The sequence below is a fragment of the Equus asinus genome, chromosome 10 (genome assembly GCF_041296235.1).
Source record: "Equus asinus isolate D_3611 breed Donkey chromosome 10, EquAss-T2T_v2, whole genome shotgun sequence".
Lineage (NCBI taxonomy): Eukaryota > Metazoa > Chordata > Mammalia > Perissodactyla > Equidae > Equus > Equus asinus.
In genome coordinates, this window is record NC_091799.1 from 34,667,447 (window position 1) to 34,882,182 (window position 214,736).

The 214,736-nt window shown below is 45.9% G+C and overlaps 2 protein-coding genes and 1 long non-coding RNA gene across 11 annotated transcripts; 2 read left to right on the top strand and 1 right to left on the bottom strand.

The window, feature by feature from the left end:
- Nucleotides 1–23,597: 23,597 nt before the first annotated feature.
- LOC123289338 (uncharacterized) lies at nt 23,598–32,520 on the bottom strand. The gene is made up of 3 exons (XR_006533237.2): nt 32,268–32,520; nt 27,052–27,146; nt 23,598–25,237 (listed from the first exon to the last, which is right to left on the bottom strand). It is a non-coding gene; the product is annotated as an uncharacterized lncRNA (long non-coding RNA).
- Nucleotides 32,521–47,519: 14,999 nt separating this feature from the next.
- Nucleotides 47,520–179,276, top strand: EPB41L4B (erythrocyte membrane protein band 4.1 like 4B). Of its 9 annotated transcripts, none has more exons than XM_070519058.1 (26): nt 47,520–47,906; nt 82,790–82,894; nt 93,827–93,869; nt 94,686–94,764; nt 96,741–96,785; nt 98,638–98,690; nt 103,494–103,614; nt 104,723–104,810; nt 104,967–105,055; nt 105,351–105,420; nt 105,518–105,687; nt 107,716–107,828; nt 110,086–110,116; nt 113,410–113,443; nt 117,257–117,321; nt 139,884–140,098; nt 142,239–142,357; nt 147,425–147,550; nt 148,363–148,430; nt 150,938–151,036; nt 157,077–157,266; nt 159,145–159,222; nt 165,667–165,783; nt 168,659–168,727; nt 173,973–174,118; nt 175,335–179,276. In XM_070519058.1, exons 1-26 carry the CDS (start codon nt 47,601–47,603, stop codon nt 175,402–175,404), a joined length of 2,709 nt encoding a protein of 902 aa, XP_070375159.1. In that variant the 5' UTR covers nt 47,520–47,600; the 3' UTR covers nt 175,405–179,276. The 9 variants fall into 9 exon arrangements, with proteins under 9 accessions (XP_070375159.1, XP_070375162.1, XP_070375164.1 ...); XM_070519061.1 differs by having other exon boundaries at nt 157,086–157,266; XM_070519060.1 differs by having other exon boundaries at nt 47,531–47,906; nt 107,716–107,825.
- Nucleotides 179,277–182,100: 2,824 nt separating this feature from the next.
- Nucleotides 182,101–211,234, top strand: FRRS1L (ferric chelate reductase 1 like). The gene is made up of 5 exons (XM_044779085.2): nt 182,101–182,412; nt 194,910–194,994; nt 197,077–197,215; nt 200,332–200,578; nt 205,692–211,234. The coding sequence occupies exons 1-5, from the start codon at nt 182,175–182,177 to the stop codon at nt 205,862–205,864; spliced, it is 882 nt and encodes a 293-aa protein (XP_044635020.2). The 5' UTR covers nt 182,101–182,174; the 3' UTR covers nt 205,865–211,234.
- Nucleotides 211,235–214,736: the final 3,502 nt, after the last annotated feature.

Consider the following 214,736-nt stretch of genomic DNA (forward strand, 5'->3'; position numbering starts at 1 on the left):
CACTTGGTGTTTTGAATTTCCAGGGAAAAATGCAACTCAATTTGGTTGGGGGAGTGCGGGATGTGGGCAGGTTTGGGTCACAAACTTGTGCTGGTCTTCCATTCTGGTCACAGTCATTAATCCTTAAATATGCTTTTAGATTTGTGTAGACGCTATTGCTGCTATGTTGCTACTTGACATTTTTCTCTTCCTCAGATATTATCATTTAAGTGCAAAAAACAGGCCCCTTCATCCTCAAGAGGCAACAGAGAGGCAGCATCAATGAGGAAAGATGGTAAGAGGCAGGACTTGCGGGTAGCCCTAGACTTAGGCAAGATGTGTCACCTGGGCCATTGGTTTCCTTATATGTGAAAGGGGAGGGTTGGGCTGCACTAGATGAGTTCTCTGGTTCTCTCAGTGTTTACCATGCTGGGAATCTGTATTCCAGAGAATCAAAATCCCAAATCAAAGCTGTATGGCTACTGAAGACATATGGATCACATTTCTGTGACTTGTCCCCAAGAGACTGTCCCTCAAACCTTGGCACTACTGAATGCAAAGACAAGGATTGCCACCCTCTGGTTCTTGCCATCCTAAGCTGAGAACCAACTCAGTGAAGATGGCAAAGCCTGACCTCATCCTGAGGAACAAAACACGTGGGAGTCTGATGGCCGGACTGTCCGCCATCTTTCAAACTCATTCTGTTTGGAGCAACAAAAGGATTTGTGTTATGTAGCTTTGAAAAGTATCTTAATTGATCAATGTTTTTTCTGTAAATTTGGAATGTTTTTCATTCTGACCTGTTCTGTCAGTGACTGTACTGAAAAACAATTTGATCACTATAAAAACATTCAAGCTATGCAACACTATGATGATGTGTTGACATTTTTATTCTAATAATTGTCTTGGTTTCTGGAAGTGTTTTCTTATTTTGCCTTTTTTTTTCCCAGTAAATATTAAATCTATTCGAGGAGAGTGTTCTCTGCCCATCTCGACCTTCCCTCTGGTCAGGAGCATGACCATGAACAGTATCTGTCTCTGTCTTGACCTTGTGTGGCAAATTCTAGATCAGAATCAGATTCAGCTGTCCTGGCAACAGTAACTTACACAAAGTAGAAGTTTCTTGCCCCTCTATCATGCAGGGCTGCCAGGGTGGCCCCATGATCCCCACAGTGCCAGGTTCCTTCAGACTTAGTGCTCTGCCATCCCCAGTATGCAGCTTCTACATCAAGGCCCATGATGGTGATTCCAGCCAGCAGGATGGAGGAAAGAGGAGGAGAAAAGCGAGACCCCTTCCGTTAGGGTGTGTCATTTGGATGTTGAAATCCCATTGGTCAGAACTTAGTCACAGGGCCATACCTACTGCAAGGGAGTCTGGCAAAGGTAGTTTTGGGGGTTTTTTGCTGAGGGAAGATTGGCCCTGAGCTAACGTCTGCCAATCTTCCTGTTTTTGCTTGAGGAAGATTGTCACTGAGCTAACATCTATGCCAGCCTTTCCTCTATTTTGTATGTGGGATGCTGCCACAGCATGGCTTGATGAGCAGTGTGTAGGTCTGCACCCAGGATCCAAACCACAAATCCTGGGCCACCGAAGTGGAGCACACGAAGTTAACCACTACACCAGGCCAGCCCCTGGGAAAGGTGGTTTTTATTCCAAGAAGTTATATGCCTAACTGAAATTCAGGAGTTCTGTTTGAGACAAAAGAAAAGAATAGGTTTGAAGGACAGTCCGTGGTCTCTGCCATAGCTCAACCCCTCGGTCGCCTTTCTTGCCTCACACAGAGCCCACTGCTCCTCTCCCCAAGGTAGACAACCCAAACCCCATCCAGTTACGGCATGACGCTAAAGCTAACATCACCCGTGGGGGATTTGTGGTCTTTTCCATCAGCTCTGGGTGGTTTCTTGTGGTCTAAAGACCTATAAACTCAAGACAAGTTATCTTCTCCCAACACACCCCATAAATAGTAGGGAAGTAGAAACAAGCAGACAGCCCTGCAAAACTCATAAGAGGGGAGAAGAGGAAGCCCACTGCACAGGAACAGTTCACCCATGCGGGTGAGCAAGTTCCTTGCATAGCTCCCTGACCACCCAATCCTGCTCTCTGGGAAGGACTCCTGTCCACTGGGGCCGGTCCCACCTCCCACAGCCACATCCGAGGTGGGACTGCAGAGCTTTGTAGCTTGCTTACTCCTGGGGCAGTTTTGGGGGGTCCCCAGGATTGTTGGGGTTTTGCCAATAGAATCCCATCGAGTACCCACAGGCAAAGATCTGGTCTACACCGGCTTTCTGTGCTCCATTCATCCCTCTTTCTCAACTTAAAGGTGGCAACCTTGAGGCCCCCTGAAAGAAGCTTGGGTGGGAAGACAACACCCTCAATCTGATTTTTGGAGCTACCTGATTTGCATTTTCTCACAGAGAAGTCTTAAATGGCTTGCTGTCCCCAGCCTCATCTCCTGCTAAGGCAGCCATAGCTCTTAATAGCTGCCATCTGGAGAACAGAAGCAGGTGGTATTCTCCGTGCTTCGAGACCTTCATCAGCTCTGAGCACAGGCTACAGACAGTGCCTCCCTTAGCAAAGCAGGATTCCTTCCCGTCTCTGCTGCAGCCCGGCTGGCTCTAGCCCCAGTTCATCTCGCTTTTATAGGACTTTGTGAGAAGCCATAAGGAGCAACAGTCTCACTTCTTGCACCCTCCCACCATCTTCTCTGTTGTCGTGGCCTCAGTCAGCATGTGGTCTATCCTCCAAGGTACTGCAGATGACAATTCCATCAAATGTTTAGCCACTATTTAAAAGGCAATATCTTTCCTTGCCATCATGCTGGCCCGCTCATTCCACTAAGCCAGCACTGCATTTCAGATGATATTTGCAGTATCCCACTTTCAATACCAAATTCTAAATCTAAAAGCCAAAGTCAAGGTGGCTGGAGCAAAATGGAAGTTTTTCTCTCTCAGGTAAACGCAGGAATGCAGAACTGGTACTGTGGCTCCATGGTCAATGGGACCCATGCTCCTCCCACCTGGTCACTCCACTATCCTCAACATACACCTTCCATCTCATACTCCAAAATGGCTGCTCCAGCTTCAGCCATCACATCCACATACCAGCTGGAAAGAAAGAGGAAAAGAGAGAAAAAAAAGAATTCCCCCTTCCTTTAAGGATAACTCCCAAGAGTTGCGTAGGCTACCTTGATTTACACACAATTGGCCAGAACTTAATCATACGGGTACGCCTAGCTGTAAGGCACATTAGGAGATGTTGTCTTTATCCTGGATGGCGTTCTATCCTGCCAAAATTCCAGAGTTTTATTATTGAAGAAGAAGAGGAGATGAGCATTAGGCACAATCAGCAGCCTCCCCTGCAGATTCCTTGACTTCAGATCTACCAAAGAGCTGATTTAGGAGGAGTTACCCTGCTCAAGACCAGCACACGGGGACAAACGCAATTATGTCATGGAAGCAAGACCGACCCACCATCTTGAACTATAGCACTGATGGCTCCTGGCAGGCTCAGAACCCGGCCATTACATACACAAATCATTTGAATCAGAGTAGATTGATAATGCAAACTTAACGTCTTTTCTGGAAACCCCAGATCCCTACCTGTTCCCCACCCGCAAACCATACGGCGTAGTCTTCATCTGTGGCCCCCTTTGTGTTTTTTCCTCGTTAGTCTCTAAACCTCTAGTTTCCTCTCGGGGTCGAGGAAGGCTCCAGGATTTCTCCTGAGGCTGCCCCAGGCCTTCCAACCTCATTGTCCAAACCAGAGGACGAGCCAGGGAAGAAGACCTGTTGGACGCAGTGGCAGAGGTCCAGGGAGAGATGGTGGCAGATGGTGGCAGAGAGGACGAGGTAACTGGTCGTAACCCAAACATATTGAAAAGGAGGAAGTGATGACTGGATGACTGATGGGCGGGCAGAGGGAGTGGCCGAGGGTGGGGCCAGTTCCTAGGTTGGGCATTTGGTTAGTGCAGGTGCCATAAACAAGGAAAACTTGGTGTGGGGAAGATGATGAGATTGTTCTTTGGGTCTGAATTCTAAGTTCAAAGACACGTGTAAGCAGACTGAGGAGTCACACAGCTATATCTGAACGTGAAAGTTTATTCTTAAAAATGGTGTCGACATTTCTGGGTCCTGAGCACCCCAAAAAACCACAGTAAATGTCTTTTGTGCCATTCTTGTTTATATTCTATTCCATTCAAATGATTTCTGGAATCAAATCCATTTATTAAAATAGCTTGTGAGCCAGGCCTGGTGGCCTAGTGGTTTTAAAGTTCAGCACACTCCACTTCGGCGACCCGGGTTCAGTTCCCATGCGTGGAGCCATACCACCCATCTGTCAATTGCCATGCTGTGGCAGCAGCTCACGTAGAAGGACTTACAGCTAGAATATACAACTATGCACTGGGGCTTTGGGGAGGAAAAAAAAAGGGGGAAGATTGGCAACAGACGTTAGCTCAGGGTGAATCTTTCCCAGCAAAAAAAAATCACTTGTCTGGGGTGAATATGCAGTTGCCTTAGTCTCCTCAGGCTGCAATAACAAAACAGCATAGACTGGGTGGCTCACACAACAGACATTTGTTTCTCACCGTTCTGGAGGCTGGGAAGTCCAAGATCAGCATGCTAGCAGATTGAGTTCTTGGTGAGGGCCCTCTTCCTGGCTTGCAGACAGCTGCCTTCTTGCTGCATCTTCACATGATGAAGAGAGCTGGCCCTGATGTCCCTCTCTTTTCTTATAAGGTCACTAATCCCACCATGGGGCCTCTCATGACCTCATCTAACCCTAATCACCTCCCAAAGGCCCCATCTCTGAATATCACATTGGAGGTCATGGCTTCAGCATATGAACTTTGGGGAGGACACCATTCAGTCCGTAGCAGCAAATTCATATTTTATCATCATCGTCACCAGAAGCCCAAGTTCTCTCTGAACTTCCTTCCCCATCCCTCGTCTGTCTCCCTGAACTCTCAGAGGCTTCGCTCTCCCCTAGAGCCCCACAGGGATGAGGAGAGGAGTTTTGCTCACAAGGGGACAGCGTCCTGGGGCTGAGGAGAGATTCCCCAACCCCAGCCCTGACGTTGGCGTGTGCTAGTTGGTGGTCTTGACACAGGCTTTATGCATGGTTTTCTTTAATAGTGTTCTGCGTTACCCTGGCCCCCTCCCGCATGAAGACACAATCTTCCTTTTCTTCCTGGAGGGATGGGGTAGTGCTGGTAGATGAGGGGGCTACTCTTCTTCAGCCCCCATCAGCGGTACCCACCCCAACATGGTCTCTGAGATAAGCATCTCATCCCTCAGCCAAGTGGCTGGCTCACGGGCAACCTCACGGTTTTACCATCTCTGTTCCTCTATAGATAACAATATGCATAGCGTCCCCTGGAGTTGCGCACAGTAGTACTACGAACCATGCTTCCTCACATTGACCAGGGGGACCATTGGGTCATCTGTGCTGCCCTGGAGCCCCACAGAAAACTTGTCAGTGCTTGATGGGCTTCTGGCCGAGGCTGAAACCCTATACCTGCCCTGGAACTCCATCCACTTCTCACTTGTGCTTTGAGAAAGAGATCCACAGTTTGTCTCTCAGAACTGCTCATTTACCATCCAATAGCAAGCTCAAGATTCTGACGGAACAAACATTTTCTGAAAATAAGCCTCATGCCTCAGGGGCTTTCACTTGCATCCCATCATTTAATGCCAAGCACACAATTGTGAATAAGGGAGGAAATGTCTCCCTCTCCGTGCTCCACACCCAAAAATGATGCTCTAAAGTGGTGTGGTCAGTAACCATGTCAAGATCACATCTCAGACCCGGTCCCTGTGGACGCTGCTGTCACAGTCCCTAAGCACAGAGCATGGCATGAACTGTTGGCACCCCGGAAGCCCCTCCTGCCCTGAGCTCTGGAGAGAGCTGGCCCTGCATCTGCCAGTCTCACCAAATGAATGCACAGCAGTCCCTGCTGCCTGGCGTCTCCGAGTTCTGGGGCAGATGCCTCTCACTGGCAGAGCCTACCTAGCTCACGCCCCCACGCCTAGCTGCAAGGCAAACATTTGGTATTTTCAGCGTCTGTCATGGAAGATGTGGCAGGTGGTCTCTGCCTCATGTGGTAGGTAGAAGTGTTTCCAGATGTTGAAGCTTGACCAGCAAAACCAGATGTCCACTGTAGTCCACTCGTTTTGCTTTCCGACATCCTTCCCATACTTCTGAAACACAACAGTGCTCCTGCCGGACATAGAACAACCATCCCTTATACAGCTGGAAATCTGCTCACCGTTCCCCAAAAGGGGTCAACCGGAACCATCATCAGTTACGATCAGCAGCAAATCCTGGAGATCAATTCCTTTTCTATTTGGTCGTGATCCTATGTCATTGCCTGTGCACTATGGACTGAATGTATACGACAACTATCAGTATAGCCTATAAAACAGTAAAGGAAAAAGAAAGGGGAGAAGAAAAATTAGATAAACTATTTTAAAATATATATGACACAGCAAAGAGAAACTATAACAGACCTGCCTGGGGCAAAGAGGCATTGCCCACAGGAGGAGTGTGTCTGGATGCTGTCCAGAATGTGAGGTCACTCTGGCCCAGGCCTTTGGGGCTCCAGGGAGGAACTTATCTCAGCTCTCAGATGTCACTGAGACCAGGCGCAGAGTTTGGGTTGCGGGGACAAACCTACCTGGCAAAGGCAGGAGGCGTGTAAAAGAGAAGAGGTTCGACAGTAATCAAGGCCAGTAAGTCACATTTCTAAACAAAAGACAGGCTATTTATAAACCAACCACAACAAGTCAGAAACTTGAAACAAAAACAACTGAGAAACGCCTAGACAAATACATTCTAAAATAAAGTTACAATCCTTCAGCAGTCTCCCGCTTCTTGCGTCAAATCTGGGTTGTCCTTGAGAACGAAGAGCCTGTAGGAATCGCATGTTTGTCTTATGTGGGCATCATCTGGAAGCGCAGGAACGCGAGGAGCCGAGGAGCCGATCCCTTCCACAGACACCCCCACCGCCAAACTCCTTTATTTCTATCTTTTACCACTTCAGTGAGTTGGCCTCAGGGGAACCCTCCCCCACGAATTTTTTGTCATCTTCTTTCTGCCTCATTCATCTCAGGAAAAGCTCTCCTCTCTCTTTTCTTCACACCATCAAGAACTAAAAAAGATGTTCCTAGCAGGATTCTTCAGAACAGACAAAAAGTGGAAGCCACCCAAATGTCCATGAGCTGGTGAATGGATAAACAAAATGTGGTCTAGCTGTACAGTGGAAGATTATTTTGCCATAAAAAGGAACGAAGTACTGATAGATGCTACAACATGGGTGGACCTTGAAAGCATGCTAAGTGAATGAAGCCAGACAAAAAAAGTCACATATGCTACGATTCCACTAATATATGTTGTCCAGAAAGGGCAAATGCATAGAGACAGAAAGTAGATCAAAAGTTGCAAGGGGCTGGGAGGAGGGGAACGGGAGTGACTGCTAATGAGGATGGGGTTTCTTTGGGGGGTGATGAAAATGTTCTGAAATCAGAGACTGGTCATGTGAATATACTCAAAACCATTCAAGGGCACACTTTGAAATGGTGGGTTTTAATACGTGAATTTAATCTCAGTTTTTTTAAATTAAAAAAGAAAAAAACCTAAAAAAGTGTCATCAGTCTCCAGGAGGAAGAGTTTAAGTTGTTCTGAGCGGTAGTTGGTTGCAGACATCAAAGCCACAACATTTGCAAACCCACCAACCCAATAACTCCGCTTCTGGGAGTCTGACCTAAGGGAATAACTGAAGGATTTTGTTTTATGATATCGAGACAGTTTTTAAATATGTTTTTACAGCTAGGGGTTTTTATAATAGTGAAAATTTGGAAACACTCTCGATGCTCACCAGGCTGAGCCTGGTTCCATAAAGTCTGGTGCACCTTTCCTATGGGAAACTGCGCAGCTCTGAAAGTGGTGTGAGAGCTGTTGATGTCCACACACACAAAGAATCCATGATGTTTCCGTAAATAAGAAACTCAGGTTACAGAATAGTATTGCTGGGTGATTCTAACTTTAAATACAGTCAGTATAGTGAGGTGGCTAAGAATAAAGATTCTGGGGGCCGGCACCATGGTCGAGTGGTTAAAGGTCCATGAGGTCCACTCCAGAGGCCGGGGTTCGCAGGTTTGGATCCTGGGTGCAGACCTACTCCACTCACCAGTCATGCTGTGGAGGCATCCCATGTACAAAGTGGAGGAAGACGGGCACAGATGTTAGCTCAGGGACAATCTTCCTCAAGCCAAAAAAAGAGGAGGACTGGCAACGGATGTTAGCTCAGGGCCAGTCTTCCTCACACACGCACACACACACACACACACAAAAGAATATAGATTCTGAAGCCAAACAGCCTAGATCTAAATCTGGGCTCCTCCTTACTGATCAGTTGTAAGTCCTTGGGTAACAGACCCAACCTCCCTGAGCCTGTGTTCTCCTACCTTTCTGTTCTTTTCTGAACTTCAGTTTTCTCGTCTACAGACTGGGGATAACAATACCTACCTCATAGGTTGTTGTGAAGATTGAGTTATTAAGTGGAAAATTAGACCATTCATGGTGCAAAATACGTGCAGTGTTAGCTATTACTGTTTAGATAGATGATAAATTAAAAAAATAGATCAAAGATGTATAGATACATAGGTGATAGCAAAAACATCGGGGAGGAAGTGGGGAATGCCTATATGTTAAGAGTGCTATCTCTAGGGATAGAGTAGTAGGTGGATTTTCTTGTCTTTTTGCTTATTGGTATAGTCTAAGTTTCTGTAATAACCATGTGTTACTCACAATTTTTTAAAGGCTGGAATATTGTTACCAATGCGCATATACTGAAGAAGTGAAAATCATTCAATTTGGCGGTGAAATTAGATGTAAGAATCAGAGCCCCTTAGTCCTTGCGTCAGACAGGATTCTTTGGATCGCAGGGGACAAGAACCCAACTCAGATTAGCTTAAACCAAGAAGGCTGTCTCCTGGGCGGGACACTAGCGCAGTGCCAGAATGGAAGGAAGACTTCAAGAAGGAGGGCAGCTCCCTGGAGAGACTGGATTCTTGGCTCCTTTGGTTGCCGCCTCTCTCGGCCTCGATTATCTCCGATGTCTTCAAATGGCCTGGTACATGGCTCTTCCTCACAGCTCCGAAGCCAGAGAGGAAGGAGCGGTCCCTCCAATCCCATTCATTGCTGCTCAAGGGAGCATTCTGATTGGCCCAGCTCAAGGTAAGTGCTCACCCCTTGGACCAATCACCGTGGCCCGGGCGTTGGTCAGGGAGGCACAGACCCATCCCCACAGAACTTGATGACTGGATTGAAGAGTGGGACAGGAGCAGCTCTGCAGGAAGGGAGGAGTTATTCTGGGCAACCTCTAAAGGGCCCTGACGTTCTGGTGCGCCCTCTAATGAACCTATCACTGGCCCGATCACTTGACAGGCTGGCCTCCTTGCATCAACGCCTGGAGAGCATCCAGAGGGCCCCCCTTGGTGGCAAAAGTTACCGAATTCCTGCCTCATCTTATTCCAGTTAAAACTGTGTTACCTCAAGGACTGGTCTTCAAGAAAGATAGAAAGCCTGTTTCCACTTCGATTCACATCACCATCAAAAGGTGTGCTCCTAGTTAATGCTGCAAATATGGTGTGAATTAAATGGATAAGTCAATTTGGAATTCCAAACCGTCATGTGAAGATGGCCTGTTTTAACACAGCTCTTTCCTTGTGAGCCGAGGACAGTATTTGCCCATTACTCTAAGGATGAGGGGTTTTGGGGCCCAGGGCTCCCCACAGTGTCTTCTTGCTCCCCTCCTGGCAGGAGTGTGATAACTTCTATTCCTCAGCGAGTCCTGCAGCTCTGTCTTCTCCTTTCCTCGCATCCACATGCCCCATGCCATGCCAGTGGTGTAGGTTCAGCTAATATGTCATCTCCTCCAGGAAGCCTTCCTTGCCTGCCCCTTCCTGAGCTGGAGCTATGTTTCCTGCTCTGGCTCTCTCTGCTGGCTTGGAATTCATTGCCTCTTGTGTTAGAGTCACTGGTTATGCTCATCTTATCTCCCTACAGGAGAGAGAATCATGCATGGATCATCTCTGTGCCCCTACGCACACACACAGTGATAAGCAGGTGTCAGTAAACGTCTGTTGAATGAAGACAGGCCAGTACTCCTTACATTGCCCATCTCAGACAGGATCCTGTTCCCCCTAACAGTCCTTTTTCACGTTACTTAACACCCCTATCACCCTTATCCCCACGGCAAGAAGTTTTTAAGGGAGCTGGTGGAGATGGAAGAAAACAGTTTCCAGATCTGATCACATAAAAATTCAGAACACCGTAAACACAATAAAAGGCAACAAGAAACTGAGAGGAATATTTGCAACAAATTTGACAAATTCAAATGAGATGCCATTTTTAGCTTAAACTTGGCAAAAATAAAAGGCATGTTTTGAAGCGTATTTAATGACAATTTTATGGAAAATATTTGAATAGAGAAAAGCCTGGAAAGAAAGCCAACAACAATTTAATAATGATTAGACCAAAATTTTGGGCTTATGGGTTGTTTTTTTTTAAGTTTTGCTCTTTTCCAATTGTTTATAGTAAATAATCATTACATATATAATCATAAAAACTAAGTGACAGATGCCACCTTTTCCTGAATTTCCTATATTATAAAACTTCATGTTGATAAGGGACTGAGGAGATGAGGATGTTGGAGCATAAATTGACACAACTTTCCAGGAGGGAAGTATATGTTAAGTACATCTTAACAGTATATATAAAGAACTTTTAAAATGTAGATATTCTTTAACCTAACTTCTATTTCTAGTCATTAATTTCCATGACTGGAATAAAACATGACTAGGAAAAACTTCTACTTTTAGTCATTGATTCTAATGATTAGAATAAAGAGTGTCTAGGAAATTAAACAGAAATGGGAACAATTTACATACAGCAATATTCATTGCAGAGGTTTCTAAAATTTGAAAAAATTGGAAACAAGGGTCCAATATTGAGGATATGGGTTAAGTAAAGGATGGTGTGGTCCTATAATGGAACAGTATGCAGTCATGAAAACGCCATTTGTAAAGAAGGTCTAAATAAAATAAAAAATGCTTATGGTGTAATGTTCAATGTAAAAAGCTCCATAAAAAACTAGGTAAGTCGTGTGGTCTCTGAGGTGCGTGCATGTGTATGTGCATACACAAAAAGGGGCTCAGAAGGCATACCAATACGTTAACAGTGAAGATCCTAGTCTATGAATTATGGGTGATGTGGGGTTTTTTACAACTACCACGTATCTTTTATAATCAGAAAAAAATCGTTTTTAAAAAGGTCCGCATGATTTTTAACTAGTCATCGATTGCTCTATAGTAACACTGCAAATGCACAATCCTTTGACCCAGAAATCAGCTTTCAGGAACAGATTCCGCGTGTGTATCCAGTTATTCACTACAGCATTGTAATGGCGGAAGATTGGACACAGTTCAAATGCCCAGCATAGAGGGCTAGTTACACAGTTATAGCTAATAGTTCTAGGTCTAGCTAAATAGTCTGGATAAATAAATCATAATACAGACCTGCAATGGAATATTCTGCAGTCACAAGCAAGAATGAGGAAGGCTTTTATTATGTTGTTATTTTTCTATACCTCTACCTTATTCTATATTTTTAGTAATAGTAAATATTCTATACTATTATTATTATTCTACACAAATACAGAATGTTCTCCAGGGTAGACTGTTAAATGAAAACAGCAAGATAAGAGCAGGCGCGGAGGAAACTTCCGCCTGTGTACAAAGGGAGAAAGAATACCCATCGTTGTAGATGGAGAGACTTGTATATAACTGTATCTGTAGACACTTGCCTCTATAGGCATAAAATGGCTCGGGAAGTTTACACAAGAAACTGGGAACACTGGTGGCCCTGGGAGAGTGACAGAGGTGGGGGAGGGAAGTGGGAGACCCATGGGTACCTTTGAATCAGTGACTGAATTGTCCATTCAGTAATAAGAGAAGCATAAACTTAAAGTCAGAATGAACAACTGCAGGCTCCTTAGCATCATTGTTAAGAGCTTGGACTGTGGATTCAACCTGCCTCGATTTAAGTCCCAACTACAGTGCTTGGTGACTGTGTAAACACGAGGGAGATTTCTTTTTTTTTTTAAAGATATAATGATACCGACCCTGGTATCAGTTTCCCCACATTAAACCCAGCATATATGGGGTTAAAACCAAAACACTCATTCCCTGCTTACTCTCTGGCTTCCCGGCTCCAGAATCCACTATGCTCCATGGAGACAGACACCGTCAAGGACAAGCACCTCGACCATCTCCTCCCCACAAAGAGATATGAGCTGGTGGGAAAGCTCTGACCAGCAAGGTCACGGGCTCCCTCCTCTCTGCAAGTGTCTCAAGGCCAAAGACAGGCTGGTGGGAAAGCTCCGACCAGCAAGGCGACCAGCAAGGCCATATGCTCCCCCTCCCCTACCTAAAGCCCCAAAATAAAAACCCTTCCTTTTAGCTTTTCAGGGAGTTTGGGATTTGAGCGTTAGCTGCCCTCTCTCCTTGCTCAGCGCTGTGCAAAAATAAAGTTCCTACTTTCTTCCACCACCCCCGGTGTCAGAGATTGGCTTGCTGCGCAACAGGTGAGCAAACTCACTTCAGGTTCGGTAACAATAACTTTTTTCCTTTTTCTCCCCAAAGCCCCCCGGTACATAGTTGTATGTTCTTCGTTGTGGGTCCTTCTAGTTGTGGCATGTGGGACGCTGCCTCAGCGTGGCTTGATGAGCAGTGCCATGTCCGCGCCCAGGATTCGAACCAACGAAACACTGGGCTGCCTGCGAACTTATTTTCTTAATGGCTGTCAGCTCAGTCTCCTCAGCCACAAAATGGAGGTGATAATAACACCTGCCTTGAGGAATTTTTTTGAGGATTAAGGAGATTTTTCAAATGAGGATTCAATGAGATAATCCATGTAAAAAGTGCCTTATTTTTTTTTTTTTTGATTTTTCCTTTTTCTCCCAAAGCACCCCAGTACATAGTTGTGGGTCCTTCTAGTTGTGGCTTGATGAGCGGTGCCATGTCCACGCCCAGGATTCGAACCGGCAAAACCCTGGGCCACTGAAGCAGAACTCAAGAACTTAACCATTCAGCCACGGGGCCGGCCCCTAAAGTGCTTTATTTTATACACAACATTTTATTCTTCTTCTTTGACTGTCCTGGGGATGGCCGGTCCATAGGTCCACCAGAATATTCCCTGCCTCCCCTGTATGGAACAGTATCGCCTACTTTATAAGGTTGTGCACATCTAATGAGTTAATATATCTGAAATCCCTGAACAGGGCCTGGTTCATAGGGAAGGTTAATAATTGTATCAACAGAAACATCCTTTAAAAGGCCATTCCCGCTCTCTCCTCACATCTCTGAATTCATAGGCTCTCTTTATTTCAATAATTACATCTTCCCTAGAATTTCCATGCAGACACTTTTCAAACCTGCCTATTCTTTTCTCGTGCTGTCCTGCTCTGGCTTTAAAGCTTAACATACCTGTTCCTTTATCTCTTCAAAAAATGTAAACCTGCTTGTTTTAAGGTTTCTTTCAAGTTGTTTTATTATCTTTAGTTCTTGGGGTGCAAAGGCTCCTATTTGTGGCAGCTGCTGACTGCGTGTGGCTCATTTCTTCACGTGGGTTGGTAAGTGAATTGCAAGCCCATCTCCATCGGGTTTCTGTGAGCATCCGGACCCCCAGCTGGGGAAGTGTCCCTACCCGGGGGGTTTCATGGAGCCTCAGGTCCCCCAAGTTTTACCTGTCCCACAAGTTTTTACACTAGTTTTTCCACTTGGAATCCCCATACCATACAAGAGGTAGGAACTCACATCTGCACAGGGCCCCGAGCGGGAGGTGGCATTCTTCTGGTTCTGCTTCCACATCGAAGAAGCCTTTGTGACTTCTAGCTTTTTTCACTCAGGCAACTCACTTTCATCTCCCTGCAAGCACAGAGCCTGTGGCTGGACTCCCCTCACAGGCAGGTAGCAACTCTCCAGCCCCAACCTCCCAGCTTTAATATCCTTTTGGTCCCTGCCTTCAGCTCTACCTTATTATGGCTGTGGCACCTTTATGGATGCGGGAAACATCCATGAACTCAGGACTATACTGATATCTAAAGAGATAAAAGGGCCCAGAAGCTTCAAGAGGAGGCTGGGAGAAGGAAATAGAAAGCTGCTGGCCTGAGTAACTTCTTAGCAAATCCATTTTCAAAACAAAATGGCGCAACCCTGTGGAAAGCCTCAAACACTTCTGTACGGAAAAGAGATTGGGAGGAAATGTACCAAAATGGTAACTGAGCTGGTTTTAGTGTCAGAGGAATGAATAACTTTTCTTTCTCCTTTTCTGTATTTTCCACATATTCCTATTCCCTTTACCTTGGAAAATGTCCCTCATAAGCCATTTTTAAAGTGGTTTTCCAGTCAGCTGGCAGGAGGTTGCTGATGTGACAGCGGAGGACCACTTTCTCCTGTTAGGGGTCGGGGGGCAAATCCAGGCAGCTGCAGGGAGAGGCTGAGCAAGGCCTGTACTTGGAGGTGGAAGGACTAGGATGGAGTCCCAGCTCTGTCACCCATCTGCTGGACCACCCACAGAAGTAACTCACCTCACCAAATCTCCTTTTCCTCCTCTGTAAGCGGAGATTTGCTCATCCTTTCACTCATCCCGCAACTGTTTATTGAGCACGTGCTATGTGCTCAACACTGTCACGGGGCCTGGGGTACCACAAAAAATTAGATAGACACACACTTGAAGCTCGCATTCTGAGGCAGCACTGTCCAAGAGAACTTTCTAGAATGATGGAAATGTTCTATATCTGCTAGCCAATATGGTAGCCACTAGACACGTGGGGCTCCTGAGCACTTGAAATGTGGCTAGTGCAACTGGGGACAATTTTTTTTATTTATTTAGTGTAATTTAAGGAGCCACATGCGCTAGTGGCTACCGTATCGGACAGCATCATAAAGAGCGGATAATGCCTCTTGCTCTATCTCATGCAGTGTGTGAGAGGGTCAAAGCAATGTAAAACGGAGCTGTGGGCGTCCTCAGATGTGAGGATGTACCACGCCTCCCTCAGACAGAGCAAGCTGCAGGAGGAAATTCAGCTGTGGGGACTTTTCAGACCCGAAGGCTGTTGCTATGGGCGTGGGAGGGGGAAGAAAATACTCTAAGTGGCTGGCACGTGGTCTGGAAGCACTGCCCCATGCGCAAGCTGAGGTCTCCCTGTGGAGCACAATGTGTCCTGTGGAGAACAATAGGTAACTAAATAAATAGGTCCCAGTGACACCTGACCACCAGTGACACCTGACCACCTGCCCGGCTCCCTTCTCTCTCCTGGAGTCAGACCCGGCTCCCTCCGCTGCTTTCTTCCCATGGTCCGCTATCTGGGGTCCAACCTCCCTTGAAACTGGGCAGGGCCAACGCTTTAGCTTCAATCCCATTCTTCCCTCTGCCTCCTTGAACCCTACATTCCAAATCCAGTTGGTCTTCTCCATAGCCAAGAACACAGGGGCCTCCCTGCTTCACCTGACATGGCATTCTGGTTCTTCCTCTTTCCTTTCACCTGGGTTTTCAGGGGCTTCATTTGCTCTGAGACCACCCTTTATAATGCACCGGACTCCTTAGCCAAAGTCCCACCCCCACCCCCACACCACTAGCCCTGCTGAAGGGGAGGCCCTAGGCCCACGAGCCCTACCCCGCTCCCTGCTCCCCACAAGCACAGCTGACTGGACCAGAGGCAGGTCCCTGAGCCAAGGTCAGCCAACCTATAGGTTTGCTGGCAGTCTATGAGGTGGCCTGACTTGAAAAGACGAGCTGAGCCTGTCAGATGTTCTTTACAGGAACTTGTACAGAAATATCCAGAGAAGGAGGGAGTTAGCAGTGGGAGAGAAAGCTGAAAAGAAGTTTTGAGATGGCATTAGGGCTACCAGAGGCCACGGAAAGCCTGGCTTGTCAGGAAGCAGTCATGCAGAGAAGATGCAGAGGAGCGATGAAGAGATGAGAACAGCCGGCCGGATGACTCTCCGGTTCCTGTCCCCAGCCCTTGTAATTGAAGACACCTGCGAAATCTCTTGTGCAGTAACCTGTCGTGTGTCATAGGTTGGGTTTCCTGGAAATGGGCTCTGAGAAGGAAGGCTGCATGCAGAAGAGTTACTGGGAATGCTAGTGAGAGACATGCACCTAAGAAGGTGAGGAGGCTTGGGGAGGAAAGATGAAATGCAGCTGCAAACGAGTCTTAGTCGGTCCTTCAGGGAGTTCTGGAGCCATGACGGCCCTTCAAAGTTGTCCCAAAATTGAGGCAAAGAGGATGGGCTATTTACCCATGCATTAGGCAATCATTGGCCTTGGACCACACCTAGGAGGGAGCGTAACCGGGAGGCAGGCTGTTCCCTGTAGCTGAAGGCAATTCCCATTGAGGTATGTGGCTGGGAGCCATCAGCCACCATTCTTCCCAGCTTCTGGGGTACAGGCATGAGGGCACTAAAGAGGGGGTCTGGGGGAACAGCACAGTTTCCGCGTGACACATCTCACCACACATACACAAACAAACTCTCACACTTAGAGTTCCCTGAAGGCAGAGAATATGTCCTGTTTTGTTTCTCAGTTCTAGCCTAGTGCCTGGCACAGGAAACTGTTAGATTTAGATTCAACAGATATGCGTTGAGCATCTATACTGTGCCAGGCATGATGCCAGGCACATTATAGGGATTATCTCACAGAATCCCCAAAATGGTTGTATCAACTGCAAATTTGTAAAGTACAAATTTTTAGCACCATTTTACGGAAGCAGAAATTGAATCTCAGAAAGTAACTAAAGCCCAGCTAAAAGACCACATTTTCCAGCTCTCCTTGTGCTGAAAGGCTGGCCAGTAAGACATAAATAGAAATCATTAGATGAAACTTCTAGAAAGTTCTTGGAGGAGAGGCATCAACTCAACTTGAAGTCTCACCCTTTTCCCTTCCCATTACTTCCCTCCTCCCTGAAAGGGGACATTGTCTCTGAAGTCGCAACAATCATCTAGAGCCTTTGAAGATGGAAGCCACCCTCTCGAGCTGGCAGAGCAGAAAGATGGAAGAAGCCTGAGACATCCCAGCATTTCCACATCAGTCTTAGAAGGCCCATCTCTATCTAAGACCCTTGTTAGTTTAGGATCTATAACTCCGTACGGATATATTAGAGTTTATTGTTCTGCTATCTTACAGATACAACCCAAAATTGCATTTGGATTCCACGGCCCATGAAATTGAATGCTGAAAATGTGCTTTTGCCACAATTGCAAATCCTAATAAGCAAATAAGGTTTCTAAAAAGTATTAGAATGCTTAGTTCCCACACTAACATACAACTTACTTTAGACGGAAGTAATAGTAGAAACACCCTATTTTTATTTAGCCCCTGTGGAATGAGAATTATGTAAATTGGTCTCTGTAACAACTGTGTGAAATAGACAGGGAAGTGCTACTTTCTCAATTCATTAATTACAGAAACCGAAATTCAGTGATTTCAAGTCAGAGAATCTTCAAATCTTGGGACAATAAAGATCTTAAACAGTCTGATCATTCTCATTCTCGATATCTTCCAATTCTTTCTTCTTCCCTCCAGAATAGAATCCAAACTTCTTAGGTGGCATTTAAGGCCTTTAAAAACAGGATCCCAGCGGGCTGGCCCAGGGGCACAGTGGTTAAGTTCACACGTTCCGCTTCCTCGGCCCAGGGTTCACCGGTTCGGATCCTGGGTGTGGACATGGCACCACTTGGCATGTCATGCTGTGGTAGGTGTCCCACATATAGAGGAAGATGGGTGTGGATTTTAGCTCAGGGCCAGTCTTCCTCAGCAAAAAGAGGAGGACTGGCAGCAGTTAGCTCAGGGCTAATCTTCCTCAAAAAAAAAAAAAAAAACCAGCAGGATCCCAGGGGCCGGCCCAGTGGCTGAGTGGTTGGGTTCACACGTTCTGCTTCAGTGGCCCAGGGTTTCGCTGGTTCGGATCCTGGGTGCGGACTATGGTGCCGCTCCTCAGGCCGTGCTGAGGCAGCGTCCCACGTGCCACAACTAGAAGGACCCACAACTAAAAATACACAACTATGTACTAGGGAGCTTTGGGGAGAAAAAGGAAAAATTAAAATCTTAAAAAAAACCAGGATCCAGCCTAGCTCTCCTGCTTCATCTGCTCCCAACGGAGCTGGGGAGAAAATGGGACTGACAATTGAACCTTGGCCTGCGTTCCCTCCAAAAATGGAAACTGAGGGGCCGGCCCGGTGGCACAGCAGTTAAGTTCGCATATTCTGCTTCTTGGCGGCCCGGGGTTCGCTGGTTCGGATCCCGGGTGCAGACATAACACTGCTTGGCCCGCCATGCTGTGGTAGGCGTCCCACATATAAAGTGGAGGAAGACGGGTATGGACATTAGCTCAGGGCCAGTCTTCCTCAGCAAAAAGAGGATTGGCAGCAGTTAGCTCAGGGCTAATATTCCTCACACACAAAAAAATGGAAACTGAGACAAGAACTTGAGTGCAGACAGTTAACTTGGGAGTTGACCCCAGAAGAGTGAGGTACAAGAGAAAGTGAAACAGGGAAAGAGGAGAAGCCAATTAAAGGGTATGTTATTATGTTGGCCACCAGTGGGCCCACGGGGCCTCAATCCTGCCAGGGCCCTCTGAGCAGCACACAGAAATCTTCTTGGAATTGCCTTCTCTTAAGTCAAGACGGAGAAGTATTGATCCACTGACTTCCATCCCCCGCTATTTGATGGCTGCCCCAGAACCCTTAACTCCCCCACCTTTTTGGGCTGCACATGTGTGAATGCCAGCTCTCCCATACGGCAGCACTGAAGAAGCCTCAGGGCAGAAAAATGAAAGGCATGGGGCTTGTCCCTGAGGTGAGAGGCTGTCAGGCCAACGTGAATTCAAAACCCACACAGAAGTCTGTTTACAGATCTGACTAAATGAGATCCTACTAGACAGATTATCCCACAGACCACAGTAATAAAATCTGGGCATGACACAAATAGTGGTTCCCTGAAGGCACCAGAGGGGGACAGAAACAGGCAGACCGTGGCGCAGAGGACACATGCAAAGTTGGGAAGTTGTACAAGGTGACCCCATTGTCATAGTGTCCAGTTTACTAAAGATAAAATAACCCGGTGTGAGATGAACCAGGAAAATGGAACACATTCTCGAGAGAAAAGAAAATCAATTGAAATGACTCCAAGATAATCCAGATCTTAGAACTAGAAGATGAGGATTTTTAAAAGGCTGTCATAACTATTCTCACTGTTTCTCAATGCATTCTCAACTATTCTCAAATGTATTCTCAACATGTAACTATTCTCATTGAAAACAACATATGCTTTCAATGAATGAAAAGAGAGAAAATCTCAACAAAGAAAAATCAAAATTATTTTTTAAATGAAATGAAAATTCTAGAAATGAAAATACACAATACTTAAATTTTTTTAAATGTAATGAAAATAACAGAGGAAAGAGTAAGTGAACTTTAGCATAGAGCAATAGAAATTATATAATCTGAAGAACAGAGAGAAAAAGATTTTTTTTAAAAAAAAGAACAGAGACTCAGGGACCTGAGTATCGGATGGTCTAACATATATGTAAGCGGAGTTCCAGAAGGAGAGGAGAGCAAGAGAATGGAGCAGAAAAAACATGTGAGGAAATAATGGCTGAAATTTTCCCAAATTTGATTATAAATATGAATTTACAGATTCAAGATGCTCAATGAACATCAGGCAGGACAAACATGAAGAAGGTCATGCTGAGCCACATGTGGTCAACTGCTTAAGGCCCAAAGATAAGGAATAAATCCTGACAGATAACAATAGATTGCATAAAGGAGAAATTGACTTTATTTGTAGACATCATGACTGTGTACCCAGACAAATCCTAGGAATACACCAAAAGAAGAAAAAAGCTGTAGAATTATAAGTGATTCCAGCAAAAGTGAAAGATTCAAGGGCGATATACAAAAATTAATTGCATTTCTATATACTGATATGAGCAATTAGAAACTAAAATTTAAAAATCAACTCCAGGGGCTGGCCAGGGGCATAGAGGTTAAGTTTGCACACTCTGCTTCCGCAGCGTGGGGTTCACCAGTTCAGATCCTGGGTGCGGACCCACTCACTGCTTATTGAGAGAGGGAGTCATGCCGTGGAGGTTGTCCCACATACAAAATACAGGAAGATTGGCACAGATGTTAGCTCAGGGACAATCTTCCTTTAAGTAAAAAGAGAAAGATTGTCAATAGATGTTAGCTCAGGGCCAATCTTCCTCACCAAAAAAAAAAAATCATCTCCATTTACAATACACTATAGTGCTACCAAAGTCAGCAAGATGCTAGCACAAAGGTAGACACAAAAATCAATGGAACAACAATAAAAAAAATCGATGGAACAAAATAAAGATTTCAGAAATAGACCCATTCTAACATGGTCAATTGATTTTGACAAAGATGCCATGGTACTTAAAATGGGGGAAGAATAGACTTTTCAACAAATGGAACCACTGGGTATCTATAAGGCAAAAAAAAAATAACCTTCACTCATATATCAAGCCATATAAAATATTAACTCAAAAGCATTCATAGGCCTAAGTGTAAGAGCTGAAACGATAAATCTTCTAAAAAAAAAACAAAACAGGAGGAAAACTTTTGTGACCTTAGGTAAGCAAAGAACATAAAAAAAAACACAAACCTGAAAAGGAAAAGATTGATACAATGGACTCCATCAAAATTTAAACTTTTGCTCTTTGAAAACTATTGTTAAGAAAACCAAAAGACAAGCCACAGATGGGGAGAAAATGTTTGCAAAACATATACATGACTGGAATCAAAGGTTTAGAGATGCAATGTGGTGCACGAATATCTGATACACACAGTTTCAACAAACGGGGGGTTCATTTTTCTCACACAAAAAATCTAGAGGTGAGAAATTGATGGCAATGGTTTGGCTGCTCAGTGATGCCATCAGGGACATGGACTCCTTTTGTCTTTCCTGTGCTATCCTCGGAATGTTGTCTTCTACTTATGTTTCTTGCCTCATTGCTCAGGATGGCTGCCATAGTTCCAGTCATCACATCATCACATAAAGCAGGAAGAAGGGAGAAAAGACAAAGAGCCATAGCTGCTGCATCTTTTTCCTTTTATCATGACAGCAAGAGATTTTCCAGAAACACCCTTCAGCTGACTTCTGCTTAGTTTTCATTGGCCAGAAAAAAAGTCACATGGCCGGGGCTGGCCCCGTGGCCGAGTGGTTAAGTTCGCGCGCTCCGCTGCAGGCGGCCCAGTGTTTCGTCAGTTCGAATCCTGGGCGCGGACATGGCACTGCTCATCAAACCACGCTGAGGCAGCGTCCCACATGCCACAACTAGAAGGACCCACAACGAAGAACATACAACTATGTACTGGGGGGCTTTGGGGAGAAAAAGGAGAAAAATAAAATCTTTAAAAAAAAAAAAAAGTCACATGGCCATCACTGGCTTCAAAGGAATCTAAAAAGTAAGGAACAGAATTGTCATATTTGGCCTAGATCACCTTGTCATGATCACCTTGGAAACGGTACTACAGATGCCTCAGATAAAATCTATTATCTATTAGCGAGAAAGAAGAAGGGAGACTGTACATTGGGTAGTCAACTTATGGTATCCGTCACTTCATCCTAAATGCTAGCCATGAAGAGCACTTTTATTTCCCAACATATTCCAAGCTCTTTCATGCATCCAGTTCTTTGCATCTGCTGCCTGGAATCACCTTGCTCTCTGTCTTCACCTAACAAACTCCTTCTTAGCCTTCAGAACTCAGGGCAATTTCACCACAATAAAAATATATATTAAAGAAAAAACTTGGGGCAGACATCACCTCCTTTGGAATGCCCTTCCTTCCTCCCTTCCTCCCTCTCTCCTTGGTGTGGATGAAATATCCCTCATCAGGAACACCTGAACTCCCCACAAATCACGCCTAATGGATTGTCCATGATGCTAAAAGCCAGCTACTTCCTTTTCTCCTCACAGAGTGGTACCAAATCAATAGACGTGTCTCAATGCCTTTGCTTTTCCTGATTCTAACCCCTGCCTTATGCCCAGTTGCATTTCTGCCATTTGGTTCTCAAAGACACCCCCAAATCCTTACCATTCTTATAATAAACTTCCTTTTCTGTCTATGCCAGCTCAGGCTGGTTTGTTACTCAAATCTGGGAGTCGTGATTCACCCATGATCCCTCGCTCACGGGCATCCCGGCATTACCTACAGGGGCAGAGACAGTTAGAGCTCACCACCAATCTCTGAGCTCCCCTAGGTTTCCTGGCTTCCACAGAAGTTAGCTTGGGGGTGACCATGTGACCAGTTCTAGCCAACGGACTATGAGCGGAAGTGACGTTTGTTACTTCTGGACCAACGCGGTTAAGAGCCAATGTACCTCCTCCATCTGTCTTGACCCCACTGTGACAACAACATGTCCCCTGTGGTGTGGCTATAAGAAGAAGGAGGGCTTCCCAACCTACGGAGGACTTTGCACCAGCCAAAAGACAAACTTTTTTTCATGATAAGCCACCGAGACTTGGGGGGTTTGTTCCCGCAGCTACCATTACTTACGTTATTATATCTGTTAAATGACAGCTGTATGTGACTGCTCTCTTCCATTAGAACATGATCTGTTTGAGGTCAGTAGCTGAGTTCATCTTAGAACTCCCGCACCAGCCCCTACAGGACCTGGGACAGGAAGTGTGTTTGTTAAATGTGTGTTGAATGAATTACAAGTGGATGAATCATTCCATCCAATGTTTCAACACCTCAAGTGAACACTTACTCGTAACCCGAGGAGTCTGGAAACTTCGAAAGCTGGAAATTGAGCCTAGAATCTTCTATCTCCAAGCCAAGGGCTTTTTGCATATCATTGTGGATAGATGACGGGAACTGTGAATTAACTCCAATGTGTGACAGTTCAGCAGACAGGCAGTCTGCGTGTAGCTTTCTAGAACAATTATTCTGGAAAGTCATTTCTGGGAAAGGGCCCAAGAATTTACCCACAGCAGAGGAGAAAGACTTCTTCAAACATTGACTGCTTCTGTTGCCCTGGTCATGAAACTCTGAAAACAACACAAGTCAGAAGCTTCCTAGGGGACAGAGGAGCATCTGTCCTTTGAAAAACTTCAACATTCCTGTTAAACAATTTTTCCGGAATTAACAAAGGGGAAAGTGAGCAGAAACATTCTGAAAATCCAGCAATTAGGCTCAAAAAGTCAGTTCAGTGTGAGGAAACAAATTTTGTGACAGCTTGTGTAAATGCCTGAATTAACTGAAACTCGGTAGTAATAAAGATAAAATTTGCTTTGCTGTTGCCAATGGGATGAGACTACTGTGTGTCAGGTGCAGAACTGGCCTTTATAGGCAGGATCCTTCCTTATTCCTTATAGCAAAGCGGTAACGTACCGAATGCTGGTCCCATTTTACAGGTGAAGAAAACGAGGTCAGAGTACTTAGGAAATTTCCTAAAGATCACAAAGGTAATAAGTGGCGAACATAGGATTCAAACCGAGGCTTTTTGAATTCCAAAGCCCACGCTCTAGGTTTTCAGATGTGGCCAGTTTGATTCTTTTATTTGAAAGTCTCAGAAATCCACTGTAAACTGGTTTAGACAAAGGGACTTTATTGGTTCACAGAATACAAAAAGGATTGAATGACAATCCACCGGAAGGACAGGGGTAGCACTGGGCTTCCGGAGCAACCGCATCCAGATGCCCGAATGCTGCCGGCAGTCCCTCCCCCTCCATTTCTCTGCTCCTCTCAGGGTCACCTTCATTGTCTCTCTTATATGGTGTTCTTCCCACACACGGCAGAAAACACGGCTGTCAACACATCCCAAACCTCACATCCGTCAGCTCCTACCCAGAGAGGATCTGACTGACTTCAGTGCCAGTTTGAAAAATCCGAGAGCAGAAATCGGATAGGACAGCTTGCGTCAATACCTCCTCTGTACCCATCCACTCTGGCCATGGAGATGGGTCATCTAAGAACAAGGCAGCTTCTTGTTCGGAGGAAGATAAAGTGGCTGAAAAAACCAAAATGGTCCAAGGAAATATAAAAGCTTAGCTGGAAGCAGAGGAAATACTCAGGGGGATGTTCCTGTGATCTGTAGACATCTGAAGGACGGTCACGAGGAAGAGGAGGTGCTCTGAGTCACTATGGGACCGATGGGCACAAGTTTCCAGGAGACAGACGTCAGATTCAGGTTCGGCATTCGCTAAATTTGTTACAACTGATGAGCCTACACTGACACATCGTTATCACCCAACGTCCATGGTTTACATTAGGGTTCACTCCTGGTGTTGTACATTCTGTGGGTTTGGACAAATGTATAATGACATGTATTCATTATTACAATATCACACAGAGTATTTTCACTGCCCTAAAAAATCCTCTGTGTTCTGCCTATTCATCCCTCCCCCTTACATATGTTTTTACAGCGTTTATATCTCAATGGATATGCAATTTCAGTAACACCATTGTATCGTGAGCATTTCCCCCGTATCATTAAAAAATCTTTCATGGGGCCAGCCTGGTGGCACAGCAGTTAGGTTTGCACGTTTCGCTTTGGCAGCCCAGGGTTCGCCAGTTTGGATCCCAGGCGCGGACATGGCACTGCTTGTCAAGCCATGCTGTGATAGGCGTCCCACATATAAAGTAGAGGAAGATGGGCATGGATGTTAGCCCAGGGCCAGTCTTCCTCAGCAAAAAGAGGAGGATTGGTAACAGATGTTAGCTCAGAGCTTATCTTCCTCCAAAAAAAAAAAGTCTTTCATAAACACCATATTTCCAAGTTAAAGCCCATAATGTAACATGATTATTTTTCCCACTTCCCTATTTAGGTTATGTCGACGAAAATAATCCATATCCAATCTATAAATGAAAATTTGGGTGAGTTTATTCTGAGCTTAAATCTGAGGATTATAACCTGGGAGAGTCTTTCCACAAAGGAACAGAGCACTCCAAAGAGGTGGGGGGGTACACAGGGTCGTTATATACCCTCAAAGAGGATGTTTCACATATGATTGGAATGTCCTTTTTACAATAGTCGTGAGACTACTCTGTCCGCACAGCGATTGATGGAAACAGCAGGTAGGTCTTCTGTGAACACAGCAGGGTGGCAGTCTGTTGTCTCCAGCTGGGTGGTCACAGGTGAGCTGGGAGGTGAGTGCAGCAATCAGTTCCTAGCCTAAGGAAAAATGCTAATGTCAGGGGTGGGGGGGAAGTTGCATCTTTGTCTCAAGGGCCTCTGTTCTGGCCATAGGAAATGTCTAAGCAGATATGCAATGCGTGCTCAATAGCCAGTCAGGCCCTTTTGGAGGAAAAAAAAGAAGTCAGGCTGAATTAGGTTTATACCAAATGGCTTCCTCATATACTCCTATATATCCTATTGCTTGCCATTTTTATTTGTCAGTTATTTATATTTTTTTGCTACCATAAATATCACCTCTATGTTTGATTATCATAATTCATAAGTCTTAGTCCAAATTTCTAATTATCTCCTTAGGTCCTTCAAAATTTTGATGCTCAAATAATGCCCAGTCTATTGTATACACTAGAGGGAGTTTGCGAGTTCTTGGAAACAATAGTTTTCTGTGCCCTGGTGAAGAATGAAAATAACCTGCCAAGACTGGCAGAAATATTAAAGGCATTTGGGAAAGCTATGCCTGATCTCATAATGAAACAATGTGGGCATTTTCTTCCCAGGCCCGTCCCATCGTGGGTCAGGAGCAGAGCTCAGCCGGCTATTTGGGCTGACCACAAGCATGGTCGTGAATCTTTAGATCTGTGGATGACCGAAGGGTGAGCACAAAGGCCACGCTCAGTCTATGAAGAAAGGCCATGTGAGAGGGCTCTGAGAGCCCCACCCTCGCCTCGGGGGAACCGCAGTCCCCAGCTGAGTTCCCAGAGCCTCAGGCCAGACCTTGTTGTGGAACTTGTTGTACAAGTTCTCTGCGGTTGTAGTGGCTGCGCTTGATAGGCTGCGGTGGGTAACTGTCCTTAACTAAGGCTCAGGTCACGAGCAAATGAGTGGGTGGCAAGCCATGTGACCAGGGCTCCTGGAATGACTCTGAGGAGGTGGGAGGGGGGGCCTGAGCTCTCAAGCCTTTAGATCCTCCTCTGTGGCCCCTCCCACCTTTCTTAGATGGTTCTTATAGCAGAAGATTCTGGCACAGAGGGAGCATGCCAGAGCCCAGGCAGCCAATGGTGGCTGGGCAAATACAGCTGAGGAGAGGGGGAAGAGTGACATGAGAATGTGGAGTACTGCTGTGTCAACCCTACATCCCCCAAGGATTAAGAAGGCACCACTGTTCCCCTTGGACCAAGGACTCTGCCTCTTCTTCTTGCTGGTTCCATCTTCCCAGAGATTGGCCCCTCCTAGCCCGCCACACTTGACTTGCTCATTTGTGCAGGAGATAAATTAAGACCCTCTTTCCTTAAAACTATAACCACAGGCAGAATTTTGACTCTATGCCAGAGTACTCACGTGACCTAGGAAGGCAGTGGAACTTTCCTGGTTGGCAAAAATGGAAATCTTCGGGAAAGGTGGATCTGATAGGCTCAAGGACACTTACTTGCAAACGCGAAAAGCAACACAGGTTAGGGTTAAGATAAGACTCTCCCTTAGAAACCATGGTTCTCAATCTTAACTGTGCATAAAATCCCCTGGAAAGTTTCCTAAAATCCTCACGCCCAGAGCAGTCACGTCACAGTCTCTGGGAATGGGACGCATGCACCCGTGGTTCTTAAAGCTCCCTGGGTGATTCCAGTGTGTAGCCAAGGTTGAGAACGACTGAACTTAAAAGGATAATCAAAGAAGACCAAAGCTCCAGTGGACTGATGGCCATGTAAATTTAACAGCCATATTTCCCATCTGTACTTAGGTGTTTTATTTCTTTAAATCTTGTTTTATAATGCATTCTGGTCTTCCTTTGCAAAGCCAATTAGAGACCTGTAAACAGATCATAATTTTAAAAGTTAAATTTAACAAGGAAAAAATACCTTGTGTCTCTGTGCTCTGTGAGGTACCCTTGCAGAGGAAAGCTTCATTAGCTGCCACACCCAAGGCCACCTTTTTTGACAGAGCAGGCAGATGGCTTGGAAGAACGAGAGGAAAGGTCAGAGTTCATCATAGCAAAAACTTAAAGATAAGTTGAGAAGCTGGGGGGACATCAGATATGCACCCAAGGGGAGGCTTCTGCATTTTAGGTGCAGTAGTCCAGCCTACGGGGGCCAGAGGGTGGCACAGGGTCAGGAGCTGCCTGGTGGCACAGCAACACTCAGGAATCCCTTGGACTGGACTTTGGTTTCCATCGCAGGCAGAAAGTGAGATTCTTCAAATCCCAGAGCCTCAAATTCGGCCCTCTATTTTCTGCATCCTTTTCTCTCTTCAACCTTAGCCACCTTCTTCTTTGGTCTTTCAAGGAGTAGAGTAGGGTACAGAAAGAGTGGGGATTGGGCCTGGCCCTATGGCGAAGTGGTTAAAATTCTGCACACTCCACTTTGGCGACCTGGGTTCACGCGTTCAGATCCCGGGCACAGACCTATGCCACTCACCAGCCATGCAGTGTCAGTGTCCCACATGCAAAAAAATAGAGGAGGATTGGTATGGATGCTAGCTCAGGGCTGATCTTCCTCAAGCAAAAAAGAGGAAGATTGGCAATGAATGTTAGCTCATGCTGAATCTTCCTCAGCAAAAAAAAAAAAAAAAAAAAAAGAGCAGGGACCTTGGGATCAGACCAATGTAAGTTGGCAGCCTAGCTCCAACACTTACGGGCTATGGGACAGTCGTGGAATTTTTAAACTCTGTGGGTTCCATTTCTCATCTATGAACTTAGCAAGGGATTTGAGAACATGGAGTGCTACTGGGTCGACCCTCCATCGCCCTGGATTAAGATGGGGTCTTCTGTTACCCTCAGGTTCATCTTCCTGGGGATTGGCCCCTCCTGGCCAGCCACATTGATCTGCTCATTTGTGCAGGAGATAAATAAAGTCAGTAAAATCTTTAGGCTCAGGAAAGACAGGCTCCTGCTCCAGTGCCCCCAATCTATAGGGTCCTGTTCTGGTGCTCCCTGCTGGGTGAGGGGCTCAAGGGCCAAAGGTCCTGCCCCTTAGAATCCATGTTCCCCACCTAGGCCACCTCACAGGGGCTGGGACCCTGAAATTCTCTGTCCAAACTGGCCTGAACCCACCTCTGGGGTCAGTGGGGGCTGCTCCCCAGATCTGTCCTCTTGAGGATGTACTACGCTGACTGTCTGAGGCCTGATGGGGGCCAAGGGCAGCTGCTGGGGAGGACGTGACGGGGATGGAGTTGGACACAGCAGGGACATCTGATTTCCACACACGGGTGTCCTCACTGGCTTGGGACAGAGTCAGGGTTGAGGAGAGAAGGAACAGTTCTCCGAGCCTCGCCACACTTCAGCTCAGAACTGGGATGAGGAGCCAGCCTGGTGGCACAGCAGTTAAGTTTGCAGGTTCTGCTTCCGCACCCCAGGGTTCACTGGTTCGGATCCTGGGTGCAGACATTTGCACCACCTGTCAAGCCATGCTGTGGCAGGTGTCCCACATATAAAATAGAGGAAGATGGGCATGGATGTTAGCTCAGGGCCGATTCTCCTCAGCAAAAAGAGGAGGATTGGAGGCAGATGTTAGCTCAGGGCCAGTCTTCCTCAAAAAAAAAAAAAAAAGAACTCAGATGAGCGTAAGAATTCTAAATTCAAACTTGGCCTCCCAGGTGATCATGAAGATATTTGTCAACTTAGAAGGTTAGCACATGCTTTATTTAACAGCGTCTTAGCTTGAGTTTTACCTTTAGAACACTGACGCCTGTGGCACGGGGGATGTGGCCCTCCGTCTGCACCCCAGCCCTGGCCCCGCGATGTTACCAGCAGGGGCCGGGGGAAACAGTACTGTCGCTTAGGTTGCCGCAAAGGCCAAGTGCAAAAAATTATGAGTGCATAGTAGATGCTCAGGAAGGATTATTCTCTCTTCCTTCTGGCTCATGATTGTCACTCAGAAAATGCAGCTGTGGAAGAGAATCCTCTAGGCGGAGCCCCCACCCTCCTCCTTCTCAATTCTAGGGTGCAGCTTCATGCCCTGTTGGCTTACTGAGACTGACGAGCCCTCAGGCCTTGCCACTGAGAGGTCGATCCAAGTCTGAGAGCTGAGCCTGGATCCCTCAGTTCACCGTGGCCCACAAAAATGGCTCTTATGCCATCAGGAAGGCTGCGGCCGGGTCAGAAGTGGCTCCGGGGAGAGGCCGCCTTGGCGGGGCGGGGCTTCAGGACCCTAGGCTTTCCGCGTGTGTCCGACGATGCGGCAAGGCCTGCGGAGAGAGATTTCTGGGTGTGGGGAGCAGGGAGGGGCAGGCAGCCGCTCTGGGGACTCGGAGTGCTTCCTCAAGAGCCAGGGAGGGGGTCAGGGGGAGGGGCGCTGGCTGATCTGGGGCTCAGGCCCTTAGGACTCAGAGACGCCAGGCTTCTGGGACAACTTGGAACCAGCAGAACTGGTTCACGGGGCTGTGTGTGTCAAATTTGCTGTGACGTTTCTACTTTGTACTTTGAAAGTATCCATTTGCCGTCTGCGTTTCCAACAGTAAGTAGGAGTACGCTTCCGTTGTCAGAAAATGGAATTGGATGAAGGCGGACGCAGCAGGCAGAGGGAGCAGTCTGTGCAAAGAGCTGGAGACATGGAAGAGGCGCTGTGTCCAAGGACCGTGGAAGATGGAACAGAGAGTGGTGGGGGGCGGAAGCAGAGGAGGGTGCGAAGGTAGTCAGGCCATATTGAAATGGCCTTGAAGCTTTCTGATGTTGCTTCATGGATCACAGAGGAAAATGCACTTAAGACTCTGTAATATAATTTCCTTCTCATTACAAAACTGTCATTTCCTATAAACTTTAGGTCATTTTTTCATATTGCATACTACACGTCAAGGAATGTTCAACCCATATATTGGTTGGACCCCTTGCTGGTTGAATTTTTAATCTATCTACCTACCTACTTCTCATCTATTTCCCAACCCCTCCCCCCACCACCACCACCAGGAAGATTAGCCCTGAGCTAACATCTGCTGCCAATCCTCCTCTTTTTGCTGAGGAAGCATGGCCCTGAGCTAACATCGTGCCCATCTTCCTCTACTTTATATGTGGGACGCCTGCCACAGCATGGCTTGCCAAGCAGTGCCATGTCTGCACCTGTGATCTGAACTGGTGCACCCCGGTCGTGGAAGCGGAACGCGTGCACTTAACCACTGAGCCACCAGGCCGGCCCCTCCTCTGTTTTTTTAGTCACCAGACATAGAAATTTATTTAAAAACAAAGAAAGTTTATTTTTCAATCATGGGAACGTTCATCTGATAAGTTTGGGGTCCCACTTCATTCCAGGAAACAGATCCCTGAAAATCCCTTTTGCAAAAACATTCCTGAAGCCTCAAGATGTCAAAAACAACCTTTACAAATATTTTCCATGTATTCAAATGCCAAAGAGGTCTGTAACTCGCAGAAACAAGATCTACTCGGTCATCTGGGGTAGCATTATGCTTCCTAAACATCAAGAAATAGGGGCTCCCAAGGAGGCAAAGCATAAAAGCCTTTAGATTTGTACTCGGCCAAATTTTATCTGAAGGGCCTGGGGTTAGGGAGGCAGTCAGTTCACCCTAACCCCCCCGCCCCCGCCCCTTGCATACTGTGCTTTAACTCCCTATTATCCCTCCTGGTAAACCTAGGTTGGCTAATTTTCATGATAAAACACTAGGTCTTTATACCTATTGTTGGTATAAATGCAACATTGTTTATTTGCCAAATCCCGGAGAGGCGAAGATATAATTAATCTATTAAGGCTTCTCTTGGAAAAAAGTCAAACCCTTCAGATGGGAAACTTGGGTGGATATCATCAGTGTTTTGCAACGGGGCTGGCCGGATTGCTCCAGACGCTCAGAAGGTCTCTGCTCAGCACATTCTGAGGTTCGTGTGAGTTGGGAGCCGCAGGCTGGGAATGCAGAGAGAGCCGTTCTGTTTGGGGATGTTAAGCAGGAAGACCTGCAGCATCCACCAGGCCAGTGCCCAAAGCCCTGTGCAGTGGGAACAGCTGGGCCTGTGTCTCCACGACTGGGACTAGACTAAGGGACGATGCGGCTGGAAGTGGGGCTTCAGGCATCCCCATAGCATGGCCCTCTCATCTTCCAGACAACGTATTTGAGGGTGGGGGTCAGCTCTGCTGAGTGAAACTCTCCCCTGAGGCTTTTCCTGATGGGCACGGCCACTCCTGGTAAGGGGGGCTAACGTGTGCCCCCATAAGGCCTCCCAGAGTAGCCCGTTACTGGTAGATGGCCTGGTAGGAGTGGGGGAGGGGGGTTGATTTAGTTGATTTTTAGGCTACAACCTTTCATGTTTCCCCCAAACATTAATGGCATTTGAACCCTGGACTGATCTCCTCTTTGAAGGCTCCTCTCCCTCACAGGGACACAGAAATACATTGCTGGCTTATTGAAGTGGCAGCTATGGCCACGTCGCTAGAAAAGAAGGAAACGGAGGAACCGATTAACCCTCCCTCTCTGCAGAGAGAACACTTTGGGAATTCTCCATCCAAGAGACCTGTGAGCGGTGACAACAGAGCATTGCCACCCTTCTCAGAGGACCTTTATTACGTGGGTTTGGCTCTTTAGATCTCCACGCACAAATGCTAAAGCATCAAGAGCTTTCCAAACTGGCTTTGTGACATCTGTACCCAGTGTGATCAACATTTGGCAGGAGGCTAGTGGGGAAGGAACAGAGCTTACTGCGCAGCTCCATCCAGCAGAACTCCCTGCAGTAATGGAAACGGTCTACATTTACGCTAACACCGCAGCCCGCAGACACGTGTGGCTGCTGAGAACTTGAACGTGGCTAGCACCACTGCGGAATTGGATTTTTTATTTTGTTTCATTGAAATTAACTTAAATTTAAATAGCCACAGAGGTTGGCTCTGTGGCCGAGTGGTTAAGTTCACTCGCTCCGCTTGGACGGCCCAGGGTTTCCCTGGTTCGACTCCTGGGCACGGACATGGCACTGCTCATCAGGCCATGCTGAGGCGGTATCCCACATGCCACAACTAGAAGGACCCACAAGTAAAAAAATACACAACTATGTACCGGGGGCTTTGGGGAGAAAAAGGAAAAATAAAATCTTTAAATAGCCACATGTGACTAACGGCTCTCATATTAGCCCAGCAAGTTCACTGACCTTGAGATGCTAAGCGAGAGATGGCAGCTTCAATCCTTCCTGGTCTCCTCTTTTTTCTCACTTCCCTCCATATTCAGCTTCTCCTTGTTCATCAGTCTCTGGCAGTGCCATTGCCAAGGCCTCTCCTCGGCTAACCGTACCACAGTGGCCAAAGGGCAGCAAGAAACAATGTTACTCTCTGCTCTGAAAAGCCTGAGCGTGGCCTTCTCTGAGCAGGATGAGGTTGGCAAGGATTGCCGAAGCTGAGTGTGGTATTCCAAACTGCTAATTTGCTCATATAATTTGGGAAAGTGCTACTTTAAAACCCTGAGATGAATGAAAGCGACATTTCTGAAATTTGTGGGAGGCCAGAGTCCATGCTACTGGAGGTTATGTTTGCTAATTGTCTCAGTGGTTGTTTATTAAATGGTTATGGAATATTTATTTCTCTCTGTTGGAGAACTTGGCCCAGAAAGGCAGGCTTGTTTGCTGAGATTTTTCTACCGTGACCCAATCGAAAGATTCCACCTGATTTCTTCATTGTTTTTTTTTCTTTTTTAAAAAATTATTTTATTGAGGTCATATTGGCTTATAATACTGTGTAAATTTCAGGTGTACATTATTACATTTCAGTGTCTGTATGGACTGCACCCTCATATGGCGATGGATGAAAACTAGACCATCAACCTGATTTCTTGTCAACTGGAAGATTGGAGTCACATAATCTGCTTTTTCCCAAAAAGATCCACAAGGTGTCTTCAGGATTGCCTTTGCAGCCCAGGACACCCACCCGATGCATAGACTCTGCTGGGACGAGAGGGGCAGGTAGGAAGAGGGGACTGTGTTTTGTGCTATTCTGCTCAACCCCCTAGGTGGTTGGATCGGGGCTGGGTATTAACCCCAGAGCAGAAAATTTCATAGGCTGGCCAGTGACCTCTGACTTGGCACAAAAGAATGTCCTCCAACCGGAGTCCCTGTCTCTGGGCTCTACAATGGAAGCAGAGAGAATGTGGGGGATGAGAGGGAGGAGCCACAAATAGGAGCTTAGGTGGGGACCTCTCAGCCAGAGGCTGACTTTGTGCAAATGGGGTAGAGTCTTGGAATCTGTGTTTTTAAAATTCCTTAGGCAATTCAAACACACTGATATCCACTTTGTTTTAATTCCATTTGAACTTAGTCACCTCCAATAGGACACTCCTACCTCACCTCACACCCCCCATTTGAAACTTTAACATAGAGTACGCCAGGATTTTGCTGTTGGTAGTACTTGAGTGTAAGCTTTCTTTTTTTTCCTCTTTTTTTAATGATTGGCACCTGAGCTAACACCTATTGCCAATCTTGTTTTTTATTTTTCTCTTTTTCCTCAAAGCCTCCCAGTACACCTCTGTGTATTTTTAGTTGTGGGTCCTTCTAGTTGCGGCATGTGGGATGCTGCCTCAGCATGGCTTGATGAGCGGTGCCATGTCCGCGCCCAGGATCCCAACCAGCGAAACCCTGGGCTGCCGCAGTGGAGCGCACAAACTTAACCACTCAGCCACGGGGCCAGCCTGCTTAATATTTCCTTAGGCTGGATTGCTAGTAGTGGGATTACCAGTCAAGAGATACTTATCTTTGTGGTTCTTGCTACATGTTGGTTTCCAATGGGTTGTGTAAATAGACAGTATCATTGGTTGACTACGTCAGTTTCACCACAACCTTGCCAGCATTGGGAATATCACTGTGCATTTTCCTCCTAATTCCCCATATTTTAAAAAAATATGCCTTGAGCCTGCTTTAATTTGCATTATTTTTGATTATTGTAAAGATGCTCATTACGATAATGTTTCCCATTGGTGTGTTTACTATCTGTGTTTTCTCTTCACCCTGAGTTTCCAAAAGTAACGTCTTCTAGACACCCCCTTTCTCCTACTATTAAACTTTTTTCCTCTTTATTTTCAAAGACACAACATAGCTTTGAACATTTCCAGTGGCAGCATCCTAAAACCCCACCAGTCAGAAAAGCAGCCTTTTTCCATTTTAGTTAAACCTCTACTGTTGTGTTTTGCACACAATGACTGACACACATGCTTGTCGAGTAACCATGGCACTTTGGTCTTGTGGCTACAGTGTTCAGTGGTCATAAAAAGATAAGACAACTGTATTAAACAAAATTAAACCAATTTCTTAACTGCAGGACTGCTCAGAGCCTTCAATACTCCTTTAACAAGTGCTCAGTGAAGAGGAGAATGTGAAAGACATCTTTTTTAAAAAATTTTTATTCATGTATCTTTTTGAGGAAGATTAGCCCTGAGCTAACATCTGCTGCCAATCCTCCTCTTTTTGCTGAGGAAGACTGGCCCTGAGCTAACATCTGTGCCCATCTTCCTCTACTTTATGTGTGGGATGCCTGCCACAGCATGGCTTGATGAGCGGTGTGTATGTCCGCACCCGGGATCCGAACCAGCGAACCCCAGGCCACCAAAGTGGAAGGTGAGAACTTAACCACAGTGCCACCAGGCTGGCCCCTGTGTGAGGCATCTTTCCCACATCTTTTGCCTGCCATCGAACCCTTGCATGCTGACGCACACTGGAGGAATGGTGTCCTGAAGAAGATGCTTTGAGAAACCCTGCTCTGGCGTAGAGGTCACGCCCACACTAAATTCAGTATGTGGACTGAAGTGGGAAAAAACATGGCATCCCACAGTTACTCCACTTCAGACACCAACACACAGTGACAAAACACAGGCATCTGTTAAGAAATACTTTAAATAATATATTAGAAAAGTCAACAAGGATGTTGGCAAGATATTTGCGGTGTGAAAAGGAAAACTACAACATGGCATGTGGAAAAGGATCTCATTTTTGTTCAGGAAAAAATGTGTATCTTATTACTTGTTTTTTTTTGCCTCTAACCCCCACCACCACTAGAATGTAAGTTTTTGAGAGCAAGAATGTCAATTTATACAGACCATTCTAAGTTTGTGTAAAATTTTAGGATATGTTTACATTGATCGACTATTGTGTTTGTTGATTGCACTGTCATGTTATGCTTTATATTTTATTTTAAAATGTGTTTATATTATAGTTTTTTATTTACATACAGACTGCTGTTTACTTAATAATAAAGTTATTACTAGATAAACTTTATTAAACTTTTTAAAAGTTATTATGAAATTAACTTCATTATTAAGCTTCTCTCTCTTTTAGATATTGTCCGAGAAGAATGTTTTCACAATGAGTGTGTGTTAGTGTTATAATCAAGGGGAGAAGTAAAGCTGTTTTTATTTGGGAGAGAAAAGAGGCAAATAACATATGAACATCTGCTGTGCCCCAGGGAATGCAGCTGTCCCATGTCATTTAATCCTCCCAATTATTATTCCCATTTACAGGCAAGGAAACTGAGGCACAAAGCACTTACCTGACTTATCTAAGATCGTAGCGTATGTGGTGGAGCAGAGTTTTTTTGTTTAATTGTGGTCAAATATACATAACATAAAATTTGCCGTTTTAATCATGTTTAAGTGTAGAAATCAGCAGCATTAAGTGCATTCACCGTGTAGTGCAACCATCACCCCTATCTATTTCCGGAAACTTTCATCATCTCAGACAGAAACTCTATATCTGTTAAACACTAATTCCCTATTCCTTCCTTCTTCCAGCCCCCGGTAACCTCCATTCTACTTTCTGTCTCTATGAATTTGCCTATTTTAGGTAAATTCCTCTCATATGAGTGGAATCATACAATACTTGTCCTTTTGTGTGTGGCTTATTTTACTTAGCATAACGTCTTCAGGATGTATTCATGGTATAGCATGTATCACTACTTCATTCCTTTTTAGAGCTGCATAATATTCCATTGGATGGACATACCACATTTGGTTTACCCATATATCAGTTGATGGACATTTGCCTTGTTTCCACCTTTTGGCTAATGTGAATAATATTGTTATAAACATTAGTGTACACGTTTCATCTGAATCCTTGTTTTCAATTATTTTAGGTATATAGACCTAGAAATGGAATTGCTGGATCAGAACGTAATTCTGTTTAAGTTTTTGAGGAATTGCCAAGCTGCTTTCCATAGCATCTGCACCATTTTCCATTTCCTACCAACAATGCACAAAGTTTCCAATTTTTCCACATCCTCATCAGCATTCATTTTCTGTTGTTGTTTTTAATAGCCATCCTAATGAGTATGAAGTGGTATCTCATTGTGGTTTTGATTTGCATTTCCCTAATAGCTAGCAATGTTGAACATCTTTTCTGTGTTTATTGGCCATTTGTTTATCTTTTTGGGAGAAAGGATTTTTCAAATCCTTTGCCTATTTTTAAACTGGGTTATTTTTTGTTGTTGTTTTTGAATTTTAGGTGTGTGTCATATATTCTGGATATTAATTCCTTACCAGATATATGATTTTCTCCCATTCTGTGGGTTGTCTTTTCACTCTCTTGATAGTGTCTTTTAATGCACAAAAGTTTTTCATTTTGATGAAGTCCAACTTATCTAATTGTTTTCTTTTTTGGCGTGTGCTTTTGATGTCATAGCCAAGAAATCACTGCCAAATCCAACGTCATGAAGATTTTTCCCTGTGTTTTCTTCTAGGAGTTGTTAAATGACAAAAATAATACAATTTAGTAATCAGTTTGATGTGCTTTGTTCAAGGGAAAACAATTCATGCACTGGGGGAGTACAGCACCTCAGAAGCAGCGGAACACTCTTCTTGAGGGGTTTTGGGCCAGATCGAGTTTATAGAGCGTTAGAAGAGGCAAAACAGAGGCAACACAGAAGCAGGCGTAATTGGCTGGGAGGTGGGGGAATCGCCTTATAAGGCTGGTCCAACTTTGTAGGGCGTGGTAAACCAGCCAAAGCCAGGTTGGAGGATTGTGATTGGTGTTAGGTTTCCTTGACAATGAGATGTTGCCCGGAAGTGCAGGCTGACTTAGGTTTAGATTTGTGATGGGGGCCGGCCTCCGTTTTGTGGGTCCCAATAGATGAATTACCTTTATTAGAATTTTATAGTTTTAGTTTTTACCTTTGGTCTTCAGTCCATTTTGAGTTAATTTTCATTTATGGCATAATTTCATTATGGTATGGTATTCATCATAAGGATCCAACTTCATTCTCTTGCATGTGGATATCCAGCTTGCCCAGCACCATTTACTGAACACACTATCCTTTCCTGCTTGGACGGTCTTGCTCTCTTGTTGGAGCAGAGTTTGGAATCCTGTTCTGTCGGACTTTAAGTGGTATGACTTTTTCTAGTAGAGTGTGCACCCCAGTTTTCCCTACAGTAGTCTTTCTTTCTCTCCCAGACCCAGAAGGGCTGTCGTAGGCCAGGCCTGGCGAGCCCCTAACATAGCCCCCAGTGGGGCGAGGAGGCCCTGGGTATCGCCCAAGGGCAGCCCCCTCCAGTCAGGCTGCTCCTGTGGGTGCTGGATGCAGCCACACCAGCTGGCCTGGCCTGGCTCTGGGACTGCCCAGACCGGTTTGCAGGCTTTCTGTTCACTGGGAGCTGATTTCTTGGCCACGGTGGCGGCTTGCTTTCTCTCTCTCTCTCTCTTTTTGGCTGTATTTCTTCTTGAATTCCCTCTCCTTCTCTCTGCCTCTCTTTCTCTCTCTTCTCTCCTCTCTCCCAGGCTCCGGCATCATCGCTGCCAACCCCCAGACCAAAGGCCCCAGGCTGCTGACTTCACTTCCACCCCCAGCCTCTCCTCCTCTGGGCCCTCTGCCAGGCCAGCCAGGCCCTGACCCAGAAAGTTTCTATTTTTTTAATGGATATAAAATTATCGATAATTACATGAACAGAGATGCTAACAATAACAATTCACATTTATTGCGTACTTACCAGACATAGCTGAAATACTTTGTGTCGTTTATTCCTCACAACAGAACTGTGAGGTCCTTACTGTTTTATGCCCTGTTAACAGATGTGAAACTAAGGCGTGAGGGCTCATATCTCTGCCCCAGGTCACACAGCAAGTAAGTGGCACAGCCAGGATTCAAATGCCACCTCCGAACAATGCTTCTAGACTGAGCTGTCTGATGCCCACTCTTGCTTCGTGACCACGACTATCTAAAAAACATCTATGTGTGCCAGCCAGTGTGTGTGTGTGCGCGCGCATGTGTGTAAGAGAGAGAGGGAGAAAGAGAGCGTGAATGAGCACACACTCTACCAGGACACAAAGGCCCAGGGAGAAGAAGACACTTAACTAAGGTCAGGGGGTCGTGGGCAGGGGCAGAATTAGGTCTCAAAGTTAGTTTCTCAAACGCCGGACTTTCCAGTGTCCAGTGGCCATTCGCCTATGTACAGAGGTCGGGGAGCAGGTTAGGGGCAGATAGCCAGCAACAGACAGGACAACAGTAACTTGTCATGAAGTTGTGGGTTTTTTTATTGAAGTATAGTTGACATACAATATTATATTAGTATCAGGTATACAACATGGTGATTTGACATTTACATACATTACTAAATGATCACCATGTCAAGGCTAGTAATGAAAGTTCTAGAACACACACCTGGAACCACTCACCAGGTGCCCTCCGCCTTACTCAGGCCTAGCTCTGCTCTCTGCCTCTGTCCTCCTCGCCCCTCCTGGCTGGACTCACTGATGCTCACTGAAGGATTCCTCCAACTAGGCCTGCACAGAGCAGGGCAGGAAGAGGTCAACAAGACATGGTCCACCTTCAAGGAGCTCTCAATCTGGGAGGGAAGGGGACTCACCAGCCAGAAACCTAGGACCCCAGACACCTGCCTCCCTTGTCCCCACAGCCCGTCCATCCCCACATCACATGGGGTTTACTTTCTTATTGTCTCACAATTCTGTCCATTTGTTTCCCACTCTACTCTAAGCTGCCATGATCTGTATCTGCTAAGGACTGATAGTCTTAGCCCAGAGAGGCTGCCCAATTTATGCAGCAGAGGGAGATGCGTGTGCCTATAGAACTGTAAGAGGATAGAGGGAAACAACCAGGTCTACCCAGAGAGGGTCAGAAAGGGCTTCATGGAGGGGCCAGTCTAGGGTTCTGAAGAGTGAATAAGAGTTTGCAGGTGGGAAGGTGGGAAAACATATTTGAGGGGGATGGGATTTGCATATAAACGCCTGAAGGGTGCCTTAGGGTGTCTGAAGAATGGCAATAATTTAGAATTTAGGATGGGGGATGAAATGACAGTGGGGCCTCAGTAGCAGGCAGGGCCGGAGCGAAAAGGCCTTTGCCCTGCAGAAAATGGGGAGCCACTGAAAGACAAGGCCTCCCCGAGTGGGGGTGAGCTCTGGTTTAAAATTGGTGGTCTCCCAAGCAAATACATATAGGTCAGCTAAAAATCTTTATGCGGAATTTGTCCAGATATGAAGGATTATGAATAGGGGAATGACTTGGCCCATTTGCTTTTCAAAATGGTTGCTCTGGGGGCTAGGTGACAGATGGGCTGGAGAGGGAGAGACGGCAGGAGAGGCTGATGCCGTGGTCCAGGGGGTCAGGTAGTGGCTGTGGAAAAACTGAGGTTGGGGGGGATTTGGACGTCTAGGAATGAGGAAGAAGGAGGGCCAGAACTTTCTAGCTTAGACTGCTATAACTGGCAGAGAAAGGCCCTGCCACCTCCCCACACCGGAAAGTCTCCTCGCCACCTCTCTGCTCTCCACCTTAAGGAGACAGAATACTAATCTGATTGGTCAGTTCCAGGGCGACGGTTAGGTCAAGCTTATTTGAGCGTGGGGTCTCTAAGCATAAGGGAAAATGACACACAAGAACGTGACTGTCTCTTCCTTTCACCCACAACTGAGTACACACTGCCTTTGCATCTCTAGGCAGCTACTGACCAGAAGGAGGAAACATTCCCCAAACAAACGGGGGCTTGGGGAGCGAGAAAGTCCTCCCAGGCCTTCAGGCTGGGCCCTGGGCTCCATCCCAGCTTTCTCAGAGAGCCCTGGGCGCTGGGCAGGTCCAGCAGAAACAAAGCCCCACTTGTTTCCCCTGCTACTGCCCTGGGTGCCTGTTTCCCTTGGGAATCTCTCGGGCAGAGTGGGGTGTGGCAGGGCAGGGCAGGCCTATGGTGGCTCCCATCTTAACATCATCAAAACCCCTGCCTTTCTTTCTAACAGCTTCATCAAAAGGGAGAAAAGAGCTAGGGAAGAGGAAGATGACGGGATGAAAGAGGGAGCGGAGTTTTGAAGGCCAGAAACTGGCTCTGGGGAATAAAGAAGCCCAGGGGCCCCCTCCCAGTGAGTCAGTGAGGGCGGGAGCTGGCGGGGCCCGCAGGGAAGAGCCGGGTTTCAGTTTGGAGAGGCCCATGGGGGTGGGGGGAAGAGGTAACCACAGAGCTGAGAGATCCGGGGGTCCAATCCCAGTGTGCGGCTGCTGACCAGCTGTGTAAGCTGTCCCACAACTGCTCTGAGCCCCCGTTTCCTCAGCTGTCAACTGGGCGTAAGAGCACCTCGCAGCCAGGGTTGTCATGCAGACTAATTAAATGCGGTCACGTCTGCAACAGCACTTAATAAACCGTAAGCCTCTGCACAGCATAAAGAAGTGTTATCTTTTTTATTATTCCCTTGGGAATGAAAAGCAGGTGCCTCTGATGAGCGTTTGTCAATTCTCAGCCCCACCCAGCTGCTTTCCGCCCAGCCCTCCCTCCGGCTTTCCCCAAGCCCCTTCCATGTGTTTGTTCTCTGATACACGCTCATCCCTTTGGTCTCTCCCTACAGGCTTCTTCCTTTGTTTCTCCTAATTTATGTATCGACCTCCCCAGTATTAAAATAAGAACCATAGCCCCCAGAAACTCTGACTGGTCCCCTTGCCCCTTCTCGTTACTATCCAGTCCCTCCTCCTTCCAGCCTTATATTTGTACAGGATTTTGCAGTTTATAAAGCTTTTTTTTTTCTTTCCTTTTTTGCATCAGTTATCTGTTTCGTTATATCACCAATGTTACAACAAACTTTGAGGTTAGTAGTACTCGCCCATTTTACAGATGACAAAACTGAGTCTCAGAATTCAGCAGGAGTCCCACATTCCTCCTCTGATGCCTCACTGCCTCCCTGGGATGCTAAGCTTTTAAAATGAGTGGTCTGCATCTGCCATCTCTACGTCCTTGACTCCATTTTCCCTTAAACCCATATAACCCAGTCACTGCTTCCACTGTTGTACTCTCCTCAAGGTCACCAGGGCCACTAGCTCCTCCCCAGCTGACCACTTCAGAGGCCCCTTAGAGACCTCATTCCTATTAAACCTTCTGACTCTACCCACTATCTTCCCTTTCTTCAAATTCACTCTTTCCTTGGCTTGAACCAGGGCTTGAAGTCTACAACAGAGGAGGTGACAGAGACGGTTCCTTTCGTGTCTGTGGTTCCTGTACCTGCCTGGGTGGTGCAGCGTTAACCCTGGTGACTCACGGGACCCTTGCTTTGGAATGCTGCTTCCGCGGTGTGCTCTGAGTCGTGGCAGGATTTCAAAAGCACATTCCACCCCAACCACCAGCCAAGCTGCCAACGGCTTTCCCCGAAAGAACAATTTACCTTGGTTTTGACCAACTTGGCAGAAGATGGGTTTTTGATTTGATGGCAAATAGGATCAGAGCTGTCACATCTTGTGACTTGGCCAGGCATGCAAGGGTTGATGTCAACAGTCTGGGACAGAGCAAAAGGGGTCACTCCTTGGAGTTAGACTCTCTTAATAGGAGTGGAGCAGAGGCTAGGGAGATGAACCCAGCTGTAGGTGACGGGGTGGGGGCGATGTCTACTCTCACATTGTCCAATATGGTGGCCATTAGTCCTATGTGGCTACTTAAATTTAAATTACAATGAAATAAATTTAAGCATTTAGTGCCTTAGTTGCACTAGCTACCTTGCAAGCGCTCAACAGTCATGTGTGGCTAGTGGCTGCCATACTGGACAGTGCAGGAACAGACTGTTTCCATCATTGCAGAAAGTTCCATTGGACAGCACTGATTTTAGTCCATTGAATAGAAAAGAAGAAAAAGTAAGCAGTTGGCTGAGAGAGAGTAAGAGACAGGCAAGCTCACCAGGGATGACCAGTAAGAGGGGACTCGGCATGGCCAACCCAAGCGTGAGTCACACTGGAGGTGCAGGCAGGGAGGCAGTAGGGGAGGCAGGCACTATAAAAATGCCCCCCTCCCACTCTCTGTGTGCATCTCCAGCATGAATATAAGGGTTATCTCATCAGAGCCCAGTGTGTTTTCCCAAAGTGGGATCCTCAGATAGGCACCCGGTGCTAGGACTGGCATTAGGGAGGTGGGGGACACTCCTGTTTCTCTCCAGATATTGATCTCTTGAGTCTATACAGAGGGCTGGATAGTAGATGTTTGGAATTGAGATCAGGGATTAGACGTTGAGGAGGAAGTCAGAAATATAATCTGGAGCAGAGGGAAAGGATTAGCTAAAAATATCAATTTGGGACTCAGTTGTAGTCACCAAAAAGTCCTTTCATCATTGCCACTTTTGGATCTAAAAGCTAAGATGATGTATTAACTCTCCAATTATTTCTGTACCATTCGGTAATGAGCATAGTCTGGCTAATTATTTGCTTGGAGATGAGTCCTTTAAAGAATGAACAAAGTGAGTGCCTATTCAAAATGCTTCTGTCCTAGGCTCAGGAAAGAGAACAGAGGAAACAAAGGAAAGATCCAAAACCTGGAAAAACTTCATTCTAATCTGACTCACTCCTTTAATTGTAAATTCCAGGTGGTATGCTAACTTCAGGCATGGCTGGATCTAGGTAGTCAAAATCAAGTTGTCATCAGAAATCTAATCTCTTGGCTCTCCATCTCTTGGCTCTGCTTCTCTTTGTATTGGTGTCATCCTCAGGCTTTCTCCATGTGGTGTTAAGGTGGGGCCACAACGAAAAGTTCCAGGCTTACACACTGCTGCTTCATGAAACCCAGGGGAAAAAAATTTCCTCTCCCAATAATTTCAGCAAGAGTTTCCATTCCTGAGTGGGTAACAGGTCTCTGGGAAATGCAATGCTCTGATTGGCCAGGCCTGATCATGGGCCAACAGAGGCAGGGGGTGGGGTCAACTTCACCAAGACCTCTAGGCCTCTGAGTGGGGGTGAAGTAGTTTTGCAAAGTAACCCAAACAGGAGAATGGATGCTAGGCTGGCAGAAACCACAGCTGCCTTCCACACAGTCTTTAATTAATGATGGCTATTATTCTTGGGAAACGATAGCAGAAAGATTGAGCCAACATTTATTAAACAGTTGGAACGGCAGGGAAAGCTTTCTGGTACATAGTAAGATCTCAATAAATGTTTATAGAAAGAAAAATTTACAAGGGAGTAAATAGGAACACACATTAAAACGTAATCTTGTTCTATGGTGGGGGGGAGAGTCTGATGGAATGAGGGCACAATTTTATTGAGTCTAGGAAATGAGCCAGGAAACAAAGGATGGGAATAAACGGCACATTTCTGAGAGGAGTTCCTCAGAGACAAGGCTAAGGGCTGTTTAATTAATGTGTAAAACCACTCTGGAGGAAGAGAGGGCATCAGGAGCTCTCCGAGGTTTGCCGATGACACAAAACTCCTGAGCGGCGATGGGGAGGATCATGGGAAGTTCTCATGAACCTGAGGGGGTGGGCAAAGAGTGGCAGTGAGCCTTAACGAGGAGAAGGCAAAAAGGTGACTCTGGGGATCAAATTCCAAATGATGCCCATGAGACTGAGGAAGTCAAGGTGCTGTCTATGACCAAGAGAAGGACCTGGAATTCAATGTAGACTGCTTCTTGAGAACATCAGCCCAAGATGGTTCTAGGCAGAAATGCAGGTGACATGCTGGGGGTTCATAAAAGAGCGCTGTATTGACAAACAGGATACATGGCCAGTTCTGGCTCATTCCTATGTGGCAATAGAGGAGGTTCGAGAATGGGCAATTAGAATTTTTCGAAGGGCTGGTTTTAGAGCTCAGATAACAAGGATAAGGACTTTTAGGCCTGAAAGGCAAAGATGAGAAGGAGCAGTCATTGAAATACGTAACACTGTGAGCAGACAAAATGCCAGCTTGCTCCTCAAATGCTGAAGTTCTGAGGTTGAAACTTGAGTGACATGAAATTTCATCAAAGGAAGGCCTCAGCCTGTGTTTCTCCTCTGTGTGGTGGAAAAAATGTGCTGAAATCACTATTATGATGAGGACTGAAGGAGCTCCACTAGGTGACAGTGCCTGGCATAGAGGGGGTACAGGTAAAACTAAAGCCATCTGGAGTCCCCATGGAATTCTCGATGACACGGTATTGTCAGTAGCTCATGGGATCTGAAGTCAGGAGACATGAGTGTGAGTCCCGGCTCCACTCCAACCTTCATTTTTCCCATCTCTAAAGGGCAGTGACAATACCTACCCCACAGGGCCCTTATGAAGATGAACTGAGATCCTGCATTCATTCAACAAGCATTTATGGAACACCTGCTACTTACCAGACAGGAGGTTAGGTCCTGGGTGGGGATAGAATGATGAATAAGAAAAAGTCCTGTCCTCATGGAGCCTAGCATCTCGTAGGAGAGAATGATAGTGGATAATCACAAACCAGAATGATGCCTACTACGAGAGGGGTGGCACCATGAGAGTACCAAGAGGATATGAAAACTGTAATGCACCAAGCTAATATTACTTAACATTGTACATGTAGTAGCTTCCTATTGCTGTTGGAATAAACTACCACAAACTCAGTGGCTTAAAACAACACAGATGTTAGGGCCAGCCCTGTGGCTGAGTGGTTAAGTTCATGCGCTCCGCTGTGGTGGCCCAGGGTTTTGCCGGTTCGAATCCTGGGCGCGGACATGGCACCGCTCATCAAGCCACACTGAGGCGGCATCCCACATGCCACAACTAGAAGGACCCACAACTAAGAATATACAACTATGTACCACGGGGCTTTGGGGAGAAAAAGGAAAAAAAAAGTAAAAAAACACCACAGATGTATTATTTTACAATTCAGGAGGTCAGAAGTCCAAGATGGATTTTAAAGGCAAAAATCAAAGACTGCATTCTTTCTGGAATATCTAAGGCATAATCTGTTCCTTACCTTTTCCAGCTTCTAGCGGCTGCCCGAATTCCTTGGCTCCTGGACACATCACTTTGACTTCTGCTGCCATCGTCACATCACCTTCTTTGACTCTGACCCTCCTGCCTCCCTCTTATAGGGACCCTCGTGATTATACTGGACCCATGCAGATAATCCAGGATAATCTCCCCGTCTCAAACTCTGTAACTTAATCACATCTGCAAAGTCCCTTTTACCATGTAAAGTAACATATTCACAGGTCCTGGGGGTTGGGATGTGGCTCTCTGGGGGGCCATTATTCAGTCTGGCATAGCCCTGCTGGACCATATAGTAGGAAGTGGGCTATCCTTAGAAACCAGTGAGCAGACTGGGCTACCTTTGAACACCAACTTGCTGACGGTATTCTATGAAGTCTAGCCTTGGGGGAGGGGAGCAGAGTGGGTGTCTGAAGGCTGATGGCAGATGACCCCTCACTGTGCACTGTCACACAGTAGACCCCTGTAGAGTTATAAAGTGGACACTAGGCAACAAGCGTTGGCTGCTGCCATTCAGGAGCTCTGGGACCTGGGGCAAGGATATTACTCCTCGAGGCCTCCAACTCCACCTAAGTCAATGGGGATAAACAGAACTACCTGGAAGAGCTGGAGCGAGGCTTAACGAAAACATCACCCATGAAATCAGCCAAGACAGCGCCCGATCCTCAGTAAATGTCTATTTTGGAATGCCTCCCCAATTCATCCTTCCCTCTCTCCCTGTCCCTTTGGCTGTGGCCACTGCCTTCATCCAGGTCTCTGGATGAAACCTTCTTGCCAATCGTGCCACATGCCGCAGCCTGGCAGCAGAGGTAGCCGTTAGGAGCAACAGCTTTGAAGCCCAGCAAATGAGCGTATTAACCGTGGAATCTAGGGCAAGTCTCTTAAATCTCTAAGCTTCAATTTCCTCCTCTGTGCAATGGGGATAAGAACATCTCTTGAACCAGGCTGTTGTGAGGATTAAGTAAGATGAGGAAAGAAAAGGGCTTAGCACAGTGTCAGGCACAAAGGAGTGTTATCTGTCCCAAGAGGCCTGATCTCCCCTCACCCTCTCCTCTTCCACATTCCTTACTCGCAATAAAGGACAACCCACTTCTTTTTGAGGGGCATTGTTTATAAACACTTCCCTCTGCCTCCAATATTCTCAGTGTGTCCTGTATATTCATTCTCGGGCCTCAGTTCTACTCTGCTTTCCAGTAACTTCTTCAACCTTCACTAGCCTTCTCAGTTACGGCTATTTATGCAGGCCCCTGCCTCAATGCTGGACCCGAGGTCCTTACGGAAAGGGGTTTTTCTGCGTAGTATGATGGAAAAGGCCTCCCACTCCCCTCTGGGCTCCATTTCCCTATCTGGAATGAGTCCACTGGACTGGAAAGGCTGAAAGGGCCCTTCCAGCTCTGAGATCTTAAACTGACGGAACTTAATCAAGTAGGGACCTGGTAGATTACCTAGTCACCCCTCTCCTTTTCCAGAAGGGGAAAATGAGAGCCCGCGAGGACCTTCAGTTAAGGCCACACTCTCTCTGGCCTCCGGGTCAAGGCTTCTCGGAGGGCGTGCAGCCCTGTTTTGCTAACGAGGCAAGGGGAGACTCTCGGGCGTCTCCGGGGCTCGGGGCGCCGGAAACACGTGTGTGCTCACCTACGTGTACACACGTGAGCACACCTACAGCAGCAGGGGGCGCTCGGGCCGGCAGGGGGCAGCACAGACCCGGTTTGCAATTAGCCGGCGCAGCCCCGAGGGAGGAGGGCGTGCTGCAGTCCCCGCGGCGGTGGTGGCGGCTGGAGGTGCAGCCTCCCAGGTGGGAGGCGGGGGCCGCGGGCGCAGGAAAAGGCGTCTGGGGAGCGGGCGCTCGGCGGGGCCTCCTCGGGCCCGGGCGCGGCGCGGCGAGTGGGAGCGAGCGCGCCGGGAGCACGCAGGCGCCCTGCTCCGGCTGGCCCTCGGCCGGCGCGCCGCGCGGGAGCAAGCCGCAGCCCGGCCCCGGGCCCCCCGGCCCCGCAGCCCCGCAGCCGGCCGTCGGGAGCGGCCCCCCGGCCGCAAGCGCAGGCCGCCGGCCCGGGAGAGCGCGCGGCGGCGGCGGCGGGACGGCCCGGGGCCGCCCCGAGTGCGCCCTCCCGCCGGCGGCCACTCGCAGCCGGCGCTGGCCGGGCCGGCGCGCCCCGCAGGCAGCCGGAGCGCGGCCCCGGCCTCCGCGGGAGCGAGCCCCGGGCCGCAGCCCGCGGGAGGCGGCGCGGGCGGCCGAGGGCACTGACGGCGGCGCTGGGCGCTCCCCGGCGGCGGCGGCGCGGCGGCGGCGGCGGCGGCGGCGGCGCAGGAGGCGGAGGCAGGGGGCGCCCCCAGCCAGGATGCTGCGGTTCCTGCGCCGGACCTTTGGCCGCCGCTCCATGCAGCGCTACGCGCGGGGCGCGGCAGGGCGCGGGGCCGCCGGGCTGGGGGACGAGCGCGACGGGGGGCCGCGGGGGGGCCCGGCCGCCGCCGCCGCCTCTTCGACGCTGCCCGCTGCCCCTGGGGGCAGCGTGTTCCCGGCCGGCGGCGGGCCCCTGCTCCCGGGCGGCGCGGCCGTGCACATCTCCGCCGCTGGCGCCGCCAAGGCCACCCTCTACTGCCGCGTCTTCCTGCTGGACGGGACCGAAGTGAGCGTGGACCTGCCGGTGAGTGACGGGGCCGGTCTGGGGCACTGGCACTCCGCGCCCCTTGGGACAGCCCCCTGCCCCGAGTGCTTCCTTCTGGGGCGCCCTCCGTGCACCTCTCCGGGGATCCCCTCCCCCTTCTCCTCCTGCGAGCACTCCTTAACCCTGCTTCTCTCTCGGTCCACCCGTCCCGGTCTCTTCCGGGGCCCCATCCCTGGTCCGCGCCCCCTGTTTAGCACAGTGCGCTGCTGGGTTTCGCCTTCTTTGGCTCCCACCTTGCCCTTTGGGCCTCACTCTCTCCCCAGCACCTGGTCCCCTGGTCCTGAGTCCCCGCCCCCTGTATTCCCCTTCCGCCCCCCTACGTTTCAGCGTGGGTCTTCTCGATGCTGGTTTATTGTTAGAAAATTTCAAAGCAATGCGGGGCTGCCCCGGGGTAGCCCACTTGCCCCCACAAACTCGCCACCAGGCCTTGTGAGATGGCAGGGAAGGGAAGCCCCCCCGCCTGCTGCCAGGCAGATGCCCCAAGTTTGGCAGGGAGTCAGGGGATCATTTCTGCTCCCACCTGATCCCCTCAGTGCCTCCCCCATCCCCATCACCAAGAGCCCCTCTGGCCCGCGGCCTCGCAGGAGCTTGGGCAGCTTGCGAGCACTCTAGAATCGATTCTCTCGGACCTGGCCAACTTTGCTCGGGCAGGGCCCTTGCTGGGGCGCTGAGAGTCGGCCCCGGGGTACCCACGGGGCCTGGCGCGCCGGACTTTCCCCCGGGCGACGTGCGTGGGGACGCCGAGGCACCCCAGGGTGGCGGCGCGGGGGCCTGAGTCGCGGGCCACCCGCCCACAGGTGGTTGCACCCCGCCCCCCTCCGGCAGAGAGCTAGGCCGGTGCTGCTGTCCCCGCCAGGGCTTCCACCTACCAACGAATCTTTCTAGCCGAAGGGGCCCGGTCTGATTAAATCAAATCTGCACATTAATGGGGCGCCTACTGTGCACCCGGCGCTGCGGCAGACGGTGCCTTTGGGAACCTTTGGGTGTGACTGAGGACACAACAATGGTTCAGCTTTAGATGAATGTGACAGATCATCCCGAAGGTTTCCAGGGAAAAAAATAACACACCTGGAGTTGCAAATAAAGCATTTAAGCCTTCCCGGGTGGGGGAAATTCTTTGGACTTCCTGAGAGCACCAGGAACATGACAGGGTTTTGGATGGGAAAATCAGAACCTGCCCAGCCTGGGGTTTAACGCTTCCCTGTGTAGCTTTAATTTTGAGACCGTTTCAATTTATGGCAATTTCATTTCTCTGGCTCCTGGTGCTCTCCATAGGATATCATTTCGTCGTGAGGATACCCTTTGGGGGCCTTCTTATTCATGGAAAAGGAGCCAGCATTCCGGTGCTTAGAGCTGTTGTCTTTAAAATAGCATTAAAATGTGACTGCTCCCCAAGATTGAAGCTCTCCAGCTTTTATTCAGCTGGGAGAGGAGGCCTGGAAGGCCGGGAGGAGTGGAGAGGCGAGCAGGCTGCCGCTGGAGCGGGCAGCTGGTGTGTGCAGAGGATGTGGCGTATTTTGCATCTCGGATCTGGGAAAGCAAGGCTCTCCTTGGAAACTTCGACAGTGCTCCTTCCTGCTTGGTTTTCTTGTCTGTTCCCCTGGGGATGATTCGTTTATAAAACGTATTGCTTCTGTCAGGTTTGTGCGACAGGCTTAAGTGGTGTTTCTGGGATGAAAAATGCAAACTGAGTCAGGCGCATGCGTGGTGAATAGACCTACACAGGTACACGGATGAACAGGTTGAGAAGGGAACGGTGACTTCTTACAGCTGGTGGAGCCCTCAGTGAGCCAGGTGGAGGGGAATATTTGCATCCTAAAAGGTTTCTTCACTTGATAAAAGGCTACTTGATGGAAGAATTCACCAGGTTTTCTTATGATGGCAGATTTCTTGATGCTTTAAGGTGTCATTTAGCGAACCCCAAATTTTATTTATACCCATGTATATACACCCTGTCCAAAGGCAAGTAAAAAACAGATGCTGGCTTTTGTCCTGTGAGCCCTCAAGGAGAAAAGATGAAGAAGAAACACCAGTGAGCACAGCTCGTCGATTTAAAGATTTATTAGGTACTAGAACTTCATCACACAATCTCCTTATGCTCATCTTCCCAGATCAGAGTTTTGGTGCCTGTAATTAATTCTTGGAGTTCCGATGTGAGCACACAGCTCCTGATAAATTTGTAGCTTGCGTGCCCCTCAGCCCCATTCTGCTGCGCTCACGTTTTATGCCGTTTGGCCCCACTCATCATTATTTTCCTTTTCTGCGTTTCTGGCTTTTTACCGCTTCCTGGGCTCTGGTGTGGCGTTGCTGCCTGGCTCACAGATAGGATTTACCTTTGACCGCCATACTCTCGCTGGATTTTCTGTCTCCAGCCACTTCCGCAGGCACCCCATGCCCCGGCCAGGCTAACTATGGCTCCTTTGTAATTAAAACCCTCTGGTGGTGTTAGCTGCAAGAATTCCTTTGCTCAGCGTGCTAAAAGCAGTTACACATTGTCATAAACCATTTTATTAGCCTTGGTCAGGACACTTGGGTTCTGAAATTGCCTCGCACATAACACCACCCTCAGTGTGACCTTCCCAGGCACCTCAGTCTTCAGTCAACATTCATTGGGCGTCTCCAGTGTGCCAGGTGCTGTGCTCTGGACACAAAGGTGAATGAGAGGTGGCTTTGGGGCTCTTGGGAAATATCGGGTGGAAACACATCTTTTTGTTCTGAGTGATGCTAACTGATATGACAGGCTCACCCAGACGGTGCTGGGGGATGGACGGGCTGGGGGAATTGAGAGGAATTCCTAGAGGTTTTTTTTTTTTTTTTTTTTGAGGAAGATTAGCTCTGAGCTAACATCTGCTGCCAATCTTCCTCTTTTTGCTGAGGAAGACTGGCCCTGAGCTAACATCCATGCCCATCTTCCTCTACTTTATATGTGGGATGCCTGCCACAGCATGGCTTGCCAAGCTGTGCCATGTCCGCACCCGGGATCTGAACTGGCAAACCCCGAGCCGCCAAAGCGGAACGTGCAAACTTAACCACTGTACCACCGGGCCCGCCCCTTCCTGGAGATTTTGACACTTGAGATTATAGGATCTCAAATCCAGTGTCCCTTGTGCATTTTTAGAATACCTGTTCTGTCGGGTCCACGTCTTGACCAAGCCACAGCCCAATTGTTCTGTATAATAAAGGAAAAAGCAACCATAGCTGTCTTCTCCAGCGATCCTCCTTGACTGGGGCCTGGAGCCCTCTTGTCTGGCAGTGAGCTGCGCCCCTTGCACACCTGTGTTCTTACTCTTTGCTATGCATAGTCAGCGGTTTCTCAATCTTTGATAAAATGTGAATGAAAGGATCTTTTAAAAAATTTATCTGTAACATGCAGTCTACAGTGGGCTTGCTGTACAAACCCACCTTCCAAGGGAGTCCTGTTCACCCTACCAACCGACCAGAGTGCCTCTCAGAGCCACTCCTTCAGAAACCTGGCCCTGCGTTGCAAGGTGCCTCCCTCTCTCAGCCCAGCCCCGCCCGGCCCAGCCCTCAGGTGTGGTCTGCTGAGAGCAGGGCAGGGCTCCCTCGGCCTGCCCTAGACACTTTCCTTCTATTAATGCAGCTGAAGATCCCATTAGTGTGCTTGGCAGCGGCACCCTCTGTTGACTCATATTAGCTCTCTGTTGACTAAATCTCTGGCATCGCTTTTGCTCGTGCGGCTGTTGCTCAGCCCCGTCTCCCCCTCCCCTGCATGCACAGTCTTCCAGCAGCTCTGTGTGGAAAGCTGTTAGGCTGTGGGGCTGGCTGGTTAGCACTCCCGCCATGCCTTGGAGGGCACAGCATGTTGGCCAGTGTTGCATCTGGTGGAGCCGTTTTCCGTCTCCGGAACTCGGCCTTGACTCATTGTGGGGCAGCGCCAACGCGGAGAGGCTCAGGGTTCGAAGATCCAATTTGAGTCTTGCAGGCTGGCTGTGCCACCTTGGGCAGCTTAAGCCCTCAGAGCCTGGGTTTTCTGGTCTTTAAAATGGAGATGTTGGGAGGATTGCGTGACAAGAAAGATGTAAAAAGCCTCAGTAAACAGCAGGGGGCTGAGGGGTGGCTGGGAGGTTGTACTCTTACACGCATCCACGCCTCCTCTTTGGCCTATGGGAAGGGTTTGGAAAAATGTCTAGTAATGAGTATTAGGGAAAAAAAAAATGCTGTGCCAGGAAGGCTAAACGTTGCTTGGCTCTCCATTAGTGGAAATTGGAAGTGGGATGTGGTATCAGAGATGCTTTCTGAAAGTCTCACTTTGGATGAGAAAAGAATCGCCCCCCTCCCAAATAAACAGAAAAATGCAGGCACTTCGAAGTTTTGGACTGGGACCTCTGATCCAACAGAACATACGAGATACAACATCTGCCTTCTTTTGGAGTTGAAAGGGACCCTAGATGGCACATATGCCACCCTTTGTATACATGGGAAACTGAGGCCTGTGGATGTACAGTGACTTCCCTTTAGTCACTCGACGAAGAGTTAGAAGGGGCTACGTTGGGGACCTTGATTGTCTAGCCTTTGGAGGTGAATGTGGGATGGGCTGTAGGAAGCAAGACTGAGCCCTCGTCCTAACTCAGGACCGTGGAAGGGGGCGGGACGTCTTCCTGGCGGTTGGAAGTAGGACACATTTCTGCACACCATGGGAAAGCCCAGCAAAGGGGTTCTCTGACTTCAGGGTACACCAAGTTCATCTGGGAGTTTCTTTCCTCCCGTTAAAATCCACAGAATTTCTGATTCTCAGGACATTCAGGAAGCTGGACTTTTCCCCAGTACCCTGGGTGATTCCAAGGAAGGTGGTCCCTTCACACCTTTGAGAACCCTCGCTCTGGCGCTGTGAGAACAGAGGGCAGCGCACTATGCATTAGAAACTGCCATAGGCGGTGGGGGGCACTGGCTGTCTTTGAGCTGGGGTTGACAGTATCATCCCTGAGCTTTAGGGAACCCGTTTTCGCCACAGTGGAGTGGAGGCTGGGCCGGAGGAGGGACTTGAGACCAGTCATGCTGTTGGAATAGTCCAGGTGAGGAGGGCCACCAGGAGGAGGGGCAGAGTGGCAGAGCGGTTTGCAGGTGGAGTTGGGGGTACATGCTGGGGGCAGGGGAGGGGCAGTGGAGTCTGGCTTGCAGGGCAGGGGTCTCCTTACCCTCAGTTGTGGGAAGAAATGGGGAACCGTATGACACCCCAGGAGACAGGAGAAGGCAGCTGCTCGTGTTGGCCCTCTCCCAAGGTTCCGGCTGCCTTGGGCTCCTTGCCTTATCCTGGGCCTCTGGACGACTTGCTTGTTCCTGCCCCTGAGGGAAAGTGTAAGCTCAAGGTGGCCCTCCACTGCTTACCCCACACCCCATGCCCTCCCCGTCCCAGACCGTGAATGAGACCATGCGAGCCTCAGATACCTCTGTGGGTCATGAATTTGTGTATTGTAAAAAATACTTTGTTTTAAAAGGAGCTTGGTGTGGGGGTGAGAGAGGTGGATGGTGAACATCCTTCGGAAATGGGATACAGGCGTGATCTCTTACTCTGGTTCCACACTTGCTGGATCATCAGTGTTAATATTGGGGGTGGGGGGTGCAGTCGCCAGCCTCTCCAGTGCCGGTAACATGACCCTACACTGGTCCAGGGCTGAACAAATATTAACTTGCTAAGCACTTTCACGTGCATAATCTCATTGAATTCTGTCCCTCGCGCACCGCTGTGGATGTAGGCACAGGTCTGTTTAATTTTGAAATAGCGAAAGGTCAGTTGCCAGGGGGAGGGTAGAATTTTCTCTGAAATTCTTGCAAGGGGACTTAGAAAGAATCTGCCCGGTAACCACAGAAATCCTCCGCCCACAATTTGTCCTCAAAGCACGTGTTTCATCCTTCTCCGCTGCCTGACTGCCTCCGCCCGGCCTGCCCAACTCTGCCTGTGTTCTCTCAGCAGGAATCTGGTTCCGTTTGACCCGGGTACCCGCTCCGGCCCATGGCACCTGCCTGCGGGCAGGGTCAGCTGCTGATTCATCGTGGTGTTTTTCTCAAGGTGGCGTGGGCTTTCATTTCACGTTGGAATGTGTTTGAAGCAGAACGATTAGAAAATACAGAGATGCGAGAGAAGTTCAGACATCCTCTAGAATCTCAGCAGAGATAACCACTGTTAAAATTGTGGTGTGTATCCATCTGTAGGGTTTTTTTTGGTTTTTAAATATAAATATGGATTTTAGATGATGAATTTATATGGGTTGATGAAAGTCTGTCTCCGCACCCCTTCAGCACAATTGAATAGGGACTTTTTAGGGTGGGGCCATCGCCCCGCCCCCTTGCATTTTCTGGGACCCTTAGCTGAGGTGGGGAGCCCCCTGTGGCCAGCTGAGCTGTGTGCTGCCTGCTGCCCCTGCTGGGTGAGAGGCGAGCTCCCTGTCCTCCGAGCCCATCCCCCCATCACCTCTACTTTCTGGCAGGTTAAAGGTCCTGCTGACGTGGCCTCAGAGTACCCTTGCATCCCAAGGCTCGTGTTCTGACCACCTGCTTTGGGGCGGTCGCCACCCTCTCACCTGCCCAGGGAAGCCCACGCTCTGCTACCAGCCAGAGCAGGTCTGGCAGAGGTGGGCGGGCGCCTTGCAGCCTCCCAGGTGTGCCCTGCCTGCCCTGGTCCCCCTAACCTCACTCTTTCCGCAGCCTCTTTGGTTTCTTTCTAGAACTGGATGTATCTGACTTATCCCCCTGGATTTTAATTTCAGTTTTATTTTTGTTTTCCAAAATGTTTTTGTTGGCCCCCAGTGTATTTTCTTCAGTCGGCAAAGGCTTATTGGGCGGTTACACTGCAGTAAGCATTGGCCTGGGAGACAGCAGGGACGAAATAGTTCAAGTCTAGAAGGGGAGGCAGTGTCAACCCGTAACGTGGAACCCCACGTGCAGTAGGGCAGGGGGCGAGCAACAGAACTGTGGGGTGGAGTTGGACACGGTTAGATGCCCACGGTGGCATGGAGTTGTCCCCAAGGATGCATCGGAGTTCAGCTGTAGATTCAGTTGGAAGGAGCTGGGCAGAGGGAAGCAGCAGGTGCAAATGCACGGAGGATGGGAGCCAGAAGACCCAGTCCCTGGGCTCCGGCTCCATGGGGGAGGGAGGATTCTGGGCTCCAGTGTGTCCCTGAGTCTTAAAGGAGTGAGTGAGGGACCTGTGAAGTGCAGATGAGTGTCTCAGGCTGGTGAGAGCCAAGGTTTACTGTGCTGTGTGATTGTCTTGTTGAATCCTCACAAAACGCTTTTGGGGGTTACTCTTGTTATCCCTGGTTTGCAGAGGGGAGAAAGGGGCTTAGCAGACAGGTGGAGGAGCTTGCGTGTGTCACATGGCTCTAGCTTCAAGCCCAGACGGTGTGGCCGGAGATTTGTGGTCTGGCAAGGTCCTCTGACAGCAGGACTGGGCACGGGAGCCGGGGTGGTGGGTGGGCTCTAAACCTGCGCCAAAGGTCCCAAGGTGGATGGGGACCCCTGAGCCTCAGAAGGGTGTCCTCCTTTGCAGGCCACGTGGGATTTCCAGAGATCAGATTTACACCTCCGGTCACACTCATTGAGTGTAGTTTCGCCCGGGATGCCTTCTGGTTTGATGGCCATAAGGCTTCAACACCGAGCTCAGAAGTAGCCTACGTTTTAAAAACTGCTTAATGAGCAGCCTGAAAATTATCGCAGAGAAAAGCATTTTATGTATTCTCATCTGGCTGCAGAGCAACGGGTTGGTTTTATTTCAGTCTTTGTGCTTTTTTGTACATGGTGTGTATCCTTTTTTAAAAAGTTTTTTTCTCCCGTCCAAGGCTTCCTGACACACTGCTCATCAGTTTGGTGGCCTCTTTTGTGCTTATTTTGGATTACTTGAATTCACCCCTCATTGTGTGTGTGTAAGTGAATAACGCCTGTCTCTTGGGGTGGGAGGTTGGTATGCTGAGCACCTGGTACCTTGGCCTGGCAGGCAGCCCTACCCCCGAGGTTGGCAGAATCTGTGTGACTTCCCTTAATTGCCACCGTCTGGGAAGGAATTATTATCCTTTTTAAGCATGGTCTTGGGGAGCGGGTGGCCTTGGGCCACTCAGCTAGTCAGTGTGGTGGAGCCAGAATGGAATGTAGGTTTCCTGACTCATCTTCCAGGGCTCTTCCCCCAGCCCATGCTGGGCACTCGCAGCCTGCCTGTTTGAGATGTGTGCTCCTGGGAACTCCCTTGGCAGAGCACACTCTTTTGTGACTTGACAGGTCAGAATTTCATGCGATAAAAACCCCTCTCGCTGCTGAACCACCTTGCCTTTCAAGATCTCTGGCATTTGGGTTCTCTCTACCATTTCTCAGCACTTTTTGCGGATTCTTTCTCACCAAAGTCATAGCTGGCTGAGTGCCCTGCATTTCCTCCTTGAAGTTAGAACTGGGAGATGATGTTCCCGGGGTCGTGTGCCCACCCGTGGGGTCATCCGGAGCATCCCTGATTCCCAGCACTGAGCTCGGTCACAGGGGTGTAATTGTCCATGCCGCCGGTCCCCTAGGAGGATTCAGAATCTGTGGTTCCACAGGTGGCTGTGGAGCTGGCGTCCCTCAGCTCTGAGGTGTCCCCTCCACGCCTGTCCTGTGATCTGAATGTTGTCCCTGTCCTGCCTTACGTCTGCTCAGGCGGGTTGTGGTGGGCCTGCTGGTGCTTCTCCATTATCCCACCTGCTCGCTTGCTCAACTGCACCTACCTTGAATTAGGGTTTTTTTTTTTTTTGAGGAAGATTGCCTCTGAGCTAACATCTGCCTCCAATCCTCCTCTCTTTGCTGAGGAAGACTGGTCCTGAGCTAACATCTGTGCCCATCTTCCTCTACTTTATATGTGGGACGCCTACCACAGCATGGCGTGCCAAGTGGTGCCGTGTCTGCACCCGGGATCTGAACCAGCGAACCCCAAGCTGCCGAAGCGGAACGTGTGAACTTAATCACTGCGCCACTGGGCTGGCCCAGAGATTTTTTTTTATTGTGGTAAAATGTAAGGAACATAAAATTTACCATTTTTAGGTGTATGGCTCAGTGGCATTAAGTACATTCACATTGTTGTGCAGACATCATCACTGTCCATCTCCAGAACGTTTTTGTCTTCCCAAACTGAAACTATACCCATTAAACACTTCCCATCCCCCTCCCTCCTTGCAGGCCCCTGGTAACCACCATTCTCCCTCCTGTCTCTGTGAATCTGACTACTCCAGGTCCCTCATCTGAGGGGGATCATGGAGGATTTGTCCTTCTGTGTCTGGCTCCTTTCACTTAGCACAATGTCCTCCAGGTTCGTCCGTGTTGTAGCAAGTGTCAGAACTTCATTCCTTTTCATGACTGAATAGTATTCCAGTGTGTATGTATCACACTTTGTTTATCCATTCATCCAAGTTAAGGATTTTTTGGTGCAGGTCTGGGCCTGCCTACCTCAGTCCTGCCCAGTCATTAGTGGCGCTGCCGCTGGGGACTTGGATGTCCCCTGCCCGCTCCTTGTGGTTTTATTCTTGGCATTCTGGCACCTCTCCCCTGGGACTCTTCTGCTGCGTGCTGAGCATCCTTCCAGGTTAGCTGGTCCTAGTTTTCCCCCCTTACATTTTTGTCTGAGTTACTCAGTGTTGGCAACCTCTCTGTCTGGCATGTTCTTTAAATTTTTTAATGATGAAATATAAATACAAGAGTGTCTATAATATGAATAGTTTAAAGAAAAATAACACACTGGACATCCATGTACCCACCACCCAGTTAAGAACAAAGATCATCACGGGCGTTGGTAAAGCCCGGCCAACCTCGCATTTGCCTCCTTCCTGCCCTCCGGAAGTTAGTCTCTCATCCTTTTTCTTTACAGGTTTGCCGCGCAGGTGTGTTTCCCAAAGTGATATATTGTTAGTTTTGCACGTTTGTGAACTTTATGCGTATGGATTTTTCACTCGATACTGTGTCTGTGGGATTCATGCGTATTGATGCGGTAACTAATTCTTACTGCTCTGTAGTTATTCCTTTGCGTGAATCTAGCGAATTTATCCTTTGTCAGTGGACATTTGCGGTGTTTCCAGTTTGGGGCTGTTAGGAGAAGATGCTGCTGTGAACATTCTGGAATTGGTCTCCTGGTGCACATAGGCAAGCAAGCATCTGTCCTGGATGTGCACCCAGGATTGGAAGGGCTGGGAGGGTGTTGGGCAGGGCCTTTTAGGATCCTGCAAAAGGGTCTTCCAGAGTCCCAGAAGCGTATAGAAGTATCTGCTCATCCATTCTTCAACATGTGGCATTGTGCAGCCTTTTGTTGTATTTTCCTAGTCTGGTGGGAGTTAGTAAGAATTCAAGGCGGTCTTCATTTTTCCCCAGTTATTGATGGGGGTCAGTATCTTTGCATATGTCTCTGAGCCATTAAGCATATTTTCTCTTGGAGTGCTTTGTTCTGTGATTTCTGCCTGTTTTTTAGTTGTGTTTTTCTCGTTGTGTTCAGCTCATTCCCTGCTGATCTTTGTGATGTTGTCATACCCCCTTCCTCTTCTGCAGAACGCTCCTCTTCAGGCCCTCCTTACAGGCCTTTCTTCAGTAAGTAGGAATTAATGGGGTTTTTAAATTTTTTTTTTTCCAGATTGGCACCTGAGCTAACAACTGTTGCTAATCTTCTTCAATTTTTTTTTCCCTTCCTCTCCCGGAAGACCCCAAGTGCATAGTTGTATGTTCTAGTTGCAGGTCCTTCTGGTTGTGCTATATAGGATGCCGCCTCCATGTGGCCTGATGAGCGGTGCCATGTTCGTGCCCAGGATCCAAACCGGTGAAACCCTGGGCCGCTGAAGCAGAGCACGTGAACTTATGCTCAGCTGGCCCCTAATGCTTTGACTTCAGTTCTGCTGTGAATGAGCTGAAGTCAGTTGCTGCTGGGGGCTTTTGGTGAGCAATTGCAGGATCTAGGGTATTCAATTCTGCCCACTTTTTTTTATTTCCAGTTCTTATTATTGAAATTTTTAAACATTCAAAAGTAGACTGTGTTTAGAAAAAGTAGTACCCATCATATAATGAACGTAATGAACCCCAAGTCCCCATCATCCAGCTTCCTCGCTTATCGATATAGCCACTCTCAGTTCATCTGTATCCTCACCTCTGTGCCTTTGTAATTATTTTAAAACAAATTCCAAACATGTGATTTCAAACATGTACTTCAGTACACACATCTAAAAGATAAGGGCTGTGATTTTAAAAATGTATCCATAATACTATTAGAACACCTAAAAATAGTTAATTATTTTTTAGCATCAGATATTTAGTCAGTGTTCATATTTTGCTGTTCGGTGGTCAGCAAGGTCCTTTCATTACATTTGGTTGATATTCTATCTAAAGCTCTGTAAAAATTGTTTTTAATGTTTTTTTCCTAGCTTCATTGAGGTATAATTGACAGATAAAAATTGTAGGGGCCGGCCCGGTGGTGCAGCGGTTAAGTGTACACATTCCGCTTCTTTGGCCCGGGGTTTGCAGGTTCGGATCCCGGGTGCAGACATGGCACCGCTTGGCACACCATGCTGTGGTAGGCGTCCCACATATAAAGTAGAGGAAGATGGGCACAATGTTAGCTCAGGGCCAGTCTTCCTCAGCAAAAAGTGGAGGATTGGCAGTAGTTAGCTCAGGGCTAATCTTCCTCAAAAAAGAAAAAATTGTATATATTTGACGTGTAAAGCATGGTGATTTGATATGCATATACACTGTGAAATGGTTACTGTGCATCAAGCTAATTAATGCATCCATCACCTCACCAGTTACCTTTTTGTGTGTGTGTGTCTGGTGAGGACACTTAAGATCTACTGCCTTAGAAATGTCAAGGATACTTTACATTGTTATTAACTATAGTCACCATACTGTGCATTAGGTCCCCAGAACTTACTCATTTTATAACTGAAAGTTTGTGTCCTTTGACAAGCATCTCCCTACTGTCCCCACCCCACAATTTATAGCTCTTAGTCTAGAGTTTTCCCCTCCTCATTCTTTTGTTTTTTGCCAGTGGTTTGCTGAAGAAGCTGGGCCATTTGTCTTAGATAGTTCCCCACTTCCTGGATTTCGTTGATGGCATCCTCAGTGTTTGCTTACCCTGAGGTACGGTTGCTTCAGGGAACTGGCGTTGTTTGAAGCCTCTGACTCAGGGCACACAGAGCACAGTAGGACAGGGTCCCCGCCCTCAAGAAGCTTGAGTGCAGACAAGTCATTACACCTGGTGTGAAAAGTGCCATAGAGAGTTTTAAATAAGCTCAAAGGAAAGTCTAAGATGAGGGGACTGGGAGGGAAAAATAGGCAACCAGAAAATTTCAGAGGGAAAGCTTTGGGCTCTGAGGACAAGTGGGAGAACATCCTTCCCGGTAGCCAAATCTGCATATGCAAAGGTACTGAGGCTTGAACTAACACATCCAAGATTCCTGCTCCTTGCTCAGCCCCTGCCAGTGAGCCCAAGCATCCTCCTGTTTTTCATTGGATGTTACTTCTTTGAAAAGGTCCAAATTCCTCATCTTTGGAAAGTTTTCAGTAGATTTGATGAAAGAGCGTCTTTTCTTTCTCTTCTATGTCCACCTTCTGTTTCTTTATTGGCCCCTTGACATTGGTTTTGAAGGTCTCTCTTGATGTTGGATTCTTTCTTGCTCTAGCTCACTCCTGTTTGGGTCCCTTTACATTCTCTGGGAGGCCCCAGCGAGCCTTTCCATCTCCTGGCTGGAGGTGCCAGCAGACATTTTAGGGAACAGAATCAATGAACACTTCCAAGAGAAGGGAGGCAGGGCGGACAGCAGGGCAGTGGGGACCACTGGGTTTCATCCCTAAAGAAGCGCTTGGAGACCACATGGTCCAAACCCTCATTCTGGGCTGGCAGAGCTCTCCTGTCTGCCTTGGGACCCTCATTGCTGCTCCGTGCAGCCAGCCGCTTCTCACCTGTGGCAAATGGGCAGTAATTAGTGTGTAATGAGAGCGGTTGCCTGCACACAGCCCTCCCGGCTCCTGCTCTCAGTGTCCAGCGACATTAGGCCAGCCCCTTTGCCTCTCTGAGGCTCCACCACCTCTTCTGAAAGCCAGCCGTGGTTGTCCCCCCGGCCCAGAGGCAGCATCGCCTGCCCTGTCGCCTGCCCATGAGATGGATGTGGGCTTCACCTGGGAAAGCCCTGGGGAGCCACGCAGGCTTCTGAGGTTAGTTATTAACCCACGGCGGACTCTGGCAGCCCATTGCGCCCCGTTGCCCTGACTGCAGTCCTTTTATTGCCCCTGTTTGCTGGGGCCTGAAACCGGAGAGCCAAGCCACCTGCTCCTCGGTCGCAATCTGTATTGGGTGGCATCAATGCCGCGTGGATGGCAGCGAGATTGGCCGGTCAAAGTCCAGGGAGGGGCCCGGAAGGGCTTGGAACCGGCCCCAGGCTCCACACACAAGCCGGCAGTGGCAGATCCCGTGGGTCCCTGGGGGGGAAGCTGAGAAAAGGAGATTCAGATGTGGATATTTTAATGGGAGAGCTGGAGTCCGACGAGGCTGGAAGTGTCTGTTTAGGATAGCTCGGTATATAGGATTTCTTTTGCTTTGAGATCCAGGAGTCTTTGGCTTTGTTCTAAAAGCTGTGGTGGATAGTTCCTCTTCATTAACGAGACTCCTGAAGGAAAATGCAAAAATTACGTGCTGTCTTCTAAGAGAAAAAGAATTGTGTGTCCCTGAGTTACTGGAACACGCCATTTATCTTATTAACTTGCTTCAAGGAGTGAGCTCTTCCACGCAGGAGTTTTCCACAGAGCAGTGGTTGGTTCTCTTTACCGACAAGACCTGTTTCATTGCAGCTGTTTGATTTATTCGTTAAAAACAACAAAATACAAGATCAAAATACAAAAAGCAGAGATCATCTAGTGTGTGTAAGGCCCTGTGCGAGGAATATGAAATGTCCCAGAGGAGGGTCCTGCGTCGAAGGAGCTCATTTGGGGTGGGGTGTGGCCTTGTTCTTGAATTGCATCGCCCACCTCCTGGCCCTCTGAACAAGGAGAGGGAGCAGCTTTGACCTTGCCTTGGTGGCCCAGGGTCAGCATGCTAAGGACATCAAGGTTAGAGGACCCCTCCCCTCAGTGGCTCCAGGCTTCCACATCGTCTGGATCCTCGGGGTCAGCTGTGTGTGCTGTTGCAGCCTTCAAAGTGTTGTGGCTTTACTTGTGGCTCCGTCAGGACACACCCCAGACTACTACCACCAGGACTGCTGGGCATGGGGGGTTGGGACCTAGTCACTGAATGTTTTAAAACTCCCAAGGTGATGCCACTGTGCCGCCAAGTCTCAGAACCACTGTTCTCCAGGTTCACATCCCTTATGTTAGTGTAGCGTTTCAGTTTAGATCAAGCTTTCACCTTTCATGGTTTTATTTAATCCTTATGGCACCTCTTTGAGAGAATTGTGGGTGTTCCGATTTTATAGAAAGCTCCAGATTTTTGCCCAACATCCCACAGCTGGTAAATGAGAGGACTATACTTAAAATCCCTTTCAGGCTCTAAGGCCGCTTCTCTGCAGTTTTTCTCCGTGGCTGTCACCCTCGTGGTTCTCTAGCGGTCCCCACCCCGACTCCGCACACTTCACTTCTCACCTGTGTGCCTTTGCTGTGCTGTTCCCTTCTGATTGGCTGGTTCTTATCTCATAAGGGTCTAGCCATCCTTCAGGGCCCATCTCAGATGCTACTGTGTTTATGAAGCTTGTCCCGAACCACCGCCCAGCCTGCTCCTGCTGTGTAGCCTTCCCTCTCCTGCTGGAACCTGCAGGGCGGTTTGGCCTGTGGAGGACCTGGTACATTTCATGTTATAGTAGTTATTTGCGTCATCATTCAAGTAATAGAAAACATTATTGACTTATTTTTGCAAATGATTTTATTTTGGTAAAATAAACATAGAACAATTTACCATAAGTGACATTTAGTAATTTTACAATGTTAGCCACCATCATCACTAATCTACCTGCAGAACATTTTCATCACCCCGAAAGGGAACACTGTACCCATTAGGCAGTCATTCTCCATGCTCCCCTCCTCCCAGCTCCTGGCAACCACTAATCTGTTTTCTGTCTCTATGGATTTGCCAACTCTGGATATTTTATATAAATGGAATCGTACAGAATGTGTGGCCTTTTGTGTCTGATGTCTTTCACTTAGCATAACGTTTGCAAAGTATATTGATCTTTCTCATTGATTTAAGCACTTTACATGGCTTACTTAACTCATTGACTCCTCACAGCCCTATGGGTTAGGGAGTTCCTGTTAGCATCCTCGTTATACAGATGAGGACAGTGAGGCACAGAGAGGTTAAACAACGTGCTAGAACACACACAGCTCATAAGTACTCTTGGCCCCTGCCCTGTCCTACTGGTGTTGGCTCTACCTGCTGTTGACCTTGACCTTTAGAGATTGGAGGTAGAAGCTCAACCTGTGAGGTTGAATTTGAAGAGTAAAAATGAAACGTGAAGAGAGAATTAATCTCCAGCGCAAGAACAATATACGATGCAGCTCCAGGAGCAGGAACCTTCAGAGGTCCGTTCTCTCAGAGGCCTGAAGAACAGAATCATGTGGTGGATTCTACAGTTAAAGTTCTTGGGCTAACTGGAGTGGGTCAGTTTTGTTCTGGATTCCCCGCAAATGTCAGAGGTCAAGTATGGGATTGTGTATGTAGTGTCGGAAGCCAACTTCCAGATTCCAAGATCCGTGAAATGTTGAGGAGTGGGTCTTAAGAACTCTTGAAAGGTAGAAGAGATCCCAGCTAAGGGTTTCTTACAAAAGTAGTGCTGACTACGTGCCAGGCGTAGTTGTGAGCACGTCCTGTAGACCTGCTCAGTGAAGTCTCCCACAGACGTCACAGCATGGTGGCTGTCCTGTCTTCTCGATGACAAAGCAGGTGCAGAACAGTGGTCTCCTCCGTGGTCCTGCTGCTCGAGTGTGCTGGCCCAGGGAGTCTGGCTCCAGCGTTCATGCTCCTCATCTTTTGTTTTTTAATCTTAATTTTCTGTTTTTGGTTATAATATAGCTTTTGTGAGATAAGGAGAACCGAACAGCCTAGTTGCTTGAGTAGGAAGAAGAAAAAGGAAAAAATATTGAGGAGAATATTGGTTTTAGTAAAAAGAAGTGTCATCCTGTCATACCAGTTCTGTACTTTTTTTAAAATAAAAGGAGTACTTGTTTCTCTTCAAATATTCAGGAATAACTGACGAAAGAACATACAAAGTCAAGATCATATATAATACCTCCACTAAGAGATCACCACTTCATTCATTTTGGTATGTATCCCCACCACCTTTTTTCTAAGGATCGATTATGAAGGTGTTTTGTACTAAAATGTGGTCATACTATGTATACTCTTTTTTTATTGTGGTAACACGTGCTCTTAATCTTTACACTATGCTCCCTCTTATATTTGAAGAAAAGCTTGGGGAGCTCTGGTCCTTGTCAGGGGAAGGAGAAGTCTTGTCTTTGCAGCACAGGGAGCAGCTGCCCCATGGTGTAGAAGGGTCTGCAATGGCTGTGGTGCCAGAAGGCTCGTTGCTGGGTGTTTCTGGCTTGCGGTGGAGCCAGGGTTGACCGCAGCTTCTCAGATCCCGTTGAGAACGTTGGCCCTTCGAGTGTGTTCCCAGTCTTCGTCTCATTTAGTCCTCACCGTAATCTGGTAAATCAGCAGAGCTGTGCCATTGTTCCCGTTTGGCTGAGGAGGTAGCTAAGCCCAGAAAGATGTATTTGTTCTTTTGGCTCTTGGAGCTCTGTGCCACCTCATTTTGCTTCTCAGATAACCAGAGTACCAGGCAGAGTGACTGGGGCACCATCATAGGCAGACGGGTGGAGCTGGTGGGGGTTCGTTGGAAGGGCAGGTGGGTTTCCCTTGGTGATGCTTCAGGGGAGCTGAGGGTTGGGTTGATTTGGACCTTGAGAGGCGGAGGATTGGCAGTCCGGGTGGAAGAACAGCGTGGCCAGCCTCACGGAGGAGGGCACCAGGAGGAGGCGTTTAGAAAACAGAATGCGGCTCATGGGTGCTGACGAAGGGAGGGAGGCTAAGACCACGGGACGCTTGGAGTCTGGCTCTGCGCGTGGTTCAAGGTGGGTGGTCACGCTAAGTGGCCGTGAGCTATATCAAGGCTCTAAACTCGGATGCTGGGCATGGGGGGAAGGGCAGGTGCAGTGGAGTTGGAGGACTTGGAACCCAGTGGATTTGGTGGCCAGATTAAGGAGTGGGGTTGATGGAGAAGCCAAGATGTGACCCCTGTGCATAAACCGCACAGGCATTTATTGAGGGCCTTCTGTATACACAGAACCAAGCCAGGGTCCAGGTGGATGCAAGCCTGAGTCAAAAATGCATCTCTTTCCTCAGGCAGCTGCCAGTGCAGTGAGAAAATGTGTCTTTTACGTTTGCAGAGAGCCCAACGATTTTTACATGCTTTTACCCAGTTTTCTCGCCGAAGGAGGAAGAGTCAGGGCAGGAGACAGGGAAAAAAAAAATAGTGGTCTGCCTTTTGCTCCTCAGAGGACACTACAAGTCAGCTCTTGTCAGTCAGAGCCCCGGGAAGGGTGTTGCTGCACATTGTAAGTGCGGAAACCGGCACCTGGAACGTGGGACCAAGGGAAGAAAGCAGGACTTGACTAACTCATTGAAAATCATGACTCTGAATTCAGTGTGGGTTATTTTTGTCTCCACTGTTTATCTCAAAGCTTTAGAGCTTATCCACATAAGATGGCATGAGAAGGATGATAAAGATGTGACGATACCGTTTAGCCCAGACTGAATTTTAAAACTCATCTTTTTGTGTTCACACGCATTATGCTTAGTGCTATAAGCCCCACACAAAAGTGTACCCTGTGTATGATCCCATTTATGTGCAGTTCCAGAACTGGCGAAACCTGTGGAGAAAGCAAATCAGAGTAGCCCTTCTAGGGGAGTGGGGCCAGCCAGGGATTGACGAGGAAGGAGCCCCCCGGAACTTTCTGGGGAGACAGCAATGTGCTGAATGGTACAGGGGTGTGGGTTACACAGATGTTCCCAAAAAATGGAACAGCTCAGCTTTGTGCATTTCGATTTAAGTAAATTTACCACCAAGCCGGAAAAAGAAGTGTAAAAAAATTAATGGGTCACTCGATCATGCTGGCACCGTGATCTCAGACTTCCAGCCTCCAGAACTGTGAGCAATAAATTTTTACCGTTTATGAGCCAAAAAAGAAAATTAATGGAGGGCGGGGGAGGGTGGAATAGAGGAAAAGATGGTACAGAATGTTGATCATTGTTGAAGCGGAGTGACAGATGTGTACTATACTATTCTGTTTACTTTGCATTTATTTGGAATTGTCCTTGGTAAGGAGTTTTTGTAAAGACACAGGGCACCAGGTAATCTCTGTTGATTCCTCCTTCCAGGAATCCGGCCTGTTTGTTGCCCTCTGGGAAAAACGCAGAAGCTCTGAGCTCTGGGGTTGGCCCCAGCTGCCCTGGTTGTGGTCTCTCTGGGCTTGCTTACTTTCTGCCTTGTTGTTGGCCATGAACTTTGAACTTTGGCTTCCTCCCACTGGCACCTGCCACCACCTCTGTCCTTTGGCCCCTGTCGTTTAGCTGTCCCTGTCATCCAGGAGCAGACCTTCCCCCTCTGGCCCACTCTACCCACACCTAGTCCCTTCTTATCTCTGATGCCTCCCCCTGTGGTTGCAAGTCTCTCTCCCCTGTGAGCCGAGATCCATAAAAGGTAAATTCACTTGGGTCTCATTTCCCTTCCACTTAGTAAAGTGCCATCTGTGTGCCTTCATTCAGAGATACAAGGTCTGTTTGCATTGGAGGGCAGCGTCCCCAGACAGCTGTAGAAGAGGATATGCTGGGTCCCATTTATATGAACTTTAGAACAGGCGAAACAAACTTGTGGTCCCTGTGGGAAGGAAGGAAAGGGTGGAAAATAAGAAGAGGGCCCCAGGTAAGCTGGTCCTGTTCTGTTTTTGGACCTGGGCGGTAGTTGCACAGGTGTGTTCACTTCTGATAATTCCTTGAGTTGCACACATATTGGCTTGTATATGTAGTGTGTCGCACTAATTAAAAAGTAAATTAGAGGTCTGCATTATCTTATGCCATACACAAAAATTAACTTAAAAGGGATTAAAGACTTGAAGGTAAGACGTGGAATCATAAAACTCCCAGAAGAAAATATAGGTGGTACTCTCTTTGACCTCGGTCTTAGAAGGATCTTTTTGAATACGATGTCTACTCAGGCAAGGGAAACAAAAGAAAAAATAAACAAATGGGACTAAAGAGCTTCTGCAAGGCAAAAGACACCAGAAACAAAACGAGAAGACAGCCCACCAACTGGGAGAAAATACTTGCAAATCATATATCTGGCAAGGGGTTAATCTCCAAGGTATATAGGGAACTCATACAATTCAACAACAACAAAAAAACCCAGTCAAAAAATGGGCAGAGAATATGAACAGACATCTTTTCAAAGAAGATATACAGATGGCCAATGGGCACATGAAAAGATGTTCAACATCACTAATCATCAGGGAGATGCAAATCAAAACTACAATAAGATATCACCTTACACCTGTCAGAATGGCTGTAATTGCCAAGACAAAAAAATAACAAATGTTGGAGAGGTTGTAGAGAGAAGGGAACCCTCACACACTGCTGGTGGGAATGCAAATTGGTGCAGCCAGTTTGGAAAACAGTATGGAGATTGCTCAAAAAAATAAGAATAGAAATACCATATGATCCAGCCATCCTACTACTGGATATTTATCCAAAGAATTTGAAATCAACAATTCAAAGAGGGTCAGGCCCGATGGCCTAGTGGTTAAAGTTCAGTGTGCTCCACTTTGGTGGCCCAGGTTCAGTTTCTGGGTGTGGAACCATACCGCTCGTCTGTTACTGGGCATGCGGTGGTGGCAACTGACAGACAAAAATAAAAAAGAGGAAGATTGGCAACAGATATTAGCTCAGGGCAAATCTTCCTCAGCAAAAAACAAAACAAGACAATTCAAAGAGACTTATTTACCCCTGTGTTCGTTGCAACATTATTCACAATATCACAATAACCGAGATGTGAAAGCAACCCAAGTGCCCGTCAACCAATGGCTGCATAAAGAATACTACTAAGCCATAAGAAAAGACAAAGTCGTCCCATTTGCAACAACATGGATGGACTTTGAGGGTATTAGGTTAAGTGAAATAAGCCAGACTGAGGAAGACAAACACCATATGATTTCACACGTATGTGGAAGATAAAGTAAAACATGGACAAAGAGAACAGATTGGTGGTTACCGGAGGGGAAAGGAGTGAGGGGGTGGGCAAAAGAGGTAAAGGGGCACATATATATGGTGATTGACAAATAATAATATACACCTGAAATTTCACAATGTTATAAACTATCATGACCTCAATTCAAAAAAAAAAACTAGAGGTCTGTAGAAGACTTTTCAAAAATTGCCACATTTCGCTTTTAAAATTCAAATTTGTAGGCTTTCTTAAAACGCTGGAAGATCTGATGGCTTGATCTGAGTTCCCGCAGAGTGGCAGTTGTTGGCTGGGTCTGTGTGGTGCCTGCCCCTCCCCTCCTTCCTCATGATCCAGTTCCCTGAGGGGGAAGGTTCTGGGGCTATGCACCATCCAGCGGGAATTCCTCAAAGTGCCTGACGTGTGGGTGGCACCTGCGTGACCCCACATGGATTTCCCTCTTTTACATTCTCTAAGTCTCTTAGAAGGTCTGGGGTTGGGGGGTTTGGTGCCTGGGTGGTGAGTCTGGTAGGAATACCTTTACGTGGGTTTGAAGTCCTGGGGCACGGGGGTGTTGTGTGTTAAAGCTGTTCCAGGTGAATTAGCTGTGCTTGAACTGGGGAGAATTGGGGTTAGCTTATGACCAATCTGCAGCAGCTAAAATGACGAGAAGTTACTATATTTGTACTTAGGTGTTTCGGTCTGTAAATAATTTCCTAATTGTGTTTTCTATTTTAGAGTAACATTCCATACTACTACTAGTTAATGCTTGTACCTTGCTTGGTATTCACTGGTTGCTTGTAAAAATGCATATGTGATTGGAAAAATTTTTTTAGGAATGGCTAGGGAAAGGTCAGCTTTCTGTGTGATGAACTTACAGGCAAGGTTCCTCTCACAGCAGCTCATACTAACCGCAAAATCCCGCACCTCAGGGAAATCATTTTGATAACGCCATCCTTACAAATTCAACCCTACAGGGAGGCTGTGAGAGGTATTGCAGCCTCCTTTTCTCCATCTGAACGAGTTATTCTCTGCCTTCTTCTTGCAGGAGACTTTTTTTAAAAGACTACTGACTCACCAAAAAAAAAAAGACACAGAGAGAAGAAAAATGAAAAAATCAAAGGCCACCTATAAAAAGACAACTATTTGTGTATCCCTCTGTCGGATGAATGGATGGTGGTGCGTCCGTTATGGTTTATGGCCCTACCAGCCAAGCTTACCATAGACAAGGTTAAAGGAGAAGGGTTTAGGTGCTTTTCCACTCATGAACCTGTTTGAAAATCTTACATGCACGCAGAGCCAAGTAGAAAGCTCTAAAATTCTGTGCGTTCGCGGTTGGTGTGATCACTGACAGTAGTAAAATGCAGGCTCATTTGTTAGCTGGGTTCATTGTCCGTCCTTATGGAGTACTGACCGTGGATGGGACCCAAGGAATTTGGGGTCCAAGACTATGCTGTGGCTGAGGAAGTGTCCAGGCTTTGGGGATGGGTCTCACCGTCACTTTCAGTCCCCGGGAGCACCGTGCAAGGTGTCCATGGGCTGCCATCCAGCAAAGGCTCTGGATCCCCAGAGGGACGTGGTGGCCAGTTCCTGAGACTTAGAGTCAGAGGTCTGGGGCACAGCCCTGGCTCTGCCAGTGGCCGCCTGTGACCGTGTTGGATGGGGCTCTGTATGTGTTTTCATCCCACACTCATTCGGCGGGATGGGTGCGGTGTTCTCTCCATTTACAGGCAGGACACAAGCTCTGAAAGGCTACGGGGCGTAGTTGGGGTCATGCTGGTTCTAATAGGGGGAGCCCAGATTCGAACCTGGTCCTAGATTGAAGCCATGTCCCTCCCTGTCCTAGTCTGCTCAGGCTCCCATAGCAAAATACCACAGACTCGGTGGCTTAAACAACGAAAATTAATTTTCTCGCAGTTCTGGAAAGTGGAAGTCCAAGATCCCAGGGCTGGTAGAGTTGGTCTCCTCTGAGGCCTCACTTCTGGGCTTGTGGATGGCTGCCCGCTCACTGCCTCTTCTCCCTCTCTCTTCACCGAGTCCTTTCCCTGTGTTCGAGCATCCCTGATGTCTCTGCGTGACCCAGCCTCTCTCTTTATAAGGACGGTGACATAGGATTAGGGCCCATCCTGATGACCTCATTTTAACTTAATTACCCCTTCAAAGGCCCTGTCTCCAAATATAGCCACATTCTGAGGCACTGGGAGTAGGGCTTCAAATTATGAATTTTGAGGGGACACAGTTCAGCCCATAACACTCCCCTGTCACTTAACCTCCATAAAGCTCATCTGCTTTTGTGAATGAGCATGAGGTGGCCTCCATCACCAGACTGTCCTATGGGTGAACCCGGGGGCCACGCCCTGTTAAATCCATCATTTCATGTCCTGTCATTCTCAACCATCCTTACCAGAAATTTCCTGACACCAGACGCGACCTGAGCTAAGTAAACGAGCGGGGGCTCGACCTCTGCCTTCAGCCACTGCTTCCCCGGCTGGGTCATGCTGTCCAGACGGTGCTTTCAGAGCTGGAAAGGGCTCCACAAAGAAGAGGGGAGCAGTGACTACAGGACTGGGTAGTCGGGGGACGCTTTGTGTGTGCGAGGTGACGTTGACCTGCCTTCCTCTGCAAATTCAGTCACGTTCCCAGGTTGCAGGATGGGTGGGGGCCGTCTCCCACCCAAAGTTAGTTCTTTCTCTTCACGTTTATTGGCCGAGTTTCCTGGGAATTTGTTGCTTATTTATTTATGTGGAGTTATTTGCTTTCAGAATTGCACAGAGTGGGGATCTGCAATCTGGCTGCAAAAAATAATTTGGCAATTTATTTTCAGGGCTGCCCTTTTTCCAGCAGCTTGTTTCAAATTCAACCTCTGGCACAGAGACATCCATCATTTTAATTGCGTGTTACTGTTTAGTCAGGCACAAATTTGTTTCGTTTTCTTTTTCCTTTCTCCTGTGGTCTGGGTGTTTTGTTTTTTTTTCCCCCTGGTCTACCATTTAAAAAAGCCAAAAATATTTCCCCAAACCAAGCACTTTTTATAGGCAAGGAGTTTTTAACACTGAGATTTCTGGGTTTGGGTGTTGCATATTTGGTTTTTAACCTTTTCGGAGCAGAAATGCCAGGCTTGCCCTTTCCTTTCCTGTTGAGGTAACATCTGTTATGCAGTTGACTGAAGATAGTCCTAAGAAAGAAAATTGTGTTAGTCTCAGGGTCAGAAGGCTCGTGGTCTATTCCTGGCTCTGCAGTGGCTGCCTGCGTGGCAACGTGACCTGCCTCTGGCCTCATTTTACTCACCTGTAAAATAGGGACTTGGATGTGCTGATTTCTAGAGCATTCCTGTGTGGTTACTTGGTAACTCGGTTGCTGAGTAGGGCTCCATACCGAGCCCTGGTCACTGTGGCTATCCAGGGATGTCCACTGAGGAGCTTGTCCTGTTCCATGTCGAATGTTTCGACTCTGCTGGGTTGCAGATTATGGTGCTTTAGGTGAAGATCAAAAATCAGTCCTGTGTTCCTCAGAAACGTTCTCGGGGATAAAATCATTGTTTCCATGCAGTTGAGGTAGAATGTTAACTTCGGTGTCCTAAGCTAAAATAATTTAGCTTTCGTTGCTGCACGTGCTTTCTTTCTTGCTGTGAAAGTGTGCTGTTTGTGTCTGTAAAATTGGGCACAAAGTACAGTGGCGAAGCCCCCTTGTAAGCTGCTCCAAGGGACTGGGATGTTGGGATGAACTGTGTCTTAAGGTCCATCGGTAGGGCCTGAGTTGGATCCACACAGAGGTCTGTGTATGGTTTTTTGTTTTAGTGACATGGAAGAAAATTAGCCGGGAGTCATTTTCCCCTTCTGTATAGAACTGTCACCTGCATGGTGGACATGACGCCTCTTCCCAACCAGAGGCTTGGATTCTCAGGGCAGGGCTCAGGCCAGACCGCGCCGCCGCCCTCCAACCCCCAGCGTCTTTGCGGTTTGTGAGGTTTTCTTTAAGTTTTTGTTATGGAAATTTTTAAATACACAAAGTAGAGAACAGTGTGATGAAACTCTCATATGCACAGCACCCATTTATTATTGTTTTTCTGGAGTATTTTAAAGCAACTTCCAGACAATTTATCACTTAACCTTAACTTGGTATCTCATTTTATATTTATATGTATATATGTATATAAAACGTGTGTATCTGCATAATACAATTACCATACTCAACAAAATGAACAATGAGTCTGTAATATCATCTAACACAAGTCCTTGTTCAGTTTTCACCAGTCATCTCAAAAACCTTTTCACGGTTGGTTTATTTGAATCAGGAGCCAACTACCCCCTCCCTACACATTGCATTTGGTAAATATGTCTCTTCAGTCTCCTTTAGTCCGTAACGGTCCCCTCCCCCACTTTTCAGTGCAGTTTATTGAGTTCTTTTTTTTTTTTTTAAGAGTTTATTTTTCCTTCTCCTCCCCAAGGCCCCTCGTACATAGTTGCATATATTTTTAGTTGTGGGTCCTTCTAGTTGTGGCATGTGGGATGCCCTCTCAGCATGGATTGATGAGCAGCGCCATGTCCGAGCGCAGGATCCGAACCTGCGAAACCCTGGGCTGCGGACGCGGAGCGTGTGAACTCAACCACTTGGCCACGGGGCCAGCTCCTATTGAGTTCTTAAAATGTAGTTGGTGAATGTAGAGTAAGGCCGCTTCAGGCAATCCAACCCTCGATTTTAATGTTTTTCTCCTAAACAGAGTTAGTGGCCTTTGAAGAGTTTTTTAGTTTGTTTATCCTTTTGTTTTTTTTTAAAGAATTCATGTGTTTATTATTCTACTTCCTTGTCTCCAAGGACGTAATCCGTAGTTAGCATCACAGTATGGGAATTTCTTAAGAAACATTTTTCAAACTTATGAAAAACTTTCCTTACTAAATCTTGTATATACGCACACATATGCCATGCACACATGCTGTGTCTGTGTCCGTGTGTGGTTTTCATTCTGGTTATCTGTTGTTGCATAACAAACTCCCCAACGTTTAGTGGCTTAAGACAATCGTTTTCCTTAGCTCATGGGTTCTGTTGGCCAAGAATTTGGGTGGGGCTCAGGTAGGAGATTCTTCTGCTCTTCATGGCATTAACCAAGGTCACCCGGGAGTACTCAGTTGGAAGAAGGGCTGGTGTGGAGAGTCCAAGATGACTGCGCTCACATATCTGGTACCTTAGTGGGCATGGCGGGAAGGCTGGGCTCGGTTGAGACAGATGACTGGAACAGCTGCTCATAGCCTCTGCAGCATGGCAGTCCCAGGGTAGTTGGACTTTTCACATGGCGCCTGGCTCTTCTCCCAGAGCAGGCATCCCAAGGCACCTGTCACCTCACCTTGGGAATCACAAAACATTACTAACACCGCCTTCTATTTGGTTGAAGCAGTGCCAGCTCCTTCTAGATTCCAGGGGAAAGGACAAAGACCTTGCAGCCGTGTTTGTAAGCACCACAGTTTAAAAGAATAACCTAAAATAACACCTTAGGTACTTGCCACTGGGACCTTTTAAGTCTCTGTGGGCTTGCTTATCTTTTGGTGTAAGGTGGAGGCCGCTGGGATGGGAAGCACAGGCCTTAGAGGTCATTAAAGGCAGTCTCCTGCACCTGTTCCCGTTCACTGGGGATCTGCCTGGATTCACTTGGGCAGAGAGTGCTGCCACATGTCACGTGACTCGCCTTACCTAACGCTAAAGGTGACGTGGAGAGGCTCCCAGTCTGGAACTGTAAGAGGAGTTCGTCCAGTGGAACTTTGTGTTCGGGAGGTTATCTGTTGTTTTGTTAGTGTCCTTGTCAGTAGGGATAGTATATTAAAATGCCCTGATAGTAGTGTTACCAAAAAATTACAGTGTTCAACATGTGCTGTTTCGATGTTTCTTATTGAGAGTGGGAGGCATAATATTTGAAGTGTTGGGTGAAACTAGTTTTCAGGGCAGCCAGGATTAAGGAGCTTTAGGTGTCCAGACTTCATTGAGCATCTTGAGGAATCAACAGGAAACCCTCACTTAATCAACTATTAAACCATTCGTGTTAGATATGCTTGAAGGAGCTATAGGGAGACAGAAATTGAGGTTGCTAGGAGATGTTAGATATTCCACATTGATTAAAAGAAGGTTCATAGGATCGTGGCCAGTGGGGTCATTTAATTCTCATAGCAGCCCTACGAGGCAGGTGCTGTTAAAGGAACAAATGAGAGCTTTGACTCTCTGCTGAGATGGAAATACAGCTTGGCCTGAAGATGGTTTATCAGCCTGGAATAGAGGCTGATCAATAGTTAATGGATAATGCAACACACGTCTTGGTGTTTTAAATAGATCTCTCCATCACTTGACCCAGTGTGGCTGTGTTCCATGGTGGAAGAGTTAAACCTAAAATCTGCCTGCCCAGACCTCATGTGTGCATTGAGAGCCCCATGCCCATGGTTGAAGGAGAACCCTATGGTGGTGGAACTGATCAGCAGACTCGCACACCAAGATGACAGTCACTTTCTTCTGAGATTATCCCTACTTCCTTACTAATCAAGATTAAGGGCAGTTGTTTTTGTTGCTTCCTCTGATTTCCCAGAGATTGTTAACCAGGCAAGTCAGGAAATTAATAACATGTGCTCTGTTTTACCAGAATTGAATTTCCAGGAGCCGCCCAGACTGTTGATGTCCCCTCACTCCAGTGCTTGGCTTCTGTGTTACTTTATGAGCAAATAATCTACTTTCCATTCCATTCTGCCACAACTTTCCTGCCCTGCAAACAAAACGGGAATTGCCTCTCCACCCATGAGATCGGTTGGTGTTGGACCACGTGGCCTTGTATCCCAGCTGTAGCCAAGACTGTCCATGAAGTAGGCTCTCAGCATCTGTGTGTTGAAGTGGGCTTAAGAAATATTTCTGGTGTGCAGGACACGTTGCATGTGCTTGGAGCCCAAGTGGCGAATGAGTTGACTAGAGAAGCAATGAGATGAGGTAGAAAGAACTCTGTCCTAAGAATCAATAGAAGACCAGGTCCTGATTCTAGTTCTGCCACTTATAAGTCATATGAACTTGGTCACGTAACAGTAAGGTTCAGTCACCTTCTCTGCAGAATGGGGACACGGAATCTGTCTTCACTGAAGCCCTCTTTGCTGGGAGGTGGGAGTTACGGGCAGCCTGGCCTTGAATCCCGCAGATTATGCCTCTCATTGCATCAGTACTTTCCAGTTTTGAGACACCAAATTTGGCTGATGGCTGAGATGGTATTTCTGACTCATGATGAAATTTCAAGATAACTTTATTTGGTAATTTCGGATATTTGTGTTTAGGATATCCTAGAGTAAACAGTTTGTTTATGATGACTTAATAGTGATGGCAATGAGGACAGAGACTCCTGGGCCACTTGTGTGTGCATGCGTTGTGTGTGTGTGTGTGTGTGTGTAACAGAGGCTAGTTTCCTACTAAGGCTCATAGAAAACTAGCAAGTTATCAAGTTGTGGGGGGTGGAGGGTAGCAGCTAGTAACTAACCGTGAAATTAGTGCTTCCTAGAAACACTTGAAACAGGCCTTAAGGCAGGTGCCTTCTGGGAACCATGACCAGGAAGCCAACTGATGAGACCAGGCCGAGTCCTGGGAGCCGTGTAAACTGGGGGCATTTAAGGACTTTGGAGGGAAGCAATTGATCTCTAGGGACCAACATGTGTTTACAAAAATCCCCAAACCAGAGTAGCTTCATTTTTTCTTTAAATAGGGTTACTAGATCATGGACTTCTGTACCTTGATTTTCGTTAGCTTTTCGCAAAAAGCACGGCGGGGGGGTGGTTTCCTAAGGTCATGGTCATATTGCTAGAAAAGAGGTACGACTGGATTTCTGACTTTTGCCTCTCAGAGTCCCAGCACATGGCCCCACGTGGGACAATTGTGTGCCCTCGTAACCGGACTGAGGCCACCATCAGATGGTTACCATTAGTAGTGTAGAACTAAAGGAAGGCAACCACCCCCACCCCCACTCCACCCGCCTCCGCCTGCTTGTCAAATTTCCCACGTGTTGTCAAACAGAGATCAGGCACTGCTACGTGGGATAACAGCCTGGGACTCATCATGTTCTTAACAGGGCAAATCATGGGCCGATTTAAATTAGACGAAATCTAATTGGAAAAATGCAGAAGCCTGCACTTAGGTTTAGAAACCATCACCACAATTATTTTGGTTATTTTTTAACCCATATATAAACATCCAGAACGTGATAATATTTTGTGTGTATAAGGCATAGCATTTTCATTAGCCGTAAGGAAAGGCTACAGTCTGGGATGGTTTCCAAAGCACTGGTGTTCTAGACTGCATTAGAACACACTGGGATCTGGAAGGGGGGATGGTAGTACCAGGGTTCTGCACCCAGGTGCCAGCTGGCTATAGAGAATTCCCAGGGGACATGGACCAGGACCTTGTGAAAAGTGGGTCATTTGAAGACTGTTTTGGGAACTGAGAATTCCCCTTAATCCACGTCAGCATTTGATTATTGAGCTTCAGAAAGTCAGATGGTAGAGAAGCAAAGATGAACGGAACGAGGTGCCACCAACAGGCAGTTTAATAATGACAGTTGTCACTTGAAAGTGGCCATGGGGATTGACTTGCTACAGGCGGGGCTAGGCATGGGGATGTAGAAGGAATGTACCCAGGCAACGGAACGACACAGGCAAAGCCATGGGGATGGGACCTGCTGTGTATGTTGAGGTGCCGTCACACTTGGAGAACATGTTCCAGCGTCTGGCTGGAGCCCAGGGTACATGTGGAGCCTGGTGGAGATAAAACGTGTATTGGGTTGGGCAGTATTGGTTGTGCGGAGTCCCTGACACCAAGCTAAGGAGCCTGCACTTCATCCTCTGGTAGAAGTTTTGTGCAGAGAAGTGACTGAGAGGAGGGGTGGGTTGTGTGCAGCCTGTTCTGGCAGACATGGGGAAGACGAGGTTAGGATGGAGACACTAGAGGTAGCGAGACCACTCGGGCTGTTGTTGTGTTCCATACAGGGTGATATGGCCTGAGCTGTGAAGAGAGAAAAGGGAGAGCCTTTCTGAAGATGGGTGCAGAGGACGTGCCCTCTGATGGATGTGGAGCAGGTGGACAGAGGAGAGCCCCGTGCGCCTGCAAGGAGATGTCTCCTGAAATCCTTTCACTGCTCAGAGGCCACGCTTTTCCATTTTAGTTCACAGCGCAGATGTATACACTTGACTGGCACACTCACACACAGCTTATTTCCTGCTTTCAAACCTACCTAAAGTGGCTGGCATCTTATGCTATTGAGACTAATGAGATTTAGATGGATTGGCTTCTGTCTTTGTTCTTCCGGGACCACAGTCAGCCCCCTGCTTTGCACTTGGGTCAGGTTGCACTAAGACATTGCCGGTTGCATCTTATCCAAGAGGGTCAGGATAGTTCATTTATTTGGGGGGCAGTTAAGACATTAGCTGTCCAGCTGTCTTCTTTATCAGGATCATGGCTAGGAACCAGTAAGTAAGCAAAATTGGAACCTCTGACTGGCCAGCAAAAGTATCACAATGTCCATACCTTTCCTTCCTGGCTGCCTGCCTGATCCATTCTTTGGTTGGCAACTCTGTACTCTTATTTTACACACGATTTTCATGAGCTTGGTTATTTCTAGCTACTGTCGGATCAGAAGGAGCTGCTACAGAGAGACATACTGACTCAGAACCACTGCTTGCTGGGCCTGGTGAAAAGTGATGTATTGAGATGGGAGGAAGAAAAATTAGCAGACATGGGTGCAAGAACTCCAGGGTAGAGCTCTCTAGAGCCTGCTGTGTTTGGGAACAGCTCACCATACATGTCTTGAAGTAGATGGAGCATCACTGGATTCTGGTATGTCAATCTGGACTTAGTAAGGTTTTTACATTCAGTACATTCTGCTTAAGAAGGCAGGGAGATGAGTGGGATTGCTGCCTGAGAGTTCAGGTCTCAAGCTGTTTTGGATGGCCTTGCTCCCCAGGAAGGTCTTGTTTGGTGAGGGCTTCCTGTAGCTACTCTCCTTCTAGACTTTGCGGCCCCAGTCTACCGCAACACCTAGAATAGTGGCTGGCGTTTGATGAGCAATCAGAAAATATTTGTTGCATGAATGAATGGATTCATCACAGAGAGGGAAACCTAGTTAACTATGAGGCAGCAAGGAGTGGCTTCCAGTTTCGCCACAATAACAGCTCTCCTATTGTAACCACTAGACAGCACCTCACATAATAGCCACAAAATTGTGTTTAGGTAAATGGCTTTGCAGCACAGTTCCCTAGGTGCTTGTTTATGGAATGCTTAATTTGAAAAGATTTTGATGAGTGTATTCTCATTTCGAGGGCTGCCGCTTGTGAAATATCAGTCTGTTGTTTGTGCTTTAGCATGGCCCATCCAGAAGATCTCTTTCTTGACCCCCCACCTCACACATCCCCCATCCATCCATCCATCCATCCATCCATGCAGCAAACAGACATTTATGGTGCACCTGCTGTGTGCCAGCTGGGACCTGTGCTTTGGGGATGGAGGGCAGGGGAGGTGGTACTCAGATAAACACAGCTGGTCCCTGCTCTCAGGGCGTGCTCAGCCTGAAGTAGAGGAACACAGGCTGCTGTGATGCCTGTGAAAAGTGTGTATGTAGTAAAGGCACTTGCCTGCTTGTGGGAACACAGAGGAGGGGGCACTTAACTGCCAGGGGCGGGGGGAGGTAGAGCTGGGGAGGCTGCCGAAGAAGGGAATCTTTGGGCTAAGCCTGAGATGAATTGTGGGCTTCGAGGGGCTGCCCGGGGGGATGTCCTGGTTGGCAGTGCAGGTGGGTTAAGTTAGCTGGAGCTTCTCGGTTTTGACAGTGGATGCTGCAGGCTGGGAGGAGTGAGAAATGGTGGGTTCAAGAGCAGTGGCCTTGACCTTCCCATCTTCCTTCTACCTTTAACCACTGGCACCTCTGTTTCAAGGAACTCCTCTCTTCCATACATTCCTTCAGAATTTTACCAGATTCTTTTAGGGCTGGAAAGGGCCATGGGGAGTTCTCTCTTCCAGCAGAAGAGACCAAAGAGCATACTCGTGGGGGACAGAAGGGGGAAGTGTCTACAGGTGGGTAAAAATGGTATTTCCTGTCCACCAGACCCTGCTTCTGCCACCTCCAAGCCCAGCTGAGTAAGTGTCTGCCGATAGGAAGGGACCCGCCACCCCCAGAAAGGTCTTTTTCCAACCTTCACCTTGAGCTCCTTCTAAATTAAGAGCTGTTTTAGAAAGACATCAGCAAAGTAAAATTTGGAATGACCCAGACAGAAACTTAGGCTGAGTGTCCTCATTTTACATGTACGGAATGGTGTTTTTCAGTTCATACTCTGTAAGTTAAAATTACGTACCTGGATAGTAAGCCCTGAACCAGTAGGTGGGGAGCAGGTTAATTTGGGGTCAGTTGAGTTTTGGCAGCCCTGTATATTCGGGGTGCCGTGTCCACTTTGCGGCTACGGGAGAAGTCCAGGATGGCCGTATGGATTTTGGGAAGTCATTATGAATTGCTTGAGGTCACACAGTCAGTGGTACATCTGGGACTAGAGCACAGGTCTCTGGCTTCCTCCAAGCCCAATTCTTTCTGCCACATCCTGCTGCTAAAGCTTTACTCTAACTAGTTCTGTCCCACTAGGAAACACGCTAATGAAGCGTTGGCACTGTGCTAATAGGTGTTGCATGGGGCCAGTAGCACTGGATAGTCATAGAAGAAGATCCATCCAGAGGATGGGTTGCTAAACGAGGAAGAGTGCCAGAATGGTGATTTTGTAAAAATTGTGTTTCCTGTCTAACAATTGCCAAAAGATCAGTGTTGAAGAAAACCATCCATAGCTTCTCCATCCTAACACGGCTATTTTGGTTTTTGTGAATTTCCTGTTTTTTTGTCAAGCCGTCCACGTACAGTGCCTACATATTTTTATGATGTTGGACTCACAGCTTCTTACTCCTTCGTCATCTGTTTACCTAACATTCTCATAAGAATTTTCCTTATTCTATCTCATCTTCATAATTATCTTTTATAACAGCACAGCAGTGTTCTGGAGTGTTCATGGGCTCCAGTTCTGTGTCTCTGTGGTTCCAGTTTTGATTATTTCTTCTTTTTGCACACATTCCCCCCCCCCCCATTTCTCTGGTAAATAATCCTACAGAGAATGTCACTGCATGTCGAGCCTCCTGCTTCTGTGGAATTGTTGCCTTCAGAGGAGTATTTCCAGGGAGGAAAGAGTGAAGGAAAGAAGCTGTCTGTAATCCAGTGATATATTTTGATTTTTGTTTTTACTTTTTGTTGTTATTTTGTATAACACAAATACAGATGTACAAATAAAACATAGATACAGTTTAATGAGTTACTAGAAGGTAGACGCCCTCGTGCCACCACCCAAGCCAAGAGCTGGAACCCTCCAGCCAGCCGGAAGTCCACCCTGTGTCCACTCCCAGTCAGAGCCCCTCCCACCCCAAGAGCAGCCACTCCCTGACTTTATTGTCATCGCTTCTTTACTCTGTTTTCAAGCTGTTTGTGTGTGAGGAAGATTGTCCCCAAGCTCACACCTGTGCCCATCTTCCTCTATTTTATATGTGGGACGCTGTCACAGCGTGGCTTGACAAGTGGTGCCATGTCCGCACCTGAGATCTGAACCCGAGAACCCCAGGCCATCAAAGCAGAACGCACAAACTTAACCATTACGCCACAGGGCTCTCCCCTCTCTGTTTTCAAGTTTTATCACCCAGCTGTGCATTCCTAGACATTGCAGTTTAGTTTTGCCCTTTTTTTTTAAAAAAAAAAAAAGCCTTCTAAATCTATTTTAATCTGTAGGTGTCCTCTCCCTCTCTTCTCTTCCCTATATTCTGTTTGTTGAAGAAACTAGGTCGTTTGTCCTGAGGAGTTTCTGGAGTTTCCCACTGGCTTGATCTTGCAGATGGCTGTCCCGTGTAGTTGAGAACATTCCTCTGCATTTCCTGCAGTTGGATGTGTGGTTGAATCCGTCCCAGGCTTGACTTTTTTCCTGTAGAGAGAGAGGCACGGGGAGCAAGATCATGTCTTGGGTGGTGGGGTGTGTCTTAATCAGAGGTACATAATGGCTAGTTGTCTCCTGTTGTGATGTTAGTAGCCACTGGTGCCCAGTGCTTCCAGCCTGCCATTCATTAGAAGTTGCCAAATTGTTGCTATTGCAATTCTGTTATTCCCTCTTTTATTTGTTGGGATACTACCATAAAGAAAAACAGTGGCCAGCTGCTATTTTTAATAGCTTTATTGAGATTCATATATCATACAATTCACCTACCTGAAGTGTACAATTCAGTGGCTTTTAGTATATTCATAGAGCTGTGCATCTATTGCTCCCCTGAGCTGTCACCCCATAAACTGTAGCCCTAAGCAACCGCTAATCTAACTTCTGTTTCTAGATTTATCTGTTCTGGACACTTCATATAATATGTGGTCCTTTGTAACTGGCTTCTTGTACTTGGTATAAGTTTTCAAGGTCCGTCCATGTTGTAGCATGGATCAGAACTTCCTTTTTATGACCAAATAATATTCTGTTGTATGGATAAGACCTCATTTTGTTTATCTGTTCATCAGCTGATAAGCAGTTGAGTTGCTTCCATTTTTTGACTATTAATGATTAATGCTGCTATGAACATTTGTGTGCGAGTTTCTGTATGAACATAATGTTTTTACTTCTCTTGGCTATATACCTAGGAGTGGAATTACTGGCTCAGATGGTACCTCTATGTTTAACTGTTTGAGAAACTGCCAGGCTGTTTCCCAAAGTGGCTGCACAGTTTTACATTCCCATCAGCACTATATGAAGGTTCCAATTTCGCCAGCATTTCTTATTATCTGTCGTTTTTATTATAGCCATTCTAGCGGGTGCGAAGTGCTATCTGATTGTGGTTTTGATTTGCATTTGATAACTGATGATGTTGGGCATCTTTTCATGTGCTTTTTGGGCGTGCATATATCTTTGGAGAACTAGCTATATATATATATCCTTTCCCATTTTTCAATTGAATATTTGTCTTTTTATTATTGAGTTGTAGTAGTTTTTTATATATTCTAGATAGAGGTCCCTTATCAGTGCATGATTTGCAAAAATTTTCTCCCATTCTGGGTTATCTTTGTATTTTCTCGATGTCTTGGTGTCCTGTGAAGCACAAAAATTTTACATTTTGATGATGTCCAGTTTATTTTTTTTGTTACTTGTGCTTTTGGTGTCATATCTAAGAAACCATGGCCTAATCCAGCATCATGAATATTCGTGCGTACATTTTATTCTGAGAGTTTTATAGTTTTAGCTCTTAGATTTCGGTCTTTGGTCCATTTTGAGTTAATTTTTGTATATGCTGTCATCTACTCTTTGGTTACCCAGTGCTACAGCTAAAGGCAGGATCAATGCTTGATTTTTTTCCCTTTATTTACCAGTTTTTGTAGTAAGATGTTGGTTCCCTAATCATCCTGTGAAGTTGTTGTTTGGTGGTTTTTTTGTCATTATGAGTTTGTATTATATACAATAATTTTAAATAATTTTTAAAAATTTGTGTACTGTGACACATATGTGTGTGCAATCTAAAGAGGAAAGTGATTTTCTTGAGGTTTAAAAAATTTCTTTTGTTTCTTACCCAGTTGTCACGTCCTAAATTTTTGTCTACCCCATTGTCTTCCAGAAACATGCCAAAGGCCAGGATTTGTTTGATCAGATCGTGTACCACTTGGACCTCGTGGAAACAGATTACTTTGGCCTCCAGTTCCTCGACTCTGCACAGGTCGCAGTATGTATTCCTTGATACATTTCAGGACACATTGGCCTTTCATGCTAATCGCAGATCCTCACTTGCTAGCAATTAGTGGAGAAAGATGGGAGTGAAACTGTGATGTTATTGCAGTAATGAGCATTGGGATGGTGGTGCTGGTGCCCGTGTGAAATGCATCTAAGATGCCCCACCTGGGGCTGGCCAATGAGCGAGAGAGGAGGGAGAAGGAAGCGTTCCTGTTGCGCACAGGGATAGATGAGGGAAACATTTCCGAGCACGAGGATGCAATATGGGCACATTTCTAGACTAAGTAGAAAGAAGAAGAAATAGCCTTATAGACATCCTTCTAAAGGTCCTGCTTTTATTTTTAGCCGGCAGAAGAGGCTGCACCACCGTTGTCTTGTGGACTCTTGCTGGGTGTAGAGAGCCGATGCTGTGAACAGGCTGAATCCTAGCCAGGCTTAGGGGGTGCGGGGGGCAGTCGGAGCAGGTCTTGGCATTGCTCGAGAACCATCTTGCAGGCTCCAGGGGGTTGTGTTCGGTCAGCAAAGACTTCCCTTTCTCTGCCCGAGACAGAACTGTTCACCGTGGAGGTGCTGGAGTGAGTGAACTCGACGCAGCTCAGAGCCACTCTTTTAAAAAGTAGGATTGACTTCAGAGTCTCCCTCTTCAATAAAGTCTAGCTTTGGGTTTCTTTTTTTTTTTTTTTTAGGAAGATTAGCCCTGCGCTAACTACTGCCAGTCCTCCTCTTTTTGCTGAGGAAGCCTGGCCCCAAGCTAACATCCGTGCCCATCTTCCTCTACTTCATATGTGGGATGCGTGCCACAGCATGGCATGCCAAGAGGTGCCATGTCCGCACCCGGGATCAGAACTGGCGAGCCTTGGGCCGCGGAGAAGTGAAACGTGCAAACTTAACCATTGTGCCACCGGGCCAGCCCCTAGCTTTGGGTTTCAAAGATAATTTATTCAGCAATCTAAAAACACTTATTGAGTGCCTATTATGGACTGGGCCCCACTCTAAGCACTGTGGATAGCACAGTGAACACATGTAATGACAGGCGGTAATTAAGTGTTAAGAAAAATAAAGCAGAGTAAGGAGATAGACAGAGTAAGGGGTGATACTGCTTAGACAGTGTGTGAAAGGGTGGGTTTCCTGACAGATGTTTGGGCTAGAGACCTGGAGCTCCTCATATATGGCTCAGACTTTCTGCCTGAAAGACAGTTTTAGATACTTCCTGGGGGCCACACGTGAATGTTATAAGGTGAAGATGCCTGGAAATTGAGTCTGCCTGAGAACGTTAGTGTGTTGCTGAGTCAGTAGATGATGCAGTGGAATCGGGACTTAAATGCATCCTGGCTACAGTGCCTCCTCGGTGGGCAGTCCCCTCTGCTCCCCCAAACGTCCCCTCTACATGGCCAACATCCTCTGCACCTCGGGACTTCCTGTCTGCCCATACCCTCTCCCCTCCGGCTGTTACTGTGAATGCTCCAGCTGCCTCCTTAAGTTCATGGTCCTGATTCCTTCTCTATTTCCCCGCTGGGGACTCTCACTCAGGCCTACCGGGGCGCCGTGGAGGGGCAGGCCAGCTTTTCTCCTTCCACCTCGCTGTCCAGTTCTGCTTTCTTTGAGGTTAGGCCGTCCAGTGCCCCTGTCCTCTGACCCCAGCACTGTCCTTGTCATCCCTCAAGGCCGCTGATGTCTTAGTTTTTCTCTTCCACTGGGCAGCCTCAGAATTAAAGTTGCAGAATTAAAGTTCTAAACATTCAGACACCGTTTCCTCTCATTGAAGTTTCATTTGAGCAAACCTCTCACAGATTCGCTTTGGGATCCTGTCACCACTCCAAGATCCAGAATTCTGTCATTCCCCATTCCATGATAACTTCTCTTGATCCTGTCTTTCGAGTCTCTTTACCTCTGGCCTTGGCCCTCTCCCAGCCTCCTCCTGCCCTTGCCTTTTCTCAGCCTGGCAAAGCCTCAGCTGTCTCACCTGTGTCCTCACTTGCCCTTTGATTCTCCTGCCCCCCTGACTGTCCCCTGGCCTCCCCTTGACACACAGGCCCATCTGTTTCCTCTGCTGCCTCTCCCGGGCTGCCAGGCATTGCTGGAGAATCACGGGCTGTGCCTTCTGGCACCAGCACAGATTGCAGATCACAGGTTCAGCAAAGTCCCAGCCCCCGAGCTGCTCTTGGGGCCTTGTTCGTCCCTAATGGACCCTTAAGTGCCCCATGGCTTGGCCTTCTGAATCTGGACCACCCAGATCCCCACAAAGACTCTGTTCTCACAGTCAGCCTCTCTTCCTGCTGGGAAGGCCAAGGTCATGCAGCTAAACCTCCTTGAGTTGTCTTCTCCGGCACCTCGAAGTTTCTTTTTCTCTCTGTCCACCCCCTTTACTGTTTGTCTCAGGGAGTCTACCTGTTTCTCCAGCTTTACTCCCTGCACCTGCATCACAGTTCCATTTCCAGGTGCCTCCTGAGTGCCAAATTTAGAGTTCTCTTCGTCCCCGGCATCTGACACTTGTCGGCCCTCCTCTTCCTGGAAACTCTTCTCTGTTCCACCTTCCCCTGTGTGACTTACTGCATGTGATAGTTTTGGCTTCAGAACGTCTGCAGCCCTGGACTAGGAGGTGATCTGGACCTTGTTCCTGGCTCCGCCCCTTACTCATTTGGTGGGTCTTAGAGAAGCCAGCTTTTCTTCCTTGGCCTTAGGTTCCTCATCTGTAAAATGGGGTTCTTGGACCCATTCCCCACCAGTTCTGCTACTTCTAATGTTCAGTGATTCTAAGACTAAAGGGGAGGGAGGTGTGTCTGCCCTACACATCTTTTCTAGTCAGAAGGGGGAAGATATCTGTCATTTCTGCCATTAGAGCCAGGCACTTGTTGCCCTGTGGCCTGTCCTCATCCCCAGGTGACCTCTCTCCATCCACTCGGATTCCCAGGAAGCCAAGGATGTGACTCCATTACCAAAGACTTTGCTGTGACCCTCTGCTCCTTGGCTGCTGGCTTTCCCATCCACTGGGGCCTGAGCACTGTGGCAGGAGGGCCGTTGACGGTGGGAGCCAGGCGTCCTTCCCGGGCCAAACGCCTGCAGACACTCCGACTCTGCGGCCTCTAAAGCCTTTCCAGCATCCCGCTCTGTGAGCTGCTTTCCTTCCCCACAGAAGCAGGTGCAGGGTCCTGTCTGCCGGCTGAGGATCCAGGCGGTGTGCGACAGGGGCGGCTCCAGGGACCCTTCTCATCAGTCTGATTTCTAAGCTGGGCTCTTTGCAGGCCGGGTTCTGGTGAATCCTGCACTTATCTCTATGTCTTGGCTTGTGCTGGTTCCCCTCCTGGAACGCCCTTTCTCTCCCCTTTTAAGCTTCTGGCCATCGTTCATGACAGCCCTTCATGCAGCGTGTCCTGGCTCCCAGAGTACTTTCCTCATCTGTGTCAGTGTCTGAGCTGATCTCGCCTGCTGCGGCAGCTTGTTCATTTGGCCTTGGGTCATTATTTGTGTGTATAAAGAAACCTTTCTGGTTGGATCTGAAGACTTACGACTTCTTCTTAACTTGGTGACAAGGCACACAGCTGAGAATCTCAGTCTTTAGTCCCAGAAGGGACCTTAGGAGCCACTTGCCAGATGTTTCCATCTTCTAGATGATGAAACCAAAGCCTTAGACCTTGAGAGGTCACCGAGGAGCACAGCTCAGACTCAGCCGTGTTTCCGACTGCAGGCGTAAGTGCTCTTCTCAGGCCCCAGTTTTCCCAGCTGCACAGTGGAGGTGGTGACATCTGTTCCACAGGGAAATTGAGGCGCTCAGTGAGTTAATGGAGGAGAAAGGGTTTTGTGATCCGAGACGTGGGTGTGGGTCTCCTCTTCCTGGCTGGGCAGTCTGAGGGGCACCAGAAATCTTCACAGCCCCCAGAGGTGATATGCTGAGGTTAGCTGGAACCTGCAAGGCCGCCTTGCCTGTGGGAGAAACCTTAGCAGTTTAGACAAGAGCCCTTGGGAGGATTTGCTGAGGTGGCTTCTGGGGCGTCACTGATATTTGGAGGGCCTGGGATGGTGTGGCTGGTGGCAGGTGATTGGGTGTTGTGGGAGGTGTGTTTCTGGGGAAAGTGGGGTTACAGATGGAGACCCTGGAGTTGGGGGGACTGTCCACTTGGCCTTTGGCTTATTGCTCCATAATTGAGACTCCTGCAAGGATTGACGCCCCCACTCAGCCCCTGACATGCAAATCAGAGGGCTGGCAGCGGCAGGGCTCTTGGCACGCCCTCTGCATACCCAGCTTATATCTCCAGCTCCCCGCAGAGAGCCAGGCCTGGTTTCCATAGTGCCCTGCCCAGCCCTGAAGCAAGGTCAAAGTCTGTTGGCATCACCTATTTTTAGCAGCTGGGCCTGGGGCCTCCTCTTTCCCGTTTCCATATCAAAGCGGGAAGGCCACCCAGGAACCTCTCTGTAGATCTCACTTTCTGCACAGCTCCAAGCAGGGGCAGGGGTTCTGTTTTTACATATCAAAGCTTCCTTCTGAGAGTTGGGGGCTCTGGTCTGCACACACCCAGCTCTCTCACAGCCTGGTCAGATAGCTGCTGTTTACCGAGTTCCCGCTCTGATTTGCTCTGAGCCAGGCATCAAACTGTGGGGTTTGCATAACTCTTGTTTGACATTCGTCACTGATCTGTAAAGCTGACCAGGGAGCAGAGCCATTTTACAGATGACCAAGCTGAGGCTCAGAGATGTTAGGAACCTGGTAAAGGTTAAAGTAAGGACAGAGCCAGGATTCAGAACCTGGTCTCACTCCAAAGTCCAGCACTTTCCACTGGGCTATCCTGGTTCCATTACACACGGTAGTGTGAGACACACACACACACACACACACACACACACACACACACAGAGAGAAAGAGAACATTCAGTCAGTAGCCATTCAGCAAACTTGGACTTCCATTACACACGGTAGTGTCACACACACACACACACACACACACACAGAGAGAAAGAGAACATTCAATCAGTAGCCATTCAGCGAACTTGGACTTCCATTACACACGGTAGTGTGACACACACACACACACACACACACAGAAAGAGAACATTCAATCAGTAGCCATTCAGCAAACTTGGACTTCCATTACACACGGTAGTGTGACACACACACACAGAGAAAGAGAACATTCAGTCAGTAGCCATTCAGCAAACTTGGACTTCGAGCTTACTGAGTGCCAAGCTGTGTGGTGCGGAAGTGAGCTGGCCCCTTTCCCTGCCTGCCACATTCTGGCGAGGGACACAGACAAGTGGTCCTTGGAACAGAGAAGGTCGAGCCCTCCGCTCCATGAGCCTGGAGGAGGACTGCCTGACTGTCATCGATGAGATGAACAGGGTAGCAGAGGGAAGGGTGAACATGCAGTGGACACAGAGGGTGAGAGGGCTTTGCCAGGCGGAGGAGCGGCAGGGGTGATAACAGCCCCACCACGCAGGAGCCTCCCTCCCCGTCTCTGGGACAGGTGCTCTAGCGAGTAGGTGTGGCCCTCAGAAGTCCACTCCTAACCCCCTCCCATCATGAAAAGGGAGCATTTTATGGCGATGTGTTTTGCAGCAAGGAATCCGGAAAAGGTGGTTCTGGGCTTTATCTCAAGACTTGTTTCTCCTCTGGTCCTTGCAGCATACAATCAGGTAGATGGGTAATAAGAGGCGCAGGGCTGCGAGCTGAGGTTGACAGAGATGTGGTGACTGCTGGAGGACTCAGTGGACACTAAGGGGACTCTTGTGACTTCACTCTGATGCTTACCTGGAATGTCATCACATTGGTCACTGTGTGGACGCTCCTGAGCATTCCTCCCATTTCAGATGTACCTGGAGGGGAAGTGGGAGAGTATAAACACTGATAGAGGGAGATGTCACACTAAGAACAAGATTTAAAAACCCTTCCTTCCATTTGAAGGTTCATTACCATTTCCACGGACAGTCAGTCGGTTCTTCAGACAGTGTGTTAGGGGATAGCTCAGTGCACGCGGGAGGAAGCTGAGGCTCACAGGGGCCTTGCTCACGGCCGCACACCAGCTGAGCGGCAGAGCTGGGACTTGAACTCGGATCTTCTGCCTCCTTCCATTTCAGTTCAGAGAAGTGTGAAATGGCTCAAGAAGTCCCACAGGCCTCCCAGCAGCCTGTTCTGAATGCCGGGGGGTGGGCAGTGGGTTCCTGCCACGTGCAGATATTGGTGCGGAGTGGGGAGCTAGTAATAAAGGGGTCCCTGCAGTTGATTTAGACGAATCCCTGAGGAGCTCTGGAGTAGCTGGTGTAAATGGGTCTATGGGGCTTCGTTCTAAATGAGAAGGAGGGGAGCTCCCTCCCATAGGCGGGGAAGGCCCCCCCCACCCCAGGGTGTGGTGTGAAGACTCGGAGCTCTGGACCCCACACCAGCCTGAGTTAGGATCCTGACTCCTCCTTGTTAGCGCCCCCTGAGGCCTGGGAAGGTGGTGGATGTGACACAGTCCAATGTGTGTTTTTTCCAACACCTCCAGACACTATCTACCCGGAGATAGCTTCAGATGCCGGAGCTCGAAGGCTCAGTCCCACAGGACTGTCCCCGCCCACTACACACACACACACACACTCGCACTCACACACTCTCACACTCTTTAGATGCCAATCTCAAGTCCAGGTTGTCACCTGTGCTTCTGACTGTCTGACTCTGCCCTATTCCCACGACCCCCTCTTTGGGTTTGATTAATTTGCTAGAACAGATCGCAGAACTCAGAGAAGCATTTTGCTCACTAGATTACCAGGTCATTCTAGAAGTATCTAAGTCAGGAACAGTCAGATGGAAGGGATGCATAGGGCAGGGTGTGTGTAGGGGGTGCAGAGCTTCCATGTCCTCTCCAGGTGCGCCACTCTCCCCGTATCGCCACACGTCTGCCAACTCGGAAGCTCTCCGAACCTTGTCCTTTTGAGTTTCTATGGAGGCTTCGTTATACAGGCACAATTGACTAAATCATTGGCCATTGGTGATTGATTCAACCTGCAGCCCCTCTCCTTCCCAGAGGTCGGGGCGTGGGACTGAAAGAACCACATGACTGGTTCTGCTGGCAATCAGCCCCCATGCTTAGGTGCTTTCCAAAAGTCACCTCATTAACATAAATTCAAGTGTGGTCGAAAGGAGTTTGTTATGAATATCAAGACACCTTTACTGCTCTTATCGCTCAGGAAATTCCAAGGGTTTGGGGAGCTCTGTGCCAGAAACGGGGATAAAGACCAAATATATGTTTCGTACTATAAATCACACACAGTAAGCTCCAAAAGTGTTCATTCCCTTCCTTCTCTTTTCATCCTTTGGATACACTTCTCTCTCAGATTCATTTCAGCTCTAATTTAAACCCAAACTAGATGCTCTTTACAAGCCAAGAAAGTCTGTGGGTTCTGGAAAGCCAGTCGTGAGTTCCATCACTGAGACTTGAGCGAGTTTTTTGACCCTTTAAACCCCTGAGCTTCTCCTGGCTGCTGTGATTCATGTGTTTCTGTGTAGATTTGAGACAGTTGAATTCTACGACCAGCCTTATGTGTGTCATAGTTCCAGAACTGATGTAGAATTAAAACAGACAGGCTTTGCCAGATCATCCACATCTTGATTTATGGAAAGGGTTTTGCCAGGTGGACTTGGATGAGAAATTCAGATCAGAAACCATCTTTCTGACACCTGTTACGGTGTTTGAGTTACATGTCTTACCCTTTGAACTCGGAAATGCACCTGTTTCCAGTGATCGTTTAATGGTCTGTTAAGAGGGCTGGAGCCCTTGGCCTTGGCCTTGCCTGACAGGCACCCTGGCTATATTTAGCCAGGACGCAGGTGAGCATCAGTCGGGTCCTGCTGCTGCTGAATACAGGCCTCTAAGCCGAGCGTAGGATATGATGTACTAAATGTCACGTTGGGCCTTAGCGCCCAGGTCTTCAAGTTCACAGGGTGGTCTTATGGGATAAAATACGAGTGATCAGAGTCTGGTCAGCTCCTGCAGTAAGAAGAAAGGTCATTTTGAACTGACTGCATACAATGTAGGTTTTATCATCTCTTGTTTTAGGATTGTGACTGAGTTTCTTATTGCCTCTGATGCAGGCACGCAAACCTGATCTAAACCCCACAGGGTCAAGGAGCTTCTCAAATAGAGCCATTTCTGATTCCTTTGCCGCTGATCGAGCCCCAGCCTTTTCACAGGCCTCCATCCTGGCAGGTCCTGCTCTGGGCAGGGTCCACGGCTGGTGGCTGGGCGGGCAGGATGGAGGCCAACCCACATGGATAAGAGCTCCTTTAGCAGAGGGAAAAGCAGTCTGCTGTCCAGTAGGAGCGTCTAGCCATGATCTGTCTGTGACCAGGTGTAGATATTTGGCCAATAAACCCCAAAATTGCTTGAGATTTTATAGAGCTCATACAGCTGTTTTCAGAAGGAGTTCTGGATGTTTCAGGATCCCCAAGATCATTAAGACATATTCCTGGGTAGGAGAGGATGCAGAAAACTTCAGCACTAAATATTTAATGGGCACACTGGGGGCCTTTAAAAAACACTAATGCTCTGAGCTTCTGTTTGATGGATCTTGGCTGGGACCTTGTGTTCCTGATTGTGATGTGTGTGCGACCAGGGCTGGAAACCACAGCTAAGGAAACAACGCAGATTGGACTTGGGTCAAGATGAGAGTTTGACAGTAGAGGGAGAGGAATGGTGAGTGGAAACCTGTTCTATTCAGAGTATGATAGGGAGACTTCAGAAAGGAAGGAAATGGGACAAGCTCCTTTGAGCTTCGAGCCTCTGGGACTAGCAAGATTAGAAGGCTGGTTGCAGGGAGAGCTTCTTTGCTCGGTGATGGTGAATTCATGTGAAAGTGAGAAGAACAGGTTTAGTCACAGCCATTGGCGTGATAATCTGGCTTTGGCAGGAAAGTAAATATTATGCTTTTATCAAGTCCGTATTTGTCCTCCTCCCAGGGGGTAGCTTGGTAGAGGGCAGTAGTGAGACCTAATTCTGATGAGGCAAATTGATCCTCCAAAACTGCCCAATCAGGGGCCCGCCTGGTGGTGGAGTGATTAAGTTTGCACACTCTGCTTTGGGGGCCCAGGGTTCGCAGGTTTGGATCCCAGGCACAGACCTACATACGCTTCGTCAAGCCATGCTGTGGCTGCGTCCCACATAAATAGAGGAGGAATGGCACAGACCTTAGCTCAGGGCCAATCTTCCTCACCAACAAACAAACAACTGCCCAGTTGGCAATTGATGAATGAACATTGAAAGTGACAACTCACTCCCATGAAAATAATACTCTCATTAAAAGTAAAAGGTTTGGCAGAGAAGTGAAAAGGAAAAAAGTAGACAGCATTCACAGGCCCACATTCAAAAATAACTGCTGTAAATCCTTCTGGACATATCTTGATAGAAAATAATAATTTTATATAAGTGGGATGCTACCTGGTTTTTTTTCATCTAACATTGTGCTTCGGACCTCTTGCCACATCAACAAATACAGGCCTACATCAGTTTTAAAGGCTGAATAGTATTTCATTATACGGATGAGCCATTTTTTTAATTCGTCTTTGTTGATGGACATTTAGGTCATTTCCAATTCAAAGCTATTCACAATGCAATGAAAGCACCCTGGACATGTGCCCTAGAGATACGCTTCCGACTGGTGATCGGCTGCTTTTATCCTGCGGTTGCTTCTCAGGGAGCGGAGATGACAAAAGCCCATGTTCCCCCTTGCACTCCTCACAGCTTATTGTATTATAATTCATCTGTTATTTGCTTTTGTGTTTCCTTATCCCCCTCCTCCCGCCCGGTCATAATAGGCTCTTTGGTGAGGCGTAGAATGCACTGTGCTAATTGAGCCCCGCCCTTTCTCATTATTAGAATGTGCAGAGTTTGGATCCTTCTGAAAGGATATTGACAGTCAGCAGAATGGCCTCTGATTCTGAACAGCTAGTGAGATACAACCCTCTGGCTCTGTTATTCCCACTCTTCTTCTAACAGTGAAGTCCAACGTGTATCGAGTTTACATAAAGTGATGGGAGAAGTCCTTCTTTGCCTCGTTTAGAAAAATAATGTATTTAACATTTATTTATTTTGCACAAATCTAATGAGGGCTTGCTGGGTGCCACGCTCTGTGCTCAGCACAGGAACCACAGAAATGACTAAGAGCCAGGTCTCTGCCCTCCCAGGGCCTGTGTTCACACAGAGTGGCGCACAGCGTACTGTTCTAGATGTCATTTTCCAGGGAAGTTAAGCTGCTGAGGCTCGTCAGGATTGTAGAGTCAACAGATTTGACATTATAGGGGAACTTTTAGATGAAGAAAATGGTTTTGTAATTTCCTTGGATGGATAAGACTGAAGTGGTTCTTCTGGTGAAAACTGGAGAGAGTTGACGTGCCCTCACTGACGAGAGCACAACTTTCTCAGACAGATCCCTGCCCGTCTTTCCATCTTCCACGTGGGCCATTTTCCTGGCAAAAGAATAAAAGGGTTGTGAGTTTGGGTTTTATAATTTTAGAGTTTCCGGAGACAAAACTACACGACCCATAGATGATCAGGTTCCCAGCAGAGCGGCCTGATGTCTTGACTAGAGTAATGGAGGCTTGGAACCATTGGAGAAGATCAATTGCAACTTGAGAAACTCAGAAGGAAAAGGCAGTGGTGGCTCTACCGATGAGAAGGGACTTTACAGATCACTTAGTTAAAAGGTTTTAGGTTCTTTCAGGCACGTCTTCAGCTTATGGGAGCTGTGCGCCCTCTCCCCAGAAAAAATGCACTTATGTGCATAAGCACTGATTTTTTAATACCATCCCAAGCAGTCTGCAGATCCCCAGCCTAAGAACTGGTGATCTGGTCCAACCCCTGGTTGTTGATAGAATTACTACCGTTTGTCGAGGAGAGTAGCTATAAGGGCTGTATAATCTTGCTGCTGAACTATTGCTAAAGAAACCTTTTCTCTCTTTCAGCACTGGCTGGATCATTCTAAACCCATAAAAAAGCAGATGAAAAGTAAGTAAGCACATTGTAGCCCACTCGCTTATCCCTTTGATCCGAGAGTAAACTCCTTTGCCGATGTTTTGAGGTGTTAATGTTTTCATTAGAACTAGGGAGCATTTTAAAATAGATTCAGTCAATTTTAAGTGGATGATTTTTAATTTCTGAAGGCTGGCCAAATGCCACGCTTCAAAATTTGAGTAAGAGTTTTTAGTAGATATTAAAAAACAGACTATGTTCTTTTAAAATCGGACACCCCTGCCAGTGAGAAATGATTAATATAATATTCAGAAACACGACTCTACACCCATTACTTCACTTTCTAATGAATTCTGAAGTTGACTCAGAGAATGGGAGAGTGGGAGGGATCTGTGACGTCTGGTCCAGCTCTCTGATTTTACAGGTGTGGTAACCACGTTTCTTCGATGTTGTTTATGCGTGGGTAATTTTTAAAAATTTAAGACTTTGAGGGTTTTAGATTATGTGTTGCTTTCCCTTAGCCCACTTGATATTTTGTTAAAAGTATCAGTTTGGAGTATCTTGGTGATCCTGGGTGAAAATAAAATGTCCAGCCCTTAGGAATTCATCTGGGTTGTTAGAATTTTCATCCAGAATGAAGTTATTGGCTAAACCATCTTTGTCCACACTAAAGTCCATTTTAGTTTTCCAAACCAGGATTGAAAAGAACTCACTAGCTCTGTGCCCCCTGGTGTGCCCTCCCAGTGTAGTGCTGTGTGTGTTAACAGATTTACCGTGTTTTTCCTTTCATCCGTTCTGCGATCTTCAAAATTGGGAAAAAACATGTTCAACCTTCCATCTCCAAATGTTTAGTCGGACCTGCTTATGCTTTGCACTTTCGAGTTAAATATTATTCTTCAGAACCGAACAACCTTCGTGAAGAGTTTACAAGGTAGGACAAAACGCAGAATAAGGTCCCCCTGCGGCACTTGCCTTCCTTACAATTTCTGGGTCTTCTAAATGGTGGGTTTGCCTCTCCTTCCATCTGCTGTCTTCATATTTCTGAGCAAGTGCTATTAGCGCTTTGCCTGTGCTTATCTTTGTATTCTGTTGAAAATGCACACTTTGCTTAATTTGACCTTTTTCTTAGTGAATTGAAATTAAAACATCTATTTTCTTGTCACGTTTCTGTTTTGTCGGACCTTGGGTAAATTACGTTGTTCGGTGGCACTTTATTTTTGTCTCAGCTACAAAAAGGGAAGGCAGGTATTGGAAGAGTGTTTCTCAGTCCAAAATTGCCATCTCAGTTTTTTAAGGGACTGCAGAACGCTCCCTTGCTTGTTACAGTATCAAAGTTGTTAGAATGCTTTTCTGTTACCTTTCAGCCTCCCTGAATTTCTTTTATGGTGGGCCTGCCCGTGTCTATTTCTTCGTCTTCGGAAACAGTGTAGACGCAAAAGAGAATTAGATAGCATTTTAAGTATGAAGTTTTCTCTCCAGACACCTTTCAGTCAGTGAGATTCTCTTCCCAGCCTTATGCTGCTTGGCGTGTGATACCCCTAGAACCTCCTTGTCATTGTCTGTGTGATGGACAATAGCGGTGACGTAAGCTGCTGGTGGTTCATCCATGGTGGTGGCCACTAGCTTGGAGATGACTGTCTAGGAAACGCTTTAAAGATTGACTGCTTATCACCATTCTCCCCCTGGAGAGGCCTCCTGGACTTCTGTAGTTAGATTTTCCTATAAGAACTAGAAATTCTGGCCATGTCAGCACTGTGTGTCCTCCTTGTTGTGAGTACACAAGATGTTATTCTGAATTTCAGAAATGAAGTTCAATGGTGGTTAAGCACCTGTTGGGAAGCAGGAACATTCTGGAATGTACTAGAACCTTCAGCTTCCTTTCCTCCCCGCCCCCTGCCATGATTTCTGGGTCACCTGCATTTTCCTATATCCATTCCACAGAGAGTGACCCTGCCTTGTTTTCAAAGTTTAAATAAGGGAAATTATTCTAGTGTTCCTCTTTGGAATCCTTTAGGAAACATGCTGCTTCTAGCTGTCATCAAAGCCAGGGATTCTTAACCAAGGTTGTGTGAATCAGAAACACCTGGGAAGCTTTTGAACAAATCAGTTCCTGGGGACCACTCTTGCGTGTAAGATTCTGATTCCGTGGGTATGGAGTGGAGCGTGGGCCACTTTGGTTTTTACAAAGCGTGATGAGTGCTTCTGATGCCCACAGCCTCCTGGTAAAAAAAACCAGTTATCTAAGCCAAGACACTTAATTTTTTTTTTTACCTAAGTGAACTCCACTTGTGTTATTTGCTGCCTTCCTCCCCATTTTTCGTTTCCCCTGTAACTAGCTTCAGTCCAATTCCAGGATTTTTGTTTCATGTGTGTCTGTGTGCGCATGTGCGTGAGTTTTGTTTTTTTAAAAGACGGAGTCTGCAGTTAAACTGCATCAGAAAAAAAGCCTCATGCAGTTAACTACAATCAGCTGTCAACTTTTTGATACGATCAGCTGCACCCTTTCTGAATCCCCTGGCGGGGCTGGCTGAAGGCCACATCCGCTGGCTCCACCCTGCCCGTGTGAATGGACAGGTCGCATGCCTGCGTGGGAGCTCGGTGTGATGCTGCGTTTGGCTCCTCTGGAGCAGGGGTGCGTTGTGGAGGCTGTTGTTGGACCGTGCGGTGTTTCATGTTCCATCCTCCCAAGTATCTTGCGAATTCCGGACATGCACTCACCTTCCCAGCCAGGTTCTGGGATGCGTTCCTGGAGGAGATGCTTCCACCAAAGTTCTCATTTGATTTGGACTCCTTTTTACAATGCAGGATTCCGGGCTGCATGCGGGGTGGGGTTCCCGGTGGGAAGTTGGGGCTCGGAGGCGGCTGGGAAAGAGTTACCCTCTGTTGACTTTTGTATATGTTTGTCAGGTACCTGTTTGTTTTACAACTCAGGCATGACATTCTTTCAGGAAAGTAAGTATGTTTTTGTTCTAACTCTTAACCCAGGATAGATCATAGTATATTTCTAAATAATTCACTGCTGTTTTTTGTTTTTTTTTTTTAACTCTTTTACCCTTGTTCCCTTTTCAAAATTCAAAAAAGTACACCAGGCATTGTAAAGTGAGTCTAATACTTGTATCACTGTCATCATCATCTTCTTTTAAATGATTACTATATGGCTTGAAGCATTTCCAAGAGCATTTAATATCTTAAGTGATGTGTATTTGGGAATAATTCTCTCCCTGATCACATCCCTGCCCCATTCATAATGGCTTTTGTCGTATTTGCAAGCAAGATACGTTATTAGTATGTATACACTTACAAGTATTTGAACAGCCGAAAAATCTCATCCATCCCCACCTGCATTTAAGTAATGTAAAGAGGTTATATTCCGATTCCGACGGAAAGAGGTTTAGACGTCTCATCTCATTGCCTTGTCCCCTCTTAAAAATGGTTTTTAAATGCTAGCGCTCTGGCTACACGGTGATTGTTGAGTGCAAGAAGCATCGGCACTGAGTGGTTGATTTCGCATGCAGTATTAATTTATTTCAAAGATATGAGATTTCAGCAGTCATAGCTTTTGCAGTTGTGTCATTTTTCTGCATACGTATGGAATATTTTCTATTACACGAAAAACTGAGACTATACTGAATCTTAAAAGCAATACCCAATCCTATTGACAAGAATATGTTTTGATTTTGAATATAATCTGAAGGAAATTGAAAATGTGATTTCCGAATCTGCAAACTCTCAGTAGAATACGTGCTATAAAAATCTTCGTGGAATATACGTTAGAGAACAAGTAGATTGTACAGTGTATACATTTGCCTTTTTCAACCATGCAATACAGATCTTTGACTGGTGTGTGTTTTATGAGCGTGTGTGTCTTTCTCTCTCCCCCCGCATACTGTGCTCCGCATACTAAAGGCCTCTTAACTCTAGTAATTGTCTTCAGTTTAGAAAAATATTAATGGCGACGTCTTGCATTGGTACAGTACCTTGCAGTTTACACGCGCTTCAGCCTGACTTACCGTCCTTCAAAGCAGAAGGGTGTTCTGGTCCCAGCACTGCCTCCTACCAGCTGGGTGACCTTGAGCAAGACACTTGAACGCTCAGTTCCTCACCTTTAAAATGGGAGATGGGAGAACATTGGCAGCACCCATCCCAGGGGTTTACAACCTCCATGCATTGACCAAGTTGGATAATATAAGTGAAAAGGCTTTGAAAACTATGAAGTGCTATACCAATGTATGCCATTATTATTTTTCTAACTAAATTTGTAACATGAAGTATGAATGAGATCACCGATTTGTAGTCATACCCCTCTATGGCTGTGCCGCAGTTATACTTATTAGAATGCTTGAGCGTCTCCAGCTGTCCTGGGAGTATTAGATATGGTGTCTGTCTGTTTATTTTCGACACTATGACCTTGTTTCAAGAAAGATTTAAGGCAGCTTGAAAAGATGCATGTGCTCTATCGAGATAAAATAAGTTTAAAAATAACAAGGCAAGGGGAAGGCTTTTTATTCTATTCCCCAAACATTCCCGTTCTTGCCAAATTCCATAAAATTGCCCATGGGGTTGATAGAAACTATCCCTAGATTGGGTTATTTTACCATATGATGAGAACTGACTTTGGGGAGGGGGTAGTGTTACGTCAGCTTATTTGCCTTCTTTAATGTGGACAGCAAAAACAGAAACCACCAAGAACAAAAATCATTATCCAAATATCACTACCTTTTGAAAAACCGTTTTAATGATGTTTTAAATGGTCATGAGAATTAAAGTTCATATTTAGAATTAATTTCTTTTCTGTTTTTTCAAGATTGAAATGCCCATATGAAACAGCTGTGGAATTAGCTGCTCTCTGTCTACAAGGTACATTATTCTTTAGTGGTAATTAGCATTTTAATGTTATTTTCATTTCAACAAATGAGCGTCTACTGTGTACCAGGCCCAGTGCTCCACTTTGGGGTGTAAATGAATATGATAACGGTCTCCATCCCCAAGTAGCTTGCGATCCTAAAGAAAGGCAGGCATACAGAGTGCCGGCTAGTTCCTTCAGGAATAGAGGCCTGCAGGAGGCATGGAAGAGGAAGGCCCGTGGGAGGATGAGGAGTTGAAGATGAACAAAGGAACCGAGGCACAAAGTAGAAAAGGGCAGGGAGCTACCAGCAGTTCAGTGGGGCCGGAGGCTGAAGTTCAAGAAGCTGGATAAGTGGATGACCTTGGACCCCATTGAAAGAGCATGACCTTCATGCTGTCAGCAGTGATGCCTTTAAAACCTTTTAAGAGGGAGGCAGGCCTGGTCAGTTGTGCATTTTAGAAAGGCTGCGCTGGCTGTGATGGGGAGAACGGACTGGAGCCACATAAGACTGGGGCTAAGTCGGGGTGCACTGACAAGGTGTTGCTATGATAGAGGAAACTGGTGAAGGCAGAGGGTTAAATACACACACGCACCCCCATACCCCTACCCACCCACCCACCAAAAAAACAGCATTGGTGGTACAAGGAGAAGGACCTGGTCATTAGACTTTGGTGTTGAGCAAGGAGTCAGAGATGACTCAGGCTGTTACCGAGGATGGGTGGTGGCAACTGTGAATGGTGAGCAGAAGAGTTGGGCTCTGTGGAGGAGACAGTCTGTGCAGGGCTTCTTGCCTGAGAGGTACCAGTGAGTCCTCCAGTAGCTTCTTGAGTATGCACAGCTGGCTGGATCAGAGAGGTCAGGCTAGAAGGATTGACAGGGGAGTCATCAGCATGTGGGTGGGAATTGGACGGTCAGAGGTTTACCTGCATGGCTGTCCACCTTGACGGTTCCATCTGTATGATGCACTGGTGGATTTTAGTTTAAAATACCCATGGAACACTAAAGTCTCCAGCACTAATTAAGAGGATACTAATGTGTAACTGCACATAAGGAATTTCATCAGTACACCAGACATATGTTGTGGACTCATTTACCAGTGTATTCATTGGCTTATATGGGATAATGAATTATGATGTATTCATTCATAATTACTAATTATTTTTGAATACCATAATAAGATTTGGCTTCCTGGTTTTGTATTTACTGATTTTTAAAAGTTGATCTAAGTCTTTTCAAATTATAAAATGAGTACACGCTTATTCTAGAATATCAGGACAGCAGCACCACAATCAGACAAGCGGAAGGAAGGAAAGGAACCCACTGTCCTACTGGCACAGACAACCAGAGTTTCTACCTATGAGTTTTGAGTGGAGTTTTTAAAATGTAACTCTGATCAGTCATAGGCAAATTTTTTGTATGATTTTTCCACTTATTTTTAGTACATGTATTTTGTCATGTTTATGCTCTTAAAGATGGTTTTGAAGGACTGCAGGTTGCTCCCATTCTCTGAGACTTCATCCCTTAGTCACCTTTAATTCTTAGTGTCTGATGGGGTTTGGCATACAATAGGTGCTCAGTAAGTACGGAATGAATTGAATGAAACTGAAGAGCACCCACCTCCGCCAGGACTTTGGTTGAAGGGGAGCCTTCCCATGTGGTCTGAATGCACTTGTGGTGGAGGTGACAGTACTGTCACCTATAACCGTCTGTGCCAGAGAGCATGCTAAGTGCTTCCCATCCGTGTTTTCCTGATACATGAGTCCTATGGTAAGTGCCGTAAGGACATGGAGTGGCTTGGGGAACTTGAGAGTGGACTGTCCTCTTTGGCCACGTACAGAGTTCACGAGCTTGCCAAACAGCATCCACGCTAGAGTTTCTGAGTGTCCAGGAGGTCGTACTATCAGGCTTAGTGGCCCAGCAGTAGATGTCAGGGTGTAGTTAATGGGATGAAAACATCCATGTCAGACCTGGGGCCACCGGTTCACTGGAGAGGTTTCTTCCTAAGGCCTTGGCGTGATATGCAAGCCTGTTCCTTGTCCTGAGTGATCAGAGGATGAGGCAAACGTCTTAGCATCCCACCCCCATGTGATGAAGGCATCACCCATGCTCACAAAGTCCAGCTCCAGTAGAACCAGTAGCCTTGCCCCAGAGCCAAGGCAGACAAGGATATCAGCTGTGAGCCCTTCTTGGAGAAATTACCCATTTGAGTTGGAACCACATTAGTGTAATTTAAGATGTAGTCGTTATGTCAGGTACGAATAAAAAGGCTGAAGACTTAGACACACAGAGGTCTAGGGGAAATTCTTGTTAGACTGTCCCTCCATGCCTCCTCCTCTCTCCATTCCATCAGTAAATGCTATAGCCTGCTTTCCAGTTCAACCACAGTGGAGCCAGTTTGCCTTGGACTAGAAAGACCGCTAGAGCGCCTCTTGAGGTTTGAGTGAAGTGAAGGTTGTGTTTCCTCCCCTGCCTGAGCCTTGAAGGTGTGTCGTGCTGCGGTTGTCCTTGAAAGAATGGTGCCTCCAGAGGTGTGATGCGCTCGCCCTGTGTGGAGGCCATGCTCCTGAGGGAGCTAAATTGATGGTAGATTTGAAAATTAATCCAGGCAAGAAGAAAAAGAAAGGAGGAGGGAGAATGGGACAATCATTTCTTGTGTGTCCAGGATCTTGTTTCATCTTTGTAACAGTTTCCATTTTATGGATATGACGTCAGAGACCCAGAGCAGTTAGTGACTTGCCCAGGTCACACAGTATATGTGAGAGAGTTGGAATTGAAGCCATCCTGTGTCTGAGCTGTTTCCGCCAGTCTCTACACCTTCCACACCCAGGACCCTGGCTGCAGGGTTTGTAGATCGAGTGAAATGTCCTTTTGCCAGCAGATTCTTGGAAGGCAGGCATGCTACCTCAGAATGGGTGTGCCAGGCATCACATAGGCCTGAGTTGTCCAGTACTGGTGAGGAGGGACACCGGTCCCCTCGCCTGGTCTCAGGGAAGCCTTGTCATTGTCTGGCTTCTCCCTCCTCCTCTGGATGATGGCAGTGGCACCATTAATCCAGTCTTGTCCAGACACACTGGTAAACACAGGGCTCCACTGGCTCACTTTGGCCCGTGGGTGCAGGGGAGGGGTGTTTCATGTCAAGGAGACCCCTTCCCAGGCTGCCCCTCTGGCGTTGCGAGATCCTTAGTTTCAGGGTGACCTCTTGGTCAGAGGTCGGTGGTGGCCTTCATCCTTGGGAGCCCAGCCCTCACTTTCTCGGGCCAAATATTTCCAGAGCAGTCTTCGTTTGTGACTTTGCCCAAGGTACCAAGCAGCTGCACACCCAGGCCCAGACCCCCCTGGTGGTCTTAGGGGTGCCGTCCAGTTCAGAGTTGCAGACGAGGGGCTGAGGCTAGGTGAGGAGATATTCACTAGGTCCCTGCCCTGTGTCAGACCCTGTTGGGTACCTTCCTCCCACCACCCTTCTGAGTTTGGTATTATTGCTTCCTCTATGTGGACAGAGAAGGCTTATCCAATTCTCATAACTGCAAGCCACCGGGAGCCCCTCTCCTGGAAGGTGGGCTCTGGGATTGGGATACGCAGAAGTGGATGGAAAGGGCTCCTGGGCACATAGTGAGTTGCTGTCCCTGGAGGTGTTCAGGCATATGCTGGCTGGTCAGTTGGTGGGATTTGTTGTGTTAAGCCGTGGTTCTCAAAGCGTGTTCCCTGGGTCAGCCACATCAGCAGCACCTGGGAACTCGTTAGGAAAGCAAATTCTCGGGCCTTATTCCAGACCTACAGAATCAGAATCTTGGGAGTGGGGTCCAGCGATGTGTGCTTTAATGAGCCCTCCAGGTGATCCTGACGCACACTCAAGATCGAAAACCTCTGTCGTAGATCAGAGTGTGCACCGGCCACCGGGCGTCTTGTGAAAAGGCAGGTTTTGCTTCAGTGGGTCTGGGGTGGGGCCTGAGGTTCCGCATTGTGAGCAAGCTCCCAGCTGATGCTGATGCTCTTGGTCTACGGACCACGCTCTGTGTAGCCAGATATCAGAGGGACCTCTGGAGGATTCTTTTTCCTTCTGGGGTCTGCTTCCTGAGCTGCAGAGATGCGACCAGGGACTGTGGATTTTCTCATTCGTGTCCTGGAGCAATGGGGCCCCCCGTGTCCTCAGGCCCTCCATTCTGTGGGGGACTTGACAAGAGCCAGGACCGGGCAGCGTGCTTGGGGCTTTTTGCTGGGACCGCTCACGTGGCTGCTCCTCCTTTCTGTGCAGCGGGCTCCCTCCCAGGTTCTGCCTGAGTGGCTGCAGTTGCTCCTGCAGCTCTCACCCCCTCCTCCCGCACTCCCTCACTGCTTCCCTCTCCCTCCTGACAGATTTTTTTTCCCCAGATGCTACATGTACCGAATTCTTGATTGGTCCTCCCCAGCTCTGCAGCGCTGCTCAGACCTACCCTTAATGAGGGCCTTGTTAAATGGACATTTCTGGGCAGGTCCTCATTCCCTGCAATTGGCTTTTATTGCAAACTCAGGCTCTACCGCTTCAGGGGGAAAATGTAATCGAGGCCTCCCTTGGTAGGAGAAATAGTCGGGAGAAAGACAGTCATAACTAAGATGATGGTGTATCGCCCAATGGGGAGGGCGTTAGAATGATTCTGGGGGATTCTGAATGTACATGTGGGTACCGAGTGGGAGTTAAATCCTCCTGAAAGGAGAGAGTCATACACGAGGAGGGGGCCCTGTGCTTTGTAATCATGCAGAACACCCGTGGACGGGGTGCAGCAATAACCGAAAGCATTCAATGTCTCCTGTTTTCCTCCCTTTTATGAAACTTGCAGCCGAACTTGGGGAGTGCGAGCTTCCAGAACACACACCAGAGCTTGTGTCTGAGTTTCGGTTCATTCCAAATCAGACAGAAGCGATGGAATTTGATATCTTCCAGAGATGGAAAGAGTGCAGGTACCTCGATGCTACCGTCTAGCGTTCTGATGTATTTATTTTGTAATACGTAATCATTTGTCAGACTCTTTTATCTGCCAGCAGAATTGCTCTGTGGATGACTGTAAAATTGCAGCTCCGACATTTCACTTCTCTCCTGAGCTGCAGTCCTGTTTTTCCAAAGGCCCACACGACATCTCTTTCCAGAGATGTACGCTAAGAACCAAGCCACACTCGTGCTTCTCCCTCTGAATGACAGAGCCTGGTCCTGACTTGCTCGTTGCTGCCAGGGACGCCACTGCTATCCTGGCCTCCCAAGGGAAGCGACAAGGCGCTACCTCGATCCGTTCCCGCACCCCTGGGTCTCTATCCATGGCCTGGACTTCGAGTAAACCCGTTAGAAACATGCCCTGTTGTCCCTTACAGGGACACTCACATTTGAGACCGTGTGCTGTACAGCGGGCTATTTCAGGACACGAGGTCACCGCAGCCAAGTCCCGCCCTGTGATTTATCTCTTGGTTTCTCCTCCTTTCCCCCTGCAGTCTCACAGTTGTGTGCCTGGCCTGCCAGTGCCACCTTTCCTCCCTCCTGGCCCATCTTCCCCAAACGCTGCCTGTTCCAGGTCACGCTTGGACTCAGACACTTACCATGGTTTCCTGTTGTCCTGCGGTCGTTCTGAAGGACAGATGACTTTTTTGAAAATGGAAAGTGACGTTAGCGCATTCTTGTATCACGCTGAAACAACACAGAAATGTGTGGATGTCAAATCGTCTTGCCGCACCCCCTACACACACACTCACACTCACACACTCACACACTCCTCCCTGCAGGAAGCCATTGTTAGCAGTCAGTGGTGCATCCTTCCAGCCTTTTTCCTTTGCACATACATACACATTTCTACACACCAAAAAATTGTTCTATTTCCTCACGTGTTCATATAATAAGCCCTGCTCCGTCCTCTTTCTATCCAGTTAACAGTCTGTTCTTGGGGGTCTTGTGGTTTTAATATAAATCCGTGTCCCTTGCTCCTTTCACCGCTGTGTAGCATCCCTTGGTGTGGCTGTGCCCCTCAGAATTCTGTGGGTGGACGAGCTGCAGTTCACATGTGTCTCCGTTGGTTTTTCGAAGGGGAAAGAGCCCTGCCCAGGCGGAACTCTCCTATCTGAATAAAGCGAAGTGGCTGGAAATGTATGGGGTAGACATGCACGTTGTCAGGGTAAGAACCGTGTGCGTTTACGTAACTGGGTTTCGCTGTGACTGAAAAATGTGTAAACTGTGCGAACAAAGTAACGTGGTGAGGGAACTGTTTTGCATTCTGCTCTGTGACGACCTGTTAGAACCCTCTACCGATTGTCACTTCGTTTATTTGTAGGGAAGAGATGGCTGTGAATATTCTCTTGGACTGACCCCGACAGGCATATTAATCTTTGAAGGAGCTAACAAAATAGGCTTATTCTTTTGGTAATTTAGTTTTGTCTAATATTAAAAATGTCTTTTCCTATTTTGTGGTGGAATTATATGTGATGGATGATTATTGAGGGATATTTGCAACACCCAGATTCATTTTAAAAATACACCATCGTCTTGTATTTGCGGGTGTATTGCAAGGGCAGTGGAACTTCTGGATAATCACACTTGAATGAATGAATGATTTCTTTAGCAAATCTAAGCTTAAAAAGTAGAAAGGAAACTGCTGTTTGATGTAGAGATGGTTTTCCTGCAGACCGTACTTTTAAAATGTTTTCTCTCTGCCCAGGCCCAAAATTACCAAAATGGATTTTAAAAAGAGCAAACTGACCCTCGTGGTGGTGGAGGATGATGATCAGGTGAGCCTTGCTCCCGTTTTTCCTCCTCGCGGGGAATAATGCTGCGTCGATGTTGCAAATGCTCATCTAAACGAGAACCCTGTGCTTCGCCCCGAAGGGCCGGGAGCAGGAGCACACGTTTGTGTTCCGGCTGGACAGCGCCAGGACCTGCAAGCACCTCTGGAAGTGTGCCGTTGAGCACCACGCCTTCTTCCGGCTGCGGATGCCAGGAAATAGCAAATCAAGTAGATCGGACTTCATCAGGCTGGGGTCTCGCTTCAGATTCAGGTAGGAGCCGTGCTGCCGCCACGATCCTGTGTTTCCGAGGAGGGCAGCAGCAATGTTTTCTGTGAATGGAGCGGTGGAGCTGCGTCCAGAGGGATCCTGTCCCTGCTTCTTTCTTAAGACCTGACCTTGAGTTGAGTCTCTGAAGCCTTTTTTAAGTCTCCACATCCTCATCGATAAAATGGGGCTACTAATAACAAAATTATTAATGGCTGATATTTAGCTGGAGCTGTGCTAATACAGTAGATTCTAGCCACATGGGACTATTGAGATTAATTAATATTAACTAAATTTTAAAATGCAATTTCTCGGTCTCACTAACCATGCTTTAAGTGCTCAGCGCACATGAGGCTGGTGGCTGCTGTGTTGGGCAGTGCAGACAATATAAGTATCGTTGTGGAAAGTTCTGTCGGCCGCACGGCACTAGAACCTTTCACGTACCAACTCTTCATCCTCATGGCAGCCTTAATAAACTAGGTCCTCTTATTATCCCCATTTTACAGATCAGGAAACTAGGGCCAAGGGGTTACATAATCTGCCCGAAGTCACACACAGCCAGTAAGTGGTAGGGCCGAGATTCAACTGCAGACACTGTGGTTCTTAGATTTCTAACTGTTACTCTGTTGCCTTTTACATGCCAACGTTCAGAAATTTGGTGATGATTAAGAATGAGAGCAAATGTCAGTGTGTGTGCAGGTGACCCAGAGTAGGCTCTGCAAAGGGTCGAACCTGAAAGGCCCTGAAGAAATGGAGACTATATTCTGATTTTTTTTTTTTTTTTGCTTATGATTCTAAGACTGTGTGTCTCAAAATGCACTCAAAGTTCCTGGGTGTTTGTTGTTTATGACCTCTTCTAAGACATTTGTAATCAGAATCCATGGATGGGCACGTGTGCCTGTACGAATAAGGCCTGGGAATGTGCATTTTGAATGCGTTCCCATGGTCTATTTCTGAGGCACATTTACAGATCTGAGAATCGCTATTACAAGATCCAAAACTTCACACCGTTTCATAACCTCTGCCCACACATAGCATGTCCTTGAACTCTGTTTAAAATGCCAGAAGATTTGCTCATTTCAAATTTCTCTACCGTGCAAAGAAATGGATGTGCTCTTGTGTTTAAAGAATTATTTTGTTTGATTGTATTTTTAAATGCTGTGGTGGGGGGGGATGGGGGGGCGGGGACCAAGCCCTTTTTTGAGAAAGGATCGACTCACGGGGTTCTGTGGAGGATGGAAAATGTCAGAACTGCAAAGGTTAGCGGAGACGTCGCGAGGCATGCTGATGTCTGCTCCAGCTGAAGGGAGGAGGGAAGGGCTGCTGGGTGGTTGCCAAGGTAGGCTTTTCCATCCTGGGAGGAAACTCCCTCAGGAGTTGGCCCTGGCCAGGCTCCCTAATGCTCTTTGAAGAGAAGCATAAGAAGGGGAGTTTGGAGACGAGGTTGCCCTTTGGAGGCACTTAGAGCAGGTGGCAAGTGGCTCCTTCCAGCCAGTAAATCATACACTGAGGGCAGCTGGAATGAAGCAGTAAGAGATCAGACCAAAACAGCCTACTTCCTGGAGGCTGCAGCCAGGCGTCGCTTTGGTTGAAACCCAGAAAGCTTCGGCGAAAGAAGTAATGTTTCCCTTGACAGAGCAAGGAAAGCCAAGGTTTAGTGAAGTGGTCATTGACAACAATCTTTGAAAGGAGTTAAATGTCTAGGTCGTCTGTTTCGTGAAAGGTTATTTTATGTGCAAATCAATGTTCTCTTAGTCAGTACTCGGCCCGGCTTCATTTGTGCAGCTGAGTGGCTGGTACCTAAATTGCGGGTTTTGTCCTTTGGTGGAAATAATCTGCCCCTATAATGCAGCCTAGGCTGGGCAACGGTGATTGTATTTCCAATGGAAGGCTAAATCTAGTGCATGTCTTTACCAAACGAGTTCAAGGTAAGTTGAAATTTACATTGGAGCTCTTGAAAAGTTCACTTCTAAGTGTGTATAATGTACTGACCCTCTGATATGGGTAGCGTGCATTAAAATGTTTACTTTCCAGTGGGCGAACAGAATATCAAGCTACACATGGCGCCAGGTTACGAAGAACCAGCACCTTTGAGAGGAAGCCCAGTAAACGCTATCCATCCCGGAGACATTCGACATTCAAAGGTGGTGTGTTCTCCGTTCTGCCTTGGAATTTTACATTATGCTGTAGTTGGTTAAGCCCCAAGAAGCTTGGTAAAGCAGATTTTGAAGGAACTTTCTATCATTCTGCTCTGACATTCCAAAACTTTTGACAAAACCTCAGTGGGATTCTCTTGACGGATTCAGGCCACTTCTGCCGTCCAGACATCTTTCCCACTGGATGCGTTCATTTTCTTCTTCCCCTTTTCCATATTTCTCTTCCTGAGCCTCTTCACTTCTTTTGCACCTGAGACCTCAGGAATATCATAGGTAAACACATTTCTTGTAATGGAAGATTATACTGGGTCTTGGAGGGAAAAAAACAGTCCCTTCTCTCCTCCATCTTGCAATTTGAAGTGGGGACATCAGTCTCGTGCTAACCAGAATTCTGACTGCGTCAGAGCTGATCCAGAACTTTTAAATACTGGACTCGGATCCCACGGTCAGTCCAGACACGTCCTGCCCTTTAGGTTAGCCAGGCCCTAGGATGTCTGCCCCTCCCCCACTTTCCAGAACTCTGAGCCACGTCTGTCATTTACTGCTGTGGCCTCACACCTATTTGAGGCCTGGTACCCAGTACCGGTTCAATCAGTAAATGAGGAAACCGGGCTCGTTTCTGTTTTAACCCAGCCTCGAATCCCATCTCTCTAAGTCTCCTTGGCCACACTTGATTGCTCCTCCATTCGGGACACCTAGTTTAGCACTAAATTGTGTGCTTTTTTTGGGTTTTTTTTGGTTTTTTTTTTTTTTAGGAAGATTAGCCCTGGGCTAACTGCTGCCAATCCTCCTCTTTTTGCTGAGGAAGGCTGGCCCTAAGCTAACATCCGTGCCCGTCTTCCTGTACTTTATATGTGAGATGCTGCCACAGCATGGCTTACCAAGCAGTGCCATGTCCGCACCCAGGATCCCAACCGGTGAACCCTGGGCCACTGAAGCAGAATGTGCACACTTAACTGCTGGGCCACTGGGCCAGCCTTCCATGTACATTTTTATAGCAGGGCCTCTGCCTTCTCAGCCCGCCTCACCCCTTCCTATAGAGTGTTTACATGTAGTGGCCATTCCACGTTTTTCTTGTATGACTCAGGACTTAGTGGGCCTTTGTGGGACCTGACACCTATACTTCTCCTTCTAGAATCTTAAACCTTGTGTTCTCCACTGTTTCCTTCCTTTTTGAACCAATGGTGCAATGGCCTGGCAGCCAGAAATTCTCTAAAGTCTTTCTGGGCTGCTTTAGTGGAGAAAAAAATACCCAGAGCCCAGGAAATGTGGCCTGGCCTTCAAGAAAGACCAGAGGGTGAGAGGATGGGGGCGTGCCCAGAGAAGGGTGCCCAGTGGGTGTCGGGTGATTGATTGCAGGAACTGGGAGTGACAGTGATGGGGCCGGGGACGAGAGGATGAGAACTCTCTGTCCCAAGGGCTGTGTTAACCTCCCTGATGAGCGTTATGCTTGTGCACGTAGCAGATAGAGTCACAGTTGTCCAGGAACACCCCAGAGTAAGGAAGAACTTTCTAGTGGGGCTGTCCAAAGTTAGCACTGTAATGAGCTCCCAGTCCCTGGAGGTGTGTGTGGGCACAAAGGGGGGGACCCCTTGGTGTGGCTACTGCAGAGAGGAGGGGGTGTCCTGTGGCTTGACCCCATGAGATGGCTTTAGAGCTCTGCCAGCCTTTAAAGATTCTGTGATTCTTTCTCTTCTCCTTTCCTGCCTGGCCTCCATTCTCTTTTCCTCCTTTATTTTAGTGCCGTTTTCCCCAGCCAGAGTTACGGCATCATTGAGAAGCTTTTAATGATTTTCCATGCCAGGCATCCTTTTTAAAATGAAGCAGGGTCTAGATAAATAAGCCCACCTCTCTGCATGGCCTCCTCCAACTCGCCCCTGCCCCTGTCAGAGGCATCTGTCCTGAGCTGCTCAGTACAGATTCACGCTTGTATTTCAGCCTTTCTCGCCTGATGCTGTTTTCTGTTTGACACCCCCGCCTGTCTCTGTCCGTGTCAGGACTGTCTTGTCTCTTCATCCTACAGTGCCTGGCCCCGGGAACACGCTCGGTGAGGGGACTGGGGGGCAGGGCGCAGAGGAAAGGCGATTTACTTTTCCTCTGGAAAGGGGATAGTAACCAAGATGAAGATTCTGCCTCCCGGGGTTGGGACTGCTCAGATCACAGAGATCTCTTTCCTGGTCATTGTCATCACATGATAAAAGTGACAGAGCTCTCTAAGATGTCGTATCTCTCTGTTTTTCCTTTAAAGCGAGCAACCCAGTGATAGCGGCTCAGCTCTGGTAAGTGCCCCCAGTCTCTGGGGTACAGCTCTTCTGTCTAATTATTGTATTTATTTGCAGTGTTGACTTTTTCCTTAATACGATTAAATCACAGAATGAGTCACCTGATTCTTTTTTTTTCTTTTTCCTAACGCCTGGCTTTACCATCCTCCTGGCTTTCAATAAGTACACAATAGAATGTTCCAAGAGAGTGTTTTTTTGGAAAACACAGCTGCTTTGTTTGAGTAGCTCTGTGCTTTGTTTACTGTAACAGTGGGTGATAAAGGTGCTAGGAATGTGTGCAGCGCCCTATGCTAATGGCATTGTGGCGGTGATGGGAAAGCAGGGCTGTGCTCTTGCGCAAAAGCTCCACGAGAGCAAATGCCGGATTCACTCAGTGACGTGCGGGTGCTGTAGTCATGGAACGTGGAAGACCTCAATGAAACACCTTTACTGAAATTCCTGCAGGAGAAAGAACTCGTCACAAAACTGAAACTCCAGCACAGGTGTCGGCAAACTTTTTCTGTCATGCGCCAGAGAGGAAATGTTTTAGACTTCGCAGGCTCTGCTCTCTCTCACAATTGCTCAGCTCTGTGGTTGGAGCATGAAAGCAGCCAGAGACAATATGCCAGTGAATGAACACGACTGTGTTCCTGTAAAACTTTGCTTGCAAATGCAGGTGGGCCAGCTTTGGCCCATGGGGCGTGATTTGCCAGCCCCTTCCCTGGCACAGGTGTTGGTGATCTTTCCCATACATTGGAATCATCTGGTGAGCTTTGACCTGCCCCTCCCCACGCCCCAGCCAGGCCCAGACACCCCAGGCTAATTGAATCTCTGGGGTAGTGCCCAGGCACCTGTGATTTTTAAAGCAGCCAGGTGATTCTAGTGTGTGGCTCACATGAGAACCGCCATCCTACCCCGCATGGACCTCTTTTTCTCCCTCTGAGACAGCTGTTCTTTTCCGTGAGTTTTGACTTGTTAGGAGGACAGCCCATCATGCTGGAGAGTCACAGACTCTACTTGCTTCAGCCTGTGCGTCCAAGCTCCAGCCGCTGACCAGTAGCCCAGTTTAGTTAGCCTCTCGGTCATCCCAGGCACAGGTCTCGGGCTGCTGGGCCCCTCCCCAGGTCTTTGAGATCAGCAAAGCTTAGCCACGCTGTGTGCTCTCGGCAGTTGGCAGAGCGTGGCACGTGGTGGAGCGGGGAGCCGATGCACTGGTCACTGATGAGAGCACTGACCAGGGATCAAGAGGCCTCTCGCCCAGCCCCAGCTTTGCTCTAACCCAAAGGGGTCCCCTTTTTCTCTTTTGAAAACAACGAGCTTGGGCTAGGTCAGTGTCTTTTCAGACTTTTTTGGCCTCTGATTTTCACCCACCAGAAGAAACCTGACATAGAAGCCCAGCATAGAGAACAGAGAAAAGTGAAGCCACTCTGGATGAGGGGGGAGGGAGGGGCTGGCACCTGCCGCTCATCTGTCCCTCACCCCCTGGTAGCCCCAGGGCACCTTCCAGGACCCCAAGGTTCTAGAGAACCTCCCTGGCTCCTTCTGTCACACAGCCGGAAGCTCAGCCTCCAGTGTGATTCCAGACTCAACCTGCAGCGCCGTTCTGCTGGGGGTCTAGCGTCTGACCCTTGCGTCTGTGTTCAGTTCTCAGCACCTAATGAAGGGACTCGGGGGTCCTGTTGAACTGCTGCACATCATGCCCTGCCCCCGAGGGTGGGAGGAGGTTGCAGCGTTCCCATCCGGGTTGTTTGAGGCCTGTTTCTAAGGTGCCTTGCAAGCGGGGAGCTAAAGGTATTTGCACCTTTCTCCGCCTGTTAGCCTGTCGTGCTTTCAATTCTCAGGGGCTTGTGAGTTACAACATTTCTTTCCTTTGTGCCCTAAGAAAGTGATTGTTTTGTTTGATTTTCCCTAATAAAATTACATTTTCCTCTTAGCATCTAGTAGAGATTATATATATTGGGAACTAAAACTAAAAAAAAAATCTCCACCAAAAAAAAAAAAACAACCTAGCAAATATGCGCTTTAGGAACAAATGAGCTAATAACAGCTGTTGGCTGTTCAGTTGCTCTTTGCAGCCTGTGGGATCCTGGGGTGAGTGGGCTTGTGTTGGGAGCCGGGATGAAATCGTGCCCTGGGCTGCAGAGGTGATACTAGAAAACAGCCCCTTGCAGAACACTTCATCTTCCTGATGACATCCAGCCAGAGGTGCAGCTGGCCCGGAGCCTGGCTCTGTGCACTGGCCCTCTCTAAAAACTGGAACACAGAGCCATTCAAACCCCAAGCGACACTCATAACAATGATATGTGTCCCTCTCATTGTGGGAGCAGCAGTAAACCTTGATCTCCAGCACACCGCCCTAGCAACGTAGCCCAGTGATTGTGCCGTGTTTGTTTGTGGTTTTTTCTGACAGATGCCAAGCTCGCATATTAAACACATTGCGTTTTACACCAACCTCCTCCGCCCATATATATATATATATATTTATATATATATATATATTTTTTTTACCAGAGTAGTTATACTCAAGAGTCCGTCAAAATAGGATCGTGCATGAGGAACCCTGAAGCTTTTCTCGGGCCCTCGGAGAGCCAGCTTGGCTTCGAGGAAAGAGTATAGGCTTCAGCATTGAGCAGATTTCGGTTCCAGGTCCGAGTCTGCCTTTGACTAGGCAGCTGACCCCGAGCGGGTTTCCTAACTTCTCTGTTAGGCAACCATTCCTTTATCTGTAAAATGAGGTGGTAACGTTTATTGACCTCATAGCTTTGCCATGTGGATTAAATAATAACAGATGTGAAGTTCCCAGGTCAGAGCCTTGTATGGAGTGAGCATTCCAGAGTGGTGGCCCAATCATGGCAGTATGGTGGCTAGCAGTGGGTCACATAGTGGTCGATGTTCAGCAGTGGCCAGCGGCTCTCCCTCCAGCTGGGTAAAGGTCTGAGCATCGTGGGAGCTGCGTGGTGCTGTGGGCCACCCCACAAGGCCAGGGCAGGCCTGGAATGGGAGCTAAAATTACTCGGTTTGCCCAACTAAAAGGACTTCCTTTTTGTCACCAAAACGTGGCGTCACAAGCAGGATTCTGAAGTGTGACCTATGTGTTTGTAGTTGTGAGCTCTAAAGTGACGAATGAAAGTTGCTGTTTGATTTCCCCGGTTATAGGTTCATTTAAGCAGCTAATAATCAAAAAGAAATCATATTCATGAAAGTCCCTGACAGAGTAGGTAATGCTTAGCATTCGTTTATGATTGTTAAATAAATTAGTAATAATGTCACTTTACAACCTGTTACATTACGATTTTTCTTTTCTTTTTCAGCTCTAAACCAAATCCTGAAGTCCATAATTACCAGGTGAGAAATTGCTTTTAAAGGTTTTCATGTAATACTTCTCAAAGTTTCTAAATTTCCCACATTGAACAGCCTTTATGCTTATAATCAGATTTTGAAGAAATAACAATATATGTCTTTTCTGAGAAAACAGTGAGAGGAGAGCCCTTCCACATGACCCCTGCTTCCTCTTGGTCATCTGAGCTGCCTGTTTTTCTCACCCTTGTCGACTAGCAAGCGGCAGAGACATATGACTGAGTTTCTGGGTGGTCAAACACAATCTCTTAGGAACACTCAAGTGAGGCTGTTTTTTATCAAAGTGTGTTCTTGGCCCAAGGGAACATGAGTCCCTTGTGATGTGCCTCCAGGAAAGGATGTCTTAGTCATATATTCAGGAAACAATTGCATCCTTCGTTCCCCTTCTGAGATCTTACATTTCCCCCTGGGGTGTCAAAAGTACTGAAAAATCCTGCAAGACGTATGTTTTATTTTTTAAAATCCCATGTTTCCAAGAATCATTTGGTTATTGGACAGCCCTGCCCCCATAAAAAAAAAAGCTAGCCTCTCGCCTTCTTCTTCCCCACTTTTTTTTTTTGGTGGTGGTGCACCTATTAACATCAGTGGAGCAGTGGTTTCCAGAACTTACTATGTATGGCATTGTGCTAGGGCTGTTGCCTGCAGATGGAGCATAGATATGTTTCCATGGCTGGCATTCTGCTGTTGCACAGGATGGCCAACCAGAGCCCACAGCCCCTGCCCACCCACCAGTACCCGTGGGCAGCGCTCATGGGCCATTCATAGCCTTCCACAACCTGCCTCCAGCTCGCTTTTCTGCATTTATCTTCTCCCAGTCTTCATCACACATCACATGTTCAGCTCTCAGAGAATTATGTGATCGTTGCCCCATAATTTCTTCCCGCTGTTCCTTTGCCCATGCCTGGGATTCCTTTGCCTCCTTTCTATCTGTACACTGAAATATCCTTCAGACCACACTTAGAAGCCGTCTCCTCCCTAGCCTTCTTCACCCTCTTGATTGCGAGTCCCCCGCGCCCTACTCACCTCAACCCTACTGCACATTGCAACCGTCTAGAAAGCTTTAAGAAAATAACCAGTGCTTGGGTCTCTCCCTGGATTGACTGAATCAGAAACTCTAGGGGTGGGATCTGGGTATCAGCTTCCGAGCTCCTGAAGGTTCTGATGAGCAGCCAGGCGGGCGCCCTGGGTTGATGATGCCAACCTGGCTTCGCAGGTTGTCATTTGTTTGTGCTTAGAGGCAGCATCCGTGCCCAGTGACCTCCAGATCGGGCCAGCTTTCTTATCCTGGGCAGATGTGAATGTCCAACGGGTACTACTCTCCCGGGTTTCTGTGCCCTGTCACCAGTCTGGTTTTGAATGTCACAAGGAACGAAGCTACTCCATACTGAGTTCACTTTGGAGCCTTATTCTGTTGAGTCTCTTTCTTGATCTTTTGTTACCATAGAGATTAATGGGGGTAGGAGCCCCAACGTACGTTGTCTTTACAAGGACTCCAAATTATGTTTCAGGAGAATTTTGTGTTTTCTTCCACATGTTGAAATCTTGTTGCCAACATGCAGAACCTGGACGTGACTTCCGAGTTTTAAGGAGTAACGTGTAAAGCGTGCTTTGCACCTGGTAGGGGAAGGGCCAGATTTCCTGATCTCCTTGCCTTCTTTAGCTTCTTGAGTCTTCTTATTCACCGATTGGTTTTTTCGTTTTTGCGGGATTTTCAGGTCAGAGTGGCTGGAATGTTGTGGGGGAAGGCAAGAGTTGTTGATGAGTGGTTCTGCTCGAAGGAGAGAAATAAAGCAAGCAAGCCAGGCAGTCCCGGCTCGGGCTGTGCCTGTGCCCTCGCCGCCAGCCTCGTGGGGGTGCTCTCTCTGCACGTTCTTTGCTCAGAGTGGACGTCAGGGCAATTGTTTGTTGAAATCAGATCTGGGGAGGCTGGTACCTAGACCTTCTCAACATCTTTGGCGACCCCTCGCTCTGCGCCTTGCGAGTCTTAGAGGTCCTGGGTTGCTCTGTCAGGGCTTGGGAGTCAGTTGACCGGGAAGAGAACGTTCTGAGCAGTGGCCTGATAAGCATCTGAGTGCCGAGGAAGGTTTTCAGGAGGATGGTATTACAGCATTTGTCGTCTTCTGAGCTAGGCCAGGTTAGCGAACCGCAGAGGATAGATTGCTGTGTTCTCGAGGAGGACATGACTGGCATTTGCGGAGGGACAGTTCCTCATTGTTTGGGACTGTCCCTGGACTTACAGGACATTTAGCTTCCCTCTTCTCTGCCCTATAGTTAAAGGTAACTCTCTAGTCATTGTGACAAGCAAAAATGTACGTACATATTTCATTTGTCCCGGGGGAGGGGGAGGGCGGGGATGACTGCTCTGATTGAGAACCATCTAGGTTAATATTAAACAAATACTCCTTGACAACTTTAGAGTGTGAGTACATTACCAAAGGAGACCAAGGAAGGTTCTGGAATCTCCTCCTTCCAGGTCTTTATGGATAAGGTACTCACCCCTCCTAGTGAAGCTAACTTGGTTGTGTTTGAAGACGGGGAGTAGAATAGAAGGCCCATTTATATTCCATGGGTTTCTCTTTTGTTGAAGATCTGGTTGGTGGGACCTCATTTTGGGCCTGGCTGTGTGACCAAAACACCTGAAGCACTTTGGCTTTGGGCAAATCATCTAAACTCTCTGGGTTTCTGGATCCCCTAAGAGAGGGAGATGTGAAGAGACTGCGTCCGAGAGATTCTAAAGCCCTGGTCGGCTCTCACATTCTGCTTCTGAGATGTTCTCTCCATATTCCTTTTTCCTGGAGCATGTCCTTTTGGGGGCTGCAGACTTAGCTTGCTGACAGGCATCTTTGAGGGAGAGAGGGCCCTGGAATACAGAATAGGTGGGGAGGCATCTCAGCTCCATGAAAAGTGAATGAACTGAGTTGCTGAACACTTTCCATAACAGACAGTGGGCTTCTGCTTATTAACCGAAGCAGCAGTGGAGGGAGAAGGAGGGGAAGACGGAATTAAAAGAGTAACGGTGGCAAGAGCGTAGTGACTTAAATGTCAGGAGGGCCTCCTCCTCCCTGTAGAAAGTTGAGTCTTGAGAAGCCTCGGAGCTCCTGGCCGTGTCCAGGCCGGCTGCCCTCTGCAGGCCAGAAGCGGATCGGCAGCCCGGCACCGGCCCGGCCCGTCTCCTCTCCGCCAGCCCTGGTCATTTTGTGAGTCACCAGTCGGGATCTATTTTCGCATCTTAAAATGGTCCAATTCCTTCCTTCTGTTTTATCGTGATAGTAAGTGCTCTGGAGGGCTTGGGGGTATTTTGTTGCGGATCACATTTTAGAAAATCATTTTTATTGCTGAAACAAGAGAGAAAGAAAGAGGCCACTCCCCACCCTGCTGCCTTGGTGGCTCCCGCCAGCCCTTGTCTGTGCAGACATAGCTGTTACACACGGTTGTCGTCGTTTTCAGCAATGACAAATAGTTTCTGAAGGAAGAAATTGCTGGCCATCCTCCCCATCTTTCTGGCACCTTCCGTCTGTTCCCTTGGGAGAGGTGAATATTTCCCGTGCTGGGTGTTCTTGGGATCCCCCGAGGCAGCTGCTTTCCCCTGTCTTCCGAGGGCGCCTTCCCAGTCCCCTAGCCTTTGTCATGGGGAAACGTGGTCGTCCTGGGAACCAGCGGCTCCCCCAGCCAGAGTTGAGTTCGAGCCTTTCCATTCACGGCCCCTTGGCCCTCAGGTGGATGCCAGGAAAAGAGAAAGTAAATGAAGACCATTGAAATCAAAAGGTCGCCAAATAATCGAGTCTGGTGTTTTATTTCTAGCCTCAGTACCATGCTAACATCCACCCCGGCCAGCCTCGGTGGCACCCTCACTCTCCAAACGTCAGGTAAGTGCTGTGCTTGCACTGGAAAAGCGCAAATCCTACTGAGTTATTTACTGAAAATCTGCATCAGAGACAACTGTTACGTGTTGCCTTGTTGTGGCAGGATTAATGATTTGCAAAGCAAAAGAAGCCAGCCCTGAGTCTGGGTTTACGACAGCTACGCTTTATGAAATAAAAATGAATTGGGTGGCTTTTTTTTTTGTTTTGGGGTTTTTTTTTTTAAGTCATTCTAACCTCAGATATTTTTGGTTTGGTTTTATGTTTGAAATGTTACTTAAACCTTCTAAGTAACGTTTTCCTGTCCTGAGAATTCATTTGCTAAAAATGTGACTAACACTTGGGGATTTTTGTTGTGGGTTTTTTGAAAGGCTTTTTTTCAGGGATGGGGTGGCGACTTGTTCTTTGTGGCAGTGGATGTTTTTCTAAACCCGGGGCTCAGTAAATGTTTTCTGTAAAGGGCCAGATAGTATTTTCAGGTTGTGGTCTCTGCCATTGTAGCTTGAAAGCAGCCACAGACCAGAGACAAGTGAAGACGATAAAACTTATTTACAACGAGGATGGGCGGTGTTTACTCCTCTACCCTAATCTGCCAGAATCCTTCCTCAGTACACCGGCACCTGCCTTGTTGCGTTTATAGTGAGGCTTGCGAGTTTTTTAAGGCCAGCTTTGTAAAGGCAGACGCTCCTTTTAAGATTTAAATTTAGGTCCGTCTTAATTGGCGCTCGGTGTGAAGCTCTTTCAGAAACATGGTTGGTGAATTCCATTTGCATAAAGTTATTTCTTCGGGAGGTTGCGAGCCTGCCTTCTTGAGGAAGTCCGGAGAATGGAGTGATGGAAATCAGTCCATTCAGAGCAAGGCAAAGCAGAGCGATGAGTTTGTTGGCGATCCTGTGGGACAACAGTGCAGTTTTATCATAAACACGTGGCATTCGTGTAACTTTTTAAAGCAAGGTAGACTAGCGAAGTAATAATTCTACATGTTTCCGTATTGCGAAGGCAGTTTATTTTCCAGACTTGTGAAACAGAAGAGATTTCTATAAATTTATCCAAAGTTTAACGCTTCTTGTTGCCTGTTTTATCGTATTAGTTTTCTTCGGAGGCAGATCTAGTGCAGCATTTCGTGGTGGGAGTTCTGAGGAAGGCTGGAGTGGTGCTTCTCTCGGGTGGCCCTGCTCCCCGGGAGCATCAGCCCCACCTGGCTGTTGGTGCAGATTCTGGGCCCCATCCCCAGACCTACTGGCTGAGCATCTCTGGCGGTGGCCCAGCATTTTGTGTTTTATCAGGCTCTCCAGAGTTAGGGAAGCGCTGCTGGAGGTACCCCAGGACAAGAGAGTCCATTGGTCCCAGACTTTGGGCAAATGCTGCATAAGGCATTCACGGTGTCCCCTAGTGTGCTGGCAGCCCGAGAAGTTGCCATAGTAGGGGAACCTTTGTCCCTGCACCTGGCTTTTAGCGTTCCCCATTCTTTTTTTTTTTTTAAGATTTTATTTTTCCTTTTTCTCTCCAAAGACCCCCAGGTACATAGTTGTGTGTATTTTTTTTTCGTTGTGGGTCCTTCTAATTATGGCAGGTGGGATGCCACCTCAGCATGGCTTGATGAGCAGTGCCATGTCCGCGCCCAGGATTCAAACTGGCGAAACCCTGGGCCCCTGAATTGGAGCACGTGAACTTAACCACTCGGCCATGGGGCCAGCCCCCTAACATTCCCCATTCTGACTTGATCATCAGACACCCTTTGAGCGATGATGGTATAGCCATAGACAGAGCTTTTCTCCACTTGAAAGTTGATGGATCACCTGCCTCTGAATTTTAAAAGTACTTTTAAAGTAGAAAAATCCATTCATTTCTGTTTGTAACCCATCCCCATTTATGTGGTCCATGGTTTTCCCCGCCCACTCCTTTCCTGCTTGTGTTGTTTCACTCACATTTCTGAATTGTCTTCCATTCCCCCACTAACCATTCACTCTGCAAACAAAACAGGCCATCCTTTCAGGATGACAGGCCGCATTGGAAAGCGTCGGCCAGTGGAGATGACAGCCATTTCGATTATGTCCACGACCAGAACCAGAAGAACTTAGGAGGAATGCAGAGTGCGATGTATCGAGATAAACTCATGACTGCACTTTGAGAGACTGAAGCATCTCACTTCCATTCACCACCATAGTTTCCTTACATCCCATGAAAAGTGTCTTGGCATCACATGGATGTGTTTGTAAAAGTGTCTTTAAGAAATAGTTCTGGAAGGTGTTTTCAGTGTCCTTGTAAATATTTGAAAATAACCACAATAGCTAGTCATAATTTACTGTTGACTGCATTCTCAATAAAATGAAGGTAGTTAAAGGCTCAGGAATAATTTTGATATTCTCACCTTAAGCTTGGAGTAAAAGTCTATGTTTATCATATTGCTATGTACCTGATATTTCTTTGTTATTTAATGAGTGGTACCAAATAAAACCAGAAAAACTTGGGGGAGACAGCTCTGCATAGAATACCCTATAATCCAGTGGTGGGGATGGAGATTTCTGGGGTCCAACCTCTGCCATTGTATGATCTTAGACAAGCCGTTTCCCCTTGTTGGCCCCATTTCCCCCATCTGAAAAGATTGGCTTGGACTAAATGATGGACAAAGTCCTTTCCAGCTCTAAAATTCTGTGACTTATTAAAATTTAATATTTTTTGGCTGAGGACGTAACATTCAAACTAAATATCTCGTAGGAAACTGCAGTAGCCCCTTCACTAACAGGGTTACCGCTTTCAGAAGCTAAATAAAGCATATAACTTGTTAGATGTTATATAAACACAGGGAGACTTTGAATTTCATATCTTAAAGCAGTTTAGCCACTTTGAATTTTAGAGATTTTACTAATCATGAATTGCATAGCATCCATTTTGTTAGAATTTGCTGCTCAAGTACAAGAATAATTTTTTAACGTCTTAATGATTGGTGCTGCTACCTTGCTTGATTTCTGAAGACGTAATGATGAATACACACTGTCGGGATTCGTAGAATTGGAGAGTTGGTTTTTACCTTAGACTTTACTCTTTTAAAAAGCAACACGCCATCCAAGATGCATTTATGGCTCAAGTTAAAGCATGTCAGATTTTAATGAAGGTGTGCCAAAGCATTCTGTAGAATCAGATAGGATGGGTATTGCACAGTCTATTTGTAGAACCAGAAATCATTAGGTTTTCTTTTAGGGTAGAACTCGTACCAAAATATTTATTTGTTCCTATTTCAAGCCTCAAGTCAAACCTTTTTTCTATCCATAGATAGAACTGAGATATTTTTCATTAGTCTTTTTGTGAAATCAATTCTTGCGCCATTTTTATATATGTAATCTGATGCTTTTAAGCCTTTAAAACAAATGTATTGACATCCCTTGAGAGATTTTATTGCTCAAATCTGATCTTTTTTTTTGTTCCCACAAAAATCTACCCAGAAGGAGGGAGTCGGCTGCACGCCCGCTCAGTGGAGCCGATCCCCTCTAGACTCCGCCCGAGATACTTGTTTACAGGTGTATTCCATTTTAGCAGATGTTTTGATCCTCGGTGTATGTGCTGCATACAAATAAATGTTCTGAATCTTTCAATCTCATTAATACATTTTTACAAATGTGTTTTCAAGGAATAAAGATTACTCTTGCTTTTTTGACTGCATCTTCATTTTATGCTGCGCAGAAGTGTTGTTTGTGATGACGTAGGTAATGGGACAGTGGAAGTGCCATTTGGAAGTCTGAAGGTGAGCGTTCAGTTAGGTGGCCTGGAGCAAACTCATCCTAGAATGAGGCCGCTCGTAGGAAGAGTGGCTCTCTTCTTGTAGGCACGGTGGCTGAGGCGTTTCTTCATCTGGGGCCACTCCAATGAAGGTTCTAGAGCCTAGTTCCAGGTGGCAGTGGGGTTTCCCCTGTAACAGTCCCATGGTGAGGGTGGGTGTGTGTCCTGGTCACTGCTGCTGTTCCTGGCAGAAAGACTTCCAAACCTGTGTCTGTGGCCTCCTGGAGATTGTGTACACTGTCTAATACCCTCTAATAAATGCCTTTCTGCTTAAAGTGACTTGAGTGGATTCAGTTGTCTGCAACCAAGAAGTCTAACCAGTATGCATACTTACGACCTAGTTGTTAAACGAACTGCAGATTTCATTCCTCAGCTTAGTGGACCTTTTCTCGATGCATCTGACAGTGGTGATTACTCACTCACAGCTTCTTGAAACTCTTTTCCCTTCGTTTCTATGATTCTCTGATTCTCTTGCCTTTTGACTTTTTCTTCTGTCTTTGTAAAAACCACTTCTTTTGTCTTCCTATTAAATATTGGTGTTTTCCAGAGGGACTTTCTCTGCCCACTACTTTTCTCACTTCACACAGTCTACCTGGGTCTTCTCCTCCTTTCATGATTTCATAGTGCTGTTGCCCGGGAGCCATCATCTCGAACTCAGACAATGCCTGTGAACTTTTAGACTGACGTTTCAATTTGTATATTCCACGTACACCTGAAACTCCACATATCAAAAATTCATCCTCTTTTACTGAAAGAAAAACCCAAAGAGCAAAAAAAAACTTGCACCTGAATTCTCTCTTATCTACCCATGGTAGGAATTTATGCATCATCCATAGCTCTTCTCCCCTTCGCCACCCGTTTCCAGGCAGTCCCCAGGTCTGTTCAACTCTGCCTCCTTAGTATCTGTACTTAGCCCTTCCTCTCTCCTCATCAACATTGACCTTGAGCAGCCTCTTTGAGCGAGAGGTGCTCTTCCTCATCTCTCTGCCTCCAGTCTCTCCTCACAGGCTCATTCTCCTCACAGTCACTAGACTGATCTTTCAGAAACACCATCTGGTTGTGTCATTGCGATGCTTGATATCTGCCTGGGTTCTCCGTCTCCCAGATGATGAAGTCCAAGGTCTCCTCTATGGAATTCCCCTGCGATCTACTTCTGGCCTATTGCTCTAGCCAGCAGATCCCCACCCCGCATTTCTCACTCTCCTGTTTAAACTACAACATCGAACCGTAGTTCCTGGCATTCACCATACCCTGCTGTTACCCCTCTGTTCGCCTTTGCAAATACTCCTCCGTCAGCCGAGAAAGCTGTCACTCCCATTGCCTCTGCCCACCTCCTGCTCATCCCTTAAGCCTTTATTCAGATGCTGTCTTCTCCCAGGGACTCTGTGACCGCCTGCACCTCTGCAAATTCAGTTAGTTTCTGTGTTCTCTTCTACTGCTACCCTCCAGCCCCAGTATATACCACCAGTGCACTCACTACTTTGTATTGAAATTGCCTCTGTTGTTCATCTCATCCTGGAGCCTGTAAGCTCCTTGAGTATGAGCTTTGTGTTGCGTGGCCTTTGTTCCCCAGTGCCTGATGGATAGCAGGTGCTCAATGAGTGTCTGCTCAGCAGTTGAATTATCCTGCATTCATTCTAAAGGAAACGTCTAACCAGATAACAGGCAGTAATACACCGTCTCCAGCTGGTCCGAAGCTATCTGAACAACCGTATCCAGTCTGGGGCATTGCAGTTTGAGTAGGACGTTGACCACCATGTATGCTCTGGATTCAGCTGCTTCGTGTGAATGTTATGCAGCATCTCCAGTGTTCTCATGTAAGCACTGGTATCGTGTTGAGCAGGGCGGAGGATAGTCCAGCTGTGTGATACTGGAAACCCTGGCGGGTTGCCGCTGATCCACAGTAATAGGGTCTAGTAGTCACATGTGTGCTTCAAACTCCACGTATATCACTTCACTTGATCTGAGCGCTCTGTGAGGTGAGTGGTATCCTTTCCACACACGGGGGAGTTCAGGCTTAGGGTTTAACCAAGCACTTGCATGTGGTCGCACAGCCGGTAGTTGATAAGTCGTAATTCTGAGTCAAAGCTGGTGTTCTCCACCCCTGTGCTCTGATGCCTCACTGCTGGTCATTCCACCATTTGGGACCCTTTGGATCCACATCTCCGTGAGACTATTACTAGATTATGTTGAAGAGTTCAATGATACCCAGTTACTAAGTAGGTGGCCACCCACCACCAGTGTAGTAATTGTCTATACCCCATACGCACCGGCGGTCTAGTGACCTTGTCCATCAGCAGTGAGCTAATAACCCTGTAGCCCTCCCCCCCAGAGGTCTGCTACCCTCCACACCTCAGCGCCCCTCCCCCAGCTGTCAGGCATTCATTCAACAACAGTCCCCTTTTCAAAGGAGCAGAGATTGAGCATTATTTTTCCTTAGTGAACCGTTCATTTGAGAGGATCCACTGCTCTCTTCCAGAGATTTCAGAAGCCAGTCATTTCTTCTGGAGTATTACCTGTTAGCAAAACCAAGCTCGGTATTCCATTACTAATGGAATCAGCCTTTTGCATCTTTGAAGCTCGGGTACTCACTGGTCTTGTATCATCCATTATTTTTCCGTGATCCCTCAGAATATCTAAGTGAATTGACAGTGTCATCAGATTGGTGTAATTCATGTGGACTGGAAGTCTTGAAATCATGCAGGTAATTTCCTTGGCCTTCAAAACCCTCTCGCCTGTTTCATTTCTTGCTCTCCCATTTCCCCTGAAATAGTTCTCCTTAACAGCAAAGGTGAAGGAACAAGGGCAGCGCTGGCATTCTCTGTTTTTCTTGCCTGTTAATATTGCACCATCCTTCCAGGTCAGTGACTCCAGCCTCCTGGGTCCTGTTCTGAACACAACTAATAATAGATCCTTTTTGTTGTCCTTGATTTTCCAGCTTTTAACTAGTCCTTTAAGATCTGAGCTCATCAAAGAACTCCTTGAGCAGCCATATTGATCCTTTTGGATCAATAGTTCCCAAACTTGGCTCTGAGTCAATTCCCTGACAGACTGAGTCTTCCAAAAGTACCAGGTGAATACCCTGAATAGTCCTAGGATAATTTGCTTCTACTGTTTTGCTGCAGGAGGCAACAGACAAACTCCAAGGCAAGGCAGAAGGGCCAGAGAGAGAAAAAGCATGCTGCTGCTAAAGAAAGGAGAGTCCCTTTGCACATGAAAGGTGGCACACGTTAAGAAGCCCCAGGGGTGTCTAAAAGGTGAAGCAAATGTGAAATTGACATTCAGCTGAGCCTCTGCAAAAAAAATCCTCAATAATTCTGCAAATAGGCCCATTTCCCCCCAAGTTAGAGAGCCAAAGAGTCAATTGAACAGCTTATTAAAAATGGAGGTTCCTAGGCTCTGTTTAAATGGTCAGGGGTGAGACCTAAGAATCTTCGTTTTAACACACCCCAGAAATACGAGGTGGGCAGGTGCAGGACCTCACTTTGGAATAGCACAGCTTGCTATCTGGTTATGTTTGCCCTTATTTTAATGGCTCTATGTTAAGTAGAGGCCAACTTTTTTTTTTTAAGTAGGCACGATGTTAGAAAATAAATGGATACATACTAAGCAGCTAGATCTGTCTGCTCTGGGTAGTTTTGCATTTCCTCAGGCTCACGGTGAAGCAGAAGAATGTGAGAATTCTAGTGGTTCTTTATATGGCTTTAGCTTCATCCTAGCCTCTCTCCCCTAAGTCTGTCAAGCTGAGTCTATGTCATTGTTCTGTTCTCTTCCGAAAGCAAGAGGCTGGTGAATTCCAGCTTCTGGAGAAGGGTAGGGTGTGGACACACACCAGTCTAAGGACCCACGGGCAACGGTGGAAGTTTGCAGAAGCAAGATGGCAAGCCATTGCACGCCAATGAGAGAAGGACCGCCGCATCCGGTGTGCAGCGGTGGCTCTGCGTGGCAGAGGCCCTGCAGTTCTCTGACTGTGTGAAATGTGGGCGCTTTGGAATCTAACCCTGTTTGCTTCTCAGCTTTGCCACTAACTAGCCACGTGACCTGTGGCCAGTTTCTTACCTTCTCTCTGTCTCATTTTCCTCATCCTAAAATGGAATTTAGCAATGTCTCACTATTATGAGAAGGAGATGACATTGTGTATGTCAGGTGCTTTGTACGATGTTTGATGCTAGCTGGTAGCAATTTTTAGTGGTTTTTGAGATTTAGGGACTTAGCAGTCCATGTGTTGAGAAACAGGACAAGGAGATTCAAAGTGTAGCTCAAGGAGTCGTCCATCTCATAGGCTGATGGGTTAAGGTGGACGATCTAAGTTTAGCAATGGAAAGGAATTCCTGGTTCCAAAGGAAAGATCAGATGGCGGGGGTTAACACAATACATAAAGACACATCTCTGAAACGCTAACAAGCTAAGAGCAGAAACACCGTGGGGATCTTTTGAGAGGGGATAAAAAGAAATAGAAATAATATCTCCATCTGAGAATACTAAGAAATAACTGCCAGGGCGGAATGCAGACAATGCTTTCCCATCTGCAAACCGCAGAATTGGCGAGATCGCAGAATCTATTCTGCTGGTACAGTTGGGACTCAAAAGTTTGGAGAATGGGAACAGAGTCTGCTTAGTTCCCAGCTTGTCCCAGTTGGGGATTTCATCTTATACAAAGCAGAAGAAGCTTTTAACTCTCTGGAGACTAAGTAGAAAGTAATAAGGGAAGTACTCTGCTTTTTAAAACTTTTTAGTAGCTAATAAAGACAGCAGTAAAAATTCAAACGCAAATATCTAAAAGTTACTTTTCCTTCCCACCTTCTTGTTCCCTAGTTCCCTGGTTCTCCCCAGAGGCAAACATTGTTAGCATTTCTTCTTGTCCATCTAGACCTATTCTACATATAAATAGGCACATATATTTGTTTATCCAATCAATATCGATAGACAAGCTGCCTCAAATCCAAAATTACAATTTTGCTGCTGTCCTTGTACATTCTATTTATGCACTTAAACCAATCTATCTACAGAATAAATTCCCTACAAGTAGAGGTGCTGGGTCAAAGGTATGTGGATATTTAATTTGCATACTGCCTAATGAAATTTCCTTCCAAAGATATTTTACTTGATGACACTTCACATACATAGCCTCCGTGATCCCACAGAAAGCAAGCTCTTCGCCTTAGCTAGCTTCTTTAAACCTTTGTTAGTCTGATGGGTAAAAGTCAGAATTTCCACTTTAATTGCATTTCTCTATAAGCAAGGTTGCACACCTTTCATCCTTTTGAATGCCGTTTGTTTCTTGTTTTCTGTGCAGCGTCTGGAACTCCTATTCTTGAGTCATGCTCTTTAATAAAGATCAGGCTGGTGAAGTAAAATTAATCATGTCATCTTAGCGTTTTTAATAGTGAAGAAAGGGAAAGCTGGAAGAGTTGATTTTTACCAGACGTTTTTTGAAAGCAGTTTTCCACAAGTTCAGGTAACCATCAGCATGACACCATGCCCGGGAGATCCAAAAAAGGAAGATGGGCAACATAAAAATAGCCAAGATAAAGGAACTGATTTGTGATATCCGTGTTTGGGGAGTTTGAGAACTTTCCACTGAGACTTCTGACATACCCGCTCAGACATTGTAAATTTCCCGGGTGCATTCGAGCAAGGAAGGAGGGATTTACTTTTAGTTACAATTAACATTTTAATATGTCAGATCTAAGAACACAGCCGCATCCCAAGGCTTGCCACTGGTTTTGTTGGAGGAAAGGCTGCAGGATTTAAAATACCAAAACTGCTTTGGTCTAGGCAATCCACTGAAAAGGGTTGGAATAATTAGAGGAACATCCCCGTAGGCTCATGTTATCAGAAACCCCCAGAAACCTATCTAATCATCCCCAGCTGAATGCTGAATGGTTTAAATATCCACTTTGTGCAGCTGAGACCTCAAAAGCAAGAGGTGTTGCTATGCTAACGCCTCGACCAGCCTCATTCCGTGCTGAATAAGGGACACTGTATCTATATTAAAGGCAATTAAACAAGCCCTTAAAATTAGGCCCAGTGCATGGCTTCCGAGGGAACTAAGCATGTTTATAATAAAAGCTTCTGAAAAACCTGCAAGATTGAGGAACAGGATCATTTGAGGAGATTTTTAAGCACTAATGAAAACCAAAATGGATTAATCTTCGTCGTATCACCTCGGAAACACGTACCCAGTGTTCAGCACCAGCTCCCACTCGCACTAGTATCTGGTGCAATTAGAATATCTAAAACCTGCCCTTAACAGAGCATGCATTTTACTCATCTAGGCTGAACTTCTTTCTGGAATGAATAATAATTGAATTTCATTCATTTGGGTGAGTCGGATGGTGTCTGCGGAGTGGAAAAATAACACTCTCAGCTCCTGCACGAGTCTGCTGTCGTTCTTTTGAAGTGCAAAGAATGATAAAGAACTGACTCTTGAGACGTTGTTTTACCCATCAGCAGCTGCACTTTCATGGCAGTGATGATTTTCTCTGACTGTTCCTAGAGGGCTCCTGGATGATGCTATTTGGGGATGCCTTTAAAGCAGTGGCTAAGGGCAAGCCTGTTAATGCTGCTACCCAGCTGGGAAAAAAAGTCTTCATTTAAGACAAAGATTGGGCACTAGAAGGCAGAAATAAGAGGCCAAAAAAATCTGTAAGAAACCAAGAAGGGAAAGCGCTGTTAGGTTTATTAGAAGTGAACACTGCGAAGGCAAACAACTACATTTGTGTCCGTATATTTTTTTAAAGCAGGAAAGAGATTGAATAAACTCTTAGTCATGACCCTCTGCGCAAAAATGAGCTCATGAAATATTTATTCTTGGACTCCAATCCTGACAGTTGATCTGGAATTGCTAAAATCCTAGAGCTCACCACAAAGTGACAGAGCCTTCCTTGCAGCTTCTTGGTGCCTCACACACAGGCAACTGGAAAGCCATTGTAAAACTTAGCAAGAATAACATCAGGATAAAATGGGTTTTCTGGCAGAAAATTTTCAGGGCCTGCTTATCTGCTTCCAGCCATTTATCGAAACCATTTGATAGCAGTTTTGCCAAAGGAGAATTCCAGACTCAAAGATGGAGGCACATATACCACTCTAGTTCACGCAAGACAAAGACTCAGTTACCACCAAACCTTAAAAGGCTCTCATCACTCCTTAAGATGTGGAATATTTCGCTCCACAGTTTTGCGGAGACTACGAAGTATAATGTGAGGAACAACTGGGAAATTCATGACCAAAGTGAAGCTTTTGTGAATGGACACTTGATAAATTACCTAGGGAGAATTAAAATTTAATGCACTGCATCATTCTTGCAGCAAATATTTACTATGCTTCTCTGCTGCGCCAGCTCCTGTAATAGGCACCGGGGATCGATGTTGAGGAAGATGCCATCTTTGGCTCCAGGTAGCTAATAAAATAATCAAAACAGGAGTTCCCAGTCCAGTATGGATTCAGACATCACCTGTGCTAACGCTAGAATTAGTTGCAAGTTGATTGCCTGGAAAACATCTTGAAAGAAATACAAATTGGGGAAATTTCCTTCTGCCAATTGGTATTCTTCATAAAGGAATCTAAACCACGCCCCAAAAAAATGTAATTTTGACCTTTTCAGACGATAAAAATGAGGTAGGGACATCTTTTCTCTCAAGTCGATTTTTTTTTTTAATAAAGCCACTAAGCTACGGTTAGAAGTCATCTCTAATTAATAGACCTAACATTCGTAATGTGTCAGATTTCTAAGGTATTGATAGAATTTTCTTCTCAAACCCATTATGAAAAAGATACAGTTCTTCAAATATACTTTCTACTTTCTGCCGAATAGTGTGCTTGCACTTAGTTCAATAAGAACTTGCAGCAATATGTTGGTCTAATGACCCACCCACTCTGTTTAGTCTCTACTAAATTAAAATTGAAGTAAGTGACAGGTATCCTGGAAACCATGATGAGAAATGCGCCTTCTCCTATCTCTCAGTCAGACATGGTAGAGATCAAATTATTGCAGTGAGCTGTAGTTCCTTGCATATAAATGCTTAATAAATGTTTGTCCAAATATGCAGTGTCTGGGCCCCAGATAAGCGATGTGAATTACCTAACGTCACATGGCAGCAAAACCACAGCTAAGTGGCAATCAGAGTTCGTTTAACATCTTTATACTGCTGCTTTCATCTACAGGGCAAAGCAGTGTCTCTTAGTGCTTAAGAGAGCACGGGTCTCTTGAGTCAGGTTGCCTGGGTTCAAATCCCACCTCTGCCATTTATTACCTGTGTGACTTTCGGAAAGTGAATTAGTCTCTCTGTTCCCGTTTCCCTACCTATAAAATAAAGATAATAGTAATTGTCCCTCCTTCAAATGGTTGTTGGAAGATTAAATAAATTAATAGATGGCACAGTGCTGGGCGCTCAAAAATGTTAGACTTGGTTTTTTCCTCTACGAGTATTTCGAAAGCATGATTAATGCACCAATGATTAGTCAGAAGGTGTGATTCTGGCTTTCACCATCTGCTGTAAGAACATGATACTTGAGTAGATTCTGCTTAGAGTCTCTCAATTGGAAAGCCACAGTTCCAGGCTGATGGACTGGACTGTGGGCTAGTGGCTGTGCTTCCCAACTTTTTCTTGCCCTTGGCACACATAGAAAATGATATCTTTGTATAGCACACTGGGGTAAGTAGACAAAGCTGCATGAAGCTCCAGGCTCGCCCACTCCTGTCCACTTGCTCCAAGGACTGAGAGAATAAGTGGTTCAACCCGCTTGCGACCCTTCTGAGGCCCATCAATTGGGACGCTCTACTGCATTCTTGGTCAGCATCTCCGTGATGCTTTAGTTCCCATTGGGAATATGGAGTTGTCCCCACTTAGACCAAAGTAAATCAGGAACCAGTTTGCCCCAACCAGGCTCCACCGGACGGTGTTGAAAGAACTTGTGTGCTACTGTGTGGGCTACGCAGAAGCTGTTCCTGCCTCCAGGAACCCCGCTGTGAAGTTAAGGCATGTGCCATAAATAGGTGACAGAGTAACTCTAAGTACAGGCAGCACGTAAGCAGGCCATAAGCAGTCCAGAGAAGATGCCAGAGAAATCCATATGTTCATTATGTTTTCCTAAGAGAGACTTCAAGCTAGCACAACACCTGTGCGGGACTTCTTGCCATCCAGAAGTTGGCATTCCGTTAGAAGCACAGCATCTGTTGATTTCTTGACCTTCCTGGCTGATGATTTGGCTGATGCGAAGGTAGAAGAAATGCAGCGGGTATTATGTTGTTAATTCTGATCAGCAAGGAAGACTGGGTTGGAAATGCAAGATCGTTGGAAGGCAATGACCCTGACATCTTGGAATCGTTAATATGAAACGAGTGGAATTCAGGGTTTAATCCTCCATGTATTCTAATCTTTAGAAGATCAGATTTCAAAAACGTCAAAGAAAGGGTAGATCTAAAAGGGAATATTTTTCACATGGGCTGTGAATATAACAGATAATCTGAAAGAGGAAGGCTTTCAGAGCCCACCATCTAAAACAGTATTTTAAAGAGAAGGAAGGTAGAACATATGATCAAAAGCAAAGGGGCACAGATCTTTTTTTTTTTTTTTTTAACAAGGACTTTTGTAGATGCAAAAAGAGGAACAGGTTAATAACAAAGCCATTCTTGAGGACGTTATGTGAGATTAACAGGACAGAAGCAGAAGGGCTCAACTTGTGCTTTTCTCTTTTCAACAAGGAAGCTGGTCAATATACTAACTGCAAAAGGTGAAAAGAACAAAGAGAAGAAAATTGAAGTCCAAGATAAGAGAGCAAGGAGTCAGGAAATATTTGACTGCTTTACAATTCATTCAGGTCTTCAGCCTCAGAATAGTGGCCTTGAAGAATGCTGGGAAAATTTGCATATGTCATTGCTGAGTCAGCATCGGTGCACTGAAAGACCATGGAATCTTGGGGAAATGCCAGAAGAATAGACAAGGAAATGTCATACAGATTCTCAAAAAAAATGAATTTAAAAAACTGGACTAATGAACTGGGTGGTGATCCTGAGGAAGGTTTGAGAACAGATTCTTTTTTACGCACTTAGTAGAGGAAGTAGTGTTTACTCAGCAACAGCACGGATTCGCTCAGAAGAAGTCATGCTGATCTTTCAAGATTCTTGGGAGGCTCAGAGTAGAAGGACTGTCTCCAACCTGATAAGCAGAATTTGTCAGAAACCAACATTTGATGTTGAATCCCTAGATAATCTACACACTTCAGAAATAAGACAAGGATGACTGCTAAGGTTCAGAATCATTCTGGAGGCCTTACCTATGCAATAAGCCAAGAAAACAAAATAAGGAATAAATGCTAAAAAGGAAGAAATGAAATTTGTGTGATTGTCTTCTTAAAATACAAGTGAATTCCAATTAATAGGAGAGTTCAGCAAAGTGGCCAGAGGCAGAAATATCCTAAAGTCAGTAGTTTTATATATCTAGTAGTAAAAAATGAGAGTAAATGTAATAATTAATGAGATCTCATTTTCAATTGTGACAAAACTAAAATATACCTGGGAATAAAGTTTAAGATATTTGCCACATCTTTTGGAAAAGTTAAAGATTCTGACTGAAGGACATTTAGAAAGATCTGAATAAATGGTAGGAAATATGATGTTCCTTATGAATACATTCTCCCAAATTAATCCATAATATTTAATGCTCCAAATCAGAATTCCAGTGGGATTTTTTTTGGTAGTAACTTGAACTGTAAAGTAATCTTGAAGAATAAGTGCATGATAATAGGCAAGGAAAAACAAAAGAAAAAGAAAAATTATGTGGGAAAGGGAACAAGATTTGTTCTATCAGATATGAAATATATATATACATTAAAATAATTAAGATAATCTGATGCTGGTTTAGCAATAGATAAATAGATCAATAAAAACATGAAGAATCCAGAAACAGACACAGGTAGATATTGTGTATTAGTCATGGGCAATCAGGAAATCTGAAAACACTCTAGGCACTTCTTACAGAGGGAATTTAATACAGGGAATTGGTCAAAAAAGTGATGAAGAACTGAGATGCCCAAGTGGACAGTGAGGCAACCCAGAAATTAGTAACACTACAACCTGCTTATCACTCCTAGAGCTGGAGGGACAGAGGGACAAAGACAGGGGGCAGTGTTCCAGAGCCCAGGAGCTGGGGACACAGGAAGCCAGTCTAGTGGAAGCTGGAGCCACAGGGAACTCAGAGCTACTGCTGGAAACATCACTCGAAGCAGAAAGAGATGGGAAAGAAATAGCTTGACTTATCTTTTCCCAGCCTCCAGTCTGTCAGTGCCCTACCATTGGCCAAATGTACATAGAAGCCTGAGGGCAGCAAGCCTGGGAATTGCAGCTCCCTGGAAACAGGGCAGGTCAGGGCAGAGCGGAGACTGGATCTGAGTGCACTCAGGAAAGTGACTGGCGCATGTAGAAGGTGGCATTTCAAGTTAGTAGGGCAAGGATGAATTACTCCTTTGGTGATGTTGGGACAGCTCGTTCTCCATTTCAGAAAAAAAAAAAATGAGAACTTACCGTCACAATATTCACATTTAGTCCTCTTCCTGTTGGCTCCCCCCCAGGCTGTATTACGCCCTCCTCCGCTTACCCTTATCCAAGCACCTATCACACTGCCTGGACCTGCTACTCAGCAGTGAGCTCCTTGAGGGCGAAGACCACCTCTCACTTGTCTTTTCCCCCTGGTGCCTAGCACAGTGCTAGGAACAAGAGTTGGGACTCAGATATTTATGGAATGCATTAGTTGAGCATCTGCTATGTACCTAGCACTTTTCTTAGCCTGATGGAGGACACAAAATCATGTGACATGACAGTCTCTGTTCCTACCGAGTTTATTGTGTGGTTGGGAGGACAAGGTGTGTACACAAGGATGTCCCGAGCAGTGGGGTTCTGAGGAGGTCTTGAGATTTTCCCCATGAGTGCATTTGCTGCCTTAAATAGAAGCCGTGGCAGATGGGAAGATGTGGCAGATGAGACAGCAAGCAGAGAGGCGGGAGTCCTGGATTGTGTCCCAGGCTCAGCCACTTACCCGTTGTGTGACCTGGCCACCTCACCCCCTCACTGGGCCCCCGTTTCCCCATATGCAGAGTGGGGAGGTCGGACCAGGGCAGAGGTTCTCAGCCCTGGCTGCACAATGGATTTAGAGAGAGATGATGGTGTAATGATCTGGGGATGGGCCTGGACGTTGATATTTTTCAAAGTCTCTCCTGGTGATTTTTAAAATCAGCCTTTGTTAAGATACAGATCACATACTATACAATTCACACATTTAAATTGTACAACTCAATGTTTTTAGTATTTTCACAAAGTTGTGCGATCATCACTACAATCTAATTTTAGAATATTTCCACCTCTCCTAAAAGAGCCCCCGTACCGATTAGCAGTCATTCCCCATTTCCCCCCATCCTTCCTTGTCCTAGGTAACCACTAATCTACTTTCTATCTCTATGGATTTGCCTGTTCTGAACGTTTCGTATAAATGGAATCATACAACGTGTGGCCTTTTGTGTCTGATTGCTTTCACTTAGCATAATGTTTTCAAGGTTCATTCATGTTGTAGCGTGGATCAATATTCCATTCCATTTTGTGGCTGAATAATCGTCTGTTGTGTGGGTAGACCACATTTTATTTACCCATTCATCAGTTGATGGACATTTAGTTTGTTTCTACTTTTTGGCTATTGTGAATAATACTACTATGAATATTCACATATAAGTTTTTGCGTGGACGTGTTTTCATTTCTCTTGGGCATATACCTAGGAGTGGAATTGCTGGCTCGTATGATCACTCTATGTTTAACCTTTTTGAGGAACTGCCAGGCTATTTTCCAAAGCGGCTGCACCATTTTGCATTCTCACCAGAATGTGTGGGGGTTCCCTGGTGATTTTAATATTCATCTAGGTTTGTTCCTGTCTGGGGGGCTCTGTTTCTACAATTCTGTAATTTCTTATTTAGGGTTAGATCCCCGGGGCTGCTCCCCCAAGCCCATGTCACTCAGAACTTGGCTGAGCTGTGGAGTGTGTGATTGGCTCCACAGAGCACCTTGATCGTGCTGGCTTGTGTTTCAGAGACAGTCCTGTAAGTTCTGTGCTCCAGCTCAGGACTCTCGTCCATGCCTGCCCTGCCCTGATCACAGTTCTGGCGGGAGATTCTGGAGCATTATTCTCAATAATTATACCCCTATTATAATAATTAGTATACTATTGTAGTTAGTATAATTAGTATAATATTATTATTATGTTATAATAAGTTCTGGATAACTATACTGTTATTCAGTATGAAACGCATTTTGGTTGGGCACCGTGCGTTTGTCCTGCTGGCATCTCAGGTCAGGGAGGGGAGGGGCTCTGGTTGGGAATGCCTGTGGGATTGCGCGGGCTGGAGGAGTACCCCAGCCTCACTGCTGTGCCGCTGTGTCTGCAGAGCTGGGCCCACCCCAATATGGTCAACAGAGTCCCATGTGACACGAGCCAGTAGGAACACTAACTTCTCTGGCGTTGGAGGTAGAATGGGAGTGGGGTCTTCCCCTGAGAGAAGGGAGGAGAATAAATTAGATCTGGTTCGACTTCTCACTTCACATTTACTAACAGAGCGCATTACTCACCTTCACTAAGCCCCAGTGTAAAGTGAGGCACCGGCAGCTTCCTGGCAGGGTGACTGTAAACATTAAACGCTGACGTGCCTAGCGTGGCGCTGGGCCCCAAGCAGGCCCTTTCTTCCACACCACACTCCTTCTCAACTGCTGGCTCATGGAAGCAGAGGCTGAAGCCTACATACCCCCTCTCCATCACCCCCTGAAAACCAGGACTTGTGACCTCCTTTCCAGAATGCCAGAAGCCTCGTGAACCTCAGTCTCTGCTGATGGTGAGCAGGGAGCTGGCCTCATCTCCTGAAACTTAGCCAATGGGTCCTGAAGCTCTTGGGCTACTGAGTGTTGCTGGACCCTCCGGGGTGGACTTGACCTCCTCTGAGGTTCCTGTGAACAGGACAGATACACAACTCTAGTGGGCGCCATGTACATCACAGTCGATGTGAATGGCGCCCCCTGGAGTTCTGCAGGGAACGGTCTAGGAGGCCATGAGCAGTGGTTTCCTTGACAGACCCAAACCTCGCAAAACTTCTCCATGAATTAGGATCTTCAGGGTGGTCTGCGGTGTGTATGAGCTGAGGACGCTCCCAGGTCATTCCACTGCCTGCCTAGGACCCTTCTTCTAGAGACCCCTCCCCTCATAAGTTTCAGGCAGCTTCCTTGACCCTCATCTCTTTCTCTTCCTATTTATCTTTCTCAGTCTTCTGTTTCAGTAGCTGTAAGATGAAAGTCACACGTGCCTACTTTATTTGACATGTTATTAAACACAATTTATCACTCCCTACATATATACATATTTTTCCTGTTTAAATTTTCACTCTCTGTTTCCTTGAAATAAAAAGCAACATACATTTTTTTTTATTGAGGCAAAATTGACATATAACGTATTTGTTTCAGGTGTACAACATGATGATTCGATATTTGTATACATTGTGAGATGATCACCACAATAGGTCCAGTTAACATCTGTCACTGTACATGGTTACAAAAAGAATTTTTTTGTTGTAGCAGGAACTCTTAAGATCCACTCTCAGCAACCCTCAAATATGCAATACAGTATTATTAACTATAGTCACCATGCTGTACATTCCATCCCCGGGACTTAATTTTACAACCAGAAGTTTGTATCTTTTGATTCCCTTCACTTATTTTGCCCACCCCCGCCCCCTGCCTCTGCCAACCACCAGTCTATTCTCTCTATCTATGAGCTTGGAAAAAACCACATAGCTTTAACTTGGAAAGACATGTATATGATACCACTGCTCCATTCCAAGTCGTGGCAGACATCACTAATCAATCACAGTGCTCTTTCCTCCTGAGCTGGGCACAACTTCAGTATCCTTGATCTTGCTTTCCAACCAGAGAGAATCAGTTGGAGTTGGCATGAGAGATGATGTCTATTTGCTATTCCTCAGAAATTCTTACTCAAAGGTTTCCAGCTCTGCCTCCAGCCCTGGATGTTTACCACCAGATCTCTACTATGGGACATCTTTCCCCCTGGGTGTTCATTCTCTCATTCAGTGTAACCCATTTGAGGCTCAACCATAGTTTTCCCTTCTCCAGGCAGCCCTCACTCTCCACCTCTTTTTTTCTATTAAGGCCATGCCATTTGCCTATCTTCCAAGCTAAAAAAATCTGGAGTTTTCTGACCCCTCCGTATCTGTGTCCTCCCTTTCTCAAATCCTGCCTGTGCCCCCATCCTGTCACTGTCTTCCTTGCAATGTTTCTCTGACTTGTCCCTGCTGCCTAGATGAGCACAGCACCCGTTCAGAGCTTTAATAGGCTGGCAGCAGTGAGCAAGAAGGGCAGGGTGGAGGACAAGCCTTAAGTTGTAAGGCCCCTCTCATCCTTCCAGGCTAAAGGGAATTTTCTCTGTTCTGAGCTCCCAGTGGCTGTGCCTCCTTAGGACAGATATTACTTTCAACATGTTTGAGAGACAGGAAAGTGATGCCAGCAGGCTTTGGAGTCCACAGAGCTGCTGTCAAATCCCAGCTCCACAGTTTCGTTAATCCTTTCCCCCCTCCCTCATTCCCTCCCTCTTCCTTCATCCCTCCTTCTCTCCTCGCTTCTTTTCCTTCCTTCCTTCCTTCCTTCCTTCCTTTCTTCCATCAGATATTTATGGAGCACCTACCGTGTGCCAAGCAAAGATCTCTACCTCTATAAAAGAGGGTATTTTAGGTAAAATAGCAGCACAGTGCCTGGAGCAGAGCAAGTACTGAATAAATAGTTGGGGGAAAGGATGAGTTTCAGACCTGGAAATGCACCCGGAAATCGCCTGACCCACCTCATGTTACAGAGGAGGAAACTGAGGCCCAGAGCAACTGTCCAAGGTTCCACCACAAAGTTGGGGCAGAACTAAGACTAGAAACCAGGTGTTTCAGCTACAAGTCAGTGCACTTTCTGCTGCCCCCACGGGGAGGGTGGACCCCCTGGGTTGTGTTTCAGGTTGGGGAGGTGAGGCTGGACTGTGACCTCCAGGAGCCAACATCACACCTTCTTCCATATCCTTACACACTCACAAAATGTAAGACTGTCCTGAGCCAGGCTGGGTGGACCAGAGCCCCAGCTCATGGGGGGCACCCAGTGCCAGTTCTGGGATGTATCCTGCATCCGCAGCGGAACCCTCCTCCAGCCCTCCTTTCCCCAGTGCCCCAAGCGTCAGGCCTGGAAGCCTTGCTCACGCTGCTTCAGAAATATCCCAGAGGGACGCTCACCTCAGTCCGTCCACTGAGTTAGTCCGGGCCCTGTCCTGTCGCACTCTTCTAAAGGAGAGACTGGTGTCTCTCTCCCAGCAGACCAACCTCTCCACAGCACTCCGTAGGAACTTTCTACACTGTCACTCCAATCATGTCATGCCCTCACTTAAACCCTTTCCAGGGTGCCTTCTGCCCTCAAGATAACCTGGCATGCTTAACTCTTCATAAGTGGCCCTAGCTTGACTTCTTAGCCTCTCCTCCTGCTACTTTGCTCCTCATTCCGTCTCCTCCAGCCTCCTGCTATTTCAACCACCATTCCTTTGCTCTTACTATTTCTTAGGCCTATAAGAGCCATTTCTACCTTTTCATTTGAAAGAAGTTCCACAAAAAACAACAAAGTAGCATGCCTCCACTGATTTAGATTGCGCAGGTGACAAATGGGAGAAACCCAACTATGTCAAGCAAAAATAAATGAATAAATAAATCAGAAAAAAAATTTATTGAGCCTTGTAATTGAGAAGTTCCATGGCAGAACCAGCTTCAGGCATAGCTGTAACCAGGAGCTCAAGTGATACCATTAGGGTTTTTCTTTCTCTTCATCTACCCTTAACCTCTACTTTTCTTGTCTCCCTGTGCACATTGGGCCTCATTCTCACAGATACTTCTTTTTTGTGTCCAGGGAAGATAGTCACAAGTAGCCTTAATTTATATCATCCTTATAGCCCGAGCCAACTTGTCCTTTAAGCATAGTAGACCCAGTGCCTTGGGCCCACAGTGCTCTTAGGGGCCCACAAAAATGTTTTAGAAGAAAAAACTTCTTTAAACGAATTTTTTTTAGCTGAAGAACATAGTTTAATATATGATATTAATATATTCATCTTTATACAAACAGTCATAAAATAGAATTTTTCGTGTATTTTTTTCTAGAGAGGAGATGAAAGCAAAAGTACTTAGGGCCCACAAAAGTTGCAATAAGGCCCTGCTTAGCTCTCAAAAAGGAACAGAGACCCTCTCAGTTTCCGTGTGTTAAACCTTAGAGGAAATTCTGTCCCTAATCAGGTCGCATCCCAGAATAAATCACTCCGCCTAGAAGGATGGAGAACTCTGGCCAGGCTTGAGTCTCAGGCCCCCTCTTGGGGGAAGTATCAACCTCATACAAACACAAAGAATGGGGTTTCTTGTAAGAAAGAGGATTCTGTTTCAAGAATGTCCACCAAAGCTTGGCTGTCTCCCCCGAATGCTCCCTCCCTTATGACGCCTTCCGTGACGTCTTCACGTCTCCCAGAACTAGTTGCCTCCCCTCTGTGCTCCCTTAGCAGCTGTTTTAGTGTGAGTGTAACTGACTACATCACAGAGTTTTCCGCACTGGGATGTGAGCTCCTTGAAGGCAGAGCAAAGGAGTAGGCCGTAGAAATCTGGTCTGCAGGAATGTGCAGAGAGAGGGTTAGTTCTGCAACAGAGGGTGAGGAGAAGACCTGTAATCTGAGTCTTAAAGGCTGGAAGGCTTCTTGGAGGAAGGAGTGTTTTAGCTGGGTTGAGGGATGTGGAAGGACTCCAGGGGGCAGAAGGAGGTGAAAGGCACCTGGATCAGAAGGACTTAAGGTGTAGAGAAGAATATAGCAGGAGGTGAGCATGGGACAAGATCACAGAGGGTGCTGAGTGACACGTAAAGGAATTTGGATTTTCTCCTGCAATCCTGGGCTCTTAACGTTGGTCCCCAGAGGGCCTGTAGAGGGCCTGAAATTGAGTGTGGAATGTTGCATCTTGGTGCCTTTTTCTGCAGGGAAGCTCCATGGTTTTCATCAGATTTCCAAAGGGGTCTCTGTCTTCAAATGGTTAAGAATCCCTAGTAATGGAGAGGTTTTCCAGCTCCTGAAGCGAGGAGTGCCGTGCTCTGGAACGCAGTCAGAACAGCACCCTAGTTGCTGCTCAGTGGAAGATGGGCTGCAGGAGAGAGTCAAGGCAGGAAGAACTGTTAGGAGTCTGTTTCAGGAGTCTAAGTGGAAGGTGACATGGGCTTCAAACAGCGTTAATATTGGTAGAAACAGAAAGGAGCAACTGGAATTAAAAGACGTCGTAACAGTGAAATTAACAGGCGCTTTCTGCGTGGCGGGGGTGATGGAGAGGAAGAGACAGTAACTCCGAGACTTCTAGTTTGTATCATGATCTTGTCATAGGATGGTTAACAAATTGTTTTTTTTATGATTGCTTTATATTTCTTCTTCCTGTCGACAGAATGTCTTTTTTTAATAGAAATTATTTAATTTCAAAGTTAAGAATTTTTTAAGGCTTAAAGTCTCTGCTCTATATAAATTTTGACTTTCTGCTTTTCCTTTGAGCGCAGTGTTGCCATTGTGTCCTGTTCGACCATAACCCTGTGGATCAATCTGTTGAACCTATTTCTCTTGGTTTTTAATGCTTAGAGAACATCTTTTAAAGTACACTCAGGAATATCAAGGCTCTTTGCTTTTCTAAATCCCGACTTTGACGCCCTCCACAGCTACCCGCTCCCTTCCCCAGGGCTCAGCAGCTCGGACCGGCTGCCTTTTGGCATCGAGGAGAACGGGGGCACACCGTTCACTACCAAAGCTTCGGGAAGGCACCACCACCACCATCACCAGCACCAGCACCATCCAAACTATGGCCTCTCACTGACCCTGGAGAACAAGGAGGGGCCTTTGAGGTCCCCAAACTCCAGCAGTAAATCCCTTACGAGTGAGTAGGGGTGCAGGGGGTGGGGGTGGGGAGGGGGCAGCGATGCTGCAGGGCATGGCGGGCTTCCCTAGATCTTCAAGGCAGACCCTTTCAGTGCAGCCTGGAACGGTGGGAATATCGTGCTGGGTCACCAGGTCTGGGCAAGAGCAGAGAAGAGCCTTGTGCATTTAGGCAGGAGCTACTCGGGGATTATGGTTTACCAGGAAACTCTGATTTCATTACCATGTGGCAACCCTCTCTCCACCTCATGCCTTAGCAGATCTCTGCTTCCATGGTATCCAGCACGGGCTCAAAGCAATGGCAAAGAGCAAGAGGGGAGTGAGGTGGCTAGACTCTGTACTTTCCTAATTACAGGAAAACTGACTCTGTCCCGTTTCTGACGTCCCTCTTCTGACAGCAAGGTGACGTCAGGTAGATCCAGTGCACAGTTACAGGTCCCAGTGAGAGAAGTTATGGAAAGAGAGAGTTAGCAATTGTTAGCATTTTTAGCAATATGATGGTGATTTTCTATCTGTGAAAACTAATTAAAAATGTGGGCTTGGATTTTGTATGTCTATTATTTTTATTTTTCTAAAAATTCACTTTTATTATATTTTACTAAAGAATTGGGCTGTGACAGACTAGGGGGAAGGAACCAGTTCTTTATCATATATGGTTTGAAAAAGCACTGAAGTCGAGGCCAGAGTCAAAAGGCTTCGATGCTAATTCTCATTGTTAAGCCAAGTCCCCGTTGGAGCCTCAGTTTTCTCATCTATGAAATGGGGTAGAAGGTGTCGAGATGATGGCCAGGAAGCTTCCAGCTCTGACATTTCATGAGCCTTTGAGCTGGTGAAAGCGTGAGCCAATGAGCCTTCACGTGTAAGCCACGGGGAACAATTCTGGGTTGGCTGAGCCAGAAATGGGAACTCATCACGAACTTGGTTTTGAAGAGTCAGAACTCTGCCCTCGTCGCTATCTACACGGCCCTTGCCCTAGGCCACGGCTCATCCTTTTGTAAGTGGATAAGTGTAACAGCCCCCAAGGGGCACCGCGCCACCACAGTGGCCATATTGTAGCTGCGAAAGGAAGAGCTCTCACCAGATAGCTCTGACCCAATCAATGCCTTAAGACCTTTCCACAGTTCTTCACTGTCCTGGGATAAAGCCCACACTTCTGAGCATGACCACACACAGCCTTCACAGCCTGGCGCCTGCCCAGGTCTCCAGCCTCCCCACCCCACTCCTCGGAACACTCTAGCCACATGGAAATACTCTCCTTTCACCAAATACTGTGCTGTGTCCCACCTCCGTCCTTTGCACCTGCTGTTCCTTCTGCCTGCAGTGCTTTTCTCCACCCTGGTGAACTCCTACACATCCCTCAGGAACCAGCTCACATGTTGTCAGTGATACTTTCTCTAATACCCCTCTGTGAGCCCCAGCTTTGGGGTGCCTTCCTTCATGCTCCTATAGTAATTAAATAATCTTTTTATGACTTATTTGGAGTATCTGCACATGTCTGTCTGTCTCTCCAACTAGACGAAAATTGTCTCGTTCATCTCTTTATTCCAGCTCCCCAGATCCCAACTGCTAACAAGACATGGCACAAACTTTACTATGTAATGAGTGTTTAATATTTAATGAATATTTAATATATTAATGGTAAATACGAGCTAGTGAGAGGAGGGGTGGCGACCTAATCCAGAGTAGCCAGAAATCAAAACCAATGAGTTTGATTTCAGAAAAATAGCATGGTTTTTAAGGGCATGTTCCTATGCCTGTTAGCCTCAACATTCGTCTTTCCAGCTTGTATAGTGCTTTCCCATTAATAAAGCATTTGTACATGAATGGCCTCACTTAATATTCACAGCAACCTTACAAGGTAAGTAATTTTATTTTCATTTTTAAATGGCTCAGAGGCTCAGAGAGGTAAAGTGACTTGCCCAAAGCCACCCAGTTCATAGATCCGGGAGTTCGACCTTGAAACCTTGACCTTACATGTTCTCACACCCAGTCAGTTAGCATATATTTGAGAGGTTCAAGCTGTGGGAGGAGAAGGCAGGCAGAAAGGGCACTCGGGGTCAGGCTCTGGCAAGCATCTTCTATCACCTGTATCTCTCTGTTCTTTCAATCTTTCCTTATTCATTCCCCTTGGCCGCTTGTAGAACTGAGTCCAGGAGCTCCTGCCCTGTTCAGCGAAGCCGCTGCCCATCTAAAGAAGCTGGAACTGGAAACTGTGAAGGCTGCTGGACCCTGGCCTGCTCTGCACATCAACATCAATAAGGTGCCGAGGACCAGAGCTGGGCAATGGACCTGGGGCTGGCATCAAACCTCGGATTACTACCCTGGCCTGCCTCCTAAATCATGTGCCTTTGTCTTGGAGGGATTTCTACCCAGTCTCTCCTGACATATCTGCTCAGCGTGTCTCTTAGGAGCAAAGAGTCCCTCACATTCTTCTCGGGTGAATTACAGCATTAGGCGTTGCCCTCGGTACTGAGGCCCACAGGCTGGATCTGCCTGTCAGTGGTCTCTCCCTCCTTCTAATTGAAAGTTTCATGAGAGAAGCATCCACATTTATCTCCTTCCATTTTTACCCCTCTGTATGAGTCTGCTCAGGCTGCCGTAACAATATACCGTAGACCAGGCGGCTTAAACAACAAATACTCATTTCTCACGGTTCTGGAGGCTGAGAAGTCCAACATCAAGGTGCCAGCTGATTTGGCTCCCTAGTGAGGGCTCTCTTCCTGGCTTGCAGATGGCCGCCTTCTTGCTGCATCCCCGCTTACTGGGACAGAGAATCTTTCTTTGTTCTTTTTCATATAAAGCTACTAATTCCATCATGAGGGACCCACCCCATGACCTCATCTAAATCTAATTACTTCTCAAAGGCCCCATCTCCAAATACCATCCCATTGGAGGCTAGGCCTTCAACCTAGGAATGAGGGTAACACAATTCAGTCCATGGGGCCTGCTGTCCCTCTCTGACAGTGCCTGGCACACAGTAGATGTTTAGTGACTGTTTGCTGATGGAAGGAGGGAAGGATTGAAAGGAGGGAGTGAAGGAAAGAGGGACAGACAGGGCAGAAGCCAAGCTCTCTTTTGACTAGGCCCGTTCTTATGTCCAAACTGGCAGCCTTATGAAAGCCAGCGTTTACCTTAGAACTGTAGAACGCTGGCGCTGGGTTTGATCTGTGAGTTAGTTCCACCGTCTCACCGTCTGAGACCAGAAGAAGGGAAATGACTTTCTCAAGGTCATGCACCTGGGGCTGAATCCTTGGGCTCCTGACTCCCAGTCCAGTGCCCTTTGAACTCCAGAGTGCTTCTTCATTTTCTACACCAGGATTTCTCAAATTCAGCACTAGTGACATTTGGGGCTGATAATTCTTTTTTGGGGTGGTGGACTGTCCTGTGCGTTGTGAGATGTTTTGCAGCATCCCTGAGCTCTGAACTGGATGCAAGTAGCACCGCCCCCCATCCGGTTATGACAACTGAAATTGTCTCCAGACATTGCCACATGTCCCCTGAAGGACAAAATCGCCCCTAGTTGTACTATTGGACACATTTTAATTTTAAAAACCCGTGAAGGAATAGTCTTTTTCCCTCCTGGGGTGTGTCTTCCACTCTGATGCTTAGCTTTGCCCCTTTATGAGAGGGAGTAGGAAGCTTCTCTCCTTACCCGCGCTGGCGAGCCTGGGAAGGTCGCCTCCTCCCTGGGCTGTTCCTCCACTCCAGCCAGCCCTCTAGCCTACACTAGACCTCCAGGATTTCTCAGAAGACCCTCACTCTCTTGCGCTCCCCATGCCCCCTGAGGGCAGCCTAGAGTCCCTTTGATCACTAATGGGCCCCAACTTTAAGGCCCCACTCGCCCACTTTTTCTTCTATACCACCCTCGCTGATGGCCAGCTAGAAAAAATTCCTCTCGCTGGGCGGTACTTATATTCATTCAATCAACAAATCTGTATTGAGCAGGCTGGTATTGAGGCTGGGGAGTCAACCCAATACATCCTGTGTCCCCTGGATTGGTCTCTTAGTTTCTTGATTTTCAACTTTTCTTCTGCAATATTACACACAATAAATGGTTTTAACAGGGGCTTACCCGGAGTTTGACAAAATCCAAAAATATTTTGCAAGGCAGTATAGCATATAGCAACAGAGAACTCACAAGCTCTGTGTAATTTGTAGTTGCCGTGAATATCGGTGGAACGTCAACAGTCGTGGCTTGTTCTGGGTTAAGGCATAGCTGAGACAGCTATGAGTTATTGAGCATTTCCCTGGAGCTCAGGCTGTAACTCAACTCCCCTCTTTTCTCCTCCACTCGAAGAGATAAGCAAGTATGCTAGAGTGATGTCATATAACCTTGACTTTGTCCCAACACATAACCAAAGTATATTACTTCATACTATGATTTATCATTAATAAAACATGCCTTGCAGCAGCGCTCACAACATATCATGATACCGTAATGAAGAATCAAAGTTTTTGATGGCTTGGGAGTTTTTTTCCAGCCTCAAGGATGGAGAATCCTCTGATGCTTCTAAGGTTTGGATAAGTTACTGTTCTTGATTTAATGGTGAGCTGACATTTTCATTGCTCAATTCCACAATTTTACCCAAAATTATTACAGGAATTTAAATCTCATCAAATTTCAAATGTGTAAACAATTGTTAAAAAGCATCTGATCATTTCTTTATCCCCAATGATATCTGCAAACAGAGGGATTATTTCCAACTATAATAATATCAAAACCCAATTATCATTCATTTATACATTTTGAAATCTGTATTTCCATATTGAATAGTAAGGCATCTTTCCACAATTCAGATTGAATGTAAAATACCAAATATGGTCATGCAAAAGAGAGAAAGCATAACATTCTTGGAGCCATCCTCCAGGCTGGAACTGTGGTCTTGTTGTAATCCAGATGTTTCTCTCTCATAGAAATGCCTTCTATGCAAACATATTCACAGAATGATACTCAAATTTTCCAAAATTTATATTGGTCTTTACCTAAGTCAATTCATAGGACTGAATAGTAGCTCCTGCTTTGTCAGAACAGGAACAAACCAATTTGAATTTTATGTCCAAAAAGCATTTTAGAATTACTAAAATCAAGGGGAAAATCGATGCTAAATTCTCATTATTTTCTTATTTTGTCTGTGTTCAATTTTTTAAAAATCGGTCTTTGGTCATTACTGTCAGTATGACTATATCCCCTAAAGCAATTTTCAAAAACCTCAAATGGGCTTTAGAACCAATTTAATTTTTATATCTCAACATATCATTCTAAAAAATTAAATCTAATTGAAAAATTTGCTCTTTATACACCAGTGAAAACATCCATGCTAGTATTAAACAATTATCTTAATGTAACAGGTTTTACAAACACAAGGTAAATTATCCTAAAGTTATACTGTAAAGGTCACATCTCAAAAGAAATAAATTACTTAATTTGCTTTTTGGAGAATGCTAAGTATTGTACGATAACGATTCCAGTCAAAGAGTCTGTTTTCTTTATACCCAACTTGATGGTTTAGGATCGTTAGTGTCCTCATATCTGATGCTCTTTTCTAGTAATATTTCTTTTCTAACATGAATCTAGAATCTAAGAATCTAACATGAACAAGCCATTCATATCTTTTTTCTCATTTGATCATCATGATAATCTTATGCAGAAAGAAATAGAGACCAGAGAGGATAAGGGAGCCAGTATGGCTGAGTGGTCAAGAGCTCTAGCTTTGAAGTCGCGCAGTCCTGGGTGTGAATCTTGGCTCTTCTGCAAACTTCCTGTGTGACCTTGGACGAGTGACTTGCCATCTCTCTGCTTTGTTCTTGTCTGTAAAATGGGGAGAGTGATAGTATCTACCTCCGAATGGGATGGTTAAATGAGAGGATTCAATGAGATGTGCATGTGAAATGCTCTGTCAATGCCAGGCCCGTAATAAGCTCTCAGTAAATGTGAGCTCCTGGCATTATGTTTCTTTTTATCATCACCACCATCATCATCTTTTTTTTTTTATGGTGCTAGTAAAGGAAAAAGCTGTGGTTCAAATCCAGGTCTTTTGTCTGCTTATCTTGCTGTCACATGAAATTGCTGCATTCTGCTTGTTCTACCAAATGCTCCTCTATGCATTTGGAGGTCCCCCTGGAAAACCACATTCTGTGCCCTCTTTTCTTTATTAAATGATGTCGACCAGCCAGTTGCCCTATTCTTCCTCTAGGACTTTATAATACTCCTGCTATGTGTACCAAGGTGCTCCCTGGGTGAATGGTTGGATGAGATTAATTTTGGAACTTGCAGAATTTGAGGCCCCTAGAACATTTTATTCTTGCCCTGGTACGTTGAGGCTAACATGCCACATTCAGTCCTGATATCACTGAAGTGACTTTTAGTGATCCTGTGTCTTGTATCTTTCTTATTAAACACACGTCTCTTCTACTGATAACTACATACATTATAAGCTTATTCAGTAGGTACTCACTGACACCTGCGGTATGCTGAGCCCCATATTAGCCCTGGGATATGCAATGGCCCCGATAGGCATGGTTCACAATAAGACATTATTTCCCAGAGTGTGGTGTGTGTACCATCAAAGATGATTTCAGGTTATATACATGGATGAGTATTTTTAGGAGTGATGTAATTATCATACTGTATGTTATAATGAATATAATAGTCACCAACCCTATGATTTCAAAGATATTATTGCTTAGGTCATGTCTAAAATAGGTAGTCCCAGGGTAATCCACCTTAACTGGATCATATCAATTATAGGTACCCATTCAGTTAATACACGGGAAATGGCAAAAATAGTAAAGGTGGTGCCAAATGATTGAAGTCTGAGACACTCTACCCTGAGGTAACATAGGTAGAAATTTCCCATTGAGAATCAAATATTCAGCAAGATTTATTGTAAAATATCAATGAAGATTTTGTGTTCTTTTGCTTGACCCAACGCGTCTCAGAATTGAATGTTGGTATGTAAGAGGTAGGAGTTATGGGGGAAAGAGCACTGCATGGGGGTGCCGGAGAGTGGAAGCTTCAGTCCTGGTTGGGCCACTGGCTTTAGTTGCATGACTCCGCACGACCCTCTTCTCTTTGAAACTTGCCCCAGTCTTCTGGCTCACGGGCTTCCTAATACATCCTCTCCCTGCTTCCCACGAGAGGGAGAGGACATGCTGGTGAATCCTTTGCAAAGAGTAAAAGCATTCGTACAAATAGAAGGAGTTGATATCGCCTTGGTCTATGTGTTTAAGTCTATGTGTTATTTGCAGTTATGACTGATGGGAAAAATTAATGTATGTGTTTTCTTCTTTGTTTACAATCTGTTGCGTGTATTTCGGTTCGTCACAGGCTGAAGAAAAGAAAGTTTCGGAGAAGACTCTTCAGACCCCGCTTTTGCCTTCCCCTGTGGCCGATCACGTGAAGTGTAACATTTTGAAAGCCCAGCTGGAGAATGCTTCTCGAGTGAGCGCCCAGGTGCGTGGAGCGTGCGCATTCCTTTGATTTCATGTCACGGGATTTCCTCAAAGCCACATAGAAGAAAGAGGCACTCTAGGATTGAGACATGCCATGTCAGTCAGGGTCCAGCCGAGAGACAGGAACCACATCTATGTGAACAGAGATTTTAATATAAAGAGTTATTAACTGATGTCAAGTTATTAATTGGGTAACTGTATTTTGTGATGGGTGTAAGGGCCGCAGACTGCTGCATCTCCCGTTGACCTCCTGCGTGTTCAGTAGACGTGGTGGCCGAGTGGGTGTCCCTTCTTCCCCCATCATTCTTTGTGGGACTTACCACAGGGAGGAGGACAAGGCTTCTATCGAAATCCTATGATGTGAGTCCTCCCAGGCTTGTCACACTGATATGAAAAGACAGATTCCAAAATCCTTTGTAAGCTGTGAGTGGTAGTGAGCATAGAGCTGATTATTATTCCTGATCTAAAATGTGAGGTGGGGGATTAAACCGTGGGTTTGGTTTTTCCCACACGATCCCCTTTTTCATTCAAGCATGAGCTGGCACAGAGCAGTGCTCAATAAAAGTATGAATACAAGCATTGATTGCATCTGAACAATTCTTAATTCCCATGATGGGGAATGACTCAAGAAAACATTTTTTTTTGTTAACTTACATAAACACTAGAGAAAATTTGTTATTGACTGGGTACTTCATGAACTCCCTCTGTGATCCACCTTCACATTTCTATAATGCTTTGAATTTAGGAGAAGCGAAGACATTTTTGCATGCCAAGGTATTCAGTTTTGACTAACCTGCCTGTTTTCTTTAACAGGTTGGAAAGGAGGAATCAACGTTTGTAAATATCAATAAGAAATCCAGTCTTCAGGACGCTAATGTAAGGTCTGTTGCTTCTTGTTTGAATGGGGAAACATATTCTCTGTATCATCAACATTGTCCTCGAAACATTACTCTGAGGGCATTTACTAAGAAAGTCAGGGAGAGAAAAGAAAACTGAAGAGAATGTGAGCCTGAAGGGATAGAAAAAGGCTGACTGAAACAACTTCCTATATTCCTCAAAAATGCTGCTCATTCCCAGTTTTAACGTTTCTACCTGTTACTACAACAAAGAAATCACTTTGAGTTACTTCTCAGGCGTGTAGATCTGACCTTGTCGTTCCCCTGCTTAAAGTCCTTTAAAGGCCCTACTTTGCTCTCAGAGTGGAGTCCAGACTCCTTAACAGAGCACGAGAGGTCCTTTACGACCTAGCTTCTGCTCACTGTCCTAGCTCAATTCCTCACCCTTTCCTCGGTCTGTTGACATGCCCCTCAAACTGAGCTCCTTGAGAGTGTTAGAACCACAGATGTCCTTTCAAGCTTCTAGCCTACCACCACCCCAAACCCAGAGGAAAACCTGCCTCCTCTGAGAGCAGAAACTCTTTTCCTCTCAGCCCAAGTGAGTAATAACCTATGGATCATGGCGGCCCCGTTACCACCTTGGGGGTCTGCTCACACTGGCAGGGTCTCCCTAGGGTAGTGTTTCCTAAAATGAGTTCAAGAGTCACTGATCAATCTGTTGTTAAAAACACAGACTGTTGGGTCCTACTCCAGACCTTTCAGATCCTTTCAAGGGGGTGGGGGGCAGTGGGGACAAGAATCAGAATTTCAGCAAGCACCCCAGGTGATCCAGGAACCACTGTTTTGGGGAATTCTTATACTTGATGCTAAAAATAAAAACAAATATTTCTCTATGTCGTCTTATGATGCCCATTCCATGTTCTTGGTATAAATTTGTCTTACTCCAGAGGCACGTACCCAGCTGCCTCCTGGACTTTTCAAAACTCCAGCTCATCTCTTCCCACCCTAACACACCATCCCTTCACTTACTTTCCAGTTTGGGGTAATGGCCTTATTACCTACCTGTTAGCCAGACCTGACACCTGGGAATCCTGACTCTCTCCTACTTCACTCCTTCATCTAATTGGTCACCAAGTCCTGCCAATTTGACTTTCATATTATTTCTCACATCATCCTCTCCTCTCCATGACCCTAACCCCACCCTACCTCAAGTCCTTACCATCTCTCTTCCTGGACAACTCCTGCGACAGTCTTCTGAGAGGCTCCCGGCTGGCCTCCTTTCGCCAGCATCCTCTTTGTTGTTCTATGGACCATTCTAAAATGCAAGTCTGACTATGCCACTTCCTTGCCTGAAACCTTTGGTGACTGCCATTGCCTCCAGTGTAAACACCCCAGCCTGAGGCCCCTCATGACCTGGCCCTGCTTCCTGCTCTGGTCTCAATCGCCTGCTCTTCTGCTGGGACCTTACCCATCAGTAGTTCCGGTGCCTTGCATTCTGCCAGGTCTCCACTCGGTCTCCCACCTTGGAAGTCGTCCCTCCAGCTGGTTAAGTGTAAGCTCCATTAAGCTCTCCAGATACCAACCATTCCACCCGAGCAAAGTTATGTGGTCCCCTACGAGACCGTGCCTTCTTCCGGGGACTACGTTCAGTTGACTCTGGGATCCTGGTTTAAGGAAATCATGAACCTGGAATACATTGACCCCAATTCTTTATTTGCTCATTCACGTGTTTATTCAACAAACATTTATCAGGCACTGGCCACATACCTATCACCATATTAGGCACTGAGCAGAAGAGAAATGGAGGCCCGGACGTGTTCATTGACTTGTGAGAGGTCCCTTGCTGATCACCTCAACTTATTTTGATGCCCTTTGACCCCAGAAGGCATTTCTGTTTTTTTGAGTGAAATTAGTCATGACCCACTACACAAATGTGTGAAAGCTTTTCCTTAAAATCACTGTTCTGAGTAGGGCCCATTGGTTAGCTGGCATAATTTCTTGAGGAAATGTAAAAGTGAAACAATTTTAACATTTTCACTTGTATGGAGAATTAAAACATTTTAGAGCAAGTCTCGAAGGTCTTCTGATTTTGCATTTTTCACGTTAAATACTCTCTCGTTCTTTATCTTTTTTTTTTTTAACACATTCATGCTGTGTTTAAAATAAAATAGCTACCAGATTACTTGTAAGTAAAAATCAGTTATCCACAGGTTTTTCTTTATTCATTTTACTCGCAAAACCTGCCCATAAACCAAACCCTGATATTGGAGGTGGGTGTTTTTGGCAGGGAAATTTTACGTGGTACCCCAGCCATGTTTAGTTCCCACTTGCTATAATTTCTTCTCTATGATTTTTAATTATTTTTTGTTTTTGGATTTTCTATGGTATTTTTAATAATTGTATTTAATAAGTAGAGTGAAGAGGAGAAAAAATGGACACCTTGACTATCAATGTTATCAAGATATAAATTAACTGATAAGGCACTCCCTACGGCCAAAACAAGATTCTAAGCCTTTTTGTTGGTGTTGTTCTGTGTTTTGGTGTGTCTCCAGGAGTCCTATTCCTATACGTGTGGAAACTACCCAACCAGCTGTGGAAAAGCCGGAAATCAAGCCTCCTCGAGTGAGGAAGTTAACGAGACAATACAGTTTGTGAGTTCTATACTGCATGTTTTTCGGTTATAATAACAGAAGAGATACTATGTGTTTAGTTATAAATGCTTCTTAGTCACCACACCATTCCCAAAGAGTCATTCTAAAAATACAGTTTGGGGGCTGGCCCTGTGGCCCAGAAGTTAAGTTCACTTAACCACTCCGCTTCAGCAGTCTGGGTTCATGGGTTCAGATCCCAGGCACCAACCTAACACACCATTCATCAGCCATGCTGTGGCGGCGACCCGCATATAAAATAGAGGAAGGTTGGCACAGATGTTAGCCCAGGGCTAATCTTCCTAAGCAAAAATAAAAATGAAAAAATTAAAATACAGTTTGTCTTCTGATGCATAATGGGACTAGACCTTTCTCCCTGAAAACATTACAGAGCCAGCCCTGATGGCCTAGAGGTTAAAGTTCGGCTCTCTCACCACTTTGGCAGCCTGGGTTTGCTTCCTGGTTACAGAACCACACCACCCATCTGTCAGTTGCCATGCTGTGGCGGCGTCTCACATAGAAGAACTAGAAGGACTTACAACTAGGATATACAACCATGCACTGGGGCTTTGCAGACATAAAAAAAAGAGGAAGATTGGCAACAGATGTTAGCTTAGGGCAAATCCTCCTCTGCAAAAAAAAAAAAAAATGAAACAAAACATTACGTAGTTGGTATATATATTCATTATTGATTACTGTGTAACAAATTACCCCAAAATTTAGTGGCTTAACCCAATCCACATTTATTACCTCACAGTTTCATTAGGGCTGGGAGTCCAGGCATGGCTTCACTGGATCTTCTGTGTCAGCATCTCTCCTAAGGCTGCATTCATGGTGTTGGCAAGGGTTGCCATCTCATCTGAAGGCTCGCTAGTGCAGTCTGGGCCAGGCTTCAGTTCTGTGAGGGCTGCTGGACCAAGGACATCAGTTCCTTGCCCGTGGTTGGCTAGAGGTTGTCCTCAGTTTCTAGTCTCATGGGCCTCTCTGGCTTTCTCCATCAGGGAAAAGCACACAAGAAGAGCCAGAGAGAGCACTTGCAAGGAGGAAGTCACAATCTTCTGTAACCAATTCACAGAAATGACATCCCGTCCCTTTGCCCTCCTCTATTCATTAGAAGCAAGTCACTCGCTAGAGCCCACACGCAAGGGGAGAGGATTACACAAGGGTGTGATACCAGGAAGAAGGAGCATGGGGAGCCATATCAGATGCTGCCCCCGCGGCGCATTAGTGAAATGGTAGCATGGCTGTCAACAGAGCCAAAGCTAATCGCTGAGCTATTTGAGACCTGTAGGAGGAGCCATATCCCAAACTGTCCCAGAACCAGTAGGGCCTGTCTAGTTCTGTTCCGCTTAACCACAGTTTCTTGGCTGCAGAGCTATTCTAGGCACCACGAGGGAAGAACAAAATGACTTTGACAATTCCCGTCAGAGGACTCTATGTATTAGGGGGAAAGACAGAGTGTGAATAACTATAAGCCAAAGAAGACAGGCAAATGCCTGTCAGGGTGGCCGTGTGTTAGTAATAGTACTAGCAGTAGTCACAGCGGCAGTTCCCTTTCTTGATCTTGGCTGCGGCGCGGTGCCTGGATGCATAATTGGTCAGAGAGTACAGGGGGATCTTCGGGTGCGATGGATAGCGGTGGGGCTCTGGCGTTGGAAAGGTTCTCTTAGAGCCCGGGCTAGTTGACTGCTGTAAGCTCTTGAGGAAATTACTCTTGGGCCCTCTCCTTCTTCATCTGTAAAACGGGTGAGATGATACCAACCTCTGAGGAATTTTGTGAGGGTTAACATGAGGTAATGTGGCTAAAGCTCCTAGCAAAGGACCTGGCTGCAGGATGAGTTAGTTTCCCTTCCCTTCTTCTCAAGGACCTGAAAGCTTCTGAGGAAAGGTCAAGTTGAGGGGGTCCCCAGAGTGCAAAGTGTAGAACACGGCACGTAACTCCGGATGCGATTCTCAGACAGCCGTCTCAGGCCGTCTCAGCCATCTCCCTGTAAAGGGAGAGGAGGCAGGGGTTTTCTAAGGGCAGATACAGCCCACCTCATTAGCCTTAATAGAAACTTCTGGACAGTATAGCAGATGTATTTCCTCGGAAAGCCAAAATGAGTCAGATTCAAATATAATTAACGGTCCTAATGATCTCTGGGGGACAAATTAAACCATGGAAAATCTACTCCCCTGAGGGTAAAGCTGGCAGGATTAGCCTTTCCTTTTCCATTTTGAAACTCAAAATGTTGTCATCACCCATTCGGAATATGTAATCATGTTGGAAAAAATACGCAGCCTGGAAAGAGGGAAAATTTAATGAACTCACCAAATTGCTTCTTTTAAGGAAACCCTCTCCAAACCTCTAACTTCCCATGTGTATTTTTTAAGCTGCCCCAAAGTATTCTGCTTTGAAAATCAAAGAATGGCAGAATTTTCCTTGTCAGTAGTAAACAGCAAAATGCATGGATTGGATTTTCCAGTTTGAAGTTTTTGTCCCATAAATAGTTCTTGAATCGTTGACACTGGTTACCGCTTATTTACTCACACGGTCAAAGGAAGACAGATGGAAAAACTCAGGTTTCCTATTTCCCAAAAAATATTTGTGCATTATTGTTTTCGAGATGCAGGGATGTGTGTGCACAGACGGCCCTTTTGGCTCTCATAGTCTTCTAGGTCCCTGCACCAGAATTATGTGTATTTGGACTTTAGGGTACTAAGGAGCGCCATGGTGTACAGGTGCTCTGAGCAAGCTTGCGCATCACCGCCTTTCAGGGTATAGAGGAAACCTCAACTGTGTTCCTTTTTGGACATATGACAGAGGGAGGAAGTGTGACTGCTGTGTACAGAACTGAAGGGAGACGCAAAACTCTGCAAAGAGTTTCAGGCAGCTAGAAGTATAATCCATATAATATAACATAAAATCCATCTTTGTATAGATACCAGCTAATATTTTTAGAAAATGACAAGCTGCTTTGTTTTTTCCAGAAATAGAACTTTCCTATTTATTTAGACATAGTGTAAATGTCTAAAAACGTGCAAGCAAGACAGAAATGTCCAAAGAGAAAAATAACTAATTCCCTAGAATCATATCATGCCATCAAAAATAATCCATGTTCCCAATTGATGACTGAGACTCTGGACATTTTTCCATGCATACATATTTTTTAAATAGAAAGAAATCATTTCAAGGAAAAAATCATACTACACATAAAATTTTACTTATGAAAGTGTTCTTTCAAGAATTCAACATGAATTTACCTCAAAAACTGAGCAAAATTGAAAGACTCGATAAACTTTAGATATATGTTTCTTTGCTGTGAGATCTAAGTTCAGACAAAAGGTTATAAAACTGTTCAGCATTTGGAGCTTTTCTCAATTTTAGATAGTATCAGTTGACTTCCTGCTTTTAAGGTTGCAATTTTTTTAATAAGGTAAAAAGAAATTTTAACCCCACTCTTCCACTTAACCAGCTATGTGACTTTGAGCAAGTAATTTCATAATCTGCCACTGAATATCATCTGCTTCTCTGAAAATGGAGGTTATAATACGGGGTTGTTGGGAAAATTAAATGGGCTAATGCATGTATAACTGACCTGACTTACTCCTTGGCATGGGTCCAAATGCATGGTGTCATTAATTATTCCACTTACTTGTTCAACTCCCTGCCCCCCACCCTTTATTAGTCATAAGTCCTAAATCCTCCTTTTGAGGCTTCTCCATACACAGAATGATCAAAATCCTCCAGGGGGTCCGGCTCAATGGTGCAGCGGTTAAGTTCGCTTGTTCCACTTCGGTGACCCGGGGTTCAACGGTTCGGATCCCAGGCACAGACTTATGCACTGCTTATCAAGCCATGCTCTGGTGGCGTCCCACATATTAAATAGAGGAAGATGGGCACAGATGTTAGCTCAGGGCCAGTCTTCCTCAGCAAGAAGAGGAGGATTGGCGGTGGATGTTAGCTCAAGGCTAATCTTCCTCTAAATAAATAAATAAATAAATAAAATGCCCTAAGACCCTCCTCAGTCAGTCCCATCCACACTGCACTGGTGTCCCATGACCACAATGACCACATGTCCCACACGAGGCCCACTGCTGTGGTGAGGTCTTTTTTCTTCACTCTTTTGCTAACCTATTGTTTCTAAAACATGACTCTGTGCCAGGTGGCTCCAGAAGTTCCACATGACAGACCCTTAGGGAAAGTGTGTTACAGTCCCCAAGACTGCTCTTAAGTCTGATGATTTGCTAGAAGGACTCACAGAATTCAGAAAAGCTGTTATATTCTTGGTTATAGTTAAATACGTAGGGGAAAGGATACAGATTAAAATCAGCAAAGGAAAAAGGCACACAGAGTGGAGTCCAGGAAGCCCAGGCACAAGCGTCCAGTTGCCCTTTCCTAGAGGAGTCACAGGGGCTGCACTTAATTCTCCGGGCAACAGCATGCAACAACATAAGCGAGGTATTGCCAATCAGGGAAGCTCACCTGAGCCTTGGCATCCAGGGTTTTTATTGGAGATCAATCAGGTAGGCATGGAACACCCATGTGACTGACCTTAGCTACTCAGTCTCCAGCCTTCCACAGGTCAGACTGATACAGCATGCCCCCAAACCCCAGGCACGCACAAAGAGACGTTCACCATAAATCACTTTGAGAGCACAGGCTATCTGGCATGGCCCAAGGTCTCAGGTATACAAAGGCACTCTTCTAAGTCAGGATATTCCAAAGGCCCAGCGGTTCTCCCAGAAGCTTGTCAGTGACCAGTGGTTCCTTTGGAATGTGCAGGGTTTGAGCACCCCAGGCCTGCTGAGTTATCCCTTTACTGCACAAGCAACCTGTCCACACTAAGAATGGGAGATTGATGCTGCTGCTCCGGTCCTGGGCTGGGATGACCAGACTGGAAGGGCTTCCGCTTTGACATACCTTGTGGGAGGTCAAAACTTCCCCACAAGCCCAAGCCCTGGAGACACGCACAAGGTGCCAACCCAGACTTCTCCTCCCTCGTGGTGACTTTATTCTAGAGTCCTTTTCTACGTGGATCGTCCCATTCCATCAGAGAGGTTCTAAGACCAGAGCTACTTGGCCCCAAAACAAATGTCTCCAACTCCTCCCCTGAAACCAGTTTATCACACCAAAGGGACAGTTGCCGTTAGGCCATAAAAGGGGCCATTACACCCTTCGCTCAGAGCAGCAGGTTCCGACAAGCCTTGTATTTACCCTCTTAAGGGAGGCCACTCAGAATAATATCCCTTGGTTTGGTGGTTCCTCAGAAAGTTAACACAGGACTACCATATGACCCAGCAAATGAAATTCCAACCCAAAAGAATTGAAAGCAGGGACTCAAACAGATATCAGTACAAGAGTGTTCATAGCAGCACTATTCACAGTAGCCAAAAGGTGGAAACAACCCAAGGGTCCATCAACAGAAGAATGGATAAATAAAGTATAGTCTGTTCGTACAACGGAATATCATTCAACCATAAAAAGGAGTGACATTTTGACATACGCTACAACACAGATGGACCTTGAAAACATTATGGGAAGTAAAATAAGCCAGACACAGAAGGACATATATTGTATGGTTCTACTTACGTGAGGGACCTAAAGTAGTCAAATTCATTCAGACAAAAAGCAGAACAGATGTTACGAGGGGCCCCCGGGAGAGGGCAACGGGGCGTTGTTGTTCAATGGGTACAGAGTTGCTCTTGGGGATGATGAAAAAGTTTTGGGTATAGATAGTGGTGATGGTTACACAACACTGTGAATGTATTTAATGCCACATAATTGTACATTTACAAATGGATAAAATAATAAGTATTATGCTATACATATTTTTCCATAATAAAAAAAAAATTTTTAATCCCTTGGCAAGCGACGGAAAACCCAGCCCAAATTTGCTTTGGCAAAAATGTCAATGTATTGGATGTTGTAAGCTGGACATCTGGTAGCCATCTGTTTGGAGAGCCCCCAGCCCCCACCCTGGCGTCCCACCCCTCCCTGCCCTCCCTCCACACCCCACAGCCTGTTTGTTATTGTAATGAGCAGAGCTTCATGTGCTTTTAGTAACCGCAGTGATGAAGACGACCTCCCTCCAGATCTGGCTGAGGCAGTAGGAGCGACCACGACTCCAACCACAAACACCACCGCGGCCGCCACCACACAAGTCTCAGCACCGCTGGTGTCCCCCCAGGTCCGCAAAGTCAGCTCGCCTCAGAACTCAGACGGCAAGGGCCAGCTCTCCCCAGGGGCCAAGGTAGGGAAGAAAGCCCCGCGGAGCAGCTGTACTTGCCGGGAATCCAGTATAAACTTGGCATGCGGCATCCCGGATGCGTTTAAATTTTGCATAATCGACTCTGGGAACACCTAAAACACCAGCAATAAACCACCAAAGCAGGTTTTTTATATAACCTGTCCCCAAAAGATAAGCTAACCATTTATGAGAGACAAATAGTATAATAAACCACGTACACTGTACTTGAAAGAAAATTTAAGAGATGGTTGAGGGCAATTTTGATTTTAGAATACCATCCCTACATAAGCTATTACTCCACTGCAAAGACAGAAGGCAAAAAGTGGGTTTTTCCCCCATAATTGAAAATTTGGAGGAGTGAAAACATGGACATGTCCCCATCCCGTTCCTTATAGTGGATAGCCTGTTAATAGTTTGAAAATGGGAAATAGTATTCTATTTGTCAGTTTGAAATGTCAGGAAATTGCCCGCGATGTGAATGGGCTGTGACAAAGGCCTCACACAGGACACTTCTCTTGGTTTCCTTTGAGTGACCCTTAGCCGGGGTCAGTCTTCAGCAATTAGTCCAAATGTGGCTTAACCTGTCGCTCTCCCAGCAGATGCCCAGTCAAAGGCTGCCTGGTTCATGGGCCCACTGAGGAACAGTGTCTGCATGGGGCGGGGGCCCTGAAGGCAGGACCAGAGCCCCAGACTCTGTTCCCAGCTGCTCCTTTCACGCGTCTTATGGCGGCTTGAAACGAGCAGGCGCTCCACAGCCCTTGTTTCTCCAAGTCTCAGTTTCCTCCTCCTAAAAATGGGAATAAGACCTGCTACGCTGCCCAGCTCAGGGGCGAGTGGCAGGTCTAGTGGAGGGTAAAGGGCTTTTGCAAACTGGATGCCCGAAGCTTCTGCGGCTTCACGGTCACAAATCCTGGTGGTGAGGTAATTCCTGGTTCCTCTCAGTAACAACAGTCCAGGCCCACATCCTGCCTGACCAAGGCCAGTCTTTCACTGAGTCCCTTCCTGGGGTCTCTGGGAACACCTCTGTGTTCCCCAGCAGGAACCCGGCCGAGCCTCTCAGCGGGTGACTGGCCCAGACTGAGGCTCCAGCTTTTCTGTAGATCCCCTCCTGGTAATTAGAGTAGGGTTCCCCCCGCTTTGCAGAGTCCCTCGTACTGCTTTGTCCCAAGTGTGGGCACAGGCTCCCATCATCTGGATAAACCACCCACGGTTAAAACCAAGCGGGAACATTTACGCAACAGAAAGGACTTCAGTGGGGATGCAGGTGATATCCTGCCAGAGGCCACAGGGCTCCCTCTCCTGGCCGTCTCTCTCCTTAGGGCCCTGCTTGCCTCAAGTTGATGGGGCTTGTTTTTTTCCCACAAAGGGTCTCAAGGCCCCCATGCTGCTGAGACCTCAGAGCAAGAGGAAAAAAAATTTTCTAAAAAAATGAACGTGATTTTCAGAAGTACCACTCTCCCCTAAAGATCTTCCTCATTCTTGTCCGGATGAGTCCAGCACCTTGAGGCCTTGACCCTCCTGATCCAGGATGGAGGCTTTGTTCTCTCTTTATATATTCAAAGGATCCTTGAAGTGCTTCTTCCCCAAAAGACCAGTCAAAGAGCACTCAAAGCATTTAAGAAAAATTGTTTGCAGCTTCAAGAGAGATGGTTCCCCATCCTACACCCTGCTTGTCCCCATTAAGGTTTCAGAAAAAATTGGGGGTTCGGTCTCAACAGCTCGCACACTGCTGAGCAGGGAACTCTGGGGGGGATTGGCGTGATAGTGAGTTCGGTGTTAGAAAGAGGGGAGAGGAGAGGTGGGGAAGCTCTGTGCCTCCTGGTGAAATTCCGCATCAGTCTGGAGCTGTCACTCACTGGGATGTCTTTGTCTGCCTTCTAGAGCCCCTCTAACCGAGGAGGTGCGTTCACCTTGGAGCCGGGCGATCTCCTGATGGATTTCACAGAAGCCACTCCTCTGGTAAACTTCCCATTTTGCTAAAACCAGAAAAGCCACAGACCATAGAAACATCTTGGCAGTGGGACAGAAGGACAGAGGTGGGCATCACTGTTGAGAAGGCTCTTCCTCTTGTCCTGCTCACAGCCTGAAGGCTCAGGAAGCAGCTTTCTTCAAGGGTTTGGGCATCATGGGGACCCTCCAGCTCACAGAGCCCTGAGGGAGGGCAGGTCTCCCCTTCCTCCGATGGTGGCTGCAGGGGTCCCGCCCCCACCTGTCTGCTGCTCCTCAAGCATCGTAGGGCTCCTTGGTCCTTGAGCCTTGGCTTCTTGGCATCCTGGGCTGCGCCCCGCACGCCTGCCCACGTCGCTTTCAACAACACGCTCAGGTCTGAAGCGCCAGCTCCAGGCCTCATTGCAGCTTTCCAGGCCCCTCATGCCTCCCCACCATCCTCCATCCTCTGCATATAGGACTCCCCTTAGGGATGATGGCCCCCGTGGGACTCCTGTAGGTGAGAAACCCCTTCGGGGGAGAGAGAACTGAACCAGGAGTCACACAAGCCAGACCTGGCTCCAATCTCCTTCAGAGCCTTGTCATCGGATAGTTGCTGTCAAATAAGGATGTCATTGTTTCCCTGTCTGCCTAAGACCGTTATAAGGATCCCAGGGGAGAGAGAGAGAGCCCTTGCAGAATAATATAAAGCACCATAAATATGTGTAAGATATTATTGATATTATTAGATGCCACAGGCAAACTTGGATATATCTTTGGCTGGACTCAGCCTAATACCCAAGTGTACCGGAGCATAAATCATGGTCCACAAATGTGGGATGTGAGCCAAGTCAAAAACTATCTCCTGAGAGCCTACTGTGTGCGGCTCTGGGAGTGAGCAGGGCAGCTCGAGGCTGGAGCGGAGTCAGGTTGATAAAGGGCCGTGATGGACAGATGGGCGGTGCAGAAGATGCTGAGGGAGAAGCCAGCAGTGGGAGTCGTTCAGGACTGGCTCGCTGGAGGAGGATGTGGTGGATGGGAAGAATTTCTGGAAGGCTCTCAAGAGGGGACAACTGAGGCAGAATGCTGCCCAGGCTTTAGGAGTGATCTCGGCTCCTGCCTCAGCTGGCACGAGGACCTCACTTGTGATTTATACAGTTGTGCTTGTCGCCTGGAGAGTTGGTATAGTCTGAGAGCTTTGAGTCAGCGCCTCTGGATAAGCAGCTGAGAACTGAGGGCGGGCGCCACCCTCCTCTGGGTGCCTTCAGTTACTCCCTTCCCGTGTTTGAATAAATGGAGCCGACTTATTCATGACCTCCTTGTTAGAAAAATTGCCAAGATAGGATAACCCAGAAACAGAGGGCATTCCCTCATCACCTCATCGCCCCTTTGCACAGAGAGGGAAACTGAGTCCCAGAGTGGGGTAATTACAGTAATTACCCAGGGACTGAGCTGCGGCTGGAACCCACGTGTTCTGGCTCCTTCTCTGGTCCTCTTTGCATCCAATTGGCCTAAATCCGGCCTCCTCCTTAGAGAACTTGCCACTTTGGAGAAGAGCAATGCCTAGAAGAAGGTCTGTGTTTAAAGCATGCCCCAGATGGGAAAGTAGAACAAGGGGCATGGAGGAAGGGACAGCAAATTAAGTGACCTGGACCACAGCATCCCACTGAGGGTCCTAACTGAGGCCTTCACTCCTAGGCAGGCCGTGTTGTGGGAGACGGAAGCTGGGGCAGCAATCTGAAGACATCCAGTCCAGCTAGAGGGCAGCATCTTTCACGGGGACCTGAGAACTCCTAGGGTACAGGGCCGATGAAGGCCAAAGGGGAGAAAGTTAAGCTCCAAGTTCCGTGCTGAACTTGGCCTGGCAGGAATAGAAGCCAGCGGGAGAGAGATCTCCCTGAGTTAGGCTCTTAAGCAACTTCCAGGCTGCTGCAACGTGCTACCATTAATGCCATAAGAGAGTCTATGTAAACTACCACTGCTGTGGGACCCAGTGCCTAACCCTGTCTGGGGGCACTAGGAAAAGAAGACTTCATGGTGCTCGGGTTTTTAAGTATGAGTAGGAGTTTGCCAGATGGAGGAATAGACTGAAGCCTTCTATGAAGAAGATACAGCATGAAGCAAAATACTGAGTATTTATTAAAGGGTCTGGTGGATGTGAGAACTAGGATTAGTTTACAAAGAAATGTATCTTGGCTTTGATGGGAGCGATGGGATTCCCTTAAAGACCGTTGTGTAGTGAATCCAGCTTGTAGGTTTAATTGCCCCATCTTTTCTTTATGTGAACATAACAGACTGAGATTAGAAAGGAAGCAGCTGGCAGAGACCCAGAGGTCCTCCTATCTGGGGTGCCAATGCCTGCCAAGTGACTGTCCAGCCTCTCCTTGTGCCCCTCCAGCAACAGGGAGCTCATTCCTTCTCCCCAGGACACTGGTTCCATCTCTAGGCTGCTCTGACAGGGTCCAGTACAGGATCCAGGGTGCTGCACCGCCCAGGCACAGGACAGCTGAGGTCCTTGTACTGCACGGCTCCCCACTTCACAGCTGAAGTTGGCAGTGAATGCATGTTCTCAGGATGAAGCATCCTTCGTCTTGCTTGTGTGGATTTGAGGCATGAGTGTGCATTCACTCAGAAAGTATGCTGGAGGGCTGGTACTTTGGTGAGAGCCCACTCCATTTTGGATTTTCCTTGGCATCATTGTCTTTGACCTTACTGCACTCCAGGGTCCTGTCTCTGTGGGTGCGGAATGGGCCCAGAGAGGAAGAGGGACTCCGGCAGCCTGCTTCTCGCTGTATCTGGTCTTCTTCTCTCCGCTCCTCCGTCTGCTGCTCCCAGCATCATAGAGATGCAAGCTGCAGCGCTCTCGGCACTCTTTGTTGGGGTAGTGGCGGGGCATGGCGTCTGTATCTCAGAGGACAGCCAGAGAGAGACTGGACTTAGGGTCTGGGACTGGATGAGACTCCTAAAGCCACATCACTGCCCTGGTCCCTCGGGCCAGAGCTGGAAGGACAGGGAGCTGGAGAGGCAGGAGTGGGGCAAATTTTCTTGCTTTCATTCAACAACGTTTCCCCAAGACTCTATTGGAACAAGTTCAACCCGTATGACTCTCGCCCCTTGTAATAATGTCTCTGTGTGGAGTGACTTCAAAGGAGCATAGTCCAAACAGCCGAGAATAATAAAAAGATTCAATCTTGAACTGGCATCCTTCAAAATAATGAATGAAGATTAAATTCACAGCTCTGGGTAACACTTCTTGAATCTCTTTTTGCTTAATTCCCTTCACCCTGCACTACCCCAAGGACTTTCGTCCTCAACCTCTCCACAAAAACATTCTTTCCAGCTTCACTCTCCTAGTGTTTTTTTCTCCTTTTTCCAAATCTTTTCTCCTCCAGTCCCCGGCTCTTTTATTATGTAGCTCAATTTCGCAGTCTAAGTTCTACAACCTCTGTGGCTTTGTTGTCCACTCATTCCCAGAATCTGCATCATAGACTAAATGATCAGATGGGATTTCTGCCTGGGATGAGAGAGGTGGGGGGTGAGGGTGGGGAGGGAGGAAGGCAAGTGATGAGGACAGCACCTGCTCTCCATCTGGTTCTCCCTTTGGGGTGTGAGTGTAAGCATGTGCACGGAAGCTGTTGGTGTTGATCGAGTGAGGGGTGTTGGAAGGAAGGTACAGTTGCAGATCAATAATGTTGACCTAGGAACGCAGAATCCCGCCCCCTACTCCAGGTCTGTCGTGCCAGCTTCCCTTTCCAGCTCACAGAGACCATAAACACCCATGCCTTCTGTGTTCCCAATGCTTTCTCTTTGGGGCTTGTCCCTCCCTGATCCCTGTACTTCATGGACCACTCACCCAGCTGCAAAGCAGAGCTGGTCAGAACCCAGGTCTCTCCTCAGTCAGGGAACATTAGTCAAGAGTTGACATGTCAGGGAAGAGATTGGGCTGGCCAAAGGAAGACTGTGTAGGGCACAGAACGGGCCCGGGGTTGGGTGTCAGAGGAACAGGGTTTCCATTCGTCTCACTAACTTTGTTACTTTGAACCTCATTCCATCGGGAGGGCTAACATTTAATCTCAAGTCAGATCGGGGGGGCCTCCTCAGTCTCCCTAGGGTTTCAGTCATGTTCTTTGGGGCACAAGAAGATAAAGGGAAGTCGATTTAGTTTGTGATGTCGTCTGTTTGCTGATACATCTCGGACACTCTCTGCTGCTCTCGTGCCCTTTCTGGGTGGGTGGGAATCGCTGTCCTGCTGGGATGTGAATTCCTGTCTGCCAGACGCACCACACGGCCATCCTGCTCCGGGGCCTGCCACCTCCCCTCCTCTACCTGAACAGACGGCCCAGGTCCTCTCTGCTCTTTCATCCTGTTCCCCAGCCTCAGCCCAGGGATGAGGGGCCCAGGGCTCCTTTGCTCAGTCTCACTAGTGTCTACCCCTCATCTCTTCCCCTCAGATTTTTCCCCCCATCCTCAAACTGGCAACCTCTATTCTCATCTGAATGTTGAAGAAAGCTTACACCTTTTCATCATCATCTGTCTATGCCAAAATCTTTCTGTTCCCCAAAGAGTCAGATTTTGAAACTCAGAAAGCCAAGTAGAACCTTAGCAGCCTGAATGTAGAAATACCCAAGGAGGAAAGGAAATATCAGGAGAAAAATATACATTTCAAAAGAGTGTCTTATTACATGTGTAATGTTATTTCTTGTTCATTTACTAAGAGCCAAGGGTGTGGGAGCCCCAGGAATGTTCTTTTGTTTAAATCCACTCATATGCATATTTAGAAAGGTCAGAAATGCTTGTGGGATGGATCAACACTTCTTTACTGTGAAAGTCCAATGCTGGGCAAAGGCTTAAGTCATTCATTATAATCTTCCGTTCAGACACTGGTTGCCAGTACACGTTTGACCTCTACGCAGTATGTCTGTGTTTCTTGGTCATTTATACCAGCTTTTATCTTCTTCAAAAAGCACATGTTGAGTGCCTGCTGTTATCTGCAGAGGCAAAGACCTCATGCTCTGGGGTCCCTGGTGTAGTTGGTCTGGTTGGGGCATCGATGCATTGGGGCAGTGGTGGGAAATGAACCTGGAGGACAGGCGGAAGCCAGGTTCACGCAAGCCTTAGAAACCATCCTGTGGAGTATAGCATTTATCCCGAGGACCAGAGAGAGCAGTGGGGGGACTTTACCTAGGCTGGGGAAACTTAACTGCGGGTGACTAATATGGACTCACTTGTTTCTGAAGAATGAGTTTAGAAGCAATCAACAAAAGAGTCTAGACGCATGGCTTTCAACTTTGCAAATGCAATTTCTGCATCTCCCAAATTTGAATAGTAAAATGAGGCTGTTGTGAAGGCCATTGTGAGAAAATGGTTGTCAAAGCCCCTTGGAAATTGTCCAGGACTGCACCGTGGTAAAGAGGAGGGAGGTGGATCAGTTTGGAAACAGAAAAGAGACTTGCCATTTTCTTGATCATTTTTTGATGAAACTTACCTGGAAGCTATACTTGATTCGTTATGGCAGAATCATACCTACTACTTAAGGAAACTCTCGAGCTAAAAGGTGTGTGTATTTATTTTCTGGAGTGAATGGTCCCTCCCTGAAACCCAAACTAACCTCGTCAGTGGCCCCCTCTCCTAACATCAGAGCATTCTCTCTTCACCATCCTCATCCTCACCAGCACAAGCTGTTGGATCTCTGCCGGGTGCATGGCTCTATAAAGGGCTGGGGCGGGAACCTGGTATCCCAAGTGACATGGCATTTTCTCACAATGCTTGGTATCTTCCAGCTAAGCTGCAAAGTACCCTAGTGCCAATACGAGACGCCAAGGCCTGGGCCCATAGGTATGGGAGGGGGATCAGAGCCAGGACGTTTTCTGAACACAGATCAAGAGCCGTGACAGATTAAAACTTAAAGTCTGTGTCCCTCCTTGCTAATATGTCTCTTTCCTGGTGCTCTCTTTGGACAACTACTCACCTATACACCATAATGCGGGTGCAGGAGGCACTGGGCATAGAAGGCAAACACTCTTAAGTGTGTAGCCACTCCTCATATGGCCCCCATGGCCAACCTCACTAATTCATCACAGCTTTCTTTCTGGCTTGACTTGGGCAATGCTTCAGAATCCCCAACAACATGCCAGGAAGCCACTGCCAGTCCTGGGCAGCTGGCGCAGGAGATGGCCCCTACCTGCCAGCCCCGGGAGTGGGGTTTTGATGTATTGTTCTGCTCAGATAGTGAGAAGACTGATGAGGGCCAGAGAAGAGGAGAGAAGGCGGAGAAAGGAGGGAGGCGGGAGGGACTAGAAGCCAGTTGGCCGGAGGCTGGAAGGAGGCTGCGCGTGAGGCTGGCTTGCCAGCAGTCTGAAGTTGACAGATCCGTCTTGCACTGTGCTATCTTTCTCTCCTTCCCCTCCCTTATCTCCTCCTCCTCTTCCTCCCCTCTCACCACCTCCTCCTCCCCTTCTCTCCTCTCCTCGTGAGCAGGCAGAGCCCGCCAGCGCCCCCCACTGTGCCCACTCTCGCTGTTCTCCTCCACTCTCTCTCCCCATGAAGGAAGAGACCACTGGAGTTTGCATGCACCCTCCAATCAAAACGAGGCTGGTAGGTACCCTGGCAGGGAGAGGGGCCTGGCCAGGAGAGGTGAGGCGGGCAGGAGCCACCAGCCGGCGGCCCCGTGGGTGTGCACGAACGCCAGACCTCCAGAAGAGCCCGGCTGACAGGTGCTCTCCCTCCAGGATGGATGCAGAGTTTGGAGTCCAGCCCGCCCTGGTCAATCTGGGACAAGCGGCTGTGGTCCTGCCCTTTTGTCTCTAGGTCTCAAGAACCAGGAAGAGTTTGTTTTCCTAGAGCTTTGATGAGCATAGATGCTTTTCTCAGAGATGAAATCTTAGTTGCATTTCTATTGAATATAAAGACTTTTAACTTGTCTTTTCCTGCTATTTATCCAGATCACAATATGAGTATTCCATGATGACTTCAAAGGAATCGCCCATAATCCCAACCTAGCACAACTTTTTTTCATTTTTGCATGTTTCCTTCTAATATTTATTCATATTCATTCATAGTTCTACGTCGTTAAATCGTAGTATCTGTATCATGTCCTGTTTTTCTCTTCTCACTTTAATGTTGTGTTGTTTCTCTCTTGTTCTTGCTGCATTCTATGACTGTTTGTGTTCCATCAAGTGAATGGTCCACCATTTACATAACAGATTCTTTACAGCAGGCCGTGTGCTTTGTTTCCAGTTTGTCACTATTCAAGGGAACACATATAGTTTTTGCATCAGGTATTTGATTTTCTCAGGCTAGACTCTGCTGGGTTCAATATTGTGCCTTTGGGCTTGTTCCCTTTCTAAAGTGGTTACACCAAGTGACAGCACCATCAGAAGAGTGAATATTGGGGCCAGCCTGGTGGCGTAGCAGTTAAGTTCACACGCTCCGCTTTGGTGGCCCCGGGTTCACCAGCCCGGATCCTGGGCGCGGACCTACACACCGCTCACCAAGCCATGCTGTGGCAGGTGGCCCACATATAAAGTAGAGGAAGATGGGCACAGATGTTAGCTCAGGGCTAATCTTCCTCAAAAACAAAAACAAAAAGAGTGACTATGCTCTGCCACAGTGGAGCAACACAGAATGTAACTGTTCAAGTATATTTTTCTTATTTAGAGCAGGTGTAAAATAATTCTTTGAAGTTGCCAGCTTTCATGTTTCTTTGATATAGTAATCAGCCTCTTTCCCCCTTCTACTTCATGATGGTCTGAGAGTCTCATCTGTACGTTACTTTTCACTTTGCTGTTGGTCTCAGAATACCGTGTCGAACCATTAGGCCACGTGAGGAGAATGTGCCACAAGGCTTCCCCCAGAGTCCTCCCCTTGCTGTGCTCCAGGTGGCCACTACCCGCAATCTAAGTGGACACCTGAGTCTCTGGGAATCTTGAGATGTTTAAAGAGACTGAAGAGAGTTTGGGGAAGTGGTGCAGGCTTGGGCTGGACATCTCAGTGCACATAGCAAGGACATTGTCATTCCCAGATCGGTCGGGTTGAGACCTACTCCACTCACTCAGAACCTCAGAAGACTTGGTCTGGTCTGATGTGTTCTTGCTCATGCCCACCTTACCCCCCATTAGAATGACTCAAGGGCCTCAAGTAGCTATTCCAGGGTCTATAGGCAAGACCCTGAGAGACACAAAGGCTATTGCCAAAGGGCAGGGGTGGCCTTGTCGGCTGCAGCCCTCTGGTGGCAGGTGGCACCCTGTGCGTTCACCAGCAGATGTGCAGGCGGTTTCTGCACCTGGAGGCTGCAGACAAAACTAGTGCCAGAGTCATCAGGCCCCTGAGCCTGCTGGCAGTCCTCTTGGCTGACTTAAAGAAATAGTTTCCCCCATTCCCCAAAGCCTCCAGGATGCCAAAGACAAAATGACCAGAAAGAAAGAAATGGAAGCAAAGGCTCTTTTTGGCCACCCACGGCTACCTGATCATGCTGGTGCATCCGCCCTCTTTCAGACCAGCCCTGCACTGCAACTACGCCCTACACTAGGCTCTTCCCGTCACCCTGCCTTCGCTTCCCAAAGGCCACGGTGGTAGGATTCTCACATGCTCACATGGGTTCTTCTGAGGTTTTCCTCTATTATCAGAGTTTACAGGCAGCCCAACAACTGAAGTGAACAGACAGGTTATACTTTCTGGCCTAATTAGTCTGGGCCACCTGATACTCTATCCACTGTGATAGACTGTGTCCCAGGATGTGACCTCTCGCAGCCTCAAGTCCATTCCCCACAGCTGCAGAGGCCGTCAGCAGCCACCCCCCGCAGCCCTGGCCTGCCTCATTATACACCTCGATCATGGCCTTTTGTGGATCAGGCCATGCATAGGGCCCCGCATGCCTTGGAGGCCCAAGCAGACCCAGTGATAGGGGTTCCAGGGCGAGGTAAGTGTGCGGTGCCCTACAAATATGACTCCAGCCTGTCATTCCTGCTGAGTCCCAGCCCTACAGTACAACGGGCACAGATACAACAGCCAGGCAACACTCCCAAGGGACCCTTTGTGTATTTCCTTTCACAAGCAATGAAGGCTCTGTGTGTGTTCCCTGGATCCTACAATTGTTTTAAAAGTGCCCTGCCAAAGATTTCCAAACTTTGTTTTCTAATCTAAAAGTAACACTCTAGGAGCCAGCCAGCAGGCGGCATAGTGGTTAAGTTCGTGTACTCTGCTTTGGCAGTCCAGGGTTTGTGGGTTCGGATCCTGGGTTCAAACCTACACACTGCTCATCAAGCCATGCTGTGGTAGCATCCTACATACAGAAAATAGAGGAAGGTTGGCACAGATGTTAGCTCAGGGACAATCTTCCTCACCAAAAAATAAATAAATAAAAGCAGCAAGAAGGCATGGAAAAACAGAAATCCTAGGAAAACACAATAGAGAAAGAATAAAAATATTAGTTAAAAAAAAAGTAACACTCTTCTCTTTCTCTTTTTTGAAGATAAAAACATTCCCGGCTGATACAGTGACCCCGTTTCCTGATCCTTTCATTACAGGGCCACAGTTTACCGTAAGTAGATCCAGAAAACCGATCTGTGTTTTAAGACATTGTTCCTGTGTGGCGTGATTTTCTGTGGAATGCCAGGCAGCAATGTCAGCAGCTTCTTTTGATGACTGGGAACTCTGTGAGGTTGGGAAGGGTTTGGGGTCTGCATCTTAGTTATTTTATTTTGTTTGATGGAGGTGAGCTTCATACATCATAAAATTAACCATTTTAAAGTGACAATTCAGTGACATTTAGCACATTTGGTGTGGTGCAACTACTACCTCTATCTCATTCCAAAACATCTTTATCACCCCCCAAGGAAACCCTGTACCCATTAAGCAGTCACACCCCATTTCCCTCCTCCCTCTGGCCCCTGGCAGCCACCAACCTGCCTTCTGTGTCTGTGGGTTTACCTAGTTTGAATATTTCATATAAATGGAATCTTATAATATGTGACCACTTGTATCTGGCTTCTTTCACTCAGCACAGTGTTTCTGAGGCTCATGCATGTTGTAGCATGTATCAGTAATTCATTTCTTTTTATGGCGGAACAGTATTTCATCATACATCTATACTGCAATTTGTTGATCCATTCATTCATTGATGGGTATTTGGGTTGTTTCCACCTTCTGGCTATTGTAAATAATGCTGCTGTGAACATGTGTATACACGTGTTTGTTTGAGTCCCTGTTTTTGATTCTTTTGGATCGGATCTGCATCTTGAAAATGATGTGATCTTAAGTAAGTCACTTTACCACTCTGAACATCAGTCTCCTCTTATTTAAAGAGGAAACAATTATAAGGATATCCTCCTTTTATCTGGTTGGGGCAAGAATCAACAGGGATCCAGAACTTGAAAGTACTTTACCAACCACAGACCATCCCACAAATGTCAAGTGCAGTTGCTATTTCTCAAGGCTGGAGAGGCAGGTGGTGTAATTAACAACAGCAAGTCGTCGTGACAACCGGCACCCTGTTACCACCTGTCTGTGTGGCTGGGCAGCCTACTTCAACTCTGCAAATGGCTGAAATGGTTTTAAACATTTTAATGTGGTAGTTGCCTTATCTGCAAAATGAGAGAGTTTGGTGATTTTCAGGCTTCTTTTCAGCTGCTCAACTCTTTTCTTTAAATGAAAGCTTCTGCGGAAGCCGAATGGAGCCGAAGTGGGGAGTTCAGCATTCCTCCTCTTTCCTCTCACCCTCTCCTCCTTTTAGGGATCAGGGTTTACAATTCCTAGAACTAAGTGATCCTTGAGGCTCCTTCCTAAGGATTTCTGGCCAATCTGGAGGATCTGATCCACGAGGTGGCCTAGGGACAGCTCTAAGTGCAGTCTCATAAGCTGGATGACAGTCACTACCTGAAGTGACTTCAGCCACATGGAGAGGGAGGGAATGGGTGGTGGCTGATTCAGATTTCAGAGGACAAACAGAGATGGGAAGCTGTCCAGCAGTCCAGGCAGAGGCAGAAATAGGTTCCTAGAGCAATCCAATTTGAGGGTCATGAGATGCTTTTAGCACCTGCCTCTTAAGAACCAGAGGGCAGAGACACAGGGCCTGCGCCAGGCTGTTAAATGCTACTGCCCCAACGTTCGTCCCACCTCTGCAGTTTGCTGGGCACAGCGCCGCAGCTGAAGCTCTGGCTCTACTTCCCTCAGGAGGCCATGGCGGGCCCTCTGGCCTCCTGCCCAGCCTTGGCAGTACCATGAGACACCCAGGGAAGCCCTTCCTGAAAAGCTGGGGGCCGAGATGGAACAGGAAGCCAATGTCAGAAACCACGCTCGGGCTTTTAAGAACTGGGCAAGAGTGGCTGGAAGGCAGTTGGAGTGGGCAGGAAGAACAGCGTGAACCAGAGTCCTGGGATGAAATGAAAAGGGACTGAAATGAAAGCCAGTGGGACTAGAACGCAGAGAGCAAGGGACTGGGGCACGAGAGGAGGAAGGGGAGGAAGGCAGGGGAATATCATAGGACAAAACTGTGCTCAGCCTTGGAGGCCACAGTAGGGATTCTGATCTGTATCCTAAGAGCAAGGGGAAGACTTTGAAAGGCGGTGACAGGGCAGGTGCATTGGAAATGATCCCGGTGACAGCAGTGGGAGGACTGTTGGGTCCAGCAGAGTGGATTCAGGACAGTAGTCTGGAAATCTAGGACAGCAGTTCAAAGGAGAGAGGGCAGAGAGCTTGACCCAGATGTCTGGGTTTTGATGGTGGAGTTGAAGAAAAGTGCACAGATGGGGAAGATATTTAGGAGGTTGGAAAGAAATTGGATTGGATGAGAGAGGCAGGGTCAAAAATGACTCCCAGATTTCTGACTTGCAAAATGTGGGTCCATTCACTGAGTTAAGGAATTCTGAAAGAAGACTGGATTGGGAAGGATAATGAGTTTGCTTCTGGTGATGATGTGTTAGAAATGCCTTGGACACATCCAGGTGGAAACGATGCATGGGCAGTTGACTATCCGAGTCTGTAACTCAGCAGAGAGGGCTGGATTGGAGATAACAATTGGGGAGTTACCAACAGCTGGGTGGTAAGGGACGCCAAATTCATGGGCTTCAGCCTCCTAATTTTCTCACCTCTGTATGTCATGTTCTCTTCTCCTCCCCACCAAGGTCAAGACACGTGACCTTGCTGCAGGGGAGTCCTCTCCACAGGCCTCCAGACCTGTCCCGGCCACAGTCACGGGGGAGTTTAGTAGCTCCAGGGAACAGTGCCCAAAATTGGTCTGATAATTGATGGAGCATTGACCTTGGGCCTGGTTTCAACAACGGCGCTCCTTGCTTCATCCTAAGACCAGTTTCTGCCTTGCATTCAGGCCTGTTATCTGGGTCCTCGCTTGATGCTCAGCCGAGGGCCTTGGTCCACCTAGCGTGAGAGCCCCCGGCTGGTGCTGGGCAGACTTCTGTCCTGAGTTCTTCTTCCTAGCCTGGGTCTGTCCTTTTGTTATCTGCTCTGTTCTGGCAAAAGTTCATTCACTCATTCATTCATTTCTTCATTCGACAAGTATTAAAAAGACGAGTACTCAGGGTTAAGATTTAATATCAGTAATTTTCGCTGCTCCCCAAGGTCATTCTTAAGTGAAGCTGCCTTTTTTTTTCGCCTTGAGTACATGGTGGGGAAGAATACAATGCCTGCTAGCACAGTTTGGTGCCACTGCCTTGAGTCATGCAAAGGCCCTTTTACTCACCATCACCTTCATGCCATATTTCCCTCTTTTTCCAAAAAGAATCAAAAATGACATCGAAAGTCCAACCTCCACCCACTTCACTGAAGCAACGAAATAACTTCTTCCCCCACTCCTGGGTTGGGACGGATGGGCTACGTCATGCTTTAAAATGACAAATTGAATTTCCTACTCGCGCTGCGTGTCTGTCACAGGTAGGCTGAGGGCTCTGCTCTGCATTGTCCTCTTTCTGGGACTCAGGCTAATGGAGCAGCTGCCCTCTGGAACATTGCTAGTCACAGTGGCAGTGGGGAAAGAGAGCTGATAAATCACCAACTGGCTCTTAAATCTTTCAAGGGAGATGAAACATGGCAGCAAAGCGAGGCGCATGGCCATGCCTAACTTCAAAGTGGGTGAGGAAGTGCAAATCTCTACCACGTGCCTGGAATGGGATGAGCCAGAATTATCTGGGGAACCACACAAGCGGCTGCTACAGCCCAGCATTTGTGAAGGCTCTTTGTGCAAACATCATGTGCTGTGCATCACATGCAAACATCACATAGAACTGCGGGCCGCCCCTGCTCAATTCTTGGGCATCGCTCCATCCCAGGGCGGGTCAGTTCTCTCTCTGGAGACAGGTGTCAAACAAACAGGGGCTTGCATTTCTCAGCAAGAGCCTTTCAGGACGCCTCAAAGCTAAACCTCGTCCCATTGCTCAAGCCGGATACACCCTCACAGAACTACAACTGTACTTGGTATTTTCAGTGGTTTTCCATGTTTCCCCTGGAGGGACAGCTCATCTTCTGTCTATTGCTAAGAATACACTGCTCATTTGATGATCAAAGCCTCTTCTTTAGAAAGCCATGTGATAAAAATCTCCAAGTTTAGAGCCAGGTACTAGCATAACAAATCAAATTATAAAATATATAGCTGGTATCAAAAGGATGTAAAACAAAAAGTATGCATAGAAAAAATATTGTGAGGAAATATACTGACAACAACAGTAAGGGATTATGGAATTTCTTCATTTATTTACTTTTAGTGATCTTTTAAGTTTTCTGTGTAAAAGTAATAAGCATATCTTGCTTTGTAATGAAAACGACAATAAATTATCCTCTCTAAATGGGGCAGAATATCCTAGACCAGTAGTTCTCAAACTTTACTGTGTATCAGAATCATCTGGAGGTCTCATAAAAAACACAGTTTGCTGCATTTCATTCCCAGACATTCTGGTTCCAAAGGTTTTGGATGGAGCCTGAGAATTTGCATTTTTACCAAGTTTCAGGATAACACTGGGGCCAGTCCTGTGGCCGAGTGGTTAAGTTCATGGGCTCTGCTTTGGGGGCCCAGGGTTTTGCCAGTTCGAATCCTGGGTGCAGACCTAGCACTGCTCATCAAGCCAAGCTGAGGTGGCGTCCCACAGAGCAGAGCCAGAAGGACCTACAACTAGAAAATACAACTATGTACTGGGGGGCTTTGGAGAGAAGAAGAAGAAAAAAAGAAGATTGGCAGCAGATGTTAGCCCAGGTGCCAATCTTTAAAAAAAAAAAAAAGGATAATGCTGATGCTGCTAGTCTGGGGACCATACTTTGGGAACCACTGCTATAGTGCTGAAAGACACCACTTATGGAGTCAGCTAATCCTGATTCTAAGTACTGTTTCTTAATACTTACTGTGTGACTTTGGGAAGATTACTTAACCTCTCTGAGCCTCACTTTCCTTTTCCATAAAATCAGTTCTAAGACATGTGTTTTTCACCTTTTAAAATTTCTGAAATCAGAATGTTCATTACAATAGTGGGCGTGGCAAAGTTTGAATGGCCACATTTTTCTTTCTATGTGGCACTTGCAAAAAAAAGGTGCATCTTACAATTGATGGCGTCTAAGTTGTGATGAAATATGATCTCTGCCTTAAAGGATTGTCGAAAGGTAAGGTATGGAAAGTGCTTTTAGCATAGTGTCTGGCACAAAGTACAGTGATTTAACAAATGGCAATTGATTTTCGCTATTATTAAAAAATAACAGGAACTGTATGGTAAGGCTTCGGGAGCCGCGACAGTGTGAAAATGGAACCCAAATTGAGATTGATTTCCTCTCTTCCGTCTCCTCTCCAGGCAGACTTTAGAGACGGTAAATTACAGTGCTGTCCTGGCCAGTCTTCCCCGCTGATTCCAGCAGCGACCCTGAGGCCTTTGACAGAGACCGTCTCCACCGTGCAGACCATCTACACCCCTCGCAAGCCTGTCTCTCTGGCAGCCAGGTGGGTCAGACCAGCAGGTACTGGCGGGTAACTCTGGCGACAGGGAGACCAGGCACAGGCTCTAGATTCATGGTGTTTGGGACATTCACAACCCTCTTATTCATTCCTTCACTCATTTTTTCTGTAAGAACTTATTGAAATGTCTTCAAAGGCTATAGACAGTATCCTAGGTGCTGGGGATGTTCAGTGAAGAAACAGATAAAAGTCCTTCCTGTACGGAGTTTACGATTTAATGTTGGGGGAGGGGAGACAGACATTAAATGAGTGTGTGTCTGTGTGTGGTGTGTGTGTGTGACAGTGACAAGCGCTAGGGAGAAAAATAAAACCATGAAGGCAACAGGGCACGCTGGGCTGGCTTTCCTGAGGTTGCCTTTAAGCAGAAACCCGAAGGTGGTGAGGGGGCAAGTTGTGGATATTTGGGAAAAGAGTATACTAGCCAGAAGGAACAGCCAGTGCTAAGGCTTCTGAGGTGGAGTGTGCCTGGTGTGGTTAAGAAAGAACGAGGGGGCTGGTGTGGTCAGAGCAGAGCGAATGACAGCAGAGGAGGCCCATGAAGGTGCAGGTTGGGGTCAGTTTGTGTACAGCCTTGTTGGCCTTGTTGATTTTCTACCCTGAATGAGATTATTTAAAAACTCGATTGTGCTTTTAAAGATGTGTACTTCCCGTGTGTGTGTGTGTGTGTGTGTGTGTGTGTGTGTGTGTGTGTGTGTGTGTCTAAACAGTGGAGATAGGCAACTGAGCCTTAGGGCCAAGAAGTCAGATACAACCTGTTAAAGCAGTCAATTTTCTTTCATTCAATTTTATTTATTAAAACATAGGAGGGAACTCTGGGAGAAGGTACGTATGAAACCAATTTAAAGCACGATTTAAAGAAATCTAACCCCTAGACATCTTCTCACTCATTCCAAAGACCATTCCTGAGAGGTTGCTATGCACCAGATCCTGTGCTAGGCTCTGCGGTTTCAGAGATGAATGACATATACATATATCGCCAGTCCCCTGATGAGGAGCTCTCAGTCTAGTGGAGGAAACCAACAGACAGCTGGACAATTTCAGGTCATTGCAGTGCTAGCAAATGTAAGGGTCCTTAAGGAACCGGAAAGAGAAAGTCAAGAACTGAGATCAAGAAAGAATCTGGGAGATGACACTTAAGCTGAGTCTGCTTTTGCAATTTTTGAGGGTTTATCTCACTATTTTGTCACCTACTCTTTTTCAGTGCAGAGACGCTCCGGCAGGAACTGGAGAGAGAGAAAATGATGAAAAGACTGTTGATGACCGAACTGTGACATTCTGTCCGTGTTGCCTGGAGGATGGCATGGTGCCTTCTGTCCGTTCTCATTCTTTGGGCTTCGTGTGCTCACTCTAGCACAACATACAAATGTGTGCTCCGTTCGCCCAGGTCTCCGTGGGTGGTTGAGGCCAACTTCTGGCTTGACTTTTATTGGAAAAGTTATTTTATGTCTCCTGAGTATTAGAGTTTTTCTACTACTCAATGTAGTTGAGACAGGATTTGCTAAGCCTAAGAGAAGAAAGATGGGAAAACGGGGATTCCTTTTCAGAAGTACCTGTGCGTATGTATCAGTAACCACAGGGGTTAACATACCGTGGAATCCTTTGCGATCAATCTCAACCATGTGATTTTGTATGACCGAAACTTGCACCAAGCTTTGACTGTTTGTTAAAGAGTCATTTTTAACGAGAGAATAATTCTTTACTGCTGGTTTTTCATTTACACTGGTAAATACACAGATCTTATAAAGTCTTTAACATTCATTTTTATTCTGACATGAGTAGATGAACTAAAAAAAAAGTTGCGATTATCAAGACTGAAGATACTTCGGCTTAATCTGAAATATGATTTAACTTGTGAATTTGTTGGATACCATATTATTTGGGATACATAGAATTTATCATTGAATCCAAAGTAGGAAATTATAGTTTAAACTGTCTAAAAATTCTTACGAGATTAAGATGATTCAATATCAGGATTCATTTTGGCGTTCCATAAAGGAAAATTATTTCTAAAGTTGATCAGTTCATGTCCTGTTGATAGAATCTTGACCAGAAGAAACTTTGCTCTCTTTTTATATAGTTTCAAGAAATGTGTTTTTAAATTTTTATTATGCACTTGAAAAACTTTGCAGGAATCAAGGAACCCCCTAACCACAAATTAGCCCTCTAAATGATTTCCCAAGCTTTCTAAATGAATGTGCACACATTTTTACGTAGCTATGATCAGTGTGTACATACTCTTTGGTTGTATTTCTCCACCTAACACATATCTCCTCTTTTCAACACAGATCCTGCTCTCATCAATTTGAATGTCTTTATGTCCAAGTAACATGGTTAACCTCACTTCTCCCCATTAATAGATATTTGAGTTACATCCAATTTTTCACTCTTATAAATAGTGCTGCTATGAATGTCTTTGTAAAAAAAAAATGATCCTTCCTTTGGATTCTTCCCTTGGGAATATCTCCAAAGAGGGATTACAAGGTCAAAGAGCATGAAGTATTTTATAGCTCTTGTTTCATATTGCGGGATTGCTTTCTAGAAAGATCCAGTCTCTGGGCTGGAAGGACCTTAAAGGTCATCTAGTTCAACCCCCCACCCCCTCTGAATGCTTGAATACCCTCTACAATTTATGATGCCACCAGCAATGTATAAGCATTTCTATTTACCAATAGCTCTGCCAGTATTGGGTTTTGCCGTTTTTATTTATTTTTGCTAGTTTAATAGGTGTGTATAGTTGTTCTTGAAAGATTGTTTTACTTCATTAGTTGCTACCAAGGCTGAGCACTTTTCCATGTGATGATTTACTAGCTGTATTTCCTTGTGTGTAAAACGTCCATCCATTTCTTATGACCACTTGTTAAGTGGAATTGATCTCGTATATTTGTATCAGAACTGTATTTTTATGTTGTATTGTATAGTTTGCTCTCCTGTCCCTATCCTGAAAACTGAATGGTGCCAATAATTTGATACTAATGATTATTAAAAAAAAAAAAGAGTAAAGCCTCATTTACTAGCATTGTTGTAAAATGAGGTATGTAAGCAAATATTCAGATAACAGAGGATTAACCCTTTAAGTGCTGAATCTTTAAAATTTTAATATTTTTTCGAGGGAAATCTTTCTAAAGTGTGTTACACACTTCCCTGCCTTAGTAAACAGAATAGACCGGAGAGTATATAAGCTTTCTTGATGAGTCATGCTCATCATTATAAACATCAGCCCCTCTTGTACCTTGGTGTTGTGCAGTGATGTCATCCGGAGCTAGCGAAATGTGCGAGGCTTGACTTCGCTTTTCACAGACTATCGTGTTATTCTCATGGATGGGTTTTACTGTTGTCTGGTCTGACGGTGAAGCCATCTGGGGCAATTGTGGTGTTTGGGACCTCTGACCCCTATTCTACATGACCCCTGCTGTACTTGTAAAACAGCTTTAGCCGTTCTTTATCTCATGCACACAATACAAAATGTGTCCCTGTACAATACGGGGCAGATAGCTGTGTCTGGGGTGGTCACCTCTTGGCATTCCAGCACCTCCCTCTTCTAACCTACTTTCTGAGTCGTCTGCTCTCCACCACCTGCTCTCCAATGGGAACCTCCAGGGCAGTACTGAGGTTTTCTTGGGGCAGCCAGGAATCCAGTGTTGCACAGTGTCCAGTTGGTTTTGCTTCTAAGGAGGGATGCATGGGCTTCTTGGCCGCTATTTTTAGGAGGCTCTGAGCCTCCTGCTTCTTCCCCATGTCCCCCTGGGTTCACAGATGCATCAGAAGGTTGATGTCACTAAAGTCTGATCACAAACAAATCAGCTGTTACTGTATATGAAAACCCAGTACCTTTGGCAGCTCAACTCGAACCAGTAAAAATCAAGAGGATTCCACTGTTTCTGTAGTTGTCCTGGTTATTTGCCTACTTTAATGTATGATCGGTCCTTGGCATGGTGACCCAAGGAGATGACATTGTGTCCGGTGGATTCATAAGGACAAAAATGAATTGGTACAATCACTTCACCTTTTTTATAGAAACTTGAAACCAAAACAACAGCACCATATGGTCACACAACACACATCTTATGTCCAGGGGGAAAAATCAGCTTGCTGACATAATCATTCTAGAGCAAGGATTCCAAACAGTGGGCCAGACTCCTGGGGGCGGAGGGGGGGCGGATAGCGCAAGGGGCCTGGAAATCCTGCAACCCACAGGGTTTGTGGACTGTAGACTGCAGAGGAGAGCCTTATGTTCGAAGAGGTTAAAAACTAGGTCCTGGAGCATTCAGCAGATCCCAGCTGAATGCACTCGAAATTTTACATGCCCAAAATAGCATAAGAATGTTCTGATATCATCTTTATCTTTCCTTCACCATCTCAAAGATCATAACTTTTAAAGCAATTGAAATAAAATGCACGTTTTTAATCATTTTAAAGTGTACAATTAAGCGGTTTTTAGTATATTCATAATATTGTGCAAACATCACCACTATCTGATCCCCGAACATTTCCATCATTCCAGAAACTCCACAGTTACAGTCACTACCGAGCCTCCCCTCCCAGTATCCCCTAGCAACCCCTAATTTACTTTCTGTTTCTGGCTTTTTGTCTATGGATTTGCCTATTCTGGACTTTTCATATAAATGGAATCAGACAATATGTGGTCCTTTGTGACTGGCTTCTTTCACTTAACACGATGTTTTCAAGGTTCATCCGTGTTGTATTATACATCAACACTTCATTCCTTTTTATGGCTGAATAACAAACAATTGTATGGATATACCGCATTTTGTTTATCCATTCATCAGTTGATAGACATTTGGGTTGCTTCCACTTTGGGGCTATTATGTATAATATGAACATTCGTGTACAAATTTCTGTGTGAACAAATGTTTTCAGTTCTCTTGGGAGCTGGGAATAGCTGGGTCATGTGGCAACTCTGGGTTTAACTTTTTTAAGAGCTGCCAAGATCACAGGTTTTATTTCTTAAGTAATCAAAAGTGAAAAACCACACACACTAGCCAGTTGGAAGCAGGGGCAAATCTGTTACTGGTCAGATATGGAGATCCATCACTGATTCGGGGGAGTTTTTTATAAACAGTAAAAAGTTGTTTAGAGAAATGGTTTTGATGAGAAGAGAAAATAAAAGTGCTGTCTTTGTTTTAAAAATGAAAATGAAATTAAACTCAGGTTCATTTCTAAGTTCTTGTTTGAATAGCCAGCTCTTCTTCAGCCAGTGGTCTCAGAATGTTCAGGGAAAATTCCTCCCCTAAAAATGTACACGAAAGAGGAAACCACAGTATTTCTTGGCCGCTCTGTGTATTCACATCGCTGGGGAGCCGAGGGTGTCTGCAAAACCTGTGATGCAACATAGAGGGAGATATGTGCTGAGGGGGGAACAGGTCTCTCTCTAGGGCTCAAATCTGGTGAGAAAACACAAAGAATACGAAAATCCCAAAAGGTAACTTAAATGGCTGGGAGAGAACCCCATGAAAGGAAGCAGCCAAGTCAGTAAGGAATTGGAAACCAGAGAAGGCTCAGAGGCCCTGGGGAGGCATGCAGACTTTGAGTGACCCAGGAAAGCTGTGGGTATTCTCCCTAGAAAAATCCATGCAACATAACATTATTCCAACACTCACATAGGATCCTCACACCATCCCTGAAGCCCACTATGGCCCCCTTTCAGTCCACGGACCCCAGATCCCTGATCATGGGTAGATCATAGAAATCCACAGATTACCTGCAAGCCTCATTTAGGCTGTGGTTGCAAACCCTCCTCCAACAACCCCATCCCCCCACACTCCTCTCACATCCTCTGCAGAGGAAAAAAAGCCCACATGGTTTTCTCAGACCAATTTACCTGGAGAAGAATGACTTGGTTTTCCTTTGCCTTCTATCTGGCACCATCACCGTTAATTGTAGTAATTGAAGTGGGAATAAAAAATAAATAGGTGACAGCTTGGATTCCCAAAGCAGAGAATCAACTGAAGTCTGAAGTCCCATGCTTCTCTTTTTTGTCTAAACGTTGGTCCATTTAAAACCGACCATACCTTTCCTGGTGAAGAGGAAGAGAAGAAAAGAATTTAATTTTTAAGAATAAGTGTTTTTTTGTTGAAGGATTACACTATAATCAATCAATTGGCTTTTTGGAATTTTAGAATTTTATGCATTGCAAAGCTATGTTTTTTGGGGCAGAAGTGTCTTTGTTTTTATTTTTAAGTAATTATAGTTCATTTTACCTTCTTCAAGCAATAAATCTGATCTATTTCTTGCAACAACTGGTATATCAGGAGACCTAGTGAAGCCCAAGGTTTTCATGAATTACACTTGATTCAGCTGTCAGGATAAACATGTGTTTTTTTTTTTTTTTTTGAGGAAGATTAGCCCTGAGCTAACATCTGCTGCCCATCCTCCTCTTTTTGCTGAGGAAGACTGGCCCTGAGCTAACATCTGTGCCCATCTTCCTCTACTTTATGTGTGGGACGCCTACCACAGCATGGCTTGCCAAGCGGTGCCATGTCTGCACCTGGGATCCAAACTGGTGAACCCTGGGCCTCTGAAGCTGAATGTGCTAATTTAACTGCTGTACCCTGGCTGGCCCCAAGGATAAACATGTTTAAACTCCAATTGGACAACCCACCATCGGGTTCAGTTGGTACCCAATAGCAAACACGTGACCTCTGGCTGGCACAACACTACTCACTATGTGGACAGCAGTATCCTCTCTCATCACCCTGGGCCAAACAGGGTTGAGATACTAGTTTCCTTTTGAATATTTGTATTACATAATCTTATGCATATTCATTCATGACTTTATAGCATTGAACGCTATGGATCCTTCCCTCTATCGTGTTACCTAATTTTCACTGCCATCAGGAAGGTTACTGGTCACCACCCTACACAGTCTGACTTCTGGGCCTGCATTTGGAACCTCTATGCTTTTCTGCCTCTATAATTAATTTTGTTTATGCAATAAAACAAAATAAAAAGAAATAAAAGAAGGAGGCTAAAATGCTGGCTCTGCAAATCCAGCATAAACAGAATTGTGTCCATGTTTTCTAGTAGAAAACAGCTTAGCAGTTTGAATGTGTTATCACTCCAAAACCGTCATTAGAAAAGAACTACGGGGCCTGGCATGTAGTAAGTGTTTGTTGTGACTAAATGGATGGCTGAGTAAACAACCAAAAGTGAACCGCAAGTGACAGGAATGAATGTGAGAAAGCTGAGGATTCAGCATGGCCATCAGACACGGTCCCGGCCTGCTGCGTGCTGGCTGTGGGGAAGCAGGGAACCGGTTGCCTGGTTTTGAAGAGGGCGGGTTATGCAAGGGCACTGGCAGCCGCTGCCGATTGCACACTCCAAAAGTCTGGAGAGGAAGCAGATGAATCGAGTCCAAAGAGCTGCGTTCTAGTTTCCCGCTGGCTCTAGGCATCTCAGTTTACCTATCTATATAGTGGGGATCTTGCTATTTCAACTTCCTTCTGTGATGATCCCAAGAAATAACGGGTATAGTAAGTGCTTCCAAAAAGTGCTGGCACAAGGCAGGGGAAGGCAGCAATTCTACCAGGGTGTGTGCAAGGTAAACCCTCCAGGACAGCACTTCTTCAATTTGAACGTGTATTGGGGTCTCCCAGGGATCTGGGTTAAATGCAGATCCTGATTTATGTGTCTGCCTGGAGTCCTGAGATTAGTGATGCTAAGAAGCTCTCAGCGGAGGTCGATGCTGCTGGTCCGCGGACCACGTTCTGAGTAGCAAGAGTCTAGGAGAGCCAAAGCTGGGTGGTCTGTCCGAGACTCCGGGAGGGACGGGGTAGAAATGGGAGAAAGGACGGAGGAAGGGAAGCGGCTCAGAAGGAGAGTCGGGGACAGGAGGAGAAGATGCTAGGAGGAAGGGGGAGACTTCGGGCCGCAGCGAGGATGCGCAGAGCCGGGCGGGGAGGCGGCGGGCGCGGCGGCTGCGCGGTTGCGCGGGCTGCGGGCGGGGGACCGGCGGGCGCGTGCTGGCGCCCGCGGCGCCCCCGCTGCGGCCCGAGCGGCCTGGCTGCGGGATCGGTGCGCAGCGATGGCGGGGCCGCCCCGGCAGCGCCCGGGGGCCTGGGCGGCGTTGCTCTGCCTGCTGCTGGCCGGGCCCGCCGCCTGCACAGCCAGCCCCGCGGACGACGGCGCGGGCCCGGGGGGCCGGGGACCCCGGGGCCGCGCGCGGGGGGACGCGGCTGCCGACGAGGCGGTGCCGCGCCACGACTCCTCCTACGGCACCTTCGCCGGGGAGTTCTACGACCTGCGCTACCTGTCGGAGGAGGGTGAGGCTGCGGGAGCGGAGACCCGGGTGGGGGACCGAGGCGGCGGCAGGAGCGGGGGCGGGGCGTGGGGAGTCGGTCAGGATGCGAATGGAGGCAACTCTGGCACAGCCGAGGCCGAGGCCGAGACGGACAGCGCCCGGCTCAGACCTCCATCCACCTGGAGAAGGGGCCCGAAGAATTGTCAGCGCCTCCCACCCGCCGCCCGCTTTACAGGTGGGGAGACTGAGGCCAAGTCCGGCGAAACTGCGGACAGATGAGGCTGAGCCTGGGCTCCCCCAGTTTTCAGCATCTGGCTTCCCGTCTCCCGGTCAGCGGTTGGAGTAGGGGGTGGTAGGGGAGGAGGCCGCCATCTGGCCTGGGGTGTGTGAAATCAGAGCGGCTGGTGGGAAGCAGACATGCCAACTTAAAGAGAGATGTTGCCTTATTTCCTCGCTGTCGTACTGACCTAAATTTTCAGTGACTGGCACCCCAGCCTCTTAGCACTTTGCTCCTGCTCTTGCCCTGCCTTCAGAGCTGGATCACGTCTCCCTCCCCGCTTCCGTCCCTTTTCTTTTCTGTTATCACACATGTGATGGTCCCCCACTGTTGTTGGGGCCTGCTGGGCCCAGAGACTGGAGCTTTGTCAGCCGCAGACCTCCCTGTAGGGCTGCTTCAGTGAGCACAAAAGCCAAGCTGGTTCTGTTCGAAAAGAATGGAAACTGGCCTCTTACTTCTACAATTTGGAAAGTAGTGGTTTTCCTTTTCTTCTGCTAAGAGTAATATCCAAGAATCAAATTGGGGTTTGAAATGTTTTGTGTCACAGCAGCTGATGTGATGCTGAGTGTACCTGAATTTAGGATTAAGTTTAGCTGCCTATGACAACCAAACATTAATAGCTTAAGTAAGATAGAAATTTCTCTGTCATGTAAAGAAATGTAGAAGAAGGTAGGCCAGAACTGGTCATCAGAGACACTGGATCCTGGTCTTCTCCTTCTTCACAATTCTTAGCATGTAACTTTGTGCTCCAAAATGGCTGCATGATCTCCAGCCATTACATTTACTTTCCAAACAGTGGGAAAGAAGTGGGAAGAAGGTCGCGGACTACTTTATATGGAGATTACTCAGAAGTTCTATATAACAGTTCCACTTACACTTCATTAGCCACGACCTAGTCACGTGGTCACACATAGGTCCAAAGGATGCTGGAAAATGTAGCCTTTTAGCTGAGAAGTAGTCTGCCTAATTCAAAAATTGGAATTATTGTGTAAAGGAAAAAGGAGAGAATGGATTTGGGGAAATATGTTAGTTGGGTAGAGGCTTAACTGCTGAAACAGAAACCCCAGCATATAGTGCTTAAATAAGATGGTTTATTTTTCTCCCACATGAGTCTGGCTGGTCTGGGCTGGTAGGACAGCTTTGTTCCACAGGGTCATTTAGGGGATGAGGTTCCTTCCGTCTTATTGCTCCACCATCCCCTAAGGCTTTGTCCTCATCTCTGTGGAAGCTGGTTGCTTGCTTGTCCTTGTTCAAGCTTGAGAAAAGGACAAAGAGAGGAAGTTCCAGACAAGCACCTTTTAGGCTTGTTGTACAGATCACTGCTGCTCACGTTTCTTTGGCAAGAACAGAATTACATGACCTAGCTGCAAGGGAGGCTGGGAAATGTAGTCTTCTAGCTGAGTGGCCCTGCGGCTGGGGAGAAGGAGAGATTGGGGAGTGAGAGGACAACAAGCAGAAGTAGAATCTGTCACTCTGGAAAAGAATAAATATCCCAAAGCCTGTCTGCTTCTGAAAGCGTCTAATATGTGTTTATTCTGTTCATAGTCAGCCTAGCACATGGCCAGGTGACTCAGACGTGGCACATGAGAGCCCATGTTCTCGCTGGGCACATGGACCTAACAGTTGGAGAAGAAGGGCAGGTTCTGTATGTCTGTCTGGATGCACAGAGAGAATGAAGTTAGTTGCTCAGTCCAGACAGTTTCATGAACATGGACATCGGGTGGGCAGAAGCCATAGGGAGACTCTATAGAGGTGGTGGGAAGGATGAAAGACTTTGATGAGACAGAAGAGGGGGCCGTTTAGGAGAGGTGACCCCACGGGGGCAGCAGGACATGCGATGTGTGTACAGATCCCTAGTTTGTCTGCTCACCACTCTCACCGGCTCTTCACATACAGCCTGAAGCCCGGCTCGCACCCTCAGAAATCTGTGATGGTTCCAACCTGCTCCCTGGATGAAGCTGCAACTCCTTCATCTGGAATTTTCTCTCTCGCCCACCTTCCTTTTACAACCACCTCTCACTCCTCCTCTTCCCTCCCTCTGAGCCTTCCCTGTCCATCCTTTTCCTCTTCTCTGGGACCGTTCACTTGTCTTCAAATGCCGACCCTGGTGCATCTGGTGGGTGCTAGTGGGGGTGTTTGTGGGGTGAGCGTCTCAGGGGCAGCGCCTCTGCTGGATCACCCAGGGCCTGGGCTTTAGCTCTGTGGGTCCTCAATGGAGACTTGGCCAAGTTCCTTAGAAATAACCAGTGACGCTGCCTTAAAAGGATCCTGCCAGGGAGGAAGAAGCAGAAGCAGGCAATGTCCCAGAAGGGTCTCCCACTCAGAAGGCGGAGGAGAAGAGGGTGTCAGGAAGTATTGAACCGCCCCGTGGTGAGGCCCCATAGCGTGAAGACTCAGACAGTTGGTGGACTGAGGACATGAGAGGTAATGGGTGGGTTTTCTTGGGATGAATTCGGCGGAGAAGGACGGAGGGAGCCTGAATGATTTTGAAGGAAGGAGCAAGTGAAGAGGTGGAAATAGTTCCTTTCAGCTCTTCTTTCTTTCTGTTGGTACAAGCTGGGTTGTCTTTTTCTAGTGGTTGGGCTTCTTGTTTCCTCTATGCAGGGTACTCCCTTCTTCTGGTAGAAGGGAGCCAGCAAACTGAATTTCTCACAAAAAGGTGCCTAGTGGTATGAAATCAGAAAAAGGGAAATAGAAATATGGGGGTGGGGATGGAGAATTCGCTGAAACTGTGGGAAACCCCACTGACCATTCCCCACCCTGTCCAGAGACCGTTTCTCCAGTGTCCAGAAAGCCCACAATCCCTGAAGCCATAGGCTGGACACTGGCTGATTTGGTGTCTCTAATCACCCCCTAAGGTGTTCATTTTTTAAATTTAAATTGTGTTTTTGCTTAATGATGCTAGTTTTCAGAATTTTTGGGAGTTCCCACTGTCTTAGCCTATACTGCTCAGCCTTTCAGTCCCAGCTCAAATGCCACCTCTTTCAGGGAGCCTTCCCTGATTTTCTCCTTCTCCCGTCCTCTGCTGCTGGGCAAGAATATTCTGTCACAGCACACTGTCTAACCTTGCCATGACCCTTTTTGCTCTCTACCATCAAGAGTTTGGATAGGGTCTTAGTGTCTGAATCCTAACCACTCAGACCTTTTCCCTGTGAGGTTCTCAACCCAGAATGTCTCCAGTCAGAACAATAGTAGAATGTAAGACTGATTACCACATGATTATGGGCAAATGTCCTATTCTGAGGGTTCTCTGGAAAAACCTAGTTGGGTGTTGTTGGCTTAGGGTTAAGTTCCAAGTGGAGCGTTCTGCTTCCTGCCGCCAGGATCCACAGACCCTGAGTCTTAGCAGCCAGCCACACACATGGTGGTCACTGACGTGCCCTTGGGGCCGTATCCGGCCTTGCAAGGAAAAGAGGAAACACCATTCCTGCTTGCTTGTCTATAAGGCATAGTGATTTGACCACTTGTAAAGCATGGCCCAGTCAATGGGTGTCTCACCATCGCGCAATTTTCCCTATTTGGGAAAGGACAGGAGAGAGAAGGGCAGAAGTTCCTTCATCTGCCTGTATTCTCTCTACATCTATCACGTATTGTGTGTGGATACATAACTCATCACCCTCCCCATCTGGAAGTTCTTTAAAGATAAATAATCTACATCTAATTTATCTATGTATCCTCCGTGGGTCTAGCCCGGTAATGACACTAATTGGAGCTAACTTTTAATAAGCGCTTACTGTGTACCAGGCACTGTTCTAAGCACCTTATTCATATGAACTGTAATCCTTCCAGCAACCTTCTGGCTTAGATGCTACTCTTTAGAGTTAAGGAAACTGACCCACAGAGAATTGAATTAGCTAAAGCCACACAGCCAGGAGGTGGCAGAGGACTGTGTGGATTGGTTGACTGACTTTATGAATAAGATGGTGCAAGGTGTCCAGCCCGCCTGGGGTGGAGGGTCCCTGTGGACGTGCACTAGGAATGCAGTGGGCCAGGTGGAATGGGGTATTTTTATGGGCGAACTGAGAAGAGGGGTTTGGAGCTGATGGAGTAGGCAGGTGGGAACTGCAGATTCCTCAGCGGGGGAGGGCCACGGTGCAAGCTTTGCTAAACGGGCACGCGCATGTGTGTGGAGCTTTCCATTTTACCAAGTCGCCTGACGCTTTTACTGCATTCTGTGATTCTGATGAGCAGAAATGATTCGGGCGGTCCAGAAAGAGAAAGGGGCGGATGAGCTAGTTCTCAGAGATTTGAGCCGATGATTTCTGGCTAAACCCCAGACCAAAACTTCAAGGAATCAAGTACTAAATTAATACCTGAGGGCTGCGATCCAAGCAGTTAATTAGGAGCAATAAATAGCAAAGCAGAAGCCATTAACCACTCGGTGGAGTATGGCAAAACAGGCTCAAGAGATTGCAAAAAGGAACAGATAATGTCCGTGAATTAGATGAGAATGGAGACCGCAAAACGATCTTGAGAAGCCAGAATGTCAGCCAAGAAAATAAGTACGTCTTGTGTTACAGGAATATCTGAAGGGAGAAAAAACGGCTTTAATCATTCTCCAGAACAGAACAGAATTGGAAGGGTTTTCAGAGCACATGTGAGAAGAAGGAAAGACAAGGAGGGAGAAAAAAAAAACATTTTTTGGCCCCCAAACCAATATATTTAGTCTCAAGCCAAGTTTTTATTTTAGAGAAAAAGAGAAAAAATAGCACCAAAATGGAAAGCGGAGGGAAAAGAACAAGTCAAACAAAACAAAACATTATGAAAACTGGAGGAATGGACAAGGCTAAGAGCAGAAGCAGAAGCTGGCCGTGTCTTGCTGAGAGCTTAGAGGGGTATTTATACGTTTATCAGAAAGTAAAAAAGAGGGAAAACAAATGAGCGAAGCATTCCACTCAGAATGGAAACAAAAAAGGAGAAGATAGTACAGGTCTGGATAGGAATAAATGCGATGGAAAACACACAACTGTGGATGATTCCCCAGACCAAAAGCTGGCTCTTTGGAAGTGTCTTACACAAATTTCTGGCAAGACTAATCAAGGGAAAGGGTGAAGGTGCAAATAAAATAAATACAGAATAAAGAAGGGGAAATTGGGCAGGGGTGGTGGATGGCTCCCTCAGCGTCTGTCCCAGCCTCTGGTGTGCCTGCCCGTCCCACAGAGATTGGAGTGCTACCTTGAATCCTGAATATGGTTTTGATTCCATCAAACAGATGCACGACATGTGAATTCAGAACTGGGTTAAGTGGAGCAAGGGAGTGGTATGCAAGACGTCTATTGTTTTTCTTTTTTTGCACCAGCTTTATTAAGATATAATTCGTATACCATACAACTCACCCATTTAAAGTATACAATTCATTGGTTTTTAGTATATTCACAGGGGTGTGCGACTATCACCACAATCAATTTTAGAACATTTTTATTCTCCTAAAACAGATCCTATACCCTTTAGCTGTTACCCTGCAGTCCCCTCTCCCCGTTTCCCCATCCCCCAGCCCCAGGCAACCGCTGATCTTTGTCTCAGCGTTTGCCCATTCTGGACAATTCATATAAATGGGATCATACAACATGTGGTCTTTTGTGACTCTTTTCTTTCAGTTAGCAAAATGATTTTGAGGTTCATCTATGTTGTAGCAGGTATCAGTACTTTATTCTTTTTTGTGGCTGAATAATAATCCAAATATGGATATGCCATGTTTTGTTAATTCACTCATCGGTTGATGGACATTTGGGTTATTCCCATTTTTGGCTGTTATGAATAATGCTACCATGAACATCTGTGTACAAGTTTTTGTGTGAACGTGTGTTTTTATCTCTTGATATGAGTATTTGCGTAGAAAACCGAAAAGAACCAATAAACAGATATAATCAGGAGAAGGTGGTAAGGTTGCCATAAACGAGATCAGCATATGTAAACCAAAAGCTCTTTTCTTTCTTCCTCTTTTTTTTTGTAAAGATTGGCCCTGAGCTATCATCTCTTGCCAATCTTCTTTTTCTTCTTCTCTCCAAAGCCCCCCAGTACATAGTTGTATATTCTAGTTGTAGGTCCTTCTAGTTGTGGCATGTGGGTCGCCACCTCAGCATGGCCTGAGGAGTGGTGCTGAGTCCGCGCCCAGGAGTGAACTGGTGAAACCCTGAGCTCCTGAAGTGGAGTGCGCAAACTTAACCCCTGGTCATGGGGCAGCCCCCAAAAGCTCTTTTCTGCTCTGGCAACAATAAGCTATAGAATGTAAAAGAAAGCAAGATATAGTTTAAAGTAGCATCAAAAATGTATAGTATCTGGATTTACCTAACAAAGAAGGCACTGGTTTTGTGTAGAGAAAAATTTTAAACTATTAAGGATATAAAAGATAAGAGTAAGTGAGAGATATACCATGATCTTGGAAGGAAAAACTTGGTCTTATAAACATGTCTGTTCTCTCCCAATTCATCCATAGATTTAATGCAGTTCCAGACAAGAGCCCAGCAGCATTTTTGGAGAGAACTTGACAAATTAGGATCTATACTTTACATGGAAAAATCAAGTTTGATGAATTGCTGATAGATATTAAGATATGGGTTGCAAAACCTAGTAATTAAAATAGTATGGTCGTGGCTCAGGAACAGTCAGATAAATCAAAGCACAAAACAGAAAATCCATAAATAGACCTATGTTTATATGAGAACTAGTAAATTATTGAGGTGTCTTCATAGATCAGTAAGGAAAAAATGAATTATTTAGTCAATGTTGTTGGGAAAAATTGATTTAGTGTATGAAGAAAAATAAAACTGATTTCTTCACACCATGTAAAAAATCAATTCCAAGTGGTTTAGATCTAAATATGAAAGGTAGTACTACAAAGTTAATAAACAAACATGTAAAGAAATATCTTCATGTCCTCGGAATAGAGGGTAATCTCTTAGACAAGACTCTAGAATCACGAACCAAAAGAAGAAAAATTATATCCTTGACTACATCAAATTTAAAGATTTTGGTCCAAGAAAGAGCATCATAGAAAAAAGTAAGATTGGTGGCAGAATAGGGGAACAAATTTGCAACATCTAAAACCAAGAGCGGGGCTGGCCCCATGGCCGAGTGGTTAAGTTCGCTCGCTCCGCTGGGGCGGCCCAGTGTTTCGTTGGTTCGAATCCTGGGTGCGGACATGACACTGCTCATCAGACCACGCTGAGGCAGCGTCCCACATGCCACAACTAGAAGGACCCACAACGAAGAATATACAACTATGTACCGGGGGGCTTTGGGGAGAAAAAGGAAAAAAAAAAAATCTTTAAAACCAAGAGCGAATTTATATCTGGAATATACACAAACTCCCGTGAAAAAGACTGAGAACCAAGTAATAAAAGGAGCAATCGAAAGGAAACCCGGGGATCAATACAGATAGGAAGAGATGTTTACCCCGCTAGTACTTAGGGAAATCCAAATGAAAACAATTAGAATGTCAGATATCAGTACAGGAGAGGGTGTGGGGAAACAAGGACCCTCCGACAACACTGATGGATTTTAAACTGGTGTGTTGTTCTGAATGCTAATCTCATCGAGCTTTGAGGAATTAAAGATGTGACCCAGCCATTGCTCTCTGGGGTTTATTAAAACAAAAACCTCTTGCATACATCTACGAGAAACATATGTAAGGATGTTCAGCTCTTCATTATTTGAGAACGCAGACATTGGAGGCAATTTAAGTGTCTAAACCTGGGAGGATATTGTAGGAAATGTGGTTGCATGCACATCATGGAATACTATTCACTCAGTAGTAATAAGAGGTCTCACATTTACATTTATGGATAGATTTCCAAAGGAAAATAATAAACAGAAGGAGATTTACTGCACAGTGTCATTTATGCAGATTAAAAACATACACAAACAATATGTTTTTCAAGAGCACACACCTATGAAAATAACATGGATGGGGGTGGTAAGTTGGGTGGGCCCTCGCTGTCTGCTCTGCTCAGGAGCTTCCAGATCTTGTGTGTGGCTGTGGAATGGCCAGTGCAGTGCAGCTGTGAACAGCGTGGCAAGGCAGCACTGTTGATATAGTGAGAAGTTGTGCCTGGAACCTAACTTTGGATCCAGGTTCTGCTGAAGGCACTTTTTTTTGAGGAAGATTAGCCCTGAGCTAACATCTGCTGCCCATCGTCCTCTTTTTGCCAAGGAAGACTGGGCCCGAGCTAACATCCATGCCCATTTTCCTCTACTTTATATGTGGGACACCTACCACAGCATGGCTTGCCAAGCAGTACCATGTCCGCACCCAGAATCTGAACCGGCCAGCGAAGCAGAATGTGCGAACTTAACCACTGCGCCACCAGGCCAGCCCCTGAAGGCACTTTTGATGATTATCATATAAGATAATCATGCAAGAGTTTCAGGATGGTGTTCTTGGGAATATGGAAGCTTTTTGCAACAAGGCAGGACCTTGCCCTGGACAGACAAAGTTCCATGCTCCATGAGGAGCTAGTGGAGATGAGAAGCTTACCCCACAACCCCATGTTGTCTGATATCCATTATTACTAATGTGTCCTTTCAGTTTATCATGGTAAAATACTGCTTTTCTAAGATGTATGTGTCAGTGTGCTCATTTTTGTTAAAACCTCCTTCCTTTTCAGAAGAATTTACATGAAATACGCTAGACCAAGTATCTAAAATGATGGGGAGGAAAATGGAGTTAGGGATGAATCAGGGAAAAATATAAATGAGCTTTGCATAGACTGATGTGAAAGTCCCATAAACCAAGAATTATGATCAATTTAATTCTATACACCTGGGGTACTTAAAATTTTCTACAATCAATAATTTTCCAATAAAATGTACAATTGTACATATAACACAGATCCTATTAAATATCATTATTCTCTTCAAAATGATAACTGCTAATAAACCAGTCTTTATAAATACATTGTATCAATATTTAAGAATTAATCCATTTAGTCTGTATCCATCAAGGTCCAGTCAGAAAGACAGAAATTGTTTTTTAAACTTTTTTTTTGGTGAGGAAGATTGGTGCTGAGCTAACATCTGTTGCCAATCTTCCTCTTTTTGCTTAAGAAAGATTGTCCTTGAGCTACCATCTGTGCCAGTCTTCCTATATATTGTATGTGGGATGCCACCTCGGCATGGCTTGATGAGCGGTGTGTAGGTCTGCACCTGGGATCTGAACCTGTGAACCCTGGGCCACCGAAGTAGATCTTGTGATTAAGCAGAACTTAATCACGACACCACTGGGCTGGCCCCATTTAAGGTTTTTTTTTTAACAGGGTGATCAGCCCAGGGAGCTGTCTAAGTAGGTGTTGGGGACTGGAGCAGCAAAAAGGGAGCACAAAGTAATTGCGAGAGGCAGCCACCGCCCCTGGGATTGGGGGAGCAAAAAGAAGGGCTTGAGGTTGTGAGAACCTAGAAGCTCAGACAAGAAACCCCCCACAGCCCATCCTCTGAGAATAAGGGCCCTCTGGCCAGCTGCTGCTGGTTCCTTTGAGTGAGTGATGAGGCTGTTTCTGGGAGTCTAGAAAAAAGCTAGAAACTTGAACCAGCTGCCACTGCAAAGATAGAGTTGCTGAGGACTTGCTTATTGGACAGCAATCAAACAGGAAGGAATGGTCTTCTTTCCCTCCTCCCGCCTCCCAACCTCCCTCCAATGTTTCCTTGGGTGGAACCTAGCCAACTCGCAAAGGAGAAATGTGGTTTGCAGTGTATTCAGCCCATCATGGAGCTGGCTATAGAAGGCTGGGTTATAGCTGAGAGACAAGAGCTCCAATACTGGCACGTGGTCCAAACTTATTTTATGCCAAATAGATCATTTAAATTCAGGGGGAAAATTGTCATATTGCTCTGCTTATATTCTGATGCCCATCCCAACTAGTATACTGAAATTCCTTTCTGGCACTAATGACCTGGAGTTAGCACAGACCCCGCAAGTTAAAGGGCATGGTCCACAGCAAGACTGCCCTCACTTCAGACCAACTGGCTCCAAATCCAGGGGCTACCCACAACCCCCTCAGGTTCTGTAATTCACTAGAGTGTCTCACAGAAGTCAAGAAAGTGCTACACTTACAGTCTTATTATAAAGGATACAGCCAATAGAGACACACAATAGGGCGAGGTCCGGAGGGCTCCGGAAGGCAGAGTTTCATGCCCTCTCCTCATGGGATCAGGGTGTGTCACTCTCCCCAGTGTTATCAGTGTGTTCACCAACCGGGACGCTGCACTGGGCTTCAGTGTCCAGAGTTCTTCTTGGGGTTTCATTACATAGGCACGATTGATTTAACTGAACTCAATTTCCAGCCCTCCACCCCCTTCCTGGAGGTGAGGCTAGCTCAGAGCCCCAAACCTCTAAACAAATGGTTGGTCTTTCTAGTGATCAGCCCCCATCCTGAGCCATCTTATCTCTTAGTATAAACTCAGGTGTGATCCCGAGGAGCTTATGAATAACAAAGACAGTTCTATTGGGAAATTCCAAAGATTTAGAGTCTTGACTCCCAGGAACCAGGGACAAAAATCAATCAAATTCTTTATTAAACAACATCTTACAAAACAAGAGAAAAATGTATTATTTTTAAATGGATGCCCAAATGCGTTTGACAGCACAAGTTCTCATTTGAAGTTTTAGAAGCATATAAGGTAGTAGGAAATCGTGCTAGAAAAGCCCTGAGAAGTAACCCATTTGCCAACATTAATAAACTGGTTTGGTACCTTATAAGTGAGCTTTGTTCCAAACTTTCTCTTACTTGGAGCTTGGAAACCCATTTTTCCTCTAGAGACGATCTTATCCAATGGTTATTAGTTCTCAGTCCAGTTTACAAAATTTAATAGTAATAATCCAACAGTAATAATAACTGGTATTTATTGAGTTGGAAATCTGCTGTATGCCCATGTATTATTCTAGATTCGAGGAAGCAGTAAGGATAATGAAAGAAGATGGGGAGGCTGAATTACAAAAGATTATCTTTTTCAGTCATCTGTAGAATCTTATAACGTAGTCAGTCATTCCTGGATAAATATTCTGAGCAAAAAGGGCCTCAGCATTGTGATGAGAAATGAGGAAGAACATATATGAAGATGCTTTATATAGTTTGCAGCATTGAGCAGTTGTTCAATAAATATTAAGAGAAAATCAACTCATCCAAGGCAGGACTCAATCTACAGTACCAATGTGGATTTAGGACTTAGCAAAAAACTCGAAAAAGTAATGCATTTGGCCCAATTACTTAAAAGGTGGTGAAAAGATAGGACTGTATTTTAGCATATGATCAAGATCTAAGGCAGGAGATGTGAATAGTCCAGAGTGCACAGATGTGTGCCAGGAAAGCGTGGCCTGGTGGCTTTTTTTTTTTAATATAATCTAATGGAACAAAGTAAACAGGACCTCATTTAAAAAACATTGCAAATCACAAAGAAAAGACTTCAAAATAATGAGAAAAGAAAAACTAATAATTTTTAAAGTTGATATTGACATTGTCTTATATCTATGGGTGATTTTATTTATTCATTTGATGATCATTTATTCAGTGTCCAGTGCCAAGCACTATGCTGGGCAGAGAATACAAGATGAATCACACGTGGTTCCTGTGTGCATGGTGTAAGCCTAAGAGAAAAGTATTTCTGTCACAAACTGGAAGCGTAATGCAGTCTTACCCTTCAGTGTACGGTTTAATGCATTATGATGTTAACTAATCTTACAAGAAACATACACAGCCGTTAGAAACGATGTGTTTAAAGAATTTAGTGAGATATGAAAATGTTCTATACAGCTTCATGAAAAGTGGAAGTTCAGGGAAATGAAAAAGTCCTATTGTTGTGTATAGATATGGAAAACCTCTACTATCAAATATATAAATGTTCTGTTGTTAATTCTTTTCTCTTAGAGCATGCATATTGCATTAAAACTGTGATTTTAAGACTCCCAGGGGACAGTGATGAGCCAGTGATTATGTGAAACGAGGCCACCTCTCAGTGCCTCAGGTTCCTTGTCTGTAAAATGAGGAAAAAGTCACATATTCTCAGTTACCTTGTAAAACTGGGTTCAAAGGTGTGTACCCTGCACCCTCCCCTCATGAAGAGGGTGGTTAGGCTGAAACGAGCCCTTTTCTGAACATTTCTAGATGTGTGTGATAGAAAGTGGTCAACACAGTAAAAAGAAAAATTTCTCACGTGTGTGATAAAGAATGGTCAACATAGTAAAAAGAAAAATTTCTCATAGGAAACGTTGTTGCTGGGTTTTCTAACCATTATTTATTTTCCCCGCCTAGGTTACCCTTTCCCTACTGCTCCTCCTGTGGATCCGTTTGCCAGAATCAAAGTGGATGACTGTGGAAAAACAAAAGGATGCTTTAGGTTGGTAGATCTGCGGGTTGGATAACGTTAAGGTGAAGTCATTGATTACTTCTCAAGGTAGCATTTAAATTGCATGCAGTTCATTCTAATCAGGGGTCTGTACCCCTTCATGACTTCAGCAGAGAGATGACTTGTTTGTAATAGCTGCCCCAGTGTTCAGACTTAAAGGCCTTAAGCTCTAGCACGCCCCTTGGCACCGGAACATTCTTCCCTGGTTCTTCATTTATGACTGACCGCCATTGGCCCAGGTGCCTACTCCTAACCAGCGGGCCATATAAAGATGAATCACGTGACACAGACTGCGTCTGTGCTTATTTAGCAGGGGCTGTGGGCGGGACAGGCCGTGATGGACATGTCTAAGACCCAATTCCTTTTCAAGTAAATAGTCGTGACTTATGGATATCTGTGTGATACTAACTACGTAGACATTAAGCATTGATTATGGTAGCTAGCTTGTTAGCTCAGGTGTAGGGAGCCCCTGCATGATTATGAGCACTATTCTATCAAGACTTGATGGGCTGGAGCTAGAAAACAGTTGTGTAGACAGTGAGCCTCCCCTCTAGACAGCTCTGCTCTGTTGGGAAAGCCTCCTTATCTTTGAATCCTTTATTTCCTGAAACAAATTGTCCTTGAGTAAAGACTTGGATGGTCACTGCGCTGAAAGTTCTGAGGGTTTTTTTTTTTTGATTCAGTGCTCAAGGTCTGAGAAAAAAATGAATACAGGGGTTTTGAGTTTTCTTTGGATTACAAGGGTATTTCTAAGGAATTTTTTAAAAATCTAATAATACTATTATTGAGGAAGATGGCCAGCAGTGTATAATTCTGGTGATTGGGGATGTTTTTGAGAAAGGAAGGAATTTTAGTAGCCTGTTGACTCAGGGTGTCTTGTTTTCTGGCCCAGTCACTCCTCTTCTAGCTTTCTTTACTCCTTTTCAACTTTTTCAACTTTTTGACCCCAATTCCATGTTTATTCTTGGCTGCTCAGGGTATCTACCAGCATAGCAGCTCATTCCTTGCCTCCCGCCTCAGTCAATACTTAGCAGCCTTGTGTCTTGTTCTTTCAGGTACCTTCCATCTGACCTTAGATTGTCTCACCTGTTGCTAGAATGTTCTGTCATTCTGAAAATGATGTAAAACAGTCTTCCTCAAACTAGAGCTTGCCGATTCTTAAAGGATCCGCAAGTCCTTTGTAAGAAAATTTAAATTTGTGTTTTCATTTCAATGATGCTCCTTAAAAAGATTGATGTATGCGTAATCTGATTATCTGGATAACCACCTTATACTGCTCTGTACTTTAGTGTCTGAATTTGTAATTGCATTGGCCCCAAGTAGTAGAACAAAGGCGAATTTTATAAGTAAATGATGCATTCATGTTCAGTGAATACCAGATGAGGTATTCATTTGGTGCATTGTATGTATCAGGGTTTTGCAGCAGTTCAAGTGGATAAAAGTGGAGGAGAGTGGAGTCATGTTTAGTCTAAGAACACGCTCAATCAAAAGACCTTGTATGGTATAGTCACAGCACATGCAGGTAAACAAATTTACTTTCAGTAAAACAATATCATCCATCACATGAGCTGTGAAGTTAAATGTTCCTGGTTTTGTAGTTTAATTTATCTTTAATTTGTAAATTTTTGTGAGTTTACTTGTATGAAAATTTGTCAGTAAAAAGAATTGGCATACATGTAATTAACAAAAACAATTTAAATTATAACTCAGAGAATTTTTTGCTGCCAAAAGGGATTCAGAAATAATTCAGTAATAACTGATATTTGAGAAACTTGTATGTAATATAGAGAACACTGGCTGGGAGCCGAGGCCCGGATTCAAATCCTCTTGCAGCTACGGACTCACTCTGCCAGCGCCTTCTCAGCTCTGGACCTCAGTTCATGTGTAAACAGGAGCAGATCATCTCCAGGGTCTCTCCTGAGTGCAACCGTGGTCTTGAGATCCCAGGTAGCAAAGATCTCATTTATTTTAATAATATTGCTTATTGTCCTGCCCGATACAGAGATGCTCTCTTAAAGTATGTTGAATAAGTAGCTGAAGAAGCAATAATGTCTGTCTTGATATGTCCTGTAGATATGGCAAACCAGGCTGTAATGCAGAGACCTGTGACTACTTCCTTAGCTACCGGATGATAGGGGCCGATGTGGAATTTGAGCTGAGCGCAGACACCGATGGCTGGGTAGCAGTCGGATTCTCTTCCGACAAGAAAATGGTAAGACGCAAATCATGCGAGAAGCTGATTTTTCTCTTTAATTCGCTGTGCTGTTTTAGAGTTTAGAGAATGGGCGTGGGTATGTTTCCCTAAGCTACCATGCCGCTTTTAAATGTGAGAAGTGAATTTCTGGCGTTTGATCTTCTTTTTCAAAACAATGCAAAGATATGGATCAAAGCAGTATAACAATTATGTTAGTTATGGCTCTCTGATTGCAGGTTAAAAAAAAAAAATTCCAGCTAGCTTCAATGGAGAAGGAAGGGTTGGTTATGAGAAAACCAAGTGTCTCGTGGTCCCTATATTCAGTAGTTGTTTCCACAGTGATGCTGCAAGAAGAGCCTCTAAAACTCCATGGCTTATGGCAGTAGGCGTTCATTTCTCACTCACATGTGTGGCTTGGCTGAGGCTCAGCTGGGCTTGGCTCCAGTCCATGGGTTGGATTCAGGTTTTCTGTAATCATTCTGGAACCAGCAGCTACCAAGGCATGTTCTTTTCATGGCAGAGGCAGAAGTACAAGAGCCATCTAAGCTTATTTCAAACCTCTGCTCACATTCCCCCTGCTAACATTCCATTCCATTGCCCAAAGTCAGTAAGCCAGACAAGCTCAGAACGAAGAGGCAGGGAAGTACACCCCACCACCACCACCACCTAAGGGGCTCTGTGAAGGTGTGGATGGGTCCAACGATTCAGTCTTCCACAGTACACCGGAGCACGAACACATCTAGACTTTAGAAGGGACCGTGACCAAGAACAAGCGCGGCATCAGGAACCCAGGCAGCTGGCCATCTCTTACTTCTGCTTCTCTCTGTGCTTCTGCTGCATTCTTTCCTCTTTTCTCTGTAGCCCCATCATTTGCCACTTCACTGTGCCAGGATGCTTCCCAAACAGCCAGACTTTCTCAGGCCTCCGTACCTTTGCACATACTGCTGCTCTGTCTAGAGCACCCTTCTTCTCTTCACCTGGCCTGTTTTGAGGCTCTTGCAATAAGAGGAGGGCAGCTCAGAGCAAGGTTACAGCAGTAGGAGTGGGGAGAAGTGCTCAGACTTCGGATATGTTTTGAAGGTAACACTAACAGACTTCACTAGTGGGTTGGACTTGGGTTGTGGGTGAGTAGTAAGAAGAGACTGGGGGATCGAGCTAAGCAGCCAAAGCTCCAGTGGCTTAGTTCGTGGAGAGGTCACCAGAAGAGTGAGCTTTCACGAATTCCCAGTCCAGGCAGCAAGAAGATGGGTCCAGCTGGTAAGACTGCATGGGTGTGAATCTGCGTCACTTACCTCCAACTGTAGGGCCAGGAGGAGAAACTGCAGGTGTGTAGCATCCCAGAAGCTGGCTTGCAATGCAGTTGCCCATTTCCTTCCCTGGAATGCATTTGCATCCCTCATGCAGCTGTGAAGATGAGGGGCTCAGAGGAGAGAGGTTGAGTGAGGAGCGTCCAAATTTGGTTTGACATTTTCCTATCGAAAGGCCGTCAAAATATAGGTCTCTCTTTTCTGCTCCTATTATTTCCAGAAGAAGTACAGATTAAAATTTTTTCAGAACCTGATGCATAGGGAAAGCAAATGGAACCCCTTTTAAATAGCCTTTAACTTTTTTTGAAATGATGCATTGTTGTTGTTGTTTTTAATTAGGCTTTATTTTTTAGAGCAGTTTTAGGTTCACAGCAAAATTGAGTAGAAAATACAGAAAATTTCCATACATCCCCTAACCCCACACACACATAGCCTCCCCCATTATCAGCATCTCATAGAGAGTGGTACATTTGCTACTGATGAACGCCTTTAACTTTTTTGACTTGTTTTGAAAAAATTTTAAACCTGCAGACAAGGTGTAAGGATAGCACAGTGAACTCCTGTATATGTGTTTCACCTAGATTCACCAAAGAACTCTTTTTATTGTGGCAAAATGTATGCAACATAAAGTTTACCATTTTAGGGGCTGGCCCCGTGGCCGAGTGGTTAAGTTCGCGCGCTCCGCTGCAGGTGGCCCAGTGTTTCGTTGGTTCGAATCCTGGGCGCGGACATGGCACTGCTCATCAAACCACGCTGAGGCAGCGTCCCACATGCACAACTAGAAAGACCCACAACGAAGAATATACATCTATGTACCGGGGGGCTTTGGGGAGAAAAAGGAAAAAATAAAATCTTCAAAAAAAAAAAGTTTACCATTTTAACCATTTTAAAGTGTATAATTTTGTGGCATCAATTGCATTCACAGTGTGCAACCATCACCACCATCTAGTTCCAGAACTTTTTCACAAACACTAACGTTTTGCCACACTTGCTTTCTCTCTCTACCACTGTTGCTGCTGCTGCTGACACTACTACTCTGAGTGCTATTACTTATTACTATTTTTATTATATTCTGGAAACCTTGGAGATTAAATGAAAGATATCAGGACCCTTTGACACTAAATGTTTAAGTGGGTGTGTCTTAAAATCAAGGACATTCTCTGTCCTTATACAATTTATTAAAGTCAGGAAATTTAACATAGATACAATAGTATTAGCAAATATACTGTCCATTTTCAAATGTTGCCAGTTGTCCAAATACTGTCTTTTATAGAGATTTTTATTCTATGACCCAGGATTCTGTCTAGGAGCACCATTAGTTGTCAGGTGTCTACAGTCTTCCTTATTTTGAAATAGTTGCTTAGCCTTTTTCTTTTTTTTTTCCTCTTACATGACATTGACCCTTTTGAAGATTACAGGCCAGTTTTTTTGTAGAATGACCTTCAATTTGGGTTTGTCTGATTGTTTCCTTATGATTAGGTTTGTTGTTGTGTTTTTGGCAGGAATTCTAGGTGGCTGCTGGCATAGTCTTCTCTGAACATCACATCAGGAGACGCTTGATGTCAGCTATTGTGACGCTAACTTTGATCATTTGGTTAAAGTAGCATTTAAAATATGGCATTTTAAATAATTAAAATATTTAATTTATATATTAAATATATATTTAAATATTAAATAACTTTTTAATGGCATTTAAAATAATTCTTTGGGTGGGATTTCAAATTACAGAGGTAATGGAATGTATGTTTCTGAGTGAAATTTCTTTGTAGCAGAAAAGTTTGCAGAAGACGCACCTTTGACATTTTTCTTCATCATTTTTCATGTTAGGGTGGTGACGATGTCATGGCCTGCGTCCACGATGACAATGGCAGGGTCCGCATACAGCACTTCTATAATGTAGGCCAGTGGGCAAAAGAGATTCAGAGAAATCCTGCCAGAGATGAAGAAGGAGTTTTTGAGAACAATCGGGTCACCTGCAGATTTAAACGCCCGGTCAACGTTCCCAGAGATGAAACAATTGTTGATCTGCATTTGAGTTGGTATTATCTCTTTGCTTGGGGTCCAGCCATTCAGGGTAAGCTGACCTTTTGGCATCTAGATTAAACATCAGACACCGTGTGCTTGTGTTCATTATTTATTGGGCAAGAGAGTGAGTGATAAGCACTTCAGATAATATAAAAGAATAAGGAGATATGATCCTGCCTTCAGAAGGTTATGATAGACTTATTGTACACGCAGACATACAAAGGGACAGGTTATACACATGCATGGCTAGATCAGTACAAGATTGTATGTGATGAGCTGTGTGCTTAATGGAACAGATCGTATTTCTGCCGTATGTGGGGTATGGGCTCTAATTCTCACAACGTTCTCATTTACTCCTCACCCACCCTTGAGAGTTATAGGAGTTGTCATCCTCATTTTAGAGAGATTAAGGAACATGTCAAGGCTATACAACTAATTAATGGAAGAACTAAAATTCAGTCCTAGATCTGTCTGACTCCAAAGTCCGTGAGTACTCCTAACTCCTATGCTCTAAATATAAAAATACTCAGCAGGAAAGGTCTTCTGGAGACTTCCCTGGAGATTGATGCCAAGCGTGTCATTAGTGCTCACTTTATGACTATTCTGGTGGTTCACAAATCTACCAAATTGTCCTACAGTTTAGCCCATCACTCCTCAGATTTTAGCATGTGTAGGAATTGCCTGGCTACATTGTTCAAGTGAGGTTTTCAGTGGATCTGGGCTGAGGTCTGAGATTCTGCGTGTCTAACAAGCTGCCCAGTGACCCTGGTCCATTGATGACCTCATTTTGGGTGTCAAGGCTCTTCAGCGTTTCCCTAATACCTGAGGATATCATGAGACCTTTTAGAGGCCACTAAAATCAAGTTACACTCTGTCTTCACCATCCTCCTGGTTGATCAGTCTAAGGGCCTGGCCAAGGATGGAAGTGAGTTGTTTGCAGTCCTTGTATGAAAATTTGTTCTGGCTCCTGGGAACTGCATCTTTCTTTATTCTGTGCTCATCAACTCTCTGTTGCCTAATGTTTCTGTTGTTTTTTTTCCTTCAAATTGCTTCCATTGATCGGTCTGGAGATTTCATACCTTTTTTTGCCTGTTTCTGATTGGGAAACCATTTGGATGCCTCCAGATTTGCGACACCTTTCCCACTTGCTTATTTCCCAGGTTGCCAACAATGGATCTGCAATTGTATCTTCAAGTACTTTCAGTACCCTGGGAAATAAATTATACCTCAGGCTGGAGAAATAAACTTTTTTTTGTAAGGCAGAATTTAAATTTTTTTTGTGGAAGTATAATTGACGTATAACATTAAAGTCGTGTCCCACATAATGACGTTTCAGTCAACAATGGACCGCATATATGACGGTCCCATAAGATTAGCACCATATAGCCTAGGTGTGTTCTAGGTTATACCATCTAGGTTTGTGTAAGTGCGCTCTATGATGTTCACGCAACAATGAAATCACCTAACCAATGCATTTCTTAGAACATCCCTGCTGTTAAGCGACACATAATTGTATATTAGTTTCAGGTGTAGAAGGTAGTGATTTGATATTTGTATACATTGCAAAATGATCACCACAATAAGTCTAGTTACCATCTGTCACCATACAGAGTTACAAATGTTTTTTTCTTGTGAAGAGAACTTTCAAGATCTACTCTCTTAGCAACTTTCAAATATGCAATACAATATTATTGACTATAGTTACTATGCTATACATTACATTCCCATGACTTACTTATTTTATAACTGGAAATTTGTACCTCTTGATCCCTTTCACTCTTTTTGCCCACTCTCCAACCTCCCTCATCTCTAGCAACCATCAATCTGTTCTCTGTATCTATGAGTTTTGTTTTGTTCATTTGTTTTGTTTTTTATATTCCACATATAAAGGAGATCATACAGTATTTGTCTTTCTCTGTCTGACTTATTTCACTTAGCGTGATACCCTCGAGTCCATCCATGTTGTCACAAATAGCAAGATTTTATTCTTTTTTATGGCTGAGTAGTATTCCATATTATATATATGATATATATGCATAATATATATGGATATATATATAATATGGATACCATGTCTAATATACCACATATAATATATATATACCATGTCTTCTTATGCTTTTATATATAGAAAACCCTAAAGACTCCACCAAACGACTGTTAGAACTAATAAATAAATTCAGTAAAGTTTCAGGGTAAAAAATCAATATACAAAAATCTGTTGCATTTTTTACACTAACAATGAACTATCAAAGAAATTAAGAAGACAGTCACTTTTACAATTGCATCAAAAAGAATAAAATACCTAGGAATAAATGTAACCAAGGAGGTGAAAGACCTGTACACTGAAAACTATAAGATATTGATGAAAGAAATTGGTGAAGACACAAATAAATGGAAAGATATTTTATGCTCATGGATTGGAGGAAGTGATATTGTTAACATGTCCATGTTACTCAAAGCAATCTACAGATTCAATGCAACCCCTATCAAAATTACAATGGCATTGAACAAGCAATCCTAAAATTTGTGTGGAACTGCAAAAGACCCAAAATGGCCAAAACAGTCTTGGGAAAGAACAAAGCTGGAGGCATCATGCTCCCTGATTTCAAACTATGTTACAAAGCTATAGTAATCAAAACAGTATGATATTGGCATAAAAACAGACGTGTAGATCAGTGAAACAGAATAAAAAGCCCAGAAATAAACTGATGCATATAAGGTCATTTAATTTATGACGAAGACAGGAATATACAATGGGGAATGGACAGTCTCTTCAATAAATGGTGTTGGGAAAACTGGACGGCCACATGCAAAAGAATGAACCTGCTCCACTCTCTTTCATCATACACAAAATCAACTCAAAATGGATTAAAGACTTGAATGTAAGACCTGAAATCATAAAACTCCTAGAAGAAAACATAGGCAGTAAGCTCCTTGGCATTGGTCTTAGTGATCATTTTTTTGGACCTGAGTCCGAAGGTAAGGGCAACAAAAACAAAAATGGGACTACATCAAACTAAAAAGCTTCTGTACAGCGAAGGAAATCATCAACACAATGAAAAGGCAACCTACTGAATAGGAGAAGATATCTGCAAATCATATATCCGATAAGGTGTTAATATCCAAAATATATAAAGAACTCATGCAACTCAATAATGAAAAAAAATCCAATTAAAAAATGGGCAGAGGATCTGAATAGACATTTTACCCAAGAAGACATACAGATGGGCAACAGACATGAAAAGATGCTCAGTATCACTAATCATCAGGGAAATGCAGATCAAAACCACGATGAGATATCACCTCACACCTGTCAGAATGGCTATTATCAAAAAGATAAGAAAGAACAATTGTTGGCAAGGATGTGGAGAAAAGGAAACCCTTGTCTGTTGGTGGGAATGTAAGTTGGTGCAGCCACTATGGAAAACTGTATGGTGGTTCCTCAAAAAATTAAAAATAGAGCTTTACCATATGATCCAGCAATTCTACTTCTACTTGTTTATCTGAAGAAAATACTACTTTGAAAAGAAATATGCACCCCTATGTTCATAGCAGCATTATTTACAATAGCCAAGATATGGAAACAACCTCAGTGTCCGTCGATGGATAAATAGATGAACTCATTGTACTTGAAGGAATTTGGAGTCTAAAACTTTGGGTTTGAGTGTTGGTTCTGCCCCTTGGTAGCTATATCTAGCCTTTATCTAAATTCTGAGCTCCAATTTCTATATATCTAAAATGGGGGTAATAATAATACCAACTTCATAGGGTTATTGTAAGGATTAAATGCAAACAAGCATTGAAATTGCTTTACAAGTTGGAAAGTGCTGTACATCAGAAGGTCATCTTCTTAGATATAGGGCATAATAGGCTAACATTACCAGCCCTCCCCGAGTCTGATCCCACTTTGCCTGATAAGCCCTCAGGACTTCTGTTGTTCTGCTCACTATCTCCAAAGAAAACAGGCACATTCCTACCCCATATACAGGCTCGTACTTTTCCTGTTTCTTGAACACTGCTCTAATGCCTCTCTATTGATCAAATCCTCTCCATCCTCTTAAAGTCTCTCAAAGGGGATAAACTTTGAGCTAATGCTTGAAGGAGGGTATGGAATTAGATTTCCCTCAAGGGAGGCATGAAATGGAGGTGCATAGCTCAGCCTAGGAGTTCATGTACATGATCAATGAGCGAGGTTAGGTAGGAGAGGTAAGTGGCATCTGTTGAGAGAAAAACTGAGTGTCAACCTGAGAGTTTGTTTTGTGCTAATAGGAGCCAGCATGTCCACTGGAGCAGGGCCTTGACATGTCAAGTTCGGCCTGACTTCCCCAGCAGATGGTACCCTAAAAATCCTCACTCAGAGCCCTATTTCCAAGGACAACTTTGCTCTGAACTTATATGCCTTAGTCTCCCTAACCCAAGTTTCATATGGATTATTCAGAAGGTCAGGCACTTCTAATCAACTTCAGCTTATTAACCATCCTTTACACATAGCCTTTCCCTCTTTCCTAACCAGGTCAAAAAGTTTCCTGTCCGAAGACTTGTTTGGTATCTTAATCCTCCTACCTTCTGTATTATTGCACACCACTCAGCCAAACAGACATACTGACACACATAACACACTATACCCTCTCTGGACTGGCCTGGGCAGCACTACCACTTTAAGTGCCAGAGACAATGAAAGAGGCTTCTGTAAGGGAGTCTAGTGTGGTCAGGAGTTGTCAATGATCCATGTATAAAAGATATATTTGAGGGAAAAAAATGAGTAGCTCTTGCTCTTCAAAATCAAAATACAGTTTTACATTTGGTATCAATAAGATAAAACTCATTAGAGACCTTAAAAGTAGGCCTTTATACAATACTAAGGAGAAATCTTAAAACTGTGCCATGGAAAGACCACTAGCATTGTTCTGGTAGAGGGTGTGCAGATTCATGAGAACCAGTCTTTTTGGATAAATTTAGCTAATTTTTGTGTTCTTCATTATATGTACAAATATAGAGAATGCTGATGATAATTCTAATATCTGGTTCCCGGTCTTGATAATCATTGCTTATGTATTCAACACTAGAGACTTTTGTTTAGTTTTTCTGTTGTTTGCATATATCATTTTAAATCTGTGCCCTTTCTCGATTGCCCCTTCCTTTTCCTTTCTTTCTTCAAGGCTCTATCACCCGCCATGATATAGACTCTCCACCGACTTCAGAGCGTGTTGTCAGTATTTACAAGTATGAAGATATTTTTATGCCCTCAGCTGCCTATCAGACCTTCTCTTCTCCGTTTTGTTTGCTTCTCATTGTTGCCCTGACCTTCTACCTATTGATGGGAACCCCTTAACCACAGCTGCAAAGCCAACAGAGTAAATGGATTAGGAAATCTTTAGTGTAAATATATTTTTAAAGAATATGCAGGATAATTTTAGCTTCTGTTATTTAAAAAAGACTCATCTGATTTCAGCTTTTTGGAAGAAAGAGCAAACTTCTTTTCTAATCAAAGAGGATTGTTTAATAATGACCCCACACTTTTGGAAAGTACTTAAAACTTTTCTAAGCACTTTCAAATATGTTTTCTTATTTGAGCTTCGTAACATCTCTGAGTTGACTTGATGAAAATTATTATTGCCATCTTACCGAATGGGATTTGAGACCCAGGAAGGCTGCCTTTTTATGGCCCACATGCCATGTAGCTTTGGCTACTTGGTCAGATAACACATAGCGAGGTAGAGAAAGCTAGGCATAGAAACCATGTCTCTAAACAACCTTTACTCTTCCAATTACAGTTCAACAGACTTACTTGGAGTATTACTAAAGAGAACTTCACTGGATGGCCTTAGTTCACGGTCAGCCTTTTAGGCAGAAGAACTTTGAAATTTCCATAAAGCATAAATGCTTTCGGATAATTACATAGCTGATGGGGAGAATGGGGGAGATTACAATGGTATTAAAATGATTCATATTTATTTGAAATTTCTTCTCAATTAGTGAGTAGCTGCAAGAAAACGTTTTTATTGCTGTTTGGAACAGTTAGAAATGGAATTGTGAGTGTTCCTGAAAATGTAAAAGGATATTAATAACAAAAAATATGGGCATCTTTAGCAGTTAGAATTTAGACTCTTCTACCACTGTATTTTATATATTAAGGTACTTATCTGTGTTTATAATTCATTCTGTTGTCAGAGTTGGTATACATTGAGTAGAATTAAATATGTAATCACCTTAATAAAATCACCTTAATAAAAATTTATGGCATTTTGATAATAAATCAACATTTTGAGGGGTTGTGGAGATTTAGAGTAGAAACTTTTTAAAGATGAGTTTTTTTTCTTTTTAATTAGAAAATGGGAAATGACCCATAAAGCGAATTCACCTAGAATGTCCATTCAAAGTGTTCAGACTTGTAAATTGGACTGGCAGTCAGCATAATTATAATAATGCCTTGACTTAACGCATTTTCTTTTTTTCAAAGGAACCCAAATGTTCCTTTGTTCCACATGTCTGTGTTAACAGCCCATTTAGAGAAAAAGAGCCTATGAGCGTACACTGCTGAGGCATTTCCTTTGTGGAGTTCTGGAGTCCTCTGGCTTGCCCCCCAACCCTCATTGCTTTAAAGCTGACTCCAGCTTTGTGGGTTTTGTGATTAAACAACACTGCAGACTCTGATTTCTGATGCCATCCTCGGAATTCATGTCAGTGGTGAACGTCTGCCGGTGGGGAGAGCTTTCACATTCTTCTGGAATTGAATGAAAATAAGGAAAACATCAGGATTCTGTGACATTGCACAGTTTACCAAACTCTTCCGAGGACGTAGGAGAAATAATCCTTATTGCAGATGGGGAGAGATTAAATAACATCAAGTGAGCAACGGAACAGGGTAAGATTCAAATTCAAGACATCTGGTGGTGGCCCCACCTGACTACCGTCGCTTCCCCTAACCGAGTCCTCCTGTCATGGCTAAGGATGGCCTGTGTATCACCTTCTAAGTTATAGCGGTTGTTTAGTAGTGAGGATCCTGAGTATACAGGTGCCCACGTTGTAAATAAGAAAGCAAATATTTTTATATTTCACTCTCTTATTTGTATCATATTTCAGCTATAAATAGATTAAAACTAAAGAGCAACTTGGCTAGTCTCTGTAGCAGGCAGGGAAGGAATAACTTAATGGATTGTCCTTCTGCTTACATTTCAAGTCAAGCTAATTATTTCACAAATTGTTTTCCTACTTTGATGACCAGTTTTGTGTATTTGTGCTTAGAACTTTCTAGGACTTCTCATTGCCATTAGGGTAAAATGCAAACCATTTGATTACCTCCAATATCCTCTTTGCCACCACTCCTCGCTTGCTATGTCCCAGCAAAACTGAACTGCTCTGAGTTCTTCAGACCTGCTTTCTCACCTCTCAGGATGTTCCCTGGGCCCAAACATTCTCCACTTCCTGTGCTTGCTGAACTCCAACTCATCTTTCAGGTCACAGCTTAAATATTCCTTCCTCCAATTCCTGGACTAGGTAGGGTTAGTTTCCCACCAATTGCTCCCATAGAACACTGGGCTTCCCAATCATATTACTCATCACTCTTTATTGTAGTTGCTGGCTTGTCCTCCCTGCTAACTCCCTAATGCAGGGACCATTTCTTGTTACTTGTCATTGTAGCAGACACTACTACATAGTACGGACTCGGCAAACATTTGTCGAATAGATAAATAAATGAAACTATGCTTGTATGGCAAGTTCATTTGGTTCAGAAACCTTGTATTTCATGAACATTGCCTGACTGGCTAACGTTTTTATTTTCTTCCATCTGTGATCAAACGATTCCGTTAACAAACACCTAACTTTGTCTTGAAACACAAATAGAAAGATTGTTAGTAACAATGCTGCTTTGCCCCGCAGTGCACCTTAATTGACATTTTTAACAATAATCATTATTCAGAAATAAGAATTCACAGATCAGGGATGCAGAACAGCATTTGACCATCATCTTAGAGAATCTTCAATTTATAGACATTCTGAAATGAAAACTCTGTACTTCAATTTCATTCATTCTTACCTAATATAAGAGAATAAACTTCTGTTTTATCTCTTTATTCCCATTTTCTGACATAGTACTTGTCACAGGGGAGATGCCTCACCAATATTTTTTGTAAAATGCCTAAATTGAGTAATGATGCTAGCTAAATATATCTGGTGCTGTTCTAAGCACTTTACAGGGATTTATTCATTTAATCCTCACAACAACCAGAGGAAGTAGATTCTGTTATTAATCCCATTTAACAGATGAAGAAATTGAGGCTAGTCATTTGGCATACATTACCAGTGCTGGCAAGGACGTTAGAGACCATTTCATGGGCTAATTTTACAAAGGGGCAGCAGAGGAGGCCTGGGGAGGTGACGTGATTTCCTCCACATTCATGCCTTTATGCACACTCATTAAACGGTTTGTTAAATGGAACCCACCATCTACATTCAACTTAGACAGGTGCTTTTTTCCCCCTTTACTACTTCACAATGACCAGGAGGACTTTTTATAGTTGTATTTGGGGAAAGAGGTACATTTTACTTTCTATGAACTTTCTTCTCTTCTTAAAAACGTTTAAATTCTTTACCAGTCATTTTAGTGCTTTTAATAGTTTTTTGTTTTTTTGTTTTGTTTTTGTTTTCAGTAATACACAGATTGGACAAGACTAGAAGAATGTATTTGTCTTAGTTAATTTTTAGCAGTGACTTCCCTAAAGCCCAGGTCTTCTAACTTGGAGCCCAATGCCCTTCTATTGCTCCCTTGTAATCTCAAAGATGAATTTATGAACACAATTTCAGACAAAATGCAGGAGCCATATTTAATTATCTTGAGATGGCTTTTGTCATTAAGGAAATCAGAAAGTTTGGACAACTCATGGATGGATTTCCATCCCAGATGGTTTTTACTATATTTCTGTAATTAAGTTTACTGTCTATATTCAGGATTTTGTGCTTAAGAGATATTACCACTGAGGTGTGTTATTCTTCACTCTAGCCTAGGGGTCAACAAACTTTTTCTCTAAAGGGCCAGCTGGTAAATATTTTAGGCTTTGCGATCTCTGTTTGAGCTGTTCAACTCTGTCACAGTAAAGTCAGAGCTGGGTAAGCAGCAGTTTCATTTTACCTAAGCTGTGGCAATCATGAGGGACATTTACTATTGAATTGCTTTTCATGGTGGGGATTACAATGTTTCAGAGTAATTTATTTCCCTGTAGACATTTAAAAAATGTAGACTTTTTAAAAACTGTTATCAAAATCTGTTTCACCTACTGGAGTGTTTTACACCTGTTACTATAGTATCTACCTTGTGTATCATAATGAAAAATGTTTGAGAACCACTGCAATAGGCCAAATGCTGAGATGTGTATACTTTGTTGTATATAATTGTATTGTATATCCTTGTTCTCTAAACAGAACTGGTTATGTTTAGTGAACAGTTTGATTATTATCAGTGTGTTTGTATATATTTGTATATACATGACAAGGTATGTGTGTTTTTATACACAAATGCCTATGTATACGTACCATGACCATCTGAGGGTCTTTGTCAGGATTGTTTCTGTTTCTGATCTCTTGAATGCTTTAAAACCCAAGAGATAAAACATATGTGTATTACAGGCAAAACTACCCTTGAGTTTATAGTAATTTAGTTTGTAGAAAGGATTCCTGGATCCTTTAATAAGATTTGCCTCCTCCACTCAACATTATATGAATTGTGAAGAATGTATAAAGTATCATTGTTGAGTTTGACTTTTCTATACTGTTAGTTAAGAAACTAAGACTAGTGTTAACTGAGTAAATGGCATGTTGATGCAACCTATCCCTGTTTTGTATTTAATTAGATTCCTTATTCAGTTATTCAATTATTTAATTTCAAGTCAGACTTGTTTTTATATTTAACAAGTGACTTAAGTTATAAGTTCTTTTCACAAAAATAATGGCTATGCTAATGTGATTTTAAATATGTCTGGGGACTGAAAAATTGAAGTGAATCATCAAGCTCTTTGGGATTTTTCACTTAAAATAGACTGATGCTTGACTGCTTTCAGTTTTCCACCTGGATATTTGCTAATAGGCGAATAGCTGTTCAGTTCCATCTTCTGGAGAGTAAGCAATACCCTAGGGTTACGGGGTGCTGGTGGCTGTGGCATTCACCCAGGTCACGAGGGCGGTAACCATTTCATCACATACAATGTGCTGGCCCCCTGGAAGATGAATGCAGCTTCTCCACATGCCTTAGTCCCACAGACACACACACATGCTGGGACAATCTGGCTCCAGGAGTATTAATATACTTTTTTGAGACTGTCTACAAAATACATTTTGTAAAAACAATGCCTTTAAATAGACATTGATGGGTTATATTTCTTTTATAATAATTGTGTACCTAATGTTCAATTGTGATTGATTTTGAAATTTATGTATATTTATAAGCCTGTCCTATGTGAATTTTTACTCTGTGTGGTACCTTACTAATAAGGACATGGATTTCTATTTACATAAAGTGATTGTAGCAATATTCCTAGATGCTCCTAAACAATTGTTCTGTTTATTTGCCATCACAAATACTTTTATGTTTAGAGGATTATGTTATAGTTAGAATATATTAACTAGATTTAAACTTTAAAATATACATTCTCAACATGGTTTGGAATTCTTCCTCTTGACGTAATTAAAGTTAGTTTATAATTCCTTACTGTTTTGCTCTGGTGCATTTTTGGTTTTGTTTGTTTTACATCCTTGCATTAGTAAAGTCTCCCTGGGTCTGTAGACATTGGAGAAGATGACAGCCTGTCTTGTTTGACAAGGAGGAAAATCACGTTGCAGTCGTTGGGTAAAAATCCTTGTAGACAAACAATTTGCAAAATAAACCTGTATTTCCAGCTTCAGCTTAATACCTTTATCAAATGGTAAATGGAAGCCTATAGTCCCACTTAAAGTGTATTAGCTGGTGAATAGTGCGTAACTAGCTCTAAGAATGTCAATTATGAGCTTATTGGTAACTAAATCATATTATGTGTTAAGAATAGTTGAAGTTTAGTTGTAGAGTTTTATGAATCATCAGGGAGCAATGGAAGCTGCAGCAGGTAGTAACTGAGCTGCATGTCCTGCCGGGGCTAGGTTGAGAAACTCAAGGAATGGCATGTTAAGGAGGAATTAGGCATTACCACATTCTCCATTATAGGCTCTAATCCTTACCCTTCCAAAAAACCCCAAACATTTTGTTATTTTGGGGTATTCTATGTTTTCCCCGTGGTACTTATTTTGCAGTATTCTCAGTGGGTAGCCCAGCTGTCAGACCTGACCCCGGCTGATGTTTGACTTCAAGATTTCTTAGGACTCAGTCCCAGGTGCCAGGGCCAGAGGATAAGCTGTAAGAAGAGGCAGCTGAAGTGGAGTGGATGTGAAAGTCACCTGCTCCAGGAGGTCAAGAAGCTTTAACCACTTGTTTACTCATTCATTCAATAAATATAGAGGACTCATGCCAATCCATATGCTAGGCACTACACACAGAGGACTCCAGGAAGAACAGCTCTTGACTTCTGCCCCTAAGAGCTCACAGCCTAGTTGGGAAGTCAGACACATGAATACCGTGACGGTACCTTCTGGTGAATGCAGTGGTAAGGCAATGCTCAGATGTGGTGCGAACCTGGAGCAGGGATTCTCACCCAGCCTGGGGCAACCAGGAAAGCAGGCGATGCTACTGAAGCCTCAAGGAAGGGGGAGAACTAAAGCAGGCGCGGGGGGGAGGGGGGGAGGCATCTCCAAGAAAGGGGACGGGACCTCAGAAGAAGCGACCGGCAGGATGTGTTCTGGAACCACTGTCATTTGACAAGGCTTGTATCAGTTTCCTATTGCTGCTGTAACAGATTACCATAGATTTAGTGGCTTAAAACAACAGAAATGTATTCTCTTGGAGTTCTAGAGGCCAGAAGTCTGAACTGAATCTTATGGAGCTACAATGGAGGTGTTGGCAGGGCTGGTTCCTTCTGGGAGCTCCAGGGAGAGAATCCTTTCTTGCCTCTTCCAGCTTCTGGTAGCTGTAGCATTCCTTGGCCTGTCGCCTCGTCACTCCAATCTCTGCCTCTGGGGTCAGATCCTTCTCCTCTCCTGTAGTCTAATTTCCCTCCCGCCCTCTGATAAAGACACCTGTGATTACATCAGACCCCATTGGTATAAACGAGGATCACCTCCCCCTCTCAAGATCCTTAATCTAATTACATCTGCAAAGTGCCTTTTCCGTGTAAGGTAATGTCCTTCACAGATCCCGGGTATTAGGACCTGGATATCTTTGGAGGCCATTGTTCTTTCCACCACAATGCTGGAGGATAAAGGATAAAATGGGGAGTGGGGAGAGGTAGGTGGTGTGAGCAGAGGCCAGATCACAGAGGACCTTGCAAGTCGTAGTCAAGAGCTTGGACACTTTCCCACGGAGTAAGGAGGCTTTGAAAAGATCAGATTGTATTTTAGAAAGATCACACTGGCTGCAATGTAGAATTGACTGGAGTGGAGCAAGAGGGTGGGCAGAGAGACCAGCTAGAGGCTGCAGTGACATCAGTGTGGTGCCAAGAGTATAGAAACAAATAACCGCTTAAAATTCAAAACCAGCAGGACTTGAGTCTCAAATAAAGACGGTTTATTTATAAATGAAAAAGGATTAGTCTGGCCAATCTGAAATGATCCACCATCTTCTGGTTTTCAGTCTTGCTCTAATTTGTAGCAGAAGGCTGGCTGTTGATACACCAGGCGGCCTCAGCCTTGGTTTGAGTATATCGTTGGGAATAGAGTCCAGGAAGGGGTGGGCTAAGAATTCCAAATCCTGATCCCTAACTCTCAAGCTTCAACTGGTCCAGATACAATGGAAATCACTCTAGTGAAGAGGAGGACCTGCCCCCGAATGACACTTAAGGCCAGCCACTTTCTGGAGAGGGAGTTCTGGCTTTCAGCACGTAATTGTTATCACAAAATTCACCTTGCAGATGCCCACCCTCTCTACCATCTTTCCTCCCATTCTACAAGAGGAAGGGGGCGCTGCTTTGGTTGCAAACTTAAAAAAAAGCTTGTATGTTTGTTTCTTCCCAAAAGAGCTGCCCAAGCTTCTTTTTATTTATCTGGCCCTCTCCTGGGTACACGGGTCTCAGTGGGGTTCCTTGAATCAATTTGATAATCTCTTCCCTGACCTTTTACAAACTGATAAAATTGTCTTTGTTGACATGGCATGGAAGGTTAGCTGCAGCTGATCCCACAGAACAGAAGGACAGGAACCTGGAGGCAAGAAAGGCTACAGTGGGCTCAGTGAACTGGCAGGACCTGCACTGTAAGTGGGGTCATGTGTCCCAGTGTGGGAAGAGGAGGAAGGAGGGGGAGGAGTCAGGGAGTCAGGTAGGCGCTGATGGTGTCAGACTGGTTTGCATCATTTGTCCTTCAGCCCCTGAGATTTTTTTTAAAAATCTGTTAGCAATTTCTTACATACGCACTAATTTTGACTTCCCAAACTCTTTTCTTCTAAACCAGGTATCTGTGTTTTTAGTCTACCAATTTTATCTAGTATCAGACACTTGGTTCGTTGCAGTAGGGAAGGCAAATAAGTTTCATCTTGTGTGCTCACTTTGTTCAGTTGGTAGTGGTTCTCTAGAATGTTCAGCTGTGAAGGATTTTGAGGCTGGGTCTAGGCTCAGTGAGAAAGAGTTCGGTGGTTGATTGGCAATGTCTGTCCTGGACTGAGCAAAGGAAAGTGGTAACTCGTATTTGGAATCTGACTGCATGTCTGTTTGATTACATTTCCACGTGGTCTCTCCTCCTGCACTGTACATACCACTTTGTACGTGATCGTAAGTACTGGACTCTGTAGAAAGCAGGCGTTCAGTACAAGTCAGTAAATGTTTGCTGAGACACTTGGAGGACTCTGGGATAGACACAATGTCCTGGAGAATCCTCTTGCTGTCTACGTTTGTTTTATCTCTAGGGCTGTTATCTTGATACCTTGGGAGTCTGTGGACATTAATTGTTCAAGAGGTGCCTCTTGGCATCTCTAGGACAAAATGGAGAGCCACCCTTGAGAGCCACTGTTGGGTTCTCGCCATGTCCTAGGCATTGGGCTGCTGCTTTAGACACTCTCTCATCTTATCCTCACAGCAAACGATGATGTAGGTATTATCACCATATCAGGCAGAGAGCTTTGCAGAAATGTAAAATGT

Coding starts and splice junctions, on each gene's coding strand:
- FRRS1L (XM_044779085.2), top strand. CDS start 182,175: ATGGCGGGGCCGCCCCGGCAGCGCCCGGGGGCCTGGGCGGCGTTGCTC. Junction 182,413..194,909: donor GCGCTACCTGTCGGAGGAGG/GTGAGGCTGCGG, acceptor TTCCCCGCCTAG/GTTACCCTTTCCCTACTGCT. Junction 200,579..205,691: donor TTGGGGTCCAGCCATTCAGG/GTAAGCTGACCT, acceptor TCTTTCTTCAAG/GCTCTATCACCCGCCATGAT.
- EPB41L4B (XM_070519058.1), top strand. CDS start 47,601: ATGCTGCGGTTCCTGCGCCGGACCTTTGGCCGCCGCTCCATGCAGCGC. Junction 103,615..104,722: donor CAGAGATGGAAAGAGTGCAG/GTACCTCGATGC, acceptor GGTTTTTCGAAG/GGGAAAGAGCCCTGCCCAGG. Junction 113,444..117,256: donor CTGAAGTCCATAATTACCAG/GTGAGAAATTGC, acceptor TTTTATTTCTAG/CCTCAGTACCATGCTAACAT.